The 260,577-nt window shown below is 36.6% G+C and overlaps 2 protein-coding genes across 3 annotated transcripts; one reads left to right on the top strand and one right to left on the bottom strand.

The window, feature by feature from the left end:
• Positions 1 to 24,614: 24,614 nt before the first annotated feature.
• CEP85L (centrosomal protein 85 like) lies at positions 24,615 to 193,851 on the bottom strand. 2 transcript variants are annotated; one of them, XM_019418200.2, is made up of 13 exons: positions 193,662 to 193,850; positions 175,768 to 175,929; positions 144,294 to 145,081; positions 102,270 to 102,391; positions 89,288 to 89,405; positions 68,389 to 68,568; positions 60,624 to 60,776; positions 58,542 to 58,696; positions 54,435 to 54,552; positions 53,330 to 53,380; positions 36,712 to 36,819; positions 34,523 to 34,754; positions 24,615 to 29,486 (listed from the first exon to the last, which is right to left on the bottom strand). In XM_019418200.2, exons 1-13 carry the CDS (start codon positions 193,732 to 193,734, stop codon positions 29,323 to 29,325), a joined length of 2,424 nt encoding a protein of 807 aa, XP_019273745.1. In that variant the 5' UTR covers positions 193,735 to 193,850; the 3' UTR covers positions 24,615 to 29,322. The 2 variants fall into 2 exon arrangements, with proteins under 2 accessions (XP_019273745.1, XP_019273747.1); XM_019418202.2 differs by lacking the exon at positions 68,389 to 68,568 and having other exon boundaries at positions 193,662 to 193,851.
• PLN (phospholamban) lies at positions 128,306 to 139,292 on the top strand. The gene is made up of 2 exons (XM_019418203.2): positions 128,306 to 128,439; positions 136,763 to 139,292. Exon 2 carries the CDS (start codon positions 136,863 to 136,865, stop codon positions 137,019 to 137,021), a length of 159 nt encoding a protein of 52 aa, XP_019273748.1. The 5' UTR covers positions 128,306 to 128,439; positions 136,763 to 136,862; the 3' UTR covers positions 137,022 to 139,292.
• Positions 193,852 to 260,577: the final 66,726 nt, after the last annotated feature.

The following is a 260,577-nucleotide window of genomic DNA, read 5'->3' as shown; positions in this document are numbered from 1 at the left end:
TTGGATAATCAAGTTCTTGATGGGGACCTTTTGAGTCCAGACAGGTAAATATACAAATTACACAAGGTGAGGAGTGATTGGTGAGTATAGATTTGAAAGCAGAAGAGCTGGGCAATACAAGCTGGGTTATTAAGACCATTATTAACAATTATATGATATAAACTTGCAATTAAATATATCAAAACCAAATATAACACTCAAACCTCACCATTGCCTAATCGTTTTACTACAGTTAACTATTATCGATGCTCTCAACATGTAATTGACATGTATCACAACTGTGTGGTAGAAATACTATATAGTGACACAGCATTGTGAGCTGATGTGAGCTTGGTAGCTTGAAATTGACCTTGTTGGAGTATTTATACCTAAAAAGTTGGCATATGCCACAAATCATCATTTTATTTCTCTCCAGATCTCCAGTTTTTTCAAACATTTACATAGCACACTACTACCTAACAGCTAAGAGTCTTGCTATTGCAAAACATAAGTAGATCTGTGGGGTGCCTGGATGGTTCATTCGGTTAAGTGTCCAACTTCGGCTCAGGTCATGATTTTGCAGTCAGTGAGTTTGAGCCCCATGTCGGGCTCTGTGCTGACAGCTCAGAGCCTGGAGCCTGCTTCACATCCGTGTCTCCCTCTCTGCCCCTCCCCTGCTCATGCTCTATCCCTCTCTGTCTCTCAAAAATAAATGTTAAAAAAAAAAAAAAAGTAAATAGATCTGAAAGGACAATCTGGAGACCTGATTGCTGTAAATGCTTTTTATTTTTTGTTATTTATCACCCTTTCCCCATTCATCTTGTACCATCATTCCTTTCTCTGTGGAATTATCTCTTTTTTATTCTATGCAGTTGGGCCAAAGGGTGGGGGTACAAAGACCTCAGCCCTCCCTGGCCTCAGCAGTGGGCTCATGACTTAGGTCAGACCAAACATGATATTCCAGAGCACTGGCTAGAATGACTAGTTCTGGCATGAACACAGGAGGTGAGCTGGGACCAAGTTCTCCTTAAAATGTAATTGATGGATGCTGGCTGGAATTAGGAGCTGTGATCTTTCCCATAGGTGATGGTATGTAGGCAGAAGCAGGGCCTTACAGACACTATTTGGAATTTGTTTGAAGCCAGATAGATGCCCTTTGGACTTCTCAGGTACCTGAGCCTTTCTTGTATGACCAATAAGTATTTATTTTATCTTGGAGTAACTCTGATTGGTAAAATGCCATATAATAAATACGACATATTTGTATGGAAAGCACTGTTGGTACTTTTGGGTTACAGTGATAGAGATGCACTAAGGGGTTACAACTTGATCCACCTTGTGACCAGATCTGTAGACCAACAGGACATTCTTTAAAAGGCTTAAATGTCCATCAACTGATGAATGGATAAAGAAATTGTGGTTTATATACACAATGGAATACTACTTGGCAATGAGAAAGAATGAAAAATGGCCTTTTATAGCAATGCGGATGGAACTGGAGAGTGTTATGCTAAGTGAAATAAGTCATACAGGGAAAGACAGATACCATATGTTTTCACTCTTATGTGGATCCTGAGAAACTTAACAGAAACCCATGGGGGAGGGGAAAGAAAACAAAAAAGTTAGGGAGGGAGCCAAACCATAAGAGACTCTTAAAAACCGAGAATAAACTGAGGGTTGATGGGGGGTGGGAGGTAGGGTTGGGTGGGTGAGGGGTATTGAAGAGGGCACCTTTTGGGATGAGCACTGGAGGTTGTATGGAAAGTAATTTGACAATAAATTTCATATTAAAAAATAAATAAAAGGGATCTTATTGTATCTATCAACAAGAATTTTGTGTAAATTTATGAGATTGTATTTAAAAGACTAAATATTGTATTTGCTTGATACTTTAAGTTCATGAAAGATAAGGAAAAGGCAACATCTCTCATCACATCCCCAGGACTTCAGCAAGCCTTGGGTGGCATATAGTAAGAAATTTCTCAGGAAATCTTTGTTGAGAGAAGAGCTGTCTCCTGAACACTGCGTTCAGCCCGACCATGGCGATGATTCAGCAGTTTTATGCAATACCCTGCAGCTTTCTTTGTGAGAAAAGCATATGGACAACGCTGTTTGATATGAGGCAGAATAAGCAGATTCAATAAATAAAGAAATTCTAGCTCATCAATATGCTGATTGACCTTGAGAGTTGGAGTTTTTTCTGTATAAACCAGATTTCCCATTTCTAGGTCTCGGGGCTCAAAGGAACCAAGCAAGAGATATACCCAATCCTGTTTTATAACAAGCAAAAAAAAAGAAAAAAAAAATGTTAATCTATTGGCTGTTTACAAAGTAATTTAAAGCTAAAAGCTAAGCTTTTGAAGTTTCATAAACATTTTTCTAATATATCTTGTATCTCCCAGAGCAACACCCAACGAGAATGCTTTCGTCCAAAACAAGTGCAGTGTCCTCATTGTGGTTGGAAGCTGTCGGTGGGAGGGGAGGCATTGCTTCCCCTTCACGTTTCTGTAGAGATGAGGGAGAACTGGAGGGGAATACTTCTGGGTCTTCTCTCTGTCCCTTTATTCATTCTTCCTCATTGGAATAAAAACAGATTTGTTTAGCAAGACAGAGAGTAATCTGACATGTATTTACAAAGCTGACCAGGGTGGGGATGAGGCATAGCATTGAAATGCCAACAATATGCCAGTCTGTCTCTCAGCTGGTTCTCTCTGTTCTGCTGGCCACTGGGTTATTAACGTCATAATTCTCTGTACGGGTGGTTGGGGAAAATGTGTGCTCTGTGGAAATAGTTCTCCCTACAGATAAAGAACACGTCCCAGACTGGGAAGAAAGGAGGAAATTCTGACCTTCACCTTCACATAAGCCTTAGCTTCACCATCTAACATCGTTTATCAGAGGCTGCCAAGCCAACAAGGCTGACCCTACTGCAAGGTGCATTTGACTTCTTTTTGCCTGTGTTCACCGGTTAAGAACCCAGAAGTAGCATCTCCGTGTGATTAGCATTCTAGGCACTAAATACCCACATAGGAATTTGGGCAAGGAAAACTTATACCTAAACAGAGGAAGTAGTATTTGGAGGGCAAAGATCCATATGGGGAGCCCAAAATTTTAGAGTGCCTCCTGCAGCTGGTGCCCTTATGGTTTTTGGTGACAAAATGGTTCAGCCTCACAAGCTTCAGTGCTGGAGTATTAATTACAGCTTTGCCTAGTAACTTACGGCACAGGTCCAGTTTGTTTGGAGAGAAGAGGATTCATTTTGGAATCAGGATAGGTTTTTCTAGAACCTAAAACTAGGTTAGAGGAAACGTTCTTGTGTGTAGAGAGATTCACTCCTGTAATTGAGAGAAAGTCTTTCTGGGATCTCAGACCAGAGTGATGGCTTGACTTCTTTAGGGGCCTTAGAGGACAAGGTCCCCACTGCATCTTGGTAAGGCTTGTCCCAGGGCCATCAGAACCTCTGAAGATAGGCATAAGTATGAAAAATAAGTTTTAGTAAAATTATTTTTGCATTTCATTGGCTAACCAGGAGTGTAGCTATAAAACAAATGGTATTTATGTGAGCAAATGATAATCAAAGTGGTGGTGTTATAGTTGCTGGGGCTGCTATTTGGGAATTTTGAGTTTCAGTGCTAAGACCGAATTCTGTTCCTCCTTTACTTTACTTTGAACTACAGAACCAAGGATGGAGATGAGGTTTTAAGGAGGTAAGCTGAAATGGCTTAACCATAGGAATTTAGAATTATTGCTACCACGTTGCTTCAATTTGGCTCTGAATTAATTACAAGCCCTGAACATGACAGTGTACTTCCTATGGTCAGGAAAAATATATTTTATCAATAAAGAAAGAAGCATGGACCCTTTATGAGTATATACCGACTTTTGATTTGAAAGTAGTAAGAAATCCCAGTGGAGCTACGATATCCTAAAGAGGGATCAAGCCAAAGACATTAAGTATCTGGCCAACAGACTGTGCAACCCAAGTATCACTGGCCGTATAGGAAACAAGTATCATTTTTTTGAATCTATGAAAGCCTTGTACAAACTCCAAGGCAGGACTCTCTGATAAAAGCTAGGTTGGAATACATCATATCAGTTGGGGCTTAAGTGGGTTTTCTAGTGATATTATGAATCCAGTTAAAAGAATCCTCACACTCTCAGGACTGCCTGAAGCGACAGGAGGACATTTGAAGAGATTCTGAATGCTACAAAAAGAAGGACCATCTGCCATGGAACTTGACCCCATCCAGATGTGCTTATGGCTTGAGGACAGAAAGCAGAGGAGCATCTCCTGTCCCTGGATCCAAAGTGAAGGGGAGAGAAGAAATGCCAAACAGATGGAATGAAAGAAAATGAATGGGTAGAGCCTGAATCTTGTTTCTGGGGCCCAGTTATTCTCCCACCAGCCAATTTGGCTCAAACTCAACAGATGTCAAGTTCTAGCCAGACTGCCCCCTCCTTCTCTCAGGGGGAGAGGGGAGAAGATGGAGAGGAGCAAAGTTTCCCATCATAGCCCTTATCCTACTAAGAAAAGGGGACAGATTTCTTCTTCTGTGGAAATAAGACTCCTAACAAGACTTCACGACAGAAAAGGATTTGGATTAGCTGCAAAGACAGGGTTTGAGTGTTTCACAGGGGAGAACAATAGTCCAGAGCACAAAGGCAGGACAGGGTGACAAACCTAGGCAGGTTGTAGTCCTGCCAAGTGATCTGCACTTTCCTAGAGCTCCTGTCCCGGGGGAAACTAAGTGACAGGACCCAAGTCTGATTGTAATATGTCTGCAAACGTGGAGGTCATTTTGAAAGAGAAGATTCAAATGACTCGTGGATACATGAAGTTACCACCAGAATTTACAGTATTTAGGGCAACAGAAATAATTTCAACGCAATCTCTATTCCATAAGCAGAAGTTTCCTAAAGGGTCTCCAAGTCTTATCAGTTGAAAATTAGACAGCTATTCCCCAGTCATCCCAAACCCTAAAAATGTGTCCCTTTCATCAAGTTTGCCCTGAAGTTGGCATTGTGCAAAAATCTGGCATTTGGGGAACAATGAGTCCCCAGTAATTCTATACAAAGCTATAGTGTTTCCACAGGAACTGTTCATGTGGTATTAAAAATCAACTAAGACTTTAACATTAATTTGCAATTCATTGTTATACTGCCCAGAAAGAAAAAAAAAAATGCAGAAAACACATTTCCTGGTACCAGACCACAGATTCCAGTTCAGTTCAAGAAGCTGAAAGAATAGGACCCCTGCCTTCCGAGTGATGCAAAACCCAGCAGGGATTCTGCTTTGAAAATGCAGCTAAGAATAAAGCAGGCTGAGCAAATAACAGCCACGGGCAGGAAAGAAACTAGCCAAACTCTTGCCAAAACTTATTGTATTAAGTACAAAATCCTGCTAAATTGTGGTGGCAACTACAATTTAGTCTTTTAGAATCCTTCCCTTTCCAAGTAGAGCCCTCTGCTATTTTCTGAGATGTGGAAGCATTGTTTGCAAGATGATTAAAAAAAAAATTTTTTTTTTTTTTTGACAAGAGCCAGAATTTAAAACACACATCAAAACCCAGCCAATGTACAGCCTGGGAAAAGAAAGTAACACTGGTTATTTTATCTAGATATGAGCCATTCACATTTTTGATAGATCAATGCCACGTTTGCCTGAGAACAAATTAAGGAAGTCTGGTTGCACAAATATCTCCTATCTTGTGACTTTCCTTTTTTCTTTTTTCTTTTTAAATTGTCATTATTTTTATTTATTTATTTATTTATTTATTTATTTATTTATTTATTTTTATTTGAGAGAGAGAGCATGTACATGAGAGCAAGGTAGGGGCAGAGAAAGGAGAGAGAATCCCAAGCAGGCTCCACACTCAGTGCGGAGCCCCACATGGGGCTTGATCCCACAACCATGAGATCATGACCTGAGCCGAAAATTAAGAGTCAGACGCTTAACCGACTGATCCACTCAGGCACCCCTATTTTTATTTTTTATGGAAGTACAGTTGCCATACAATATTATATTAGTTTCAGGTGTACAACACAGTGCTTTGGCAGTTATATATATCACAAAATGCTCACCACAGTAAGTGTAGCTATCATCTGTCATCATACAAAATTATTGTATCACTGACCATATTCCCTATGCTGTGCCTTGTGACTTTTCACGTGCCTCACTAAGTGCATGACTGGATGGCACTGGGGATTATCTGGAGTAGTCACCAGGGGCTGCTTCCACCAAGAGCATCCCAGTTAAGCATTTCCATGGTCTTTTCTTTCATAGTGACAAATAGACCCCAGGTGGATGCACCTGGGAAAAGACGCACTTACATGGAGATCCACATGACTGACCATACTGAGGCAGAAACTTGCCAAGGAGGATGTAGAAGAGGTTCTTGTTTGAGAAGACAAAGTTGGGGTGGAAATGGTGAGTCAGGGGAGGTGGGATGCTGTGTTTTTAAAACATTCAGATCAAAACAGACATGCAGGCTGGGGAGATTCTTCAGGAATACCGAAAATAATGGTATCTACTCTTCATTATGGAGTGCTTTAAAATGACTAATAAGGGGTGCTGGGGTGGCTCAGTTGGTTAAGTGTCGGACTCTTGATTTCAGTCCAGGTGATGATCCCAGGGTGGTGGGATCGAGCCCTGTGTCAGGCTCCGTGCCGAGCATGGAGCCTGCCTAAGACTCTCTCTCTCCCTCTGCTCCTCTGCCCTGCTCATCCTCAATCTCTCTCTCTCTCTCTCTCTCTCTGTCTCTCTCTCTGTCTCTCAAATAAAATAAAATAAAATAAGATAGGAGTGCCTGGGTTCAGGCACCGAACTGGGTTCGGTTCAGGTTCATGATCTCATGGTTTGCAAGTTGGATCCCTGCATCAGGCTCTGTGATGACAGCATGGAGCCTGCTTAGGGTCCTCTCTCTCTCCCTCTTCCTCTGTCCCTCCTGAACACACACTCTCTCTCTCAAAATAAATAAATAAACCTAAAAAATTAAAAAATGAAATGACTAATAAAATGAAAGTTAACTATCTCCCCTTGAACTATTTTCAAAGCCGTCAGTAATGAAACCAGTTGCTTCTTTGTCAATTTCCCAGTTTAAAGGAAAATTTATAATGCCATTAGCATAGGAATTCTGAAATCTAAACCACCAAGTATCAGAAAATATGTAACAATGACATTCAATTTTGAGATTTAACTTTGAGTGGGTGTTCAGTTTTCCTAAAACATCTTCCAATGATCAGACATCCGGATAGGATGATGATATGTCTGTGAAGAAAGTTACAACCTTATGCAAACATGTACCAGTTGGCATTTTAAGAGAAAAACTAATTGATTATTAAGGAAAGATGAGTTGAGATTTGGCATGGGAATCCAGAAAGAAATATCTACAACTGAAACTAAAGGTGAGAAATAAAATACATTCTGGGAAAAACTTACGGCCACAGTTCCTAGGATTACCATCCCATGAAACCACTACCTTTGTTTGCCATTTCTCCTTTGTTACATAGCTCCATATGCCCTAATTATATACTATATAGCTTATTTAATGTTCCATTCTAATACTGTTTTTCCTCAATTCTCCCTTCAGTAGATGCCATTGGAGAAAAATATAAAAAATAAAATATCTACACATAAACAAATGCTACAGTTTGTGTTTCTGCATTCCCAATGCAGGTCATAAAATCAGCTTTTGGGTGACACACTTCAGTAGTCTTTTTTCCCTGCACATAGTTAGTGCTTGTCTTAACCTGGAGTTCCCAGAAAGCAGAGATATTATCTGTGATCACCAAGTCCTCTCTTCACACAAAACAGAAATGGGTAAGGTAAATGGGTCGTAATTTCGCGTGTTCACTGAAGTCTTACCAGGAAGAATCATTTGAAGATTGAAATTTATGAGGATGCTTGCCACAATCAAAGATTTCTACCACCTGGAGTTTCACAGTTATTTACTAAATGCAAGCATCATGACTTTTCTCTCCATTTGATGATTGCATTAGCCTTGTGCTTCCTGAGTTTTTGCTGCTCTGTTCTCTCCCTTCCCCTCAGGGGGCCGCTAAGGATTTAATTTTCTCTCTGCAGACTAGAGCGGGGTTCCTTCCAAGTTTGGACCTTTAAGATGTTGGGTGTTCCCCCCACTTTGGGCTCAGTCCAAATAGAAAACTAAGAGATGTCGTCCTGCTAGTGCTTTGGAAGTCAGGCTGACAGGTGTCACCTGGCTTTTTTCACTTTGAAAATACATGATCTTTCTTCAAAGATTCTACAATTAGCACATACTATTTTCGAGAACTTAAAATCATTTTTTTAAAGTAAAATAAATGATTTGTTGATGACGACTGAGTAAGTGTGGTTACTCTTTGTATGAAATGAAGTGAGGTGAAATTTTCAAAAAGGTTTGCTTCTTTTTAGCTAAAGGGGAAGACAGTAAGTCGTCTTTTTATTTCAGAAAATTGAATAAATACCCATCAGCCTGGGAACAAGGTACAACTGGACCATTTTACTTTTTGTGGCTTGATAAAGGTCCCCCCTCTCCCCTTGGAGCTCTGGGAAGTGCCATGATAATTTGTATACTTCTGAAGAGAAGGAACGCTCCAGTCCAAACCCCTTTGCTAAAATCCCAAGGTATTTTCTCATGAATAGAGAGGGCCAGAATGGCTCAGACCAGAGCCTGCTGGTCAGAGAAGATACCACGGACCCCAGAGAGTTGTTTACCTGCAGTACCAGGGAAAATGGCCTTTGGCTCCACCTCAACACTGTGCATATGGGTGTGTGTGACACTGAAGGCCTAGCAGAGAACGTGCCTGTGGCTGCAAACACCTCCACACCCGGCCAACCTGCCAGTGTCCTGCTTAGTACAAAGGCAGAACTCACCTTTTCTCAACTAATTCAGATTCGTTCCACAATTCCAGACCAACCCAAAGGGAGAAGAGAGCCCAAAAGGAAGATGCTATGCTCTTCTAAAATTTAGCCACTGATATGGAAAATATAATCATATTTGTACCCTAAGCTAGGGAAATAGACTTAGTTGTATTTTTCTTTGTGTTTACGGTAGGCAAGGTGAGGAGGCAGTATTCCCTCAGCCAAGTTCTACGCAGTAGTCAGGAGCATGGATGTTTGTTGATGATGTTCTGAATAGAGCTTAGCAAACTTTATCTGTGTGCCGGCTGCAGTAAACATTATGACTGTGAGTTGGAACATCCAGCTACATAGGAAAAATACTCAGGAGACTCAAGGGCAGCACAGTAAGTGCAAATGTCAGGATGACTCCGAGTGCCATGGATCGTCTGATCCGAGAGGAGGGCGTGCCTGGGCAAGCTCTTTAAGTGAGGGCAGGCTGTGCAGAAGTTCGGGTGTCCGTTCCTTGGATACGTTCTAAAGCAGGAGCTGTAGCTCCTGTTTATATGAAAGCCCTTACTCCAGAGAGAAAAGAAGTTCTTCCATGGTTTCTAGGAAGATTATACTTGCCCTTAAGAGACTTCCTAGTATAGGTGCTGATATGATACAAGCCTTCATTCCTTTGAAACGCACTCACCGGAGTACCATTTAAAGCATTGGACAAAAAAATCCATTAAACAGTACCTAAACCAGGGGCACCTGGGTGGCTCAGTCGGTTAAGCGTCCGACTTTGGCTCAGGCCATGATCTCGTGGTTTGTGAGTTTGAGCCCTGCGTTGGGCTCTGTGCTGTCAGCTTGGAGCCTGGAGCCCACTTCAGATTCTGTCTCTTTCTAAGCCCCTTCCCTGCTTGTTCTCTGTCTCTCTCTGTCTCTCTCTCTCAAAAATAAATAAACATTAAAAAAAAAAACCAATCCAGTACCTAAACCAAAATAAAAGGGAGAGATATCAGTGACCCATTTCTGCAGGTTCCTCTCTAAACATTTAGACCTGTATGAAGAAAGGATCTAGAGGAAACAACAAATACTAATTAATATATTAATAATAGAAAGTATTGCCTCATCAAAGTATTGAGAGTTCTCACATACTCATTGCCTAAGTATCAGTTATATAAGCTGAAAAAAAGTGGGTTATAAGCTACAAAACTATATAGTCAAGAAGAGACACATAGATCAGTGGAATAGAACAGAAAACCTAGAAATAAACCCACAATTATATGGTCAATTAATCTTCAACAAAGAGGAATGACTATTCAATGGAAAAAAGATGGTCTCTTCAACAAATAATGTTGGGAAAACTGGACAGCCAAATGTAAAAGAATAAAACTGAACTATCTTCTTTTACCACATACAAAAATAAACTCAAAGTGTATTAAATACCTAAATGTGAGACCTGAATCCATAAAAATCCTAGAAGAGAGCACAGGCAGTAATTTCTCCAACACCGGCCATAGCAGTATTTTTCCAGACTTGTCTCATGAGGCAGGGGCAATGAAAGCAAAAATAAACTATTGGAACTACATCAAAATAAAAGTTTCTTAACAGTGAAGGAAACAGTCAATAAACTAAAAGCAGGGGCTCCTGGATGGCTCAGTTGATTAAGCGTCCAACTTCTGCTCAGGTCATGTTCTCACAGTTCATGGGTCAGGCCCTGCGTCAGGTTCTGTTCTGACAACTCTAAGCCTGGAGCCTGTTTCAGATTCTGTGTCTCCCTCTGCTCTGTCCCTCCCCTGTTCATGCTCTCTCCTCTCTCTCTCTCTCTCTCTCAAAAATAAATAAACATCAAAGCTAAAAGCAACCTACTGAATGGGAGAAAATATTTGCAAGTGACATATCCAATAAAGGGTTAGCATCCAAAATATATAAAAAGCTGATAACAACTCAATACCCAAAAACCAAGTAATCCAATTAAAAGAATGGGCAGAAGACATGAACAGACATTTCTCCAAAGAAGATACACAGATGGCCAACAAACACATGAAAAGATGCTCAGCATCATTCATCATCAGGGAAACACAAATCAAAACTACAATGAGATAACCCATCACTTCTGGCAGAATGGTTAAAATCAAAAACACAAGAAACAACAAGTGTTGGTGAGGATGTGGAGAAAAAGGAACACTTGTGCACTCTTGGTGGGAATGCAAACTGGTATAGCCACCGTGGAAAACAGTATGGAGATTCCTTAAAAAATTAAAACTAGAACTATCCTATGACTCAGTAATCACACTACTGAGTATTTACTAAAAAATACAAAACCACTAATTCAAAGGGATATATGTACCTCTATGTTTATTGCAGGATTATTTACAATAGCTAAGATATGGAAGCAGCCCATTAATAGATGAATAGATTAAAAAGATGTGAGATACACACACACACACACACACACATACATACACACACACACAGTGGAATATTATTCAGCCATAAAAAGAATGAAATCGTGCCATTTGCAACAACACGGATGGAACCTGAGATTATAATGCTAAGCAAAGTAAGTCAGTCAGAGAAAGACAAATACCATGATTTCACTCATAGTGGAACTTAAGAAACAAAACAAATGAGCAAAGGAAAGAAAAAGAGAGAGAGGCAAACTAAGAAACAGACTCTTAATTATAGAGAACAAACTGATGGTCACCAGAGAGGAGGTGCATGGGGGAATGTGGTTAATAGAGGGATGGGGACTCAAGAGTACACGTATCATGATGAAAAAATATAAAATGATAAAAAACTATACAGGCAATAATCAGGAGAGAGAAATAAGGGAAACATGTCTCAAAAAGGAGGAGAAGGAGAAGAGAGAGAGCCAAGTGAATATATTTTTTCTAAATAAACATACTTTAATATATTTCTGGCTGCGTTTTACAAATTTATCCCTGTTTCAGTCCTTTGTTGTTTTACCTAAGGTAGCCTAGTGATGAAACAAACATCTCATTGTCTAGATTGGGTTCAGGAAGAATTTATTAAAGTTGATTGTACCCACAGCCTCAATAATCTTTGAAGTGATACAAATGTCCTATAATTGAAAGAAAAAAGAAGCACAGAAAAATTTGTAAAGAAATTTGGAATAAACAAAAACGATTACTGAGTACCTTCAACAGAAAACTGTGCATTGTTTAGAGTACATTCTAGGTTATCTTAAGCCTGTTCTTGGGTTGGAGCCATTTTACAACTCTTATAAGTTGTAGATAACTAATAACAAGGCAAAATAATTTTCTATTGACAATTCTTGTCTACCAATATGCGACAAATTCTGACTAGAAAAGGTTCAATTGACTTCTCTTCCCCATGATGGAATAACATTTTGCAAACATATTTCAATACTCCTGATTTATAAATATGTTTGTTCTTTGGATTCTCTTTTGAATTCATTGTAATAGCTTTTCTGTTTCCCTCATTTCATTAATCAGTTACATAAAATCTTTGATGCATGTTCATTTTATATTTGTATGACTTATGTTACTTTTTTTGAAAATTATCCATTAACAGATTTATGAAACCAATTCCCCACCATTTTCAGACTGAAAAGAAGTCTTCAATTTTTACTGAAAATTGAATCTAGCCATTTGATTAAACTTAAGTGAATTTATATATTCCTGTTACATATTTCTGGAATAATACTCATGTATGAAAGCATTAATTCCTGAATAGACTGACACTTCAAGGCTATTAAGTGCATTGTTTTTCCATAGTGTCCTCATTTTTGAGGACTTCTGGCTGGGAAGTTTTCTTACCAATTTTGCTCCAGGGCTAAGGAAAAACTGGGATATAGCCATAGAAAATGTGAATTAATTTGGCTTGCTTTGTGAATTACCACATCAAAGCTAAGATTGACAGCAATGTAATTCTAAAAATAATTGTTTGATGAAAATGCAGTAGCTACTATATTTGAATGATAACTTCACAACTTGCATGTCAGAGAGTAAGTAAAAAAGGAGCAGAGAAGGGAATATACCCTCCAGTCCAATCCTTTATATAGGGGAAGGAGAACAAAATTCTGGCTGCAGGTAATCTCCTCACTCCCACACACTCAGGCCCCAACAAAATCAAGAATACATTGGAGAATATGACTCTGGTATATTTTAGCTGTCAATTTCTGCCAACTCTTTATGGCTACCTCAACAGCCAATTATTCTCTAACTCAGTCTTTGCTGTCAATAGGAGATTTTGAATATCTCTTTCAAGCTAAAATATTAACAATTTTCAACATGCTTTCTTTCCCACGAGTTTTATTTTAAAGGAGAATCACAATCCACACATAGTCAACTGATATCTGACAAACAGCAAAGGCACTTTAATGGAGAAAGACAGTCCTTTTAGCAAATTGGTGCTGGAACCATGGGATATCCACATGCAAAAAATGAATCTATATACAGACCTTAAAGCTTTCACAAAAATTAACCCCAAATGGGTTGCAGACCTAAATGTAAAACACAAAACTATAAAATTCCTAGAAGACAACAAAAAACTCTACATGACCTTGGGTTTGGTAATGACTTCTTAGATAACCCCACCAAAAACATAATCCATCAAAGAAAAATTGAAAAGTCAGACTTCATTATAATTAAAAACTTCTGTTTGAGAAAGACACTGTCAAGATAATGAAAAGATAAGTCATAGACTGGGAGAAAATGTTTGCCAAACATACATCTGATAAAAGACTTATAGCTAAGATATACAAAGAACTCTTAAAATTCAACAATAAGAAACCAAACAACCCAATTAAAAAATAGGCAAAAGATCTGTAATAGATAACCCATCAAAGAAGATATACAGATGCAAATAAGCATAAGAAAAGATGCTCAACATCATATATCATTAGGGAAATGCAAATTAAAATAATGAGATGCCATACCTATTGGACTGGTTAAAATCCAAAACATTGATAATACCAATGCTGACAAGGTTGTAGAGCAGTAGGTAGGAATGCAAAATGGTAAGTCACTTTGGAAAACAGATTGGCAGTGTTTTGTAGAGCTAAACATGGTCTTACCATATGATCCTGCAATTACACTCCTAGGTATATATCCCATGGAGTCGAAAACTTTTGTTCACACAAAATACCTGCACAGAAATGTTTACAGCAGCTTAATTCATAATTGCCAAAACCTGGAAACAACCAATTGTCCTTCAATAAGAGAATGGATAAAATGTGATATAACCATACAATGGAATAGACAATGCTAAGAAGAAATAATCTATCAAGCCATGAAAAGATACAGAGGAACCATACATGCATATTGCTAAGTGACAGAAGCCAATCTGAAAAGGTTATATACAGTATGATTCCAACATTTTGGAAAAGTCAACACAATAAAAACAGTAAAAAAAAAAAAAATCAGTGGTTGCCAGGGGTTTGCAGGGAAGGAAGAATATATAGAGCACAGAGGATTTTTAGGGCAAACTATTTTATAAAATACTACAATGTTAGATACATGACATCATGTATTTGTCAAAACACATAAAGCTGTTCAAAGATGAGCCCTGTGTACACTCTGGACTTTAGTTAATAATAATGTATCAGTATTAGTTAATCAACTATAAGAAATGTACCATACTAATGCAAGATGTTAATAATAGGGGAAACTGCATACAGGTGGAGGGAGAGTAGGTATGTTTTCTGTGCAATTTTCCTGTAAACCTGTAAGTGCTCTAAAAACATAACCTATTAAAATATAATTGACGAATAAAATGTCTAACACAAAAGTGTGAATCACTGGTTATGAAATATTGGCAGATGTTTTGTTATAAGCAATTCCCCCAATATCTCTTCGATCACATCAAATGAAAGCGAACATTCTTTCGATCAGTAATTTGGCCTTCCTGAATACTATAGAGGGATTTTATTTCATTCTTTCTTCTCCAGCACACTTATTGTCTACTCTTGGTCTAGACTCACTGGTGGGCAAATACTAGCACTGAGTCTTAAATCCTTACACATTTCACTACTTTCTTTGCTGCCTGCACATAAAAGGTACTATCACGTTCATTCTGAACTCAAAAGTCGGATAAAGACACTTTCTATCCCAGTTGAACATTCACCAATCCTTGGTGTCTTCTTCTTGGTCAGCATTCCATTACATCTCTCTTCATTCTCCACTACAATATTTATTCTAGGCACCTTTTCCAGCTCTGCCCCAGGAGTACCTGACCTTTAGTTATTGTTTTGTATACTGTCTGCCCCTTGCCAGCATGACTTAACTCCTGAGGGTAATATTCAAGATACAACAGAATTTAGTGATTTTTCACCACAGATTTAAATACTGCACAAAGGTAACATTTATGGAAAGGACTGATAATTATCCCATTTTATGCACATTAGGGAATTGGACATTTAGCCTAGCTCTGGAAGTTTTAAAATCCATACCCTTTCAAGTAGACTATTCATGTATCATCCTCTGAATTCTTAACTAACTTACATGTATTCTTGATGATTCTTTCATAAAATTACCCAGAGACTTGAGAAGAACAGAATTAAAAAGGGGTCTAAATGTTTAAAATATTAGGATTTTCAGGTGCTCCTGGGTGGCTCCGTTGGTTGAGCATCCAACTTCGGCTCAGGTCATGATCTTGCAGTTTGTGAGTTCCAGCCATGCATCAGGCTCTGTGCTGACAGCTCAGAACCTGGATCCTGCTTCGGATTCTGTATCTCCCTCTCTTTCTGCCCTCTCCCATTCATGCTCCGTCTTTCTCAAAAATAAACATTTAAAAAATAATAATAAATAAATAAAATATTGGGATTTTTAGACACTGGTTACATGGTTTACCTTGTTATTTAAAATAGGAAATACTAGATACAAATTATTTAATTGTTACCAACTGTTTACAAGTTTTAAGAAACCTGTTGATACCATAACTGATGACAGCCCTTATTTAATGATTGTCATCTAGCTATTTTAATGTTACAAATAACTTCATTAACTTTGCAGTTACTTTAATAATTCAAATACTTGTAGAAAAAATAAAATACTGACAGTACTTCCCAATAAAAAAGTTTATCTTTGCTTCTGTAACCAAAATGTTTCAAGAGAGAAGTTATCTGAAGCAAATATTCTAGAACCCAACTCTTATTTCCAGTGTAAAACACATGTTTATTGATTGATGTTTATTGTGCACTAGGTGCCTGCCACTGTGAGGCACACAATAATAAGAAAGATGTGGTAAGACATAATTCCATCTGAGTTGAATTTTGAAAAGTAGAAATGGAAAGAAGTTCATTCTCAAGAAAAAGAAGTATTAAGTTGGCTGGAAATAATTTGTTTAAAAAAATTGTTTTAGAGACAGAGAGGGAGAGGGACAGAGGGAGAGAGACTGGGGATCTTAAGCAGGCTCCACGCTCAGCACAGAGCCCGATGTGGGGCTCGATCTCACAACTGTGGGATCATGACCTGAGCCAAAATAGAGTCCAATGCTTAACTGACTGAGCCACCCAGGTGCACTGAATTTGCTATTTTTTGAGCAGAGTTGAGTGTCTATTTTGACCAACAAATGTACACCAGATCAGCAAGAGGGGAAAGCTTGAAAAATAGGATAAGGAAAAACAAAACAAAAACAACACGGAATGTCAGGTTAAGAATTCCTTTAGTAGATAATAATAATTGAAGGTTTTTGAGAACTTCATCAGGGCTGGCATTTTGCAAATTATCCAGAAGCAAAAATGAAGGCTTGATTAGAAGGGGAAAGAAACTTAGCAAAGTAAATATATTATAAAATAGTCTAGAAAGGGATTCATTTTGTGTGGTGATAGCAGTTCTTATTAGTATAAAGACCAACTCTAGAAGAACTGTACCATACATCACTATAGCAAACAACTAGAAGAGATCAAAGGTAACAAAGGACAATGTTCCTGGAAAACAATACTTTAACCAACAAAAGGGGGTGGTGAAACACCCACTGTCAGGCTGAATTTGTTTAAAACTGGTCATACAAATGTCTTACAAGTAAAAAAGATTTCTGCTTCCTGGCAAACCACGAAATTCAGATCAACCCTCCCACAGTGAACAATTAGGAAATGCTGAAAAAACAAACAAACAACTTGAAGATATCAGAGAGCTAATGATGAAATAAAAAAAAAGTAGGGGGGCACCTGGGTGGCTCAGTCAGTTAAGAGTCTGACATCAGCTCAGGTCACGATCTCACCATTTGTGAGTTCAAACCTTATGTCGGACTCTGTGCTGACAGCTCAGAGCCTGGAGCCTGCTTCGGATTTTGTTTCCCTCTTTCTCTGCCCCTTCCCTGCTTGCACTCTATTTCTCCCTCTCTCTCGGAAGTGAACATTAAAAAAATTAAAAAAAAAAAATTATAGGCCCATGAAACAATAGAAGAAAGAAGCTAAGAGAGGTTATCCTAGCTTTTGGGGTTATTTTTCCTTCAGGGCTACCTGCCATTTCTCCAAGAGATTGCTAAGAGGCAGAGAAGCTAGATAAAGCATTCCTCACACGTATGGACCTAGGAGAGGGGTCAGTGAAATTTCCTATAGAGAGAGCCATAAATAATTTTGGCTTTGGGGGCCACTTGTTTCTAACAACTACTCAACTTTGCCATTATTGCACGGAGCTAGCCTTAGGCAATATGTTAATGACTAGGCATAAGGGTGTTCCATAAAACTTTATTTACAAAACCAGCTAAATTTGGTAAGCTAAATTTGGTCTATGGGTCATAACTCACCAATTCCTGGGTGAGAGGTAAAAATTGGAAACCATAGACTTAAACTCTTAGACTTCAAGGCCCTGGTAAAGTGTCCTTGGCCTTGGGTTGGGATTCTGCTAGGTGAGTCAGATGGAGAGTGGCTCTCCCAGGGACTCAACTCTTGCTCTAAATCATCTGAATCCTTGAGTTGATTAAGGTGATTAGTGCCCCCAGCCCTCTAGAAGCAAATTTAAATCTTGTCTGAAGAAATACTATTCAAGAGCCTCAAATTATGTCTATAATTTTTTTTAATGTTTTTTTTTTTTTTTTTTTTTTTTTTTTTTTTTGAGAGAGAGTAAGAGTGCAAGCAGGGGAAGGGCAGAGAAAGTGGGAGACAGAGGATCTGAAGCAGACTATGCACTGTCAGTGCAGGTCCCGACATGGGGCTCAAACTCACAAACCGTGAGATCATGACCTGAGCTGAAGTCAGACTCTTAACTGACTGAGTTACCCAGGCGCCCCCATCTATAATTCTTTTATATAAAATATTCAGCTCTCAATAAAAATATGATCAAACATATGAAGAAATAAGACTTTACAAAATTAAGACAAACAATAGATGGTATAAATAAACCAACTGAAGATGGGCTTTAAAATATTTATACTCAATATGTTCAAAAAAATAAATGGCAAAATAGAAAATGCTAGCAGAAACTGAAAATTCTAAGGAAGGACCAAATGAAAAATACACTACCTGATATTGAGAACTCAATGGATGGATTTCATAGATAAAACAGTTAAAAGCAGAAATAGTGAATTGAAAGGTACATCAGAACATTCAGAAAGAAGAAAAACAAAATAGTAAAGAACATAAGAGGCAGGGGGATAAAAAAGAAGATAATTTTTTATCTTATAATTTTTTATCATATAATTGAGAGTCATAAATGGAGAGAAGAAAGCAAGAAAGACATAATATGTAAAGGAATAATAGCTGAGAATTTTCCAAATGTAATGAAATACATCAACTCACAGATTCAAAGAGCCTTATCAAACCTAACAGGGAAAACATAGATAACTAAAACCACTCCTGGGTCATTATAGCAAAACTACTACTACTACTACTACTACTACTACTACAAAAAAAAAAAAAAAAAAAAAAAAAAAAGGATTATACACCATGACCAAGTAGGATTTGTTCCTGAAAGGCAAGGATAGTTCAATATACAAAAATCAATGTAATACACAATCCTGAAAGTTTACCAATTAAGGTAAATAGGATCTTTAAATATTTCATATTCTCCATTTTCTCAATGTTTTCTTTTTGAAACTCTAAATTTATTAGACCATCTCATTATATCTTTCATGTTTTTCAACTTCCTTTTCTGGATGATTTCTTCTCGACTATACTCCAGTTTACAAATTCCCTCTTTGTCTGTCTCTAATATGCTATTTAATTATTCCATTTAATTTTTAATTATATTTTTCCTTTCTAAAAATTCGATTTGGTTTTTCCCAAAGTTGCTTACTTTTTTTACTGTAAATTTTTTACTTAATTATACATACAGAAAAGTATACAAATTATAAGGGTACCTCTTGATGAATTTCCACAAGGTGAACACATCTGTGTAAACATCATCCAGATCAAGAAATAGAACAATTCCCAGAAACCCAGAAGTTCCCTTGTGCCTGTTCTTTTATATATGTGTGTGTGTATATGTATAAATAAATAAATGAATAAATAAATATACACACATATATATATTTATATTTACACATATATTATATATATATATATATATCTTTTTGAGACAGAAAGGGAGAGAGAGAAAGAATGTATGAGGGAGAGACAGAGTGAGAGAGAGCGAGAGCGAGAGCGAGAGCAAGAGTGAGAGAGAGAGAGAGAGAGAGAGAGAGAATCTTAAGCTGGCTCCAGTCCCAGCACACAGTCCAACTTGGGGCTTGATCTCATGACTGTGAGATCATGACCTGAGCCGAAATCAAGAGTTTGACACTTAACCAACTAAGCCATCCAGGTTCCATACATTGTGTGTCTTCTACTATCTCATAGATGAGTTTTGCATGGTTAAACTTTGTATAAACTTAATCACATAGCATTTTCTATTTATGTGATAATTACATTATCTGAAACATTTAGGGTCTCTGTTATTTATTGGTTCTGAATTTATGTTTTTATCATTTATAATTTTGAATTTTGAGCTTATGTTCCAAGAGACAAATCCATGAGAATTCTGTGGGGACTGATTCAAAATGCTTCCCTACAGGAAAGATTTATTTTGTCCAGGATTCTAAGGAACTATTAATCCAGAACTCTTTAAGTCAACTTTTGGCTTTAGGATTACTTGGCTTACATATGTAGAAAAAGTTCAAACCTCAATCTATATGAATGTTAAGATTATGGCTGCAAACTTTCTAGGAGACATATTTTATCCCCTTACCTGGAGCTAAATCCTTAAAAACAAATTTCTTTTAATCTCCTTTTGCTAGAGGTCAGATTTTCCTCCATCTCTTCTTTCATTGAACATGTGATCTTTGGGGGATTTTGGCTTCATGTAAAGATCTCAGTTCTAACTCTCTACCTTATATGGACTAAAGCTTGTCATCTGTCCTCCATTTGAGGGTGATTATTTAGCACAACCAAGTATTTTTTTTAATGTTTTTATTTATTTTTGAGACAGAGAGAGACAGAGCATGAGCAGGGGAGGGACAGAGAGAAAGGGAGACACAGAATCTGAAGATGGCTCCAGGCTCTGAGCTGTCAGCACAGAGCCTGAATCAGGGCTCGAACCCATGGACTGTGAGATCATGACCTAAGCTGAAGTCGGATGCTTAACCGACTGAGCCACCCAGGTGCCCCAGCACAACCAAATAATCTAATTTAGCAGTGCCAATAATGTTACATCATGAACCTCCAAATGTGATGAAAAATACACATCATTCATGTAGCATTTTTAACAAAAATGTTTGACCTCAATCAAATCATGAGGAAGAATCAGAAAAATTCAGACTGAGGCATATTCAGTTAAGCATTAGACTCTTGATTTCGGCTCAGGTCATGACCTTATGCTTTTGTGGGATTGAGCCCTGTGTCGGGCTCTACACTGACTGTGCAGGGTAGACTTGCTTGGGATTCTCTCTGCCCTTCTCTCTCTGCCCCTCTCTCCCTCCGTTTCTCCCAAAATGAATACTTGAAAAAATAATAAATAAAAATTCTTTTTTTTTTTTGAGAAGTTAAAACACGGGTCTTACATGTGTTTTCTTGAGTGAAGCAAATACCTGAATCATTAATGATATAGCTTAAAAGGAGACTTTGGAAGCTCAATTTACTTTTTGTAAAGCTCAAGTATCTGACATCTATTTTATAGTAGTTTGGGTCTCAGTTAAACAGAGCAAGGGAAATAGATATGGAAGTACCCAAGACAAACGTGAAAGAATGGAAAAACAGACTCTTAAAGATTTAACTAATGATTTGTTTAGGAAATGATGTGGAAGATATAATACTAATAGCCTCCATGAAGATGTCTATATCATATTCCCTGGAACCTATGAAATTACATGTCAAATTACATGGCAAAGAGGAACTAAAGACGCAAATAGAATAAAGATTGTTAACCAACTGACTCTAAAATCGGGAGATTATCCTGGATTATTTGGGAGGGCCAAATCTAATCTTAGGGTTTTTTTTTAAAAGGTTTAGAGGGTGGCAGAGAGAACCAAGTAGATGGCAGGGTGAGATGGGTTTAGCCTGCCATTGCTGGCTTTGAAGAGAGAGGAATGGGGCCATAAGCCAAGGAAAGTAAACCTCTAAAAGCCAAAAACAAACACACAGACAACACTCCAAAGAAACAGATTCTGTCAACCCTGTCAACACCTCAATGTTAGCTCAGTAAGAACCATTTTGGATGTATGACCTCCAGAACTGTAAGAAGATAAATTGTGTTGCAATACACTAGTAGGTTTGTGGAAATCTGTTACAGAAGGAATAGGAAACTAATATGGATGGATATGTAGGGAAGAAATCACCAGAAATGATTCTTGGAATGGAGGTGTAACTTACAGAAATGGAGCAGTTTCACCAGGAAGCAGCTTTGGGAAGGGGTTAATTCCGAGCACTAAACTAATAGGAGAAGTCCAGTGAGTGGTTTAGAGTCAGGCTTTGGAGTTAAAGAGGCCTGGTTCTTATTATGGCCCTGCCTTTTATAAGCTGTTCCAACTTCATTGAGATACTAAACTTTCCTATGCTTCTACTTTTTTGCCTGAAGTGAGGATAATAACAGCACCTACTTCATAGAATATTATAAAGAGAAATAAATGATAACTTATGCAAGGTCCTTGTGGTTGGCTGGCATGTGCTCAAATGTTGGTTATTGAGAATGATGATGATTGTGATGATACAGAAGGCACTTCCTGTGCATTGTTTTTTAGTTATTACGGGCCATTAAACAAGCTTAACCACTTGTTTTATGACTAAATGATCAGTGTAGGGATAAAAATGGAAATTAAATTACCTTGCTTTCTTGTTTAGAAGGGATGCCAGCTGTATGTACTATTTCTGTTTGAATTATTATTCTCTGGACTTGTGCATGTATGCACTCTCAGACTTAAAGTTAGATGCAACTATATCCATTTTCTAGGTTGATATTTTGCTCCTTTTTAAAGCCAGACCTCACATTTGCCCTTATAAAACCTACACAGCTGGCCAAAAGTCTGATGAGATTGCTATGCTCCAGGAGTGCTCGGACTGGGAAATAACTGTATCTTAATCCTATGCCCTGGACCCACAGAAGGAGCAATTAACAAGAGATCCAAGAGACAGAGAATAACAGAACTTGGCTAAATAGGATTTATTATCACTTCATTGCCCTTCTATTTAAAGCTCCACACTCACCTAGAATGACCTATGCCTTAAAGACCATGTTTTCTCCTTGGAGATGGAGTTCTTCCTTCCTGGGGCTAATAACAGGTATTTGTACATCTGTTAGTATATCCTAATTGCTCATGAAACACAAAGTTTAGTAAGTCAAAGTGCCTGCTCTAGAAGAGCTCAAGTCTGGTGGGAAACCGGCACCCAAACAACAAATAGCAAAAAACCAAAACAATTTCTTTGTTTCAGGAAGGATGAGACCAAGTACTTCCCATGAACTGTGGACATTCATGGAACATAGGTGGCAGCATGACAAAGGACAGTTCCCCAGAAGAAAGTGAAAACAAAAGTGACTCTGGTAAATAGGAAGTCTGTTTTCCAACTCTAGCTCTCTACTGTCTTTTTGTGCATTAAACTCTACTCTGCTTTCCAAAAAGCATATAGAAAGGAAGCCTGGGTGGCTCAGTTGGTTAAGCGTCCAACTTGAGCTCAGGTCACGATCTCTCAGTTCATGGGTTCGAGCCTCGTGTCAGGCTCTGTGCTGACAGCTCGGACCCTGCTTTGCATTCTGTGTCTCCCTCTCTCTCTGTCCTTCCCCTGCTCGTGTTCTCTCTCAAAAATAAATAAAACATTAAAAGAAATTTAAAACAACAAACAAAAGCATATTGAAGATAAGCCACAATCAATAGAACACAGGATTGTAAAAGAACACTGTTTCAAACTCTGAGAACCCTACCTAACAGACCTCTGGACTATTTCCAGTTTTTGGCTATTACGAATAAAACTGCTAAGAACATTCATCTACAAGTTGCTTTTTAGGCATATGTTTATATTTCTCTCTCAAAACCCAGAGCAGAATTTCTGGGTTACAAGGTAGATGTGTGTTTAAACCTTCTCTTATGAGGGAATCAGCAGTGACCGTGAAGACAGAGTTTAAGTAAATATAGGTTGACTAAAAAAGATTGTTATTTTGTGATCACATTAAATTTTTGTCAGGACCGCAGTGTTATTTAAATATTTTGGAAATCTTCTATCCTAAGTTCAAGCCTCAAACTGGAACTCCTTCCAATCAAGGAGAATGTCTTAACTGAAAAGATGTTAGAGTGCTATCATTTTTCAAGTGTTTGCTCTTCTGGATCCATACTCCGCCATTTTGTGCCATTACTAATAATGCATCTCACACCTCTTTTAAATGGAGTCCTCTGTGTTCCCACACAGAATGGTTCTGTTTGGTTGGGGAAATTGGCATAAAAAGAAGCTCAAACTATTGACAAAATCACTGGGATTATACATGATCAAAAGCTCTCTGTTGACTCCCCTCATCAAAACACTTTTTTTTTAACCAGATAAAAAATCATCATATCTTTCATTCTGAAGAAGAACTCTCTCCACAAATCACCTTAAACATATTCTAGGATTTTATCCACTCTGTTTTTATTCATAAGACATTTGCTTGCAACCTAAATGGTCTGTGATACAGGATTTCCAAAGTGGTCCTTCTCCTGCTAACTGAATTAGATGCCTCGCAAAAGACGACAGCAATACCAAGTTAGCTGGACTGAAAACAGATACTGCTAATCCAAATATCAACCAACTTCCTAGAGACACTGAGGCTGCTGCCCATATGCGTTAGAACAAGAACCAACAAGGACCGAGGGTGCCATCCACAGGGCATCTCTGGGCCTAGGCTAGCAAACCATCAAAGCTGAGATGTCAACACCCCTGCATGGTTACCTTTTAATGAGGTTGTTATTTGCATATATTTCAGTAAGGTTTCAACCTTTGATTAAAGGGGGGAAAATAAAAAAAGGTTTAACTTGTCAGTCCAACCTTCCAGCAATAGGGAAAACTGAAACCAATTGTGTCTGTTGGAAAAGTAGAAAGAAGACTATTGGTTTAAATAGGGATTTTAAAAATTCAAAAGGGGGACACAGCACTATTGGCTAAAATAAATCTAGGGATGCCTTTGTATTTATGGCACCTGTCATCAGAAAATCTCAGTGCCCTTCATGGCAAGGCCCTGAGGAAAAAACCTTTTCTCAGTTATAACTATAAAGAAATTGTAACAGAGACTAAAAGAAAAATCCATGTTCTAGTCAAAGATTCTCTTGTGTATTTATAGGAAGCTTTTATCTAAAAGTCAAGTCAACATATTCTTATACTGAGAATTCAGTGGAGTCTACAATTTCCAATACATTCTTATATTAACATTAGGCACTTGGAAGACATTCATCTTTTTATAAAAAATTTATTTCTCTGTAAATACAAATTCCAACATCACAAACAATAGTCCAGTGGAAAAATACTTAGCCATTAACATTGAAAACTTTTTTTAATTTAATAAATAGAACTTTGGCATTCAAAATTCTAGCTGTAAACCCTATTAGAAAACAAAAACAAAAAAACCCCTTTACAAAAAAAGAGGCAAGAATGATAGATCAGAAGGCATAAGCCAACCAGTGGCTTCACATTCTCTTTACAATAACTGTATTTCAATTAAGTCATGACCATTTTATTTACACATGAGGTATTCTGGGTGGTTCAAAAACTGAACCTAGTTTACAAAAACCACCAGTCACAGTGACTGATTATACACTCTGCTGTGCTTTTAATGTAACCACCTAGCACCTTACTACTTCTTGTCATCACACCAATGTGATGCCAAATTTTATGTTTCTGTATTTAAATATTTATACACATATGTACACACATATACACACAAATAACTACATTCCGAAGGAGTTTCCTGCTCACTATACTGGGAAAGGACTGGGCTCCAAAGACGTATCCGATACCCTCCTCTCAAGTTTCCTAAAGTATTTACCTAGTAATGAAAAACTGCTCCTTGCTTAAGAAAAAATCCTTAATCAGGTCTATTTACAGAAGAACAAGGTGCAATAATCATCAACATTCTTATAACTCATGTAAAATAGAAATGAATGCTTACTGCAGGCAAAAAGGCACAAAAGGTTCTCTCTGTATGCAGCTGCAAGTGTTGTTAATGAATTACTGATTTGAAACTACATTAATATACTCAATACTTTTAAATTAGAAAATTCTAAAAATCCAAAAGCTCTCCCCCTTCATGATTAAATGTATAATATTATCATACAGTAATATGCCACCATGGCAACTTGGGGTAGGTTAGAAATTATACTCTTTATAATCAAATAGGAAATCATTTTTCTTGTTTTGTGAACACCAAAATTTGCCCCAAATGGAAAGAAACAAAATGAATTAACTTTGGCTCTGAGAGCTACAGCTACTGGCAGTTTCAAACGATATAGTCTGAGCAAGGTTATGAGAACTGCTTCTTACTATAATTACATATCTACAATGATAGAAATTTACATAAAAGAATACCAATAATCCAAACTAAAGGTGTGCATGAGCTGAACTATGCTATGTAAAAATATAGTCCAAGTTCTCCGCTGCTAAGTTATTCAATGAACTATTACTGATATCGAAAGAACATTTTCCCAATACAGATTTCTTTGAAAATATCCTCTAAGAGATTTCTATTAATGTCTTGAACTATGACAAAATTAATTTATAAGCTCATTAGTGAGTCAGAAATGTACAATATCCATTTTAGCAACACTTTCCGGCCCTTGAGATTGTCTCCAACAAGTTACTGAAAGAAGTCTAATTCAGTTTAATAAGCTGTCATGACCAAAATAAGTTTCACTAAAAAATAATATTGTTAATATTAAATATTGAACCCCATTTCAAACATAAGAAGGGGCCACACTTAAAAAAAATTCAGGCATGACTTACCCAGTCAACACTTGAGCTTTTAAAATTAGAGGCCACTGAAAATTTATTAAGTTAAACTAAAGTCATCCTTTTTGGACATCAAATGAAAAGACAACTATTGTGCCTTTGATTCAGTTAATTTTATCTGCATAGGTAACTGGGTCTTTTATTGAGATACTGTTACTTTATCCTTGCTTTAGTGTGACTGGGGCAGAATAAACTCAACTTCAAAACCCAGCAGATCAATAATAAATGTTAATACTGCATAAGACATTTCCTAAGAAGATAAGCACTTAATTCACAGAAGCATAATTAAAATTTCTTCACATACAAGGAAATTTTCAAATAGATTTAACTTCAAAATTTAGGTTAATTTTCATCTCAGGTATATATCAGTATAATAACTTCTAAGAACATCCCAGTTTAAACTAGGATAAGACACTACAGTGTTTCTATCTGCCCATCTTACTCGACCTAATAGTAAAATCTTTGCTTTCAATGAGATATCACTATTATTACATTCTAACACAAGAGGTTATCTAGGGAGAGGGCAATTTTCTGAAAAATAAAATAAAAATTAAATGCTGACAAATTAGACTACTACTAGTTTCATTACCCCCCACCCCCAATTCCCTCCAAGGCTTTCTACTTATTATTTAGGTCCCTTCACAAACTCCAGACTCCAAGAGATTACATTTTGTAATTCAGAGTTATACCTGAACTATCACATCTTATTTCCCTTTTTTATTTATGGGGGAGTATACATGTTGGAAACTGAAATACATCAGTAGTAGTTTGTCAATTTTTTACTAAGTTAAAACATTTTTATCTCAAGACAAATAAATTAAGTCAAATTCTGTAAGTTTTAGAAAACTTGTTTAAAAAATCAAATTATTTTATCCTAAGCCAGAAAACAAAAATGTATCTACAGTATATTAAAACAAATGACCAAAAGTTTGTTTAAAACAACAATAACCATAAAACCCCAAAACATATACTAAAAAACCTCAAAGACATTAAGAACCGAGTGACCCAAATCAGCGATTACTTATGTGCATTAGCACTATCACTTAGGGTGCCTTTATTTCCCAAACCGTGGAGGCTGGGGATAAGGGTAGGGATTTCTATTCAGAGAGAATGTAAAAATGTGTGCTGCATATCTCTTATCTCTTTCAGATGTTATTATCTATTTTACTGTAAAGGCCCATTTTTCTAGATACTTTTACAAGGCAGAATTCTTTGCATCAGATTTTTGGTATAACTTTACTGCTCCCTGATTGTCTTCAAACCGCCAACATTAAGAAAACAAATGAACACATTAGAATGCCACGTTCTTACCAGTGACTTTTCCTTATTAAGTTAGGGACCTTGGGATACAGAATCACTATAATGCACTGATTTCTTAGTGCCCAGATCCTAAGAAGCAAGAGTAAGGAATACTCAGGCACTGAACAGAAACAAAGTCTGATGTCCTTACAATGTATTATAACTGACTGTTGCAACATAACCTTAAAATAACTTACTGAGCACTGCATATAAGCCAAATTTTGAACTGAATGTCTTCGTGGGTAGTTTCCTTGAAGTTCTTATCCCACATATGTTTTCACTGCTGAAAATATTTAAGAAAAATCTTTTCTAGGAGCAGCCTTTATACCAGTATTTAAGCCTGGCAAAAAAACCCAAAACAAAACAAAACAAAACAAAAAACAAAAACCAGACACATGATCTGTTCTTGCCCCAAACAGTATTTTCCTGCTTGATTACCACCCCTTATTCCTTCTCTCTCTTATTTAGTCTTGACCTGTATGAGACCTGGTTGCATCAAGAAAACAAACCAGTTTGTAAAGGACAATGATTGCTATAAGTATTCAAAAGAATGCAATAAATGCTCTAAAGGCATTAAAACACATAGTCCTTCCAAAATACCAACTAAAACAGGAATATACTCATTTGGAAGTTTAAATAATTGTGTCTACTTAACAATCAGTTGCATTTCATAGTGATATATCCTGTATTCCTGAAGAAGAACTAACCTGGTCAAGTTTGTATTCTATGAAAAACCCTGTTTTTAATGTACTTTACTTAATAAATGGAATTGAAACATCACCTGGTTTAAATTTTATGTTAGTGATAATTCAGATATAAAGAATACAGACTGGCTTTTCTTAAAACATATACTTTATGTTTTAAAACTTTAAAACATATACAAAACTCCTGAAATGTAAACGTTTGAGAATTGGATAAATAAACTACTGTTCCAGAGTGACTTTTCAGTTAATCCTTCTTTTACAACAGCCTTAGAAGGTTTGCATTAATTCTTTATGGCTTTGTTTACATTGATATATGTAAGTAAATAGTAATTGTAAATAGTAAGGGACATGTTAAAATTAGTTCAGATTATGTTAAAATGCCTTGTGATATATAAATTACAATGCTAATGAAAAAGATCATCACATCAAAATTTCATACCTCTAAGGCAATCCACAATCACTCTGGAAAAATAGCTGACCTATCTACAGTACTAAAATCAACCCAATCCCACAACCTCATCATCTCAGCACAGTGGTTGTTCAAAATACAAATGGTTTTGCCAGCTGTACTACTATTAAAACACTTGCCTGCTGTTGAATACTCCTGTTCAGCCAGCCCTTGAAAACCCCAAAGTACAACACAAGCTTCTACATGAAAGAAAAGAAATACAAGAATAAACAGTGTGTGCCTTTCTTAGAAGCTTTGCTTTGACCCTAGAAATCCTTATAATTTTGTGAATAACACACATGCACACACACACGCCTGCACGCGCGCGCGCACACACACACACACACACACACACACACACACAATTACAGATAAAAAAATCCTACCCCATTATCTGAAGGGCACTCTTCACAGCTTGGTCCTACGATCAGTAGTTTGAGAATACAGATTTTTTTTTTTTTTCTTAAACACTTTATCACATTTTTCAAATAGTAAGTCATTCTTTTGGCCTGATTAGATGAGCCCCTTTGAAACCTCATCAAACCCCCTTTCTCATCCCAATAAAACAAATTTACAGAAAAAAATCCTATGTGTAAGCGATATGTCACTTGTGACTTTCCATTATGGCTCCTAAAAAGAAATATGAAGAACTGTAACACAGCAGCATTTAACAATAGGTCATTATTGCTGTGGGACCAATAGTTGATCATTGGGTAATGCAGTTGTCTCCCATGTCCTGAGCATAGCGGTCTGATATTGTAGTCCTTAATTCGTCAATGTCCCTCCGTAACTGGCATACATCTGACAATTTTTTAGTGAGTGTTTCTGGGCTGTAGTCATTCTCAGTCTCTTCAGCTGAACAGTTCATTGCTGTGGAAATAAAATATGGAGAGAATGTCTCAAACTTTTCCAAATAAAGTCACTTTAGGATTTTTAAACTTAATTATAAGTAGAAATATAATGCCATATGCTGAACACGAGTCCGGCTAAGGTTTAAATTATGTATCATTCACTATTAAATAGATCTTACTACTTAGTCCTGTTAAAATTTTGCTAATTAAGTCGCATTAAACCTATATAGTAATACAAATGTTCAACATGTTTAAAGGATGACAGTATTCCCAAAGTAGGAAAAAACATGCTCTAATAGCTCTCATCAAGCTCAACTACAGCATTCATTTCTTCTGACTTGACAAAAATATGAAAATCACTTCTGTTTTCAGGGGTGATAGCTTAAATTTTTATAGACTGCAAAGTGGGTTTATTGACATGGAAACACAAATTTCCAAAATATATGGTTAAGTGTATATATATATGTATATATACACATATATACATATATATGTACATATATGGTAAGTATATATATATATATACTTATATATATATATACTAACCATATATGTACATATATATGTATATATATACCATATATACCATGTATATATATATGTATATATATATGTATATATATGGTAAGTATATATATATATACTTATATATATATACTTATATATATATATATACTTACCATATATTTATATATGTATATATGTATATACATACCATATATTTATATATGTATATATGTATATATATACCATATATACCATGTATATATGGTATATATATATGTATATATATGGAAAGTATATATATATAAGTATACTTATATATATATATACTTACCATATATTTATTTATATATATATATATATATATATATATATATATATATATATGTGTGTGTGTGTGCATATATATATACAGGGTGAGGCCCTGAGTCAGCTAGCTTTAATTATTTTCATCAGTTCCTTTCTTTGTCAGCACATCTCAACCTAAAAGCACACGGAGCCAATAACTGTAAAGTAAGTCTTTCCTTCTACCATCATTGGCACTGGTAGCTTACTGGAGGCGTAAGAGTCAGGTTAACTTATTTGTTATTTTAACAAACACTAACTGAACATGATCCAGGCACTATGCTAGATGCTGAGGCCAGCAAAATAATGGATGTAGTGGCTTATTCTTAATGATTTACATGCACTTTCATAAACAAATAAGCACAGTCAAGTACTGTGAGAGACCTAGCACCATACACAAGCTACAGTGGCACAAAGAAGAGGACAAGAAGCTTAACTGGAAAGGGTACAGGTTCACTGGATAGGCCAAGGAAGCAGAATGAACAAAGGTATGTATAAAGGCAGAAAACCAAAGAATCTGAGGAACTTCAAAAAAAAAAAAAAAAAAAAGTCAGTAACCAGCTCTAAAATGGGAGAGTACAAATTATGAGAGGAAAGTGCCACGAAACAAGGCTGGAAGAGGCACGTGGGAGCTGCCTATCTCTATTTTGGGGACTGTAAGTATTAAGAAATCAGAATCACCATTAGGTTAGATGAACTCTGGCAGCAATGTGAAAAAATGCATTAGTGGGGGAAAGTGGGCTAGACAGTGCAGATAAAGGAATCTGAAAGCTTTATTTAAGGCAACAGTGCAATGGAGTTGTAATGGTAGGAACGAATGCTAGGAAGGACCGGTAGAAATGATACAGCCTAACCATCATAAGTTGGGTAGGGATTAGGAACTAGGCACAGGAAACACACAGATAAAAGCAGGAGCAGGATGGAAGATAAAATTCTAGGTTGGGATGATAGGTGGATGGTGGTGCTACTCACTGAGAGGAGGAGCAGGTTTAGGGAGGGAAGAAAGGTAGTTTATGTTCTGGATATAGTGAGTCTATGATGCCTATGGAAGAGCTGGTTCTAACGTAAGGTTAGTATAGTCAAGAGCCCAGAAGGAACATTCTAGGCAGGGTAAGAGATAAACGTCCATATGGGTCAAAGGTACGGTGCTAACAGAAAACTAAAGAATGTGGATAATATTACTCAGAGAAAAATATACAAAAAGAGAAACAAAAGCATACAAATTGTTGAGGAAGAAGTAAAATTTTCACTATTTGTAGATGACACTACTTGCAGAAAGCCCTGAAGACTACCAAAGAATTGATAGATTAATTCAGTAAAGTCACAGGATACAAAATTATAGAAATATAGAGAAATATGTTGCATTTCTATGCACCAATAATGAGGCAGCATAAAGAGAAATTAAGAAAATAATCCCATTTACAATTGCATCAAAAAGAATAAAATACCTAGGAATACACTTAACCCACGAGGTGAAGACTTGTACACCATAAACTATAAAACATGGATGAAAGATATTGAAGATGACCCCAACAAATGGAAAGATATACTGAGCTCATAAATTGGAACTAGTATTGTTAAAATGTCCATACTACTCAAAGCAATCTATAGATTTACTGTAATCCCTGTCAAAATACTGACATTTTTCATAGAATTAGCACAATACTAAAATCTGTATGGAACTACAAAAGATCCTAAACAGCCAAAGAAATCTTGAGAAAGAACAACAAAGGTTGAGGTATCACAATCCCAGATTTCAAGGTGTATTACTACAAAGCTGTAGTAATCAAAACAGTATGGTACTGGCACAAAAACAGACACATATAGATCAACAGAACAAAGAGCCCAGATATAAATCTATGCTTATATGGTCAATTAATCTTTGATAATAGATGCAAAAATATATAATGGGGGAGAAGGACAGTCTTTTCAACAAATGTTGTTGGGAAAACTGGACAAGCTACATGCCAAAGAATGAAAGTGGACTGCTTTCTTAGACCACACACAAAAATAAACTCAAAATGGATTAAAGACCTAAATATGAGACCTGGAACCATAAAACTCCTAGAAGAAAACATAGGCAGTATTTCTTTGACATCAGCCACAGAAACATGTTTCTAAATATGCAAGGGAAACAAAAGCAAAATCAAAATGTTGGGATTATACCAAAATAAAAAGCTTTTGCACAACAAAACAAAAACCACCAATAAAACAAAAGACAATCTACTGGATGGGAGAAGATACTTGCAAATGATATATTTGATAAAGGATTAATATCAAAATATATAAAGAACTTATACAACCCAGTACCAAAAACCCCACAAATAATCCAATTTAAAAAAAGAAACAAACAACCAACAACAAAAGATTTATGGGAGACACCAATATTTAAGTGGCAGAGAATTCCACAGAAGACTGAGACTAAGCAGTCATAAAGATAGAAGCAGAACCTAGAGAACAAAGTCATGGAAACCATGGTAGCAGCGCATTTACAAAAAAGGGTGGGATGAAAAGCATCAATGGACAGTGGATGGAGTGAGGAGATTCAAAATGGACTGGAGATTCAAAATAATCCACTGGTTTTTGACAAGTGAACAGTCTGGTCAGATTTTCACAGTACCAAACTATAAGGTAAGGAGTATAAACTTTAAATACTGGAAGGGGTATACACTGGGAGGTGAATGTGGCAAACTTCTTGAGTCTTCCTTTCATTCACATTTGGAAATCTCTCTTAATCTGATAACTGGAAAGGTTGACAAATACTATACAGGAGAATACAAATGCAGAAGGTTACAAAAGAACTGAAGGCGTGACCAGCTCTAAAATGGTGAAGAAAATAAGTCTTTTGTGTGTGAGCTTTTGGTTGCTCTGAGAGATCACTGCTAACTAAACCACCCCATGTTCACCTGGCAAATTCTCCCTCCTCTAAGATTCAACCCAAACACCAGCTACCCACGGAGTCTTCACAGCCCTTCCCAGGTAGACTTAATTAGTTTTCCCTTTAGGCTCCCACCATCCTCTGTCCATATCTCAATTATAGTACTCATCACAATGCTCTAGTAGTTTATGTGTGGGCAAGGGCAGTGTTCAATTGCATTATCAGCATCTTAGTACCTGGACCGTATAAGGCATTTAAAAATTACTTCCTGAGTGAGTGAATATACTTAAACTTTCAAATATTTTTTACATACCCACACTCATGTGTGTACATACACATCTATGAAGTGGAAGGGAAAACTCTACTGACATCTCTGAGCACAGTTACAGTTTCATTTAAAAAGGGATATACTTTGATCAACAGTATTACTTGGTTTGCCAAAACAACTATCATGATGCCAGATGGTGGAATCTTTTTGATGAAACTGCAAATAAAACTAGTTCCCAGTCTAGTTACATTATTAACCATATTATTAGATAACTGCTCAATACAACATGGTAGGTGCATAATACTTAAAAGTCTTACTCCATTCATATCTCTTTACTTATGTCCATTTCTTCTGTATTAAAAAGAGACCAACATATGTCAATATCATAATGATTTAGAACCACAAGCGGAGATGTGTGTTTCTGCAAAAGTAGCACAAAAGGACTCTAAGATATTCCTGGGGCAGCTCTCTCGCAACTATGTGTGGAGAAGGTTGGAACTGAGGGATAATGGGTGGGTGACACACTGAAAGGGACAAAGTCAGAATGTATGCATGACAAGGGCAACAGATACATGGGCCATGAAAACCAGCTCTTGTGACAGCACTGGTACATATATTAAGTCATTGCCATAGAACATACACTGCATAGGAAAGCAAATGAGTATCTTTTCTCAAATAGTTTAACGCAGACAGATGGCTGGGTCATTAACTTAGAGAATTACCACATGAAAGCAAACAGAATCATTGCTTTTAGAAGAGTAACCAGGAAATCACCCCTAACTACCACTCCAGTCACATATTAACAGATTCAGCAGAGCTCATCCACACAGGCAGTCTGCCAAGTGGCAGTCTGAATCAACTATGAACCTGATCACTTCTATAAGGATAATGAAGTAATAACGGTTATTTACACACCTACAGATTTATTCAGCGATTTATAAATCTAAGTAGGAAAGGACATAAAAACAAATAGAAAAAAGGCAGTCAGAAATTCCTGATTCATGAAGACAGGTTTCTAATTGCTAAGCGATATAGTAAGGACAAGGCATCAGCCACTTACATCTGATTCCCAGTAATAAGGAAAGATTAGGCTCCTTGCCCTGAGCACGCTGATTAAGAATACTACACAATGCCTTCAAGTCAAACAAACAATAGGACATTTCCTTGAACAGCTGATCAATCACACTCAAATCAGATAGTGGCCATTTAGTGAGTACTGTCTGCTGCCTGGATTGGTCTCCTTCCTGGCCTTGATCCAATAAAGAGCACGTCTCTTCTGTTTGTCTTTGGTTCTGCAACGCATAAAGAAAACAAAAATCAGGTTGTTAGATCAGAGGAAGGTACTCAAAGGACATACAGGTTAACATTTCCCACCGTCTATAAACAAAATGATAGAGTCCTATTACATTCACATTAACCAAGTTTAACTGCATACACACAGTAGGGAAAAAAAAAAAAGAAAAAGAATTTAAACAGTGAAAATGATTTAATGGTTCCTCTGGACCATCTCATGCCCCAGGGTAAACCTGAGAAAGGCAACAAATCCAGATTCAGTGTCTAGGAGCATCTCATATCATATAACATCACCTGATAAGCATCTGGGTTATGTATGTGTTTTTTTATGATGAGATTTACCCCAAGAACAAAAAGACCTATGAAGAAATTTTAAACCTCATGCTATAGTTTTACTGTTAGTAGGGATAATGATTTAGTTACTTTAAACTATCTGTTGCAAACTGAGGAAAAAGTTTTTATGTTTTGTTAATGTTGACAGGTACCAAAAGTTTCAGCAAAAGAGAAAAAGAAATACAAGTATAAAATCAAAGAAGGAAACAAAACCCCTAATAATCTTGAATTGTGAAATCCAAATTGGAAATATCAATATGAACTCATAAATTATCATACTCAGAAAAAGCTACCTTCACCTTATCCCCCAAACTTCACCATCTATCTACTCTTCATCCTGAAAACTGCTAATTAGAGACAATATAAAGCTTTCGAGTTGGAACTCTATTTAAAAATTACCAAATAGCTTGCACTGATGAGGAAAAGATTTTTTAATAGATGAATGCCAGCTAATAAATATAAAAATAACTAGGAAAAAATATGATTTTAATCACGTAATGATCCACACAATTAACACCAGTGAATACGAAAACCATCAAGGGAAAGGGTGCTAATAAACCGCATATTCACACGGTTACCTAAGTAGCTCTCCACACATTACCTACTGTTTGCAGAGGCCATAATGTAACAAAGGGAAGAATAAGTCTGTTATTTTAACCATTTTAACCCGGTGAACTCAGTATTTCTGTCACTTACAGTGGGATAACCAAACATATATAGTTTGATGATATGAACAATGCCTACAAAGTATTAATGACAAAAAAATGTTTGACTTGACTTACTGACATCTTTAGTTCTTCTTGTAGCTTATAAGAAATAGAAGGGGTAAAGAACAAGATAAATGACACCATGAGGAGGCAATCAGGCAAATCTAGGTCTGACAATCTGTAACTCTATAAGACAACAGGCCCAGGCTTGTCAACAAGTCACTAACATGAACAAAATGAGAAACTTTAGCTTTATAAGACAAAATAAAATGCAACTCATGGTCTCTTTTGATTGAATGCTAGTTTCAACTGTCATTATAAAAAGCATTTGAATTTCCCAAAGGGGAAATTTTATTATAAACTAGGTATTATCCAATATCGAGGAACATTATTCTTACTGGGTGTGACAATGGTGGTATGTTTGTACAGGAAATGTCCCTAACTTTTGGAGATGCATTCTTGGGTATTTAGAAGCAAAATGTCATGATTAGAGTTAAAAAACTAAAGTAAGTATTTTCTGTATAATGTAAGCCATATATGTCAGCTTATAATTAAGTGAAGAAAGTATAATCTGTTCCAATGATGAAGTGTTAACATTGCACCCTTCTTAAGGATTTTCAAGGATAATTTTGTTTATATTCAATTTACACTTTATTCAATTACTTTGGGACCTAATCTCTATATAGCATTTGACTGTTGTAGTTAAGTCTGTGGAGGTGTATTCTAAGACATGAAAAAAATAAAAGTTTACCTTTTTGATCATAACTTTGTAAGAAACCTAATGGATTTAATTAACTGACATATCAAAATCCAGTCTTCAACTAAAAATATTCCATGATATATACAAAATAAGCATGTGCTTTAACTTAAGTACTGAATCATTCTTTGACAGCAATTTGAATTTTTTTTTACTCACATCAAGCAATGTTTTTGTTAATCTCTGTAGGTTTCTTTCTTTCTTTTCCAGCTCTTCCATCATCTTTTGAGTAGTCAATTTTTCTTTAGAAAGTTTCCCTTGCATAGACTAGAATAAAGAGAATTGGAAAGCAGAGAATGTTGTTAATGCTAAAAGCAAAATGCAGTCAGGTAGGTAGACAGGAATACAGGCTCTGAAATACTTTGGGATCTGTCCTCCCCCACCCCTTGGAAGATGAAGCCTTCATTTTCAAACAACCCTTACTGCATCTAGAGTGGATGACAACAAAGGAAAAAACAAATATCATCTTTACCAAGAAAGTCGACAGTCTGGGTAAAACATGTTAAACCTAAAGCAGCTGGTGTTGAATGCTATGTTACAAACAGCTCTTACTAATTGATTTTTTGTTCATGTATTCAGAGTGTTTTAGCAAATCTATACCTCCCATGCTCCACACCCCATTTTTCTTGTGGTTAATAAAATACAAGATAATAAGATCATAAGACCATCCTCATTTTCTATCATTTGAAACATAGCTAAACACACTTCTCTCAGTGTATGGTATTCTGAGCAGTGAATATGATGAATTCAGGCCAAAGGTCTATTATGGGACTTTGATAAATGAATCTCTTAACTCTATAAATTATAAATTATCCATTGTAATAAAATTCTGAGTGTACCAAAACAGTATATAGGATATTTTAAGAGTACTTGGGTCACTTCAGCTGCTAAGTCTGATTTTCAGCCACACACCAAAGATAAACTTGCCATAAACTCTGTAGTTATCAGTGATTTCTAGAGGTTTTAATTAACACTTTTTCCTTTTGTGAAATCACAAGATCAATAAATATTTGACAAGAAAAGAGATTTCTTTTTCCGCCCCCCTCTCAGGACTATATTTATTTAGTCCCAATTCTGAAACTACTTCAGCATGCTGACTGCTTAAATAGTACACAATACATTATGAAGGTTCACCCCCCCCCCCCTCATATTATCTCTGGCTAGAATAAAAAAAGATAGCTGTCACCATGGGTTGAGATAAGATTCTGTAAATATAAAGCAGATTTCTTAGTAACAGATATTCAACTTTGTAGCTTATTACTTGGATTTGTTTGCTAAACTCTATAAAAAATTGTTTTAAATTTAATAACTCATAAGTTGGTTACAAATGAATTATGCTCTGGGGTGCCTGGGTGGCGCATTCAGTTAAGCATCCGACTCCAGCTCAGGTCATGATTTCCCAGTTCATGGGTTTGAGTACTGCATTGGGCTCTATGCTGACAGCTTGGAGCCTGGAGCCTGCTTTGGATTCTGCGTCTCCCTCTGTCTCTGTCCCTACCCAGCTTGTGCACAGTTTCTCCCTCAAAAATAAACATTAAAAAAAGAAAAGTGAATTAAGCTCTATAACAAGTGTATTTCCTTCCAGGGAAAACTTTATATCTCACAAAATTTAACCTCACAGCAGAAAGTCACATGGATTCTGAAATTCCTTTGTAACTGCATGTGAATGAACCAAAAACCTATTTGAATGATATGTATTTATTTATCTGGCTGAAGATCTAAGCTTACAGGCATAACAAGATTATCTGACTGGAATCTAGAATCTATCCTAAATTTTCTTAAGATTTTTGACTATCTTATTAGCATTGTGGAGGAAAGGCATAACAGTTAAGCTACTCTAAATCTAACATTTTAACAATAAAATCTGACCCTGAGAGGCATTTTCACAATACTATAATGTAATCTAGTGTTTTATATTTTTACCAGTTCAGTCATACTGAATGTGATTAATAATTAGCAAGCAAATCTGACTAACATGTTCATATATAAGACTAAATTTAAATCAGTGAAGAAACAGGCAATTGTCTCCATCAGATTAAATACGAAATGTCTGGCATTAGTGCTATTTTTCATAAGAAAAAAATCTGGATTTGGGAAATATATTAAGCTTAAGATGTTTGTTATGTTGGTTGGGTTCAGGGTACTTATGAAACAGTCCTTTAATAGGGGAAAGAGTTCACAGATAAACTTATCCTAAAAGGACCATATGTTGTATAACCACTAGACTAATATGAGGGTATGAGTGCCATAGCTGTCTGACACAACATTCTATCTATAAGATTATTTCTCTATCCTAAATTGTATGAAAAAGCATATGTTTAAAGCTTAAGAAAAAAAGAGAAAGGAAAATTTCTAGTAATCTTAGAACGGGATTACTAACATTAAAAACTTTAATTTTCAAATGTCTACAGTATGTCTATAAATTTCCAGTTAATCATCTTTTAAAAATTCTAAGTTACTAACCTATATATATTTATCACATTCTTTTTAGAAAATTTTTTTAATGTTTATTCATTTTTGAGAGAGAGAGAGGGTGGGGGAGGGGCAGAGAGAAAGGGAGATAACAGAATCTGAAGCAGCTCCAGGATCTGAGCTGTCACCACAGAGCCTGATGTGGGGCTGGAATTCACACACTATGCGATTATGACCTGAGCCACTTAACCAACTCAACCACCCAGGCACCCCTATCACAATCATTCTTAAAGTTGAAAAATGGTTTTAAAAACATTTGTTGTTTTGATCTAAATATCTAGAAATGCTATCTTTTGTCCCATAAACAAAATAGCTTAAATGAAGGAAAGACAGCTGTGCCTTCACCAATAAATATCATGTATTCCACAAACGCGGTTTAAGAGAAAGTATTTTGATTAAAAACTTATGTTAGCAGTTTTACTATATAAACACACACAACTCCATCCCAAACAATGCACCTATATGTGCGCGCGCGCACACACACACACACACACACACACACCACACACAAAAACACCATACAAGAGTTTCACAAATACATTTCTTCATGCAATCATTCATTTAGCAAAAATTATAACCAAGCACAGTCCAGTCTGTGCACTGGATGATGATGCCTCAGTGAATAAACAGTCAAAACTCTGGCCCTTTCATAACTTTTACTAGGAAGTAAAAGATCAAAGAAAATAAACAATGTGTAAGTTACATAGTCTTTTGTATTAGAAATTGACTAGCACTTTGGAGAACAAATTCAGCATGGCAAGGGAGAGGAGGTGGAGATCGCAAATGGAGCAGAGTATAGGCTCATGGAAAAAAGGTGACGTTTGAGCAATGGCTTGAAGGAGGTGAAAGACTGCATCTCATAGATATCTACAGTGTGTTTCAGTCAGTGCAAAGGTTCTGAGCCAGATGGTGTCTTCTGTGTTGAGAAAAAGCCAGAGAGCCAGGGTGGCAGAAAATAGTAAAAGATGAAGTCAGAGAAAGCACAGATTGTGTAAGGCTGCTGAGCCAGTGAAAAAACTTTGATTTTTACTTTGGAAAAAATGAGGAACCATTGAAAGATTCTGAGAAGAGACATGACATGATCTGGTTTTTGTTAAATAGGTCACTCAGGCTGATGAGAATAGACTTCAGGCAACCAAGGATGGAAGCAGGCAGAAATAATTCATATGGAGAATAAAGATGTGTTGGACCAGGGTGGTCAGGAGAAGTCAGATGCTAGATATATTTTGAAGGTAATAAGATCTGCTCACAAATATGAGGCAGAAGAGAAGGGTAAGTCTAAGGTTTCTGGAGTGAACAAATGGAAGGAAAAATTTTCCATCAATAGAGAAGGGCCTGAACATGGATGGTAGAGTAGGTTTTACTATTTTCTCTTTGGGGAAGGAAAGAAATTCAATTTGGATTTATTATGTCTGATATGTCAAGTGGTACTGTTGAGTAGGGAGTTGGATATACAAGTTGTAAGGTCAGGAAGAATTATGAGCTGGAAGAACTTAGGGAGTAGTGAGCAGACACATTACATGCAAAGCCATGGGACTGGGCAAGATCACTAAGACAAATACAGGTACAGAATTCTAGGAAAGAAACAGACCTTTTTTGAAATATGGTACAACTTTTTGAAAGCATTTTACATGTCTGCACAATAAACTTTAACTTAAATATCACAAATGCAATTAAACGTATCCCCCTAAATTATAAGAAAGAAAACTTCTAATAAGGTACTTTGTCCAATTTTTATACACTAGCCTACTAGTCTGCCTATATCTTTATTATAATAGGATTTATGTTACAGATGTTAAATTTATTGTGTCTAGTTAAATAAAACAAGAAAATAACAAAACTTTAAAAAGAAAGTTCTTCTAAAATTTTTTCATTTAAAATTTTATTGTATGTATTTCAATGATCTAGATATAGGGCATAAGTAAATCAGTTTGAATTTATTGAGAACAGATACAGAGTTTCATGCTGTTATGATTCCATTAGTACAAATACCACTATTCTTGTAACAGCTTACGTAACTATACATGAAAGGTAAGATCATGGTGCTACTAGCATTAGAGATAGCGGTAAGAGGCATGTGTACGTAACAGAAAGGTAATAATGGCATCTACAAAGCATTAACAAGGGGAATGCATTCTCTGAATGAAATTGATATTTTTTCTCAACACCTTTTATTTTATTTTTAAATAGTTTTTCTTTTGTTTTAATGTTTACTTATTTTGAGAGCAAGTATGCCATGTGCACGAGCAAGTTGGGGAGAGGCAGAGAGAGAATCCCAAGCATGCTCCACACTGTCAGTGCAGAGCCGGATGCAGGGCTTGATCTCACAACCCATGAGATCATGACCTGAGTCTAAATCAAGAGTCGGATGCTTAACTGACTGAGCCACCCAGGTCCCCATCAACATCTTTAGAAAAACTAGTTAAAAGAAAGATCATCTCCTAAATGAGGCCACTCCTTAAAGACTAGGAGAGGTGGCTGTTTTACCTAATGCATAGAAACAACCACACAGTCAAAAAACTTTTTGACAGAGTCAAAAAGAACCAGAGGAATATATTCCAAATGAAAGAATAAGAAAACCTCAGAAAAAGGCCTTAATGAAACAAAGATAAGTGAGTTCAAAATAGTAGTCATAAAGATTCTCACCAAGGTCAGCAAAACAATGCATGAGCAAAGTAAGAACTTCAACAAATAGAATATATAAGAAAGTACCAAGTAGAAGTCATAGAGCTGAAGAGTAGAATAGCTTAACTAAAAATTTAACAGATGGATTCTACAGCAGACTAAATGAAGCAGAAGAAAGGTCAGTGAACTCAAAGACAGGGCAGACTTCATTCAATCAGAATAGCAACAAGTAGAAGAATGAAGATGGCTTAAGGGACTGAAAGGACAATCCTAAGCAAATCAATATTTGCATTACAGGGTCCCAGAAGGAAGGAAGAAAAAGGGACAGAAACCTTATTTGAAGAAATAATGTCTGAAAACTTCCCTAACCTGGGGAAGGAAAGAGACATCAAGAGCTAAGAAGCCAAGAGAGTTCCAAATATGATGAACCCAATGAGACCCAAAGGGGCACATTATGATTAAATTCAAAACTTAAAGACAAGGAGAGAATCCTAAAAGCAGCAAGAGGAAAACAACTTGTTATATACAAGGGAACCCCTACAAAATTCTCAACAGATTTTGAGCAGAAACTGTGTAAGCCAGAGGGTGCAGCAAAATCTATTCAAAGAGTTAAAAGTACTGTCAACCAAAAATAGTTAACCCCACAAAGCTGTCCTTCAGAAATGAGGGAGAAATAAAGAATTTTCCAGGGGCACCTGGGTGGCTGTTGGTCAGTTAAGCTTCCCACTTGGGGTCAGGACATGATCTCATGGTTAATGAGTCTGAATCCTGCATCTATGCTGACAGTAGAGAGTCCGCTTCGGAGCCTCTGATCCCACTTCTCTCCTCCTCTCTCTCTACCCCTCCTTAACTCGCACACACTCTCCTCCTCTCAAAAATAAACCTTAAAAAAAAAAACAAAACTTAAAAAAAAAAAAGGAGTTTTCCAGACAAGCAAAAGCTGAAAGAGTTTATCACCACTTGACTAGCCTTACAAGAAATGTTCAAAGGACTTCTTTAGGCTGAAATGAAAGGGTGCTAATTAGTAACAGGAAAACATGTGAACGTATAAATCTCAATGGTAAAAGTAAATATATGGTAAAATTCAAAATAACACTGTAAGGGTGGTGGGTTAATCACTTATAAGGGTAGTATGATGGTTAAAACAAAAAAGTAGTAGAAACAACTAACTGTGATAGTTTGTTAATGGATACATAAGATAAAAAAGAAATAGTGGCAACAAAAATATAAAAAGATGGGAGGACTGCATCAAACTAAAAAGCTGCTGCATAGCCACACACACACACAATGAAAAGGCAATCTAACAAATCAGAGAAAATAACTGCAAATCATATCTGTTAAGTGGTTAATATCCAAAATATACAAAGAACTCATAGAACTTAATTAGCAAACAAAAACAATAAAAAACCTGATAAAACATGAAGTAAAATGAGGGCGTTTGGATAGCTCAGTTGGTTAAGCTTCTGACTCCTGATTTCAGCTCAGATCATTATCACACGGTTTGCTGAGTTCGGGCTCTGCATCAGGCTCTGTGCCGACAGCATGGAGCCACGCTGGGATTCTCTCTTTCCCTCTCTTTCTGCCCCTCCCTTGCTCTTCGTCCTCTCTCTCTCTCTCAAAAAAATTTTTTTTTTAATTTAAAAAATGGGCAGAAATTCTAAATACACATTTTTCAAAGAAAATATACAGATGGCCGACAAGTACATGAAAAAGTGCTTAACATTACTACCTGTCAGAGAAATACAAGTCACAACCACAATGAGATATCGCCTCACATAGTTAGAATGGCCATTATCAAAGACAAGAGATAACAAGCTCTGGTGAGGATGTGGAGAAAAGGGAACCCTTGTGCATTGTTGGTGGGAATGTAAACTCGTGCAACCACTAAGGAAACAAGTATGGAGGTTCCTCAAAATATTAAGAATACAACTGCTATACGATTCAGCAATTCTACTTCTGAAAAACACTAACTCAGAAAGATATCTGCACCCCCATGTTCATTGCAGCATTATTTCTAACAGCCAAGACATGGAAACAAACTATCCACTGATAGATGAATGGATCAAGAATGTGTGATATATACAATCTGGTTTATACAAATGGAATATTAATCCAACAATACAAAACAAGAAAATCTTGTCACCTGCAACAAGGTGGATGGACCCTGAGGGCATTATGGTAAGTGAGGTAAGTCAGACAGAGAAAGGCAAATACCATGTGATCTCACTCACCTATGAAATAAAAAAAAAACAAAAAATCCTCAGAGATAACAGAGAATAAATTAATGGTTGGGGTGGGGAGTGGAATTAGGGAAAGGGGTAAAGAGGTATAAAGTTCCAGTTATAAAATAAGGCCTTGGGGATGTACTGTCCAGCATGATGTCTACAGTTATATTTGAAAATTACTAAGAGAATAGATCTTAAAAGTTCTTATCACAAAAAAAAAAAAAAAAGTAAACTATGTGGTGATGGACATAAACTAGATTATTGTGATCATTTCACAATATATAAAATAACAAATCATTAGATTGTACGCCTGAAACTAATATGTTACATATCTGAATAAAAAATAAGTTAACAGTTAAAAAAAAAAAAGGTATAGAGTTAATGGTAACAGCATAAGATTTTGTAGTAACACAAAACTAGGTTCTGGGTCTACACCCTATGTGCTGTGCAACCATGGATAAGTTATTCAACCTTTCTAGGTTCCAAGTTCATCAGAAAGAATTTCCAAACTTGTAAGGTATTGTGAAAATTATGCAGTGTGTATACAGACATTTTGGGTGCCTGCCTAGTCTCAAATCCCACAAGTCACAAGCGGCCATATTTTAAGAATTCTGCACCTCTCAGGTATAGCTCACTGAATCAAGCAGAGTGAACACTTAACCACACCTGAGAACCTGGGATGCAGAGTCTAGGAGTTCATCTCTTCATGATTGGAAATGAACTACAGAATGTAAGAGGCTGCTATGTGAGCTAAAGAATAAAGGGAGTCTGTGTGCACAGAGAGAAGAGAATGAGACACACTGCAATGAGAGAAGCAACAAAGCCTCTTCTTTCCTGAAGCCTGGTTTTATTCCTTCTGATGGGTTCCACAGTATCGCTACGTTCTTTCTACACAGTGGTTCTGTTTTTGCTTAGGCTAAAGTGAATTGGTTTTTTGCTTAAAACCAAAAGCCTAAATGACTTTCACTTGGTACAAAATATTTATGCAATAATCACTAATTCTTCTTATACTATTAAAAGGAGCCCATTTCTTATAACCAATCATCATGATGTACACTTTAAATATCTTACAACTTTGTCAATCATACTTCAATAAAGCTGGAAAAAATAAGAGCCTATTCCAATTCAGCACTGTGGGTTTAATTTTCTTGTGGGCAAAGGTTTTTGGTCTGCTTTGTTCACTAGTTATCCTCCAGAAGAATGCCTGGCCCACGGTAGAAACTCAGTTAAAGTTATTGAACAAAAAAAAGATGAGAAAATAACTAAAACCCAATTTAGTTTTTAAGTAAAAGGCTATATTCATTCATTCAAAAATAGTGAGTATGCTATACTATACTATACTATACTGTACTAGTGTTCATTTGGATAAGGATTATTCAAAGAGCCTAGTGTACCTATTACAAAACTCTTAAATAAATATATCAGAAAACAAAACCAGGCACTTTACTGAATCTCAAGGAGCTAATAATACTACCATATTGCAGAGTGTAATACAGTAAAAATTTCACTTTGGAGGCAAAATTTCCAAATTCTACTTCTAGGCAACTGAACACAAGGTGCCTTCTACAAGGCTAGTTTTCTGACATGCTCCAGTTTAAGATCTTTCATGCCTGGAGAAGACCCTTAAAACAAGTCTTTCCCCTAAGGCTTACATAAGGAAGATATCAAACTAACCTCTTGTGCCTTTCTTCCTTTCTCTTGGGATGCTTCCCTTTGAAGCAGCCAGGAGCAATGCCAAGAGCACAAACTGAGGTCAGACAGTTATTAGAACTGGAGCTGAGACCTTAGGCATATCTCTTTAAATCTTGGCTATATCATATATAACAAGATGCTCTGTCTTACCTTGTAAGCTTACTATTTGAGGTTTAGAAATAGTAAATATAATCAGAAGCACAGTTTCTGTGCCATGTAATATCTTCCTCATCAGCATCATCACTGATACCTCTGCACTTATTAGGGGCTCCATTTCTCACTTTAGCCTAATTGTGGAGAAACAGTAAATCCCTTTTCCTCCTTCCTACATACTAATAAAAAGAATTTTCAGGGGCGCCTGGGTGGCTCAGTCGATTAGTGTCCAACTTGGGGGTCAGGTCATGATCTCATGGTTTGTGAGTTTGAGCCCTGCACTGGGCTCTGTGCTGACAGCTCAGAGCCTGGAGCCTGCTTCAGATTCTCTCTCTCTCTCTCTCTCTCTCTCTCTCTCTCTCTCTCTCTCTCTCTCAAATAAATAAACATTTAAAAAATTAAGAATTTTCAAAATACTTATAAACTCTAAGATAAAAAAATAAGGAATACACAAACACAATTAAAACTGCTATTTTTAGGTTTTTGTTTATAATAATCCAAGACCATGTATAGCTCAAATTCCTTTAACTATCACCTTACTACCTGATTTAACTTTCAAAAAAATCTGTCTGAGAATTCTGCTTCCTGCATGACAGTATGAGGAGCCCCTCAGACCCACTCCTCAGTGAAAATTATAAAAGAGCACATTTAAAATTTCTGGAAATGGCCCTAAGAGCACACAGCAAATGAATAAACATATATTCGAGAAAATCTACTGAAAGAACAGCAAAGTCTATAATATTTGAACCAAAACCCACTCCATCTTTATGTTCTCACAGCTCTCAGCGAGATGGAAATTTCACTTCCGACTGGGACAGCCAGTAACACACTGGGCTCTCTGTCCCTAGCTCCCCAGCGGAGAGCTATCTTCCCAGGAGGGGCTGATATCAGCATTTCTCTTCCTGCCCTCTGCTACCTGCACCTGAGGCTAAGTTCCAGACCAGTACAGCCAAAAGGTGGAGACTCCCTTTCTGCCCAGGCTCCTTCACGGACTGAGGCTTTACCTTGGGTACAGCCCTGTGGAGAGTACTGGGGACCTGACTGCTCTTGCTTTGGCTTCTGTGGCAGGGGTTCCACACTGGGAAAGGCAAGCCAAGATCTAGAGCTATTGCCCACTCTCCTTCCACCGAGTGTTTACCTTCTGGAGTCACTCAGAAGTTTGACATTGTTCCCACCAGCACTGACCTGGCTCAAAGATTTTGCCTGGGGAGAAGCCAGCCACAGAATAGAGAGCTCTAAATGTCTCTCTAAAGGAACTGAATTCATGTGCAGCCGACTGTGAAGTTCAGGCCTAAGGGCACTCTCAAAAACAGTGAAGGTTGTGGCAAAAGGGAGTTGGGAGGAAACTGTTAGATTCATTGAAGGTACAGGCTAAACTACTGGCTGGCGAGATTCTTCGAGAGAAAAAGACAAAGAAATACCTGGGACAAGCACTCCTGGGAACAGAAAAGAATCTCAAACATTAACCTAAGGAGCTCTTCTTCCAAAGGAACCAGAATACTTTGGTCTGTGAAGCAATTTATACCACAGGGCATCACTGAAAGCAACAGAGCAATCAGCTGGCAGTTAATGTGTGGTCAAGGAAAGAGTCACAAAGGATCACATATTATATTTATATGAGATGTCTAGAACAGGCAAATCTATAAAGATGGGAAGTAGATTAGTGATTGAGATGGATGGGGAGGAAACAGGGTTTAAGGGAGTGACAACTAAAGGGAAGGGGGTTTATGAGGTGATAAAAAGGTTCCAGAATTGACTGCGGTCTTGGTTCCATGTATCTGAGCATACTAAAAATTACTGAATTGTACACTTTAAATGGGTGAATTGCAGACTATGTGAATTCTATCTCAGTAAAGCTGTTACTTAAAAATTGGCACAATATAAAGAAAAAACAACCTGCCAGGTTCCTCTTCGTAAGCTCTTGATCTGCTTTCAGGCTTATAAGCAAGAACTACCAAAACAATTTAAACATGTCAAGAACACACCCAGGTTTCTCAGAACTACTTCTCTCTCTCTTTTTTTCTTTTAAATCTCAGTCTTCCCAGTCAATTCCCACTTTGGGAGCAAGGAGCCCCAGGCCCCCCGCCCCCCTCCCTCCCAAGGACCCTGACCACACTTCCTACTGGCACCAAGTGGAGGATGCTGCCAGGCCAAGGAAGAACTGCCCAGGGAACATGCTAACAGTGCAGATTTCAAGCTTCACCCCAGAGATACTGAGTCATCGGGTTCTCAGTGGGGCCCAGAAATCTAAATAATGTGAATGTTCATACAGCTTTGGTGACCACTCATAGCACACAAGCTCGAGAACATTCCTTCTTGATTCAAGTGAGTGGTCTCTCTTCCTGCCTCAGAGCTCCCCACCTTAGACACAAAGAATTTTTCAGAAGTTACAGGCACCTCTTTTATGTTTTTCACATTTTAATTAACAACTATAATGTGCATGTAACAGGCCTGCATGTACATGAAAGACTGTTCTCTTTAGAAGTACAAACATTGGCAAGAAAGCTTATTTTTTTAAAAACTACTTTTCCTTTGATAAAAGACACTGGTTGCTAAGTTTTTCAAAAATTAGTATTAATTTATGATCAGAATATTTTTAGCTTTTCATGCATTATAAAAGCAATTTCACAAAGGTAAAATGTTTTAAAAATTTAAAAAAAACTAGGAAGGAAGAACTTCATGTCAGGTCACATCACAAAACTAGGATAACATAAAAACAGGAGGTAAACATCACATAATAATAAAGTGAAAATATTAAACCAATTTATCTATTTAGGTTAAAGGAAAGTTAAATTCTGCTTATAAGACATTCTAAAGGTTTATGATCCATTTTCCCACTGTTTCTACTAAGAAAACCTGCTGGATGAAGGCTTTAAGAGAGACTTGCTAAATATTGAAATAAAATCTTTGGAGGCTGTGAAAACATGTTCTCTTGAAGTGATATAAATAGGACAGGCTGTTACAGTTTTGAGATTGGTGGTTCCAACCATGCCTTTAAAAGTGAACAGTCTTAATGACCTTAAAGCATTATTGTATCTTTTATGTTACAATGTTCATTGATAGCTGTCAACTCAGGTCAATTTAAATGGGAAAACTCTTTCAGTGAAGAAACAATTTCAGTATGTTAGGAAAAACAAGTATATCTAACAAACTTTTTTATTCTGTATGTCCTCTGCGGAAAGCTTATAATAGTTATACAAAAATGATAACAGCTCACTGGAAACAGGATTATTTATGCAGGTGAAATGTGCTTTTAAGGAATAAATAGGAGGGAAGGCAATGCCCAATGAACTAATTCACATTCCGACTGAAGTCACATTTATGGAAATGATGGGGAATGTTCTATTACAAAATATCTTTTTATACTGTACACTGACAGAAGAAAAACTTCTGGTTTTTGAAACCAGTTTATGAAACCAGTTTAGCTATACTGGTTTCATAAATGTAGACAAAAGCATTATTTCTAAAGGATCAATGAATAAACAAGTTACATGCCTATTAACATCACCTTGATGGGTGAACAAAATAGTAGACAAATCTGTATTTTTACAGCACTAAACTCAGTTTCAAAATCAGGATACTTTTACATAAAGTACTACCTTTCTATATTCAACAACAAATATAATTAAGAGAAGACTGATTTCTCCCCAACATCAGAATCAATAAATCTAAACCAGCTATGTATTTATTTGACTTCTGGTACATAGTGGTAAGCCACAGCTGTATTTTAAATATAGCACTTTCAACTCTGTAACAATGCCTTATTTTTATCTCCTATAAATTGGACAAAAAATGAATATGGCAAGGGATTTCATTTTTCTCTTTTGTCATAAATTTAAACTGTAAGAATAACCTGCTTACACCCAAGGCAATGCAATACTCCAAAAGTCAGCCAAATGGAATTTGAACAAATTTGGTCATCTCAATAGTTTGCAGGGACATAAAGAAGTAGTGAAACATGACATTCTACTAATACTACATTCGTTTTGTCTACTAAACCCTCTAAAATGGAAGAACTTCCTGGCACTGTGGATGAACAAAGAATATGCAAATTGTAATAGCAGTGAAATTTTACAATAAATTTAATATTGTACTGATAGCTTAATGTATAACTCGGGGCACCTGGTGGCTCAGTCAGTTAAGGAACCAACTCTTGATTTCAGCTCAGGTCATGATCCCCTAGTTTGTGGGATCAAGCTCCACACCTGCTTGGGAGTCTCTCTCTCTGCCTCTACCTTGCTTGCACCCTCTCTAAATAAATAAATAAATAAACTCTAAAAAAAAGTTTTTTAAAGTAACTGTATTAATTCATGTTTAAAAAAATGGCTGGAAAGCTCTACTATCACTCACTATAATGTATTTTGTGTTACTTTGCAAATAACATTTTATTTCTAAGATACCTCATTATAAGGTATTTTTTTGTGTTATGCAAAGGAATTTGAAGAAATTAAAAACAGCTATAGCATATAGGAAGGACACCATAATCTATACAGAAGTAAGGCTGGCCATTCCTTATGTAAACAGGTGGGGAAAAGACTAGGCAGTTAAGGGGAAAAATTTTTTTTTAATGTTTATTTATTTTTGAAAGGGGGGTGGGGAGAGGGAGGGAGGGGGAGAGAGAGAGAGAGAGAGAGAGAGAGAGAGAGAGAGAGAGAGACAGACAGACAGACAGACATAGGGTGAGAAGGGGAGGGGCAGAGAGAAAGAGACAAAATCCAAAGCAGGGTCCAGGCTCTGAGCTGTCAGCACAGAGCCTGATGCGGGGCTCAAAGTCAGGAATGAACTGCAAGATTGTGACCTGAGAGGAGGTTGGAGGCTTAACTGACTGACCCAGCCAGGTGCCCCAAGACTAGGCAGTTTTAAATAACTAGTAATTAAAGGGAACTGCTCTATTATGTGTATCAACTTGATAATAAGCCCATTAACTATAGTACAAAGCAACAAAAATTCTTCTTCAACTCAAAGTGTTCTCTTTAAGATTCTCTCTGTGGGATGCCTGGGTGGCTCAGTTAAGCTTCCAACCTTGGCTTAATTCATGGTCTCATGGTTCATGAGTTGGAGCCCCACATCGGGCTCTGTGCTGACAGCTTGGAGCCTGGAGCCTACTTCAGATTCTGTGTTTCCCTCTCTCTGCCCCTCTCTCACTTGTGTTCTCTTGCTCTCAAAAATACATAAAAGAAAATATTTAAAAAATAATAAAAAAAGATTCTCTCTGTGATTTCCAATGCTAGGGAAACAACTAGTATCAAATTTTTAGAATAAGCAATATTTTTAGATGTTCACAGAGAACACATCTTTTATATTCATCAGAAACCACCAAATAAAAAAACTAACTTTTTTAACTATAAGGGGCCAAAAACTCAAAAGTTTTCATAAGAAACACAAAGCAAAAAATTTTGTCATCATTTTAAGCATATTTGTCATCCTCTATAATTTTCTATTTAAATATCTTGATAAATATAGCTGCCCTGGACAGTTATCAACATTTACTATCTGTCTCTGTTAGCAAACCATATACAAGATCTATAGATCTAGATGGCCACAATGACTTACTCATTGCTTCAAAAAACAAGACAATAGAATTAATGAGTATATTGTCTGGCCCCAAATATTTGGAAATAAATGCATCTCAATAATTTGATTTTCATTCATTAATTAGTTTGAAAAAATAAAGAAATGTTTACTCAAGCATGTTAAGATCAAAGAATAGAATGGCATACAATTACATATTCTTCTACATATTCATTTATATATGGTCATGATATTTAAATGTGACTAAAAGACTTGGTTGATATGTAAAAATAAATTGTATTAAGATGCCACCACAAATAAGTAAAAGGCATATTTCAATTAATATAAATACATCCTGATAATCTGTAATGTGAGAGATAGTATGTGATGAATTAATAAACTCTTACAAGTCTTAGCCACCAAAATTTCAGTGTCAAAGGACCATCTTCACTGTCCTTAATTTGGACGGAGATAACTTTTATTTGACTGATTTCTTAGAAAATGTTACCAAGTGAAATATAAATTCCTTTTATTATGGCCTATAATAAATCAAATAATAATGGCTGAAGGAACCTAACCATTTTGTGATTTGAATGGTTTGTAGAACAACTGAACTTATGTCTACAGGAATACCGATTAAAGAGTATAACCTTGTGAACCAATCCAGCAGGCCCACACACTTGCTGAACTGGCCTACTGTGTGATTAAAATGATAAATCACTTAACATGCGTAAAAGACAAATCATACCATCTATAATTCTGACACTTAAACCATTTATCTTTTTATTCTTTACTTCCATTTTTTTAAAATTTTTTTTTTAATGTTTATTTATTTTTGAGACAGAGAGAGACAGAGCATGAACAGGGGAGGGTCAGAGAGAGAGGGAGACACAGAACCCATGACAGGCCCCAGGCTCTGAGCTGTCAGCACAGAGCCCGACTCGGGGCTTGAACTCACGGACCGCGAGATCATGGCCTGAGCCGAAGTCGGCCGCTTAACCGACCAAGCCACCCAGGCGCTCCTTTACTTCCATTTTTAAGAAGTAAAACAATTAGGAGGTACAAAAAAAAAATAAAATTATTCAGCAAAATTATGTCCAACGGCTTTCCATCATACACAGAATAAAATACAAAGAACATCTAGCCCCAGACTACTTTTCACCATCACCTCTCACCACTCTTCCTCACAAGCACTGCACTACTCCAGACTAGCAGCCTTTTTGCTGGTCATGGAGTACAAAAGACACCTTCAGCCATTGGTGGCTCTCTTTGCCTGAAATGCTCTTCCCTTGGATGTCTTCATCCAGAACTCTGTTCAAATATTACTTCCTCAGGAAAAACTTCATGACCACTGTATCTAATGCAGCACTGTCTATTCATCGTTCTCTACCCTACTTTTTTAACGGCACAAATCATTCCTTGACATTATATTTCCATTTTGTCCATCTCACCCCACTAGAATAGCCAGGACTTGCTTGTTCACTGATGAATCCCCAGTGCCAAGAACAGTGCCTGACACAGATGTAGGTGCTCAGTAAGTATCTGGCAAATCAATAAAAAAAAAATGAAAATCCATTTAATCCACAAATTTTGGATTGTGTATTATGAATCAGACACTCTAACCTCTAGATATGCAAATGAGCTACGACAGTCTCCCAGGAAACTAAGCAGGAGGTAAAAACACAAATATGTAAACAACATGTTATACTTTGATAATATAGAAGGAATAATACAGAAGGAAGAGAAGTGTTGGCCAGTCACAATAGACTGGAAACAGTCCGTGATCTTTAATAAGTAGATCACTGATGATCGGATCACACATTAACCAATGTGTTCTCAGTAGTAGACTACACTCAATTAAAAGCAGGAAAGGTAAGGAATAAAGAATAATCTTCAAAATATTTTGAATGACTGATTTACCAAAGAGCATTTTCATTCTAAAAAAGTAAAGATTAATATTAAAGAATTTGTAACTTCACTTCAAGTGCTATTAATCTTTTCATATAAATACATATATGCTTTAATATTTTTAGATTATATAGCCACTAAGAGTAAATCAGCATACAGCTAAATTAAAATATGTACAAAACATTCCTTACCTGAATTTCTAAAATCATTCTTTCAATCTCATCTTGTTGGCTGTCTATTATCTAAAACACAGAAAATATTATCAGTGTGAACTAAAAATTTTTCCACTGCTTTTAAAAAGTACCAATATTTAGAAAACAAAGGAAAACACAGGAAATAATGAATTTATTTTTTTAAATCAGGGTATGATTTTCTTTTTTTACAAAATTATTCATACCAAGTATCCTTTAAATAGACATATTATTTGGATCACACATACATAAAACTGCAAAAGTTTTCCTCTACTTCTTGATAAAACTCTATGTAATTTATAAAAATAACTTTGAGACAGATGTCGAACAATTTAGGAAGGAAAAGAAACCCTTTTGTTTTGCTAAAAGGCAATATAATTTCTTCTTAGTTTGGCTTTAACAAAAATTTGAATTATTTAAATTTACTTAAATTGTCATTTTCAGAGAGACTGGCTGGCTCAGTCAGTAGAGTATGTGACTCTTGATCTCAGGGTTGTGAGGTCAAGTCCCACATTGGGTGTGGAGCCTACTTAAAAAAACGTGGGGAGCCTGGGTGGCTCAGTCATTAACTGTCCAACTCTTGATTTTGACTCAGGGTCATGATCTCATGGTTGTGAGATTGAGCCCTGCATCGGGCTCTGCACTGGGCATTGAGCCTCAAGATTCTCTCTTTCCTCCTCTCCCTCTGCCCCTCCCCTGCTCTCACTCTTGCTCTCAAAAAAAACAAAAAACAAAAAACAAAAAACACATTAAATAGGGGCACCTGGGTGGCTCAGTCGATTAGGCATCTTACTCTTTATCTTGGCTACAGGTCATGATCTCACAGTTTGTGAGTTCAAGCCCTGCAATGGGCTCCACACTGACAGCATGGAGCCTGCTTAGGTCTCTCCTTTGCTCTCTGCACCCCGCCCCCCCACCCCACTCATGCACAAATTAAACATTTTAAAAAGTATAAATAAAAGAGTCATTTTCTTTCCAAATAAAAACATTCAAACTAAGTTATTAAGTATTAACAAAAATATAAAGTAGCTATAACTTATATGTCCATACACACATAACCAACATAACACAGATTTCATATTTATTATCAAAGACATCAACTGACCTTACTAGCATTCTCATTTTGCTCTCTCAGGGTATCATTTTCATTTTGAAGCTGTTTTGCATCTAACATGGGAAGGCGAATTCCATCTTCAAGGCATCTTTCTACTTTTTGCTGCAAGCTGTATGTTTTAGAAAGACAATTAAATAAAGAAAACCAACTCTATGTGCTGATTTTGGTAGATGACTTCAACATAAAAGATAGTCCCTTCTTAGGGCCTATAATATTTTTTAACTGAGTGATAATGAAGACCTACAGACTCCATATGAATAAGAATGAGCACCTACATCTCATAGAAGTAAAAAATACAATGGACGCTGGTCATCTTTTTAGAAATGACAGATTTGAGACCAGAATCCAAAAGGTGTGTGACATCCTTAGGCCCTAATGAAGTTCCTTATCCTTATGACCCTAATCTGAGCTCTGCAGTCCAAATCCTGTTCTTTCCTTCCCCTGCAAAAGCAGAATTCCTTGATTAAGATGATTTTGTTTGGGAGCCTAATTATATGGATACATGTCTTTTACCTTCATTCTGAGCTCAGCCAAAGTTTGTTTGTAAGGATAGTTGTTGCCAAAACCAGTAGAATTATTACATTTCTCCTTCATTAATAACAGCAGCAATGTGTTATTCCTCTGCTATTCATGGCAGACACTTGAATTTACAGAGAGAAAACAACAAAAGGAAGCCCCTCGGGTATATTAAGAGTAAAAGATTGAAAGGGAAAAAAAGATGTTAATCTTGAGAAAAGAAAGAATAAGTCATGTTCTGGTTAAAAGGAATGACACCATTAACAATAATGACCAAAATCAAAACAGAAAGACACATCAGAATAGTTCCACTCTAGCTTTCAATCAGACTTAAGAGTTGCAGAGCACTAAAAGAAACACACTTCTTACAGTTTGGGTTTTGGTATTTTCATTATTTTTTTAAATTTTTTTAATATGAAATTTATTGTCAAATTGGTTTCCATACAACACCCAGTGTTCATCCCAACAGGTGCCCTCCTCAATGCCCATCATCCACCCCCCTCTCCCTCCCACCCCCGTCAACCCTCAGTTTATTCTCAGTTTTTAAGAGTCTCTTATGGTTTGGCTCCCTTTTTTTCCCCTTCCTCTCCCCCAAGGTCTTCTGTTAAGTTTCTCAGGACCCACATAAGAGTGAAAACATATGGTATCTGTCTCTCTCTGTATGACTTATTTCACTTAGCATAACACTCTCCAGTTCCATCCACATGGCTACAAAAGGCCATATTTCATTCTTTCTCATTGCCAAGTAGTATTCCATTGTGTATATAAACCACAATATCTTATCTCTTCATTTTAGCCACTGACTGGCGTAAGGTGATATCTCAGTGTGGTTTTGATTTGTATTTCCCTGATGAGGAGTGACGTTGAGCATCTTTTCATGTGCCTGTTGGCCATCTGGATGTCTTCTTTAGAGAAGTGTCTATTCATGTTTTCTGCCCATTTCTTCACTGGGTTATTTGTTTTTTGGGTGTGGGGTTTGGTGAGTTCTTTACAGATTTTGGATACTAGCCCTTATTTTTCTTCTTTCAAGTATTGTGGCTTTCCTGTGCTTTCTCTCTCTTCTAAAAATAAAGAAGTGAAAGAAGTGCCATACCTACATTCTGGGCAAAGAACTGACAGTCCTACCTGGCACAAAAGCACTTCCAATATGTTAATAAATAATGGCACCAGACAAATTTTCATGTATTATGAATGCAGTGCACTGCTTTGTAATATATTGTTACTTGTCATAAAACTATTTGCTTTTTCAGTCTAAAAGTGACAAGTGTATTATTTCTATTTCAGAATGAGCTTTCTCCCTCCAAATCAGTGTCAATACACTGCTTCTATGTAGTTACAACATTCTAAGAAAAATAAATTACATTAAAAACTATTAAGGTCTTTAAAAAAAGGAACCAGCTATGAGAAGGGAACAACTTACTGTGTCATGAAAAAGTACCAAATAAGTCTTTTTTCATGTACACATTCTTGTTTTGTTTATATTATGAAGCATGCTCACTTAGGAAAGTAATAAATCTCTTGAATAGCAAAGGTATCAACTTTATTACTAGGGATCCCACCTACATATCTTACTTACATTTTCACTTCTAATGAAAAATTTTTATCTGATGTTTAAATACCAAGAGTTCTCATATATTAATAAAGTGGGAAACTTAGAGACATTACATAGGCACAGATAAATGTAATGATATAATTCATAGTCACATACATATCTGAAGTTATTCTGGAAACAAGAACTTTAGTTTATCATATAGCTGAGGAAACTGAAATAACACCCTTACCTCCAAGTTCAAGTGACACCATAGCTATATAAGTACTGAAGAATTTTAGAAGACCTTATTTGGTCTTTTATATCTACTTGAAATTAAAAGAAAATTTCTGGGATGCTAACATCTCTGAAAGTATCAAGGTAAAAAAATGGAACACGGATTCTGAAATGCACTGTACTAAGTCTAATGAAAAAGACTAGGCTCAATTTTGAGAAAATCTAAATATTTGATTTTTAGATATTTGAGAAAATCTAAATAAAAGAGAAGGTATAATATCATATTAAATATATAAAAGCACACAATGGAACAAAACTAATTATATTCAAGTGTTCCTAATTCTATTCATAAAATGGCACAGTTTGAGTTTGTGATCAAAATGCCCTATAAAATCTCTTCTCATTTTCTCTAAGAAGAAAGAAAAAGAACATATGGTTGAAATAGTGGAGGTCAGGAAGCTGTTCTGAGAATAGAGAATAGACTGTAAGATGTGGAGTTATAGGAAGGGAAATTAAAGAGCAAGAAAGCAAAAACCAAGGGAAAAATAAATGTAAAGCTAAAAGTATATGAATTTTAGGGGGCACCTGGGTGGCTCAGTCGGTTAAGTGATGGACTCTTGATTTCAGCTCAGGTCATGATCTCATGATTTGTGAGAACAAGCCCCGCGTGGACTCTGTACCGACGGGGGGGAGCCTGCCTGGGATTCGCTCTCACTCTCTCTCTGCCTCTCCTCCACTCACTCTCTCACTCAAAATAAATAAATAAACATTAAAAAAAATTGTATGAATTTTTTGAAGCAGAGATTAGAAACACTGAAGACCATAATGTCTCAGAATCAGATGTTTTCTGCACTGAAATCTAAGAAAAAGAGTAGACCAGGCATATTAAAGGCTTTGAAAGTAGTAAAGCAATATTAACATGGAATTATCAGATGGATTTTGATTAGAGTTACATGCAATTGGGAAAAGCATGAGGAGTATATTTCTTAAATTTAGTTTTTGTTGCTTTGTTGTCTTATTCTTCCGTATAGTTTTGGCTATTTATATTTGATCATCTATTAAGGTTTAAGTTTTATAAAACAGAGTGCACGTAGTTGCATATATAACGTAGTTCTCTAGGTTTTTTAGCAATCTAGTATTAATTTTCCAGATTAAATATATTAGCTAAATATACTAATAAATGATATTCCCTGTCATTCTAACTATATTAATTTAAAAGAGAAGAGTACCATCAGGCAAGATACATGAGTAAACTTGGAAGATACATGACAAAATAGCCATACCTGTTGTTCTACAGTAAGGGAAAATGGGAGTCAATTATTTCACTTTGATGTATCTCATTAAGGAGTGCAGTCTGAGTATTTGCTTCTCTTTGTTTACTTACTTTTTGGCAAAGCCATCAGATTGTGTTAATACTTTCAGTTTCCAATTGTTTTTTTGTTTTTGTTTTTGTTTTGGCGGCGGGGGGTGTTACATTCTCACCATTCTCATCTAAAACTTTTGGCAAGACGTCAGTATGTTGCATTAAAATGTGAAATCATAGCCAAGACAACCTGCTTCAATGACATAATACTTACAGTTCTTAAGAGTTCACCTTTCAATTTGACAATAAATTTCATATTAAAAAAAATTAAAAAAAATAAATAAAAGTCCCCTACTATGGAAACCAATTTGACAATAAATTTCATATTAAAAAAAAAAAGAGTTCACCTTTAAGATAACAATATAGTAATAGTTACAAATTAATGTATCTTAAGTGAAATGCTTTATGAAAAATATGAGTAACAAAAATAAAAAATTACTAAAGGTTTGTTTACCTCTGAACTGTAGTTACCAACTCCTTTTCTTTCTTCTTCTGGCATATTAGTTGTGCCTCTTTTTCTTGACACTGTTTTTTGATCTCTTCAAGCTTTTTTTCTGCATCCAGCAGAGTCTCTTGCAAATTCTTATTTTTTTCTTCTAGAATCTGAAGCTAAGGAGAAAATTCTTAAAGTTTATAACACATAGAATATTAAATGTGTTTCTGCTAGAAACTGTGTTCTAAATTATTAACAAGCTTGTGATTAAAATCACAGTATATTTTATCTAGAGCACTTAATAATACTTTATTTCTTCCTTTGTGTGTAACAGGAGCTAGGAGAATGAGATTATGGAGAAGAAAAGAATGGGGTCAGAAATTCCTAGAGGACAGAGAGAAAGGTAAATGATCTCAATTTGGGGATACTTTAAAATTTTTATTTTTAATTATGCTAAAATATGCAGAACACAAAATTTACCATCTTAACCATGCTTAAATGTACAATAAATAGTATTATTACATTCACATTGTTGTACAACTAATCACCAGAACTCTTTTCATCTTGCAAAACAAACTATATTCATTAACAACTCCCCTTCCAGCTCTGCCTTCAGTCTCCAGCGACCACACTTTGACTTTATGAACTTGACAACTTTAGGTACCTCATACCATATTTATCTTTTTATGTCTGGCTGATTTCACTTAGCCCAATGGCCTTAGGTTTATCCATGTTTCAGAATTTCATTTTTTTTATAGGTGAATTATATGGATATGCGACATTTTATCCATCAGCGATTGGGTTGCTTCCATCTTTTGGCTGTTGCAAATAATGTTATTATGAACATATGTATGTACAAACATCTGTTTGAGACTCTGCTTTCAATTCCTTTGGGTATATATCCAGAAGAGGAATTGATGGTCATTGTTTAAAGAAGCATATCATATGGTTTTCCACAGTGGCTACACTATTTTACATTCCCATCAACAGTGCACAAGGATTCTAATTTCCTCACATTGTCACCAACACCTGTTACTTTCTTTTTTCTTTTCTTTTTTTTTTTTTATTAGCCAACCTAATGGTGTAAGGTGGTATGAACATGTGTTTTTACATCTATATTCCTCTCTGTTCCTGCTCATGCCAACTCCTGTGGTACTTCTTTAGTTCCTTCCTGACATTATCCTCTCTTAGTCTTATAGACAGAGAATCCCTTGTAGGCCTAGAGTCTGTAAAATAATGACCCTCCATGGATTAAACCAATGATTCTCAACTGAGAGTGATTTCTCCCCCAAGGAGGTATTTGGAAATTTTTGTAGACATTTTTGGTTTTGGGGAGGCAGGAGGGAAGGAGCAGTGCTACTGGCATCTAGCAGGTAGAGGCCAGAAATGCTGTTAAGCATCCTTTAATGCACGGGACAAAATCCTAGAACAAAAAAGTATCCACCCTTTAATGTCAATAGCACTGAGGTTGAGAATTTCATGATTAGAAAAACTGAAAAAGACTGAAGAGTAGGTTTCACAGATTTATAAATAAGGTTTTGAGAAGAAAGGCTTCACCAGAGTTGGTAGAAAGACTCTGGATAAGGTACTTGTAAAAAAGAAAAATAGTCAGAAGAGGTAAGAGGAGTGAATGGAGACCACAGACTAAGGTGTACGAATTTATGGAAAGGTTAAGATGAATGAAGAAAACAAATACCTGGAAAGACAGTCAAAAAACGTCTTGTTGAGCCTTGGCTGAGCCAGAGAATATTGGGTAAAGCCAGAGAACATATGGTGCATGCATGTATGTGTGGGATGGGGCTGTGAGACCGGTTCAGAAACTACCTTTTAGAGTAAAATGTTAATAAGTAAAAGAGCTAACATACAGGTTTTTCAGGCAAATAACCATATATTAATTAACAACAAGAAAGATACACTCATGCTTAAAGTTTCTAATTAAAGTTAATTCTAAAGACAGCAATTAAACACATCAATTTAATATAATTAGCCAAATGTAGAACCAAAATTTTAAATTCTAAAAATTATGAAATTTCTAAAGAGTCAACCTAATAAAGTGGTTATGTTTTCAAGTCATTTAAAAGTGAGCATTTTATTTCATGTTACCTGAAGACTCTGACTCTGTACATCATCTAGAGTTGGAAGATCAGCCAGATACTTTTCCAAGGTCTCAATTCTTCTCTGCTTTTCTTTATTTTGTTCGGATTCCTTCTGACATTTCTTTTTCAGGCTACTGATATATCTATCTCTGGTTTTAAGCTAAAGAAAAAAGATTATGGATCTTCAGAGGCTTTGTGCCATTAAAAAAATAACAACAGAACCAACAGTTCCAGGTTATAGTTTAGACTACCACCAACTCAGGTAAGATTCACCTTATTTCATCAACTCTAAGATTCACATTTTTAGAAACTGTCATATCACTGAAGTCAAGAAATTTTTTGAAATTTTTGTTTGCTTTTGCAACTGATGGCATCCTATGAACTGCAGTCAGCCAGGTAGCAGGGATGACATAGCTTTTATTGCCTGCACATGTACAAACTTGGTCGAAGCTATTCATCTCTGTCATTTCGACACTGTGTATATGTTGCAACTATGGGCTGAGTTTGAATGATATTTAAAACACCTTAAAATATTACATTATAATTTGGCGTGGAAAAAAAGTTACGATCTGGAAAGACAAAGAAATAGAGCCACAGGGTTTAATTTCAGAATTTTAAATTTGAATTTTAAGATCAATGAAGCAAATATTTGTCTCTGGAAGGATGACTTCAATTTCTTATTTCTAACAAAGCTATATCCAAACATTTCATGTGAAATAAGAAAGGAAGATACCCGGGGCCCCTGGGTGTCTCAGTCAGGTTAGCGACTTTGGCTCAGGTCAGTGTGGAGCCTGCTTGGGATTTCCTCTCTCTCCCTCTCTCTCTCTGCCCCTACCCCACCTTGCATGCATGATCTATCAAAATAAGTAAACTTAAAAAAAAAAAAAAAAAAAAAAAGGAAGGAAGGAAGATACCTAAAAGTAATTAAAGCTGTTTTGTTACTGACTTGCAAAGAAATTGTTTATCACATACTCAAGAAATGCAACCAAAACCAGGAGAAGATACAAAAATCACCAGATACTTGGAAAGAGATATGGGCACTAGTGAGACCAGTCCATACCTCAAGCCAAGACTACTGTTAAGGTATTTATTAGGTCATAATTGAATTTGTAACATATTTTTTTTCTCAAAGTTACATATGATAAAAGTTTGCCATACCACTGATGTCATTTTAGGATTGACAGAACATGTTAATTGAACACCTATTATAGAACACTATATGGTACATGATTCCAGTATATCTTAATTTGTGAAGGGTGAACCTCAGATTTTTATGTACTAATTTTTTCACCTTTCCACCTGAAATATACGATCTTTAAATTTCATCGCACAAATTCAAAGTTCTTTCATATTTCAGATCAATTACAAATAACATGTGTACACAAACAGTTACCTAAAAAGTAAACTCCAGACTCTTCTTCACCTTAAATTACTGGTCTTCCAAAAGCTTACAGGTTTTTACATCCTTTTCCCATATTCACCAGGGAAGTAAGTGTCAATAATTAGTAGTATAATGGTTCACTTTCCAAAATTTTATTAAAGCTAACACTTGTGCACAATCTGGTTTCTTTCATGTCTTATCTAATTTCTTTTAAGTCCACTGTGTAACAACTTTTATTAAAACAAGTTCAATTGGAAAAACAAATCACCTCTCCTTTCATCTATTCATTCCATCAACAACTTTAAGATATATTTATTAACTTGGGTAAAGAGCAACATTGATAAAATAGTTAAGTTCTAATATTTACTGGGGCTTTCTCTGGATTAAAGGCAAGTGTGATGCTGTGATAATTTGTGATCTTTCAGAACTCACAGGTTGTTGTGACCATCTGAAAGACCACATAATGCCATTCCCTTTTTTCTCCCCTTTTCTCTTTTTTTTATTGGAGGATAATTATCATGCAGTGCTATTGTAGTTTCAGGTGTACAATAATTCAACAAATATATATATTCCTCAGTGCTCATCAAAGTAAGTGTACTCTTCACCCCCTTTATCTGTTTTACCCTCCACCCACCCAACACACACTCGGCCTCTCTGGTGCCACCAGTTTGTATTCTGTATTTAAGAGTCGGATGTTGGTTTCTCTCTTTTCCTCTTTGTTCATTTGTTTTGTTTCTTAAATTCCATGTATGAGTGAAATCATATGGTATTTGTCTTTCTCTGACTGAGTTATTTCACTTAGCATGATCTTCCCTACATCCATCTGTGTTGTTGCAAACAGCAAGAACTCATTCTTTTTCATGGCTGAGTATTATTTGGTTGTGTATATATGCCACATCTTCTTTACCCATTCATTTAACAGTAAACACTTGGGTTGCTTTCATATCTTGGCTATTGTAAGTAATGCTGCAATAAACACAGGAGTACATGTATCTTTTTAAATTAGTGTTTTTGTTTTCTTTGGGTAAATACCCAGTACTGGGATTACTGGATCATATGGTAATTCTATATTTAATTTTTAAGGAACCTTCATACTGTTTTCCAGAGGCTACACAAATGTGCAGTGCACAAGGGTTCTTTTTTCTCTTCATCAACACTTGTTATTTCTTACATTTTTGATTTCAGCTATTCTGACAGGTGTAAGATGGTATCTCGTGGTACTGAATTTCTCTTACAAATGATATATCCAATAAGGAAGTTAATATCCAAAATATATAAAGAACTTATACAACTCAACACCAAAAAACCAAATAATATGATTAAAAAATAAGCAGAGGATGTGAACAGAAATTTTTCCAAAGAAGACATAAATTATTCCTTTTTTGAATATGAGGTCCAGAGATCTTTAGTGACTTAAGTACAAGTCACTGAGACACAGGTGGGATTCAAATATAAACCTCTGACTGAAAAGCCAATGTTCTTTCAGTTCTTTCATACTCTGCATAACCAAATTCCCCCAAACTCTCTAGCAACCAGTTCTGCCTGTATTCCCCATCAACAAAGCCTATTCTTGCCTTAGCAAATGACCCTGTAAGTTACAGAAATAAAAATAACCAGCCTATTTTTATTAATGTCGCCCTAATTTATATTTAATTTTTTAAGTGTCTTAAATGTGACACAACGATGTCCTCAAAGAGAAGCCAATGGAATAGGTTAGTCATGCTATCTTCTCCTGTGCAAAGATGTCCTAGTTTGCTTTTTTTTCTTTGGCTGGACAACTGTCTTCTGTGCTGTTGTGTCAAGCTTGCTGCCCTTGATCACAAATGTCTGCCAATACTCTCCTACTGGATACTGTTTATGCTATTTGTTGACCACAAGCTGATTACACATAATCACTAAGTCTGGGTTGTTGTTGTTGTTGTTGTTGTTTTTTAAGCCCTGTTCACTGATGAGAAGCTCTTTTGTTTTGTTTTGTTTTGTTTTGTTTTTAACTTAAAAGTTTCATGTTGGTTACTAAAATGTGAACTCCAGTAATTACCTCCAGGTAAATCAGCTATCACCAAGAAATTTTCCCTATTCAATTTATAAAAGGTTACTTTTTTTTGTTCAAGGAAATATTTAGTATTGAGATTATTTCTAGAAGACAATAAGGAGGGCCCTGTTTTCAGAAGAGGTTTACAAACAAATATATTTTTATTTTAAATACAGTTATTAGAACAAAATAGATTACTGAGGAAATGTTTTCCTCTAAATTTTCTTATAAATAAACCATTATTATTAGAACAAAGCATCAGCTGTAGAGTTAAACCGTCCTGAATTTTACTCCTTGCTTTTCAATAATTTCTACCTACATCCAACTGGACAAATTATTCAACTTGTCTCAGAGCTTCAATTTGCTCAGTTTTTAAAATGGGGATATAGTATATATCTGCCAGGATTTTTGTGAAGATTAGTTAATATTAAATGAAAAAATGCACTTAATGCACCTTCACATGCTATCTGGCATATACAAGAAAGAGCTTATCAAAAGGCAATTTCTGGGGTGCCTGCGTGGCTCAGTTGGTTAAGTATGTGACTTTGGCTCAGGTCATGATCTCACAGCTTGTGAGTTCGAGCCCCACATCGGGGTCTGTGCTGACAGCTCAGAGCCTGGCGCCTGCTTCGGATTCTGTGTCTCCATCTCTCTGTCCTTCCCCCAATTATGCTCTGTCTTTTTCTCAAAAATAAACAAACATTAGGGCACTTGTTGGGATGAGCACTGGGTGTTGTATGGAAACCAATCTGACAATAAATTATATTAAAAAAATTTTTTTTAAAGCAACTTCTATTTTTGTTATTTTTCACATTGAATGCTTTTCTGTCGTAGTATCAGTCTTGATCAGGATAACAGAGAGGAAATGCAGAAGGAAACAATGCAATCCAATCTCATGTGGGCCTCAAGTGCTGATCAGTTAATGTGTTACCCATGAGTCTATTTACTAGCTTCTACACTCCCTTCAAAAACTCACATCATCTCCATGGCCTCTGACACAAACTCTAACACCAAGCCCCCTTCTGAATTTCTCTGGTATACATATTTCCATTCTCAACTGCCTCACTCCATATAGAGACTGTTCCTCTTTCCCAAAAGTAATTCTTCCATCTTGGTGTCTGTTATCAACCTTTTCCTATTTTTCTCAGGAGTTTGCTCTATCATACACTCACTCTGACATCTTTAATATCTAATTTATTCTTATCTCACTCTTATCTCTCTTCTCTTCTCTCTTGGCAAAAATCACTTGAAAGCATTCATTCGTTCATTCATTCATTCAATATGCCAGGCACCATGGCTGGTGTTACATATGCTACAGTGACAGACTGATACATCCCTGCTTTCCTAGAGCTTACAGAGAAATATTAAAATACAATGATTACTCAAAATTGTGTTAAGTACTAGAAAAACAAAACAAAATGCTCTAAACATACAAAAAGAAGGGGTTACAGGAGAAAGATATTTAAGCTGAGACTTGACAAAATAAATGGGTGAGTAGTGGGAGAAGAGAGTCGAGTATTAACCAGGCAAAGAAGAAATTCTGTGTAAAGACTCTGATACCAGAACCCAAGCCTGACCTGTTGGAGCAACAGTAAGCACTGCACTGTGACACAGTGTACCAGAGGGAGACAGCTAGAGCCAAAGGTTATAGTTAGGCAGGGCCTTTCTGGTCAGGGGAAGAATTTGATTCTTACTTTAAAGACAATGAGATGGCATTATTGGGTTTTATCAAGTAAGTCAAATGACTAGGTCTTCATTTTAAAAAGTTCAGTCCTCCACACGATCAAGAATGGGCTGGGAGGCTGTGGAGCAACTGGAACTCTCATGCGTTGATAGAAGTGTTAAATGGTACCAGCACTGGGAGAACTCGGGTGGTCTTTCCTTTTCTTTCTACCTCACAGGTACATTTATTCACACCAGAAACAATACAGCACTTCTACAAATGTACAGCGATGTTTCACGTTCCCATCTAACAGAGCTTGCTGAAATTTAAAGCCAGCTGACCAGGTTCCATCTGATGTGTACTCCACGTAAAGCTGATTAATGATGACCATAAGCAGATGCAGGACTTGAAGCTTTCAAAGCCGTACTTCTTTTATGAGCACTCCCGATTTTATAAATGACGAAGCCCATCAACCTCATTCCTACCTCCAAATCTCTTGCTAAACTTAGGTACAGCAGGCCTCTAAGTGGGGATCTAAGCATTTTTATAAGGCTTTGAAGCATCTCAGCACAGGATCACTGGCTCAGGATGCCCCAATCCATAAGGCCAACTCAGAAAGGTCACTAAGTGTGCAGAACTCAGGTAGTTTCTTGTAAGTTAAACCTCTATCGTATGAAATGTATGATTCAGAAATTCCATTGTTAGGAATTTACCCGGGAGAAATGAAAATATTCATATAAAAAATGTCTGTTACAGGAATGTCTACAGCAGCCTTGTTGATAATGTCCCCAAAATGCAAACAATTCAAATATCCATTAACAAGAGAGTAGACACACCATGATATATCTATATAATACAATGCAACTCAGCAGTAGATAGGGACAAACTACCAATACATATACAACAATATGAATAAATATCAAAGGTATTAAGTGAAAGAAAACCAACACAAAAGAATACATACAGTATGACTCCATTTATATGAAGACCAAGAAGATTCAAAACTAATCTGTAGTGGTAACAGTGTTTCAGAAACAGGAAGGAAACTAGACTAGAAAGAAGCACAAAGGAATTTCTTGGGACTGAAATGTTTGCTTATTAAGTAAACTCTATGCCCAACATGGGGTTCAAACCCATGACCCTGAGATTAAGAGTTGCATATTCTACTGACTGAGCCAGCCAGGCACTCCTAGTGATTGAGAGGTTTTGATTTGACTATATATAAATTATGCTTCAATTTAAAGAAAATATAATAAATAAAATACACGGAATTGTAACAATAACAACAACAAAAAAAGTGACTGGAGACAGAGAGGAAAGCAGACAGGCAGGGAAAGATTGGATTCAGAGACACCAATGAAGAGGCCCTTAAAAAAGCTTTTGCCAAGAGATGATAACTTGGACCACTCTGGTAGTGTTAGATGGATTGTATATATATTTAGGAGACCGGCTTAATGTTGGTAAGGTTTCCAGCATGCATGAGTAACTGAATATGCAGTAACAGTAATGAACACTAAAGAAAATTTTGTTTTATATTATTTAGGAAGAAGAGGGCACTCAGAAGGCAAAATAAGAATTGTCTTTTGGACATGAACAGCTTGAAATATTTTTCAAGTAACAAAAGATGAGAAAAATCTAGATAAGACATAAAAATATATTTTAAAGTCTGTATCCACCAAATCATCGTAATTTGCACACAATCTTTCAATTAACAAATCTCAGGTGAGAAAATATTTTAATCCCTCCCAAATCTATAGAACCAATAAATATTTTTTTAGCTCCCTCCAGATTATGGTATTGCACAGAGCCCCCAAAATACAGAAAAGAAACAAGAAACAGGTACCTAAGTTATTTTCAAGTTAGCCAACATAAAATACATCATACAGCTAAGAGAAACCATGTACATTTTTGTCAGGTTTTGGAAGATCCAAAATTTAACTCACATGTATACATATACAAACACACAAAAATGTCAACTGAGTGCTCTATTAATAACTCCAAACATGCCTGCAGAAATCACGGTGACTGTTTCAAGATCACTTGAATGGAAGTTTCAATTAATAGAATAATAAGCTGGGCATATCAAGAGTCTAAAACCAGTTCTGCAACTAAGTAGCAGCTTAAGGATCTATGCTTCTTCAGTAAATTAGGGCTAGCAGGTGATCTACTCGATCTTTAATGACACTATAATGGAATGAAAGGAAATACAAAAATACTTTAATAAAGGTAGAAAGGTCAAATAAATATAAGGATATATCACATGCATAAAGATTTTGTTTTTTCACTACTTGTTCTGAATCAGGGGCTTCAGCTTAAATAACTTTAAGTCATGTTCTTATGAAAAAAGACCACCTTTATTTCATTTACCAGTCCTTCATACTCAACAAGACAAAGAAACAGGGACCCCAAAAAAGAGAAGAAAAAGTTATTTGTGTCACATCTCAGTGTAGGCAACAAACTTAAAAAAACGTTTCACTACTAGTTAGCAAGATGTAATATACTGCGGCATTTTTAATCCCTCAAGAAAATCTTTAGATTTTTGTAGATGGCACAGACGTTCTTAAAAGTTACTACAAAACTAATCATTTTAATCTAAGTGTACAACCTGGTATAACACCTAAAATATAGTAGATGACAAAGAATTATATGTTGAAGCAATGTTATTGACCTAATTCAACTTTATTAAAAATATCTACCTTTTCCTCCAGTTTCTTCTTTTCTTCACTAAATTGGCTTATTCTTTGTTTGAGAAACTGGTTGAGCTGTAAAACCTCTTTTTCAGTAGATGCAAGCTTTTGCTCAAGTTCCTCTTGCTGGGAATGGGATACTGACTGATCACAAAATGGAGTTTGGAGTGAACTGTTCTCATACTGTGGCTATCAGGAAAGAAAAAAATAAAACAGGTTAAAGATTTACTTGTCCTGAAAAAATGAAAAGAAACTGGAAATAAGGTATTGTACAGAGAGTGTATATATAGGCTTCTGCAACAGACAGCCCTTGGCATGAATCCCAGCTCTCCCACTTCCTAGTTATGTGCCATGATTAAATCACATTACTTACTTACCAATGCCAAACCTGTCTTCTCATCTATAAATCAGAAATAATAAAGTCTACCTTGCAGTGTTTTTTTTTGAAGAACAGAGAGAAAATACGTAAAGTTCCTAACACATAAAGAAAAGCTTAATAAAGGCAAGGTTTTTGGTTAAAAAGTATAATTAGGACATAAATAATACATTAAACAGAAATGAAAGGTCTAGGGAGATAAAAACTAAAGAACTAATTCTTCACAGGTGAGCATTTCCAGCTAATATTAAACTCAGTAAGTAATTTTTGAGAGGGACAAAGAGAGTGCATGCGCACAAGCATGGGGTGGGGAGGGGGTGGGCAAAGAGAAAGGGAGAGAGAATCTCAAGTGGGCTCCATGCCCAGCGCAGAGCCTAACACAGGCTCAAGAACACGACTATGAGATCATGGCCTGAGCTGAAATCAAGAGTCAGACACTCAACCGACTGAGGCACCCAGGTGCCCCATCAATAAGTATTAATTTTTTCCTCTAACTAGAATGTAAGGTCCATGAAAGCAGGAATTATTGTCCATCTTAGTTGCCCTTATATCGGTATTTCCTAGAATAATCACTGACATAAAATAAGAGCTCAAAAAATAATTGCTGATTGAACAAATGCATTCTTGTTTCTATGAGCGAGGTTTTATAAGGAATTCAGGTTGGATCTTTCCCCTACCGTGCAGCATTACAATCAGGAAAAGGCAGACAGAAAATAAAATATTTCCTCAAAAAATTAAAATGTTCTAAGTACTGTAAAAGATACCAATACAGTAATGTGAAAGTAAACAGACAATTTATTTTTCCACTTACTCAACACATATTTACTTAAGCACATATATTAAGAATTGTGTACTAGGGATTCAACAGTTAATAAAGCAAGGTCTCAGCAGTTTAATAAAGTATCACACAAAGAAAGACAATGAAAACTGTCTAAGTGCAAAGACAGTTGTACTGTAGTACCTATGGGAAGGTTTTACAGGAAGTGAACTTGAACTAGACCTTGAAGAACTCATACTTCACCAAAGGAGGAGTTATAATTCAAAAATTATATAAGTAGCATTTATCGTGTGCTGAGTATTTCAAAGATGACAGACTCTACCACTGTCCTTTAAAAACTCAAATTCTAATCAGAGGCATCAGAGAAACCCTCAGATGATTATATATATATATAGGGCACCATACAATATGGTAGCCAAAGAAAAGTCGTTTTAAGTAAAAAGAATGGGGAGGTGGGAGGACAAATGAAGACAACATTGGGAGAATGAGGAAAAAGGCTTTACTGGAAAGTGGCTTTTGAGATACCCTTTGAAAATAAGGAGGATATGGAGGAAATGGAGAGGGAAAATAAGGAGGATATGGAGGAAATGGAGAAGGGAAGAGCTCAGATCATGCATGATCTCATGGTTCATCAGATGGAGCCCCACATTGGGCTGTGCTGACCATGCTGAGCCTGGCTGGGATTTTCTTTCCCTCTCTCTCTTCCCCTCTCCTGCGCGCTCTCTCTCGTTCTCTCTCTCAAAATAAATAAATACAACTTAAAAAAATAAATAAATGGAATATATACAGAGAATACCCATCGCTGTTTAAAGTATGGATTGTAAGAGGGAGGATGGATATAAGGGGAAATTTAAAAATCTACGTGGGACCATACTGTTGTATAATCACAAGATTCAGAGTTAAATCTTAACTCATAGGAAATGAGTTAAGACCATAAAACCACGGGTTATAAAACCAGTGATGGTTTTATAACAACAAAGTAACATGATTTAAGAAGATTGTGAACTCTGTTTTGTAAATCTCTGTATTCCCTGGCATTTAGCCCAGTAGGCAGACTCTCAATAACTTTGTTTATTTTATTAATGTTTATTTGTTCTTGAGAAAGAGTCAGAACATGAGTGGGGGAGGGGCAGAACGAGAGAGGGACACAGAATCTGAAGCAGGGTCCAGACTCTGAGCTGTCAGCAGAGCCCGATGTGGGGCTCAAACTCACAGACCCGGAGATCATGACCTGAGCCGAAGTTGGATGCTCAACCGAATGAGCCACCCAGGTTTCCCAACTCTCAGTAACTTTTGATTGAAGGGAAAAGAAAAGAGTAAAGAGAACAAGAGAGTGCTACAACCACTGGAAGCAGTGGACAACAGGAATTAGAGGATACTGAGAATAGATGAATGGATATGAATATGTCACTTTCAGAAATTATTCTAACCTACTTAGCTGATAAAAAAGAGGAGTTAAACAAGAGCATGGAGAACAGAATGAAGAAAGTCTGGAAGTAGAATTGAGAGGATTTAGAGAAAATTATTTTTTAAGAAGTGTACAGACAGGAAATGTTAGAGAACTAAGGTTTGAGATTTTTAGTCGAGTAACAGGGAAGAAAGATCCTATTCTGAGCCAAGGTAAGAAGGTCATATAGAACAGATCTAAGCAGATGTACTTAATTACAATTAGAGCTTATTAAGATTATCATTTGAACATACAAATAGAGAGGAAGTTAGAGAGATGGGTCTAAAATTCAGAAAGATGGGTGGGCCAGGATAGGAAACTAAAAAAAAAAAAAATAACACAGACTTATAGTTTATAATCTGGCATGTAATGAGCTCAGAAATTTCCATTCCATCTGTTTTATTAACAAGTGAAAAAGCTGAACACACTGAAAAATCAACAATTATTCTTAGATATATCAGAAGTAAGGTCACAGGGTAAACTTCTGCCTCCTAAATTGGAGAGACAGATGAATATAGAAAGTCACACTTACTAGAACAAAATCCTCCTTGCAACCAATGCTGGAATAGGAAAACCAGAACTGAAGTTGATGAATTGCTGGAGGCTCAGAATGGACAATTCTGAGAGTCAAAAACTCCAAGGGAGATCTAGTCATAGGAGACACTCAACTTTTTTGAGTTTTACTGCCACGAGCTCTATCAGGTCCTCACAGTGATTAATTATCAGGGGAAAATCTCTTCATGTTTCTAACAGGAAGAGGATAAAAGGAACCATTTGGAAATACACCAGAACACTACATTCTTCTTAACAAGACCTGTCTTCAGTAGAAACTATTAAACTAGAGACTACCCTACCTAGAAGGGAACTAACCTACCTAGAAGAGAAATATTCAATTCTAGTTGTCTCTAGCCATCCTATCTCACTTAAGGGTAGGAAAGAAAAAGACAGAAGCACTCATTAAGTTCAGAGTCCAAAATCACAGGCTCACAAAAAGACTAACACCTAACCAAAGGACTACATAATATTTCTTTCTCTACACCTTACCATTATATTATTATTTACCACATTTCCTTTTACCTAGTACATCTGATCTTTCAACAAAAAATTACAAGGCACACTAAAAGACAAAATCACAGCTGGACAGACTAAATAAGCAACAGAACCAGAGTCAGATATGATAGGAATGCTGGAATTATTAGACCAAAAAATTTTTAAGACTATGATCAATATAGGGCATTAATGCTAAGGCAGAAAACAGGCAAGAACATATGGTTAATGTAATAAGCACAGAGGTGGCTATCCTTAGAATGAAAAATAATTTTTAGAGATCAAAAATGCTATAACAGATATAAAGAAGGTCTTTGATGGGCTCATCAGTTGACTGAACACAGTTCAGGAAACAATCTTAGAGCTTGAGGATATGACAAGAAACTTCCAAAACTATAGAACAAAGAGAAAAAACACTGGAAAAAATAAAAGAGAATATCCAAGAACTGTGAAATAACTACAAAAGGTATATAACAATACAAGGAGAAGAAAGGAATGAAAACAGCATTTGAAACAAAAATGACTGAGAATTTCCCCAAACTGTCAACTACCACATCTCAGATTCAGGAAGCTCAGAGATCAAGCAGAATAAATTCCAAAAAACTACATCGAGGCATATTATACTTAGATTTCTGAAAATCAAAGATAAAAAAATATCTCGAAATAAACCAGAGGAAAAAACACCTTATCTCCAGACAGGCTAACATAACAGTTGTATCTGACTTCTCAGAAACTGTGCAAACAAGAAGAAAGTAGAGTGAAATATTTTGTGTTGAGAGAAAAAAACCCACCAACCTGTAATTCTATACTCTGAAATTATTCTTCAAAGGTGAAGAAGTAAAGGTTTTCTCAAACAAAGTTGAGGGAATTTGTTGCCAATGGACTTGGCTTGGAAGAAATGTTAAAAGGAAGTTCCTCAGAGAGAAGGAAAATGATATAGGTCAGAAACTCAAATCAAATCAAATCAAATCAAATCAAATCAAATCAAATCAAATAAAAGCTTTTATTTGTCTTAATCTAATAGATATGCTTATTCAACAATAATGGCAACAATGTGTTCACTTAGTGTGTGTGTATGCTTAAGTGAAATGAATGACAGCAATGATACAAGAAAAAGGAAGGAAGATTTAGTAGTACTTAATTATTACAAGGAATTTGCACCACTCCTGAAAGGTACAGTGTTATCTGCAAGCAGACTTGGGTTGCTTTAAGTGTATATTGCAAATTCTAGGGCAACCACTAAAAAAAGAAGTGTAATCTATATGCTAAGAAAGGAGAGAAAATAGAATTATATTAAATGCTCGAGTAAAAGCACAAAAGGCAGACAAAGTGTGGAAGACAAAAATAGGAACAAAGAACAAGAGCAAAAAAACAGTAACAAACATGGTTGGTTTTAACCCAACTGTATCAATAATCACTTTAAATGTAAATAGTATAAATACATCAACTGAAAGACAGAGACTGCCTCAATGGGTCCTAAAACAAGACCTGACTATATGCTCCCTACAAGAAACCCACACTAAAAATAATGACACACGCAGATTAAAAGCAAAGGGATGGAAAAAGATACGTCATGCTAACTTCTCATCAAAAGAAAGTAGAATAGCTATATTAATTTCAGAAAAAGCAGACTTTACAGCCAGGAAAGTTATCAGGAACCAAAATGAGCATTACATGAAAGGGTCAATACTCCAAGAAGCCTTAGCAATCCTTAATGTGTATATGCTTAACAACAGAGCAGCAACATATGTGCTGTAAAAACTGAGAGAACTACAGGAGAAACAAATGAATCTACTATAATAACTGGAGACTTTAACAACCCTCTATCAGAAATGAACAGACCCATCAAGTAGAAAATTACTAAGAACACAGTTGAACTAAACAGCATCAACAGTTGTCTGGATGTAATTGACATGTATAGACTACTTCAGATTACACATTCTTCTCAAGCTCATACAGAACATTTACCAAAATAGACCACATTTTGGGTGATAAAACATGTCTTAACAAATGTAAAAGAAGAAGGATCAAACAATATATGCTCTCAAACCATAATGTAATTAAACCAGAAATCAACAGAAAGGTAGCTATAAAAATCCCAAAATACTTGAAGATTAAATAGTACACTTCTAGATAACTTCTGGATCAAAGAAGAAATATCAAGAGAAATTTTAAAATATTCTGTACTAAAGGGAAATGAAAATACAGATTATCTAAAATGTGTGGGATGTAATTAAAGCAGTGCTTTGAGGGAAATTTATAACGTCACGTGCATACATTAGAAAACAAGAAAGGCTTAAAATCAATTTTCTAAGCTTCCACATTGGAAACTAGACACAGAAAAATGAATCAAATCCAAAGTATAGAAGAATAAAAATTAAAGCAGAAATCAATGAAACTGAAAACAGGAAATCAATATAGAAAATCAACAAAATCAAAACTCATTCTGGAAAAGATCTATAAAATCAATAACCTTCTAGTTCAGGCTAACTAAGAAAAAAGAAAGAAGACACAAATTTATTAATATCAGATTTTAAGGGCAAACATCACTACAGATCCCATGGACATCAAAAAATATAATAAAGGATTATTATGAACAACTTTATGCCAATAAATTTGATGACCTAGATGAAATAGACTAATTTCTTGAAAACCACAACCTGCCAAAACTCATACAAGAAATAAATAATCTGAAGAGGCCAATTAAAGAAATTAAATCAATAATTAATCACTTTCTAACACAGAAAGCACCAGGCCCAGATGGGTTTACTGGTGAATTCTACCAAGCATTTAAAAACGGAAGAAATCAGGGGCGCCTGGGTGGCTCAAGTCAGTTGGGTGTCCGACTTCGGCTCAGGTCATGATCTCGTGGTCCGTGAGTTCAAGCCCCGCGTCGGGCTCTGTGCTGACAGCTCAGAGCCTGGAGCCTGTTTCAGATTCTGTGTCTCCCTCTCTCTCTGACCCTCCCCCGTTCATGCTGTGTCTCTCTCTGTCTCAAAAATAAATAAACGTTAAAAATAAAAATTTTTAAAAAAAACATAAAAAAATAAAAAATAAAAATGGAAGAAATTATACTGACTTTCTACAATCTCTTCCAGACAGAGAAGCAGAAGGAATACTTCTAACTCATTCTATGAGGCCACAATTACCCTAATACCAAATGAGACAAAGACATTACAAGAAAACTATAAGGGCATCTGCCTGGCTCACTTGGAAGAGTATGCGACTCTTGATCTCAGTGTCATGAGTTCAAGCCCCACGTTGGGTGTAGAGATTACTAAAAAAAAAAAAAAAAAAAAAAAAAAAAAAAAATTGTTTTAATTTTTTAAAAAAGAAAGCTACAGACCAATATTTTACATAAATGGATCCTCAAAAAAATAGCAAACTGGATCTAACAATGTATAAAAAGAATTATTCACCATGACCAACTGAAATTTATCCCAGCAATTTAGGCTGGTTCAACATTCAAAAATCAATTAATGTAATCCATCATATCAACAGTCTACAGAGGAAAAAACATTATGATCATATCAATTAAATGTGGAAAATAATTCTGACAAAATTCAACACTCATTCATGCTAAAAACTATAACCAAACTTGGAATAGAGGCAAACTTACTAAACTTGATAAAGAACATCTAGAAAAAAACTATAGCTAGCAGCAGTTAATGGTAAGAAACTTGAAGCTTCATCAGGAACAAGGCAAGGATGTTCCTCCCACCACTGATTTTCTACACTGTACTGGAAATCCTAGGGAATGCAATAAAACAAGAGAAGGAAATAAAATGTATGCCAGTTGGGCAGAAAAAAGAATTAAAACAGTTTTGTTCACAGATGATATAATCACTTATATAGAAAATCCAAGAAAACAGACCAAAAAACAAAAACAAAAACAAAAAACAAAAAACCCACCTCCTGAAACTAATAGGAAAATAATACCTAGGTTGCAAGAAACAAGATTAATGTATGAAAGTCAGGTGTTTTCCTATATGCCAGCAATGAACAAGTAGAATTTGAAATTTAAAACACACTGGCATTTACATTAGCACCCCCAAAATGAAATAAGTATAAATGTAACAAAGTACAAGATATAAGGAAAGTTACAAAACTCTGATCAAAGACACCAAAGAAGGATGAAATAAACAAAGAGATATTCCATGTCCACAGACAGACTCAATACTGTCAAGATGTTAAGTTTTACCCAACTTAATCCATAGATTCAATGCAATCTCAGGCAAATCCAAACAAGTTATTTTGTGGGTAGCAACAAACTAATTGTAAAGTTTCTATGAAAAAACAAAAAACCCAGAATAGTCAACATAATATTGAAGGAAAAGAATAAAGATGCAGGACTGACCACCTGATGTCAAGACTTAAAATAAATCTACAGTAATGTAGAGTGTATGGCATTGAGGAAAGACCAAACAGGTCAGTGGAAAAGAAATGAAAGCCTAGAAATAGATCCACATATAAATACAGCCAACTGATTTTTGACAAAAAACAAAGGCAGTACAATGGAGCAAAGAAAGTCTTTTCAACAAATGATGCTGGAACAATGGGACATCTATATGCAAGAAAATGAATCTAGACACAGGCTTTACACTTTTCACAAAAATTAACACAAAATGGACTACAGACCTAACTGTTAAAATGGAAAACTATAAAACCCCTAGAAGATAACATAGAAAAAAAACCTAGATATGACAATAACTTTTAGATACACTACTAAAGGTAAGATCCGTAAAAGAAACAAATGGGGGCACCCGGATGGCTCAGTTGGTTAAGCATCCAACTCTTGATTTCGGCTCAGGTCATGATCTCATGGTTCATGGGATTGAGCCCCGTATTGGGCTCTGTGCTGACAGCATGGAGCCTGCTTGGATTCTCTCTTTCCCTCACTCACTGCTTGTGCTCTTGCTTTCTCTCTCAAAATAAATAAACATTTTTTTTTAATGTTTAAAAAAAAGAAACAAATGATAAGCTGGATTTCATTAAAAATTTAAGCTCTGCAGAAGACATTATCAAGAAAATGAGAAGATAAGCCACATACTGGCAGAAACTATTTGCAAAAGACACATATGATGAAGGATATGTATCCAAACTATACAAAGAACTCCTAAAACTCAACAATAAAAAACAACACAAATTTTAAAAATGGGGGAATGACCTGAACAGTTATCCCACTGAAGAAAATATACAGATGACAAATAAACATATGAAAAGATGTTCAAAATCAAATGTCTTTAGGGTATTGCAAATTGAAACAACAATGAGCTACCTACCACTATATACCTATTAGAATGGCCAAAATCAAAAACTCTGCACACCAAATGCTGGTGAGGATATGCAACAACAGAAACTTTTGTTTATTACTGGAGGGAATGCAAAGTAATACAACCACTTTGAAAGACATCTTGGCAGTTACTTAAACATACTCTTACCATATGATCCAGCAATTGTGTTCCTTGGTATTTACCCAAATGAATAGAAAATATGCTACACAAAAAGCTTCACATGAAAGTTTACAGCAGCTTTATTCATATTTGCCAAAACTTTAAAATAACTAAAATTTCCTTCAGTAGATGACTGGATAAATAAACTATGGTACATACAGGCAATGGGATATTATGCAGCACTAAAAAGAAATAAGCTATCAATATGATGATGGGGCACCCTGGGTGGCTCAGTGGTTGAGCATCTGATTCTTGAATTTGGCTCAGGTCATAATGCCAGGGTTGTGGGATCAAGCCCCACACCTCAGGCTCTGTGCTGAGCGTGGGGCTGCTTGGGATTTTCCATCTCTCTCTCTCTCTCTGCCCAGCACCCACCCTACTTGCCCACGTGCATGCATGCCTGCACGCTCTCTCAAAAAAAAAAAAAAAAAAAAAAAGACACAGAGGAAACTTAAATGTGTGTCATGAGGTGAAAGGAGCCAATCTGAAAGGTTAGATACTGTATGATTCCAACTATATCACATTCTGGAAGAGGCAAAACTATGGAGACAGTTAAAAGATTGGTTGTTGCCAGAGGTTAAAGGAGAGGAGGGATTGAACAGGTAGAGCACAGAGTTTTAGGGCAGTGAAACTATTCTGTATGATACTACAATAATGCATATGGGTCATTATACATTTGTCCAAATTCACAGAATTGTAACACCAAGTGTGAACCTCAATGTAATCCACGGCCTTTGGGTGATGATAATGATGATAATGAACAGTACAGGTTCAACTGTAACAAAGATATCCTGTGACAGAGGATGTCAACAGTGGAGAAAGCCGTAGGTATGTGGGGGCACAGGATATATGAGAACTCTGTACATTCTGCTCAATTTTGCTGTGAACCTAAAACTGTTCTAAAATATAAAATTTATTAATTTTACAAATAAGTTAATACAGATGTTTCTACTACAATGAAATATTCCTGGAAAAGCACTCAAAAACCAAGCACTAAAAATAGGGCTTAAGGGAAAAGGAAAGGCAATAGTCCATTCAAAGACTACGCAACTTAAACCAGATTACTAATCAAAATAGTAACTGGGGACAAGAGTTGAACTTCTTGGGCAGGCAGTCACAGTTAATATTAAATGCTGGCATCACTTTAATTAGAGCAGGTCTGGTGGGTATTGAGATGACAGAGGTAGAACTCTGCAATATGGGGGACTACATTCAGGTGGGTAGGAGGCAACACGACCTGCCAGGAACTGAAGCTACTAAAGGAGGGAGTGCATGTCTCAAGGCAGTACAGTACAATTTTCTGAAAATGAAACTTGAAGAGGCTTCTGCTGCCAAGGCAGCAGGTGAGCCTAGGCCTGTTCTGCAGCCTGCCGAAGATCCTAATTTTACTCACACTATTCTAAATCCCCTTGCCTGGAAAAACAAAACAAAAACCACATATGAACCAATGAGACTTGAAAACTATACTGACCTCATTGTACCATTCATGTATGAGCAAATCTGCACTACAGAAATGTGTTTCATAACAAGACAAATTGGACAACTTCTACATGAAATTAAGCAGACAGAAAGAGAAAAGCCTGAAGCCAGAACTGCTTTAAGCCCTTAAATTGCTTTTTCAGCCAGAGTGTCTTACAACCACTGAGTCTGCGAAGAAAGCCGGTCTTCCCTTCATTTCTATAACAATACGCAACCCCCACTCCCACGCCCCTCCACCATGCTCCTTCACAACTTGTGCTCTTTTACTGACTTCTAAAATACTGCTGTTCCCTGTCGTTACTTACAGTTCCCATTTTCTTCACTCCCTGGAAGAAGTGATCATGCCCAAGCTTCAACCACCACCTGGGTGGACTGACAAGTCCTATATTTCTAACCTCTCCCTTAGAACTACCTATGAATATCAGCCTCATTCTTCATCTTAGTCCCAAATTTACAATATAATAATATATAAGCGTAACTCATTATTTTTCTCCTCTAATAGAACTTACTCCTGATGTAGTTGTCTCTATCCTGGCCTTTGGCAATAAAAGCCAATCAATTTTGCCCATCTGAAACTAGGCAATCACTTCTCTCACCACATTAAAGTCATCAAATCAAGCCCATGCTTGGTCACACAGATGTGTAATAAATATTCTTCCTTTTGTCTTAACCAACATTGTTGTTAAATTCAGATGTCCATTTAACTTTTGGACTATTGATAAGAGCTTCCTGCCTGGTTTCTGCTCCAATACCATCCATCTTAAATCCAGGGTCTATTACGCCCCAGGGGTGACCAAACTAGGACACTTCAGAGATTGAAAGGGGGTGCTATTAATCACTTATGGGAGTACAACAGGCATTAACTGAAACTGTAGCTAAAACAGGGACAAATGGGTCCCTTACTTTTTAAGCCCTTGATACAACTTGACCCCTGCCTTACCTCTCTCTAAGCACACCTCTTACCACTACTCTCTCTCACTTTGCACTTCATCCATACAGAATAATGTGTAGTTTTCCAAATGCTTTATCTTTGAGCTTCTTCACACACAATATAGCATGCCTGAAGCACTATTTCTCCATTTCCTTAACCTGCCTAAATTCTTTTACTTCATCAGGTTCTCAGATCAGATGTCCTTTCCTACAGGAAGCTTAAGCCTCCCTCTGCAAGGCTAGTTTATCTGTTCTTAGTAGGGATTCCCATATTACTTCATATATATCCCATTTGGGCACCTCCAACTTACTGCAATTATCTCTTGTTTATCAGTCTTCCTCACTGGATTGTACACTTTTTGATGAAAAAACCAACTTCATTCACATTTATATTACTAGAGCCTACATGGTGCCTTATCCACAGTAAACAAGTAATTTCTGAAGAAATGGATAAACATGTTTTTTGATACAGTCTCTCTCTGTGGGATTCAAGATCATGAATACAGAAAGTATCCTTCACTTTTGCTGCCCCAGAATTTAACACATTAGGTGTTTATGTTTTGTTGAATGAGCTCATTCGTAAAGGTGGGACTCATTTATAAAATGCTCATTAAAACCACAAAACTTGGTAGTAGAAAAAATGGCTGAAGGAAAATGAAATAGAAAAAATTACATAAATAGAAAAAGGATAAAATGGAAAGAAAACAAGAAATGATGCATCAATGAAGCGTAATTAAATATTATCTCCTTGGTCTATTCCAAGGTTCACATCTATGTTAAAAGAAGACATCTCTTCTTCAGTTTTTAACAAAAGATAAAAAGGATCCTTCACATTTTTTCCCCCTAAGAAGCCTTGTTAACCACAGGTTAAAATTTTGGTATAGGGCATTATAAAGATAAATCACTCTTCAGTTCCAGCAATTTTACTACTAAAACAATCTAGGAAGTGTGAATTTTTGGATAAAAACCTAGTTCTCATTTTCTACCTATGAGATTTGCTGATATTTAACTTTCAGGTCATCTTGATCGTAGGCTGTTCAAAGTTTTTAACAGTCGAATAGAGTTATTTACCCAAAATATGTTTTACATCTATAAATTCATAAAAGAATGTTATTTTATGTCAAAAATTTACTTTCTTTAACCTAGAATATACAGAATATTAAAAATATATTTTTCTTTGTTTAATTTGCTACGGAATTAGGATGAGTAAGGTATGTGCCCCAAATTGTGCACATATAAAATGCTATGCATAAAAAATAACATTGTTCATACATCTAAGATAAAAATTCCTTTGCTATTCTTCACAGAAATTGAAGAAATAACTCTAAAATCTGTGTGGAACCACAAAAGACCCCAAATACCGAAAGTAATCCTGAGGGGGAAAATAAAGGAAAAAAATTAAAGCCAGAGGGATCATGCTTCTGGATTTCAAACTATAGTAAAAAGCCATAGTAATAAAAACAGTATGATACTGGTACAAAAAAGACAGATCAATCAATGTAACGGAATAGAGAGCCCAGAATTAAATCCTGGCATATACAGTGAACTGATATTTGACCAGAGAACCAAGAATACCCTATGGGGAAAGGAGAGTCTCTTTGACACGTGTGCTGGGAAAACTGTACAAACACATGCAGAACAATGAAATCGAGCCCCTATCTCACACTACTCACAAAAACTAACTTGAAATGGATCAAAGACTTAAAAGATCTGATATCATAAAACTCCTAGAATGAAACATAGGGGGAAAACTCATCAATACTGGTCTCAACAATGATTTGCTTTTTAGACATGATGCCAAAAGCACAAACAACAAAAAGCAAAAATCGACAAATGGAACTATATCAAACTCAAATGCTTCTGCATAGCAGCAGATCTAATATAACAAAATGAAAAGAAAAACTATAGAATAAGAAAATATTTCAGAAAACTATGTATCAGAAAAGAATTAATATCCAAAATATAAAAAGAACTCAAGTCAATTTAATAATAAAAAATTAATCCAATTAAATATGGGGCAAAAGACCTAAATAGACATTTTTCCAAAGAGGGTATCAAAATGGCCAACAGACACATGGGAAAATGTTCCACTTCATTAATCATCAGGAAAATGCAAATTAAAATCACAGTGAGATACCATGTCATACCTGTTAGAATGATTATCATCAAGAAGACAAATAGCAGATGCAGGTGAGGATGTGGTGAAAAAAGAACTCTTACACACCACTGGTGGGGGTTAATTGGTACAGCCACCATGGACCAATAAAATAGATCTACCATATAATCTAGCCATCCCATTTCTGGGTATATACCCAAAGGAAATATGTAAACAGGATTCTGAAAGTATATACCCTCCCATGTTTATCACAGCATTATTCATAATAGGTCAGATATGGAAATAACCCAAATGCCTATCAATAGATAAAAATGATGTGTTAAATGTACACAGTGGAATATTATCCAGCCATGAAAAAGGAAGATATCCTATGATTTATAACAACATGAATGGACCTTAAGCACATTATGTTCAGCAATATAAGTCAGAAGGAGAAATATTAAGGACTATATATCACTTATATGTAGAATCTACAAAAAGTTAAACCTGTAAAAAACAGAGTAACTGGTGGTTACCAGAGGATGGGGGAGTTGGGAGGTGGAAATTTGAATAATAGTGTATAAGGATATAAACTTGTATAAGGGTACTAAGGAGTAGTAAATAAGCCATAGAAATTCAATGCGAAGTGTAATGAACATGGACAATATGTAGTACAATTATGTAATGTAATAAATACTGCTACTTTAACAAACATAAGTGTGTTAAATAGTGTGCTGTGCACCTTAAACTTATACATTAAATGTCAAATTAATCAATAAAAAATTGAAAAGCACTGTTCAAACACCAAAATACTTTATTTGCTAAGAAATATTTTTTATTATATTTATTGGTTCTTTTAAACCCTTGCCATTTATCAGCTCTCTATATATATCTACTAAAAAAAATTCATCTCCTATATTTATAATATCCATTTAGTACTTTGGGTTTTCCTTGATTCCCTTTTATTAATTTTCCTTATCTTTTGAAGACTAATTTCTCAACCATATTTTAATTCCCCACATAATTTTAAATCCTTCTAACATTTTCAGCAACCCTCTTTTCTATATCCCTTCAGCTATTTCTATATGTCCTTGTAGACTGACTTGGAGAGCCCTCTACTGGCCTGATGCTATGTCAAAAAACAATTTCTTCAGCTTTCAGATGCATACTAAGATACACATGCCTCTGGAAATATAATAATTGTGTGATTCAAGTTAACCCTTTATTCAGAATAAGAAAGTTACAAAGAAAAACTGCATGGCTCTACAGAATTGTCTTCAAAAAAAATTATACTACTTACATAGTATAAAAATACCACTTTTAAATAACTGTACACTATTAATCTCAGTTCCATAGAACCTTACTATCATGGGATAGAACTAGTAGATAAGATCACACTGCAATGACCTACTCTGAGTTATTAGTAACTGAAGTATGGTAAACAAGCTGGAGTCTCTGTTAAATGTTTTTGCCTCAAGTATTCTGATAATTAGTTGGTCTTCAATATTTCCTGACTTTAATACACCAATTCCTTGAACATATGTAAACAAGTTTGAAAATACAATGGAAGAAAAAAAATCCCACCTAAAATGATTTAATTCAAGAAATAAAGACCTTAATTAGGAAGACAAAAAAATTCCACAAATAGAAGTATATAACTCTATAAAGTTATGAATTCTCACTTTTGACCCTAATAAAAATGCCAATAGTTTATATTCTTTGGGAAATAAGCCAATCATAAAGTCAATACAGAAAAACATACAAACAATTTTTAAGATAAATTCTTTAAAAAAAAAAGTAATAATTGGGGAAAGTCACCCTTCCAGCCATATAAATTTTGTTTTAAGGTCTCAAAGACCCTCTGTCTATGTTCCAATTAGACTGTACTCTCAATGGCAAAACTAACCTCATTCACATTTCTATTCTGTGCACCTACACACTGCTTTACCTACAGTAAACACAAATTTTGAAGGAATAGGTAAACATGTTTACCTATATAGTCTCTCCCAATGTAGTTTGAGATTCATCAAGGTAGGAACTATTCTTTACCTTTGTGACCTCATAATTTAACACAGTGGATGTTTAGTAACTGTTCTGTTAAATGGGTCCATTAGTGAAGACAGAACTTATTTGTAAAATGTTCATTAAAATTATAGAGACTTCATGATAGAAAGTAATAGATACAAGAAAAAGAAATAGAATGACATAGATAGAAAATATTATGACAAATTCAGAAAATGTATTTTCAAATCAAATTATAAGACAAAGGGCTTCTAAAATCAGTAAGTAAAAAACCAGTACCTAACAGAAAAACAAGCAAAGGATATGAAATGACATTTCACAGAAAATAAATATGAATGGGGCCTTAGATATATAAAAAGAAATTCAACATCACTCAGGAGAAAAACAGATTAAAACCATATGAAGAAAACGAGAAAGATCTTACATCAACAACCTAACTTAACAACCTAAGGGATTAGAAAAAGGAGAATAAACGAAATCCAAAATTATCAGAAGGAATGAAATAATAAGGATTAAAACAGAGATAAATGAAATAGAGAAAATAAAAATAGAGAAAGTTAATGAAACCAAAATTTGGTTTTCTGAAAAAAAAATCAACAAAATTGACAAACCTTCACCTAGATGGTTTAAGGAAAAAAAACTCAAATTACTAAAATCATAAATGATAATGGGGATATTAATATCAATTTTGAAGAAATAAAAAGGATTGTAACAGAGTACTGTGAGTGATTAACTATATGCCAACAAATTGGATAAACCAAACGCAATGGACAAGTTACTAGAAACATAAAACCTCGATCTAAATCATGAAGAAACAGAAAATCTGAGCAGACCTATCTGTAAGAGACTGAATCACTAATCAAAACTCTGCCCTTTAGGGGCGCCTGGGTGGCGCAGTCGGTTAAGCGTCCGACTTCAGCCAGGTCACGATCTCGCGGTCCGTGAGTTCGAGCCCCGCGTCAGGCTCTGGGCTGATGGCTCGGAGCCTGGAGCCTGTTTCCGATTCTGTGTCTCCCTCTCTCTCTGCCCCTCCCCCGTTCATGCTCTGTCTCTCTCTGTCCCAAAAATAAAAATAAAAAAACGTTGAAAAAAAAAATTAAAAAAAAAACAAAAACAAAAACAAAAAAAACTCTGCCCTTTAAAAAAGCCCTTGCCCTGGACCTGATGGCTTCACTGGTGAATTCTACCAAACATGTTAAAAACAAAAACAAAGAAAGAAAAAAACGAACACCAATCCCTTTCAAACTTTTCCAAACACCGAAAGAGAAGAAACTACTCTTCCTAAGTCATTCTATGAAGCAAGCATTATTTGATACCAAAGCCAGACAGCACAAGAAAACTACAGACCAGTATCTTTTGATGCCAAAATCCTCAACAATAGTTACAATCTGAATGCAGCAGTATTTTAAAAGGATTATAATCTATGACCATGTAGAATTTATTCCTGGAATGCGAGCATGGTTCTATATTTGAAAACTGATCAATGTAATATACCACATTAACAGAATAAAGGGAAAAACCCATACTCATCTCAATTGATGTCAAAAAAGCACATGACAAAATTCAGTATCTTTCATGATTAAAACACAAAAACTAGGAATGGAAGAAAACTATTGAAAGAATACTATTTCAACATAATAAAAGCTATATAGTAAAAACTGATAGCAAACATTATACTCAATGGTGAAAGACTGAAAGCTTTTCCTCTAAGATCAGGAACAAGGCAAGGATTCCACTTCCCCCACTTTTATTCAACAGAATACTGGAAGTTACAGCCAGAGGAATTAGGCAAGGAAAAGAAATACAAGGCATCCATATTGGAAAGGAAGGTAAAACTATCTCTGTTCACAAATGATATAATCTTGCATGTAGAAAATCCTAACAATTCCACAAAAAACTTGTTAGAACTATTGAGTAAATTCATCAATGTATTAGGATACAAAGTCAATACACAAAAATCTGTTGCATTTCTATGATGCATTAACAATGAACAATCTGAAAAGGAAATTATGAAAACGATCCCATTTATGACAGTATCAAAAAGAATAAAATACTCAGGAATTAACCAAGGAGGTTTGTGAAAGACTTGTATAATAAAAATTACAAAACACTGCTGAAAGAAATTGAAGAAGACATAAATAAATGGCAATACATTTCATGTTCATGGTTTGGAAAACTTAATATTGTGAAGATGTTAATAATACTCAAAGTGATCTAGTGATCTACAGATTTGATTCAATCCCTATCAAAATCACATTATTTTGCAAAAGGAGAAAAAGCCACCCTAAAGTTCATATAGAATCTCAAGGGACCACAAATAGCTTAAAGAATCTTAAAAAGAAGAAAAACCTGGGGGACTCACACTTCCAGACTTCAAAACTTAATACAAAGCCACAGTGATCAAAACAGTGTGGTGCTGTTATGAATAATGTGTGGATAATGAAAGACATATACAGACCAATGGAATGGAATATAGAGCCCAGAAATTAACCCTGGCATACACGGTCAAATGATTTTGGATCAGGTGCTAAGACCATTCAATGTGGAAAAGAGTCTTTTCAACAAATAGTGCTGAGAAAACAGGATTATCCACATGGAAAGAATGAAGCTGGACCCTTGCCAAATACCATATACAAAAATTACTCACAGTAGGTCAAAGAGCTGAACATTAGACCTAAAACTATAAAACTCGTAAAAGAAAACATGTAGCAAAAGCTTCAAGACAATGAATTTGGTGATATGTCTTGGATATTACCCCAAAGGCACAGGCAATAAAAGAAAAAGTAGACAAACTGGACTTGAAAAATTAAAAAAATTTTGTGCATCGGGGCGCCTGGGCGCCTCACTTGGTTAAGCGTCCGACTTTGGCTCCGGTCATGATCTCGCAGTCCATGAGTTCGAGCCCCGCATCGGGAGCCTGCTTCAGATTCTGTGTCTCCCTCTCTCTCTTTCTCTCAAAAATAAATGAACATTAAGAAAAATTCTTAAAAAAATTTTTGTGAATGAGAAGACATTGCCAACAGAGCTTGAGTTTTTCTCTTTCCTCCTCTCTCTGTGCCTCTCCCACCGTCCCTCCCACTCTCTCTCTCTCAAAAAATAAACATTAAAAAAAAAAGAAGACATACCAAGAGCCAATAAGCCATAAAAAGATGCTCATACCACTAATCTTTAAGAAAATGCTTATCAAAACTACAATGAGATATCACCTCATACCCATTGGGATGGCTACTATCAAAAAACAAAACAAAAAATAACAAGTGTTGGTGCCATGTGGACAAACCAGAACCCTGTAATACTGCTGGTGGAAATGCAAAACGGTACAGTCACTATGGAAAACAGTATGGTGCTTCCTCAAAACCTTAAAAATAGAATTACTATATGATCCCGCAATTCTACTTCTGGGTATATACTCAAAAGGACTGAAGGCAGGGTCTTCAAGATATATTTATATACCCATGTTCAAATAAATATAAAAAATGTTCATGGCAGCATTACTTACTAGAGCTAATATGTGGAAGCAGACAAAATGCCCGTCAACAGATGAACGGATAAAACAAACTGTGATATACAAGTGATGGAATATTATTCAGCCTTTAAAAGGAATGAAACTCTGACACATGCTAGTGTATGGATGAACCTGGAGGAAACTATACTAAGTGCAATAAGGCAGTCACAAAAAGACAAATACCGTATGATTTATTTTACACAAGATAATTGGAGTAATCAAAATCATAGAGACATAAAGTAGAACAGTAGTTGCCAGGGGTTGGGGAGGTGAATAGACAGTTGCTGTTTAACGGGTACAAAATTTCAGTTTTGTAAGATGTGAAGAGGTATGGAAATGGATGGTGGTGATCGTTGCAAAATATTATAAGTGTATTTGCACCACTGAACTGCACACTTAAAAATGGTTAGGATGGGGGCGCCTGGGTGGCTCAGTCGGTTAAGCGTCCGACTTCAGCTCAGGTCATGATCTCACGGATCGTGAGTTCCAGCCCCGTGTCGGGCTCTGTGCTGACAGCTCAGAGCCTGGAGCCTGTTTCAGATTCTGCGTCTCCCTCTCTCTCTCTGACCCTCCGCCGTTCATGCTCTGTCTCTGTCTGTCTCAAAAGTAAATAAACGTTAAAAAAAATTTTTTTTAAAAATGGTTAGGATGAAAAAAAACGGTTATGATGGTAGATTTTATGTTCTATGATGCTATGTTATCTTTCTATGATGGTAGAAATTATGTATTTTAACAGAATTCTAACATTTTTTTAAAACCACAGAGATAACTCCACCATCCTACCCTTTATGCAAACCCACTAGAAAGGCAAAAATCTCACAGTGTGTTAATACAATAGCGATTTGACAACATCAGTAAAAGTAACCAACTCTTATAATACCTATAAATTTCACTAGAGAGAATTTAAGTTAAAAACACTCGCATGAGCAAAACAGTGTTTTATTCTCCACAACATTATTCATAGTAGCCCCAAACAAGAAACAACCCAAATTCTGACTAGTAGGGACAAGATGAATAAATTCTGCTATCTCCATAAAATGGGAAATCAATCAGCGGTAAAAGCAAAGGAAAAGGAGGTTGTCTTTGTAATGACATAGAAATAATCACTGAAATTGTTTTAACAGAAGTACAGTTGACCCGCATTACTTTAGTTTCAGGTGTGCAACATAGTGATTCGACAAGTCTATCTGTTACGCTGTGCTCATGACAAGTGTAGCTACCGTCTGTCACCATACAACACTATTACAAGACCACTGACTGCATACCCTGTTCTGTACCTTTTATCCCCCATGCCTTATCCATTCCATAACTGGAAGTCTGTAACTCCCACTCCCCTTCACCTGTTCTGCCCATTCCTCCAGGCAACCATCAGTTTGTTCTCTGTATTTCTGAGTTTTTCTCTGCTTTTTTAATCACTGCATTTTATATAATTTATGTAATATAAAGGAGAAAAGCAAGATGAATGGATAATGTATATATTTTGATACTTTTTGTGAAGATAGAGGAATAAAATACATTTATATCTGCTAGTGATACATATCAACTCTAGAAGGATACACTAGAAACTGGTAGCAGTAATTCCTGTGTGGGGTGTGAACCTGACATCTAGAAGGGGATGTGAACCTGACATCTAGAAGACAATTCTTGGGACATCTTTTACTATGTATGTAAACATGAACATGATTAATTAAAAAGCATCCTAATATTACAAGGTCAGCATATAATTAACACATACTTTATTAATAAACAACAACTACAAAATTCTCTACACCTTACCTGCAAACTAGCCACAAAAGAATCTTCACAGTTCACATAATGTCCTAACATGGCATGTTGTGCCCGTATTTCATTATCCCTTATCCTCTCGTGTAAGTGGCTAATTTGCTGCTTCTGCCTGCAAAACATAAATTGAGGAGACATTATAAAGAATATGCTTTTCTAAGAGACCATTTAAGAGTAGAACTTTATTCCAATAATTTAATGTAAGAGTTAAGAGTATTATCAATATTAACATTCATAATAGGGAAATTTAAAAAACCACCACACCATGGGTTATGCCGAATACAGAAAGGGTATTTATACTGTAGAGTATTTCTTGCGTTTTATAAAATACAGTATTTTGTAGACTATCCTTCTTAGTAATAACAAAGTCATGTTTTGCTTCCTTTCTTCTTGTTACCTAATATAATAAATGTTATGTCCTCAATTTAGAATGCCTTTACCTTAAAACCCATTATTTTCATCCATGCAAATTCTGTTTAACACTGACAGTTCTGAGAATCTCACTGTCAGAGATGAAAGGTATTTTCGCAAGTATCATCTAGCCTAACTGCTGTTCTAGGCCTGCATCTTCTCAGCAACATCCTAGGTTACACAGTCTACACATAACCATCTCCAATGATGGAGAACTCACCTGGTGACAGAGTTGCATCTTTGGAAAGCTCAGATGTTTCACTTTAATGGAACTTCATGTTGGAAACAGACACACTGAAGTTCAAATCTTTCCTCAGCAACTCATAGCTTACTTTAATCAAGTTATTTAACTTTTGTGAATATGTACCCTTATATACAGTTGATGCCTGAACAATGTGGGGGTTATGGGCACTGACCCTCCCTGCCCTGTCATGCAGTTAAAACCGGCATATAATATTTGACTCCCCAACAAGTTAACTACTGAAAGCCTGCTGTTGACTGGAAGCCCTACCAATAATGTAAACAGTTGACTAACACATATTTTGTATGCTCTATGTATTATATACTATATTCTTATAATAAAGCTAGAGAAAATGTTATTAAGAAAATCATAAGGAACAGAAAATACATTTATAGTACTGTATTTTCTGGAAAAAAAATGCATGTTATAAGTGGGCATATGTAGTTCAAACCTGTGTTGTTCAGGGTCAACTATATTTGAAAACGGTTATGTAGCTGGTATCCTGTTAAGAGCTTTATATGTATTTTTGACAATCTTCAAAAATCCTTTAATAACAAGTCTCATCATAAGGTTATGAGGAAGAAAGGCTTTTAAGAAAAAGTAAGCATACATGTGGGTAAACATATAGCTTGGTATTTTCCAAAATTACTCACAAAGTAACTTTTGGAGCAAGTTAGCTTATAAGTTTCAGACTGAATCAGAGAACTTATTCTACTCTGAGCCATTTAATTTTTTAAATACACTATCCTTAAAGAAAATTCAAATAGAAAACATAAAATAGTAAACAGATAGGGGCTCCTGAGTGGCTCAGTTGGTTAAGCATCCGACTTCAGCTCAGGTCATTATCTTGCTGTTCCTGGCTTTGAGCCCTGCCATCAGGCTCTGTGCTGACAACTCAGAGCCTGGAGCCTGCTTCGGATTCTGTGTTTCCCTCTCTGCCCCCCCCCGACCTGTCCCCCTAGCGCTCTCTCAAAAACAAATAAATGTTAAAAAAAAATAGTAAACAGATAAACTAGGAGAGTCACGACACTTGTCAAAGAATTTCAAGCTTTACCAAGAAAACTAAACTTCCTCTTCTGGCCAAGACAGAGTAATAGACACAAGCTGTGCCTTTCTGCCTGACACAATTACAAAATGGAACAAAATACGGGAAACAATGACTCTCAAGACACTGGGTATCAGTTAATTAGGAACAGTGACTTCTGAGGGATGGGCAACAAATGAGGTGAGCTCTATGACTGCCAGAGCCTACTGCTGCAGGCCCTACCCAACACAGGGAAAGAGGCCTCTCTCTGAACTGAAAAGACAAAGCTGGGATGCTGGAGAAACCAAGGCAATCAGAGCTCACAGTGCAGAGTCACCCTGAATATTTAGTTGAGTACTAATGAATAAACACATGAGGAGCTACTTAAAGTGCATATGTCGGGGAGGATGGCAGGTGGTGGTCCACCAAAAAGATAAGAATGAACAGTGCCTGAAGCTTACACGGGTCCTAGAAGTGTGCTTGCTTTCAAATGCCACAGTGGAAAACTTCATAATTCACAGGGCATCATTTAGCAGCACTTTTCAACAAAGGGCAATTCTGACTCCAGAACAAAGTTCAGGAATCCAAACACATGTGACATCCAAAAAATGTTAATATCTGTAATGCCTAGCGCTTGATCAAAAATTACCAGGCATGCAAAGAAGCAGGATAATATAACTTATATTTTTATTTTTTAAGTGTATTGATTTATTTTGAGAGAGAGAGCAGGGGAGGGGCAGAAAGAGAGTGAGAGAGACAAAATCCCAAGCAGTCTCCACACTGTCAGCGCAGAGCCGGATGCAGGGCTCGAGCCCATGAACTGCAAGATCATGACCTGAGCATCAGTGAGCATCAGTGAGCATATATATATATATATATATATATATATGTGTGTGTGTATATAATTAGAATCTCTAAAGGGGGGTAGACACAGGAAAAATATTTGTAGAAAACTGGCCAAAATGTTTCCAGATTTAACGAGACCTGTACATCCACAAATCTAAGAATACCAGAGAACCTCAAGCACAAGTAACAAGAAGAAAACTAAACCAAGGAACATTTTAATCATATGACTTAAAATCAGTGATAAAGATAAAATCTTAAAAGAAGGCTGTGAAAAAAAGATAAGTTCAATCACAAAGACAAAGGTAAAAAGGATAGATGTCTCATCTAAAATAATACAAACAAGAAGACAATAGTACTTTAAAGTATTACATTAAAGTATGAAAATTTAAAAGGTATCAATCTACAGAATTTTTTGCCCAAGGTAATTTTAAAGCAAAATAAAAACTACCAACCTAGAATTCATCAAAGACAGAGGTGAAAGAGACTTTTTTGAAAACTTAAAAAGCTCAAAGAATCCATCACAGCAGACTTCAACTATAAGAAATGATAAAGGAACATCTCCAAGTAAAGGAAACCAATACTAAATGAAAATCTGGGATCCACACAAAAGAAGAGCACTAAAAATGATAACTACATGGACAAATACATAATATACTGTTCTTATTATTTAGATATCTTTAAAAGACAACAGATGGCATAAAGCAAACAAACTGATAATGTCCTGTGGGGTTTATCATCTTTGTAGAAGTAAAATGTATGACAAAATATCTCACGGACTGGGAGAAGAAAAATGGAAGTATATTTTCATAAGATTCTTATGTTTATACATGAAGCAGTATATGGTAAAGTAATGCTTGAGGGTAGACTACTGCACTTTAAAGATGTATATTATAAACTCTATAGCAACCACTATAATAACTCAATAAAGAGTTATAGCTAATAAGCCAACAAAGGACATAAAGGGAATTATAAAAAAAAAATACTAATTTAAGAGAAAGAAAAGGGGAACCCAGAACAGATGGGACAATTAGAAAACAAACAGCCAAGACAGGAAATTTAAACTTAACTATATCAATAATTACAAAATGTAAATGGTCTAAATAACTCCAATTAAAAAGCAGACACTGTCCAAATGGATAAAGAGAAAGATTCAACTATATGCTATCTACAAAAAACAAAAACAAAAAAAGCCCCACTATTTTAAAATGTTTATTTATTTATTTTGAGAGAGAGAGAGCAGGCAAGTGGGAAAGGGGCAGAGAGAGAAAGATGGGGGGCGGCGAGAGGGAGGGAGGGAGGGAGGGAGGGAGAGAGAGAGAGGGAGGGAGGGAAGATGAATGAGAATGAATCCCAAGCAGGCTTCACTGTCAGCACAGAGCCCAACACTAGGGCTGGATCTCGTGAACCATGAAATCATGATCTGAGCTGAAATCAAAAGTCTGACACTTAACCAACTAAGCCACTCGGGCACCTCCCCCCTTTTTTCAATGGGAAAGGAAAACAAAACACGCTAAAGATACAATTTGGCAAATCTTATTTCTAAAACTATCTGGATCTAGAAGACTTATGATTGTCGATTATACTTTTTTTTAAGTGAAGTATAATTGATATATGACATATTAATTTCAAATATATAACAATGATTGAGTATAACACATTGATGTGTATATATTGTGAAATAACCACCTCAATATATCTTTTTTTAATTTTTTTTAATGTTTTGATTTATTTTTGACAGAGAGAGAGACAGAGCATGAGCGGGAGAGGGGCAGAGAGAGAGACACACACAGAATCCAAAGCAGGCTCCAGGCTCTGAACTGTCAGCACAGAGCCCGACACGGGACTCGAAACTCACAGACCACGAGATCATGACCTGAGCCGAAGTCGGATGCTCAACCGACTGAGCCACCCAGGCACCACCTCAATATATCTAGTTAACATCATCTGATTATATTCCTTGAACATTACTTATTTATGCAAGTTTTCCATTTCTTTTCAAGTCAATTTTGGTATTCCTTTAAAATTATTCATTTTCTTCTGTGTGTTCAGATTTGCTGATGTAAGTTTATAATACTGACTTGAAATCCATAATTTTTTATTACTAATATTTTGAATCTTTCTTTTTCCCTGATTAGTAGAACTAAGAGATTTATCCGTTTGATTAATTTCTGCTCTTACTTTTATTATTTCCTTTGTTCTCTTTTATGTTTACTCTTCTTTTACTGGTCTTCTTAAGTTAAACATTTAATTAATTCTCTTTCCTCCCTTTTCTCTACTTTCCTTAATAAAAGAAAAAGACATGAGAAATGGTGATAATTGTCTAACATAGATATTTTGCAGTCCTAGTAAAAATATAAAGAGAAATCAATAGAGTATTTGAAAAGAAAAGACGAAGAATTTTCCAAAACTGATGAAAAATATTAACCTGGAATCAGAAGTACTTTAATCTCCAAAAATACCAAATAGGCACATTGTAGCAAAACAGCTGAGAACAAATAGAAAAAATGATTACATCCAAAAAATAACAAAATTCAATATGGCAGCAGGAAGACTTGTGGATGACAAGAGAAACCAGAGAGCAATGGAATATCTTCAGAGTGCTGAAAGAAAATAACTGCCAATCAAGGCATTACATATCAACCAAAATATCTTTCAAAAACAAAGGTAATATTCATAATAGACAAGAGATGAAAACACCCTAAATGTCCATCAATGGATAAATAAAGAAAAATGTCATATACATACAATGTCTAAAAAGCAGAAGAAATTCTGTCATATGCTACAACACGGATGAACCTTGAGGATGTCATACTAGGTGCAATAAGCAGTCATAAAGGGACAAATACTGCATCATTCCACTTATAGGAGGATTTGACTGGGTTCAGGACATGCTAACCCAAAATATGGCACCTTGGTATACTGAATGTTTTAAGTCAAAGGAGTTTGAGGAAATAACAAAAGCAAGGTCACTCTGACCTCCTCCCCACCGTTGCCCTTCTTCCCTAAACAGGTCACAAAACACTCAAGTGGGAGGTGCCCCCCCCCCCAAACCCAGAGGAAAGGTACATCCCTATCTCTCAAGACTAAAGGACCCAAGGAAGAATCCTACCAAAAATGCCTTGCTTAATTTCTCCCAGTTTACTACACAATTACCTCATACTTCTTAATCTATCATATTCCTCCATGACTATCCATTCTTCAACAAGCTTAGCATAAAATAGGTCAGTTACTATGGGTCTTCACTTCCTTATAAAGGCTCTTATGTCACATAAAACTTGTATTAAATAAATTTGTATGCTTTTCCACTGTTCATCTGTTTTGTCAGTTTAATTTCAAGATCCAGCCAGGGAGCCCTAAAGGGTCAAGAAAAACTTTTTCCTCCCCTACATTATCAAAAAAATGTGGTCAAACTTATGGAAGCAGAAAAGTATAATGATGGTTTCCATGGGCTGGGGTGAGGAGGACCTGAGGAGTTGTTGCTGAATGGGTACAGAGTTTCAGGCATGCAAACTGAAAAAGTTCTAGAACTCTACTGTAAAAAATTATGCATAAGCTAAAACTGTACTGCATACTTAAAGATGTGTTAAAATGACAGATTTCATGTTATGTGATTTTTTTTTCTTCACAGTTAAAAAAAAAAAAGTGAGGGGCACCTGGGTGGCTCAGTCAGTTAAGCGTCTGACTTCGGCTCAGGTCATGATCTCACGGTTTGTGAGTTCGAGCCCTGTTGTCGGGCTCTGTGGTGACAGCTGGGAGCCTGGAGCCTGTTCCAGATTCTGTGTCTCCCTCTCTCTGCCCCTCCCCTGCTCTTGCTCTCTCTCTCTCTAAGAATAAATAAACATTAAAAAAAAAAAAAAAAAAAAAAGTGAGAGCTGGTACCCAGTGAGTCCCAGACCTTCCTTTTGCCAAGAATTGACTGAAACAGACAGTAAGGTCCTGACCAGAGTAGGGACTATTACAACAGAACAAAAAAGGAATCAGGTAGAATACTTAATAAATATGGCCTTTAAATCAGAAAATATATTTAAAAAATTTAGGTCAAAATTGTGAAATCAAGGAGCTGCTACAACAACTATGTGACTAAAAGAAATATTGCACCTACCTAGAAATGCAGTGATCCTGTCCCTGATCCAGGGAACAAATAAGAATATGCACAAATTCAGTCTCTAGTTGAGAAAATACAAAAAAGCAAAAGTATGTATCTGTTACCTTTGAGAAGGTTCCTTTTCTTTTCTAATTAAATTTGGTTTCTGAAAATAGTTTCCCTTGTGAGTTTTAAAATCCTTAATGGCTGGGGCGCCTGGGTGGCTCAGTCGGTTAAGCGTCCGACTTCAGCTCAGGTCATGATCTTGCGGTTTGTGAGTTCGAGCCCCCTGTTGGGTTCTGTGCTGACAGCTCAGAGCCTGGAGCCTGCTTTGGATTTTGTGTCTCCCTCTCTATCTGCCCCTCCCCTACTCACACTCTGTCTCTCTCTCTCAAAAATAAACATTAAAAAAATTTTTTGTTTAAATCCTTAATGGCTTCTGAAGCCATTATGGATACTACCACCAAATGAGTTATGCGCAATATACCATCTTAAATAATTTAACAGAAATGGTTATCAAAGAGACACCCCTCATGCATTACCAAAATAAAAGGAGAGGGGGGAACTGAAATAAAGGGACAGGTAGCAAAAGATCTAGGATGGAATGAGAAAGACTGATGAGAGTTTTTTTTTTTTTTAAGTTTTATTTATTTATTTTGAGAAAGAGAGAGAGAGAGGAGCAGAAAGAAAAGGAAAAAGAGAATCCCAAGGAGGCTCCATGGTCAGCACGGAGCCCAATATGAAACTTGATCTCACGACTACAAGAATGATCATGACCTGAGCTGAAATCAAGAGCTAGACACTTAACCGACTGAGCCACCCAGGCACCCTGAGATTTTATTCTTTTGATTTTCCATGCATTTCCTTTCTCCCAATCTGTTTCAAAAGAGGGCACATAAAAGGAAAAACCTACAACCATGTATAAATGTATCCTCTATTTCACTAGTTCACATTTTTCAAACTACCTCTAGTACTGTAAACAAGGGATAAAATAGTTTTTGAAGAACCTGTCTCCTCACCCTTGGCTTCCAAAATCAGCTTTCACACATTTTGGGACAATATGAAATATGACCCTGGGCTTTAGTTTTGAAATATACTTCTAAATATACTTTGTTAGTATTTTTTAATTTGAAAAAAAAAGAGGATGGATTGTATTAATTTTTCTTGGGCTAGTCAGAATTTTCAATTTCTCCAAAGGTGGGCCTGCCAAACAAAGCTAAGTGTATAGCTTGAAAATACTCCCAAGGTATATTAAAAGGGTTCTTACATATGTATCTGCAAATCTTAAGATTTTACAAATAATAGAGAATCAATAATAAAGAGTTATAAAGAAACAGCCTTTGTTCCTGGGAAGGAGACTCTAAATCTTTGGAGTGTTTATTATTAATGAGCCCCCCGGAAAACTCTCATATTTATGAGAACGAGGTGACTCACAGGCTCTAGATAGCAGCTTTAGGATGGGGAGGGACTATTCACCAGAAAGCCAACCATGTTACTGGAGGTCTGTGACTCTGAGCCAATCTAACCGCCAGGGAGAGGAGGAGCCTGGTGACCGAGTTCAATCACGCAGCCAATGATTTAATCAATTGTGCCTACACAATGAAACTCCAATAAAAATTCTGGGAACTCACCAGATTTGTAGCCAGTTGGTTAGAAGTGTGGATATTCTGGTGATGCCACCTTCAGACTGGCATCTGAAGATAGACAGTCTTGTTGGGGACTGTGTGCCCTTAAAGCTGTGGAGTCTGATGCTAACTTAGGGTATTTAGTGTCAAAACTGAATTGCAGTACAGAAGGTGGGACTGAACTACAATATGACTCTTGGAACAACAAAAGTTTGAAAGGTGCAGATCCACTGATAGCAGATTTTTTTCAACAAATAACATATAATACCATTAAATGTATTTCTTCTTCCTTATGATTTTCTTAATAACATTTTCTTTTCTCTAGTTTAAGACTACAGTATGTTATACATACAATATATGTGTTGATTGACTATGTTATCAGGAAGGCTTCAGGTCAACAGTAGGCTATTAGCACTTTGGTTTGGGGGAAGTAAACAGTTATACATGGATTTTCAACTGTGCAGAAGGATCAGAGTCCCTAACCACCATGCTGTTCAAGGTCAAATGTAAATTTAGAAATTGATTCTATAATACTATATGCCTAGGTATAAACAACCAAAATATCTTAGCTAGAAATGAACTATTAAAACTATCTAAATGTTTAAAGCAGTTGATAAAAGTAATCAAATCTTGGGGCGCCTGGGTGGCTCAGTCAGTTGAGCGACGGACTTCGGCTCAGGTCATAATCTCACGGTTTGTGAGTTCGAGGCCCGCATCAGGCTCTATGCTGACAGTTCAGAGCCTGGAGCCTGCTTCGGATTCTGTGTCTCCTTTTCTCTCTGCCTCTCCCCCACTCATGCTGTGTCTCTCTGTCTCAGAAATAAACATTAAAAAAAAAAAATTAAAAAAAAATGTAACCAAACCTCACTTCAACACCTGTGATGAAAAATAACTATTCTTGCATTATGGAGTCCCTCTCAAAGTAAAAGACATGTACTACAAATTGCCATCAATAAAATCTCACATGTTAACTGATCAAATACATAAGGATGGAGTTCCAATAATTTTTAATAACCATAGTATATACATCTAGGCCTTGCTTTAAGATTCTGATCATAAACCTTAGCATGTAAAGCAATTAAAAGGATGCTGTGATTTCAATAAAATAAGTATCCACACTACACCAAAGAATGCACTACTGATTTTTAAAAGCTTACTAATACAATTATGTGATTTTACTTCCACACACAATTAAATAGCAAATACACATATTGCAAACTATAAGTAACGATAAAATGAGAATTCCCCTCTACCCTGCCAGTGTCATTTACTTATAGCATTAACTCACTGTGTCATTGCAGAAGGTTTAAGGGTGGCCTCTCTGGATCAGTCTCAAGTACAATGACTTATCCCTAAATTTTATCTGATCAATCCAGTAGCAAAAGGTGAGCAATTATAAGAACTACTAGTATCAGTAACAGCACAGGCTAACCAGCAACCTTAACCTCTTTTCCATTAAAATGAAGTTATTTCCCCTTAATGAATGTTTGGTGAGTACCTATTATGAGTAATAAAATGTACAAGAAACAGTCTCTTCTGTGAGGGGGCTGGAGTCTACTGAGGAGAAACAAGCCCAGAAACAAAACTATTATTTGCAAATCATGTGTATGTGGCTACTATTTGCTGATGGTACCCATGCATCTGGCAGTATTAAGATTTTTAAATACATTCACTCACTGAAGCCTCATGCTCTAAAACTCGGTATAAGAAGGGAGCTGCATAGGTAAATGCGACTAGATAAAGAAATGCGAAATTGAGCAGCTTGCATTATTTTAGATTATTTCCTTAGTACCTTTCTACAGGATACAAACTTGGGAAATATATATTTTTTTAATAGATTATGTTGATAATTATACGCATTTCCTACTATCATAGACTGTTTGTGCCCCACCCCAACAAAAAATTTATATATTAAATCCCAAAGCCCAATGTGATGGTATAAGGAGATTAGGGGCCTGTGGGAGATGATTAGGTCATGAGGGCAGAGTCCTCATGAATAGAATTAGTGCCTTTATAAGAGAGGCCCCAAGGAACTCCCTCACCTCTTTTACCATGTGAGGTTGCAGGAAGAAGACAGCCATCTACGAAACAGAAAGAAGACCCTCACTAGACAATGAATCTTCTACTGGTGCCTTCAACTTGGACTTCTTCGTCTCCAGAACAAGGAGAAATAAGTTTCTGTTGTTTGTAAGCCACCCAGTCTATGATATTTTATTAAAGCAGCCCAAATGAACTAAGATACCTATTAACTTATTTATACCCAGTGGAACAGTAATTACAATGGTGTTTAAAAAATAATAAAAGTCAATAGATTCTGATTGTTTTGAGGGAGAGTACACCCATATTAATAAAATTCTGAATTTCAGTCTGCTTAAAAAATATTAATTTCAAGTATGTACAGTGAATTAAATTTCTTTTTTTTTTTTTTTAATTTTTTTTTAACATTTATTTTTGAGAGAGAGAGAGAGACAGAGCATGAACGGGGGAGGGGCAGAGAGAGGGAGACACAGAATCCGAAACAGGCTCCAGGCTCTGAGCCATCGGCCCGACATGGGGCTCGAACTCACGGACCGCGAGATTGTGACCTGAGCTGAAGTCAGACGATTAACCGACTGAGCCACCCAGGCGCCCTGAATTAAATTTCTAAGTGTACAAAATATATGTCCATCAGGGTCTATAATTACCCACTTATAAAATTCACTTGTACTAAAAATATCTAATACTTTTATACAGCCTTTTCATAAACTCAATCAAAACTATCTTCTAGAATCTTCATTCATTTATCAAATATGCAAGTGATGTCAGATGGGCAAGGCCTCCAGAGGGAGGGTGTCAGGCCCATGGCCAAGAGGGTTCTTAGCTTTGTGTAGGAAAGAATTTAAGAGCTAGCCATTTAGAGAAAGGGGCAAAGATTTATTAAGTGTAGAAACAAGAAAGCTGCTACTTCACAGACAACGTAGTGGTCTCTCCTCCCAGGTGAGGCAGATGGCTCCTCTTTGTCTCTAACAAAGGGTTTTATAAGTTTGTTTTAAAATTAGCTAACCATACAGAAAGGAGCGTACTCTTTAACTTTGGGTTTTTCATTCACATTGGGCAGTTTGGTTTTTCCATTGTTTTACAGTTTTGGAATTACCCACAGGGAACAATTTTAAGAATGTCCAACCTATGTGGCTTTTACCGCCGGAGGGAGTGGGGTCTTGTGGTTTTCTATGAGTCAGATCTTGTGACTCTTTTTTATGACTTGCTGACCTTCAGGTTAAGAGTCAGCCTAAAATCAAAATGGCTTTACTCTGGTCAACTTGTCTCTCAAGTCTTTCTCCCCTCCTGCCTCACAAGTATCAAACATTAAGCATATACTAAGTGCCAGGATCTGTTCAAGATGTTGGGAACATAGTAGAGAAAAAAAATTCAGGGGGCGCCTGGGTGGCTCAGTCAGTTAAGCGTCTGACTTCAGCTCAGGTCATGATCTCGCGGTCCGTGGGTTCGAGCCCCGCGTCGGGCTCTGTGCTGACAGCTCAGAGCCTGGAGCCTGTTTCAGATTCTGTGTCTCCCTCTCTCTGACCCTCCCCCATTCATGCTCTGCCTCTCTCTGTCTCAAAAATAAATAAACGTTAAAAAAAAAAAAATTAAAAAAAAAAAAAATTCAGATATCCGTGCTCTAGTTACCCTCCAGTAGATACTGCTTAATAATGGTAAATTCCTAAGTAAAATCTTTTGCAACTTCAGCTATTAAATATACTTATCTTTTTAATATCTTTTAAGTTTTATTTATCTATTTTGGGGAAGAGAGAGTGTGTGTGAGCACACAGGTGGGGGAGGGGCAGAGAGAGAGGGAGAGAGAATCCCAAACAGGCTCTGTGCTGACAGCGCACACCCCGATGTGGGGCTTGAGCCCACAACTGTGAGATGATGACCTGAACCAAAATCAAGAGTCAGACACAACCGATCAAGCCACCTAGGCGCCCCTAAGTATATTGAAAGATTTGAACTGGGATTTAATTTTAAGGCTAAAATGTCTACTACTTTATCTCAAATAAGCACATGAAAATAAGTAGTAACTAGCATTAAGAAAAAAATGTCCCCTCAATTTCCCCATTACTACACACACAGGTTTAACTAACCCTAAAGTATACATAACTTATGTAGAACTAACATACATCAAGGATAATATAATTAAAAATTAATGTTCATTGCTCAAAATAATCAGGAGACTGTCTATTAAGTACAAAAACTTTTTTTCAGAGCTTTGGTACTCAAAAATGCAACATTTCTGAACTGTCCCCCCAAATTTCCAAAATTCTTATCTGTAAGTCATTTAATTTTAAACATTCATGATTTTCATAGTTTCTCTGCCTTCATATCTAACACACACTAGTTAAAAGTATTAGCACTTTAAAGTAGCTTTCCAATTTGATAGTTTCCAAGTATAAAACACAGAGATACAGCCTGTAGCTCTGAAAGTTCATTAGCATTGCAGCTAACTTTCTACATATAAAAAAAAGACAGTGGAGTTTCCAAATGAGTTACTCTAACATAAATGAAAGGATGGTAGAAAACAGAAGGAACACACCAACCCTCAGTTCTGATAGGGGTTCTTTAAGGGGGTGGGATGAGGGAGGGACAGAAATGAGACAGTGTATTTGTAAGATTGTATTTCTTAAACTCTAAGTAGTAGATACCATTTGTTTTAGTAATCTACATTTCTGTGTGCCTGAAATATTTAGTAAATAAGAAAATAGACTCACCGATCAATTACAATTTCTTTCTGCCTTAGCAGTCCTTCTTTTATTTTCAGCACTGATTCCCACTTACTGAAATCCTGATAGCCAGAAGGTGAATAACTTTGACGAGAGGATCCAGTCAAAACCTGCACAAATATATTTATACTATTAGTACACTAGAAGTGTTTAAAAGAAATATTTATGTGTCATCTAATATTTTCCCAACGATTTTTATTAAAAAATGAGAAAACTCAACCGTTGTTTTTTTAAGACTGTCTGAAATCACACTTGCGAATACAACGTAACTTGAAGAATTTCAAGAAAGTTCTGTAAAAGTACAAGTCTAATGAAGTAGTGACAATACAATATTTAATCTGCCTTATTACAACACTATATACAAGATTTTATTCTCATCTTGTAGAAGCTTTCTGTAAGTGAGATATTAATCACTCACTGCCTAGGAAGAAGTACAATGAAACAACGTACCATGGTTAGACTAGACAAACATTACTGGGAAGGTTTCTACAAGGAAATAAAAACAGTATCTGTAGTATGCTGACTTCAAATTGTCATCCATCACATCACATTTAATTACATTAAAATTTCAAAAGCAAAAATATTTTCACAAAATAGTAAACATATTTAAAGAAAATATGACTTAAGCACATATGATTTGGGTGATTACTGGTCTCCAGTGTAAAGTACACAATTTAGAAAAAATCTGCTTAGAATTGAAGAGAAATTTCAAAGATTTAAAACAAATCAATACTGATAAAAGCCAATATGACAAATACCCTCAAATTTCTGAAACAAACAAAAAGAAAACCCTAGTAAGTATGACTTAGTATAGTCAGAGATTGATTGCATCTCCTCAAAAAGATATGTTGAAGTCCTAATCCCCAAGAACCTCAAAAGGTAACCTAATTTGGAAACAGGGTCTTTACAGTAATCAAGTTAAGATGAAGTCCCCGGGGGGAGGGGGGACACCTGGGTAGCTCAGTCAGTAAGTGTCCAACTTTGGCTCAGGTCATGATCTCACGGCTCGTGGGTTCAAGCCCCATGTCAGGCTCTGTGCTGACAGCTCAGAGCCTGGAGCCTGCTTTGGATTCTGTGTCTCCCTGTCTGCCCCTCCCCTGCTCACACTCTGTCTCTCTCTCAAAAATAAACAAACATTAAAAAAAAATTTTTTTTAAAAGATTAAGTCACTGGGGTGAGCCCTAATCCAATACGATTAGGATTGGGGAATCCAGTATGATTCCCCAAACTGTGTAATGGGGAAATTTGAACATAAATTCTATGCAAAGAGATACAGAAAGAACACCATTTGAAGATGAAAGCAGAGATTGTAGTGATGCATCTAAACGTCAGCAACATAAAAGACTGCCAGCAAGCCACTAGAACTCAGCCTGGAACAGATTCTTCTTCACAGCCCACAGAAGGAACCAACTCAGCCAACACCTTGATTTTGGACTTGTAAATTTCAGAACTGTGAGACAATAAATTTGTTGTGGACGCTACCCAGTTGTGTCCTTTGTGCAGCTCTAGGACACTAATACAATTGATAAATCAAGTAGGAACATAAATTCCTTGGCAGGATAAATAATCCTATAGAAACACTCCAAAGCAACTTTAGAAGAATTCAAACATTCAGTGATATTTTTATCCTTTGTTTTCCAAAGATGCTAGTGGCAAGACCTATTTCTGAATAAACCACTAATTGTGTGACATCAACTAGTCCTATATTAACCCGTTCAATTAAGATGGTTTTCAAGTATACCAGGATAGGATGTTTCAGGCAGAAGACAGAACAAGATGAACAGACTAGGAAGGACAGAAACCAGGAGACAACAGGGAACATAACTTTGTCAGATGAGCAGATATTTGGAGTGTAAGTGACACATAACAATATATAGCCAGGTTAGTCAGAGATCCTTCTCTGAATTTCATTCTTTCCTTTGCCTAACATACAACCCAGACTGATAATCAGCCATATGCCCTAGTAAAGATACATTAGTTGCTACAGTACTGAAGTGTTTTTACCGTGGTTGGTAACTAGCTGTTGTCCAAACCCCCAAAGGTCCTCTCCACTATCCAGGCCCTCCTCAGAACTCTCCATCATCCAACAAATGAAGAGTTACTTCTTGACATTAAAAGGGGCCTTCAATATGCTCCATCCATAAACGGCATCCTTTCTGATTGGTTGGTTCCCTGAAGTAGTCAACCCTCCAAAAATTTTCCATCTCAGAACTACCTACCAGCTTGTATTTAGTTGGCAGAACTGAAATTCAAACAGGGGCACCCCAACAAAAGAGCATGTGCTCTTAAGGAAATTGTTACGCTGCTTCTACTATGGCCTAAATAAGGTATTCACAAAATATCCTATCATCACAAGAGCTGAAAACATTTTTGATAGTAACTGCTCTTAGGAGCTAAAAGAGAATTCCGCACCATAAACAATATTGCTGAAATTATGAGAAAGTCTCTACTTATTGCAACTCCATATTACTTAATGACTACCAATTTAGTGGGTTAAGTCACTTGATTAAATTTATTTTGTCAAATTATAGCTCAAACAGGAATTCATTAAAACTAGTAAAAGCTAATAAGCAAAATAAAAAACCATCTCAACAATTCCAAAACTCAATGTAAGATTTGGAAATTATCAAATTAATGATTTGGTAAGCCATTTGTGCTATAATACTAAACATTTCATTTATTTGATGACTAAAAATGAATATACACTTTACATATATATTGAGTTATATATTAATATCCTGATGCCAGTAGACAGATATTTTAAATAATGGTTTTTGTATATTGTTATCATACCTAACAAAAAAAAATCTCAGGTATAGTTTCTTCTTCCAAAGACTTAAGAAAGGTTCCTCCATTTCTGATTACCACATGTCAGGAATGACTGATACTATAATACTGAAGCTATGTTTACCTTCTATATCTTGTTCCTATTTCAATAAGACAAATGCCCACAGCTCAAAAAAAGTAAAAAAAAAAAAAAAAAGTAAAAACAACAACAACAACAACACAAAAGCCCAGGCAAGAGATGATGAACTACTCTACTCTTGATATGTCTTCTGCTAAAGAATTTCCCTATGGCTGACAACTTCCCAATGAGAAGGCTTTTCTTGTTTTGAAACACTTCTTGGTATAAGAAAGAGAGTAAAGAGAATGAAAAAGTAGGTTTGCAAGAGAAAAGCAAATAACAATAGTTTTGAAGAGAAAAGCAAATAATGATACTGCCTGGCTTACAGCACCTGAATCACTGGCAGAATGGACTGCTAAAGCACTTACCAAATACTTCCATGAATATACACAAAACAACATGAAAATTTATTCTTCTGATTTGTAGCTCCCTTGATCTAAACTCTTTGGAAAACAAATCAAAATTGAGCTATGAAACTGAGCAAACAGAAATAAAGGAAAAAAAGAACAGCTTCCCTTATAACAAAGATGCATTAACATTTAAAAATTGCTAAAAGAGTAAATATTAAAAGTTTCATAATGGAGTGCCTGGCTAGCTCCGCCCGTCAAGTGTCCCACTCTTGATTTTGGCTCAGGTCACGATCTCATGATTCATTAGATCAAGTCCCGTGTCAGGCTCTACGCTAACAGCGTGGAGTTTGCTTGGGATTCTCTCCCTCTCTCTCTTCCCCTCCTGCGCTCACTCTGTCTCTCAAAATAAATTTGGTACAAAATAATCCTATGCTAACTTCTGTCAGATTCTCTTTTAGCCTTGCCAAGACTGAAGTCTGAACTGCTTCAAGTTATTTTCATCAGTTGTATGGTGACAGATGGTAACTGGACATAATGGTGACCATTTCATAGCATATACAAATATCAAATCATTATGTTATACACCTGAAACTAATATAATGTTAAATGTCAATTATACCTCATTTTTTAAAAAATGTAACAAAGAATTACCAAATCAGCAGCATGATAGTCTTCCTTACTGAACCTTAACTCTAACTCATAAAAGATTAAAAAGAAGAACAAAATCTGACACACAACTAAATGTTATAGGTAAACTTAAAAGCAATTTTTAAATTTCATTAGTTGTTCCTTTTCTTTAATAGTAAAGCATTGTTTATATTCTATGCAAAATCATAAAGATACAGGGGTGCCTGGGGGGCTCGATCAGTTAAGTGTCTGATTCTTGATTTTGGCTCAGGTCATGAGATCAAGCCCCAGTTTTAAATATTTGTAGTCTCATATATATACTACACATATACAGTATGAGCCCCGTGTCAGGACAAGCTCATGCTTGTGCTCTCTCTCAATATAAATGAATGAATGAGTGAATGAATGAATGAATGAAATGAAATGAAATAAATTTTTAAAAAATCATAAAGGTACAATGGCTGCCTTGCTAGTTGAGACTTCACAATATGATTTTTTTACAAAATCTTTTAAAACTCTACTTCAGGTCGAATTTTATAACTTTGTTTAATATGGTTTTATTATATAATGATATGACCTTGTTATAAAAGCCTTAGATGAAAAAAGTCTCCATAATTGTCATTTTTAATGATAGGCATATATAAACAAAATATTTTATGACATAGGAAAATTATATGAAATTTAAAAATCAGGGCTCATAATTAAAGTTTTATTGGAACATAGCCATGTTCATTCTTTTATATATTATCTATGGCTGCTTTCCCCATCAAAGTTGGGTAGTTGCAAAAGAGACTGCATCTCTCTCTCTCTCTCTCATATATATGCAAAGAATACTTTAAACTGTATTTAACAGTTTTTACTGTTAAATAGTTAAATACATTAAACTACTGTTTAATAGTTAAACAGTAAATACATTAAACTACTGTTAAATAGTTAAAACAGTTAAAATACTGTTTTTACTGTATTTAAAGTATATACAGCATATCAATAAATCTAAAATTTTACATGAAATTGCAAACTTTTTGAGAAAATAACAATTACCAAAAGTGAGTCTACTACTTATTACATCAGGTAGTAATTTTATAGGTAGTTTCTACCTAAATGTTAAGAAAAGATAAAACAGTGCAAGAGAAAAATTTTTGAGAAACAGTAAGGGAAGGCTTGAAGAATAATAATAAAGCATGTTATAAACTAAGAAGATTTAAAATACACTTCGCAGCAAATGCAGAAATTCACATTAAAACAGTACCACCATTTTAAAAACACACTTCTAAATAATACATAGGTTGACTGAATGAAATTGAAAATATATCAGAATTTGTGAGATGTAGCTAACACAGGACCAAGAAAAGAATTTATAGCACTAAATCATTAAATTAGAGAAATGGTCTCAACTCAGTGATCTAAACTCCCATCTTCAGAAACTACAAAATATACGCCAAAGAAACCAGATGGAAGAAAACAAGGGTAAGAACAGAAATCCACTAGGTTTTTTTGTTTTTTGTGTTTTTTTTAACATTCATTTTTGAGAGACGGAGCGTGAATGAGGGAGGGGCAGAGAGAGATGGAGACCCAGAATCTAAAGCAGCCTCCAGGCTCTGAGCTGTCAGCACAGAGTCAAACTCATGAACTGCAAGATCATGACCTGAGCTGAAACAGACACTTAACTGATTGAATCACCCAGAAGCCCAGAAATCCACTAGGTTTAAAACATGAAAACAAATACACAAAAGTCAATGGGGCCAAAAAAATGCAAATTCTTTCAATAAAATTGACAAAACTGGCTAGACTGAAAAAGAAAAAAGGGAGAAGATGCAAATGACCAATATTAGGAATGAAACAAAAGATATCACTACAGATCCGGTAGATATGAAGAAAAAAAAAAAAAAACAACGGGAATTATTAGGAGGAACTCTACACACACAAATTGAACCACCAGTGAAACGGGCAAACTTCTCAAAGAGTACAAACTATCAAAATGCATCCAGTATGAACTGGATCATTGAATAGCTCTGAAACTATAAGAGTAATTGAATGTAGAGATTAACAACAACAACAAAACTCCTGAAAAAAGAAATCTCTAGGCAAACAGTTTCATTGTAGAATTCCACTGAACATTTAAAGAATTAACACCAATCTTCCACAAACTCAGAAGAGTGAACATTTCCCCACACATTTTATGAGATCGGCAATATTACTCTGATATCAAAGCCAGAGAAAACAGGAAAAAGAAAACTACAGATCATCATCCCTCATAAACATAAATATAAAAATTCTTAACAAAATCAATTAAAATAGACATATGGATAATATGACCTAGGTTTACCACAGGAATGCAACTTACCACATTAATAGAATAATTTTTAAAACCTACTAAAATAACTTTACCAAGGCACAATTCAAGAGCAACATAAAAATAATCATAATTCTATGTGTCGCATATAAACAATTACAAATTTAATTTTTTTAATATAATTTATATCCATGAGATAAAAACTTTAACAATACACATGGCAAGATCTGTACATTGAAAACTATAAAATATCACTAAAACATTATGAAAAACTATTTTTTAAAAAGGAGAGATGTACTTCACTATTAAGATATCATTTGTCTCTACACTGATTTATAGATTAATCACAAACCAAATTAAAATCCAAGCAGATGTTTTAGAAGTCGACAAGCTGATTCTAAAATTTCTGTGGAAATTTAAGAAAGTTAAGAGCTTACAATATTTGATTTCAAGACTTATTATTATAAAGCTGCAATATTCATGAGGGTGTGGTATTAACATAAAGATAGATGAATGGAACAGAATAAAGATCTACAACAGACCTACCCATAATGGTCAACTGATCTTTTTTCCTTTTGTTTAAATTTTTGAGATAATTATAGATACACATACAGTTATAAGAAATAATGCAGTGAGCTCCCATGTATACTTACCCAGCTTCTCTAATGGTAATGTTTTGCAAAACTCTATCACCACCAGAATATTGACACAGCCAAGATGCAAAACATTTCCATCACCACAAAAGAATTCTTCTCATTGGCCTTCACCCCCCCCCACCCATTTTTATACAGATTTAACCTACACAATGTTAAATAACATTAATATATTATTATTTATTATAAAACATTAAATATTATTATTTAAATATTATTTAACATTGTGTACATTGTGTAGGTTTAAGACATACAACTGCTGAATTGATAATGACCCCAATAGAGTTAGCTAACACCTTCACCACCTAACAAAATTACTATGTTTGTTTTTCCTTGTGGGGAGACCATTTAAGATCTCTTTTGGTACATTTCAAGTATATCATACAGTATTATTAACTATAATAACCATGCTGTACATCAAATTTCCAGACTTAATTTCTCTTATAATTTTTTAGTCTATACTTTTTTTTCCAATATATGAAATTTATTGTCAAATTGGTTTCCATATAACACCCAGTGCTCATCTCAAAAGGTGCCCTCCTCAATACCTATCACCCACCCTCCCCTCCCTCCCACCCCCCCATCAACCCTCAGTTTGTTCTCAGTTTTTAAGAGTCTCTTATGCTTTGGCTCTCTCCCACTCTAACCTCTTTTTTTTTTTTCCTTCCCCTCCCCCATGGGTTTCTGTTAAGTTTCTCAGGATCCACCTAAGAGTGAAAACCTATGGTATCTGTCTTTTTCTGTATGACTTATTTCACTTAGCATAACACTCTTCATCCAGTTCTATCCACGTTGCTACAAAAGGCCATATTTCATTCTTTCTCATTGCCACATAGTACTCCATTGCGTATATAAACCACAATTTCTTTATCCATTCATCAGTTGATGGACATTTAGGCTCTTTCCACAATTTGGCTATTGTTGAGAGTGCTGCTATAAACATTGGGGTACAAGTGCCCCTATGCATCAGTACTCCTGTATCCCTTGGGTAAATTCCTAGCAGTGCTATTGCTGGGTCACAGGGTAGGTCTATTTTTAATTTTTTGAGGAACCTCCACACTGTTTTCCAGAGTGGCTGCACCAATTTGCATTCCCACCAACAGTGCAAGAGGGTTCCCGTTTCTCCGCATCCTCTCCAGCATCTACAGTCTCCTGATTTGTTCATTTTAGCCACTCAGACTGGTGTCAGGTGATATCTGAGTGTGGTTTTGATTTGTATTTCCCTGATGAGGAGTGACACTGAGCATCTTTTCATGTGCCTGTTGGCCATCCGGATGTCTTCTTTAGAGAAGTGTCTATTCATGTTTTCTGCCCATTTCTTCACTGGGTTATTTGTTTTTCGGCTGTGGAGTTTGGTGAGCTCTTTATAGATTTTGGATACTAGCCCTTTGTCCGATATGTCATTTGCAAATATCTGTTCCCATTCCGTTGGTTGCCTTTTAGTTTTGTTGGTTGTTTCCTTTGCAGTGCAGAAGCTTTTTATCTTCATAAGGTCCGAGTAGTTCATTTTTGCTTTTAATTCCCTTACCTTTGGGGATGTGTCAAGTAAGAAACTGCTACGACTGAGGTCAGAGAGGTCTTTTCCTGCTTTCTCCCCTAGGGTTTTGATGGTTTCCTGTCTCACATTCAGGTTCTTTATCCATTTTGAGTTTATTTTTGTGAATGGTGTGAGAAAGTGGTCTAGTTTCAATCTTCTGCATGTTGCTGTCCAGTTCTCCCAACATCATTTGTTAAAGAGACTGTCTTTTTTCCATTGGATGTTCTTTCCTGCTTTGTCAAAGATTAGTTGGCCATACGTTTGTGGGTCTAGTTCTGGGGTTTCTATTCTATTCCATTGGTCTATGTGTCTGTTTTTGTGCCAATACCATGCTGTCTTGATGATGACAGGTTTGCAGTAGAGGCTAAAGTCTGGGATTGTGATGCCTCCTGCTTTGGTCGTCTTCTTCAAAATTACTTTGGCTATTCGGGGCCTTTTGTGGTTCCATATGAATTTTAGGATTGCTTGTTCTAGTTTTGAGAAGAATGCTGGTGCCATTTTGATTGGGATTGCATTGAATGTGTAGATAGCTTTGGGTACTATTGACATTTTGACAATATTTATTCTTCTAATCCATGAGCACGGAATGTTTTTCCATTTCTTTATATCTTCTTCAATTTCCTTCATAAGCTTTCTATAGTTTTCAGCATATAGATCTTTTACATCTTTGGTTAGATTTATCCCTAGGTATTTTATGCTTCTTGGTGCAATTGTGAATGGATCAGTTTCTTTGTCTTTCTGTTGCTTCATTATTAGTGTATAAGAATGCAACTGATTTCTGTACATTGATTTTGTATCCTGCAACTTTGCTGAATTCATGTATCAGTTCTAGCCGACTTTTGGTGGAGTCTATCAGATTTTCCATGTATAATATCATGTCATCTGCAAAAAGTGAAAGCTTGACTTTATCTTTGCCAATTCTGATGCCTTTGATTTCCTTTTGTTGTCTGATTGCTGATGCTAGAACTTCCAACACTATGTTAAACAACAGCGGTGACAGTCGACATCCCTGTCGTGTTCCCAATCTCAGGGAAAAAGCTCTCAGTTTTTCCCCATTGAGGATAATGTTAGCTGTGGGCTTTTCATAAATGGCTTTTATGATGTTTAAGTATGTTCCTTCTATCCCGACTTTCTGAAGGGTTTTTATTAAGAAAGGTTGCTGAATTTTGTCAAATGCGTTTTCTGCATCGATTGACAGGATTGTATGGTTCTTATCTTTTCTTTTATTAATGTGATGTATCACGTTGATTGATTTGCGAACGTTGAACCAGCCCTGCATCCCAGGAATGAATCCCACTTGATCATGGTGAATAATTCTTTTTATATGCTGTTGAATTCGATTTGCTAGTATCTTATTGAGAATTTCTGCATCCATATTCATCAGGGATATTGGCCTGTAGTTCTCTTTTTTTATTGGGTCTCTGTCTGGTTTAGGAATCAAAGTAATACTGGCTTCATAGAATGAGTCTGTACTTTTTGGCCAACATCTCTTCACTTCCCCACCCCTCAGTCTTTGGTAACCACCATTCTAGTCTGTTTCTATGAGTGTGGCTTTTTTAGATTACACATAAAACTGACATCATAAAGTATTTGTCTTTCATTGAATTCACTAACCAAAAGAAGTGAAACCTTATGTCTACAAAGACCTGTAGGCAAATGTGCATTGATAATTACCCCAAACTAGAAACAATCTGTATGTCCATTAAATCGACAAATGGTATGAACAAACTGTCCTACATCTATAAAATGCAATAGGACTCAACAATAAAACAAATGATGTATGCAACACATGGATGAATCACAAAAACATTACACTGAGTAAAAGAAGCCATACTCAAAAGGTTACACACTGGTGGATTTTATTTATATGATATCTGGAAAGAGCAAATCTATGGAGACAGGAATCAGATCACTGGTTGCCAGAGCTGGGATTGGGTGTTGACTACAAAAGGGAAAAAGGTAACTTTCTGGGGTGATAGAAATGTTGTACAACATGACTATTAAGATATACATGTCTATATACATTTTTCAAGACTCAAACTATACATTTTTAAAGGTTCAATTTCACTGTATATAAGTTACATCTCATAATTCTATTTAAAATAGGTGCATTTTGTTTCTTAATATCTCAATAAAATTGATTTTTCTAAAAATAGTTACAAGTAAATATGTACATATATCCCATTCAACAATACTAGAAGTAAAAAGAATTTATCATAAATTTGAAACAATCCAAATGTGTGTCAACAAATACTCAGTATGTTCTATAGGTATAGAGCATAATACTACACAGCAATAAAACAGATACTCAACACATGGATGAGATTCAGAGACATTATATGAGGCCAAAGAATTCAGATAAAGAACCATACATATTCAATGATAATAAAAGCCAGAACAGTGAAGATGCATGGGATGTTACTACACTATACAGACAAAGAGGGTCATGTTAAATTTATTGGGCATTGGAAATTTTTATATCTTCACTTGAGTGGTGTATATACATTATTAAACAGAATCTTCACTTGAGTGGAGTGTATACATTATTAAATAGAATGAAGCTATTATTACACGGTAAGACCAATTACAGTTATATACTTTACTGTATATATGTTAGACTTCAACAAAAACAAATATATACACAAAAACCATACATATTACCTACATTTTATTTCTCTCTCTCCCATAGAGTAGGGCTAAGGGGAAATGAAGGCCTTGTTTGCTAGGGGAGAATACTTAAGTACTCAAAGGTACACTGTAGAGAATACAATATATTATCCTGAGTATTATTTCATATCTCTTCTTCACTTTGGGGCTATCTTACATCTACAAATAATCAAGAGATAAAACACCAGATGAAGTAAATACAGTACACCAAGAATGCAAGAACAAACTGATAATGAAGGGTAGCAGAATATGCCACCCCATTATTTTGAGCCACAGGCACTTAAAAACAGCAAATGTTGGGAGAGGCTTTCTCTGAACTCCATTATCTGCCTAAAGACAGATCCTCCAAAAAGATCTCAATTATCATAAATCCCCTCCCTGGAAACTTCATCAACCAGGGGAGGACTGACACTTATCATGGAAGATGAGACTTGTAACAGACACTGACTGCACCCAGAGAAACTTTCTCACAGACTATCATAGCTCCCATCTATTCTTCTTAGGGCCCATGCATCTTTCCTAAAAATCATTTACTCTCCCCTTAGAGGCCTATATCCTACCCCTACTTTCCTCATTAAAATGATATTTAATCCTGAATTCTAAATCTGCTTCTTAATGACTTACTCATTTTCCCCTATGTATTTTCCCTGGGTATATGACGTATACATACTGATAAACCTGTTTTTCTCTTATTAATCTGTCTTTTACTACAATAGTCTCAGCCAAGAACTCAGAAAGGTGGAGGAAAAATTATTTTTCCTTCCCTACAACAACCTACAAACTGATTCTTAAGAGTTGTTAATACTCCACAACAAAGAAGGCTTCTTTTAAGACAGAGGACAACCTGCTCCCTCATATGAAGAGAGGAAAATATTTTATATTCAAATAACCTCTCCCCTATTGCCCATTAGTAACACATTTTTATCCCAAGTAGTTAGAAAACAATGAAGAATTTCTATTCTATAAAATCATAACTGGACATGAGAGGCATAGTATTTTGTGGCAATTATATATTGTTAGTAAAATACACATTTTTACCATATTCCAGAAAACATAGGTACTGCTTTGATAGAAGGTGAATAAGACACACTGAAGAGAGTTTTGAATATTTCTAGAAAAAAATATATATTAAATTTCACATATCAATAAAATAGAAAATTACTGTTGTGATATTGTTCTACTTAGAATTTCAAATAGTCACGTTTCTATGTGACTATAGCCAATATAAGTAATCAAGGAGACATTGATAACTTCATATATCGTTTATATTTATAGGCTATGAATAATAATAAAACTTTAACTAGACATGAACACTAAATCTAAAAGATAATTATAAAGACATGTAACTGTGTGAGCTAATTTGAAATATAGAACAGAAAGGATGTCATCAAAGTAATGAACATTTCAAAATCTGTGCAGGTCAAACAAGGACACTTTTCACAAGTAAACATTTTTCAGACATATTTGGGATTAACAAGTATTTTATATTCAAATTACCAAACTCAAGGAAAAAGTAGAATTTACCTAAAAATGCCTAAGATACATTATTGCAATTGTGCTTTACAGAAGAAAACAGTAATTTCCTGGTCAAAGAAGAATCATCACTCTTCTGCATCTAGACCACAACCACCCAGATTTATAGACCCATAATACATATATAGGCATTTCTTATTGTAAACAGCCAATTCCACTCTCATAATTGAATAGAGATAGCAGGCATCCACAACCCCAAATACATGCTACTTAGATGAAATCCAGATGCTGTGAAAACTTGCCAAAATATGTCACTTAATGGTCAAACATGCTTCTAAAATAAGCGTACCATACTGCAGCTGAAAATAGCTCAAAATTCTTTGGCCTCAGCTTGGACAAATACTGTTAAATTTAGATAATCTAGTGCTACCACACTTAACTGCAACACAGCCTCTGCAATTCTTCAAGTTCGTTATCTCTCCTTCATTTGCCTTTGTTCCTTAGCTCGTTTGTTCATCACTCATAACATGTCATACAACACAGTAAATCTTCCTGTTTCTTGGAATTGGTCTATCTGAAGCAATATCCTACAAGTACTTTTTGGTAAAACAATCATGATACTTCACCCAAAAGTAAATTCACAAAACTCAGTAAGGAAGATGAAAAACACCTACTAATTACATAGAATTCAGACAACTTCTATTCACCAAGAGTAGGAAAAACATGAATTATATGATTACTTAGAAAAAAAACCCTGCACATTAAAATAAAATTAATATATTATATACTATATTATTATTACTAAAAGAAATGTGCACTTATTTAAAAATCTGTATCTTAAAGCCCATGTAATTATTTAGAGGGTCTTACTACAAATTTTCTCTAACAAAATTCAAACCAAAAGATCATATTTAAAAAACATTCTATCTATAACCTCTTCCTAGTGAACAACTATAAACCTAAGTCTGCATCTTGACTTCTGAAATTTAAATTATAGAAGGAACTGCATTTTAATAATCTCATTATTTCTTCAATTTGTCTTTATTACTAATTCTATAATGCTAGCTATCTTTGCCATCCTAATATGCTTTACTAAATAATAATGCAAATATACTGAGTTACTTCAAGGGTAAAAACCCTGAAAAAAATTATAAGAAGAAACCTGATGAGAGGAAAGGAATACACACCTATATATCTTAAAAATACATGTGCCTGAAAATAATGAGAATCCTAAAAATATTACCTATTTCCACCCTGCTAAACAACCAAATTACTATTAAATTAACTTTTCTTTTAGAAGAAGTGACATTTTTCCTCTCAAAGATCAAACTGCTTTATGTGCGATCTTTGTTAGTGTTACCATGTTTTCAGAAAATGCCAACTGGGTGGCTCAGTAGGCCGAGCGTCCAACTTCCACTCAGCTCATGATCTCACAGTTCCTGAGTTCTAGCCTCACACCAGGCTCGCTCTTGTTGGCCTGCCAATGCACAGCCGTCTTCGGATCCTCTGCCCCTCCCCTGCCTGTGCTCTGTCAAAATTAAATAAATGCTTAAAAATAAATAATTAATAAAAATGCCAGCAAAGGAATGATCCACCATGAAACATGATCTCATTACAGTCATAATTCAAAAGTGAAGGGAGAAATGGTACATCCAAGATTAAGGAGCAAATCATTTTCCTTAAGTAAATCAATGAGAAGACTAAAAAAAAAATAATAAAGCTTAAGTCTTCAAATTTAATCATTAAAACAGAATGTAGCCTTATCCAAACCCTTTATAATTTACTTTTTAAAAATTTAAGATGAAATATATTAACAGCAGAATTTAATAAATTTAATTTAACTGTAATTAATAAACCTGACAGCTTCAGCTTTGTAACCAAACTGAAAAAAAATTAAAAAAAAAAGTATATATATATATAAAACTGATAATTTATGAAAGGGATACTGCATGAAATGGAAATGGAAAGAAGTCTATCAAAATGAGATATTTAATATAATGTGGGTCTATCTGGGATCTTAGCCAAGGGTATATTTAGCAAATATACACAGTATAGAACCAGAATCTACTAAAACAGAGCTGTAACACAAGCACTAACAAATTTCATTTATTTTTAAAAGCAGGTTACCAAAATATGTTTTATTCAAGTTGTTTATCATATTTTACCATCAAGAGATAAAAGAAAAATACATAATAGATGTGTTTTAGGACCAAAGCACTGTCTACATTATTTTAAAATGTACAAAAGGATTTTTCTAAAAGGACAAAAACAACTGTTAATGATAGTTATCTTGCGGAGAGAGAAGAAGGAGGCTTTTACTTTGCATCAGTTGGATTATTTGACTTTGCTTACCATCCATATACTTTTTTCTTTTCTAACAGTACAGCTATGGGCCATTCCATGTTTTCTTTTCCTAGATGTTAAAAATACTGTTTTTAAAAAATATTTCAAAGGTTGACAATGGAAAATATTCTCAGGGCAAAGTTGTTGAGAGGAGTTAGAGTCCTCTCTATGTTAGAGCATAAAACATGAGCAAGTTGATTGCTATTCAATTTAAATATCCCTTCACATTGTTTTCTAAAAATTGTTAGAATCAAAAATATCAGAATTTTTTAAAATCCTGAGTCCAGTTCAACACTTGGCCCACAGCACACAATCAGCCAAAAGAATATGAATAACTACAGTCCTTCAAGTATATTTTTCAGACATCAAAACAATTTGTAAATATTTCCAACAGCACAAACAGGTATTATAATTAGAGTATCACAACAGTAATTATGACAGTGGTTCCTTTCCCAGTTTAATCTGGATCATAAGCCATGCCCTATTCTTTTATAATCTCTGCTACTCAGCACAGAACTTGTGCTAAATACTGAGTGATCTAAAAATTTATAATTACTTGGGACGCCTGGGGTGGCTCAGTCAGTCAAGCGGCTGACTTCGGCTCAGTTCATGATCTCAAGGGTTCGTGAGTTCGAGCCCTGCTTCGGGCTCTGTGCTGACAGCTCAGAGCCTGGACTCTTCTTCGGATTCTGTGTCTCCCTCTCTCTCTGCCCCTCCCCTGCTCACACTCTGTCTCTCTCTCTCTCTCTCTCTCAAAAATAAACAAACATTTTAAAAAACTAAAAATTAATAATTACAAAAAGCTATCATCTCTCAAATTATGACTACTTAAAATCTCATTATATTTAATAGCAATATACATTATAAAAAGAAATATATACACTTTAAAGATTATAGTTCAAAGATCAGCTCATAAACTTACATATGAATAAAAATATTTTCCTGCCCTTGATGTCTAGCCTCATTTCTTTCAGACCCAGCAAATCTATGAATAATCCACATAACTAATTTTATTTTGCATTTTAGAGATAAATTTGAAACACAGTCTTCAGTGGCCATACTGCATTCTATGTTGACGATATGAAGTCTTAAAAGCACATTTGGTCTCTAACATTTATGACACAGATTTACAATTATACAAATATTTTCAGATATTTATTTTAAAACATTTTTAAGATATTTATTTTTTCAAGATAGATTTAAAAACATCAATATAGTAATGCTGGAGTCAACAATCAATTCTTCAAATATCCATGATCCCAACTAAGCAATAAACCTATAAAAATGAATACATTAAAAAGAGAGGCTCATGAACAACTGTGCCAAAATTATCCTCTTGATAACAATATTAGGGCTGGTCCTAAAACCCACCTATCACCTTTGATCAGTTATTCAAAGGCAAATGAAAACAGCAGATGATGAGATACTCACATCCTTTTGCTTTGTTACATGAGCCTTCAATTTGGAGACTGGTTTAAGGAGGAAGTACAGATGTACTGAGTTGTATCAAAACCAATGCACAACTGCACAACTCTCATTAAATTACAGATAAAAAGTTACAATACCTAGTGGCACCTGGGTGGCTCAGTCAGTTGAGCAGCTGACTCTTGATTTTGGCTGAGGTCATGATCTCATGGTTCATGAGTTCCAGCCCTGACTCATGAGTTCAAGTCTCATGTGCAGAGCTTGCTTGGAGTTTTTCTCTCTCTCCCTCTCTTTCTGCCCCTCCCCCATTCAATTGCTTGGGCTTTCCAAAATAAATAAACTTAAAAGATTTTCTCCTTAAAAAAAAGTTACAATGTCTACACAAGAAGTTGAGCTTATTAATCTTTTCCACTGGGACATTTTATAGCTCTTGCTTTATAAGATAAACATGAACTCCACTTTTCAAAATCCCCTTCACATAACCTTTTCAAGAATGCATCTATGCTGAAAAATCAAGAGCTAATTGCATTTGTATTCCAACAACTTCAAGAGGCCTTAATACACAACTGAAGAACAGAAGCTATTTTTTTTCCTTCCCCTCCCCCATGGGTTTCTGTTAAGTTTCTCAGGATCCACCTAAAAGTGAAAACCTATGGTATCTGTCTTTCTCTGTATGACTTATTTCACTTAGCATAACACTCTTCATCCAGTTCTATCCACGTTGCTACAAAAGGCCATATTTCATTCTTTCTCATTGCCACATAGTACTCCATTGTGTATATAAACCACAATTTCTTTATCCATTCATCAGTTGATGGACATTTAGGCTCTTTCCATAATTTGGCTATTGTTGAGAGTGCTGCTATAAACATTGGGGTACAAGTGCCCCTATGCATCAGTACTCCTGTATCCCTTGGGTAAATTCCTAGCAGTGCTATTGCTGGGTCACAGGGTAGGTCTATTTTTAATTTTTTGAGGAACCTCCACACTGTTTTCCAGAGTGGCTGCACCAATTTGCATTCCCACCAACAGTGCAAGAGGGTTCCCGTTTCTCCACATCCTCTCCAGCATCTACAGTCTCCTGATTTGTTCATTTTAGCCACTCAGACTGGTGTCAGGTGGTATCTGAGTGTGGTTTTGATTTGTATTTCCCTGATGAGGAGTGACACTGAGCATCTTTTCATGTGCCTGTTGGCCATCCGGATGTCTTCTTTAGAGAAGTGTCTATTCATGTTTTCTGCCCATTTCTTCACTGGGTTATTTGTTTTTCGGGTGTGGAGTTTGGTGACTTCTTTATAGATTCTGGATACTAGCCCTTTGTCTGATACGTCATTTGCAAATATCTGTTCCCATTCCATCGGTTGCCTTTTAGTTTTGTTGGTTGTTTCCTTTGCAGTGCAGAAGCTTTTTATCTTCATGAGGTCCCAGTAGTTCACTTTTGCTTTTAATTCCCTTGCCTTTGAAGATGTGTCAAGTAAGAAATTGCTGCGACTCAGGTCAGAGAGGTTTTTTCCTGCTTTCTCCTCTAGGGTTTTGATGGTTTCCTATCTCACATTCAGGTTCTTTATCCATTTTGAGTTTATTTTTGTGAATGGTGTTAAGAAAGTGGTCTAGTTTCATTCTTTCTTCTGCATGTTGCTGTCCAGTTCTCCCAGCACCATTTGTTAAAGAGACTGCCTTTTTTCCATTGGCTATTCTTTCCTGCTTTGTTAAAGATTAGTTGGCCATACTTTTGTGGGTCCAATTCTGCTGGAGTCTCTATTCTATTGGTTTATGTGTCTGTTTTTGTGCCAATACCATGCTGTCTTGATGATTACAGCTTTGTTTTTTTTTTTAACCTTTTTTTTAATGTTTATTTATTTTTGAGAGAGACAGAGACAAAGTGTGAGTAGGGGAGGGACAGAGAGAAAGGGAGACACAGAATCTGAAGCAGGCTCCAAGCTCTGAGCTATGAGCACAGAGCCCAAAGCGGGGCTCGAACCCACAAACCATGAAATCACGACCTGAGCCAGACACTTAACCGACTGAGCCACCCAGGCACCCCAATTACAGCTCTGTAGTAGAGGCTAAAGTCTGGGATTGTGATGCCTCCCACTTTGGTCTTCTTCTTCAATATTGCTTTGGCTATTTGGGGTCTTTTGTGGTTCCATACAAATTTTAGGATTGCTTGTTCTAGCTTCGAGAAGAATGCTGGTGATTGGGATTGCACTGAATGTGTAGATTGCTTTGGGCACTATTGACATTTTAACAATATTTATTCTTCCAATCCATGAGCACAGAAAAAAAAAAAAAAGTTAGGGAGAGAGCCAAACCATAAGAGACTCTTAAAAACTGAGAATAAACTGAGGGTTGATGGGTGGTGGGAGGAAGGGGAAAGTGGGTGATGGGCATTGAGGAGGGCACCTGTTGGGATGAGTACTTGTATGGAAACCAATTTGACAATAAATTTCATATTAAAAATAAATAAATAAAACCTACTCTCAGAACTCATCTTGTAGTTCTGAGAAGAAATGAAAAAAAAACAAAACAGAAGCTATTATATTTTAGAGATTCTCACCTAAGGCAAAGACTTCTCTTAAATGTTGATATTATCAATGTCTTTCTATGAAAGCTCAGACCTAAATTAGGGTAAGGTTATCTCTCCCATCCTTAGTGCAGGGGCACAGTTCAAGAGGCCACTTGATCTAAACTAAAAGTGTTACTCTTTCAGCAGGTAGGGTGGCCATTCACATCATTCTGAATATCTACCAGTTTGCATCTAACCCTCAACCAAAAAGTTCCTGTTCTTAGGTCATTTTCTGAAAGAAGTTCATCTAATTAAAAGGAAATGCTATCAACTAAATACCTAAATTTTGAAAATTATTAAATTGGATTTCACACAAATTAAATTCATTTAAGACCTTGATCATCCTTGAATAGACTAACAGTTAAAAGATGTTTACAGAGCCAGGAGACTGAAAAGGACAAAGAAAGATATCAGGTTTACTTATAAAGATGTTCATCACAGTGTTTTTATGGTTTACAATGGCAAAAATTATAAATCACTAAAACCACAAAAGAGACTAATTCAATAAATTAGGTCACGTTTATATGCCAAAAATAAGTCATTAAAATTTATAATATATATTGTAATATATAATAACATCAAAGATGCCCAAATTAATAAATAAAAATTATTCTTCAATGAATATGTGTTGATTTCTTGTAAGAGTCTTTTAAAATATAAGATGCATAAAGACATCCTTTACCCAGTAAACCTGTTTGACTAAAAGAATGAATTAGAAACCAATATGTAAAATTTACATGTTTACATGTTTAATTATTTTGACAGAACTAATATAAATGGCCTTTAAAAATAAGCACATTTTTGGGGGGTGTTTGGATGGCTCAGTCAGTTAAGTGTCTGACTCTTGATTTCAGCTCAGGACCATGCATGATCTCATTTTCACTGAATCTCAAAGAAATCAGTTTGTCTGAAACCTCAGAGGGTCTCTATTCTCACTTCTCCGTTGTTCCTTCAACTTATCCTTTTAAAAGCTCATTTATAATAATGGTAAAATAATATTCTAAATATCCATTAAATTTAACTTTTAAGGGATAAGCAGTATAAGGAGAACAGAAAAAATAAATCAGCCTCTATTCATGAAGTTCATGGCAAAGAAAACAAATACACCCATTAAATATATAAAATCCCCTTCCAATGACTGGTTTATTTTATTTACCTGAATTATAAAAGATATTACTTATGCAATTAAAAACTAGAAACTAACAAAACAGCCTCCTCCCTACTGATTTTGAACAATGAAGGCTCTTCAGGGGAACAAGAAAGTAAGGAATGGGCTCCAGAAAGAAGAAATAACATATACAATCAAATCCATTATGGTTAGAATAGATGACAATAACAGATCAGGAAAGACTCTATGTAAGGCTGCAAAGTCTGGGCTTTGATGGTAGAAAGACTAGTTACAAGGCTTCTATAAAAGTTCAGAGGACAGCTGATGAAGCAATGGATAAAAGATTTGTACCTGGTAATCTGCATTTTATTTCTTAGTGAATGGGGAATCTGGTAGAAGACAGAAACAAAAATGAGCCTCAAATTTCCATTCTGGATGACAAAATAAATGATGATGCCACCACAAAAACTGGGAACGCAAGGGGCCCAAGTGCTGGGGTGCCAACCACAAAGATAATGAGTTTAATGTGTGGAGAAAAAAACAAACATCATGGAACTGAATTAGAATCTTAACCACAATGGAATAGCACCATGGTTTATAAAGTTCTGAATCAAGTAGCTAGAGGCCTGAATGTTGTTTTTGTTGTTGTTACATCTGTACTCTGGCTTAAGTGTGTGTGTGTTTCCATTTCTTATATTGGCTTTGGTTCCATCAGTTCCCTTTGTAAAAATATGCAGTTCTCTTAGAAAACCTATTGTTCCTTATTACATGTGCTAATTTCATTCTTAATCTTGAATTCCCTTGTCCTCCAGATGTCATCTTACACTAGTAGTTAACTTCCAAATGTTAAATATTTCATTTGCATAGTACTTGTGTACTGATAGACAAGTTCTTTGAAGCCATAGACCGTACTATAACATTTCTTTCTACCACTCGAGCGTGTTTCATAAATTTTCCAAAAATTGTGCAAATCTTAGGTTTATGTGAGCCCTTACTTAAACTAACTGGCCTTTATTGATGTCAAACTCTTCCCCATTGCAAATTGGGAAATTTAACAAGGAAAGAGAATTCATCGAGAGTTCAAACATTTAGGAAAAAATAAAATGTTTGGGCCTCCAAGTATCTGGCAAATCAATTCTAAAAATGAAATCTACCTCCCTCAAATGACCACAAGGTTTGCAGGTTACTTCAGAATTGGTCTTTCTTTTGGGGAGCCTAGGTGGCTCAGCTGGTTAAGCATCTGACTTCGGCTCAGGTAAGGATCTTGCAGTCTGTGGGTTTGAGCCTTGCCTCGCATTGGGCTCTGTGCTGACAGCTCAGAGCCTGCGGCCTGCTTTGGATTCTGTCTCTCTCTCTCTCTCTCTCTCTCTGCCTCTCTCTCTCTTTCTCTGCTCCTCCCTTTCTCTCTTTCAAAAATAAATGTTAAATAAAAATTTAAAAAGAATTGGTCTTTCTTTTTCCCCACTAAGTGAGCCTATTCTCTTTCTTACTGCCTTAGGCACTTCCCTATCCCTTCAGTCTAGGACTACTATTCTCATTCTCCTTTTTGTTCTTGGATGTTTTTTCAACTAATTCTTCCTTAGGTGGTTTTAAATTTTAAGGCAGTAATTCTCAAACTTTTAATAGAAAAGTGCCCGTAAGAGTTAGGTAAAATATTTCTCCTGGCTTGTCTAGCAGGTCTAACCTAAGAAAGCTCCCTATCTTTGAAATGTATGTCTCGGGGCACCTGGATGGTTCAGTCAGTTAAGCATCCTGATTTTGGCTCAGGTCATGATCTCATGATTTATGAGTTTGAGTCCTGCATTAGGATTGGGATTCTCTCTCTCTTCCTCTCTCTCCGCCTCTCCCCAGCTTGCTCTCTCTCCTTCTCTCTCTCAAAATAAATAAATTTTAAAAGAAAAACAGGATGTTGTATGTATCACAAAAACGTACGCAAAGTGTGCAGTTTGCTGTATTATTTTTGTACTGTATTATATTTTGCTTTAATTTCATCACCACTTAAGTTTCCTAAAACTGGTCTACCTTGAAACTTTGCCTCCGACACACCACTCTACAAGTTGCAATGTAAATATTCCATGTAAAAGATTATATATATCATGATTTCCTTTACATAAAGTTAACTAAAATTAAAAAAAAATACTTTCAAGGAATACATTAAAAATGTCACAAAACCATATAAAAACAAATGCAAATAAATGAACCCAGGGTCCAGAATAATCATTTGCTTGGGTGGGGAAAAGGGGAACATGGCAGGACCAGGTAGTTAGATAGGGGTTATTATTAACATCCTGCCTTTTGTTTTAGGCAGTAATCTTAAAGGTGCATATAACTACAATTTTAAAAATTACTATTAGAATAAAAGCTGAGTAACTACATAAATAAAAACAGGCCATACAATATTCACAGTATAGAAAGTACCACAGATTGCTATGAATCCAATGAGGAGAGAAAATTTTTTTTTTAGTTTTTAAAAGGCTCAATTTGGGAAGCATGAGCTTATCGTGTAACCTTCCTTGGCTCTTAACCTTCAAATATATGTTCAACAATTTTAAATGACAAAAAGGAAAATTATTTTCTGTTATTCTACTCTTGTCCCAAGTGTCTCAATCATTCACATGCTTCTCCTCCTCTCCCACAGTGAGCTTTGAAATTTAGAAGGATTTTTTAACTGTCCTTAACATTTCCTTCTTCAGGATTACACATTCACTACCACCTTGCAATCTTCCTGTTTTTTTATTCACTTGTCCAATCATTCAATCAGTATTTAAGAGTTATAATGAGCCAGGCTCTACAGTAGGTAATAGTACCACAGAGAGTAAGTAGTGGTATAAATATGAGTTATTGGATCAGCTCTCAAGGAGACTACAGTCAAGTCTAGGCAGATACCACTAACAAACACAATAAAAAAAGACAACAGAGTTACATGCAAAATTGGCACAAGGCAGGGAGGGCTGTGCTGATGTAAACTGAAACAGCCCTTTGCTGAGAATAAAGGTTGGTAAGGAGGAGGGAGGCTTAAAATAGAACAACAGACTATTGAGAGGGCCACAGCACAGGTTCAGAGCACAGGATACAAAGGAATGTGATAAGAGACAAAGCTAGAAAGACAGAGCCTAAAAAAACAAACTAAGAGGTCTGGATTTTAGCTTGTTTAAAAACTCAGTCCTCCTTTTTCGAAAAAGGGCTGCCCATACAATTACAGAAACACAAAAATTAACTTATGTGCCACTGACTTTTTATGGCAGAGTGCCAAAGCCTACTGATCTGTTCTCAGAATGTTTTTATATCCATCAAACATATAGGATTCCAAATAATTTTATAGACACATCATTCTTAAGGTAGCGAGGCCTAAGTGTGGGCGGTACATAGTTACTCATAGTTCTTCTAGAGAACATGGCAAGGAAGGGGCGGGGAGTAAGTTTATAGCAGAGAATGATGATGGATGCCACACTTCAGCAAGGTGACCAAGGTTAGCAATGGTGATGTCATGTTGATAGTATGTACTCTTAATATGTGATAAAAATGGTACTTCACTTCTCTGGTCCTCCTCTCAAAAACACATTAACCAGTCTAACTAACCATGAGAGAAATATCAGACATATCCCAACTGGGGATCATTCCACAAAATATCTGACCAGCACACTTCAAAATGGTCAGGGTCATTCAAAAAAGCAAAGTCTCAGAAATTGTCAAAACCAAGGAGACCAAAGGAGCCATGACTAATGACTAGTAAATGTAATCTAGTACCCTGGATACGGTCCTGGAAAAGAAAAAGGACACTAGAGAAAACAGAGGAAATCTCAATAAAGTATGGGCTTTAGTTAAAATACTGTTGCAACTGTTATGACAAAGCTCCTTCTAAACATCTTTTTATTTGAGCGATCAAGCTAAAACTAAACGGCAACACTTCCTAGAGCTCCATTTGGACTAATAACAAGCAGCAACAGCAGGTAACCAAACGGAAAAGGGTAAACCCAGAAGCTCCACACCTATGTACAAATCTACAAAGTAAGTTTTTGTCTCCATTTTCCAACTATGACACATACAGTCAGCATCCCTTCTAAGGTGGGTGTGTGCACATGCCTGTGTATGGGTTTTAAGCAAACATGTCAACATGTGAGATATCTAGGGCATATTTTCTTCAATCAATGCCAATTTCTTAGTTTATCTAAGTATTACTAATTGTATTTTCTTAGAACTAGAAGTGCTTATAATATAACGATCTATCCCCTAAGCTTCATTTTCAAGTGAATGCATAACTAACTGGCAAACAAGCTTAAAACAGACTTTCTAAAAATAATAACAGTTTTCAATAATTCACCTATCACCATCTTAAAATTTCTTACTTGATGTATGCTACTCTGTGAAATCTATATTCACGCTATGACTCCGTCTCCCCAACATGGCCATCTATCAGGGAATTGTAACTAAATGGATCCGGATCAGTCTGTGCTTAGCAGAGGTGTGATCTTTGACAAACCACTGTGTCCCACTTTAGGCTTGTATTTCAAACCTAGGTTTTGTATTTCAGTTATCACTGGAAATTGATAGTATTAATAAGAGATCCTTGATATGTAAGGACTGAAAGAAAAAAAATGCTCGTAGCATTTTGAGCAAAATGTCAAACATTATTCATGCAATTTCTTTAATTTTGGGTTTTAAGTTATAAATTTTCCCTTAGCAATGTTCACAGAGGGTCTTTTGAAGTATTATTTTTCTATTAGTTTTAGCTGATTCCTTAAATAACAAGAGATTTGCTCTAGAGAAGGATTTTATCTTTCTTTGGAAGAAGCCAAAACCATCTCCATTTAAGGACACATACGCAGCTGCTGCAACACATTTTAGTTACCCATAAGAAAGTGAAGCAGTCTGAGTTCACTCTGCTATGAATATATATATATATATATATAAAATTAACAGGTAACTCCTCCAGAATTACAGAAAAGATTTAAAAATTAGAATTTGCAGGTATGGTGATTTAAGTAAATCAAATATACAGTATAAACAAAAAAGCAGAGTAAATAGGAAAATAATGCATAGCTTTTCAAATGAATTATTTCCCAGCTCTATTCTTAAACTGTTCTAGAAACTTCATATATCATTCCATTTACTAAAATTTCATTTGTATAGTAGTTTTCATGGGAACAACTGATGCATTAAATGAGTCAATCCTTTCAGAAAAATTACACAACTTAAATGTCTAACAAAATGCACGTCTATTTTCAATAAAGTATCATTAACTAGGATGCCACTGATTAGGAATCTGATTATTTCATTTTTAGCAGAAAGTTACTCTTGACATTGTCTGAGCTTATTAAAATTTAATATTTTATGGTAGTTGAATGCAGATGCTAAAAAATCTTCAATTCTGAAATTTGCAAAGTGTAACTTTTCCTGGGGTAATATACATCAGTTTAAATATGATAATTATTGTTCATAAATATATTGTTAAAGCTCTAACTGAAGAAAACACAAATTAAATAAATACACGTATTAGTTCTTATTTTAACTGTATGATAAGCTATTTTTTTAAACTGAAATCAGTAGCCTGGGTTTCTCACACACACTCCATCCCATATACATAGTGGTATGAAGAAAGAAAACTAGATAGTAAAAGGTATAAAATTTCATCCTGTGAAAATGTTTAATTACTGTATGTTAGGAACTAGCATTATGAAACTATAGTATTAGAGCAATAGCAGTAACAACACAATGAAAGTTGTTTAACTTGAGCTAGTAATATTATCACTTATTAAAATTCCTACATATCTATTTTAGTTCCTCAACATTATCACCATTAGTACACAATTATTTCTAAGCCTGAAGATTCATGAATCTTTAAAAGGAGCTTTATACTACTGAAAACTTAGGTTGGTTTTGTTTTGTTTTGTTTTCCATTTATCTCCCATATACTTTTTAAAACTACAAGCAAAAAAATGTGGCACAAAGTGTTAATGACCTTTCCACACCTAAAGTAAGATAAATGACATTCTAAAAAGTTTGGTTGTGATAAGACTATGGCTAACCAATCATAACTTCAGAATGCTTGTGTGACATCATAAAGACCTCCCTAGAATACTTTTCCTCCTACACCTACTTCAATTGTTCCCAGAAGTCTGGTAACAGAGTCAGAAAACTTTCTAACTAAACACCGATAAGACTTCATACAACTCACAATACTCTCTATATTGTGATCATCACAACAGCCAAGGTAAGAAAAAGATTTCACTGATTTTGGTCATTCTTGCTTTCTAATATTCAAAATTACTTAACTTTTTCAAAACTTAATCATATTTTATAAATTTCAGTTTAAAGGTTAAATAAAATGCTTAATATGACAAAAACCTTAATCTCTACATAAATGCATATCCGTTGAGCGACAGTAAACAAGATTTAAATTTAAAATAACAAGGGTTGCATTATCTTTGACCCTGGTTATTGGTTTATCATTTTTGACTTTTTTATTTTGCGTTTCAAAAATGAATTTCTGCCAACTAAAATATCTTTCAATTATGTTACCCTATTTAGTGGTAGTGGAGATTTTATTTCTTCACGCAAAAACAATGGCTTCATCTTGATATGTTACTGTGCTGAAAACCAGGATAGGACTGGGCTTCTATTTGCATCTGTGATACTATGAACAGTCATGTGATTATAAAACATGCACATTGCTGGCATGACTATTCCAATATTATGATTCCTTATAGTAGATATTTAATAGAGTTTTAAACAATATAAAACAACCTACCTTTAAAATGTGTTTAAACACTTTTTCCCTCTCTATAAAGTCCACTAAACTTTTAACAAACACTTCTAAAAAGAATTCTAAGATTTAATAAATTCGGTTACTTATATGAAATCCAGCGTTATATCATGAATAACAAGTTTAGAAAATTTTAAACACCCATCAAAAACACATGTAAAATTAGGGAATACTAATTCAGCATTTTTTTTTTAAATAAAGAGACATTACTTTGGCAGAATATTCCTAAGTATCTCATTTGAGTTAATTTGATAAAATGTTTATTCTGCCTATTAATAATGAACATGTTGTTATCAAGTTACCATTCTCCATGGTTTCTCATTATTCTATCCTGCAATTAGAAGGGGGGAATGACAAGGGAGAAAGAAATTTTAAAAATGCCCAGAAATGAAGATGATACAATAAATTTTATGACCTCTGTTTGAATTCCACTTACTCTTGATATTACCAATCCTCAGTTTAATACACAAAATGTGTCTTCCTTCTTAAATCTCTGCCAGGACACAAAGAGTATTACATCGATTTTATCTCATTTTTATTTTCATATGTATGCCACAAAATAAAATTTACCTCTAGAATTCTAAGTTCTTATAACAAATATTAACTCTATTGCTTTTTACAGAAAAGAACTTATAATTCCACAAGCAGAATTCCTTCAGACATGCAAAAACAGTTCTAATTTTTGTCTACCACTGAGGTACTCTAATTGTCTCTCATTATCTTTATACTCATAAAATGTTTTTCCTTTGCTATCATATAAAAGTCACTTTGGTGCTGGTGTTTTATATATATATTTATGCATTTTTACACAAATACCTATCAAATTACATTCTCACACTTCAAATGAGATATTCACGAGCTCTTTTATGATACCAGAATTTTACCACATCACATATTACTCCAAAAAGTTAATACTTTCTAGAAAGAGCACAAATTCTGCTATTAAAGCTATCCTTAGATTAAAAATGTGTACAGGTTAATAGAAATCACACAGTTACTGTGATTGTTGTTCAAATTTCAAACATAAATGCCCTACTGCCAGACATTTTGTCCCAATTTATCTCTATCATAAGGTGAAATTTAAGTACTGCTTTTATTGCTGAAGACAGGATTTTTAAAACTAAGGGCTAAAAAAAAAAGTATCAGATGAAATAGAATAGGAGAAATATGAAGGATGTTTTTAAATTATGAAAAATGTTTTAAAAACGTGAAAAAGCTAAAGTAAGTTGCTTTACTAAGTCAGTTACTATCATTTCCTAAAACGCAAATATCAAAATGTTTTTGACAGTGGACATAAAGGAAAATAATATTCTAGAAAAAAGTGCATTTGGTTATATATTTTTATATGTTATTTCTTGTTCTAATTAATTGGAAATAGAACATCTGTATAAACAAAATATTTGTATAAAAATTTGTAAAAAAATAAACATTGTAATGTATTAAATGTATTATGTCATATATTGTGTAATGTGTTAAATTATTTAATACATTAAATGTTTAAGTAAAAATTAAATGTAAAGATTAGATTAACTCTCTAAGTTAGACTGTATATTTATTACCAATTCTAGAAATAAAGAGGGTCCATTAAAACTTCCTTCTTTATTATTGAACAATCTTCTAAATGTACTGCTGTATACAAATATTTCATTTGATCCTTTTAACTCCCTGTATGTTTGGTGCTGCATCTCTATTTTACAAATTAGGAAACAGATGCAAAAAGGTGAATTACAAGGTCACAAAGCTAGGAAATGGTGGTACCTTGGCAGGAGCCAAAATTTTAGAACTCTAAACCACATGCACATCACATCCACTGATCAACATGGCTTAAAAATACATCATGACATTGGCAAAGCAAAATAAACTAAAAGACTTCAAATACTGTTAATGGTACTCTAAATGTAAAGTTAGAGGACACAAACTTCTATTTCAATTTGAAACCACTCCATTTCATTTAAAGCCATTTTACACATGGGGCATTATACCCTTAAAAACCTATATAATATCCTCCTAATCACTTTTAAAGTCAGGGATATTAGAAAGTTATAGATATCCTTGTTATTAAGCAATAAACCATGGAAGGCAAAACTCAAAATAACTGCACAGGCTTTAAAAACAATGTAACATGCTACAATCAATGTTTCCTTTTATTTAATTTGTTTCATTCCCAAAATATTCATGCCTTTAATCTATTTAGCCTATATACCTAAAAACTAAGTTTAATTTCTCAAAACTTTTCACAAAAACCACAGTTCTGTACTATATTCCAGTTCCAATATTAAACCCTTACCTTTCCTCAATTTCATTACTGACTTCCTCACACTCTACCATTTAAAGTATTCCACCCCATTTATTGTGAAATGCTTGAAGAGAGGAATCTTGCCTTGTTATTTACGCTATGAAAATGACTCACTTAAATCTACACAGTGAATTAACACTGCTGGTCAGAGCAGCAAAGGAATAAACCTAAAGGTTAATAATCAAGGAAATAATCTATCTAAATTACAATTACGTAAATCAGATAATAGTCTCTCTGAACATTTCTAGAAATTGTACTTCAATATTCTTACCCTACATAATTCTGAAGCATGTATTACCAAATAAACACGTGAAAATGAAGCCTGGGCCTATGGCTCCCCTCAAGTACATTCACAGTCAACTGAGGCCCTCTAGTGCTTTTATAAATGTACTCCACCTCAAGGACTTAAAAAAAAAAAAACAAAAAACAATTCACTCAGATTAGTGGGGGTATATTTAACTGGCATTCATTTTTCCTTAAAACTTCCCCCTACACTCCCTTCACACATCTTTTCCCCCAAAAGAAGAATCTGAAGTCTCAACTACTACAGGGTTAAAAAGAATACTTTAACTGTGACTAAATTAATTTTAACATAATAAACAGATAACAAAGACAAGCTTACAGACAAAATAGCAACAGCAATGTGACAATTTCAAAGAGAAAAATCTCTCTATGCTGTTGTTCAACGGATCTTCCTCAAGGCAGAGCTTTACAGTGATAATGTCATTATGGGGTCAACTTAGAGGTTGAGATTTTTATATTTACACAATTCTTTTCATAACTAGGCAGAAGCAGCCTGAAGATTCTTTAAGATAGCCAGTGTGGACCAACAAAGTTGTGGAATATTGCTGCCACAAAGTAACTTCAAACAGAACCTCCAAGTTAGGCAATCTCAAACGGAAAAGTATTTCACCAAAGTGAACTTCTGGACGCCAACAGATTGATTATGATTCTAATGACGAACTGTCCTGATTTAATTCAACAAGTCAAAAAAATGCATAGACAATCACTTCCAGATTATCTGTGAAAATGACAGCGAAGAGTAAGACAAAATAAAACCCCAAAATAATCTTAATATACACAGGTCTAATCTTCTGAATCAATTACATGGGAAAAATTCTTAGAAAGTATCTGTCAGACTATAGCGTTGGAATACTTGAATTTACTGGGAAAATATGCACAGATTTACTAATGAATAAGCATCCAAAAAGGAAGCAAAATTCTGAATTCCACAAATATAAAGAATCTCAGGAATTTATGGTTTCAGCAGAGAAAGCACCCCCAAACAAATGAAGTTCAGAAAGTCATGCAAAACACGGAGGGTGAAGATTACTGCTTACCATACACAGCATTGTTAAGGCTTCAATGTCCTAGGAAGTAATAAAGCAGACCACTAAAAGTTTTCCAAAGTCTACTGAGACTGAGGATTGTTTTGCACAAGAACGTATCTCATATATTAAGAAATAGGAAACACCACAAAGTTAGGACCCCTGCAGAAGCTGACACAGTACCTTCCATCCAAAATGTTGCCTACCACGGCATATTAGTTGAAAGATTAGCATCCCATGTGGTTTGTCTCTTTCCTTTTTCTACTTCAAAGAAACAGAGTATTATCTTGAACTTGACAGTCTTTACTTCTCAATTTCACTTTTTTGAGCAAATCAGGAAAAGTGGACAACCAAAAACTTTATAAATCCTACAAAGAATAGTAGAGTTATTCTTCCCATTCCTCTAAAAATTAGAATAGATCCCACAGACATACAACAAAATACTCTGTGGGTAATCTTCTGTCTAAAACTCCTATCAGAGTATTTCATAGTTTGAATATTCTGATTCTAGGGCCTGGGTGATGAATTAACTTTTAAAGTGTTCTATTCCTGCTGTCCCAAACAACTAATCCACACATTTCTTTTAAAAAGGGGAGCAGGGCTAATTTCTATCTCCATTGCTACTGGTGCCAGATGCAAGTTCACAACTTCCCAATACAATCTCTTTCTGATTATCCTAAATTAATGAAACTACTTTTTCTATGCCTTCCATCAAGTATTACTCCATTACCAGCTAAGGAATGGAAGGGTAAAAAAGACTGTAGGAGTTCTACCCTCATCGGATGTTGTGAGTGCAGAGAAAAGAATGGTAAACACCTGACAACCATGTCATAAATTATGATGCACGGAACGTCACAGACAACTCTAAAGATAGGATTGTTCTGTTACCACACAGCTTTTCAATTTTCAATGTGCGACAGGAAGACCCATCTTATAGGGATGAATTCTGGCTTAATTATCATCATACATATTTTGGAAGTTCAGTAGAATCAGGACTCAACACATTTCAGGTTGTGCACTGGGAAATCAATCAGGCCCAATAAACTGAAGACATACAACTAACATTTCAGTATATAAAGCAGATTTGGTTTTGGTTTTAGCATAAGATTCTAAGCAGCTACAAATTAGTTTAGAATAACGACATATTTCTAAGTTTGACAGGAAACGACACTATTTTTGATTATTGGCTTTACACTCAATTTGTTTTCAGGAACATAGCTGCCTGTTGCCATGATATCATCTTTAAAGCGTATTCATCATACTTTCATCAGCAGAGTTCATCTTTCTAGGGCCTAACTGTTTATATTTCACAAACACCAAATACCAATCTTAACAAAGCCTTGTTCAGGTTAATGTTAATATTAACAACAACTTATGTAAGCTGTAATCCTCTGAGCTTCATTTCCTTCATCTGTAATAGAGACTTGAGAAGAATATTGGAGATTATGTGTTCAACTACCAAATTCTGTTATTCTAACTGGTTAATCTGTTAGCCACAGCACTAGAAAATTAACAATCTTCTGGAAACAGTAAAGTAAATCATAAGAATTCCTTGTTCAACTTCATTGATTTATTCAAATAGTAACAATCATGCACTGCATACTAGAACACAAAATAAACATGTGGTTCCTTATACTCGTGAACTAGAAGCCTACTTGTGGGCAAGGACATGTAAATAAAAATTGTAGCACTGTTGAAATAGGTAACACTAAAACCCGACTGAAAACCAGCAGAGGTGACAACCAATTTTACCTTAATGAGTAATGGAAAGTTTCATTAGGAAGTGATATTTAAACTGGGCCTTAAGGATCAACTGAAGTTTGCCTGGCAAAGAATCAAAGGTAGACCGGGGGGGTGGAGGGTAGACATTCCAGGCAAAGCCAGAACAACATGTGCAAAAGACAGAATCAAAAAAGGCAATGAAGTATTTATGGAAAGGTGACATGTTTCATGTGACTGAAGTACCACTCATCAAAGTGTCAGGGTAGGGAATGACTCGTGTATACACATTTCATGAGGAACAACTAGACAGCTTCTTCCTTTTCCATGTTTTATCTCAAAATAATTTACATTCAGAATTTTTAGACCATTTACGTTGTGGGACTTCACAGATATATAAGTTCAAATAGGGATGACCAATGTTAGTTCGCATTCCTTTCTTAACTATTCTGTTATATATCCTCTTACAAACTACTCAAATACATAAAAGAATTAATAACGGGATCCTCCCCACCATTACCCAATAGTATAAATTCATTATATCTATAACACACAAATAAATATAAGCAGGAAAAAACTTTAAAAATTCATTTTCTTTAAAAAAAAAAAAGCTTTTATTCCTATAGTATTTTATCTGAGGAATTCAAACAAAAGTAATTAAATTAAATAAACATATTTAAGCTGCTCTAAAATCTACTAAGTAGAGGGGTGTTATAAATTAACAGCCACTGGTGTGGGACAGTGAGGAATATATGCTACAAACATACATATGCCGGAGAAACACAGGCTGTAACCAAGTCTTTAAGAGAATGAAGTTTGATGTTAGTAAGTTGTTTGGATCTCCTCACTACACACCAATACCAGAAAGGAGGCCAGAGCCTACAGCCAAATGAAAACCCAGTCTAATATATGATTCAAACCTAACAGAGCCAAGATGAGATACCAGAACTACAGAATGTAACCATATACCACACGGTTTTTTGGGAACATGAAATGCCTCCTTCTCCCTGATCATGCCTAAAATATATATTCCCCTCTCCCATTCTTTTAGTTCTCCCCTCTGCTCTCTTCAGCACTGGTCTCTCTCAGAAACGGAGCTTACTGGTTGAACTGGGTTTTCACATGATGTATACAGATTAGGGAGAAAATGAAACCTGGAAGCTGGGGAAGGTGGTAATATCTTGATCAACAGCTACATAACAACAAATGTTAACAGCCATGATCTCTGGGCAGTTGATTATGGTTATATTTTATTCAAGTTCTAATTGTTCTTGTTTCAAAATTTATATAGAAATATCCTAATTGACAATAAAATATCCCCAAATCTTTGTAAACTATTATCTCCAGACATTCAATTTATAGTTAATTTCTAATCTCCAATTTTTCTATAATAATGCATTAAGTTTTATTTTGTCTCATTAATTACCACAATTAATTAGGCAGAATAATTTATGGAAGCTCTGAAAAAAAGCAAACGGAAACCACTGCTCTTGAGTACAGGCCATTTCTAAATAACAACTACGTAGGGGCACCTGGGTGGCTCAGTTGGTTAAGCGTCCGACTTCAGCTCAGGTCACGATCTCACGGTCGTGGGTTCAAGCCCCACATCAGGCTCTGTGCTGACAGCTCAGAGCCTGGAGCCTCCTTCAGATTCTGTGTCTCCCTCTCTCTCTCTGTCCCTCCCCGCTTGCACTCTGTCTCTCTCTCAAAAATAAACATTAAAAAAAAAATTTTTTTAATAAGAACTGTGTACACAGTGAGATAGTGATGGTTTTATTACTATGCCTTCTGAGCCTGACAGTCTTCAGTATTTAATATCGTCTTGTTAAAACGTAACTCAAGACAGCATATGCTACAAAACTATAAAATCATAAAAAGGAATGACAAACATTTGAATCTATAGTTCTGATAAAAGACTTCTCATTTATTTTATTTTGGACTAAAATCAACATCTGGAAAATAATTTATTGTATGCATTTCTTTTTATCAGATTTTCTCTGAAGTTATCAATGCACTAATGTTCACAACAATAATGCTCTAAGAGAAATAGTCTTAATAAAACTATGTATGTGAGAACTTTTGCTCAAGGGAATAGTGGAAAATGAGCTGCACCCTAAACCTAACTATACTGCTAGTCATTTTGAGAGGAGGAGGCAAAAACTGCAGTCATTAACACTCCGAACACAAGACGAATGAGACATCACGGTGACCTTACCAAAAAAGACCCACACTCAGGACAGACATAGGGAAACACGTATGTGCGTGTGTGTGTGTGCATGAATATTTGATGTCATATCAATATATGCATATTTGATGTCATAAATACAAATAACAATGAAGACAAATTAATAACAAAATTGTGTTTTTACCTGTTCAGAAAATAGGTTACACGTATGATCCTAATCCATTCACTATTTTATCATTCCAGGCTACCTAACGGAAGACAGTGATTGAGCTCACAACTGGCTGCCAGCTTTTCCCTTCCTCTTCACCATTTAAAACTTCAGACTTCCTGCTTTCCTTGCATCATGGAGAAAGTCCAATACCTCACTCGCTCTGCTATAAGAAGAGCTTCAACCATTGAAATGCCTCAACAAGCACGTCAAAATCTCCAGAACCTATTTATAAATTTCTGTCTCATTTTAATATGTCTCTTGTTGATCTGCATCATTGTGATGCTTCTCTGAAGTTCTGCTGCAATCCCCAGTGATGCAACTTGTCACCATCAGCATAAAATCTGTCATCCCATGAAGAAGGGGAAATACTACATACCAGACCACTTCCTAAGTAGAAGAATTTCTTTGTGAAAAGGTCAAGATTCAGAACAAAACAATTGTTAGCAAATGTATTCATCTGTGGGATCTTGTAAACATGAAAGGAGCTTTATTTTCAAAAATTAACTTCAAAATGACTATAAGTGTGTATAATGTAACTATCAAATTCCTCTACAGAGCTTGTAAGTTTCTATCCCAAATTTCTTCTGAGGATGAACTAGAAGTTTAGTTTTGAAACTGCACTGTTAACCCGTTCACTTCACCTATAAAGCATTAGCTTCACTTTTTGGGGTAAATGTATATTGTACTGCAAAAGCCTCTCCGATGTTTAAGTATTTTTCAGGTTTTCACCAAGTTTGTACCAAAATAATCACTCAAATGAAGTGTCATCATTTGAAATAGCCTATGGATTCCTCACATCATTTACTTTTGTTATTATCATTCAGAAGTCTTTGTAGTAACTCTCAAAACCTACATTTTAAAACAGAAATTGTATTCTTTCTCTACACTACACTAACATTTTTAAGCTTTATGAAAAAGAAATATGAAAAAGCAAGGCCATACGCTTAAATAAAATTTCTCTTAATTTTTTCAAAGAATTACAGAATTCTAGTATACATAGGCTAACAATAAATCTGTCCTCTCTAGTACATTATGATCGTCAGATGAGAACTACTGGTTAATTTAACAGCTGATAGTATAATTAGCCATAATTATTAATACACTACTAGAATCTAACCTTAATTTAAGGCACTACAGTTGATCATCTGAGTACATAACTTACTACACTATGTCTTTTGAATCATGAAAGCTTAACACTTTAGAATGATTTTATAGATTGTCTTCTATTCTAACCTCATACTCAATGTAGGCAAGGAAAATAATTTTTAATAAAAGAAAAATATATTATTTAAAGCATTTAAAAAATAAAAATTTGGGTTCCCCCAAATTAATTATTTGATCACATTTTGACACAAACTTCTTGTCCTGTTTATTAAGAGGATATAGCTATTTTCCTTAATCTATCAACCAGATGGTCAATACCTACCTACTTGGTAGGCCATTCTACCATGCTAAATTATAAATCCAGCAATGCTAATCTACAATTATGTTCTTGCTGAATACATTTTCAATTTCCCCTGTGATCATTTAAAAATACCCTCCAACTCATAATGGAAGTTAAAAAAAAAAGTGGTGTTGGAAAATATATTCACCAAAATGTCATGATTTAAGTAATTTGACTCAGTTTAAAATTAGGCCCGAAGTAATTTATACCTATACTGCATAATACAATAATTTTAGCTTCGATTCAAGACATATTACTAATATAGCAATTACTAAAAGAGTAGAAAACACACAATTTACTGACTTGCCAAAATGAGGTTACTAAAAGAATTTGAAAAGTCAGTATACCAACTCTGGTTTGTAGTACAAGTGCTACTAACAGTGTGGTCTAGGAGACACTGCTTTTTTCTGGGCATCTGAGAGGTACTGGAGATGGGGAGGGAGACAGTTTTGGTTCACTGGTATCTGAGAAAAGAGGAAAAAGGGATCTCATACTGACAGGGAGATTTCTTCAGCAAAGCCTCATCTATGGGCTGGAAATCCCTAACATCAATTAAAAAGCTTACAAATAACAAGCAATACATTTACCTCACTGGTGTCAGTAATTACTTATGAAAAAAGTAACCAAGTTCTATTATTAGCTGCACTGATCTTAAAAATAAGTGGAAAATTCGAAATGCCAAATTTTATGCCTTCCATTATATTGTTCTAACATCAACATCAAATATATATAAAATGTGAAGTCATGGGGTTTTTCCTAAGTAAAACAGAAGTAAGTTTTTTGTTTTCATTCTGCCCTTAACAGAAATTAAAACCTTTTTCTTGAAAATTACAGAATACTGTAACTCAGACTATAAAGTAGAACAAAAAGCTATTCTTTAAATGGAACTTATTTATTCTGTTTATCATGATATGTAAAGAGTAAGAAATAATAAAACAATGTATTTAAAATTTTTTAAATATCAAATGTTCTTTCTCCTGTAGAATAAATTCTACTCTTAATTTACAGGGTACTAAAAATGAACCAATTTTTCAATGTTTAATGTTCCTTTTATACTTTAGTTGGTTCAAAATGTTTGTTTAATGTAAACCACCTACAATAAAAAGAACTGTTTTGAATTCGGTGAAATCTCTCTTTAATAAACTCATAATTGATATGACCATAAACCAATCTAATTATAAGTAGTTTTGATCTTGTAGGTTTTCAGTGGCTTTTCTCAAATAAAATAAGATCAAGATTTCCTGATACAGACACAAGAGGGCAGACCTACATAAAGTAATGAATTTCCTATTGTCTAGATTTTTACTTCTCCTTTTGATTATTTTTTAGACTTCAGGCAAAGTGGGAAAACAATAAATTTTCAGAAAATATTTGCTCTGCCGGTAAGTAAAAGCACAACTTTAAAATGCATAAAATTATATGCCAATACTATGTAGAAAAATTGAAAGGTTAAACTCAAACACATTACTAATTTACTACAGCATGTATACAAAACCAATTATATGCTTTTTAGCTACCTATTAAATGTATCACAATCTCACATCCTAACTATTTAGACTGCCATAGGGTCCACATCTTTCAATGCACAGTTACCTTTTTTTAACAATAAAAACAAACAAAAAATTAAAGATAAACAATACAAAAATAAGAAAAAAAGAAAACTTTTTTTTCATAGTATGTAATAGAGTACAAAAAACACTCTCATGTTAAAAATAAAACTTTTTCAGGGGCGCCTGGGTGGCTCAGTGAGTTAAGCCTCCAACTTCGGCTCAGGTCATTATCTCACCTATCCTGAGTTTGAGCCCCACATCAGGCTCGCCGCTATCAGCACAGAGCCCACTTGCGATCCTGTGTCTCTCTCTCTCTCTCTCTCTCTCTCTCTGCCCCTCGCTGACTCGAGCTCTCTCTCTCTCAAAAAAAAAAAATAAATAAACAAACAAACATTTAAAAAAAGGGGGTGCCTGGGTGGCTCAGTCAGTTGAGCATCCGACTTCAGCTCAGGTCATGATCTCACAGCTTGTGAGTTCAAGCCCCATGTCGGGCTCTGTGCTGACAGCTCAGAGCCTGGAGCCTGCTTCGTATTCTGTGTCTCGCGCTCTCTCTGCCCCTAACCCACTCACATTCTGTCTCTGTCTCTCTCAAAAATAACCATTAAAAAATAATAAAAAAATAAAATAAATAAAACTTTTTTCAATCTCTTATCATGTTAAACAAAAACCAAGTCATTTCACTTTAAGTCACTTGATCAAATTTTTATTTACATTTTTGATTTATATAAATTTTCAAAAATGTTGAAATCATTAGGTGTCAATATCTTGGCTGATCAAGCCCCTGCATGATTCAATTAGGAAGAAAATCCTATCTTCCTCTTTTTAATAATTGCAACCCAGAACTTAGAAACATCCTAGGGAATAAAGGAGAAAAAAAGAATAAACAACTTTGTCCATAAAGAGTCCATTTCTTCACTACTACCTGAGAGATGCACTGTGAGCTTATAGGAACCCAATGGATACTGTTTTATACAGAGGTATACAATTTCCATTCCCATCCCATTCCCCTGCTCCCCACAAAAGAAATAAAAGAGGGACATAGTAAGGGATACATTCTCTCCAAAGAGAAGACAAGACTTTGTTGTTTGTTTTTCTCTTCTATCATAGTCCTTGTAGGGTCAGAGAGATTTGGGGAAGGGTGACAGGAGAGGGACAACATAGTACAGAGAAAAGACCCAAAGACAGTTTGCACATGGAGGTGTATATATATTCTAACCACCTCAAGGCACAGATGGCTTCTCTTCATTCACAAAGGAAAACGTTTCAGAGTACTATACTACCTGCACTCTGATTAAGCAGGAAATCATGGGAAGCAAGGAACAGCTTGAGCATTAGACTGCGAGGCTAAGTCAATGATTATCCCTAAGAAGAGCAAAACTTCCGCACTACAATAGTAACCTTTTGAGGGACAAAAGCAGTGGAAAAAAAACCTGTTAAGATCAAATGAGATAAGCTAAAGTTCTATATAAATGTATGGTGGTATTAGATTGTGACTCTCAGCCAAATTCCTTTCCATAGTTGTAAAAACAGGGTTTTTTCATAGTGAGAGTTTAGCAGTTGTGCTTGCAAATCATACACATTCTCCCAATTTATCAGATGGACCAATCCTTATTACGGCTCTTCCCTTTATATAAAAATTAGACTAAAAGGAAGTCAAATTTTTTTAAGTCTTTTAAGAAACAATTAAGATGAGAACTTTTATAATAAAGACAGCACTTGGAGGCTCCAAGGAGAAGGCACTGGAGACTTCTTCTGTAGTAGTCCAAGAAGGGAATAAAAGAAGTGATCATTTAAACATAGCAACTGAAGTGTCTTAAGTGTTCTTTACCTGGTTTCATCTTTCTACTACAAAACTTAAGAGCACTACAAAGAAACCATCCCAAATATGGTTAATCAAAAGGCAGGACATTCCAGGGCACGTGCAACTTTTGTCCCTTTGTAGCCTGCTTCCTCTACATGTACTAGCGAGAAGATTTAAAAAGAAGTCTGAGGGGTGCCTGGGTGGCTCGGTCAGTTAAGCGTCGGACTTCAGCTCAGGTCACGATCTTGCGGTCTGTGAGTTCGAGCCCCGCGTCGGGCTCTGGGCTGATGGCTCAGAGCCTGGAGCCTGCTTCCAATTCTGTGTCCCTCTCTCTCTGCCCTTCCCCCGTTCATACTCTGTCTCTCTCTGTGTCAAAAATAAATAAACGTTAAAAAAAAAAAAATTAAAAAAAAAAAAAAAAAGAAGAAGAAGTCTGGCTCTACAGTGCACCTCCAAGCTCCCTAGCCTCTCTGCATTGCTTCAAGATTGGGAAAAACCTAGTTTACAGCAGAGGTTTCTCTGAGCAGAATGAGTGAATTAGGACTTACTTCTTTCAATTCAATTCATCCAATTTTCTCAGTTACCTTTCTATCATACCTACTAAGTTAGGTTATCACAACCTACTAAAGTTGTTCAGTTGTGAACAACTACAGTTCTGTGCAAAAATACCAGCTGGAAAAGTATATGCCTGATCCCTGTTCTCCTATAATCACAAAGCAGTTGAGAACTAAAATATAACAGGGGCGCCTGGGTGGCTCAGTCAGTTAAGCATCTGACTTCAGCTAAGATCATGACTCGGGGTTCATGAGCTCAGCCCCCAAGTTAGGCTCTGTGCTGACAGCTCAGAGCCTGGAGCCTGCTTCAGATTCCGTGTCTCCCTCTCTCTGCCCCTCCCCGTCGCATTCTGTGTGTGTGTCTCTCTCTCAAAAATAAAATTAAAAAACTTTTTAATTAAAAAATAAAATATAATAGTCTTTTAAAAATTACATTTCCTATCTTTCAATCACTTGAACTGATAAATCACAAGTCTAGTTAAATTGCTCTTTTCTGATTTGTAGTTCAGACATCATAATAATGCTTGTTTGGTTATGTGATTTGAATATACATAATCAAGACTATAAGCAGTCTTGCCCAAAACAAGAGTAAGGAAGGCACAAGGGACGGGTTAAGGATTCTCCTGTGAATGTAGCACAACAGGGTGTGTGTACGTTTTGGGACTATACTCAGATTTGTGAGGTTTCTAGATAAGTGATCTCCTTATTCTTCCATAGAATATATTCCTTTAATCTTTATTATTTTTTATTAGTAGCAGTAATGAATAGTAATTTTAAATGTTTTCTCTAAGGGAAAGTTTGTAATTTCTGACAGAATTAATTTCAGAAAATTACTGTTTCAGTAATACTGTTTCAGAAAATACTGTTAATAAAAAATAGATGATAGAATTTACAGAAAATTCTACAGATAATTGCTTTCCCAGTTAAAATGAGCTGTGGAAATTATCTTGGAATAGAAAACATTTCCAGATCAAAAAAAATGTACACATTTACATGTTACTTTAGGGGATACACACCCATTTTATTTATATGTGATATTTTATAAAGTGCTTTCCTCACTAACTCCCCAAAATATATGCACTCCTATATCCACTGCAGCTCTAATTACAACAGCCAAGACATGAAAGCAACCTTAAGTGCTCACTGATGATGACTGGATAAACAAAATGTGGTACATATACAACACAATATTATTCAGTCATTAAAAAAAAATGGAATCTTGCCATTTGTGACATGAATGTACCTTAAGGGCATTATGCTAAGTGAATTACGTCAAAGACAAATACCATATGATCTTTTACATGTAGAACCTTAAAAAAAAAAAAAAATCACAGATATAGAGAACTGACTGGTGGTTGCCATGGGCTGGGGGTGAGCAAAATAGGTGAAGGGAATCAAAAGACAAACTTCCAGCTATAAAACACATAAGTCATGAGGTAAAAAACACATAAGTCATGAGGATGTGACTTGTACAGCATCATATACACCATGATGACTATAATAATATAGTATTATGTATTTGAAAGTTGCTAAGAGAAAATCTTACAAGTTCTCACAAGGGGAAAAAAAAATGGAAACTATGCATAGTGAGGGACGTTAACCAGACTTAAATTTATTGTGGTGATAAGGTCACAAAACATACATAGCAGATCATTATGATGTAGAATTGACATATTCTACAATGTATTCTACAATACATATTACAATATGTCAATTATATCTCAAGAAAAAAAAAGAAGAAAGGGAAAAGAAACTAAGACCCAAAGAAATGAAGTATTAAATGACAGGTAGAAAATCATCCAGGTTCTGAATTTGATAGAACCAGAAATAAAATCCAAGACCTCATACTCCAGAATTACTGTTTTTCCAATTATACTGTGCCAGTCCCCATATCTGTTTCAAGTTTCTTTAAATTAAGTATATTTTTCTTTATTTTTATGCCCACTTAACAAATGAGAAGGAAAGTGAAAACTAAGTTAGGTACAAGATTTTAAATTTTCCATGTTAATCAGCCTCAAGTATTTGTTTCACTTTTATTTATCCAAACAATACTTTGGGAGTTTATACCTTTTATAAACTTGTAGCAACTTTTATAAACTTAGTAACTTGTAGCAAAGAGGAAAAACAAAACCATCTGTGTACGCTTACTGCAAGTGTGCTACTGTACTCATAACATCCACTGGAGGGAAGCAAACACTAGACTTTGAGCCATACCTGCACTGGTGTTTCATTTTCTTGTCGAAACTCTTCAATTTGCTGCTGTTGCCAAGGAGCTAAACTGTAAGAGTCCTCTGTAGTTCTATTTTCCAATGGGTTTGTCCGCAACTGCTCCGTAAGCCACATCTGTGTCCTCACAGAAGGCTGAATGGGGACTCCACCTACTGCCTGTTGACCAAGCAGTAAATATTTCGGAGGTTCAAAAGCCTCTGCATTTGTCATAATGGGCTTGCTTTCAGGTAAGGCACTGTATGTCATGTCTAAGGTCTGTCTCCTAAGGGTGGAGGAGGAAGCTCTAAAGTCGTCTTTGCTACAGCTCTCAAATTTATATTTGCAGTCCAGAGTTGACGATCGTTTTTTATTTATTTCCTTGTCTTCTAGTTTAAGCATCTCCATACTATCATGTAAGCAGCTAGGCCCAATTGTTCTTAGTTGCGAGGTTAAAACCTTGCCTCTCCCTGTCTTTTCCAAACCACTCCTTGACTCTTCAGTGTGTACAATGCCACCCTGGCTGAAGTTATCCGGGGCAGTGAGTTTGGATAAAGATGACCATTTCCGGAGGGGCCGGAAGTCCTTCATGTCTAGTGAAGAGTCCTGTTCTCCCCTACTGTGGTTTCCCAAAGCTTGCATGAGGCTAGTACTCCATTTTGAGCCATCTGACGTTAATGATTCCCTGTGTTTGGAAACTGTAGCGCTGGAGTTAGACGGCATGACATGGGCAGTAGGAAGAGTAACCAACGACCGACTAGGCTTAAAAGATAATGTGCCACTTGAAGTTGAATGATCTGGAAAGAGAAAAGAATGTCAAATTAGTTATAATTAATGGAGGGGGGGAAGGGTCTAAATGTGAAATGCCAAAACAAGTATCTGAATATGGTTTCCCAGCACAAGTTTTTCAGAGATGCTTTATCAAAATGAGTTTATTATCATTATGTTTACCTGAAATAAACCAAACATACTTTCAAATATTATTTTCTAAAAATGGATACACAATGGAATATATGCCCATTTACTATCTACTTACAGATGACGAAGGACTAGAAAACAGGTTTATAGTCACCTTATTTAATTATTTTTACTTTTTTAAAAGAAAAATCCATCTCCTCACTGAGAGGTCTTATTCATCATCCAGCCCAGAAATAACTTTACCAGAAAATGTATTTTTCATGGTCTTTCCTGAACTGTGGAAATCTATGCCACACTTAAACATTTTAGCACCTGCCCAAACTCTAATTCAAATCAGAAATATGGGTGGGATGCCTGAGTGGCTTAGTGGGTTAAACGTCCAACTCCTGATTTCGGCTGAGGTCATGATCTTGCACTTCATGAGTTCAAGCCCCATATCGGCCTCTGCACTAAAGGCTGGGAGTCCGCTTGGGATTCTCTTTCTTTCCTCCTCCTCCCCCCCTCCACTCACATACACTGGGTCTCTCTCTCTCCCTCCCTCAAAATAAATAAACAATGGAACATAATCAGAAAGCATTCCAGCAATGTATTTGTGGATACAGAGTAATTCCTCCATTCCTAGTCTCCCTCAAATGGCATCATCAATGGTATGATTCCCAAGCTAGAACTCCTGGAGTCTACTTTAGATGGCTATCTTTCTCTGCACATTCACTAAATCCCTAAGTTGTAAGCCTTCACTTCCAAAATGATTACACAGCTATTGCCTTAGGTCAAGCCTTCCTGTGTTATTGTTCTACACACAGTAACAGTTTTAGAGGCTCCATGGAAACCCAAAGCACAAATAAAGACCTCTATATTCCATGAACTTACCATCAAGTTCCAAATTATCATCGAATGTGCCAACTTAAAATTAAAGATTATAAATTTTACCAGAGGAAGCTTCAAAATAGGATAGCAATTGAAAGTATGAGGGGAGAAGAGATGAGTAGTAAAAGGTAACCTTCAGAGTTTATTCTATATTTTCCATATTGTTTGGTACATTAGAATATATTTACTATTACTTGTTAGCACTGATATTGTTTTAAAGAAATAAAATTATGCAAAAAGAAATGATGAAAAGGTCATAAGAAAATTCACATGAGAAAGAGCTAGGCAGACTAATTCAAACAATGAAATTCCAGTAGGTCTTTACATAGAATTTCTTCACTTGGAGATAAAGAAGAAAAAATATTACAGATGGGAGAATACAAGCAAAAGTATTATAGTGAACACTTGTTCAACATGTTCAAGCTTTTCATCAGCTTCTGCAGAACCTTTTCATACTCATGAAAATTGCCACATTATTATAAGTCTAATCACATGAAATTAATTTTAGATCTCAAATTCCCAACATATTCTGCAACTATGATGCAGACATTAGAAGCACCAGCACAAGATTTCAGTTTGGAAGGGAGTCACTTAGAAAACAGGCTCCAGGTGGACCCACCATTTTTGGCTGGCATAGGCAACAGCAGAGGCATCGGCCTTCCACAATGGGAGCACCACCCCAGAAGGGCAGCAACTGGGCAGCACTGGTGCTTGGTGGGGCTAGAGAAGTGACAGTTCTCAGAAACGATTTGAGGCATATTACCTGTAAGTTTAACCTGAAGCCTGGTTCTCCAGCCTTCCCCCAAAATTCTATGAGGTACCAAATACCCTTAAATAAATTCTTCATCTTCTCAATCAGGTCAGCAAGCTTCTTTTGCTGATTAAGAACACTAACTGATCAGAGTATAAAGCCAGAAGAATGTAATTCCCGAAGTAAATAACAAATTATCCCATTTGTGTGTTGTATGCAGTGTCAAGAAAAGTTGCTCAAAGGTGAAAATTAACATTTAGAGTTAAGTATATTGCTCAAGATCACACAGTAAGGAGGGTCTTTCAGATACTGCAAACCTGTATCTAATACCAGTGGCTGAACACTAGGGTGGCAGGGTAGACTTCAGTCCTGCCCCCCATACCCAATCTCCCATCAACTCCAATACACAATGTTAAGAAAGAAAAATCTTTTGTTTGTTATGCAAACCTCGTTTCAGAAAAATGTGCTTGATTCCCTCACTCCCTTTCCAACCAGTCTGACACATCTTAGGTCATACCTATACAGAAATTCTAGAAATGACAGTGCTTTCTTTGCATTATGTCATATTGCATGCAAACAAAATAAAGTGCCATGGAAATCTGAACTTGAACCATTAGATTCAAAGACTAGTATACTACACATTGCATCACAGCCAGCAAACTAAATTTTTTAAACAGAAAAAAAAAAAAAAAAAATTGCTCAAGGCAATTCCTGAAAGGTAAAGGTGAAACAGTTATGTAAGTCTTCAAATGCCCAGGTAAGGAAAGAGGCTGGCCTTCATTAAGCAAGAAATGTGATACCACTGAAAGTTTCCAAAGGAGTAACATGATCAAAACCATACTTAAAATGATTATTCCAATAACACTGTTGAGGATTAAAGCAAAATGATTAGCCACATGAAGATTAACAGATTACTATGGTAATCAATAGAAAAAAGGAAAGGAATATGCTACTAAAGGTCAGTTCTAAATAAATATAGGACAAACGTCACTAAAAGCCTATGAAATATCTGTATTAATACATTATAGTATTAAATCTATTTACTAACTATATAATTATGTGTATAGATACATAAACACACACGTTTGTGTCACTATTCCTAAACGAGTATTTGTATTAAAATCATTAAATATCTTTATTTTTTTAAGCTTATTAATTTTTGAGAGAGAGGAGGGAAAAAGGCATGAGCAGGGAGGGGCAGAAACAGAATCTCAAGTAGGCTCCAGGCTGTCAGCACAGAGTCTGAAGTGAGGCTCCCGGGGCTCAATGTTATGAACCATGATATCTATGACCTGAGCCAAAATCAAGAATCCAATGCTTAACTGACTGAGCCACCCAGGTGTCCTGAATATCTTTAAAACTAAAAAAATTTTTTTTTAAATTTTCAGTTATTTACATTGAAAAAAAGCTTAGTAAGTAAAGATAAAGTGTAAGGTTAAATGTAACAGTTTTAAAACTAATCTTTTTAGATTCAAATCCTGGCTCTCCCACTCAGTCACATGTGTTCAAACAACTTACTTAACCTCCTTGCATCACGGTCACCTCATCCATAAAGTAGACATGACAACAGTGAAGATTAAAAGAAAAAAATGGACAGAAAGGACTCAGAAGAATTCCCGGTACAAAGCAAAATGTTAATTATTATCACATCACTGAAATTGCTAAGTAAACATTATTCCATCATATAACAGACAAAAGAGTAAATATCCATACTACACAAGGAACTCCAATAAATTAAAACAAAACAAAACCTAACAAACCAATTTTAAAACAAGCAAAGGAAATTAGAAAGCAAATCACAAGAAATAAAAATAAATAATACATGTTAAAAAAAAACCCAGATGTTCAAACTCATTAATAGTTAAAGTGTGTTCCCTATTCTATTCATAAAATTATTAAAGGCTATAATATCCTACAATAATGGAATCATAAATTGCTATAGCATTTGAGAGAAGAGGGGCAATCTGTCTATATATATCAATATCTAAAATATGCCAGCATATAAGTGAATGTATGTAAATATGTATCTAGTCATGAGCAGAGAAATGGTATGAAAGAATACACCCCAAACTTAACAAAGGTACACCCTTGATCATGGAAAGAGGACATACAATGTCTTATTTTAATTTCTTTTCAAGGAGCATAACTTGACCATTTGGTCAAACTATTGCAAAGATGTTTTGGTTTGTGACCTCAAAGAGTTTAAGATATCTCAAATAACACTGTTACTTAAGTATGAATAATGTATCAGGTGACTGTCTCACTTTCCATGTCACAGCTGAAACCTCTGAGATCAGAGATCACTGCCTTGGCTGTTACTTATATCTGATAATGTGCTACTTTTCTGTCTTCCTGTGCTAGCTCAGTATTTCCCAACTGCATAGAAAATCAACAACTGGTGATAAAAACAAATTCCATATCAGACTAGCATTTACTCCTACAAATCTGAAAAAAATTGATATATACTATTCAAATATTACACAGAGGATAGAATTTATTCCTAAAAGTCACTTATCTGAAGTTCTCAAAATTTAACATACTAAAAGTTACCTGAGATGTCTGAAGCCCTATTCTAAGAGATCTTCATTCAGTTAAGGTAGAGAGGGGACCAGGAAATATTACTGCTCAGTAAGTGATTCTCTGTTCTATTCACTACAACATCATTCCATCTGGGTCTGATTCCAGTTCTGAAGCCTTCAAGCTTAAATATCCCAACCTCAACCATCACCAGTATCTGAGTTCTAGTGTAAAAACTTATTGACTGTGACTTTCACAATTCAGTACTGCCAAAACTAAGGATTAATTAAAGATTAGTCTGTTCACACACATATGCACATACATACACATGCACATACAACATGAAATAATAAAGAAAAAAATAAAAATTTGATAGTATGAATATCTAGAAAAGGGACCATTATTTCTCAGAAAGGAGTCCAGAAAAATATTAATTTTAACACCTTAAAAATGTTATTTTGCCCTAATGAAACACAGGCAATTAGGGGTAGACAAAATACAATTCCTAACATGCTTTATTATACTATCTAACTGTAGACACAAATCTCAAATGCAAGTTATTACAATGGCATCTGGGCCACATCTAAGTCACCACAATGAAATCTGAAACCAGCAGAGTGTAGTCCTTTTAAAAGCCAGAGGACTGGGTCTATAGCATTCACAGAGAGCATAGAACAGCTAATGGTTTCAGACAGATTTCAGCTTGCAAGGGAAAAATATAAGAGGACTTCGCTATAACCCGACAATACAAGTGAATAATATTTAAGATAACATATTCTGAATTCTAAACAAAATCTCAACCTTCTGTTTCACTGTCATGTTATTGTTACCTGGAAATAGATGAATACATTGATTCTATCTTCTCTTGTATATAGAGATAGTCTCTCTCTGCTCTATCCTTTTTAAAGTTAAAAGGAAATAAATTCAAAAAAGACCACACCCTCCAGACCTATATTATAACAATAAATCACAAGTCTTCATAATTAAAAATTAATCAGGAAACTATATAACCCCATATCAAAATATTTTTATTTAACATAACTATTCTAACAAATTTTTAAATAAAAATTTTAACTCTAACCCAAAGGCAATAATTAAGTTTCATATGCCACCATGATACTTTTTTCCCTTCCTGCTAATGCTTTAATCATATCATACCAGAAAAAAACACATTTTTATGCCACATGTAACCATATCCTTTTAAAATACATGAACATTTCTAAGCATTCCCTATATTTTTATAAATATTTAAAAATATTCTAAACTACATTCTGGTAGGAAAAGACCTATAGAAAGAAACTCAACAATAATTAAACCGAAGAATCTCCTAGGAATGAATCCTGTACAAGGAACTGTACTAGGTAGAAAAAACAACGAAAATACATTATTCACAAAAAGATGAATATAGCCCTTCCCCTCAGGGTTCATACTTCACCATTACATACACAGCTGCAAGCCAAGACTAAAGTTTATCAGAAGGAAACTACAAAACAGCAGACAATGAGATGTGAGCCAGAGAGAAAAGGCAGACTATTCATAAAAGAACTCTCAAGATGACTGCTCTTGAGCAATAATGCTCAACAGCAATAATGGAATCTACAACACAGTGAAGTATTACCTTCAAAGGGTTAATAGTAAATAACTGGCACCCAAGAATTGTTTGGAAAGGCAAGCTATCTTTCAAGAATGAGGTCAAAATATATTTTCAGCTAACAAAAATGGAGCTTATCATCAACAGACTCACCGGAAGAGCTACTAAGATTCCTTTAGTTTCTTTCACATAGAAAACAAATGACCCCTGAATTATAAATAAATAAATAAATAAATAAATAAATAAATAAATAAATAAATAAATAAGGGGCACCTGGGTGAAGTAGGTTAAGGGTCTGACTTTGGCTCAGGCCATGGTCTCTCCGTTTGTGACTTCAAGCCTCGCATCAGGCTGTCTGCTGTCTGCTGTTAGCACAGAGCCTGCTTCAGATTCTCTGCCTCCCTTTCTCTCAGCCTGTCCCCTGCTCACACTCGCTCTCTCTCTCTCTCTCTAAAATAAACATTAAAAAAATTAAAAAATAAAGAAAAATAAAAAGTTTTTCTAAGTAAACACAAATCTAAAAAATGAAGGACAATTGCATAAAACAATAAAATCAGTTGGGCTAAAAAAAGATAGAATCAAAATATTTGGCAACTGTGACATACAACTCAAAACAGGGGTAGATCAGTATTCCCATGTTTTAAGGTCCTTATATTTATGAGAGGAAGACAAAGCTTCTAATCACCATTCTAGACAGTCAAGTTAAGGGTTGCGTATTGTAACGTCTACATTAACAACTAAAGAATAGGTAGACTTGGTACAACTGTAAAGCTAAAGTTGGACCCCTACCTTGTACAATCCATAAGTGTTAACTCAAAATGAATCATAAGCCTAAATGCAACAGCTAAAACTATACAACTCTTAGAAGAAATCATAGGTGTAAATCTTCATGATGTTAAGTCAGTGTTTTTTTTTTTTACATACAATACCAAAAGCCCAAGCAACAAAAAAAGTAAAGATAAATTGGATTTGATCAAAATTTTTAAAACTTGCTGTCAATGAGACTAACAAGAAAGTAAAAAGACTACCCACGAAATGGGAGAGAATTTTTGCAAATCATTTATCTCATAGGGACTTGTATCTAGATTATATTAAAAACTCTTACAGCTCCATAAAAACACAAATGACCCAATTTAAGAATGGGTGCAGATTTAGACAGACATTTCTCCAAAGAAGATATACAAACTGACTTATGAAAGCATATGAAAAGATGCTGGACATCATGTAGTCATCAGGGAACTGCAAGTCAAAACCACAATGAGATACCACTTCATACCCACTAGAATAGCTATCGTCAAAAAGCCATATTAATAAGTGTTGGCAAGGATGTGGAGAAACTGGAACCTTCATACAACACTGGTGGGAATGAAAAAAGGCCCCATTGCTTAGGAAACAGTCTGGCAGTTCCTCCAAAGGTTAAACACAGAGTTACCATATTACCCAGCAATTCCAATCCTGGATACATACCCAAAAGAAATGAAAACATGTTCACAGAGACATTATTCTTAATGGCCCAAAGCCAAAATAACCCAAATGGCCATCAACTGATGAAAAGATAAATAAATTGTGGTATTATCCATACAGTAGATTATATGGCAATAAAAAGAAATGAAGTATTAGTATATGCTACAACTTGAATCTTAAAAACATTATGCTTAATGGAAATCAGTCACAAAGGACCATATATTAGATGATCCCATTTATATGACTTGCCCAGTACAAAGATATCTATAGAGACAGAAAGACTGGTGGTTGCTTAGGGAAGATGAAGAGTGATAGCTAATGCATTTCTTTAACAGAGGCTAAAAATGTTCTAAAATTAGATCGTGGTAATAACTGCACAATGAGAATATATTAAAAACCATTAAATTGTATACTTAGAGTGAATTGTATGGTATGTGAACTATATCTCAATAAAGCTGAGTCTGTTTGTTTGTTTGTTTTTAAGTTTATTTATTTTGAGAGAAAGACAATGAGCAGGGGAGGGGCAGAGAGAGAGGGAGAGAATCCCAAGCAGGCTCCCCACTGTCAGCACAGGGCTCGATCTTGCAAGCTGTGAGATCATGACCCGACAAGATCAAGAGTTGGACACTTAACTGACTGAGCCATCCAGGCACCCCAATAATAAAGCTATTTTCTAAAAACACAGGTAGTGTATAATTCTAATAAACTAGAAGCAAAATGGCATGAAGATAAAATTCAATCAAAAGAAGATAAGAAAAAATGGAAAAAAACCCGAGGCAAAAAGCATAAAAGAAAGCATACAATAGTTTAAAAATGCACCAAAATGTAATAGTCATCACAGTAAGTGAAAAGCTACCAAAAAAAAAAAATTGTTCAAGTAATTTTTTAATCAAAGATAAACCTAAAATATTAAGCCCTCTTTTGGCATTCTGGCATTATGTTATCTGTATCAAGTCTAAAAACAAACACAAAAAAGAATCATATAAAAATAACTGTCAGGAATGTTAGAAAAACTGTATGTCAAGTGTCAGTATCATAAAAATCATGCTTTCCTAAATTTCTTGCTTTTATTTAAGGATAGTGAGAAACTTGTTTCCTTACAGCCAAATGTATGGCTTATACTCTTTTAGTGATTACTTATGATAGCAACAGTATACAATTCTGTGCATAAGCATTTCTGTGTATATAAAACAAAATGAAAACTGGTTTCAAAAAAAGAGGGTAGAGGGCATTTCTGATCTCCAGCCAGATTATCAGCAACTTAAAGGACAATCTGAGGTACAGCTTAAAGAAGCCAATAACTTAGGAGCACCTGGGTGGCTCAGTCGGTTAACCGTCCGACTTCGGCTCAGGTCATGATCTAGTGATTTGTGAGTTCTAGCCCCATGTCGGGCTCTGTGCTGACAGCTCAGAGCCTCGAGTTTGCTTCGGATTCTGTGTCTCCCTCTCTCTCTCTCTGTCCCTCCCCTCCCTGCTCACGCTCTCTTTCGAAAATAAATAAACATTAAAAACAATTTTTAAAAAGAGGCCAATAATTCAAAACAAAACTCATTTTAAAAGCTAGTCAGTAAAAACAGCTTCCCTTTTTATATAAAAACTTAATTTTTTTTCTTAAATGCCTTCTAAAATTTCATTCAACTGTACCATTTTCTGGATATCTCACACTAGTTTTAAGATTGTCTCACCAGGCAGTTTACGTGAAAAGAGCTATAAGTTATTTCTCTCCTGTAAAAATTTTCACAAATCAAATTACAACTTAATCTCTTAAATTACAATTATTTTTTACAATGCAAACTTTCTTAGAAACAAAACTTACTATGAAAGAACAGACAACAAATTACCCATCTATCCACCTATCTATCCTCTATTTATCTGCAAGTCAGGGGAAATGTGAAGTCATTAATCTCCCTAAGCTCACAGCCATGTGAACAGCCTTTCCAGGTCAATAGTACATAGGGTCATCATAGGGAAGTAAAATGAACTTAATTCAGCTCAGCTTGGTCATCAGGCTCAAGCATTCGTATTCTACCAGGCCAAGAAACAAAATAATAAAAACTGAGTGAAAAATGAATGGATGGATGAATGGATGAATGAGTAACACTGAAGGTAAAAATGAAGTCCATAAAGATACAAAATATACCTCAAGCAAACAATCCTCCTGCAAACCCAGTAGAGCTGTAATGCCATTACATGCCATGTTTAAGAATTTAAAATTCAAATATTTCATTTTAAGAAATAATGTAGATCAACAAGAAAACTAGAGATGGGAAGCAAAGGAAAAGGGTATTTGCATTCTTGCAAAAGAATGTAAATCGTTATTGTTTGAAGGCTGCCTGGAAATGATTTAATTTCACAAGCAAAAAAAAATGTTCTGTGCATAACCTCTGACCTACTCCCATATGCAAATGAAGAAGTAAAGTCCATAAAGGCTAAATTACTTGACCAAGTACAAATCTCAAAATAGAATGCTGGTCTCCTGTTTCTCAGTCTAGGGTTACCTAGACTATCCTAAATTACACCTCTCAAGGCTTCTTTCCCTCTAGTTTCTCCCTTCTGAGTACAGATATCTTAAACAGTGGGGTTAGGCAGAGCTCTGAACTTAGGTTTGAAGAATCTCAGCTCTGTCACTCGAATAGCTATATAACCCCAGATACATTATTAACCCCCTCTAACTCCTTTTTCACCAGTAAAAAAAAAAAAAAGTTAATCATATTTTACCTCAGAAGGACTCTATAATAAAGAATCTTTAAAAATCATGTATAAAGTACAAAACTCCATATTGCAAAAATTTATGGTAGGTATTTTTATTAATGTTAAAGGCCAACTGACTGACTAATCCACTGTAGAATCTGGAAGCCAAGTTAACTGGAGTAACCATTATTACAGTCCTGAAATTTCCAAAGTTATGAACTGGCAAAAACATAGTATTACCCACCAATGAACTAACTGACCATTAATAAAATAAAACAAATATAACAGATTAAAGAATGACTTAAATATTATTTATTTCACCTAGAAAATAGGTATACAATTGTACCTACCATATAATTTTTTAATTAACTGAAATAATGTCCACTTCTTATCATCATGTCTCCTACACAGTAAATGCTCAATAAATATTACTATTGTTACAATGAAAGGGTTAAGAGGGAGCTTTCAATTTATTAAAAATATTACCAAGCGTGTGGGAATAAGCAGAGAAATAATAGCTGGAAGATTGCCATGTGTTATAATTTTTTATTATATAAATTTGGTGCTGTGTACATGTGGGTTTTACCATTTTACTTTCTACTTTGGCAGATATTTGGAATTTTCTGTAAAAAAGGAAAAAAAACTAACAGCAAGAGAATATTTTACTTTAAAATGAGGTGTTTTAGGGGTGCCTAGGTGGCTCAGTCGGTTGAGCGTCCAACTTTGGCTCAGGTCATGATCTCGCGGTTGACAAGTTCGAGCTCCACGTCGGGCTCTATGCTGACAGCTCAGAGCCTGGAGCCTGCTTCAGATTCTGTGTCTCCCCCTCTCTCTGCCCCTCCCCCACTCATGCTCGCTTGCTCTCTCTCTCTCTCTCTCTGACTCAAAAACAAATATAAACATTAAAAAACATTTTTAAATGAGGTGTTTTAGAGAAAACATTTGGCTAATCTAATAAAACCTAATCACTGTAATAAAATATATAAGCAAAGAAAAAAGAGCCTTGGGAAATTTTTATGACATCCTCCAAAATTAGTGGCTGCCTAGGGCTGGGGGAATAACAGTGTTCAGGATGATGGCTAAGGAAGAGTGGGGCTTTTTTGGAGATAATGAAAATGTCCCAAAAGTGATACTGGTAATAGATATACAACTCTGAATACACTTAATGCCACTGAATTGTACACATGTAGACCCCATGCCCAAAGTGGGGCTTGAACTCACAACTCTGAGCCCAAGAGTTGCATGCTCTACCAACTGAGCCAGCCAAGCATCCCTGAATTGTACCCTTGAAATGGCTGAATTGTAAAGTATATGAATTCCATCTAAATAAAGCTGCTTAAAAAGAATGTACTGTTTTCATCTCCTAAATGTCTCCTGAATAACCTCATTTTCTCCTTTCCCACTTCTTTTTATGAACAAGTCACCAAGGCTCCTACCCACAACACAGGTGGTCTCCATTGCATCCAGTTTGGCTCTCTTCTGCTCCATCCCCAGAATCTCTCACCTTCTAGTCACTGACCATGCTGTTCTCTCAGCCTACTCTCCTGCCTTGTGCCCTGCCAGTTCCTACTTAACTTTTTGGGCCTCAGCTTAAACACCACTTCTGCCAGGGGTCCTTTACCTAATCCAGTGGATCTAGGTATACCCCCTACCCTATGTATTTCATCAATCATACTGTTCCTATTTTATGATAATTGTTTCCTGTCTCCTCCTTATGTACACAAGGAACACGGAAAATGTCTGTTTAATCCTAACCCCTAGCACAGTATCTCATACACAGCAGACACTCAATAAATATTAGCTATGTGAATAAATGACTGAACAAGTTCCTACCTTTCAAGGCCTTCATATCTTCATACGATAAAGATAATGCACCAACTGGTAACTTTTCTAATTTTTCTTCCTTTCTGATATATATTCACAGGATGACCTCAAAATTTATATTATTAAACAGTCCTATTATTTCTTAGTAAAAACAACTAATGAAGATATGATTAAATTGAAGTCCATTTTTATCAGTCCCTCCTTTTGAAATAAATGAGGTTAATTAGATAAGAAAATTATCTCTAATACAAATTAGCAGTTGGAAATTATCAAAGTAAAAAATTACTTAACTCTATTTGTACCTTTTTTAAATAAAATATATAAATATGCTTGAAAATCAGCCCCAAACAGACTGTTAGAAGCTACATTTAAAAATTCAGGTTTAAGAAGATTAAAAACAACAACAACATCAACAACAATAAAAAACAAAACTGCCTAGAAGCCCTACCTCCCAGGCTTCATGTCATAAGGAAGAGGAAGATTGTCCTGTGGAAGGTGACAAAGCCAGCCTAAGTAAAAAATAAGTTCTTTTATTACCACAGGGTCCTATACTCCCAGTTTCCTCTTATTTCTTTCCCCCTTAATCACTCAACTCCGGCACCACATCTAGGTTATATCTACACAAGTGCTGCACACTTCAAAAACAACTCCCTTTCAAACTAATTTCTACGGTAACAGCAGCTATTTACAGCCTCCAGGTCTCAGCAAGAAAACCCCAGAAGTTGGTGATCTGCCGGTGTGGCCTATGTTACTATTTGGTGGTCTTGAAGATGCATGTATCTTCAGGTCACAGATCTATTTTCCTACCAACCTGAATTGGATACCTCATGAACAAATTACCACACCTAAAAGGTCGTACCACTAATGTTAAATTAGTACCTCAACTTCTTGTTGAACAGAAAAACAAAACAAAACCAAAACAAAACAAAACACGCTCACACTCTTTTTAGCTTTATTTGAAATCTCAAAATACCATGGCGAAAAGCAAATCACGCAATCGTAATTTTAGAATATAGTTCTGTACTAGAGTCCTATTCTGGCTAAGATTCTGATGTAATCCTCTCCCTCCATTTTGATCTTTTTCAATTCTCTGGTTCTTAAAAGACATGAAGTTTTCAATAAATACTTATTAAGTAATTAAGTAAATGAACCTCAAGCAGAGGAGCCAAGATAGCGGAACAGCATGGAAGTTTTTTCTGTCTCATTTTCATGAAATACAGCCAGACCAACACTAAACTATCCTGCACACCTAGAAAACTGATCTGAGGATTAATAAGTGAATGAACCTCTCTAAAAGCTACATGTTGGAGAGGGAAAAAAAAGGAAAGCTACTTCTATATATGTAACGGTCATTTATAAAACTGGATATTTGTTATTCATAGAGCACTTATATTCTGTATTCAATTATTCGATATTCATAGAGATTTTAAGTTTTTAAAGAATTAAAATAAAAAAGAATGCAAGTTATTTTTCAGGTGATTCATAGGATACTTTGAGGATTTAACAATGGCCAAAGAGTATTACTTGGAACACCAGTTAAAACCAAACAATAATAAAAGGAAGAGAATGGGATAGGGGTTAGGGGTCCGATTAGACAGTACTATGCAGTTTAAAGTCTGACAATTTACGTCACAGATGTACTGGTTACTTAAAGCAATGTACCATTGAACTGAATAAAATGATTCCATGTACTTTGATCTATACCCAATAAGTTAAGTTTACATTTAGTATACAGAGGTATACCTATTCAACCATAATTGTATTACAGATAAAGAGAAATAATTACTGAGGTAAGTAAGAACTCAAAATTTACTATCACAGGTTAAATATCTAAATTATGTAACATAGTTATTATTTTCAAAAAGCAGCCAAACTTTAGAAGCCTGTAGCAAGATTGGCTCTTTCCTCCTAAACACTCCATTTCCAAACAAATATTATATTATCAAAGCGTGGTGCTATCAGACTCATCTACCCACTCACCTTCACATGAGGGCCTACTGGCCTCACAGCAAACTATGCTCTGAGTCTACAGGGGAATGTTCCTTCCTCCCTCTCCTAATTGAGTCCAAGTGCCTACATCTCAGACCCAAGAAAGGGGAATTCCAGCAGGAATAATTGACATTATTTCCCCATTTCCCAACTGAACAACAGAACTCTTCAGAATTTCAGGAATTCTCCAATCTACAATCTTCCCTACCTAATCCTTTCCACCCCACCATACTCAACTAACTTTCTCTTTGTTAAAGGAGCTAGGGCAATCCCACTGCAGCGAAGCTCTTATCCCTGTCAAAATGATAAAAGGGGTGTGCTCTTGGTACTCCCAGACTGACAGAATACAATTTATCATAGACATAATGTTGTCAATATAAATTTCTTCACATTAAATACGAAGTGGGCTTATAGTTGTTTTGAGAAGCCAATGTTGTTTCTACTTGGAAATATATAAACATATACGTTCATAAAATCTTTGAAAGTAAACCATTTACAAATTATACACTGCCAATACCAGTATGCCCAATATGTCCAACAGAAATGTAACATAAAGTGCACTTGTAATTTTAAGTTTTGTAGTAACCACATAGGAAAATAGTAAAAACGTAAAATTAACTTCAAGAATGCCTTTATTTAACCCAACAAATCCAATAATATCATTTCATCATGTGATCAGTATTAAAAAGTATCAGTAAGATATTTACATTTTTTTACACGAAGTATTCAAAGTCCAGTGTGCATTTTACATCTCAGTTTGAATGAGGCACAGTTTAAGCACTCAATAAGCCAGATATTGCTAGCAGCTACCATACTGGATCACACAGCTCTCTATTACTGTTTTGCATAAACTACATTAAATATCTCCAAAAAAAACTGACTGTAATTTACAATAGTTTTAAGTATATATATTGATCTCAAGTATAGTAAGTGAAATCGTTGAGTTAAATCAACAGTTTTTAATACAGCTCCATGTGGTATGTAAATCATGTAGTTATTTAATATGTATGTTGAGATTTTCATAATAATCAATCTTTCAAGAATTCAAACGCATTTACACATTTCACCTAAAAGTTGTCACAACAAACCAAAATAATGCAGCACTTCATGCCACAGCATTGGAAATCAAGAAGGAAGATATAACTTCCTCCAAGACAAAATAGGAACAGTAACAGAAATAAAGATAGCTAAATATTCTGTAGATACACTCTAAAACAAACTCAAACTATACTTGGTAACACTAGTCCAAATTTCATGTATATTATTTTGAAATTAATATTAAGTATATGCCATGGTAATTCTCAGCTGGGAGTTACAGAACAAAGGAGATGAACACTTTTGGATTATTCTATAACATTTGGCATTTCATAAGGATAGATTTAATTTTATAAATGAGAAAAAAACACTTTATAGATCTATGGTTAGTGAATAACAAAAAGACAAGGCCAAAGTAAGTAAAGCAAATGACATTCATATAAAATAAACTAACACAAAGTATGTTTAGTTTATAAAGCTGACATTACATTATAAATCTCAACCTATTAGTTATGTTCTAATGCAAGGCTATTTTCAATATTCAGTAATTCTCCACAGTGGTTGTTTTCCTGATACCTTAACATAAAACAGATATGCCATGAAGCAAAGCCCACAATGAAAAACAAGACTTTGTAAGTTAAAAGATTCAGGACAATTACCAAAGAACAGAGAAGATGAAGAGCAAAAGAATAGCTCCCATGAAGTGGATATTACGAGAACTTCAGAAAGACAGAAATTCAGGAGGGAAAACATATCCTAAATGGAATCTAGTATTACATAAGCAAACACAAAGCTTTCCTTCTAACTAAACAGATATGCCTGCTCTATGTGACTGCTTTAATATACCTCCTAAAACTACTTCCTATATTCAGGTAACATTTTTAAACAGCTGCACTTCACCTTTCCAGATAGTCCATCATAAACGCAATCAAGATCATCCATAAACACACCAATCACTCAAACCATAATTCTGATTCATTTTCCACAGAAGTCCTAAATTTCTATTAATGTCAGTCTTCCAGAGTTCTATTACTCCATCTAACTTTCATCCACCATTCTTCACACTCCTTCCTTATCCTTTCCTAGAACTCTTGCCCTATTTGCCCTATGCCTTATCCATATATAATAGCCTTCAAATAACACTACCTATTGTGATCATGCCTTAAACTCAATGGATTCTTTGGCCATTAGGATACTCTGTATAGTTCTGTGCAATATATACCAGTAAAATCACTCATTGCTTCATGTGTTACTAAAAAACTGACAGGGAAAGGAGTTGGGAGTTCAGGTTAGAGGTAACAGCAAAAAATAATGGAAGTCCAAAAAATACATCATCTTCATATTGGCTCAATTCAAGAAGAAAGTAGAAATCATGCTCTTCATCCCTAAAAGATTAAAGGAACTTATATTTAACACCCAATGAATTAGTGAGAAAAGCCATGATATTTGCTACTGTTAAAACAAATAAATTAATTGAAGAGAGGAGACTGAAGAAAAGGTCATTTTCTAAATAGCAAGAGAAAAGTTGAATAATTACATAATAATACACAGCAGGATCACAGTTTCTGGAGATTATGAAAAAGAAACCATTACCAGTAATATTCTCAATAAGGTATTTTCAGTTCTCCAGCCAGTCATTATGAAAAGGTAGCATACAGTCTTGATATTTCGTAACCTAGTCTGAGGGGAGGGAGGGAGATTATTTTTAAGCTCTCCTTGGCCAAACTGAGGAAGGAAAATTTCCACCTGGATCCATGTTAACACCATAATATTCAATGGAGGGTGAAGTAACTATTTGAAAACAAAGATTATTGAGTTTATTTCATTTCTGGATCTCAAGTAAATTTTTGAAAAGTCAAAACATAGGACCCAAGTTAAGAAAGAGTATAATTTGCTTAAAGCAAACAGCTTTACTATAACTAAAAAAATCCCAGGGCATCCACTCAGCAGCTTTTAACTCCTCAGATCTGTTATTGTTCCCACATCATTCTCTCCTCAAAAAACAAGTTAATTTTTAAAATTCATTGAAGAGAATGGCTAATTACACTTTTTTTAAGCCCTCAAAGCAGTTCTATTTTCAATTAAACTTAGTTCAAATTGCTCTCCAGCATTTATTTTATGCCTTTCTGTTTAACCACATATAATAGAGTGTTATGGAATGAATTGTGTCCACCCTTAAGATACATTAAAACACCCAGAACCTGCTAATGTGGCCTCATTTGGAAATAAGGTCCGTGCAAATGTAATCAAAAGATGAGGTCGTGCTGAATTAGGGTGGGCCCTAAATCCAGTGACAGGTGTTCTATTTATAAGGGGAAAGAGAGATCTGAAGACACTGGGGAGAACCAAAGAAAGCCATGTAAGAGAGGATTGCTGGTAACCACCAGAAGCTAGAAGAGGCAAGGCAGGATAATTCATTCGTAGAGCCTCTGAAGATAGCATGGCCCTGTAGACCCCTTGACTTTGGATTTGTGGTCTCCAAAACCATACGTAAATGTATTTCTATTGTCTTAAGCCACCCAGCGTGTGGTAATTGGTTATGGAAGCCCCAGAAAACAAACACAGGGAAATACGGGTTAATGTTTCTGAACCTGCTTTACTTGTACACTAGGGGTTGAACAATAAGTAAATGGATGGTAGGTGGTAGGAGGTATCTCACTGTTGGGAGAGAGAAGTTATATACAGACAAGCAAGGAAAAGGCTAAAATAAGCTCTACTTTACTGGATTAGAGTCAAGAGATATCAGCATTAAACATGTTTATCTTAATATAAATACTGATGAATACACACAGAAACAATTATAGGTATGTGTGTATACACAAGTTGGTAGACATACCTGCATAGCCTAGCTCTGTCCTCTGGGACAGCCTAGAAGCCATGACACCCCAGCAGTAACAAGCATTCCCAGCACCCAGATCTTGATTTCTAAATACCATTCTCCAATAAAAGGAACCAGAGCTCCTTGAAGAAATCACTGATTCCAGGGTGAGGGTAGAGAAAATATAAGACGAGCATGGGACACTTTATAGTACCCAAAATTAGGAAATGCTCAAAAACAAAAGGATGGGTGTGGGGCAGAAAGTATCATAGGAGCCAACATGAAAGAGTTCCTAATGGAACAAAGCTATAATAATTTGAGCAACAAAATAAATATTATTGAGTCATAACCCAAAAAAATAAAATATATATGCATAGTCCATACTGATATAAATGAGGGAGATAAGGATGAATCTTTCTTATAAAAAAATTCCAATTTGGGGTGCCTGGGTGGCTCAGTCCATTAACTGCCCAGCTCTTGATCTCAGCTCAAGTCTTGATCTCAGTGTCGTGAGTTTAAGCCCCACATTGGGCTCCATGTTGGACATGATGCCTACCTAAAAAAACAAGAAAAAACTAATTCCAAATTATATACATATTTTCCCCTCCAGGATATAGAACTCAGTACTCCACAACCACTTTATGTTTGGGCTGGACTTAGTGATTTGCTTCCAAATAATAGAATATGAAAGGGCAAAATAATAGTTCTATAGTGGAGAAACCCAGAAAACACATTTTAACCAAGAGATCAAGGTTAACATCACCACTGGTATCAGATAAATATCATGTACCCCCTGACATATGACACTTTCATCTCTGTACTCTTCTTCCCAAAAAGCATAATCTCAATGTAATCATGAGAAAACATCAAACAAATCCAATTTGAGGGGCATTCTATAAAATACCTAACCAGTGTTCCTCAACACTCTTAAGGTTATGAAAAAAGGAAAGCATGAGAAATTGTAACAGACCAAAGGAGATTAAGGGAGACATTACAACTAAAAGTAATATGGTATCCTGAATAGGAACTAGGAGCAGGAGAACATTAATAAAAAACTGGTAAATTCTAATAAAGTCTGAAGTTTAATTTTAAAAAAAAAGTAGGTATAATACATGAGCCCACATTGATACAAACAAGTGAATAAATAAATGGAATAGAAAGGACAAATAAATTTTTAAGAATAATTCTAAATATTAAATTCAGGTACTTCCTCTTCTAGGAGGTGGAGTTTAATACTCCCCCTAAGACTGCATCCAAATAACATAATACAGTAGAAAGCAGAAGGGGTGCCTGGGTGGTTCAGTTGGTTAAGTGTTTTGACTCTTGATTTTGGCTCAGGTCATGATCTCATGGTTCATGGGATGGAGCCCACAGGCTCTGCACTGACAGCACAGAGGCTGCTTGGTATTCTCTCCCTCTCCCTCTCTCTTTGCCCCTCCCCCCCACATTTGCATGCAAGCTCATGCTCTCTCTCAAAATAAAGAAATAAACTTGAAAAAAAAAAAAGTGGAAGAGTTACTATACAGTGGAGAAACCTGGCAATCCAGGTACTACCAGTTCCTGGACCTTACTGAGGACTTTTAATAATATATACTATATTATTACAGCTTGCTAATATATATACAGCTTGCTCCTGAATTTTTGTTGCTGGTTTAGGATTCAACTCTTTGGGATCTGCTAGAAAAATTTACTTGTTCTGAATTATAGCTCCCAGAATTTCACTCTTGTTTTGTCTTGTTCTCCTTGTCACCATAGTGTTGTTTATCCGTTTTTCCCCGAGTTTCAGAGGGATTTCAGAAAGGAGTTAGGTAAATTAAAGCACAGTGTTCAACTTGTTGTCTTAAGGTAGAGTCCTGCTTGAATTTCTAGGTTTGCACATATAAACTACCTAATTATTTTAACTGGATACATAGTGAAATATTTAACCATGTCCCTATTAATATACTTAAAGTTGTCTCTAAACTTTTACTAAACAGTGCTACAGTGACTATATTTGTATGTATGATCTTTGTTCACCTGTCTGTGTGCTAAATCAAGAATATTTACACTTTACCTAGGATATTTACAGGTAATTGACCTCTTTGTGTCTCACTTCCTCCATTAGATGGTTATTGTGAGGATTAAATGAATTATTGTGTAAAGTACCTAAGACATAGTAACAGCTAGAAAGTTGTTAGTTATCACTGCCAAGTTTTCCTCTATAAAGGCTGAATATATGTACTAGTTATGAGAGTACTACTTTTCCCAGCTACGCTCAGACTCTGGATATTAGAGTCTATTTTTGGGGAAAAGGGACAATTTCCCCCTGTTGCTGAAAAGCAGTATCCCATCATCCAGACTTTTATTTCACTATGACTCTGTTCATCTTTTTGATGCTTATTGGGCATCTGTACTTTTCCCATGAATTGTTTACTTTTTATCTATAAAATATTTAAAATTATAAAACATTTTGAATTTTATAAATGAATACCTATTTGGGGGCATTGTCCTTATTTGTAGAAGCTCTTTAAATAACATTAATTATTATTTCCATGTAGTTTTATTTCAAATATTTATTCCCAGTGTGTCATTTCTTAAATTTACTATCTTTTATCAGTGTTCATTCAAAACTTTTGAATTTTCATTAAATCAAATAAATGTGTTTTTAAGAAGTACTTAAGTTGATGGGGCGCGTGGCCAGGTGGCTCAGTCGGTTAAGCATCCTACTCCAGCTCGGATCATGATCTCACAGTTCATGGGTTCGAGCCCTGCATCGGGCTCTGTGCTGACAGCTCAGAGCCTGGAGTCTTCTTCAGATTCTGTGTCTCCCTCTCTCTCTGACCCTCTCCCGCTCACACTCTGTGTCTCTCTCTCTCAAAAATAAACAAACATTAAAAAAAATTTTTTTGAATACTTAAGTTGATACGTTTGCTAGAGAAATATATATATAACAGATATTCTAGCCTTTTATTTTATTCCAACTTGTGATTTGGCTCATCTGTTGTAAACTGGTAAGACTTTTATTCATTCTGTGTGTTCCTTCTGATACATCAAAAAATATCCCCCATGCCCCACCCAAAGAAGTCTATTTTACTCTTAAATGCCCAGGAGGTCAAACCCAGTCCCAATCTTATCTCAACATTTGAATGTTTGAATGTCCTTGGAGAAAAGGCAATTCTAGGAGGTGATGTGGACTAGGTCATGTGATTCATTTACAATGAAAATTAATTTTTTAAAGAAATCCAATATAAATAAGACAAAAAAAAAAAAAAAACGGAAGGCAAATCACAAACATATATGGAATGATCCAGTTTTAGTTTTATTTTAAAACCTGTGTGTAGGTGACTAAATGTACACAAAAGATCTGGAAGAATATGGAACACACTGATAGTATCTGTTACCTTTGAAAATAAAGCAAGAATTAAAGAAGGGAAAATAAAGGGAGATTTCACTTTTTGTTCTATTTAATACTATATAGGTTCAAATTTTTCAAAGACCACAAATTTAATATTTGAAATACAAATTTGTTTTTAAAATTATGTTCACCTTTATGCTTTTTTAAATGTGCATTTATTACTTTTTTTTTAAAAATTGGCGAAGTAGAAGAAATACACAGAATAACTGACACTAAGGAAAAGTTGTATAACCTTTTTTAGTTCTTTTTCTGTTTTTTTTTTTTAAGTTTATTTATTTATTTTGAGAGACAGAGTGGGGGAGGGCCAGAGAGAAAAGGAGAGAGAGAACCCCAAGCAGGCTCTACACCAGCAGCCCAGAGCCCAATGTGGGGAAAGGCTTGAATTCACGACTGCACGATCATGACTAAACCAAGAGTCAGACATTTAACTGACTGAGCCATCCAGGTGCCCCTCTCTTTGTTTTTCATTTATATCTGTCTCACAGATTTTCTGGTTCAAGATTACTGTCTGAGCACACAAAGTTATATTCTCTCCCTTTCAAGGCTCAACAAAATGACAGTAGAAACTCACGGCAATGAAAATTACAGGACCATCAGAGAAAAAAATTGCAAGAAAATCCCAGAAGGTGGAAAATAAAGGGCTAATTATTGAAGCAGAACAGAATACGTGGCATAAAATACAAGTCTGGAAATGTAGCACAGGGAGTTCATTTAGGAGAACATCAAAGAGGGTGTAACCTCAGAAATATCAGGTACAAAAGCAGGCTAAAAACAGGAACCTTAACTGAAAATCTATATATGCACTGTTTTGTTGAACAAAATTGAGCATCCAGTAAATACCAGTTCCTATTCTATGACAGAATAAACAAACCCAAAATAAAGCAAGGGTGTGGGTACAAAACTGTGAGGGTGGCAGTAGAAGCAACACTGTTTTAGATAAGCCAGCTGGTAAACTTCCTAAGACAGAGAAATCTGAGGAAAGAGACACAAAAAAGAGATCAAGGAAGGAGAACACAAATCGTTTTAAAATCAATGATGGTAATGCAAAGAACTGCACTAAGCAATTTAAAAGTCATGCTGTTAAATCTTCATAATACATAAAAACAAGTTATCTCCAAATGAGAGATGAAAAATATAAGGCTGAAATGAGAAATTATTCAAGGTTGCAAAGATGATTATATGACAACAGGTTTAAACACAGCGTTAAGCTCTTAACTACCATATTAGTAAGAGCAGTCATTAAATCTTTTGGGAATTAATTTACTCATTTATATAATGGTCTAATTAATTATATTTTCTCTAAAGACCCATCCAATTCTAACACTATGACTACTACCAAAAGAAAATAATCCTACTTATCATTTACGGCTTAAGATAACAGACCATTAGTATGCTGAAAGCTTGAAAAAAGTCTCTATAATGGGACATTTTCTTTAATACTTCAGGAATATCACCAGCCTCCCACTGAAGGGCTCTAAAATAAATGTCAGTAGTAGTACATGTAGAATACTATACTAAAATGTTATTTCAGATCAATCAAGTAAAAAAACTCCACTAGACAACTGCCAATATACCCTGTCAATTTCACTTCAAGAGACAAAAATATGAATAAAACCTAAAGAGACTTACAATAAAATCAACAGTTCTAAGAGTATCCATTTATAAACCAAATAAGGCTGTGAAAACAGGATATAAAATCTTATATTTAGGGAACATAAAAAAGAAAGTTAAAGAAATAGAGGCACCATATACTTAAATTATATTAATGTTTCAATTTAACAAAAGAATACTTGTCTTACAATTATTTTTTACAATTCACACTCCTATTTATCTGCCCCTTCACCACCTTGTATATATTTCCTTCCTTTCCTTGAGTTGTATGTTTTAAATAGTCAACTAACAACAGATGCAAGACCATAATGAAATCAATATTCAATGCAACTACTAGCAAAGTTATAGCAAACAGTAATAGTTAAGATTTTTATTAACATCTGTGAGAAAACACTGGTGAGATAATGGAAAGCACACACTCTTCCCTATATTTACTACCAAACGCAACTAAAAGCCCTAGACATTATATGTAAAACAAACATAAGACTAAAAGTTGGAGAAAATATGGCAGACCAGCTAAGAAACTCAGGACCCAAAGAACGAGACAGTGAATTCCTTGAGTTTTCTTTTTGCCACCCAGCTTTGGAGCTGAAAACAAACAAACAAAAAAACAAAAAAAAAACAAAACAACAACAAAAAAAACAGCCACCCAAAAGAACCATGGGCATGGCCCAAAAAAGTCCCAGAAAAGCCTGTTCTCCCTAGCCAATGGACCAGGGAAGAGGAAGCCTAAAATGACAGAAATTTTCCAGACAGTAAATACTCTTCTCCAGCCAAACACCATACAAAAAACTGCAGCCCTACTTCCACTCACACCAACAACAGTAAGTGGAGAGCCTAGACTTCCAATCTTGCCATGCTATAACAAAGTTCTCTAAAAGAGCCTCACCAGGGTAATTCCAAAGAAGGCCAAGTAGGGAGACATGATTTTCATCCCTGTCTGGCAGTATGGATAATCACTATGCACACGTATATTCTTAGGTTATATCAGAGGGGCCTGCCTAACAGAGAGGCTGGACATTCACCATCTCCCAGCAATACAGAGGTCACACACAAATGGTGTCAGTAATGATGACCTGAAAACCTGGACTTCTACCCCCATCTAGCAGTAACAAGGCACTCCCCTCCAAACACGTCAGGTATCAACAGAGGCCAAGTGGGGAACCTAGACTTCTAGCTCCATCTGGCAGTAAGGAAGTAGTACCCCTCCTCATTTCACATGCCAGAGCAGTATCTTACAAAATCAGCTAATAGGAAAGGTTTAAACATACTAATAAACATTTAAAATAATTTTATATTACATATACTTATGTGTTTACAATTATAAGACATGTGATAAAAGTATAAATGTAACAATATTTGCCATGTAGTAAATAAATCTAGAATCTCATAACTGTACAAAATACTCCAAATTTCAGTTGAAAATCATTTGCCATACAAAGAATAAATTCCCAAAATAAATGCAAAAATAAATAAATAGATGTCAACACCAAGATAACAGAATTGTTAAGAACTCTCTGGTAAGGATTTTAAAGAAATCATTATAAAATTGCTTTGACGAACAATACAGGCATGCCTGAAACAAATGACAACAAAGCATCAGCTAAGAAATAAAACACATAAAAATAAATAAATAAATAAATAAATAAATAAATAAATAAAAATTTTAGAGCTGAAAAGTACAGTAACAAAAATAAGCTCAGCAGATGGGCTCACCATTAGAATGGAGTGGACCCCCCCCCCAAAAAAAAATCAGTGAACTGGAAGACAAAATAATAAAAAGTACCCAGTCTAAATAACAAATAAAAAATTGGAGAGGGAGGAAAAAAAGGAACAGAGCATCAGAAGCCTGTAGGACAATAACAAAAGATTTATGATTTGTTCCATCAGAGTCCTGGAAGGAAAGAGGGAAAGGCTCAAGTAATCAAAGAAAATAATGGTTGGACACTTCCCAGATTTGGCAGGAAGTTCAGATTCAAGAGGCTGTACAAATCCCAAATAGGAAAAACCTAAAGAAATCCACACAAAGACATGTGATACTTAATTTCTAAAGTCTGAAGACAAAGAAAATAATTTTTAGAGTAGCCAGAGGAAAATGACAAGAGATCTGCCATCAGACCATGGAGGCCAGAAAGAAATGGCACAATACTGTTCAAGTACTAAAAAAAAAAAAAAAAAAAAAAAAAAAAAAAAAAAGTCAAACTAGAATTGAATACCCAATGAAATTATCCTTCAGGAATCAAGGGAAAATCAAGACATTCTCAGTTGAAAAGAAATTCAGGTAATTTGTATCCTAAAAAATGGCTAAACCAAAAGGAAACAATAAAAAGAACCTTAAAATATAAAGGAAAAAATAACACAGAAAGCAAATATAGGCTGTCTATTTGCTCTTGAGTTTCCTAAATTATGTTTGATGGTTGAAGTACATATTATGACACTAATATAGTTATTAATATATAAAGAGATAATATTTGAAACAATTCTATTATAAGTGGGGGATGGTAAAAGGATTCTATACTCCACTCAAACTGTTAAAGTAAGTTATTTACATTACATATATATATATATATATATATACACACACACACATATACCTAGAGCAATCACTAGAAGAGCTATACAAAGAGAGACACTTAAAAATACTAAAGGGGCACCTGAGGGGTTCAGTCGGTTACCTGTCTGACTCATGATCTCATAGTTCATGAGTTCAAGCTTCACACTGGGCTCCATGCTGATAGCGCAGAGCCTGCTTGGGAGTCTCAATCTCCCTCTCTCTGCCCCTCCCCGTTCGCATGTGCACATGCACATGCACACGCATTCTAATAAAGTTTTTTAAAAAATACTTTAGATAAATCCAAGTGGAATTCTAAAAATGTTCCAGCAATGCATAGGAAAGCAGGAATATGAAAAAAGAAAAAGGACAGAGAACTTAAGTATCAATAAGTCAATAATTCCATTAAATGTAAATGGCCTAAATATACCAATTAAAAGACCAAGATCAGCAGAGTGAATCGTAATTCATGATCCAACTGTATGTTGTCATAAGTAACTTCAACTATAATGATACAGATGGTTGAAAGTAAAAAAATGGAAAGCATTTACCATTTAAACATTAATCAAAGGAAAGCCACAGCAGCTATATAAATATCAGATAAAGCAGACTTCGGTACAAAAAAATTACCAGAGACAGGATTACTATATAATGATAAAAGGGCCAATCCACCAAGAATACATAGAAATCCTAAATGTATATGCACCAAGCACCAGAACTACAATATATGAAACAAAAATTTAAAGAACCAACCAAAGTATACAAATCCACAATTATAGTTGAGACTTTAAAAATCTGCTCTCTCAACAACTGGCTGAATAGCTTCATAGAAAATCAAAGATATAGAAAAAAACACCACTACCAACATGACCTAATCAATATTTATAGAACATTTAACCCAACAACAACAAACACACATTCTTTTCAAGTGCCCACAGAAGATATACAAAATAAACATATGCTAAGACCTAAAAGAAACCTCAAAAAATTTAAAAGAATTGAAATCAGATGTTTTTGACGACAATGCAATCAAACTCGAATTAATAAGAAAAAGATGGCAGAAAACACCAAACACATTGAAACTAAACAACATACTACTAAATAACTGAGGTCAAAAGGAAGTCTCAAGGTAAATTAAGAAAATACAATAAACTAAATGAGAACACAGCATATCAAAATTTGTGGGACAAAGCCAAAACAGTACTCAGAAAAAATTATAGCACCAAATGCATACATCTAAAAGAGGGAAAGTTTCAAATCACTAACCAGATTAATCTCCCACCTTAAGAATTTAGAAAAGAAGTAAAATAAACCCAAAGCAAAAGGAAATAAATTAATAAATAGTAGAAATCACTGAACTGAATTAATGAAAAAAAGAACTGATCCTTTGAAAAGATCAATAAAACCGACAAATTGCTACCAAGACTTAAAAAAGAAAAAAGAAAACACAAATTAACAATACAAGAAATGGAACAAGGGATATCACTACAGAGGCTGCAGACATCAAGAGATAATAAGGAAAAGCTATGAACAACTCTATACACATAAATTTGACAACTAAGACAAAACAGACCACTTCCCTTGGGGTTGAGCGGGTACTATCATAATTTATTCAATTTCAAAGAGATAATTTGAATAACCCTATAACTATTAAGGAAACTGAATTCATTATTTTAAAACTATGAAAAAAGAAATCTCTAGGCTCAGATTATTTCACTGAAGAGTGCTACCAAACATCTACAGAATATCATTTCATACATTTCTCTTCCAGAAAATAGGAGAGAATACTTTCCAATTCATTTTATAAAGTTAGTATTATCCTGACATCAAAACAGGATAAGACAGTTCCTTCAAAAAAGAAAACTACAGATAAATATCTCTATGGATACACAGAAAAATTCCTTAACAAAATACAAATAGAATTCAGCAATATATGTAAAGAATTATACATTATGACCAAGTGAAGTTTATTCCAGGGATGGAAAGCTGGCTCACTATTTGAAAAATCAAGCAATAAAACTTGCCACCATATCAACAAGTTAAAGAAGAATATCATTTATCAAGTGATGTAGACAAAGCATTTGCAAAATCTAATACCCATTCATTAAAAAAAAAAAAAAAAAACTCAGCAATTTGAGGGAAACTTCCTCAAACTGATAAATGGCATCTACGAAAAACCTACAACTAACAGTTGTTAGACAGCTACTTAACAGTGGAAGACTAAGCACTTTATCTGTAAGATCAGGAAAAAGACAAGAACGTCTAGTCCTACTACTCATCTTCAACACTGTTCTGGATGGTCTGGTCACTGCAACAAGTGAAGGAAAGGAAATAAAAGGCATATAGATTGGAAAGGAAGAAAATCCCTATTTACTAATGGCATGATTGTGCATAGAGTAAATCCCAAGAAATCTACCAAAAAAAAAACCTCGTAGAACTAAAGAGTGAGTTCAGCAATGTCACAAAATAAATATACAAAAATCAACTTTACTTCTATTGTAATAACAACATGGACACCAAAATTGGAAATGCAATGCCACAGACAATCACTCAAAAAAATAAATAAATAAATAATGAAATATTCAGGTATAAATCTAACAAAACATGTACAACATTGGTGAATAAAGTTAAAATCTAAATAAATGGAGAACTATACCACGTTAATGGACTAGAAAACTGAAGAGAGCAAATATGTCAACTCTGCCCAAGGTGATATATAGATAACACAATTCCTATAAAATTCTCAGCAAAATTTTTGGTACATATAGACAAAATTATTAAAACATATAGAAAAGCAAAGGAATGAAGATAGCAAAAACTGTTTTGAAAAAGAATAAAATGGGAATAATTATTCTACCCAATTTCAAGACTTATTGGGCAGAGAACATGAACTTCAACCTTAGTTGTACGAAAAGATTAAGTCACCATGTTTCGGTTTTCAACATCTTGTACATTCTAAGACAGGTTTGACCCTTAACTGGCTCCAAAGAGGTAACCTATAAACCCTTAGAATATCCTGCTTAATAAGAGTGTCTTTGTTTACCTGGGGACCTTGGGTTGCTTCATATGGTCTATGCTAATAATGCGATTTATGGTGGAAGGCTTGAATCATGTGATACCAGCTTGACCTCTCAAGGACTACAGAGTAAGGTAATCCACACATGGAGTCAACCATGCCAACATAACCAAACCATAATAAAAATCCTGGACACCAAGGCTTGGGTGGACCTTGCCTGGTTAGCAAAACTCTGTATGTGCTGTCACAAATCACTGCTGGGAGAATTAAGCAGACACAATTCCACTGGGAGAAGACAATGCAAGTTTGGGCCTACTGTCTCCTAGATCCTGCCCTTTGCTTCTTTCTCTATGGCTGATCCCATTAGTATGACAGCTCTTCTGAGTTCTGTGATTCCTTAAAGCAAATCACTGGTATGAAGGGTGGTCTTGGAGACACCCAAACATACTTACTTTATAAAAATTTAACTCAAAAATGGATCATGGAATTAAATGGAAAAGAAAAAATGATGAAAATTTAAGAAAAAAATTAAGAGAAAATCTTCAAGATCTGGGACTAGGCAAAGAGTTCTTAGACTTGACCCTATAAGCAAAATCCATATAGAAAAAAACCACACTAAACATCCAATTTTATGTTTATGCAAAAGACACTTTTAGAGAATAAAAAGACAAGCTACAGAGTGGAAGAATATATTTGCAAACCATATAGCCAACAAAGGGTTAGTATCCAAAATACATAAAGAACTCTCAAAACTCAACAGTAAAATAAAGGAAATAATCTGATTAAAACATGGGCAAAAGACATGAAGAAACATACCAACAAAGAGAATAGAGATGGAAAACAAGCATGTGAAGAAATTGTTCAACATTATTAATCTTGAAGGAAATGAAAATTAAAACCACAGTGATACCACTACATTCTCATCAGAAAGGCCAGAATTTAAAAACCACCAAGGTTGAAAACCAAGGTCCCCAGGTAAACAAAGACACTCTTATTAAGCAGGATATTCCAAGGGTTTAGAGCTTACCTCTTTGGAGCCAGACAAGGGTCAAACCTGTCTTAGAATGTACAAGATGTTGAAAACCGAAACATGGTGACTTAATCTTTTTGTACAACTAAGATTGAAGTTCATTTTCTTTGCCCAATGCAGGGCACTTGGGTGGCTCAGTCAGTTGTGTCTGACTTCAGCCCAGGTCATGATCTCATGGTTCGTGGGTTCGAGCCCCATGTCAAGCTCTGTGCTAACAGCTCAGAGTCTGGAGCCTGCTTCAAATTCTGTATCTCCCTTTCTTTGCCCCTCCCCCATTTGCGCGCACGTGCACTCTCTCTCTCTCTCTCTCTCTCAAAAGTAAATAAAACAGGCAAACCATAAGAGACTCTTAAATAGTGAGAGCAAACTGAGGGTTGATGGGGGTTGGGGAGAGGGGAAAGTGAGTGATGGGCATTGAGGAGGGCACCTGTTGGGATGAGCACTGGGTATTGTATGGAAACCAACTTGACAATAAATGATATTTAATATAAAAAAACATTAAAAAATATTAAAAGAAAAATACTTAAAAAAAAACCAATACTAGCTAGAATGAAGAAAAAACTAGATCCTTCATGATGATCCATGAAATGGAAATGAAATAATCACTCTGAAAAACAATGTGACAATTTCTTTAAAAACTAAACATACAACTTCCATACAACCAGCAACTTCATTCCTAAATGTTTACCACAGAGAAATGAAGACATATGTTTATACCAAAACCTGCACATGAATGCTTATAGCAGCTTTATTCCCAATAGTTGAAACTGAAAAGTATCTTTCAGTGGGTAAATGGTGAAGCAAAATGTGGTCTATCTAATGCCACCAATGCCAAATACTACTTAGCAATAAACTATTGACATACACAACAACCTGAATGAATCGTAAAAAAAAAAAAAAAAAAAAATTAAAGGGTTACATACTGTATGATTCCTCTTATACAGCATTCTTGAAATGAAAAAGTTATAAAAATAGAGAATAGATTAGTGGATTCCAAGAGTTAAGGGAGATGGGGGAGCATGAGCAACACGAAGTATACACTGCGGTGATAGAAATGTTCTGTATTTTGACTGTATCAATATTCTGGTTGTGATACCATAGTGTAGAGTTTTGCAAGATATTACCATGGGTGGGGGTTGGAGGTACTGTATAAAGAATGCATAAAATCTCTGCACTATTTCTTAAAATCGGATGTGAATCTACAATTATCTCAAAATAAATAGTTTAAAAGTGAATGAGGGAAAAACTAATATGATCAGAGAAAGAATTTTGATATATAACAACACTGAACATTATTAAATATTCAAACACTAGTTTATAATTTCTTATTTTAGAACAACAAAATACATCCCTTAAATGTTCTCAATGACAACCATTCTGAAGGCTCATGTCTAAACACTAGGAATTTCCGCTCACCTTCCACGCTGTCAGAACAAGAAGTTCCAATGCCGGTGTCACCACTGTCAGAAGTTATACTATGTCTCCTGATATGATTATTTCGATGGTTGGATGGAACAGCTGTGGCCTGCCACAAGGACTCATTACCAGGTAACCATGCTGATGAGGAATAATCTGGGCCTACAAAGGAAAATATGCAAATGTTAGCATATTTACAATGTCTATGAGTAGACAGATCTTTTTTGACCTTAGAAAAAATACACATAAACTAAAAAAAAAAAAAAAAAAGGTTATTTTTTGTCAAATAATTAAAATAGATCAGTGATATCTAAGATTCATCAAATAAACTTACATATCATACACCTAAAAATTCAATGCTGATTTAGCAGCTTCCTCTGCTGAAGGACTCTGATTTCCCCTTACAGGTATTGAACTTTTAATTAAACACATACTGCTGCCTTGTTAAAACTTTCAAATCAGGGGGTGTTTGGGTGGCTCAGTTGGTTGAGCATCCTACTTCTGCTCATACTTTGTGAGCTGGAGCCCCACTTTGAGTTTTGTGCAATTAGCACAGAGCCTGCTTCAAATTCTCTGTCTCCCTCTCTCTGCCCCTCTCCCACTCATGCTCTCTCTCTCAAAAATAAATAAACATTAAAAAATAATAATAAAATAAAATGTCAAATTGGGATGCCTGGGTGGCTCAGTCAATTTAGCATCTGACTCGATTTCAGCTCAGGTCACAATCCCAGGGTGGTGGGATCAAGCCTCACATGTGGCTTTGTACTGAGCATGGCACCTACTTAGGATTCTCTCTCTCTTCCTCTACCCCGATACCCTGCTCACAGTCTCTCTAAAATTAAAAATAAAAAAATAAAATAAAATAAAATGTCAAATCTATCTATCTGTCTATAAATGCCAGCACTCTGCTCTGGAATATTTGATATGCAGGCATCTGTCATTCCACACAGAGGCATTAGCTGAGAATGGAGGTCCAGGGAAAGCCTAATTGAATCATACCGCATGATAATTTAAGTGCAATATGCTAATGGAAAATAAATCTTTTTTTTTTTCTATTATATACTTATCACTTAACATTTAAAATTATCGTGTATTTATTTCTTTAGTTACATTTTGGTAAAAGTTAAACACCATAACATCTTGGCTCTCTGCTCTATTTTCCCTTGAGTTATATTAAATCTTTATTTTTTAGCTAACATCACTTTTCAATGTTCTCTCAGTCTTTATTTTTACTTATCTTTTCCATTTTTAATTTTTATTTACCTTTTGTGGTTTCATCCTTCATTTTACTTTTCTGCATACTTCATTAATTAGTATCCATTACAATGCCAAAGTATATCTGTGAACCAGTACCAGTCTGTGAACTATTTATTACTAGTTTATAAAAGTTAGTATGATCTGAAAGAGCAATTTTAAATCTGTTGAATTTTATATAAAAGCTATAGAAGCACATATCTTTATGAATGGCTAACACAGTGATTCTCAAATTGGAGCCTGAAGACTTGTGGAAGTTAACAAGTTCTACATAAGAATTTGGGGCTTTCATTTCAATGCATCCTTAAAAAATTAATAAGCACATCACAGATGATCTGAGTAATTTTAATGCCCACATTTGTGTTTTATGTTCATGGGTACAGCTACTTCTAAGTAAAGAGCAAATAACACATGAGGCACTTATCATGATATGAAACAAGACATCTTCACAGAATTACAAACTGGCACAGTATTGAAACTGGCACCCAAGTGCCCTCTAGTAGTCTTTAGAAAAAATAAAGTTTTTAGATTTCAACATAAGGATCACAGAAAGATAAACATGTCCATAAAATGAATTAAATCATTTTACCACACCTTCAGGATAGCCATTCTTTATATTAATATTAAAAAATCAAAATTCATAAACAGATTAATAATAAAACCAGAACTGAAGTGGTTTCTACCAATATTAACTCCAACATTAAATCTTTAGTTTTAATAAAACATTATGTCATGTTAATATTAGTTTGAATTTCTATTTACATGTAATTTATAAATTAAATGTTTTGGTTTCATAGATGTATAAAACAAATAAGTAGCCTCGAAAACCATATACATTTAAACTAACTAAAAATTTAAAATATTGACCAGAGGCACTTCTACAAGCTTTGATGTCCAGAACAACCACTTAAAACTTTGTAGGTTCCAGACCTCTCTCTGAATGGGACTTACTTTAATTCACTTAATTAATTACTCACCTATAAAAGCACCAAGTGAAAGTATTCTGTAACCAGGCCTGTTCTCTGATCTGCCTATAATCTATACCAAAATGTTTGCTTCAATCGGCTCCTCAGGTAATATCCCCTGTATATGAACTCAAAGTCCTGTCTAAACCATTATCAAAAAGGGTAACCAGTCCACTACTTTCTCTCCCATATGCAAACCTATTGGAGAAATATTTTTCAGAAACACCCAGCAAATAGCATAAATAGGCTGGGAGTACATGTAAATGCCAAATAAAGATATGAAACAATGTCCAATCTTACTAACCGAGAAATTAAAAAATAAAGTTTTAGATTTTTAAGATTATAGTTGTTCCTTGAACAACAATGGGTTTGAACTGAGTGACTCCCCTTATACGTGGAATTTTTTAAGTAAACATATCAGAAAACTTCCTGGAGATTTGTGACAGTGTGAAAAAACTTGCAGACACACCAAGTAGCCTAGAAATAACAAAAAATTTAAGAAAAAGTTAGGTTTGTCATGAACACGTAAAATATATGTAGATGCTAGTCCTTTTTTATCACTTACTCCCATAAAATATATAAAAATCCTATTACAAAAAGTTACAATTTATCAAAACTTACATAAACACTTCCACACCATACATGGTGCCATTCAAAGAGAAATGTAAATAAATGCAAAGATGTAATAATAAATCATAACTGCATAAAATTAACTGTAGTACACAGTATACTGCTGTAATGATTTTACAGCCACTTCTTGTTGCTATTGCAGTGAACTCACGTGTTGCGAGCATCCATTTAAAAAGCCACGTGAAGGTAATCGTCTCTAGTATGTGTAGCACAATAAACTGATCTCTCATGGTTCTCACATAGTTTTCATAGTTTATGTTTTGTGCAATAACATAAACTTTCAACGCCATGGGACCCATATGAAGTATCACTGGTGATGCTAGAAATGCTCCCAAGAAGCAGAAAAGTCAGGACATTAGAAAGAAAAAGGTGAATGCTTGATATGTACTACAGTTTGAGTACATATAGTTGCTTTCTATTTCTAGATAAATGAATCCAATATCAAGACCATTGTTAAAAAAAAAAAAAGAAAGAAAGAAAGAAAAGGAAATTTGCGAAGCTGTTGCTGCAGCTACACCAGCAGGAGAGCAAAAATATGGGAAACTTTATGAAATTTTTTTTTCTTGATTTGAAAATACAGCTTGTAGGTGGGTGCAAAACTGCCATAAGAATGGCCTACCTATAGACTCTAGATTGATTTGAGAAAAAGCAAAGTCTCATTACAGTACATGACAACTTAAGGTAAAGGAAGGTGAAGGATATAAAACTGAAGAATTTAATACCAGCACAGGATGGTTTGATAATTTGAGAAGGAAGTTTGGCTTTAAAAATGTCAAGATAACAGGAGAAGGAGCTTCTGAGACCAAGAGGCAGCAGAGGAGCTCCCAAACACCATTACAAAAATCACTGATGAGAAAGGATATCTGCCTGAACGGCAGACAAATGTATCCTACTCTGGAAAAAAATTTCCACAAAGGATATTTATTAGTAAGGAAGAGGAACGAGCACCAAATTTAATGCAGGAAGGGATAGGCTGACTCTATTGTTTTGTGCAAATGCAGTCAGGTGTATGATCAGGACTGCCCTTGTCTGTAAAGCTGCTAACCCCCAGGCCTTGAAGAAAAAAGGTAACCATCAGCAGCCAGACTTTTGGTTGTAGAACAGGCTGAACAAGAACGCTTTTTCTAGACTGGTTCCACTGATGCTTTGTCCCTGAAGTCAGGAAGTACCTTGCCAGTAAGGGATTGCTTTTCAAAGCCCTTTTGGTATTGGACAATGCCCCTGACCACCTAGAACCTTATGAGTTGAACACCAAAGATATCAAAGTGGCTTACCTGTCCCTAATACAAGGTCTCTAATTCAGCCTCTAGATCAAGAGGTCATAAGGACCTTTAAGATTCATCTTGCATGGTTCCCTATGGAAAGCATTGAAAACATTATGGAAGAGAACCCCAAAAGAGAGGATATCATAAAAGTCTGGAAGGATTACACCATTTAAGATACCAACATCGTTACAGAAAAAGCTGTGAAAGCCATCGACCCTGAAACAATAAATTCCTGCTGGAGAAAACAGTGTCAAGATGTTACACATAACTTCACAGGATTAACGACAGAGCCAAAGGAATCGCGAAACAGATGTGGATATGGCAAAATAGGTGGGAAATTAAGGCTTTCAAGATACGGGTCTTGAGGAAATTCAAAAGCAAATAGATACCACAACAGAGAAATTAACAGAAGATGGTTTGATAGAGATGAGTGCTTCTAAACCAATGCCAGACAACGAAAAAGACGACATAGAAGCACTGTCAGAAAACAAACTGACATTAAACAATCTGGCAGAACGGTTCTGATTACTCAAGACTGCTTTGACTTCTTTTACAACATGGCCTTTCCATGATACAAGCACTAAAACTAAGGCAAATGGTAGAAAAATCACTTGTACTGTATAGAAACATTTTTGAGAAAGAGAAAAAGTCAGACCAAAATTATGATGTATTTTTGTAAAGTTATACCAAGTTTGCTTGCCTCTACTGTCTTCCCTTTCACCTCCTCCACCTCTACTACTCCTGAGAAAGCAAGACCCTCCTTTTTCCCCCCCTCCCTATTCAACATGAAACACAACACAGATGAAGACCTTTATGATGATCCACTTCCACTTAATGAATAGAAATAATCATCATGCCAAACAGTTAAAAAATTTACCTGTTGTATGTATGTCTTTGCATGAAAATCCAGTAACTGTATGGCAAGAACTGTGTGAGATGTTTTTATGCCATCATCATCATCACCACCTAAGTATTCACCATGTACAATATCCTGCGCAAAACCTGTATGGTAGTGGATAGCCTATCTTCACATAGGCATAAAATGAGTAATATTTAATACAAAATTAATAATGTGTTGGTTTTCTTACTGTTTTATAACTTTGCTTTCAAAGAATTACATTACCATATAGTATGCCCCTCTCTCGTCATTGAAAAAAACTGCATATCAGGCTACCACACGTTAAGTGTTTTTTAAAAATCTAACAGTTTCCAATAATATATCATGAATATGACTATAATTCTGTATGCCATTAAAATGTTACAATGACTCATTCATTAGTGTATAGGCTAGGCTACTGTGGGACAATCATATTACTGCTTCTTCACTTTCAATGCATGACTTGTTGTGTATACCTGTAATATATGAATGTGTTTTTCAGGTTATCTTTTCATTTTTGGTGTCTAGTGTTAGTTAACACATACAACACCTACACAGGCTTGTACCATTTAAGATGATATAGATACTGACAACTCATCTTATACACAGATGATATAAACTTATGGTACTGACAAACATAGTGTAGTACTGCAAATGTATTTTCTCTTATGATTTTAATAATGCTTTCTTTACCTTACTTTATTGTAAAAATACAGTATATAATACATATAACATATAAAATATGTGTTAATCAGCTGTTTATGTTATCAGTAAAGCTTCCCAGTCAACAGCAAGCTATTGTAGTTAAGTTTTCGAGAGTTAAAAGATTTACACAGATTTTCAACTGCACAGGGGACTGGTGCCCCTAACTCCTGCATTGTTCAAGGTTCAACTGTACTTCTTTAAAAAAAAAAAATTTATATTATATGCCTAGAATACTGAAGATAATTAACAAATGTCATGAATAAAACAACATTCTAATCTTTAATTTAGACTGAATTCATTCATTCTGAGGAGAATGCCATGTCTTGTCTCTATTCAAGTCAATCCAGAAGCACAAAGTAGTTAAGCACTAGAAGGGAAATATGCTTACCAGGGGATATAATAAGGAAAACTATCTTACACTATAGTTGTAAAACTCTGCTACTGAAATGGGAACTACTCAATTTCTAGGTACATGCTATGGACTTTTTAAAAAAAAATTACAATGAGGCTCAGGGATCTCTGACAATAAAGTCTTACCTAGGTCCTATCATATTAAAGCAATTGAATAACTGACTGTAAAATCAGTTTTCTCCAGAACAAAGACAGAAGTACCTTTGTACGCTGGAACTTCTCTTTGGAAATGGTATTTTAAATTTTTTAACATGAATTTCAATTCTTTTAAATAGAATACTGAATGCCCGGGAAAAAGTTACTTAAAATTATTAATATTTATCACACTGGAAATATAAGAAGGTTAGCATCAAATGAAGAAGTAACCTATTGTTACATTTTCTCTCTGAAGCACTTTTTTAATTGGAAGCAAAAATGCATACAGTATCAAGTCTTCCACAATATGTTGATATACCTATAATTTTCTGCATTTAGAATAACGACCAATCTTACCGAATTTTTTTTTAATTTAGAGAGAGAAAGCGTGTGAGTGGCAGAGAGGGGCAGAGGGAGACGGGGGTAGGGGGGCAGGAATCAAAAGCAGACTCCAACTCTCAGCACAGAGCCAAATGCAGGGCTTGATCCCACGACCTTGGGAACATAAGCTGAGCCAAAAGTAAGAGTCAGAAACTCAACCAACTGAGCCACCCAGGTGCCTCTTACTTAATTTTTTTAATGACCACTCTAAGCCAGAAGAAAATAAAAATAACATCACTGACAAAGCATATTTATTTTTACATAAAAAGCTGAATACAAATCATGAACACAAACTGCAGTGTTTCTCAAAATGCAGGTTATCAGTGGATCGAGACAACCATTTTACATAAAATAAAACAAAACAGAAAATATCAAAGCACACTTACCCTTGTATGACATAAGAAGCACATGTCTCACCTTTTAACACCTCTGAAATGTTAACAAGTACAAAGTACTTTTACACAAAGTGGCCTTCAACTGCCCCAATACTATCAGTAGAAATCAACATACAACTAAGTTAAAAAGGAATAAATCCAGAGAACACAACAAAAAAGCTATTCCTTAAACACTTAAGAGTAATCAGTTTCTAAAACTGTTCAGTCCATTTTGAAAATACTAAACTGAATTAGATGTCCACCGTCACAGATCATATATTTTGGCTGGACTGCTGCAAGTAATTCCACCCAAGCTATCTCGACCCTACTACCAGAGTTCTCTTCTGAGAATGAAGTACATTTGTCATTCTCTTGCTTATATACATCTGTAGGTTCCTTCCTGCAAACTAAAGTTTGGCAAACTTCTTCACCAATTACAGCCCCATTTTCTAATGCTTTGCAACCCCTATCTCCCTTATGCCAGCTGCCCTACAAACACTCTCTAGCCACACACACTTAATCACTGCCTCCAGACAGTCGAGGTTCTTTAACAACTCCATGCTCTTTTCCTTCTCTACCTTCTTTACAAGTCCCAGTTCAGAATCTTGTTCTAAATGTCTTCTGATTCCTCCAAGAGGTATTCAGTGGCATTCAATAACTACTACTCTGTGCTCTCCCAATATATCACTCAAAATTCCAGAACAGGATTTACTAAATTATATTAACCCATTTGTGTAGGCCTTTCTTCTCCCTCAGCAAACTAAGAACAGTGAAAGACACCTTTTTTTTCTTTTTTTTTAGTCTCTAACACAGAGCTCCAGGACCAGGCAGGGTCTCAATAAACTTAAGTCATTATTACTACTAGGTACCAAATAAATGTTCATGGTATAAAATTAAAATTCTGGAAACATTATAATTAGGTCTAAAAAATATTCTTCCTTTTAGAAACAGGATTAAATAGGGGTGGGGGAGCTTGTTGTCTGTTTATTTTAAAATCCAGATTTTTAACTATCCCTTGAGCTAGTTTGCATTTAAGTGCCTAAAGATCAGTAAATATTTTCCAAAACAGTTAAAAAAAATAATTATAAGTGGTTTGAGGGGATGATGGCTAAAATACCTAATAAATATGAGAAAACAAGCTCCTAGGGCCAAAAAACACAAGTCACAAAAAAATTAAAAAGAACATTAAAACATAAAAAAGCATTCACATTAATAGTAACCACAAATACACACTGAGAAAAAAACCTCAAACTACACTGGAGAGTATCTAGCTAAAATGAAGGACACTTAAAATAACAATATTTATGATCTTCATTGCCATCCTCCAGTCCATCTGAGTACTGTTTGTCTCTAGGGTAACTGACTCTAATAGTCCTAATTTTTTTCTTTTATTACAGAAATAACAGTGTAGCTTAGTGGTAAAGAATGGACTGTGAAACCAGGCTGCCTGGACTCAAGCTCTATTCCACCTCTTATTAGCAGTGAGACCTTGAGTAAGTCACTTACCTAAACTGTACCTCTGTTTCTTCACATGTAAAAAGAGAAAACAAATTAGAGTACCTCTCTTATAGGGTTTTTGTGATAATTGAATAAATATGAAAAAATATTGTTTCTAAAGTGCCAGGCATAAAAACAAACACACAAATCAATGGAACAAAATAAAGGGCCCAGAATTAGGGGCACCTGGATGGCTCAGTCAGTTAAGTGTCCAACTCCTGGTTTCAGCTCAGGTCATCATCTCACAGTTCTTGAGTTCGAGCCCCACTTCGGGCTCTGTGCTGACACTATGGAGCCTGCTTCAGATTCTCTCTCTCCCTCTCTCTCTGTCCCTCCCCTGCTCACTCACTCTCTCTCTCTCAAAAATAAATAAACATAAAAAAAAAAAAAAAAAGGCCCAGACACAAGCCCACACATATAGGGTATGTTAATTTACTACAAAGGAGCCAAGAATATACAATGGGAAAATGATGATCTCTTTCAATACATGATGCTGAGAAAACTGGGCAGCCACATGCCAAAGAATAAAACTGAGCCCCTATCTTCATACCATACAGAAAGATCAACTCAAAATGGGTTAAAAACTTGAACACAAGACCCAAAACCATGAAACTCCTAGAAGAAAATGGAGGGTAAACTCCCTGACATCAATCTTGACAATGTTTTTTTGCGGGGGATTGGACACCAAAAGCAAAGGCAACATAAGCAAAAATAAACAAGTGGGACTACATTAAACTAAAAAGCTTCTATGCAGCAAAGGAAACTATCAACAAAATGAAAAGGCAACATATAGAACGGGGAAAAAGTATTTCCAAACTATGTATGTGATAGGGAGTTAATATCCAAAATATATAAGAAACTCATAAAACTCAACAGCAACAGCAATAACAACAAATCAGATTTTTTAAATGGGCTGAGGACCTGAATAGGTATTCTTCCAAAAAAGATATAAAAATGGCCTACAGGTACATGAAAAGGTGTCAACATCAACATCACTAACCATTAGGAAAATGAAAATCAAAAGCATAATGAGATACTACCTCACACTCATTAGAATGGCTATTATCAAAAAGACAAGAAATAACAAATATTGCAAGGATGTGGAGAAAAGGGAACCCTTGTGCACTGTTGGTGGGAATGAAAATTAAAACTGAATTTTAAGTAATCAAAAACTAGTATTCTTTGTTTTCTTAAACATAAATAGGGAAGTTCATTAACTACTATGAATAATTTTAAACACATTACCGCAAAAGGTATAAGACTACACTCCTTCGACGTAATTCTGAAATTTCCTTATTCTCAATTCTACCATAACAAGGAAGAGTTTTCACTGGTTCAGGCTGAGATTAAAATTACCTCAATTAAATAGACACCAGATAAATAAGTGGTTTGCCTTTCACACAAAAAATATGAATTCAAACCAATAAATATATGCCAAGTACTCATTATACAAAGCAAGGAATTCAAGAGGGTTAGGGCAGCAAACAACACAGACAAGTCTATCTCCTCCTATGACAAAAATTACATGCATGTTGATGTCAATATGTAAACAGGTGGAAGTCCTAGCTTATCTTCTGGTTACCTGAAATGCTGTATTCAAAAAAAAGTATATTGGCAGCCATCTGGAATGAGGACCACATTTAATTTAATCTCTCATAAGTCTTTGTTTCAGTTTACACACTGGTAAAAAATGAAGTTTTTAATAAAACCACTATAAATGTGGAGAAAGTATACCAAGCAGTATTCCAGAGGCCCACCTTTGTCTCTCACTGTAACTATTTCATAGTACCACTAGAAAAAATATTCTCCATGGTAGCAAATTATGCCAAAACTTAGAAGGATCAACAACATCCAGGAGAAAATAAAAATCCCAATCAAAATAAATTTTCCTAAACTGTCAGACCTAATAAATGCTACTTTTAATTTATGTAGCCATTAACCTCCAAAGAAAGCTGAGTAGGCTAATTATTTCTCAATTAGCCTTTTGTTTACTCATACTTAGGAACCTAAGTGCCACACACAACACATTTAAGTGCCAAAACTGAAACAAAACTTTAGTTCTAAAACATTTCAAAATAAAGTTTTGAGAAAATTAATACATATCTCCCCAAAATTAAAGAACTTAATTTCTAGTCAAAGTTTTCAGTACATCATTCCTAAAATAAGATGTAATGCTCAGTACTACTCAGAAAGCTTCAAAAACGCTTCTGTAATGTCATGGGAAGGCAACATATATTTCTTACAGTCAAAAAACACACAATCTGTCTACAACGTAACCATCTTGTAGAAAACTTTGAACTTTACACCAAATTTAGTCCAAATATTTCATCCCATTCTCCGGCAGGATAACTAAGAACTACAGTTCATCTCTAACTCTGAATTTTAGTAATGAAAAGTAGCATCAATAAAGCAATCAGATTTATTCACTAGACATCTACTACACAGAAAAGGTATAGAACAAAGGTCCTGATCTTAAACTCATTCTTTAAAGTAATTTAAAATCTTATCAATGACTTCAATTATTTTAGCACCATGTAATGAAGTCTTAAACCATTTATCACAGGAGAAAAGAAACAAAAATAGAGAGTTACTATTTTGAGGCAGATTCTCAGGCCAAAGCATGAAATAAAACTAAATACCAAAGTCTGGTCCCCTGACAGAAAATCTACTCTGGTGGGAAGAACACTTACACTATTTGAGATGTCCTTGAGTCAAGGGTTAGCCACTGTTCAATGTAAGGCATCCCAGGAGACACTTCCCCTCCCCTAGTCTTGAAACTGAACGTCCCAGGCAAACCCAGACCATCGGTCACCCTAGCTTGAGAAGTAGTAAGGAGAAAGCAATTCAAACTTTTATTTAGCACTTATGTATCAATCTCCATGCAATAAAGAATTAAGTGGAGGGGTGCCTGGGTGTCTCAGTGGGTTGGGTGTCTGACTTCAGCTCAGGTCATAATCTCTCAGTTCGTAAATTCGGGCTCAGATCAAGATCTCTTGCTTTGTGAGTTCGCACCCCGCGTTGGGTTTTCTGCTGTCAGTGCAAAGCCAGCTCGGGTTCCTGTCTCCCACTCTCTGCCCCTCTGCAGGCGCACTCTTTCTCTCTCTCAAAAATAAACATTAAAAATAAAAAAAAGAATTGAATGGATTAGATCTCTAATCCCGGCCAATTTTTAAGTTTTTAACAGTCTCTCATGGAAACTGGCCAGGGCCACTGATCTATTCTGACTGATTTTATATGACCTCTTGGAACCACAAGACTTCAGTGATTACTCCTCCCCTCAGCCGCCTCTCTTCTAGAATATCACACTCTGTGGTTTTATTCCTAACTCACCGGCTGCTCCCTCTCAGTTTCTTTGGATTGTTCCTCTTCCTCTCCCTGACAGGAAACATTAAATGCCCCAGAGCTTGATCCTCTGCTGTATTCTCTATATTTGCTCCATGTGAACACCTTTAAACACCATTTATACACAGACATCTCTCAAAATGCCTACCTCCACCTCTCCCATCTCTCCACTGAGCTTGACTCAACGTGGTGCCTGCAACCTCTAAAAAAGCATGTGGCCAAAACAAGAACTCTTGATTCTATTTGCCTTCCTCTCTCTTCCCCTCACCTCAGGAAATAGCACCACCAAACAAAATTTCTGAAACCAAAACTAAGATACCATTTTTGATTCCTGATTCCCTCCTTTGTCATCTCCAAACCATTGGTAAATCCTCCCAGCTTTCTCAAGTAAATTCCAAACCCATCCTCTTCTCCCCAAATCCGATCTTACCACTGTGATCCCAGACCATCTATTGTACGTAACCTATTAACTGCAGTATGCTATTAACTGGCTTCCCTACTTCTCTTCTTTCCCCCAACCCTCCACAATTTTTCCCCACAGAACAGCCAGGCGTGATCCATAAACACCAAGGACAGAGAATGTCTAGTCTGTTTCCCTAATGCTAGAAGAGTGTCTGCCTCAAAGTAGGCACTCCCCAGTGAATGAATAAATGAAGAGTCATCTCTCCTACCCTTTTTATATCTAGATTCCCCTCACACAGAATAGAACCCAAACTTCCTACAATGCCTTACATTATCTGGGCTCCCTCACCTCACATTCCTGATCTCCATGCTCCAGATTCACTGGCTCTTGATATTCTTCAGACTCCCCAAACTCATTTCTACCTTGGAGCTGTGTCTGTGCCCTGTGCCTGAATACTCCTCCCCTCACGTCTGGCTCCTTATCATTCTGGCCTCAGCTCAACGTTAACTCCTTAGAAAGGCCTTCCCTGACCAGCCGATCCAAAGCAGCTCTACTCAACCTCTGCCATCTCACCCAGTTTCCCTGTTTTCACAGTACTTACCAGGTGAACTCTCTTGTTGTTGGTTTACTTACAGACAGCTGCGTCCCCACTAGAATGTAAGCTCCCTGAGAGCTGGGACCTTATCTTTCTTGTTCAGTGATGTATTGCTACAGACTAGTACAATGCCTATTACACAATATTTATTGAAAGAATGACTCACAAACATTTGCCAAGTACGTATTATGTGCCAACCACTATACTAGGTAATAACAATGGATTTTTATAATTAAAGAAAAATAGAAAGTAGAAGTAAGATATTAGTATGAAAAGCTACTTGACGTTCTTTTTATGTTGACCATTTCCATTCTTTTTTTTTAATTTTTTAATGTTTATTTTTGAGAGAGAGAGAGAGAGACACAGAGGGAGAGAGGGAGAGAGACAGTGTTAGTGGGGGAGGGGCAGAAAGAGAGGGAGACACAGAATCCGAAGCAGGTTCTAGGCTCCCAGCTGTCAGCACAGAGTCTGACGTGGGGCTCAAACTCAGAGTGATCATGACTTGAGCTGAAGTCAGACGCTCAAGGGACTGAGCCACCCAGGCACCCCGATCATTTCCATTCTTAAAATGAATACTTTATATGATAAATTCTACTTTTCAGAATATTATTTTGGCAGTGTAAAATATGAATGCTTAAGGTAGTAATAATAATTAGTATCTCACTGCAGCTTTGGAAGTTATCTAGATGATGACATTCTTCATTTTTTAATGCACATTTTACACATTAGTTCCCACTAATTAAGCCATCACTCAGTAAAATACTATCTAGGACTCTTCATGTCATCACCATTTTCTCAGAATATGCATACAAACATTTCATCCAGTCAGAAAAATCATGACTCTAAAATTTTTCTGTTCTCAACATGCAAAAATATTCACAACATGACAATAGTGGTTGTCAACTCACCATTTATTCCCTGGCCTCAGATTAATTTACCAGCTCCATTCAAGCCAAGAAATGATCAAGTTCCAATTACTAATCAAGTTCATTTCACGACAGTCATTACTAAAGTTAAGATTCGCCCCTCACCCCGCAAAGCCTATTATAATAGAACATGTCCAAATGAGTTCAGGCAAAAGAGTTACGTTTCATTGTTACCACAGTACTTTTAGATCCATCTAATTCAGAACCACAGAAGAATACCTCAGTATCTGGTGTAATCATACCGGTTATCACTACTATCATTATGACATCACTAAACACCTTATGGCAATGCATCAACTAGGAAGAAGATTTCAAGCTCAAGGCACTGACATTTCTCCAGATCTCATGTTTTCATATTTTAGCATACTTTAAAACTATCATATCCTGCCCCCAAATGTTGTAAGGGTTGAATATATTAATATTTTTAAAGTATAATTTATAAAATGAATCAAATTCGGTATAACTAGGCAAAAGTACTCAAAATACTACTATATCATACTAGATTTTTAAAACATAAAGGAAAGAAAGGGGCACCTGGATAGCTTAGTTGGTTAAGTGTCAGACTTAATTTAGGCTCAGGCCATGATCTTCCTGTTGTGAGATGGAGCCCTGCTTTGGGCTCCAGGAAGGGCACGGAGCCCGCTTAAGAGTCTCTCTCCCTTTCCCTCTCCCTCTGATTATACATTTTGAACAGCAAGGTATTCTCAAATGCATTCAATCAAATACATAAAGACATATCACTTGTTCTATTTAAAATTAGCTTTCAACGGGCAACTGGGTGGCTCACTTAAGCGTCCAACTTTGGCTCAGGTCATGATCTCATGGGGAGTCTGAGCCTGGCATCAGAGTCTCCACAGACAGTGTGTAGCCTGCTTGGGATTCTCTCCCACCCCCCCTCTACCCCTCCCCAACTTGTGCTTTCTCTCAAAAGAAAATTAGCCATCTAACCATACTTGCCAACACAAAAGGGGGAAAGGGGGGTGTTCTTTGTATGGAAATATATGAACATGTTCATCTTATTTACATTTATAAACGTTTACTCTATAAAGCTGAAAAACTGTAGATACCAAAACAAAATTAAATCCCAAAGCAAAGGTCAAAAGTTCAGTATTCTCCAAACCACACTTGTTATTGTTCCTATTTGATTTTACTACCATTACCTTAAAAAAAATGTTACCTTCAATATTTTCAGCTGATTCTACATTACCACTGATTTTGTCTTTAGTCCAGTTACATATTTCGATAAACAAATCAGTTTTAGGATACCTAGAATTAACCCACATACTGAAGTAGTAAACTCATTTCAATACCAGAAATTATTTACTTATCCCTGGTTTCGTATTGGCCTTGAGGAATAAAATGATTGCTGACAAATACAATCAGAAAACAACTCTTTGTTTTCACAAAATTCTAAAATTGCTCAAGTTGGTCAAAAGATATACTGAACATTATTTCAAAAATATAAATTTTCTTCAAATTCTCAGAAAGGAAAAGAAATCCTTGCATAAAGCATCTCAGAGGTCATTATCTTGACCTTCACCATCTGTTCATTTGTAAAAGAAACTACATGTAAGTTTTTCATCTAAGGTATAACTTTATAAAATTAACTAAAAAATAATTTTAAATACTTATTTGCTCAAGAATAAAGCATTGGGGCACCGGGTGGCTCAGGCGGTTAAGTGTCTGACCAGCTCAGGTCATGATCTCTCGGTTCATGGGTTGAGCCCCGTGTCGGGCTCTGTGCTGACAGCTCAGAGCCTGTTGCCTGCTTCAGATTCTGTGTCTCCCTCTCCTTCTGCCCCTCCCCTGCTCTCTTTCCCTCTCTCTCGAAAATAGATGAACATTAAAAAAAATTAAAAAAAAAAAAAAAGAATAAAGAAGCATAGCAAAAAGTACATCACTATTACTGTAAAAGTAATTCACTCTCGGCATATCGCTGAAAAAAAAATTTATTGGAAAGGCATGTCCTGACTTACCAATGGCTTATCACTGTCAAAATATGATAAAATATATGCTTTGTAAAGATATCCTGTCCAAATTCCTTCAACCTGGGTACTGTTTATAAATTATCTCCTTCCACTATATTCTTCGTTACAGCAAAGGTCTAGGGCCTGCAATACAACCTCAAAGTCCTTCCTTCAGTTGCTTAACTTCTGCTCACTATGAGGTTTTCTTCCTCATGAAAAACAATGGAAAAATGGATACAATGCTTGGGTGACATTATATCTCCAAACATGTTATTATTACAAATCTCTTTCAAGAGGTTAGGTTACAAAGACACTACAGATGGCTCTTGACAGGTACAGATAAATTGAAACCACTCCCTCCAATCCCTAGGGATAATGAAGTTGTCTTCTCGCTTACTGAAGTTAACTGTGACTGTAGTATTTCTAGTAGTCAGTAAGCATCGGAAACCTCTCAACTGTACTCTCCCCTTATTAGGATAAATAGTATACATCTTAGAGAAGATAATTCCCACTTACATTTTTTTAACTAAATCCATGCCTACATTAAGTTCCATTATTGCTACAAGTGTTGCAGAACCAAATTTAAGAGAATGATTTTAAATTTAACTCTGGATTTAAAAATTTACATATGTCTCGAATAAAGTACAGTATGGTGACTACACTTGATACCCTGCAATATGCTTGAAATTTGCTAAGAAGATAAATCTTAAGTGTTCTCACCACACACACACAAATATTGTAACTCTATGAGGTGATGAATATGTTAAATAGCTTGATTGTGGAAATCATTTCACAATGCATACATATACATACATCAAAACATCAAGTTGGACACCTTAAGTATATATACAATTTCTACTTGTCAATTACACTCCCCCAATAACTAGTAAAACTATATGTCTAAAAAAAAACACATCACAAATTTCTGAACTATCATAGAGTTACATTATTTGAAATTTTAATAGCAACTGTGCCTGGTATACTTTAAAGAGCAGAAAATGCTACCAGAAAAAAAAATTCTCACTTCCATATGCTGCTTCTACGGTTTTTGTTTTGCAAATAGCTTTAAAAATGTCTACAAAAATGTCAGTTACAAGTGGAACTCAAAACATTTTGTGGAACAAGGTTACCTACGAGTTCGAGAACCACCTAAAATTGGAGGAAAAAATTTTACGTCTGTACATATGGCAATTTTTTCTGGATAAAAGGCCTATATAACTTTCAGCTTCTCAAAGGGTTCAAGATCCAATTAAAGTGTCTTGGGGAATCGTCAGGGTCAGACAACTTGTCACAGGCAACCCAAGTCTTTTTTTTTTCTTTAAGCCTTATCTTTTTCATCCCAAATTAGGGGAGGATTTATCCCAATCTGGTGGCTCCCACACAACTTCTGAGCGATGCAGGCATGAAATGGCTGTCCGACACAAACCGCTCCCTTCACACAGTGAACGCGGCAATCTCCAAATTTTCCCTGAAGGGGCCAGGGAGAGGCAAACCCATTAACACCCCCGCCGCTCAGAGATCGATTGGCTCATGCAGGACGTGTCCTCCCCTGACGCCAGAGAGAGCTGCGGGGAGGTGACCAGGTTTCACTGAGGGGCTGAAGTCCCCTCGGGGATCACTTATGGAGGAGATGGCATCACCAGCAACCTCCTCCCGCCCCAAAACGCCCCAAGTAGCAGCTGCGGGCGTGGGCGCAGCAGACCCCGGCCCTCCCAGGCGCGCCCCAAGCCGCCGCCGCAGCACGGTCGCAGCGACCTTCCCGCTCGGGTCCCCGTGAGCCCCGTTATCCACGTCGGCCACACACCCCACGAGGGAAAAGGGAGGAGGCCGGACAACAAAGCGCAACCAGAGGAGGCCCTGACGAGCTTGAAGTTGGGGCGCCGGGGCTGCGGCCCGGGGAGGAGCAGGCTGGACGCCCGGCCGCGCGATGCAGGGGCGGACGGGACCGGGGACGCGGCCCGCCAGATGTCAGCCCGCGGTGCCGGGGTGTCGGCAGCCGGGAGGAAACGGGGCGGGCGGGCGCGCGGCGGCGTCGGGGAGGCGGCCTGGGGCGGGGGGGGGGAAGGCAGGCCTGAGAAGGGAAGGGAACGGCGGCAGGGTCCCGAGGCGTGGCGGTCGGCCGCGACCCCCACACCAGCCGCGGGGGAGGGACTGTCCCGTTACTTACCCGCCGGGAGACTGCGGGCTCCGCCGGGGCTGTCCCGGCCGCCGGCCTCCGGGGCCAGGAAGCGCCCCCACATAGCGGGCGGGAGGGCCGGGGGCGTACGACTCCCCTAGTCCGTCCTCCCCCGCCTTCGCCTCCTGCTTCTTCGGCGGCGGAAACTTGTGCGGAACCTGGGGCCGCGGAGGCACCAGCAGGAGGGCGGGCGGGCGGTCTGGTTAACGGCTGCTCAGAGACTGGCGGCGAGCGCAGGGGCCAGATTCGCCGCGGCGGTGGCGGCTGCCATGGCCGAGCCCGCTGCGCTGAGGCCCGGGCCGAGGAAGCGGGCGGCTCCGCAGTGACGGCGGCTGGGTCCCCGGCTGAGCCCAGGCTAGGATCAGAGCCTCCAGGCGAAGTTGCAGCTGCGGCTTCTCTCCGCCCCCTCCGCCGGCAGAGCCGGAGCCGGAGCCGGGCAGGGTGGGGGCGGGGCCTGCCAGGGGCGGGGCCTCGGGCGCTTACATAACGCGTGCGCGGCGCGGGGCGGGAACTGCGGGCCGGTGCCGCTGGGTACCCTTACGCCGGTTCACTTACTCCGCGACTGGTGGGTAGACTCGAAGCACCGGCTGGATCCCTCCCTCCCCATCCTTGCGCTCGGTCAGAGGAGAAAAGAGGATGAATAGAATGTGGCCCGGGGCGGTAACTTTCGGTACCGCCCTCGCTTGGGTAATCCCTCAAGCCCTCCGGGGCACCTCTCTGGAAAAGAAGAGGAAGACCTGTCTTCGCTGCGTAACTAGTGGAGCTAAGAGGCTCTCCTGAGAGGGGTTGAGGGACTGCCAGTCTTATTTGGGATTGGGATTAAAGTCATCATACATTCCAGAAACATCGTTTATAAATCGCTTTGTGGGACAGAAAAGAAGTCGTTTTCCTGAACTCGTAAATTCAGTGGCGGGGGGGGGGGGGGGTCAGGGGGGAGAGGGTACCAAAATACCTACTATACAAGAATGTGCACAGGAAAAAGCAGAAAGGAAAAAGACCAGAGGGTTCAGAGAGGAGCTGTAAATTTTAATCTAGTAGCCCAGGAATTCAGATAAGCAACCAGAGAGGAATCAAAATGGTACCAAAGTCTGTAATGGGAGTAACTTCCTTACACCCTACACCTTCTTGTTCTTCCTACATTTGGTCAGTTCCCACCCTTCACCTAAACCTGGAGTACAGGAGCAAGTAAGTATTCTGGAAGGAAGCATAAAAGGGTCCACCAGCCTTTTCTTATATCTTACTTTTCATTGGCAATATTAGGATCCTTCCAATATTTAGATACAAAACAGTTCATTTAATAAATATTGGTAGAGCACTGTAGAAGAAAGTGGGTTCTACCCCTGGCTCGTAAATCAGAGACAAACTGAAAAGGAAGTCCCTACCCTTAACAAGACTTTGAGTCCAGTGATGCCTTTGTTTGTTTTAGAAGCTTGTTAGTAATAAAGGCCTCTTATTTCTACTTAAAGACTTTGGAGTTGGGAAATACTGCTTAAAACTTTTAGAGGTTAAATTACATTTACTTGTGTAGTTTGTTACTTACTACATCTGTGTTGTACTTTATTTCATTGCAGTTTCCACTATTTCTCCACTATTTCAATAGTTCCACTATTTCTCCAAATCATGAGCAGGCGGCCCAAGAGTCACTTTGTTCTGAGGATAGAAAGTGACAGAAATATGAAAGAAGGATATGATTGGCTACTTTTCCTGATTTAAATGTGCATGAGCTCATTTGAATAGTTTAGGCATTCAAGTTTAGGAACTTGAAAAGTTGAGGTTCAGAATGAAGCCTAACAATTAATGATAATAAATTCCAAAAAGAATTATCGGAAGCTATAGAGCTATATCACAGTATCCTTTTTTTCATGATTTATAGTTACCATAGTCTCATATTAGGTACAGTATTTGTTAAACACCAAACTTTTTTTAATACAGTTCTAAGAAATGTATGAATTACAGATAAATCTTGGTCTTTTTGAGTTTAAAATATGTTTATTTGTTATTCCAAAAACTGCCAACCTCCATTCAATTCTAAGTAGTATTTTAGGGGAAAAAAAATCACTTGCTCAAGTTTTCTACATGTTTTTTACCAATGTGAAGGGTGTGCCACTACACATGCAAAAGAACATCTGAAGCTGAGACTATAAAATATTTTAAATGCCTATTACAGAGTAAGAGGAAATAGTAAAAACATGTTACTTTGGCAGTTGGCACCAAAGATAAAAAATTTTGTGTTCCTACTAATTAAACTTGAAAGGATACAGATCTAATGCAATTAAAATAACCTAAGTACTAAGTGAGAATATTCTGTATGTGAAGTAAACTGTAACCAACCATTTTTTTAATCATATAGATTGTATTCTCAGAATCTGAACTCAGATTCCCCTATATCCATATTACACCCAGTACCCATGTTTCTCCGAATGATTAAAATTTATCATAGCAAAGGTTTGAAAGCCTAAGAACTACTTAACCATTACCAAGCCTGATGTGGTAAACTGGCATATTTTTGGTTTGTTATGATAGTATGAAAAAAAAACTATAAGGAAAATCTTATAAGCAAAGACTGGACTTAAGTATTCCTGAACTTAAGTATTTCAGTAATTGTTCTTGTAAGCAGAGATAATAAAAGCAAATAATGAAAATAGTGACTGTGTATGTTTGTGTGTGTGTATACAAATACACGTGCTTAGGTGAAATTTAGATACTTAATATCTTGGGAGGGGACTTTTAAAAAATATAAAGCAGATCACAAAAGAGTAAAATAGTACAAAACAACACCATATTTAATATCAAACTATATTAAACTTTTCATTTAAAATATTGTATTCAAGGAGCACCTGGCTGGCTCGGTTGGTGGAGCACGTGACTCTCGATCTCGAGGTTCTGAGTTCAAGCCCCATGTTGGGTGTAGAGATTATTTTTAAAAATAAAATTTAAAAAAATAAATAAAATGAAACGCTGTATTCAAAAAAAGACATTATTTAAAAACAAAAATAAATGTTGCATTTGTAAATCTTTTGGAAGAGCGCCTGGGTAGCTCAGTCAGTTAAGCATTCGACTCTTGATTTCAACTCAGGTCATGATTTCATGGTTTATGAGATCAAGCCACCACCTGCCAGGCTCTGTGCGGAGAGGACACACCCTGCTTGGGATTCTCTCTCCCTCTCTTTCTGACCCTCCCCTGCTCTCTCTCTCTCTCTCAAAATAAATAAACTTTAAAAATATTATTTGGATATGAATCTCTGATCTGATTAAGTTAAACTATATTACATGTATTTTTCTCACATCAATTCATCATATTGGGCAAACAACAACCAGAGAATTGAAGAGTGATGTAACAAAGGATAAAACTGATATTTTAAAATGAGAAGACAATCTATCTTGTGCATAATATGAGGAAACTTCAAGAGAAGTTAATGTTTATAGAAACATAAAATATCAAAACCAACAAAATATAGAAAAATTAAACCATCCGATAACAATTTAAATAGCTCCTAAAGAACAATTGCCACTTTAGAGGGACAGATTTGTGGATGAAGACTAAAAACTTCCAAGGAACAGATAATTCTGGTGTACCAAGAGTGTTACAAGGACCGTGATATATAACCTCTTCCAGGTCACAAAAATGACAAGTTACTGAATTTATTATGGGTGGTTGTAATCTCAAATAATCATTTATAATAATGAAAAAAAGAAAACTAAGAAACTCGTTCTTTTAACAATGGATTTGGAAAATCTTATTTATAGTCCTAGCAGATACATTCAACTATAGAAAGGTAAATAGAAGACATAAAGGTTATTCAATCTGTCTGTACCTCACTTTCCTCATCTGTGATGTGGCCAGGCCAAGAAGGTAAGGATACCTAATCTCAACTCCATGATTCCTGGGAGATACAGAAAATGAATCCCACCTGTATCTTTGGCTCCAAAGTTGGGCTGCAATGGCCAATGAGAAAGTAGGTAAGAAATGGACCACTAAATCATGGAGCAGTCCTTTGAGTGGGAGGCAATGCTGAGAGGGATGGAATTTAAACAAAAGACAAATTTAAGTGTTCCACGGTACCATCAATGTTTACTGAAACTGCTTAGGACTGACATATTTGTGAATGGCACTTCATACATGTGTAAAGATACAAGGTCATTTAGAGTGAAGGAGGACAGCAACTTTGACAATGTACAAAAAGACAAGTTCTTCCCTGTCTTCCTGTTTAGACATCAGAAAGGTAAGTGCATGGAGTAAAGTGTGCAGTCCAAGAAAGCAGCTCATGCCTTCACTAAACACACACACACACACACACACACACACACACAGTCTCCCATCTAACCTGCACTAGTGGAGAAGAGGACTGTTTTAATAACTTAAAGTGGCCAGAACATTATGGATTGGATTGAGATAAATTCAGTAGAAAAGTGGGTTTTCAACAAAGTACAGTTGGTAACAGTAGTGGGACATTAGAATATATATATTTAAGTGATTTGAGACCTCTTACTAAACCAGTTAAATGTTTTATGTAATCCTCACAACCATCTGTCATCAAAACAAAAATAAAAAATAATTTTTTTTAAAGATGAACAAAAGATAGAAGAGACAGACCAAAAACTGACACTTAATATAGAGAACAAACTGGTGGTTACCAGAGGGGAGGTTGGTGGGGGATGGGTGAAATAGATGAAAGGGATTAAGAGTACACTTATGACAATGAACACTGAGTAATGCATAGAATTGCTGAGTCATAATATTGTACACCTGAAACTAATATAATACTGTATGTTAGTTACACTGGAATTAAAATTTTTTAAATAAATGAATAAAACAATCTGTCATTAATAGTCAATATTAGCTCCATTTTAAAGATTGGGAGAAAAAGACCCAGAGAAGTAAGGTCATACAGGCAGTAAAGAGCTAGGATTCAGATCTAATCCGTATGATCCCAAAGCCCATGCTTTTCCCATCATGCTCTTTAATATGTTGCAAAACAAATTATAAGATTTTTCTTCACATGCCATGTGAGAAGGAAGTGCCTAATTATAGGATTTCTGTATAATGTTTAGGGTTCAGCTAAGATTGGAAACCATGTGACATTAATCTGTGGTGTTGTATGATTTTCTTTAGCTGCACCCAGCAGTTTGAGTATAGGAATAAAGAAGGCAGATAGTAGAACAGGATTTTGTGATGTGGGCACTTACGGAAAGGGGGCAAAAAATTCAAGGATACTGGCTGGAGAATGAGTGAAGTGATGGGAATCTGGGTCTATCCTATCTGGGGAAAACAGTGAAATCAAGAGACAGCTGAAACATTGACAGAAGGTTGAAGGAATAAGGGAGTGGAAGATTCCCATGAAATCGCAAAGCAAATACAATGACAATAAGGGAGTGAAGGGTGGAAAGATGGGGCATTAGGGTAAGTGGGGAGAATGTCGTGGGGCTTAAGATTTCAGAAGTGGGGCAGTGGAGGAATTAATCTATGAGGCAGCATTGGAGTTGCATGTCTGTCTCTGATCTCCCTTCAGGAAAGACTTTGATGTTCAGCCACAAGGAATGCAGTTGACTGACAGTTTCCAGCAGTTAGCACCTGAGGGAGGGATCTGCCTCAGCTTTTGAGTGGAGGCCACACTTTTCCTGGATCGCCCCAGCCTGTGACTGAACATGGCAGAGACATGGGGGCCTGCCATTCTTTCCAATGCAGAACCCTTGTAATCATCAGTTTTTGTTTTCTAGCTCTCTATTGGGTTGACTGTGACCTGGCCAGATATGCACTAGGGTCTGAGTCTTTGCAATCCTATTGCATCTTTCACAGGTGTTATCTTCCAATAAACCTCTTGCACTCCTAACTCCATTTTAACATCTGCTTCCCGGAGAACACAACTGCAACAATCTTTGAAGATATAAGGGAGTTGGATTTGTTCATTTTAAATAGTAAGGTGGGGGTTCTGTAAAGCACGATGAAAATGTTTCCAAGGACAGAAAACAAAGGATGGGTTACCAGGAAGGCAGCACATAGCAACATGGACTGAAACTATACAATAGTATAGATACGCAAGCACCTTACATTTTGAATAGCAGACGAAGGCAGGATCAAGAGGAATGACAGTTTCGGGGGTTTTTTAAATGTTTATTCATTTTTCAGAGAGAGCATCAGCACAAGTTGGGGTCAAAGGGGGGGAGGGGCAGAGAGCGAGAGGGAGACACAGAATCCAAGGAACCATGAGATCATGACCCAAGCCCAAGTCAGACGCTTAACCAACTGAGCCATCCAGGCGCCCCTAGAGGAACAACAGGTTTATGTGGACTCAGAATGCCACTTGGGCACACAGACTCCTAAGGGAAAGTTCTGAGTAGCCCCAATTGGGCTGGGGTCCTGGCAATTGCTGCCCCAATGAGAAAGATTTGCCACTATCCAAAGTACTTCAGGAGCAAACAACAAATGTGTGAAATTTGCCGTGTTCACTGAGATTAACAGGATTTTAGCTAATTAAGAGTCATTAATTGGTTGCAACTTTGCGGCTCAAATAATTTTCAAAGGTGAACATGGTTTTCATAGTAGCTTTCTTTCTTCTAGGTAGTAGAAGAGAATTCAATTCAATAACTCTGTTAACTTTGGTAAGTTTTCATCCAAAGAATTTTCTCCATATTGCTCATACAATAGAAGAAAACAGTGATCTCTAAAATTGTAGAGTTAACAGCACTAAAACAATTCCTAGAATGATATGGACTGATTTAAGGATCAGAACTTTTTGCTAAAATTTCAATGGAGGTCTGGAATTTTAACAAGTATTATGTTCAGAAAACAAAACACAAGTCTAGCTGCAATTTTCAGGTTTATGGAGAAACTGATTTCGTATCTTTTTTTCTGATTATAAAAATAATACATATTTTCAAAAACAGAAAGAAGATAGTATAAAAATAATCATGACTTACTCATTTAGTAAATATTTGTTGAGTACCTAAGTAGGGTAGGGAAAACTAGAGACATGTGTGAAAGATTGACTTACTTCACTATAAACTTTTATAGCTTTTAAAATTTCTATTGTGTGAACATATATATATATATATCAATAAGGTAAGTGTTGTCTGAGGTTTTTCTAACCCAAATTATCTCTAAGGAAAGGTGGAGTCACTCTGTACTCCAGTGCTTACAGCCTCTCATATTATGGGTTACTCTCTTAATTATTTGGACCAACAACATATTGATTGAAGAAGTCATTTAGCCTGACTTAAATTCAATCTGCAAAATTTGGAATCTGTATTTTTTAAAAAAAAGATCAGTGAACTTTTAAAGATCACTTTAAAGTGTAGTGAAACAGGGGCGCCTGGGTGGCTCAGTCAGCTAAGCATCTGACTTCAGCTCAGGTCATGATCTCAGTTTGTAAACTCAAGCCCCACATTGGGCTCTGTACTGACAACTCAGAGCCTGGAGCTTGCTTCAGATTCTGGGTCTTGCTCTCTCTCTGCCCCTCCCCCGCTCATGCTCTGTGTCTCTCAAAAAGTAAACAAACATTAAAAAATAATAATAAGTAAAATAAAATGTAGTGAAACAATTATTACATTGTAGTGGTTGTAAATATATGTTAAATATGACAGTGGAAAAAAGCAACATATTTGAATTAATGTTAAATATATATAAATAAACTAACATTGTGTGGCTACTTATCTGTTTCACTTATATCTCAAAATTTTAGCATATCAAGTTGTCCCATTTTCAACCCATTTTTGAAAATGCATCTGGAAAAAGGACATCACCTTATATTTGAACATATCTGAACTAAATTAAAATTAATTAATTAAAATTGGCCTTTTTTTCCTCTACTTTGAGCCACAAACAAGGTATTTCTTAAACATTTCTAATATTTTCACAATGTTATGTTCAGGGAATCCATTTTTAACATTTTTAACTATCTAAAACTGAAGATGGAAAGAATAACATTTCACAGACTTTTCTTACAACACAGAAAGACTTACAAGTTTTTTAAAACCTAGCAGAATAACTAATTTATACTTTCATTACAGTAATTGAGACTTCTGTCTTTAATGAACCTTGAATCTCCAATTACTGAACTGCAAAATGAAATCACAGAAAAGCCACCTGAATATCAAACACATTCATTATCATAAGTGCTCACAGAGAATATAAGAAGAATTAACAATGAACAAAGGAACTACAATTAAATTCACTCTTCATACATGTACTATAAATGATGACAAAATAAATTACATATACATATACATACATATGCATGTATATAAGTTATATATATGAAATTATATGACATTTTCCTAATTGGGTTATTATACAAATTTTTACATTACTTGGTCTTCATATTAATTAACTAGGTTCTTTTTTTTTTTTTTTCATTACAGATAATTTCCTGATGAAGTTATGGAGCAAACTTAGCCTTAGAAAATTTAGGCAAGTTATTTATTCCATGAAAGATCACTGAAGAATAACTGTCTTCAACTGGGACCAAAAGATAGAGATAGCAGTTAGCATTTATTTTCATAATCTAAAAAAAAACATATGATCTCAGCAGGAGGGACCTATAGAGACACTAAAGAGGGGGATGAGTTGGACGCATTTGATCAGCATTGGGGGGAAAAAAGAGAGAAAGTCATTATCCAGAGAATTCTGCACAGCGATTGCCTGAACGCTGCTGACTTCTTTGCTCACTTTTGAATGTCAATCTGGTTCTGGCCCAGGCCCAAGAGCTAAGTTTCAGATCATGGCAGGCTTAGGAGAACAGTGCAGAATGGAACATCTAATCCCACCCTGGCTTGCCCTAAAATGGCCCCTGAATTCATCCAGCTCCTGAGCCTGCTGCCTAAAGCTGTTTCTAGAAACTCAGATGCATAGAAGAGCAATGCCACTTTTGCTCCAGTTTTGAGTTTGGGTTTTACCACATAATTTTTTTAAAAGAATTTTCATCTTCCCACATACCATCTTTTAGAACAGACTGCTTAAAATTTCTTAGAGGAAATGAGTCATAGCTAGCCGATGAAAGTGTGCGTCTCCATATTTCCAGGACCGAGGTAGTCATCACCCTTTAGGGTACCTACCTGCCACACGGGAAGCTGGTACCAGGCACTGGAGTTTTCCTGTTGCCTTTTCATCCAGGGACTTAAAATGAATTTCCTTAAAATGTTTCGGTACATGTGGGCATTCTCCTGCTAATACAACCTCTGTTGGAAAGTAATGTTTGTAGGCTGCAAAGTGGCTTTCTGCTGAGGTGACAGCCTGCCTCCCAGAGAAGGTGCCAGAAGAAGGAGACTTCGAGAGCCACCGTGAAGCTCATATGCCTTGATCCCTTTTCAGATACTGGCAAAGGGCCAGACCCAGAGTATTGCTACAGTGAGTAGCTGGGCGAAGTGGCAGATTGCCAGGTGACAGCCAGACTGTCATTTATAAAGTGATGGTTTTTATAGACTCCCAGTAACCCATACTGAACCCTGTGGTTTCTGGGAGAAAAAAGTACCAGATTATTCTCCTATTGGAAACAAACAAACAAAACAAACACTGGATTTAGGTTTGCAGGATCTATATTGGTCTTTTCAAAATACTTGGGTATTTATTTCAGTAAATAGCCTTTGCAGGATCATATGTCTGTAACTCACACTTTTACTGAGTCTGGGGATGCTCTTTGCTATTCCAGTTGCCATTAAAGTTCCCTCGTCCCACTATGCCCAGGGGCTTTGTAATGCTGTCTGTAGCTGCCTCATTAACTCTCACCTCTCTTGGGTTCTTTGAATCTGATTTTTTTTAATATGATAAGGAGGACGTCATTTAATGTGAAAAGTGTCAAAATATTCAAAGAAAAAAATGAGCATTGATAAACTGGGAAAAACATGATTACCATAAAATGTCCCCTTAAAATGTTCTTATAGTTGAATGTATAAACAAAACTAGTATTTATTAATGTGTCCTATTAATTCATGCAAGAGAGGATTATACTCTATATCCAGAGTACTTCTTTCGTGTACCTTGAAAAAAAATAATGAAAGTTAAGGTTTCATGAAATATGACTTATTATTCTTTTCTTATAAAATTAAATTTTTGTAAATCCTAAAGTTTTAATTTTTTTAAACGTTCATTTGAGAAAAAGAGAGAGGAGACAGAGAGTGCATGCACAGGCAGGGGAGGGGCAGAAGAGAGAGGGAGAGAGAGAGAACCCCAAGCAGGCTCTACGATGTCAGCACAGAGCCCAATGTGGGGCCTGAACTCATGAACTGTGAGATCATGACCTGAGCAGAAATCAAGAGTCAGATGTTTAACCAACTGAGCCATCCAGGCACCCCATAAATCCTAAAATTTTAATCCTACACCAGCTAACTATTCATAAATACTCAGGACCATTATGGGGTTATTTTAGTTAAAATGTTTAGGGTCAATTCATTAAAGGAGGGAAATTCAGATACAGAAATTGCTTAAGATCTTTACTTTGTCTTATAAAAAAAACAAAAAAAAAAAAAAAAAAAAAAAAAACCCCCTCAGGTAAAGGAATACCAAGCCTGGAGGTCTTAAATCTCTAACAATGTAAGTATAATATAATTCATAACATTTTTTGTTGTTGTTGAACTTAAGAGTACATCTAGATTTATAGAAGCTATAAATATTTCATACAGAATATTCAGAAAAAATAGAAAACAATTACAAATGAGAAACTGCGATCTATCTATAATGATTGTGCTAAAAAAGTAATACTAAAAACTACCTCCTGGGCCAACAATATTGTATCATAAAACTGCTTGTTAACTTTCAGAGGTTAACAAGAGGGCAACAACCTAAGCGTGAAAGGTGAGGTACCAGCACCAGAGACCCAGGTTCAGACATGGCCCTGCTCCCTGCCTCATTTATCAAATGGGACTTTGCAGTATTATCCCATAAAGCTGTTGTGAGGAGCAAAAGTGATCATGTTTGATGAAGTGTTTTGCAAATTTTAGATAATTTAATCTTTTTAAGGAAAACAAAGGGCAGATAATTCAAAAGAGAAACTAGGGTGATAATGAAAAGTATTATCCAGTGCTGAGCACCGCACCAAAGATTTTACCTGCCCTGTTCCATGTAATCTTCATAACAACATGATAAAGCATAGTAAGAATGATTATTATTATCTCCATTTTATGGATGAGGAAACTGAGGCACAGGGAAGTCGAAGGAAACATGGTTTGCAACTGGCAGAGCAGGAATTCAAAGCCAGTTCTACCTGATTCTAGAACCTGAGTACTTTCATAGTAGTGTTATGGGGAAAAGTTTAACTTCATTAGTAATCAAAGATTTAACAATTGAAAGATATGGAAATGGAAATACAAAGAAATGGTAAACATCAATTCCAGTTGTCTCTGTGGAGAGAAGGAAGGAAGGAGGGGAGAAGAATTGGATAGAGGTTACACAAAGAATTTAACCATAGATATAATATTTTATTTTTATAAAAAACTGTAAAAGTATGGAAATGTATTAAGATTTGATGAAACAGGGCCATAGGTTACTATTTTTCTTCATGCTTTAAATAATTCATGGTAATGGGGTACGTGGGTGGCTCAGTCAGTTGAGTGTCTGACTTCAACTTAGGTCATGATTTCACAGTTTGTGGGTTCAAGCCCCACATCAGGCTCTGCACTGACCGTGTGGAGCCTGCTTGGAATTCACTCTCTCTCCCTCTCTCTCTGCCCCTCCCTCATTCACACTTTCTCTCTCAAAAATAAATAAACTTAAATAACTCACGGTAAAAAACTAAAACAGTGAATTAATGGCACCTTATTTTGTTTATATGAAAACAAAGTAATTCAGATGATCTGGTTAAAGTCTAGAGAAAGTAATATTCTCATACAGTTCTGGTGATATAAAATGGTCCAACTCTTTTGGAAACTAACTTGGCAATATGTTTCTAAAACTATAAAAATAAACATACTCCTTGGTTCAGTAAATTTCCTTTTGGTACACTATCCTAAGAAATAATTATCAAAATATGCATGCACATTCACATATAAATACACATGCTGGAAAAACTATATGCATAAAGATGTCAACTGTAGTATTATTTACAATAGTGGAATGTAATAAACAATATAAAATTTTAAAAATTGTTAATATTATGCAGCCTTTAAAGTAACATTTAATTATGAAGGCTATATAGCAATGTGTGCAATGGTTGTGAGGTAACATTAGTTGAAAAAAGTCAGAATATGAAATTGCATATCCCCTAGAATTAAATCAATGAAAAAATATGCATAGAATAATGTTTAGGAAGAAACACCTTATAATGATGAGTATGGAACTAGTACTAGGATGATCAGATCATGAATATTTTTCTTTCCTTTCTCTTTCAAATTTTGGGTAACAATGATCTGACATATTGGGGTTTTGTTTTGGTATTTATTTATTTATTTATTTATTTATTTATTTATTTATTTATTTTAAGAGAGAGACCAAGCAGGGAGAGGGGTAGAAAGGGAGGGGAGAGAGAGACAGAGAGAGACAGAGAGAGAGAGAGAGAGAGACAGAGAGAGAGAACCTTAAGCAGGCTCCACACTGCTCAGCACAGAGCCCGACTCAGGACTCAATCTCACAAACCATGAGATCGTGACCTGAGCCTAAGTCAAGAGTTGGATGGATGCTCAACTGACTGAGCCACCAGGTGCCCCTACCATATTGTTTCTATAATGTAAAATTATTACATGGTAAAAACTCAGCTTTGGAAATAATGAGTTATGTCTGAAAATAAACTAGAATTCAAGGGAGAGGACGAGGAGCTTCAAAGAAGACTATAAACAATCCACAGTCAGTTGAGGAGTTCAGAGGAGGGGAGGTCCATCATGCTGGGGTCTTTAGGAGAGTGTCCCGAAGAAGGAGCCACCAATGGCTTTAATAATTTGTAGAACTAGGCCTAGAGGAGGGTCTAGGGGAAGGGGGCAGGCAAGCTTCAAACAGTAGAAAGATATAAGGTAGGCAACAGCACTTCATGTTTTATTTTCAGTTTTTATCTTCTGATTCTTTTTCAGAAAATGCAATGACTTTAAAGTTGTCATGGTTGAATTAATTCCACAAAACAACTGGTTGTAGAATCATAGCAACATAATTATGAGCTGTGCTTCTGGCTCCAAATCTTTCATCTAAAAATAATCACAATGACTACATCTTGGGAAAACAAAGCCGTTACCTATTCTTGTGCTCCAGCTATCTTGGTAGTCACTTACTGGAAAATGGATCATGGGCAAAATAACTGCATGTTTTTAGAACTCTGGCTTGTTACTCTTACCTTAACTGAGTTGATTAATGAAATGATTTTTAACTTTCTGTCTACAGGCATTCTCTTAAGCATGAACATGACTTAGGAAAAATCACACAAGCCCGCCTGTGTTCCTCAAAGAACACCACCCTGGCACTCCTGAAAGGCGATGTTGTTCCTTCACGGAGTGTATTTCCTTGTGCAGAAAGGAGCCGGGAGGTCAGGGGTGGAGCTGTGGTGAGTAGGTAAGTCTCCCACAGGGGCAAGATGAATGAGTCTGTATGCTCCACTGCCCCCCACATATGCCAGCTGTTCCTTGCCCAGCTTCCTTGGGTTAGGTAAACACTCATTGAATAATATATGAATTGACGGGATGAATGATGATGGTTATCATTCACAGAAGGATTACTTTGTGCTAGGAGTTTATGTCCATGAACTCACATTGTGCTAAGAATCCTGCTGAGTATCGATCTCAAATGCCAGGGTTCTTAGGTTCTACTAACTTTAGCTTTCTTTATCCTTTTAAAAATAAAAGTGTTCCCTTGCCATCTCATACATTGGTGAGAAATCTGCTGTTCCTCCCCACTTCTCCAGGTTTCTCTTTCTCTCCTCACATTCTGTTTTCCTGCACGGGCCAGATCATCCAACTCCCCTCTACATCCCTCTTGTGTTTGCCTTCCCTTCTGTTGTATTGCTTTAGTCAGTACCGTGAACACATCACCCCAATTTTGTCACTCCCAAAGTATCACCCACATATGCCTGTGTGTGTAACAGACATTTTTTTTTTTATGTTCAGGTGAAAAGATAAGGAATGTGGTGCCAAAGTGACAACTCAATATCCGATGTTAAGACTACTACCCCAAATAGAGCTACAGACTGGGCTATTTTGCTGATTTCTCCCCTTCCTGAGGTTGATGCTTTCATCTCAAGCTCTAGGATGCTCAAAATACTTGCTAATCATGGAAGACACTTTGGTTCTCTGTCTGGGGCTTCCTTGCTCTCCTCCAAAGCAGACCCATCAGGGTGTTTTGCTACACTTAGAGTATGAGGAATCAGAAGGCTTGCAGTCTGGTGTAGTTTTAAATAGCACCCCCTCCCCCAATGCTATGTTATTATCCACATTTTATACAAGATGAAACAAGGTTAGTGAAATTAAGTGATTACCCAAGAAAAAGGGCCAGAACATGAATTAAAACTTGGCTACCTAACTCAAAACTTATCCTCCTATTAAACCAGGATGGATATATGAGAGAGTCAATACTTACTGAATGTTTACAACATGCCTGGCTCTGTTCTAATAGCTTTAGGGGCATTAGTTCATGAAACCCTCAAATTAGCTACTATCAACTTCACAGGTACAGAGATAGTAGGTAATTTGCCCAGAGTCACATAGCTACCAAATGGAAAGGTCAAGATTGGAACCCAGAAAGTCAGTCTGTATGGTTCTAATCATTAGCTACAGTGCTCTACCAGTTACATGCTCTAGATCCCCTCAGTCCTTTCTGTGGCTGGAATTGGGGGCAGAACTGGGTGACAGTTCAGTCTGTACCATGACTATGACCCCAGTGTGGTTTGGAAACTCACATTTTCTGAAGCCATGAGAGTGCAGGAGCATTGTGGGGTCTGAAGGTATGAACTAGATTTCCTCAGTGACAAACAGCATGATAACCTTTATAAATGCTGCTTTTGAAAATTATAATGTAATTGAGCCTTTTCTTATTGAATGAGTTGCTAGAATTTTATTTAATTTATTTAGGTAGTCATTCAAGATTTATCTATCGTGTCTTCTGTATGTCAGGTACAGTTAGGCACTGACCGAAGAAAGATGAATCCTTCACACCCAGGTCCTGGAGTAGCTCAGAATCTTGTGGGGAACGTACAGTCTAGTGCACACTATAACATGACTCATTTGTCAGAACATTACACATTTGCTGATACTTAAAGCTTGATAAAGTCCTACTTAAGATCAATATATATAAGAAATGTCTAAGAATTTGTCTTTGGAGAAAGAGAAATGGCTCTCTCTTCAGTGGAAGCAAACCCTCCAACATAAAAAAAATAGATAAGCAGAGTCTGAGTGACCACCCACGTGGCCTCCCCACCAAGATTCTACAAAGAGCATTCAAACACATGATGACTTGAAAAGTTCTCAGCCTGGAGTTCATGATTCATATTCCGAGTGTTAAGAGGTCACATCAAAAGGAGTATTTAGATCTACATGAAGGCTAAAAAGGCAGGTTAAATGGTAAGATCACAAAGAATGTTTTTTCCAATACTGATCTATGGAGGATAGTGCTGAGATTCTAGAATTCTCTGTCAAGTTCTTTAGAGAAAAAAATTATTACTATAAAGGAGGCATTACATTGGATCATCACTGCTTGATAGTACCATTATTCAAGAATATAGAACTTGCTTTGATTTATTTTATGCTCAAAGCTCCAATCTAAAGTTTGGTTTCCTGAGTGGACATGACCATTAGGGCAAGATGTCCCATGAAGATAACAACTAGCAATTCTTTGGACAGGAACATCTCTCATTTTAAATTAATAAATAGACATCTTCACTTATAAAATGGATCTTAAATATGAACCAAAGCAGTGGTTTTTGAGCTATATTCCTAGGGCCTCACTTGCAAACAGCAAGTTTTAAATTGCATGAAAACTGTGCATTGTTTTGTATTCGGTTTATATACTGGAGAATCTCAAGAAGATTTCATTCAAGAAAAAAAAAAGAGGTCCACTGCAAAAAGTAAACACCTCTGAAATATTGGTCCATTTCTCTATTCACAAAGAACTGAGGCCCAGAGAGTTTAAATGATTCACTAAAATGGCAGAGGCAAATCTTAAAATTAGGCCACCACTTCCAACCAATCCACTGTACAGACCTTTTATACCTTGTCTCACAAGGCACTGTGAGTCTGGAGAGCTGGAAGTCACCCAAGTCAGTGTAACTCTAGGAAACCTATATATTTCTAGTACTGCATCAGCTAAGGATTAGGCTTCAACTGGGAAGATTTTACTAAAATACTGACTGGCCAGCCCCCATTTATTATTTATATAATTAGGTGCTACATAATCTAATTTGATCTTGACAATAATCTATTGAGTTGGACAGAGCAAGCATCTCCCCAGGGCCACCTCTCAAAGTTGTCGATTTCCTTAAGCAAACACATAGTAGATTTTTTTAAAAAAATACTCCAAATTCTAGTTTTCTGACTTTAGAAAGACAGGTTTAGTTCAATAGATTTTGTCCTCTTTGATCCAACTAACAAGGATTTGCAGTGCCTTGGTAGACAGGAGACCAATGATGTTACCAAATATATAGAAAACCCTAAAGACTCCACCAAATAACTTCTAGAACTGATAAATGAATTCAGTAAAGTTGCAGGATACAAAATCAATGTGCAGAAATCTGTTGCATTCTTATATACTAATAATGAAGCAGCAGAGAGTGAAATTAAGAAAACAATCCCATTTATAATTGCACCAAAAACAATACAATATCTAGGAATAAGCTTAACCAAAGAGGTGAAAGACCTGTATTCTGAAAACTGTAAAACCCTGATGAACGAAACTGAAGACAACACAAAGAAATTGAAAGGCATTCCATGTTCATGGGTTGGAAGAACAAATATTGTTAAAATGTCTATACTACCCAAACCAATCTAAAGATTTAACACAATCCTTATCAAAATGCTAACAGAATTTTTCACAGAACTGAAACAAACAGTCCTAAAATTTGTATGGAACCACAAAAGACCGTGACTAGCCAAAGCAATGTTGAAAAAGAAAAATGAATTCAAGTTGTATTACAAAGTTGTGGTAATTAAAACAGCATGGTACTGGCATAAAAATAGACACATATCAATGGAATAGAATAGAAAACCCAGAAATAAACCCACAATTGACAAAGGAAGAATGAATATACAATGGGAAAAAGACAACCTCTTGAACAAATGGTGTTGGGGAAATTGGACAGCTACATGCAAAAGAATGAAACTGGACGATTTTCTTTCACCATACACAAAAATAAACTCAAAATGGATTGAAGACCTAAATGTAAGACCTAAAACCATGGAAATCCTTGAAGAGAGCACAGGCAGTAATTTCTCTAACATTGGCAAGGTAACATTTTTCTAGATATGTATCCTGAGGTAAGGGAAATAAGAGCAAAAATAAACTTTTGGAACTTCCTCAAAATAAAAAGTTTCTGCACAGCAAAGTAAACAACCAACAAAACTGAAAGGCAGCCAACAGAATGGGAGAAGGTATTTGCAAATGACATATCCAATGAGGCCTTAGTATCCAAAATATATAAAGAACTTATAAAACTCAATGCTCAAAAAACAAATAACCCAATTAAAAAATGGGCAGAAGACATGTACAGACATTTCTCCAAAGCAGACAGACAGATGGCCTACAGACACATGAAAAGATGCTCAATATCACCCATCATCTGGGAAATGCAAAACAAAATTAGATGAGATAATCATTTCACACCCGTCAGAATGGATCAAATAAAAAACACAAGAAACAACAAGTGTCGGTGAGGATGTAGAGAAAAAGGAACCCTCGTGCACTGTTGGTGGGAATGCAAACTTGTGCAACCATTGTGTAAAATGGTACGGAGGTTTCTCAAATATTCTACAACCCAGTAATTGCACTACTACTGCTACAAAAACTACAAAAACACTAACTCAAAGGGAAACATGCACCTCTATGTTTACTGCAGCATTACTGACAATAGCTAAACTATGGAAGCAGCCCAAGTGTCCACTGATAGATGAATGGATAAAAAAAATGTGGTCTATATGTATACCACAGATATATATGTGTGTGTATATATATATATATATATATATATGCATATTATTCAGCCATAAAAAAGAATTAAATCTTGCCATTTGTAACAATATGGATAGAGACAGAGAGTATAATGCTAAGTGAAATAAATCAGTCAGAGAAAGACAAATACCATATGTTCTCACTCATATGTGGAATTTAAGAAATAAAACAAATGAGCAAAGGAAGAAAAAAGAGACAAACCAAGAAACAGACTCTTCACTACAGAGAACAAATTGATGGTTACCAGTGGGAAGGAGGTGGGGGAGTATCAGTGAAATAAGTGATGGGGATTAAAGAGTACACTTATCATGATAAAAAAAATATATTTCAGGGGGCACCTGGGTGGCTCAGTCGGTTAAACGTCGGACTTCGGCTCAGGTCATGATCTCACGGTTCATGAGTTCAAGCCCTGCATCGGACTCTGTGCTGGCAGCTCAGAGCCTGGAGCCTGCTTTGGATTCTCTGTCTCCTTTTCTGCACCTTCCCACCCTTCTCCAAAAAATAAATAAACATTTTAAAATGAAAAAAACAAACCTTTTTAAAATAAACATTTGTTTATTTTTGAGACAGAGAAAGATGAGCCAGGGAGGTGCAGAAAGAGAGGGTGACAGAGGATGTGAAACAGGCTCCATGAGCCCGATGAGGGGCTTGAACTCACGAACTGTAAGATCATGACCTGAGCCTAAGCTGGATGCTCAACCAACTGAACCACCCAGGTACCCCTAACAAAAATTTTTTAAAAGAAAATTTGAAAGAAGGAATTAAGAAATATTAAATCAATCTAGACATTGTTTCAAGAGATTATCAACTGCAAATAAGTGATACTGACTTATATGATAAAACTATAACATTGTATAATAGTTTCTAAAATAATTTATCATACATGATCCCATTACAACATATGAACATGATATGTACAATCATGGTTCATTTTGGAATCTAAGTACTGTTTGAACAAGTTTATCAATGGCTTTAGTAGTTATTAATTCATAGAGCAAAGTTTCTCTAATTTGAAATTAATAAAAATTAAGAACTATGATCAGTCAAAAAAAAAAAAAAAAAGAATTTTCATGGCCTATGGAGACAGGAGACCAATGATGTCATAAAATAGAACAGCTTCCAAAACCGACAGATATAAAAGATAGAGGACGGGGGGGGGGCACCTGGGTGGCTCAGTGGGTTGAGTGTCCGACTTCGGCCCAGGTCACGATCTCATGGTTCCTGGGTTCGAGTCCCACGTCAGGCTCTGTGCTGACAGCTCAGAGCCTGGAACCTGCTTTGGATTCTATGTCTCCCTTGCTCTCTGCCCCTCTCCCGCTCATGATCTGTCTCTCTCTGTCTCAAAAATAAATATAAACATTAAAAAAAACTTTTTTAAAATAAAAGATTGAGGACAAAGTTTAGATCCCAAACTATAAGTCGTGGAAATTTGCGAACTTTAAAATGATTACAAGGAGACCCATAATAGTTCCATGAAGTATGCTTATTTGTATCCTGAATAAGGTTGCATTGGTTTGTATTCCTATTCTTCAAATGAATATAAATGCTCTTTTTTCAATAAGGCATAACTTTAATTAAAAGCATTACTGAATTCACAATTATGTGTTTTGTCCTTATATATTTTCTCCATGAATTCTACTAAAATTACAATTACTATTACACGGGGCTATGTGAATTTTTTTAGGTTAAAATGAAATCATACTTAAAAATTTGGGGACCATTTGTTTCAGGCCAAAACAAAGGGAACAGAACAAGATTAAGTTAGGAAATAATTATTTTAAAATGTATTTTGCATCTTTTCTTGTGCTTCTATTTTAAAGTTGTATAGCTAAATTATTACTCTTTGTGTTTCATGTTGAATGGCTGCTTCTTATCTGGTTTTGTTTATTATGTATGGTCAGATCACTGATTCGCAGAAAAAACTACCCTCTAGCTTAGCCCTACATTCCTCCAAGATAATATCATCTACAGGGGTCAAGTTTCTTGCCAGGAGAGCTGATACACACAAGTAAACAAACTGGAAGTAAAACCATGAAATGTTAAAGAAGCTGTCATTCTTGGCCAGGACATTGATAACAAATACTATCTTAACTATTAAGTGTCTCTAAAAAAAAAAAAGAAAAAAAAAAGGTAATATCCGGTGAAACTGACTTACAGAATTGGAACAGTAAACAGACCACAAAAAAGGCTGTAAGCAATACCGTCTAGGAACAGTGAGGAAATGGACAGGCTCCATGTCTGCCGAGGACTCCAGGAGAAACAGCTGTTCCCTTCTCTCAAAACAAACCCTACTCCAGTCCACTTCAGTTCACTTACCATTTGAGCTCTGATCTGCTTTTGAGGAGTAAGCCAAATACATAGCCCCTGGTGATTTACCTCAGGGAGGACATTAGGGAAACTGAAAAAACAAAGGTCACCCAGAAAAGGCCCTGTTTTATATCTTTCCTCCATCTCTGGCAGTCTTCCACCCTCAGTCCACCTACCCACCCTCTAGCCCTTCCTTATTTGATTCTTTGTCAGATGAAACATGGAGACAATGGAAAGCAACTGGGAAACAAACATTTCCTTCTGAAAACATAACCTGTTTTTAAATAACAACTCAGAGTCTAAATATTTTCATTACAAAAACTCGATGAAAAACCAATTCCTCCAAGTCAGAACCTAGAATTTAAGGGCTCCCTTCAGTGTACTACCCAAACTCTGTATTCACAAGCAATCTAGGCTTTTACCTCTGGAAATTGAAGGTTAGGTCCTTAATCATATATCCATCTCACTAACTAAACTCCTGAAACTCCACGTAGAGCTAGGGTTTAGAGGTGGAATATCGAGGCATCACAACGTTTAGGTCAACATAGCAGAACTTAGAACTGACTTATACCAAGTCCCATAAGCTCCTTGGGCCCCAGATAACTCATGTATAAAATGAAAAGACTGGGGTGCCTGGGTGGCTCAGTCGGTTGAGCAACTGACTCGATTTCAGCTCGGGTCATGATCTTGCAGTTTGTGGGATAAAGCCCTGTGTTGAGCTCTGTGCTGACAGCTTGGATTCACGGATCTGGCTTGGGATTCTCTGTCTCCCTCTCTACCTCACCCCCACTCTCTCTCTCTCGCTCTCAAAATAAATAAATCAACAGCTAAAAAAGTGAAAAGATCGTCCTCAACAAACTTTAAGTTTCCTTGCAAGTCTAAAGTTGTATGATTCTTAGAGTACTAAATGGAAAACAAAAGGTGAAGGGGTATACCAAATAGAATTATTCCCTGATAGAGAGTTACACAGCTTTGCAGTACTTTCCGTCAGAGGAAGCAGACCGTTTTTCCCACCTATTCTGTGTTGGGCTTGCTTATGTGATTTCCTCTGGCCAATTGAAGTTAGCAAACATGATGAAAACAGAGGCTTTCCACATGTTTGTCTTTGGCTTTACTTTTTTTCTTTTGCAATCTACTGACTACCCACTGGTTCAGGAACAAGGAGATGTGGAGCTGACCAAACCCTGAGCAAGAAAATCAAATGTTTGTTCTTTTAAGCCTCTGAAATTTGGGGTTGGTTGTTATGCATCACTTCGCACCAGAAATCTCACAGAAACCACAGACATCTTGCTATTTTACTTTTTTTGGTGTATTTTATCTAACAATATGCCTACCTATTTGGAAATTTCTTCAAGGCTGCTGAGCTGCATTAGAGGCATCTAAGCATTTCAAATTGACCATGGAAATGTTCTCCATATTAGGACCAACATCAGGGTAATTGTCAGTGCTAAGAACACTGCACAACTTAAAATTAGTTTACTGAGCTTTCTGTATAAAGAATTCTGTGCTTTTAACCTATATTGAGAAATAACTCCTATGAAGTTGTACTGCGTTAGTTTTAAAGATGGTGATCATTATCACTTATAGTATACTCTTTGTAACAACCTTTTGGAGAAATTTCTGTCTAGTTTCAGTAACTGGAGAAGTTGTGTTCATCCTGAGCAATTGGCTTGTTTAAATCTATAGACATCGACTCTATAACTGGTTGTGAGCAGTCTTGAAATTGCTTGGAAAAGTCAGAGCCTAACATGGGGCCTTCCACAGCAAGTGCATGTAGGTGACCTTGCCCCATAGCTTCTGTTTACCAACATCTCTCCTGGTTTCATCTTTTTTCCTACATACATTTTCTCTTTTTATGTTTTCCTTATAACTTACTATTTTTATTACATTACATTAAGATTTGTTATATTGTATGTTTTTTCAGCCACTGTAAATCCTTTCGGGAATAGTATTGAGAATATATAAAACACTACTGTTACTAAGAAAAACATTAGTTTCAATTCATACAATGAAGATAAAAGTACAATTTCATATCATTGATCCATCAACTCTTTTGTTGTTAAAATTTACTGACAACATGTTATTTCTCTGCTCTAAATTACCTTTAAACAGTATTGTGTATAAAGCACTGATATCCATCTGTACCATTTCAAATCTACCATCAAAATAAATATAAGGATGAAAACTATCTTCAAGCTATTTGAAATATGGGCGAAGCTTTTTATTTACTAAGAATTTATATATTATTACCTTAATTATTCAAGTGAATTCTTTTTTTTTTTTTAGTTTATTTTTATTCATTTTGAGGGAGAGAGAGAGATAGAGAGAGCAAGCAGGGGAGGGGCAGAGAGAGGGAGACAAATAGAATCCCATGCAGGCTCCATGTTGTCAGCACAGAGCCTGATGTGGGGCTCAAACCCACAAACTGTGAGATCATGAACTGAGCAGAAATCAAGAGTCAGATGCTTAACCAACTGAGCCACCCAGGCACCCCAAGTAAATTCTATTTTTTAAAGTTTATTTATTTATTTTGATAGAGGGAGCGTGCGGGGGAGAGAGAGAGAGAGAGAGAGAGAGAGAGGAAGGGAGAGAATCCCAAGTAGGCTCCATGCTCCAGGTCCATCGAGCCCCATGGATCCCAATATGGGGCTCTATCTCATGAACCATGAGATCATGACCTGAGCTGAAACCAAGAGATGGATGCTTAACAGACTGAACCACCCGGGTGCCTCTCAAGTGAATTCTTTAACCTATTTGTGGAACACCTGTTATGTGCATGCATGGTGCTAAGTGCTATGAGAAATATAAAGACGAATAAGGTACTTCAATATCCTTCCAAAGCCCCTGTATGTGTGTTAGGCACTTCTATACTACAAAGACTTGGTTACTTTAAATGTAATTGGGGTTCACTATAAGAATGAAGAAAGGTGAGGCAATGTGGAAATACTAGGGGCCTCCAGCAGAAGCACAAACTGGTCTCTGATCCTTGTCTAATTCTCTAAAACATCAAGAAATCAGTCACCAAGGTCAGGAGAGGTGATGGAGGGGGCAGGAGAAGTATAGGGAACACCAGCAAAACCACAAAATAATCATTTAGGATGAGGAGAATAGGAAGCTGAACTGGCTTCCATCTAAGCCAGTAGATAGAAGCCATGAATACTCAGTAATGAACAGAGCCAAATTAGAAGCTAAAAGAAGGGCTCTGATCAAAGACATTGAGTTTACGGGTTTTAACTACTACTGAATATGTAAAAAAGATATAAAAATGGGGAATGTGAATTGGCACTTGCTAAGTGTTCTGTGTCTAGAGGCAAATGTGAGATATAGGGCAGTCAGGGAGGGACAAATAATAATCCTACCAACAGCTATGAGAAGACTATCAAATGGTCCATATAGAGCAATATCCCATGACATCCAGCTTACCTTTGGTATACTAAGTCACAAAAGACAAGGAGGAATTCTGTACTACATGGTAGAGTCTGGCCCTACCACTTTGGGCTGTAATTCTTTCCCTACTCCAACAGACAGCTGGAATTCAATTTATTAGAGTAGAACTATCGTAAATCTTAACTTTTCCCTTCTCCCTTTGTCTGCACCTAGTATTTTAACAGGACCTGCAAACATTTATTTTTTATTATTATTTTTTTTAGTGTTTATTTATGTTGGAGAGAGAGACAGAGCACAAGCGGGGGAGAGGGAGAGAGAGAGAGAGGGAGACACAGAATCCCAAGCAGCTCTGCACTGTCAGCCCAGAGCCCGACGCGGAGCTCAAACTCACAAACCGTGAGCTCATAACCTGACCCTTAACTGACTGAGCCACACAGGCGCCTTGACCCACAAACATTTCTGAAAACTGTGAACTCCATGGATGGACATGAACACAATCATAAAAATGAACAAGCAAAAGAACCACCTTCTAAGTTAAAAGTTAGTTTTAATCTATAAAATGAGATTAAAAAGAGGAATAAACTTAAATGATCACACCCATGAAACAGTTAATAATACAAAAAAAAATTTTAGAAAATATCTCAATGCCAGAAACTAGAAAGATGCTAGGTTATCAAAATTCAAAAGAACATTATGCCATATGTACACCATATGCAAAATTTAACACAAAAATGGATTGTAGACCTAATTGCAAGAGCTAAAAGTATAAAACTCTTTTAAAAATGTATATATATACATGTATGTGTGTGTGTGTGTATGTGTGTGTGACCTAGGATTAGGCAATGGTTTCTAAGATATGACACCAAAAGCACAAATGGAAAAAGACAAAAACAGATGAGTTGGACTTAATCAAAATTAAAAATTTTTGCACTCCAAAAGTGAAAAGACAATTCATATAATGAGAAATATTTGCAAATCACGTAACTGAGAAGGGACCTTATCCAAAACTCTTACAACTCAACAATAAAAAGACAATCCAATTTTAAAATGATCTGAGTAGACAATTCTCCAAATAAGATAGACAAATAGTCAGTAAGCATATGAAAAGATGCTCAACATCATTAGTCATTAGGGAAATGCAAATCAAAACCACAATGAGAGGGGTGCCTGGATGGCTCAGCTGGTTATGCTTACGCATCCCACTTCGGCTCAGGCTCAGGTCATGATCTCACTGTTTATGAGTTCAAGCTCTGAGTTGGGCTCTGTGCTGGATCCTGCTTCAGATTCCATGTCTCCCTCTCTCACTGCCCCTCCCCTGTTCACACTCTGTCTCTCTCTCTCTCTCAAAAATAAATAAACATTAAATCCCTCCCCCCTACATACACACACACAGTGAGATACTGCTTCACACCCAGATGGAAAGCTATAATATAAAAGGATGTTAAAAAGTATTGGGGAAGGGTGTCTGGGTGGCTCAGCTGGTTGAGCACCCTACTCCTGATTTCGGCTCAGGTCATGATCCCAGGGTTGTGGCATTGAGTTTGGAGTCAGACTCCAAGCTAAACTTGGAAACTGCTTGGGATTCTCCCTCCCTCTCCTTCTGTCCCTTTCCCTGGCTCCCAATCTCTTGGGGCCGGTGGTGGTGGGGGTGATGGGAAGGATTGGTGACAGGGGTGCCTAGATAGCTCAGTCAGTTAAGTGGTTAAGCATCCCAACTCTTGATTTCAGCTCAGGTCATGATCTCACAGCTGTGAAATTGAGCCCCATATTGAGCTCAGGATTCTGTCTCTCCCTCTCTCTCTGCCCCTCCTCCACTTGCACATGCACTCTCTCTCTCAAAATAAATAAATAAACATTTTTTTAAAAGTATTGGTGAGGATGTGGAGAAATTAGAATGTTCATATATTGCTCATAGGAATGTTAAATGGTGCAGGCATGTTGGAAAATAGTTCATCCGTTCTTCAAAAGGTTAAATGTAGTTACCATATGGCCCAGCAATTCTACTCCTAGGTATATACCCAAGGGAAATGAAATGTACCCCAAAGAAATGAAAACATATGTTTATGCAATACTCTATAAATGAATGTTCATACCAGCATTATCCTAATAGCAAAAAAATTGAAATAACACAAATGTCCATAAACATTTGATGAATGGATAAACAAAACTACACACACACACACACACACACACACACACACACACACACACAGATATTATTCAGCAATAATAAGAAATGGAGTACTAATACATGCTACAGTATCGATGAACATGCTAAGTGAAAGAAGCCAGACACAAAGACCACATGCTATATGACTCTATTTATGTGAAATGTCAGTAAAGGCAAATCCATAGAGATAGTAGATTAGTGATTGCCAGGGGCTGAGCAGGCTGGGGAAATAGGAAGTTGTTGTTAATAAGTAAATGGGGTTTCTTTGGCAGACGATGAAGATATTTTGAAATTAGATAATGATGATGATTGTACAATGCTATGAATATATTAAAAACCACTGGATTGTATAGTTGAAAATAATGGATTTTATGGTATATGAATTTTATCTCAATAAAGCTGTCCCTTTGAAAAACAACACTACATATATGCTAACTAATTTGGATGTAAATAAATAATAATAATAATAAAAAAGATAACATTACATATTTAAAATGGGAACAATTTGAAATTAGGAATGATTGCTTCAGAAATAAGAATAGGATTGGTAAAGTTAAAAAAAAATGCAACAGAAGCAGCAAAGAGTAAAATTGGAAAATGCCAAAAATCAAATCAATGAATCTGAAGATAAGCTCCAAAAATCTCTCAGAATTTGGAGAAAGTGATAAAGTAATGAATAAGATGGGAAGAAAGATGCTGTATTGGGAACAAATCTAGGATATCCAATAAAGGATTTCAAAAACAGAGGATAAGCGGCACCCAGGTGGCTCAGTCGGCTGAATGTCCGAATCTTAATTTCGGCTCAGGTCATGATCCCATGGTTCGTGAATTCAAGCCCTGCATTGGGCTGTGTGCTGACAGTGTGGCAGCTGCTTGGGATTTTCTCTCTCCCTCTCTCTCTGCCCCTACCCAACTCGTGCTGTCTCTCTCTCTCTCTCTCTCTCTCTCTCTCTCTCTCTCTGTGTGTCTCTCTCTCTCAAAATAAATAAGCTTAAAAAAAGAGGATAGAATAATTATATAACCAATTTTAAAGATTTTCCTGAGCATAAGACTAAGCTAAGATCCAGAGAATCAGATAAAAAGTTATTTGTTCATTTTATTTTATTGCTGTTATTGTTATTTCTTACAAATTATTAGCTTAAAACTTGTTGTTTGGAAAAATGTGGAGTCTCTGGTCCATGTTATATGTAGCAGAACATTTTAATGATGTTCTAGATCATTAATGATCTAATGATCTGGAAATCTGGGTCCCAGCTCTGTCAGTAACCCAACAATGTGGCTTTGAGCAAATCGTTTAGCCTTTTTGGGCCTCAGGTTGTCATCTGATAAAAACAAAGAAAAACTTGAACTAGATGACTTTAACACAGCTACCTTAAGCATATGATATGGGCCAAGGGATTGGTGGGAGGTAAAGCAAGGTTAAACAGGGAAAGATAATAAAACCCTTATCTAACAGAACTAAAATATTGGGGGGTGAGGTTAGGAGGGGGCAGGGATGTGCAAGAAATTTTGCCACTGTCCATAGTGCTGAATCATCATTGTTTTGTCTGAATACCAGTTGGAGGAGTCAGGAATTGCTTCGGTTAGCACTATGGAAATCTCAGCATTTTAGAGCATACAGTGATACTTTAAGCTCGTGTATATCTGTGTATTTAACTACTACATAATATGCTAATGGTCCCCAAACCTATATGTCTAGTAGTGTCCTCTCTCCTCATCTCTCAATGCATGTTTTCAACTATCTGCCAAGCATCACTTGCATTTTACTACGTTGAGTTGACTTCAAATTCAACTGGTCCAAAAATGAGTTGATCATATTCACTAAGGGTCTTGTTTATTCAACTATATTTTCCACCTTGATTAATGGCACCAAAATTTATTCTTTTTCCCAAGCCAAAGACCCTGGGAGATCTTGTAGAACATTTACTTTGTCTGCCACCTGTAATCAATCACCAAATCCTGCCAATATTGCCAGTGAATACCTCTTACATCCATTTCATTCTCTCTACTCCATAGTCATTGTCTTTATTCAGATTTTAAACATTTATTGCTTACATTTTTTAAAGATATTTCTAACTAATCTCTCTTCTGTTTTGTACCCTTTTAACTTACACACATGATCATGTTATTTCCTTGGTAAAAGGTCTTTGTGTATCCAACTGATATTAACACAAAATCCAAGTTAGTTAAAATGGCATTCAATAACACTTCATAATCTGTTCAGGAAAGATGACTGTGTGTGAAACAGAGACTAGTGTTCAGGACACTTACTAGAGAATTCCTTGTGGGTCACTACTCATGGAAGGGAAGGGAAGGGAGGGAGACCGGAGTAGGCAGAGGGAAGAGTTGAGCTTTTCTGCAGTCTCAGAAAGGCCTCTCAACCTACCCCACAGGGAGCTCTGTAGCTGAAATGACCCTTCAGAATGTTCCAAGTTTGGGGGAGGGGGGAAGAGCTTTATATAACACATTGATCAAGGACTGGGTGCAGGATGTTCCTGGAAGGAAATATAACCTTGAGCAATGCTACAATTTGAGGGTTGTCTTCTAGCAGCACTCCCAGAAAAAATACTTTACACATGAAGGGGAACAAGCAGCACATCAGAAAATCTACCATACTGTTGTCTACCTCTGCACATCCTTCTGTGCTTCCTTGACCTCCTGTATTCACTTTGTCATAACACTTACTACACTGTATCTTATTGCCTCTTCTCTGTGTATTTTATTAGACTGTCATCTCTGTGCAACAAATGCTTTGTCTATATAAATCACTGTTGTATAATCAATGCTTGACACATAGTAAGTCATTAAACAATTTATCAAATGAATCATGAAATGAATGAATAATGCGTATTTCCTTTCTCCCTATTCCTTACTCCCTGTGCTCCAGTCAAACCAAACTAACTGCAATTCCTTGAATCTTCCAGGCCTTCCCTTGAACTTGTGCCTTGGGTTTGCTCTTCCTTTGGCTTCAAATGCCTTTATCTAAGTTGCTCATCAGGTGAATGTCCACTTCTTTCAAGACTTAGCTCAATTGCCACCTTTGGAAAACTTTTCAGGCATTATCACAATCTTCATTCTCTGTGGTTCTATAGAACTCTGTTCCTACCATGGCAATCCTGTTACTTTTAATTTACACATCTGATCCCCTTCAGGGGATGTGAAACTGTGAGCTTCCTATCCATTTTTTGTTTCCTGGCACACAGCAAAGAAAGAATGAATGAATAAACAATAAATACATGGGTAAAGTTAAGCTCTAGGAATATTAACCAGGAAATGTGTGCAAAACAGATTAAACAGAGGAAGATGAAGGGGATAAAATTATAAGGTTATACAAGACGCATGTGACTGTAGACACTGAATTAAATGTAATTCCTTAGTTCTGAAATTAGTTTTTCCCATATGCAAAATGAAAAGCAGAATGATGTCATTAGCACAACTATTGCTTTGTCTAACATGTCTCAGTGCCATTATTTCTCAGTCTACTAAATGCTAAACTAAAGGTGTTAAATTCCAATGCCTCAGGTGCCAGGCAGCTAACCTAAATATGTGGTGAGCCTCTGGGGAACAAAATGTTCATGCAAGGGGTGTTCAACTTCAATGTTTAAATCATGTAGTCACCAAACAGAACAGGCATTTGGACCTGATGTGGTCGGCAAGCTGCTGACTTACCTCTCCGTCTACATGTTTTGAAATCAAACATACTCTGAACTACCCTGGAGCTGAATGGAGAGAGACGTGGACAACCTTTTCGACCTTGTAGAAAAAGAGGATGTTTCTATATTTATACTAAGAAGCTAAATTCTTTCTGAGATGGTTTCATAGTCTGCCAGAATATCAGAGCAGAAATTTCACTGGCAGCTGGAAATAATAATAATAATTTTAAAAAAGAATCTTTTCCTGTATACAAAATATCTTGATATCTATCCTTGGAATTGCTTTTGTATTTTTCTAAACAAAGTTTATTTTCTAATTACAAAACAACACAAGCTCTTTGAAAAATATTTGGAAAATGTAGGAAAAAAGAAAATAACTCCTCAACATTACACTACTGGTGAGCAACCTCTGTCGGCATTTCAGATTATGCATTAGATTCGAGGTGGAGTCGTGGACCTGACGTGCATAACATAGGTAGCAGGTAGGCAGGAAAGTAATTTAGTTCTAAGCATCTGGGAATCTGTCAGAATTTATGGCCTAACAGAACTATTAAAAACATTCTTAGGTGTCTCTCCAGTGCCTGGCTGGAACTAGATGTCTACAGAACATGGACTGATGAGGAGGGGTTGCTATTGTTGAAATGGTACTTGGTTCTGAATCCACAACAGGACTATTGTGCGTATGACATTTACTTGGAGAACTAAATTCTGGACTGACAGTAAATAAGAGCTATTTAGTCCAGTTTATAAAGAACCTTCACTTGGTTGCCAAGAAATTCAACATAGGAAACTTACTTCCCAGGAATTCAACATAGAAAAGTACAGTTGTTGACCTTAATATTGAATGCAGTCATGATCATTTAAAGATGTGGATTTCTACAAGTCAAATGTCGAAATGAAAAAGAACACATACAACAAACAGAAGCACATTTTTATAAGGAACTGTGCTATGTTTTTATTTAGAGTGTATGGTGTCCAAGTACTCTTGGATACATCTATAGAATCCTAAGATGGAGAAAGAAAGTTTGGGAAGAAAGGAATTGGACAAGACAATACTAATTATCAGGGATCTGGGGTGAAAAAACCCCCGGCATGTCCATGATTAATATAAACAGATCTAATGTTAATATTTTCAAGAAAAAAGATTTCAAAATCTTTTTGTTGAAGTTGTTCTATTTTCTCCCACTGACTATTTAAATTTTTGCGATTTTCCTTTTTTTTTTTTTTTTTTTTTTTTGAGAGAGAGAGAGAGGAAGCAAGTGAGCAAGGGCAGAGAGAGAGAATCTTATGAGGGGCAGAGAGAGAGAAGCAGGGCTCACCCAAAGCGGGGCTTGGGTTCACCAGAAGCAGGGCACGAGCTCACCCAAAGTGGGCTTGAGCTCACCTGATGTGGGACTCTAACTCATGAACTGTGAGACCATGACCTGAGCCGAAGTCAGATGCTTAACCGACTGAGTCACCCAGGCCCCCTGATTTTCATTTTAATAGTACTTATATCCCTGCGAAACTTTCCTGCAAACTTGAGATGCTTCCACCCACATTAATATTCATTTCAAAATTATTAATCTCAGAAAAACACAATCAAAGAAATTGAAAATGTGGTTGCTTTTGAAATCCAAGCAGCTGTTTATTCAAACTAAATATCATAAACTGACCTTATTAATAAGACCTTATATTTCGTAGTCACAGTAGTTTGTAAATACATGCTTACTATTTTGTTGATTTATTTGTCAATCACGTTTTTAGTACTTTATGTACTAGGGTTATACTAGGTGCTGGGATTCAGAAACACAGACTCTCTGTATGTGAAATATGGGCTTTACCTCCAAGAGTCCACAGTTTAATTCCAAAAAGAAGTGTTAAGCACAAGGCACAGAAGTGTCCCCTCTACCACTAAGTTGTTCACATTTCTTTGGTTTGTGCTTCAGGTAGAGGTGAGTGAAGCTTCAAATAATAATGTGTCCAAAAGTTAAGTCCTCCTACTCTTGAAATACACACACACACACACACACACACACACACACACACACACATTTTAAGCCTTCTCTAAATTTTTGCTCTTGAATATCAGATACTCAATACTAAAATATTACTTTTGGAATTCACAGATCCAAATTGGAAATGTTTCTAGAACTTGGGTGTCTTTCTTGAATTTCAAGAGTGGTAATGATAACCACAGTAAGGACAAGGAACCCGAACAATGCCCAATAGGGAGCTATGGCCCAAATTTGAAAAGGTACAAGATTTTATCAGGCATGAAGATTAAGGCAGTTGGAATCTTATAGTTGCTACTAAGAGAAATTGTGGAGCTCCTGGAGGCCTCCAAGGAGTGATCCATCCTAAATTACAAAGGTGTGTATTTTTCTGAAGATCCTAGACAAGATGATTTTGTGGGTTCTTATACTATGGTTAGAAAAATCTGATAGTTACATTTAAATATAGTACATTAATGGGGTGCCTGGGTGGCTCAGTTGGTTGAGCATCCAACGTCTGCTTGATCATGATCTCTCAGTTTGTGGGTTTGAACCCTGTATCAGGTTGCCATGGCCAGCACATGGAGCCCGCTTCAGGTCTTCTGTCTCCCTCTTTGTCTGCACCTCCCCCACTCATGCTCTCTCTCAAAAATAAAAATAAAACATTAAAAACTTAAATTTAATTGAATATAAAAAATAAATTTAGTGCAATGTTTTTACTGTTTAGGATTACAGCAATTTGGACAACTTCATTTTGGGAAGACTTCCAAAGCAATGTTTGGAGAAGAAGCCAATCTTTTTCATGCCAAGTTGGTGGGAATTCATTCCCCACCCCCGACCTTTAAACGCCTATATGGAAAGATATGAACCATATACATTTCTATATGAAAACTTAATTTTTAAATTTTTTATTGGCTGCTTTGCCAGGAGTCACTTGGCCCAAGTGGGCATGAAGAGTAATATTCCCCAAGGTACACTGCACCCACTCATCTGTCTCCCTTCCCAACTCCAGCAGTAATGTTGGAAAATCAGTGCCACATCTGGGTGCATTTGTAGCATGGTTTGACAAAGATCACAATGTTCTCATCAACAGATAGTGACAGGTCAATGCCCATTCGTAAATTCCAATGCTTTTTCTTACTGAAAGAGGTGATTAGCACCCGGGTGTAACTGTCTACTACAGCTACCAAATTTTGTAAAGCATATAGTAAATTAAAGGGCAAGATTCAAAAGCATGGCCAACTGAGTAAAAGCCCTAAACTTAATCATATGGTTCTTACAGACTTCAACCTGTGGGGTAAAAAGGTATTTGTTGGATCATAGCCTACTTACCTTTGGGGATGATCCTTCCAAAGAACTGGGCCTTTTTTTTTTTTTTTTTTACTCAGGGAGCCTAGAGGGTGAGGGCCACCTATTTTGCCAAAGTCCTTTTTTGCCTTGCCAAACTGATTTTCCTTTCAAAATAACTTCGTGGAAAATTCATGTTTAATTTTTGTAATAATATTTTCTCTTTGATTGTTTTTTTTTCCAGTAATTTCATATCTATACTCAACACCCATCCAAAGGATTTACACAGGAAATGGAGACCAGGCTAAAACAAACTCACACCCTTTTCTATAGCAGCCTATTTTAAAATTAGCAGTCATAAATGAAAATATAAAACCAAACTTGTTTTGCTGAGATACTCTCCCCCTAGGTTGCATTAGAAAATTCCACCCCACACTTAAATGGAGATTTTGTTGTTTATGATCTTAGATTTCATTATTGTGGCTTAACAAGTATATGGAAGGCTTAAAGATATTTGAAGATGCAAAGAAATCTCATAAATTATGAGCAACCCACAGGAAATGAAAGCTCAGCATTGTTTCTTCCTACACTTCTCCCAATAGGGCTGAACAGCTTCTTTACGCCCCTGAATGCACTCTGCCTTGACATGTCTGTCTATATCCACCTCCCTTAGGGCAAGACATAATAGTAACCTTATTTCATAATCTCACATAACAGGGCATTATGATCTGCAGTCCTGATTGTTTCCTGTAAGCTGAATTTTAAAGGAATTTAGAATCTCACTCTTTTATTTATTTATTTATTTATTTATTTATTTTTATTTTTTAACATTTATTTATTTTTGAGACAGAGAGAGACAGAGCATGAGCAGGGGAGGGTCAGAGAGAGAGGGAGACACAGAATCCGAAACAGGCTCCAGGCTCTGAGCTGTCAGCCCAGAGCCCGACGCGGGGCTCGAACTCACAGACCGCGAGATCATGACCTGAGCTGAAGTTGGACGCCCAACCGACTGCACCACCCAGGCGCCCCAGAATTTCACTCTTTTAGATATTCATAACCAAGAAGTGAACTCTGACAATTGAGACTACTAATATTATTCCCAGAATTGTATATTTCATGTGATAGGAAGATCCAAAAATGAAGAATCTGTCTTCTGTTCCACTGACAGGGAAATTTAGTTTTACTTAGCTACATCTATGATTGTCCTTTTGCCTTTAAGAATATAACAGGAGGGGTGCCTGGGTGGCTCAGTCAGTTAAGCATCTAACTTTGGCTCAGGTCATGGAACAAATACAGAGAAAGAGTGATGGTGACAGTAAAGAAAACAGGGAGAGAGAGGGAGGTGCAGAGAGAGAGGGAGGATCCCAAACAAGCTCCATGCCCAGCACAAGCCCTGAGGCGGGGCTCTACTTCATGACCCACGACTGTGTGATCAGGACCTGAGCCAAAAGAAACCAAGAGTCAGACGCTTAACCAACTGAGCCACCCAGGTGCCCCTGAAAATAAAGTTTCTTAAAACAGTTGCCAAAAACTAAGAGAAAGAAATAAGTGGGCAGAAGACGATAAAGAGATTTCTTACAGAGGAAGAGACCAACCTGCAAGTTCTGAAAATCAGAGAAATAGGGAATGTTTGGAAAATGGGGACCATCTCCTAAGAGGGAGGAAAGTTGGAGAGGAAGAAACATTAACTCAATTGACTCGCAAAGCAGACCACTGGGGACCAGGGCCACTTGCTGTCTAAAGCAAGGGGAGTTCCGAGGTGGGGCGGGGCATCGAGGGGGTGGGGGAAGTCTGTCAGCCAGTCCAATGTCTGTGGAGACCTGGGGTCTATATGATCTGAGGATAATATATTCTCAATTTAGAAATAACTATATATTTTAAGAAGCAACTTCATTGAGGTATAATTTACATGCCTTGAAATCCACCTGTTTTAAGTATGCAATTCAGTGATTTCCAGTAGATTTCACATGTTGTGCAACCATCACGGCCACATTCCCATCACTCCATTCCGGTCCCTCCTGCTCCTTTGCAGTTAATCTCTGTTCCCATTCCCAGCCTCAGGCAATCAGTAATCTGCTTTCTCTATATATAGATCTGCTTTTTCTGGACATTTCATATAAATAGAATCTTGTAATATGTGGTTTTCTGGGTCTGAATTCTTAGTCTGAGGATTTTGACGTTCATGTTGTAGCAGGCATCAATATTTCTTTTTATTGTTAAATGGCTTTCCATTGTATGGATATATGCTTGAAAATAACACATTTTGTTTTTCAACTCCTCAGTTAATGGACACTTGAGTTGTTTCCACTTTTCAGCTATTATGAGTAATGCTAATAAGAACAGTTGTGTGTAAGACTTTGTGTGGAAACCTATTATGTGTTTTAAACAAAATGTGACTGAGAGTCACTTGTTCATGGAAAACACAGATATCCAGGTTTGTTGTGTTCCATGAATACAGGGAATACAATTGCCCATGAACACTCTGCACACAGCAACCAGAGTGGATTTTGTAAAATTGAAAATCAGATCTCATTCCTTCTCTGATCAAGATTTTCTGGTGACTTCCATCTCACGAAGAATGAAGCCTTACCCCCTTGCCATAGCTAGCAGGGCGCTGCCTGACCTGACCTCTGCTGACATGTTTCACCTCATCTCTTCCTACTTCCCTCACTCTTGACTTCACCAGTGTTGCTCCTGTTGCTCCTCAAACATAAGAGCTCCTGCTGCCTTCCAAGCTCTTACATAAACTGTTCATCTTGCCTAGAATTTTCCTCCCAGACCTTCATTTGGCTTGCCCCTTCTCATTCAGGTTTCTCCTCAAATGTCATTCATGTAGAAAATCCTTCTATGACCACCCTATCTGCTATAGCAGCCATATTTCTCTCTCTCACTATTAGCTTCTGCTGTTTCATTTTTCACCAGCACCTGTAACCCAATAATCTAAAATTACCTTACTCGTTTGTTGACTATCTCCTAACCAGAATGCAAGCTCCGTGAGGCAGGTACTTTGTTTATCTTGTTCTTGGATATATCTCCAGCATGTTGCATGTGGCAAACATCCATTAAATAGGTTGAATTAACACATAAATAAGAAGCAAAACTTGGCCCTCTTATTATTTGATCTCTACAGTTTCTGAGACGTTGGTTAGATCATGATATGAATTTAGTTTGTGAATTCCTTTTTTTTTAAGTTTTATTTATTTAATCTCTACAGCCAATGTGGGGCTTGAACTCACAACCCTGAGATCAAGAGTCACACACTCCTGTGACTGAGCCAGTCAGGCACCCCTAGTTTGTGAATTTCTTTTTTTTTTTTTTAATGTTTATTTATTTATTTGTTTATTTATTTATTTTTGAGAGAGAGAGAGAGAGAGGGAGGGAGACAGAAGATTCTAAGCAGGTTCTGAGCTGACTGCAGGGAGCCTGACACAGGGCTCGAACTCAGGAAGCATGAGATTATGACCTGAGCTGAAGTCAGATGCTCAACCAACTGAGCCACCCAGGTGCCCCTAGTTTGTGAATTTCTAAACCAATGGACTGAAAATCAAATACTGGCAAACCATGTATGTACCATATTTGGTCTTCACATATGTTTATTTTATATAGCAGATACTTTGGAGCCCCATTCCCATTCCCTTGGCCCATCTCTGTTTTTAGCTATTAAGTGTTAAGGTTCACCTTCTGTTGACAAGATCCTAACTCAAGCAGGTATAGAATTATTCCACTTTCGGTCTTGTGCCTCTTCCATGCCTTGGAGCCACTGGTCTTACGTATAAACACAGCCCTGAAGTGAGCTATGCTAATACTCCCCAGGGTAAATGTCAGCCATTAGCCAACATGGGAACCATATTTCATCCTCACTTCCCTCAGATAGAAAGTTCTGAAAAAAATTCATACTTCCCAAAAGTTTCAGCCAAACTGAGTCCTTGTGCCTTCAGCAGAGACTTCAATAACACACCCTTAAATATTGACTTTTTCTTCTCTTGTCTCACTCTCCCTGTTTCCTAGAATTACTTCCTTAACATATGATCTGCAGCCAAGTCTTTGTCTCAGCCTGTGCTTTCAGGGAAAGCCAAATTGGGTCTATAACTTATATATATTTTTAAATTATTAATTAAAGTAAATTCATTAAATTTAAAGTTCAAAAATATTTCATGTTAAATTCTGGATATGCCTTATATGGCATTTGATCTTATATGGGATTTAGGCTTGTCTAATACTTTGGAGACCATTCTCCACAACTCTGGTGATGTAATGTTTCAGATTGCTTATGACTGAACCAGTTTTATAATTAATAATTCACAATTTTTTCTGTGTCTGACCTGCAGACCATAGCAAATTTATCTTACTATGACTCTAATAATCTCTTGCTGTTATATACCTACATCTCTAGAATGAATATTGGGACTACCATAGTGTATCTGGATCTGTCACTTTTTGAATGCCTTGAGGTTTTTCCTTTAGGAAAATACCACTCTGCTCCTAATAAAACTGCCAACCACAGGGCACTCCTTCCACAGGAATAGTTACATTATCTAGGCTGGCCAATCAGAGCCTCCATCTGCCAGTTACAGGATTGGTTCAGAGAGCCACACTGGGCCAATCAGAGCCATCTCTTAAGATTTTGATGGACCCACACCAAAAGGCAGGGATTGCATCATTCTCTTTTCATTGGGACTGCTGTAGTTCAAGGTAGATCTAAAGTTGCTAATGCCATTTTTACTAAAGTGTGGGCAATTTTCCTTGGAGATGGACTTAAAGGAAAGGAAAACAAAGAAGAATAGACGGTGGGGGAGAGTTCTAAGCAAGAGTAAGACTGAGATAGAGAAAAAGAGAAAGCACGTGAAAAGCTCTGTCAAATGACGAAAGACAGATGACAGTCATTTGAACTTCCTTGTTCGGCCCTGCCTGAAAAAGCAAGATCTGTCTTTTCAATTATCTTTGCCAAAGAATTATGTATTTTTATTAAGCAAGTTTAAGATAAATTTTTGTCACCTGCAGTTGAAAGAGGCCTGACTAATGCCTGATATGTGTGCTCAGGATAGGACTGGTAGGGTTAGGCTATGCCACTGGAGATGTCTTTTCTTCCTTCATAAAGCCTGTGGTTATTACCAGGATCAAATATCCGGGGACGGAGGCCCTCAAGTAGAAATCCAGAGCTGAGATGATGGGCGTAAGGTAAATGGAAGTTCCCATCCCTTTCTGGGTCTTAAGAGTGACAAGGCCAGCTATTTGGGGATATGGGCTTGCAGAAACAGAACACAAAACAGAAAGGAAAAAGCCCTATAATGCGTTAAAAGCTGAAGATGAGTAAGTTATACGGTGTATGTTATATTATTTACTCTTATGGTCCTACTCTTAGTAATTGCCATTTCGTTATATTCTAGCCTTTTGTGAAGTTCAATTTGGGTATTAAGTATCTCAGTTGAACTAAATGGTGTCCAAGGAAGAGGCATGTACCCATATATGGGACAGAGCATTGAAAGCAATCAGCCTTTGCTCCCAAAGCCAGCAGGTGATATAGCCATTAAAAGAGTCCCCCAAGGACAGAGTTCAGAGCTAAGCATTGCAACTATAAAAAACAACCTCCCCGGGGCGCCTGGGTGGCTCTGTCGGTTGAGCGCTGACTTCGGCTCAGGTCATGATCTCGCAGTCCGTGAGTTCGAGCCCCACGTCGGGCTCTGTGCTGACCGCTCGGAGCCTGGAGCCTGTTTCAGATTCTGTGTCTCCCTCTCTCTGACCCTCCCCCGTTCATGCTCTGTCTCTCTCTGTCTCAAAAATAAATAAACATTAAAAAAAAACAAAAACAAAAAAAAAACCTCCCCGCCCGTCCCACCCCAACAAGAAAAGACTCACCCTCATTGACTAATTTGAAACATCTGGGTCTTACAAAAGTATAAGATAATACATCTGAAGTAAATAAAAATATTAATCTCTCAAATGGAAAAAGCAACAATGCCCAACTTCTTTTCATCTAATAGATTTACTGAGACTTCCCACTACACTTCCATACTTGGGGCACAGATGGCAGTGAGCTAGGCCAGTACAGAGGAAATGAAACAAAGTATAGATGTATTGACAGAAGAGGGCATGAGGGATTTTTGCTGGCAGGCAAGGAGAGAAATCATTAGAAAGGAAGTCCTACTAAAACTTGAAATTTGTATCTTTGGGATGCTGAAGCATCTTTAATGCCAAGAAGCATGCCTGGCATATAGTAAGCCAAAATGTGAGGCTGGGGCTATTTAAATTCTTCTTACCTCTGATTAGCATTGGCCTGAAGGTATAGACATACAAAGATTGTGAAGGTACGAATCATGTGGCCCAAATTGTTGAGATGAGATGGAAGGAAAGCAGAGAATTCAGGATAGTTTGAAAAATTGGTGAAACTACAAGATACAGTTCATGAAAAAGGATAGTCTGATGATACATTTTAAAAGTCTCTGTGAGAGTTAAAGTTCTGCCTATTTGTTTCAGGAGCAGTAATAAGTAAAAGCTAGCACCAAAACTTCTATGTAAGGTATTGCCTTTATTTTCCATTTCCAATTTCATATTTTTCATTTAGCCCATTATTAATTTTAAATAAATTTTTAAAATTTCCATGTTTTACTCCTTAGTTATTTGTACAAGCTGGAGATTGATCCAGACAATACTACTGTAGGTGGATGAACATTTGTCTTTCCTAACTTTTTTTTTTTTAACGTTTATTTATTTTTGAGACAGAGAGAGACAGAGCATGAATGGATGGGGGAGGGTCAGAGAGAGAGGGAGACACAGAATCTGAAACAGGCTCCAGGCTCTGAGCCATCAGCACAGAGCCTGACGCGGGGCTTGAACTCACGAACCGCGAGATCATGACCTGAGCCGAAGTCGGACGCTTAACCGACTGAGCCACCCAGGCGCCCCTTTCCTCACTTTTAATAACATCAAAAAGTAAAACTTGCAAGGAAACACTCAACTCTGAAAACAATGATAGTGCTGTAAAAATGCTTTTCTTTTGGACCAATATCTCAAAGATCATTTGATCCAGAAGATCTATATCTGCCAGGGAACCTCACGGCAAACAATAGAAATGGACTATGACTGGTTTGGGCAGAAAAAGGATTTATTGAAAGGCTTATTGGTTAGCTCAAAAATTGTCCAGGAGAGGGCTTCCTGGGTGGCTCAGTCAGTTGAAGTGTCTGACTTCAGCTCAGGTCCTGATCTCGAGGTTTGTGAGTTTGAGCCCCACCCACATCAGGCTCTGTGCTGACAGCTCAGAGCCTGGAGCCTGCTTCAGATTCTGTGTCTCCCTCTCTCTCCTCCCCTCCTTCCCCTCAAAAAATGAATAAACGTTAAAAACAAAACAAAACAAAACAAAACAAAACAAAACAAAACAAAAAAAACTATCCAGGAGAGCAATCCAGTTCAGAAGCCATGCAGCCGGGGATACAACCAGAATCTAACACGAAACTAGTCCTGTGAGGACATGGGTGCTGCTGCCACTTAGTGTCAGCTATTACAGCTTGCACAGTTGCCACTGTCAACACCATACTTTCTGTACTACCACTGATGCAGTTAGCAATGCTATCTTGTAAACCAGATGTTGCTACAACCAATACAAGCACAAGCGCAACCCTCTCTTTCCTTATTTTTAAAATTCTTTAAAAAGTTTTTATTTATTTTTGAGAGAGAGAGACAGAGTGTGAGCAGTGGAGGCAGAGAGAGAGAGAGAGAGAGAGGGAGAGAGAGAATCTGAAGCAGGCTCCAGGCTCTGAGCTGTCAGCACAGAGTCTGATGCGGGGCTTGAACCTGCGAACTGGGAGATCATGACCTGAGCCAAAGTTGGATGCTTAACCGACTGAGCCACCCAGGCACCCCTCTCTTTCCTTATTTGTAAGGCTAACTCCCATTTCCAAGTGAGGCAGATGAAGGGACTATCTTATTTTCTTTCTATCTATCTATCTATCTATCTATCTATCTATCTATCTATCTACCTGTATATTGAGAGTGTGAACAGGGGAAAGGGGCAGAGACAGAGAGAGAGAGAGAGAGAGAGAGAGAGAGAGAGTACCAAGCAGGCTCCATGCTGTTGGCACAGAGCTGGAAGTGGGGCTCCATCCCACAACCCCAGGATCACAACTTGACTCAAAATAAAGAGTCGGATGTTCAACCAACTGAGCTACCAAGGTACCCCTTATTTTCTTTTTAATAGATGAAGAAATTAGCACAGAACGAACCCCCCAGCAGACTTCCTGCAATGTCTTATTGGCCAAAATTGGGTCACGTGGCCTCTCATAAGCCAACCACTCGTAAGGAGATTAGATAACTGTGATTGGCTAGATTAATTGATTCACCTGGTGGGTGTAAATGTGACCAGCCTTCCTTGGAGTATAAAGTCACATGCAGGAGCCTGGGTACCTGTATAAAATTGAAGTTTTATTCACAAGAATGGATATTGGGCTATCAGTCAATATTATGGACATGTATATGGAACCTAACTATCTTTACACATGGGCCCATTTTATGAGACCCACCTACATGCTTCTTCCCAAGCCTTTTTGTCACTAGTCCTCTGGCCTTCTTACTCTTTTCATGTCCATGTCAATCTGACTAAATCATCTGTTACTGCCTATTAACTTATCTCTCTTTCCAGGGAAAAAAACAAAGATGTCATACCTCTCAAAGTTGTACCTACTGGTAAAATTTTCCACCTTCACTTCAGTGGGACTGAGTAGGACTCAGCAATCCATTTGAAATGGTTCCAGCTTATTATGCAAAGCCATCTGTAAACTATGCTCTCTTTTTCTTTTTCTTCAGTTAACTCATAATAGAGAGTTAACTGTTCATGATTCTGTGGGTTGGTTGGTGGAGAGGTGGCAGTGTGGCATGAGTAGGCATAACAGGAAGATATCAGTGTGTGAGACTGGAGCTTTCAGGATCTGCTAAGATGCACTCACCCACATACTATTTCCACTTGGATATGTTTGACTTTATAGCTGAGTAGATCAGATAACACTCAGTTCATGATAGGTAGCTTATATTTCATAAGTACCTGGTTTTTATGGCCCAGGTATATGGCTGGCCCAATAGCAAGTGAAGTACTATTCCTCCAAAGAAGAATGGTTATTCACTGAAGGAGGTATAGCGTTGTCCTAAAACTGTGATCTTTCTGCTGTGAATCTTGCATTAAATCTTTCCACACCACAGACTTCAATTGATTTTTAATGACCACTAACCTCACTGGATCCTACAAGCCCATATGGAAAAGCTGCAGCCTGGACCACATGGAGAATTTTCCTTTGGACTCTACTCAAAGCTGACAGCCTTTCAGGTGTCTCAGGAAAGAGCTGAAGGACACACAAAATGTGATATATGCTGCTTCTAAAATCTAAACAGCACCATTAATCACAGCACTTTTTTCTAGATGTAGAAAACAAATTGTCCTTGACATTGGAGAGGATAAACTCACATGCCACACAAAACAGATCCCAAGAAACTTCACTGTATTAACATATGATTTATTTCCCACCGTCTGGCATGCCTACTTTTAGTCTAAGATACCAGCACTTTCTGCTCTCTGGAACTCATCAGCATATTATCACAAATTTAGCCCTGGGGATGGTTAGACAACCTAATTCTTGTAGACTCATTTATGGCACATAGAATAGAGAATTAAGATAATCTTGATTTGAAAATCTATTTCTGCCCCTTTAGCGAAATCAAACTACTTCTGGTATTCTCTGTGTTGGAACAGAGAAGAAGATTTGTCCAGATAAAAGCTGCAGTCAGTATGCCACAGCATATGTTGATTTGCTGCAATAAAGCAACTACACATGGAAGATCATATGTACTTGTAGTTACTACTTGACTCAGCCTATAGTAATCCCCTGGATTCTCAAAACTCTCCCATCTCCTCTTTTGAAGTAATCTCTACACCCAACATGGGGCTCCAACTTCTAACCTCAAGATCAAGTGTTGCACACTCTATCAACTAGCCAGCCAGGCACCCCAAAATTCTCCCATGTTTTGCACTGGCCCAAAGTGGGGATATGATAGGAAATACAGTAGCCTCATCTCAGCATTTTCTTAAAGAGGCAGTTAAAAAATTACAGTATTTTTAATTGTTTTTTAATGTTTGATTTATTTTTGAGAGGGAGAGAGAGAGACAGAGCGTGAGGGGGGAGGGGCAGGGAGAGGGAGACACAGAATTTGAAGCAGGCTCTAGGCTCCAAGTTGCCATCACAGAGCACGACACGGGGCTCGAACCCACAAACCACGAGATCATAACCAGAGCCAAAGTCAGATGCTCAACCGACTGAGCCACCTGGGTACCCCTCAGTAATTTTTTTTTTTTTAATTGAGGTCTGGGAGGTTGAGCTCCTGAGCTTTCACTAAACTATTCCTACCATAATATCTTTGGTAGCTTCTAATCAATAGATCAGAAGTCAATGTTGGAATTCTGCCATTTTCTGAGAGTATCTATCCCAATAATACACCAAGAAACTGAAGAAAGAATCATGGCAAGAGTTTAGAGCTCTAGTGGAATGCATCAGTGAGTGTTATGTGCACTGTACCACTCTAGGTACTTTAAGAGTTTTAAGACAGGAGATTAGGTGCTTACAAAATCACTGTAAAGATTGGAGAGGCAGGTGTCCAAAGGCCACCACCAGAACTACTGAGTTCAAGAACACATCGCTAGAACTGTAACCACTAACCCTGGAGTATTTTCCATTATACAAATGAATTAGAACCCTAACTTATCATCTCTTTTGATCACTGTGAGTCTCTTACATATAAAAAACTTGCAGAAACTTTTGAGAGTTGTATCATTTTGAACACCATGCCAGCTCTATTGTTATTATGGTCAGCATGCCCACCTTGACTTTGACAGTTAAGTGCCACTACTTGCCCTCTTCCATCTTAGCATTCCAATTTGAAATCAGGAGTGCTTTTCAAACGCAGAGTATTTTCTTCTTACCCCAGCATATGAAGAGCCACCAAAGTGCTTTTTAAGAAGTGGGATCTTGCATACACCTATACAATTCTCAAGCCCCTGGTATGGGAAATGTTTTCTGGTCATTTCTTCCTCCCCCTAGAAGAAGGAAACAGGGAATAGGTGAACAATTCACAGGAGATAATCTACCCAATATCTATATCTCCATAAAACTTCTGGATTTCTTCCCCTTTAATAAGAAATTTCTAGTATCACAGGTTCATTTAGAATGGGCTACTGTTGAGCACAGCTCATGAGATAATTTAGCAAATAATTTAGACAACTTCCAACTGTTTGAGCTAGAACATTAAATCCAGAATCTCCAATAACTGCATCCCTAGTGATAAATTCTATCTGATCTATAATTGTGTTCTTCCTTCCTTAGTCTGGTACTCTCAGAATCCATTTCCACACATATTCTCCATATTTTACCAACATAAATTAGCAGTCTTTCAATTCCTCTGATGGGTGTGTTTTCTCTTCTTAGATTTGCTTTAAAATGGATCTTGTGAGGCATACAGAGATCTCAATCTGCTTACAGATCTGGCGATTTTGAGGGGCAATGGAGTAGAGTATGGAAAGAACTGACTTGCCTTGTAAAACCATTCCATGTGAGATCATTTAGGATTCCTCAGGTTAAACAGGAACAGCATCATCAGATAGGAAGGATTCTTTTGGCTACAGGCAAAAAAAAAAAAATCCTGTATGAAACTGGCCTAAAGAGTCAGAACACTTATTACATAACACAAGAATTCTAGACAGAAGGTGACATTCAGGAGCCTCAGTGTATTACCTTTGTCCTTAGGTGAGCAGTCCTCATGGTTATTAAGGTGGCCACTAGATCACAATGTTTATGTTCAGTAGAAGAGAGACCATCCATCTCAGAGTCATGGATTATAAGTCCTCCCATTCAGAGTGATTTGCATTCTCTGCATCAATAATGGTCACCATGGAAATGGCATGTACAAAATAGCATTCAATATTGGATTTCTGAACTGGTCATTAGGATAGAGGAAAGGAATTAACATGATGGCTCAATCTAATTAGTGTGCCTCTGTATAAAAGGGATAGGTTGAATACCTGAATAAAATTGAGGTTTTTATTAGAGAAAAGGACGGAGAAAAGTCCATATGATGTAACATCTATTGATATGGTACAACAACTATAGAAAATGAAAAATTTTCACTCAGTAGTCAGAGAAGAATAAATTTAATACAGTATTTAAAGCTTAATGCTCAATCTTAGAAAAGGCATTTTTTTCCTCTATATTTATTCTCCATATATAGCTTTGCTTTGGCATAATGTGGCTTCCGCTTTCTAGTGGAAATTCTATGCCTTTGATATCATTTTCTAGTTATACCTAATTATATATATGCCTACCAAGTTACTACCTCTTATTTGCCTAGATAAAAAAATGTTGATGCAATTTCAGTTACAAAGTTGTTTAAAGAAAATAAGCGGTGGTAGGGAGGAATAGTATGTGCATTTCTCTAAGTATTCCTCTTGATATACTTACACTTTCTAAAACAAGCTGACATTTTCCAAATGTGGTGGATTAAAAATGGTCACAAAATTGTTTACAGCTCCTTTCATCAAGAGGTGGAGTCTATGTTCTACTCCTTAAATCTGGGCTGGGCTTGTGTATTAGTCTTCTGAGGCTGTCATAACAAAATGTCATAGACTGGATGGCTTATCCAATAGGAAAGTATTTTCTCATAGTTCTGGAGGCTGGAAGTCCAAGGTCAAAGTATTGGCAGGATTGGTATCAGGTGAGACCACTCTCCATGGCTTGTAGAAGGCCACCTCCTCACTGAGGCCTTTTCTCTGTGCATGCATATCCCTGGTATTGCTTCCTCTTCTTAGAAGGGCACTTAGTCCTATTGGATGAAGGTCCCACCCTTATCACCTTATTTATTCTTAACTACTTTCTTAAAGTCTGTACATCTCCAAATACAGTCACATTGCGGGTTAGGACTTCAACATAAGAGTTTCAGAGGAACACAACCGAGTCTATTACACCTTGCTACTTGCATTAACCAACAGAACGCTGCAGAAGTGAAGAAGTGATGTCTATGACTTCTAACAAGTCCCCAGGAAGCCTTTGCAGCTTCAGCTCTTGCCTTCTTTGGAATCTCAACAATACGTGAGGAAGCCTGAGCTCGCCTGCTGGAGAAGCCATGTGGAGAACTAAGGCACCCTAATTATTAACCCCAGCTAAATGCCCACTGATTGCAATTGCAAGTAAGCCTACTTGACGCCACGGGGGGCAGAGATGAGTCATCCGGACCACACCTTGAACAAATTGCTGACCCAAGAATGGTTTTCTAATAAATGGTGTTATATTAAGCCACTAAGTTTTGAGGTAGTTTTTATGCAGTAATAGATACACCAAGCTTTTTATAATTTTCATTGCTTCTTCATGGCCTATCCTTTCACTGTCAGTTTAGTGAGATTTGAGAAAGAAGCAGACCAAAAAGTGTATTGTCGTTTAGCCATGCTTAACTAGAAATTAAAAGCTATAGATAAAAGAAGTGTTTTTGAAAGAGGATTAACTTAAAAACTTAGTCCTATTTTATATGTAGCTAATGAATAACATATAGAGTTGATAAGGTGGTAATATAAATAATGGGAGTTGATAACATAAGTAATTCCATGTATCCCTATAAAATACGAGGTGATAGCTCTGAGCAGGGAATGGAAAAATGTCATTCCACTTCTATTTCCTGCAAATACCTAATGTCCCTGTTCCATGCTACCTCCTAAGTTATGTCCTGTGGTTGGTAGGTAGGTAGGCTAGAGGAAGAGTGGGGAAATGAAGGTAAGGATAAGGAGGTGAAGTTTCCATTAACAAGCAAAATAAAACCCTTAAGCAATTAAATAAAATTAAAAACACATGTATATAGGGGCGCCTGGGTGGCGCAGTCAGTTGAGCGTCCGACTTCAGCCAGGTCATGATCTCACGGTCCATGAGTTCGAGCCCCGCGTTGGGCTCTGTGCTGACAGCTCAGAGCCTGGAGCCTGTTTCCGATTCTGTGTCTTCCTCTCTCTCTGCCCCTCCCCCGTTCATGCTCTGTCTCTCTCTGTCCCAAAAATAAATAAAAAATGTTGAAAAAAAAATTAAAAAAAAAAAACAAAAAAAACACACATGTATATAATTTTATCTTGTCATATTCTAATGACCCACGTATCATTGAATAGTATACGTATATTGCTTATGAATAAAAATGTACATATACTGGGAGGAAATGCTCACGATATTTTGACTTACAAGTGTAAATGGTCAAAAAATGTGGAGGATGGGCTAGGAAGCATGGTTGCCCTTTTAAGAAACAAATGTAGAAGACAAGTTTACTGGTCATGTAATATAAACAAACACCCAGGCCTACAAGATGTCATGTAACTGCCATGTCAAAGGCCCTGGGACTACATCAAGGCTTATGTATCCATAGTAAATACTTTTTTGGCCTGCTCTGTGCTATGACATTGTAATAAGATTTTGAAAGAATCAGAGATGGAACTAGGAGTTTTCTTGCCAGATCTAAAGTTTCTCCAATTCTCCTGGGGTTGCCCTTTTGGGTCAGAACTGATGTAGTGGTCTAAAAACCTAAAAGTTATTGTAGGGTTATTCTATGGGTTCATACCTATTCTAACATGCTACCAAAAAATATCCCTGGAGCTATCATACCTCCTGGCTCATCTTCTGAGTAGCCTAATCAGACTCAGTGGTGTGGACTTTGTTCTGGGCACCTTGCCTCAAGCCTACAAGACCTCAAACTCAGATTCCAGGAACTGTGAGTTCAATACATGGGAGGATTTTCTTCCACCAATTAGTTGCCTACCAGCTTCCCCTGCAGATGGTTTCTTATTCTAATGGCTATTTCCATCTTTATTTCATTTATTTTTTTTCCCAAATGATTTTATTCACAGTATTCTGGTTTTTAAGTAACTACTACATCCATTTCCATGCTTTTCCTTCTCATTTCCCTCTTAGCCTTCTTCCACCACTGCATCTGCTTTCTTTCCTTTCATTTTCTCCCCATTCATTTATTCCATGCTGTCATAGCTGCTTTCCTTTGTTCAGTTCAGAACATCAGCCAGAAGCTTCCTGTTGCTAAGTAACAACATCACCAACACACACTCTTTTCCACTCTTGGCTCATTTCTTCTGCTGCTTTTGTTAAGCCCATGGGTCAAATAGTCTCTAAAAGAAAATGAAGGGTGCTCTGTCTTTTCTTCATACCAAAGAGATGCACACCATCCTGCACAGTGCCCCTCTTATTACATTTTGACTTCTTGTTTTATCTGTTAATTTTCCCCAGGCTGTGAGATAACATGAAAAAACACAAAACATCCTTTCCAGCTTGGACAATTTATAGATGGGCAGCAGGGATATAATTTCTGCTAAAGGAACAATGAAGGAGAAAATGCTTAAAGTTTAGTTACAAGGCATGGCACGGCTTCATGGAGGGCTTTTGCTTAGACCTCTGAATCAAATCCAGGTTTTAAGAGGTTTCCATGAGGGATCAAAGGAGCTAGCAAGTCCTTCGTACAGACCTTGACCTTGTTGAGTTTTGTGGAAGCTACTAATGGCATGGTGAGAGTGGACTGCACCAAATAAAGGATAAAAACAATACAAGAACCCATTATGCAGTTTTCGAAATCCCCCTCCTTTTGCAGACATCAATCTGACATGATACTTGTACCAAAGGCATAATTGGAGTTGTGTCAGCCCTTCTACAACATGCTCTGAAGAGATTCCAAGTCTTCTGCCACATTTTAATAGTTTAATGGCAATGGTGACTCCATATGTCTAAACACTAGGATACAGTATCAGAGATACCAGGACCTTGAAAAAAAAAATCTTTTCACCCTTGCAATGCCATAAATAATTTCCCTCCTTGGTGTGAATTCTTTCTCTCTCCTTGGGCATTTATGTAATGCCTGGAGGCCTTCCCTGACAACTCGGTCCCACACTGTTGCTCTCAGCTCTTTGCCCACAGTCAACACCGAGCTATTTGGGGGATGCTGGAGGCTGCTTTGTTGTTAGCACCACAGCCTTTCTCTTGCTGTGTCCCTGCTCCTCAGGCACTGCTCTCTGTGAGGGAAGGACTCAGATCCTGCATGTCATGTATACTTGATAAACTGCCTTAAATTTAGTAATAATAGAACACAGATGCTTTGACAAGGCAGTTGTTTTTAGTTTCATTTTCTAAGAGGAGAAGGAACAGTAGTTTTGTTTGTATTTAAGTCCAATTTATCAGCAATCAAAGTACCAGAAATGAAGTAGATGTGTTTCTGTCATTAACTAGGTCTGCAGACCGAGCATTGCAGTAGAGAACATTTTCAAGAGCTTTATTTGTCAGGACCTGTTGATACCCTGGAAGCGGGATCCCTGTGAGACTAAAATCCACTCCAAGGTATTCTAGGAATGCCTGACCAGAACTAGAACTGGCAAGTTACTACAGTTTTCCTTCTAGAAGTGAGCCCCTTGAGATGATGCTATGTTTTCTGAGAGGTTCAGAAAACTTTTATATGATTTAAGTTTTTATCTTCAAGTAATAACAAATGATGAGACATGTATTTGAACTTCCTGGAATTTTTGTTTTATGTGCTGTTTGCTTTAAACAACCGATAATTCACGCAATTTTCACTGCTCTTCAATATTTACTCCTCTCTTTTAAGTCTTTTCTCCAACTTGAAGTATCAGTCAACACCACCTACATCATAATAATTTCTTTTCTTCACATCTCTATGTATTTAATTCCTCATCGAGGTGGTTTTGAGTCTCACAGCCCCTGCTGTCATTGTAAACGGTGGCACTTTCCCCCATAAACAGACTTACTCCTCACCTGGAACATCTACATGGTGATATATCCAGCGTCCTGGAGGCCTCTCTCTCTCTCTTTTTTTTGACCCCTCTGTTCATTCAGCCCCATACAACCTCAGCCACACCCTCAACCCACCACCCTGGACTGCTTCACCTCAGAAACCCTTAGGCAAGAATTTCTCTCTCCAACCACAATACCCTCCACTTCCAGCTCTCAGTTAGCTGGTCTTCACACAGGCCATCAGGACTATTCCAGGCCTTCACATCAGCCTTGTCCTATCTGCCCCTATTATCTCCTCCTCTCTTCACTCCTTCCCTACCCAGCAGAGATCCCATGGTTCCTCACTTTAACCACTCCCTCTCGTGTCTCAGCTCCCTTGCTCCTCATTAGCCTGGCAAATCCCCAAGCCTGAATGACTTCATCTTTATGTTTCCCTGTGTGCACCCACGCTACTGCGGTCCCCTGGAGGATAATACCACGCAGCCACGCGTGCAAGGCCAGCTCCACGTCATTAAGCACTAGTCCCTCAAAGGGGCCCAGAAACCTTCATCATATCCCTCCTCACCTATTTGTTATAAAGCATCATTCATTCACTCATTTACTCATTCCTTAAATATTTATTGAGTGCCCACTCTAGCAGTAGGCTGGGTCCTGAGAGGTAACTGTGAGCAAAGCAGGCAAGCTCTTACCCGCTGAGAGCTGAGGATCTAACCTAGAAGACTGAAACTAAAACTAGATCAGAGAAGTGAGTTATTTGGAGGCTGATGTCTGAGAAGAAGGTGAGTGGATGAAGTATTTACTATGGCAAGTGGAAGAGAAGGTGACTAGGGAAACACAGGAGGGTTGCTGGACAGCTGTGAGGGACTGCGGCCTAATGACACGGAGTTGGAGAGTACCCATGGCCTAGTCGTGTTATTTCTCCAGGACACCTCGATAATGTGGGGTGTGGTACACACAGGGAGACATGCAGGTGAACTCACTCGAGGCTGGGATCTGCCAGACTGATGAGAGGAAAGGGAGTTGAGATACCAGAGAGAAACCCTATGGACAAGATAATATTTCAGATTAAAAACTACAAATGGATTTGTAGTGTCTTCTCTTCTTTTCTTTTCTTTCTTTTTTTTTTTTTTTTTGTTGTTGTTGTTGTTGTTGTTGTTTTTGTTGTTGTTGCGGGGAGGGGCAGAGGGAGTGAGAGAGAGAGAATCTAAAGCAGGCTCCACACCCAGTGAAGAGCCCAGTGCCATGAGCTCATGATCTGAGCTGAAATCAAGAGACGGATGCTTAACCGACTGAGCCACCCAGGCACACCCCAAGATAATTATTTCTTTTGTAAACAGATACTAAATGTATAACTACTATCATATAACTGTCCAGAAAATTACTCAACAATTAAAGGGCATCCTTAGATTCCAAAAAGTTGTCATCTCCTTGAATATTGTTCTGAGAGATACAGAAAACATTGATTTTTGCTAATTACTAGTTATTTTCTCTTCATTCTGAACATTACACAAATACCAAACAACGAAACAATTTTCACTTAAAAAAAAAAAAATCAAACATTATAGAAGTACTCAGAATAAAAGTGAACTCTCAAAGCATCCCTTTTCCCCTTTCTCTCTCCCTGTCCCTGCACAGAAGCCTGTTAAGAGCTTGCTGTATGTCCATACAGTGCTCATTTCTAAGGGTTTACATACAAAAAGATGTTTGCAGGCATACGCATACACACTTACGTTGTGGAAACTACATAGTTAAGTCATCTTTTCGAGAGGGCAAAATGTAAACATTAGAAAGGCGTGTCTTCCTTTAAATAGGAATAAAACTTTACGGCCTATGAAGCAAATCACACGGAGCTAAACTTAAGGTACTTTCAATAAACTGATAAGAAAGCTAAATGATAGAGAACATTAACGATCCAGGGAACAAAACACAGAATTTACTTGCCAACTCATTATATTGAGATGATGATCTCAAGTAACACGGAATTCTGTGATACACTTTTATCACAAACTAAATCTAAGTTAGGAAACACAACAGAGAGGATCTGAAAAGATAGGAACTCTATTAAATGTTTTCACTACAAACACAGAATTTACCCATCTGAACTGTAAACTATCTTTAGCTATCAATATCAGAGTTTGTGAAACATGTGTCAAATAATACAGAAAGTCGTCACAGAAAGAAACATAAGATTAATAATTAATCGTGCCTCTTGCTAGTCACTGCACAACTGATTGATCCCTCAAGGAACTGACTCACTGAGTTTTCTACCTATGTTTCTTTCTCTGCCACCTCGAATTGGTCATATATTTCCCACATTATAAAAACTCAGTGAGGGGCGCCTGGGTGGCTCAGTCAGTTGAGCGACCGACCAAGGCTCAGGTCATGATCTCATGGCTTGTGGGTTTGAGCATCACGTGGGGCTCTGTGCTGACAGCTCAGAGTCCGGAGCCTGCTTCGGATTCTGTGTCTCCCTCTCTCTCTGCCCCTCCCCCACTGTGCTCTGTCTCTTTCTCTCTCTCAAAAATAAATAAACATTAAAAAAAAAACAAAAACAAAAAAACAAACCTCAGTGCATCTTTTGGAATGTGACCTAGCTTTTACAATAGTAGCTATCTGCTTGTTGCAGCGTGAGTCAAAAAATAGTTTCTCATTGTTTCTAAGATTAAGGACAAACAGTTTCTTCCACTTGTGCATTTCTAAATATACAATGTAGGGTAGTACTATGCAATTCCTCTTCTACAACTTGCTTTTTTCATTTAACAATAGGCTGAAATCCTTTATGTAGTACATGATTTACCTCATTTTTTAAAATGCTTCTTCTTGTTCCATAATAAGAAAACACCATATATCAAACTACCTTCTTTTCTTAAAACTTCAGCTTTTGTTACTACAATGCTCTTATGTTTGTAGATGGGATGTTTATGCATATATTATGCAGATGGGATGTAATAGGATACTTACATGTATATTTTTGTTTATACATTAAATATTTCTGTATGATACATATCTGCAATTGGAATTTTTAGGTAAAGAGGACTTTATACTTGTTTATATATATATTGATTTAAATGCAAACTTTTATGTGGCAAAATAGGCAAAATATATAAAAAGTTAATTCACAGAACAGCAAATCTAAATCACCAGCAAACACTCAAACTGATGAATAGCCAGGAAAATAAAAATTATACTATTAAACTAGCAAATATTTAGAAGACCAATAAAACCTACTACTGGTGGAAATATGGGAGAAAATGCTTTAACTTTTTTGGAAAGCAATCTAGCAACATATATTAAAATGGGGCTCCTGGGTGACTCAGTCAATTAAGCATCCTTGATTTCAGCACAGGTCATGATTTCCTGGTCGTGGGATTGAGCCCTGTGTCGGGCTCCGCATTGAGTGCTGAGCGCTGAGAGTGAAGCTTGCTTAAGATTCTCTCTCTTCCTCTCTCTCTGCTCCTCCCCCACTCATGCTCTCTCTCAAAATAAATAAATAAACATTAAAAAAATAATACTAAAGTAAAATTAAAAATATAGAGAGACTTCAACCAACAAACTCACTTTTGGAATCCAATTCCATAAAAACAAAAAAGTCCATAAGGTCAGAATATATAAACAAAGATGTTTTGCGCAGCACTCATTTCTTTCTACAAATATCTGTTAAGTGCTGATTACGTTGCCATCACTTCAGAAATGAACAAGGCACAGGCCCTTCCTTGAACGTACTCACAGCCTATGGGGAAGACAGAGAAGTTCACAAGCAATTGGAGTTCATGGACGAGGTGCTAAGGAAGCAATCCAGACCTGGGATGGAAGGCTGCAAAAAACTCACTGAAAAGCACACTTTGCATGACCTTTTATGATACAGCATGGTTCTAAGACCTTGGATTAAGTTGTGTGGTCCAGGACAGCCGAACAGAGTAGAGATAACTGGACATGGGGAAAACACAATCCATAAACTTGCTATAAAACAAAACTGTGTTAATAAAAGTCACAGGTAATGTATTTTATTTTTTCAATGGCATTGGAGACAGAATATGAGGTGCAAAATGAAAAACAGATTTAGTTTTGGGGACTAAAATCCAGAGTCTATCCTTAAATGGTAACCAAAATTTCTATTTTATTCATAATGCCTAGTGTACTCTTAAAAGGTATTTGTGGGGGCACCTGGGTGGCTCAGTTGGTTAAGCGTCCGACTTTGGCTCAGGTCATGATATCACGGTTCCTGAGTTTGGCCCGGTGTCATGCTCTGTGCTGATAGCTCACAGTCTGGAGTCTCCTTTGGATTCTGTCTCCCTCTCTCTGTCCCTCCCCCACTCATGCTCTGTTTCTCTCTCTCTCTCTCTCTCTCTCAAAAGTAAATAAACGTTAAAAAAAAATTAAAAAGAAAGGTAGTTGTGGAACCAATAAAGTAAGACATAGGAAGAGCACATAAAAAGGTTTAGCTAAGACTTTCTCTTGAATAGACTTTTCCTTCCTCCCTCCCCCTCCCCTCCTTCCCTCCCTTCCTTCCTTCCACCCTTCTATTCTTCTCCCCCACCATTTTTCAAAAAAAGGAAAGACTCCAGTCCAGTTGGGATTCTAATCCTGTTAACCTCACTTTGACCCTGTTATTTCACCACTTAACAACGAGGCAAAATCATCAGCTCTTACATCATGAACTTTAAATGCCAAAATAGTGCTGAGCAATTTTTAAAACACAAATGTTTATGTTAAAAAAAAAAAAAAGAATGCGTAATTATTAAAAACAAACAAACGAAACAGACAGTTCGTTAGAAACTGGTAATCTATGACAACTGGGATTAGGTAGATAATGGATTTCAGGAAAGGACTATTAGCCTGTGGAGAAACAAAAGCAGCACATCTAGGAAAAAGGTACATTTTCTCCCTAACTATTGTGATTAAAGGAAAAGACATTAGTGGGGGTTCTCTTATGGAAAGGCTGGGACTCTGCAGATTAATGAAAATGTTCCCAGTATCTAAGTGCTGCCTGGCATTGCTCCCACATCAACAGCAAAACAACTGCATAGCAACCTACATTTGCCCATTTCCTCACCCATTACTGTTTGTCCAGAGAAAACAACCCTACTACTCCCTGTCTGCCTTGTGAATTTTGTCAAACAGGAGTTGAGTCTGTATGCCAAGTTGAGGAGCGACACATGCTGGCATTTCCCAGCACATGCTGTTCACCACGTGGGTTCCTGGAGCTGCCTCTTGGCTCAGAGGAGCTCCCCTCCCCTCCCCCACTTCCTCTCGCAAAGACAACATGCAATAATGATTATCAAGTGTGTGTATGTGTGCTCCCAACTGGCCAAGCGCCCTTTAGACCCAGTGACCTGTTTTACGAATATTAGAAAAGCATTTCCAACTTGTTTTTTGCATTCTCTGGAATACACAGAGTTCACCCTACGAGCAGAATAGCAGTCACTTCTTAAACAAAGAAAACCCCCTCTAAATGCTGCTTTGCAAGAACTATTTGCCATCTGTTTATTTCCTCATGGCAGCACTGTGCATAGGGGACTCTAGCAATGGCACCAACGTACAAATCCAGACTGAAATACTTTTCCTCTTTCCAGAGGGTGTTTCCTTGAACTTTCCCATCTGCCTCTGAGTAAGATGTAGAAAATATTATTTATAAAATAAGACTAGTAAATGACTCACGGTGAATAAAAATAAATCAGGGTGCCGTTTGTCATCTTTAAGAGAAAAAGAAAAAGTAAAATGCTCCACAATTGGAGAAATAACTCACTTTTTCAAATCCCCTCAAGGAACGTCTTCAACAGATAGGCAGGAAGAGGGTTTGTGAGGGTTAAGTTAAACTCAAGAAAACTCAAGAGGCAAGAGCAAGACCCAGCCCCTCATGCATATTCATAAAAGGCAACCTGAACTGTTTGAAACCACAACGGTGACAGTGTTTCCTGCATGCACTTTGCCTCCCACACTGCCAGGAAACAGTATAAGATGAAGAACCCAGTGCCCGGCTTTGTAACATGGTTCATCAGAATGATGATTGTTCTTCACAGACTTAACCCACACATTGACTGGATTTTCTCCATCGGCCTTATGATAGCTCAAGAAGTACCCATCTGTTAGGATCCATTTTAGAGCCATCCTTGTGCAAGTGTGAATTTCAAGACTTTGGCTAATAATAAGCAAAAAGGAATATGGCTATTTATTTTCAATAGAGCTTTGGGCATTTATTATTAATAGAAATAGGTCAGTGTAACACACACAGGAAGAAAATTATAGTCTACACACTGCTTTTCTTCTAAACAGACTTTGCACAACAAAATACCCAGAGTTAGTTTGACCTGCCAGCTAACATAAACCAAGGACCTTGTTGTTCCAAGGAATTTAGGGAGGCCCGTAGTGAATTTTTCATTCATCCACTCAACAAATAGCTACTGAGTGTTACTATATGTTGAGTACTGTTCTAGGCATATGGAAAACTGCAGTGGACAAAATAGGTAAACATCCCTCCATCCTGAAGACTATGACAGCCTATTGTCATGTTCTTCTAGGGGAAAACAACACCTTATTGCATCACAGAAGGTCCTGGACCATTCTGTTAAATGTCTTTTAAGTGCCCTCGATGACTCTGTGAATGAAGAAGCTCCTGTGTGTGTTCATGTGTGCTGTATGAAAGAGAGGAAAAGAAAGAGAGAGAGGGATGGGGGGCAGAGGGAAGGAAGGAGGGAAGGTAGGAGAGAGGAAAAGACAGCAGCATTCAAATACAGAGAATGACCTGAGAGAGATTATTTTGAAAGTGATTAAAAAAAAAAAAAGATTTACCTTTATGATCTGGTAAAAACACAAAAGACACCAGTGCTAGGAAACACTAAACAAACACAACAGAACACTAGCCCAAATGGGAAAAACTTACGGTGTTCTATGTTAGGGAGACAAAAAACATCAAGATGTAAACACTCTCTGATCTAATCTACAGTTTTGACAGAAGACTCAAAATCTTCATAATGATGTTTTGAACTAGATAAGCAGGTTCTTTTTTTTTTAAGTTTATTTACTTTGAGGTAGGGAGAAAAAGAAACGCAAGAGCAAGACAGAGAGAGAGAGAGTGTGTGTGCGCAGGAGGGGCAGAGAGAGAGAGAGAGAGAGAGAGAGAGAGAGAATCTCAAGCAGGCTCTGCTCTGTTAGCACAGAGCCCGATGCGGGTCTCGGACTCATAAACCGTGAGATCGTGACCTAAGCTGAAATCAAGGGTCAGACATTTAACCTACTGAGGCACCCAGGCGCCCCTAGATTAGCTGGTTCTAAAGAAGAAAATCTGGGGCTGAGACTAGAATGCAATGAGAGAGGGACTAATCCTATCAGATACTGAAATATAGAGCTTCAATAACTAAGAGTGTGATACTAACTGTAAGCACACAGACGAAACAATGGAACTGAATTAATGCCCAGAAATAGTTCCAAATGTATATGGGACTGTAACGTCTAATCAAAATGACACATTCCGCATAGGTCTGCTTGCCTCACCACCACTGTCAACCATGCTACATTATCCTTTGTCTCTTTCTCACCAAGAGGCTCAGTGCTAACCCGAGGCCCGTGACACAGAACAGCGAGGAAGCAGGAAAGAGTGCTGGGCCTAGATGGCAATAAAGCAAAGCATCAGTCCTACTTTACTTGTAGCTTGGGGTGACGAACCTACAGCTCAACTGCGCTGAACTTTGGTTTCATTGTCTATAACTTGAGAATAATAAAAGCCATCTCAAAGAATTACTTCGAGGGTAAAATAAATTGATATATATGAATGTACTTAATGAATTCAGTACCTAAAAAATAAACATATCCTAGCTAAATAGCTTAACAGGCCTCTTAATCTCAGATTGATTAATAGCTTGTGCAGAGGAAAATGCTCTTTAAAAATCTCAAATCCTCCTTTGTCACCCAACATTTAAATAAGATTTGGAAAAAAGAGAGAATGGTTTTAAAACTCAGCTTTTAGGACCAATGATTTCTTTACAGAGAAAACTCTTTACAAAGGAAATCAAGGTATTCAGTGGATTAAGTCTAGCAAGAGAAGTTTGGTCACATAGCCCAAGGAAGGACTTTTTGACTTCAACATTTTGAAGGAGAATGTGGAATTTTTTAAAGATGATCTTGGACTGAGATGGGACTAATAGGTCTTTGGGTGGCGGCGGGGGGGGGGGGGGGTTGGTGCCCAAGGCTTGAGTGGCATCAAAAACGGAAATTGACTCTTGCATGAAAGAAGCTGGAGGAAATTATGGAGAGGGTAGAAATACAAGCACAACTGCATGTAAAATTTTAACTTCTACCTTTAGTTGTCTTGTACAATTCAGTGCCTAAGGGATAAAAGGATGTTAAAGCAAGTTGTGGGAATAAAAACATGGAAACCATACATACCCTGGGAAAACATCAGGACAGAGGACAATCTTGAACAGTGTTGGAACACAAGTGGCATCACTTGGTGGGAAGTGCCAGGCCAAATCTTCCGCAGATATCTCAGAGGCGGAGGGCCTTTGAGGGAAGGGACAGTAACGGGTTTGTAGCCACAGTAAAGGCATACAAGACGATGAGGTGAGTAAAAGATTGATAGAATACTTGCTGAATGACCCTGACTTAATTTTGTCAGGCAAGTGATCAAAAGTGTGCTTGCTGTTGGCAAGGGTGGCTTCCATGAAGGAGGAACTCAAGGTGGGGAGGAAAAAGCTATTCCCATTGTCTAGATACGAAGTTTCGATTCAGTCTGGCTTGTTTTGGGGAGAATGGGTACAGTATATGGCTTATGGCTTTGAGAAGCCCTGTAGAGCAAGGAATCAGGAAATTGGTGATTTTCTGGACAAGATCATAGAAGGGAAAGGTTTGACAAGATTAGGAACATAGGAGGCTGGTAGGAGAATGGAGAAATTCACAGTAACAGAGAACTTGAGATCTGATAAAGGTGTATAAGGAGAACAGGGACAGAAAATAAGCCTGATTCTGTCTGTATTTACCTGTGGCCAACATATGACCCAAACTCTATTAGAAGCAGAATCAAAACTTTAAATATAATAAATTCAAAATTCTTATCAAAAGAATGCCATGCTTTTTTTTTTCATAACGAGGCTAATTTTTTCCCACTTATAATACGCATAAGAAATATTTATGGGGGCACCTGGGTAGCTCAGTTGGTTAAACATCTGACTCTTGATTTTGGCTCAGGTCATGATCTCACAGTTCATGAGTTTGAGTCCGGCATTGGGCTCTGTGCTGACAGGGCAGAGCCTGCTTGGGATTCTCTTTCCCCCTCTCTCTCTGCTCCTCCCCCACTTGTTCTCTCTTTCTCTCTCTCTCTCTCTCTCTCTCTCTCTCTCTCTCTCTCTCTCAAAATAAATAAATACTTTAAAACCCATAAAAATATTTATGAAGTTCATGATTATCACTGACCTATATCTTATTTAAGGAAAATATATGTATTACAGGCACAAATAAAAGAATCTTTCCTCCTACATCTTTGATAGAGAAAATAGCAAAGGAGCACATTTTTGGCAATCTTGCTGAGGGAGGAAATATTTCACGCAACATCATCACCTCCACCATATGTTTTGTGCTAAAGTTTACCAGGTGCTAAATTAATGCATTTCCTATAGGTCATCATTTTGGCCCTTTCCTGGATACAGGTCACTGAATAGGTGAGACGTTTCTATGTCACAGAGTAGACTCCATGACAAACATCAGTATCAGGGCCACAGTTGGCTGTGATGGAAATACAGGGTGTATATAATTGTATATGTCACAATGTCACATAAAAAAACCTGACATCATTATTTTATCATTCACTCCTGTTTTTTTATAAGTGGATTATTCTCTCAACTCACCAAATTTGGTTTTAAAAAGTCCTCAAGTATTTTCCCCCCTTAAGACATGTCTTTAATGGGTTTTCAAAGAATTTTGAGAATTTTCAAAATAATCTATTACATTTTCAATACTTTTTAACAGAACTTTTATTTTCCTAATGAGAACACCTACATGATAGTCAATGGGGCTCCTGAATGGCTCAGTGGGGTAAACATCTAACTTAGACTCAGGTCATGATCTCGTGGCTCCTGAGTGCAAGCCCTGAGTCAGACTCTCTGCTGTCAGCACAGAGCCTTCTTCTTTGGGTCCTCTGTCCCCCCTTTCTCTCTGCCCCTTGCCTGCTTGTGCTTTCTGTCTCGCTCAAAATAAATAAACTTAAAAAAATTTTTTTAATAAATATTCAGTAGTCATGAAGATCTTTCTCAACCTAAAGTTTCAGGGATTGATGGAAAATATGTCATTTTTGGTGACCCTCTGAAGTATCTGTGGAAATGAAGTCAATTCCAAAAAAGAGCCTCGCATCTTTTGAGCACCAACAGAAAAGTATAGCTTCCCAATGAGATTGTATGCAAGAGTCAACGTTATATGGGTCTGATGTGCTTTTAAAAACATTAGCCATACCTTGTGGTACATAAAAGCACAGGCTTTAGAGTCAAGTAGACCTGGGTCTGAATCCTGATCTATGATCAGCAGGCTACTTAGCCTCTCCAAGACTCAGTTTAAATATCTCTGAAATGGATATAATAATACTCATCTTAAGATGTTGTTAGGTGAGGAAAATGAAGTAATGTGTGTAAAGAGCTAGCATAGTGCCTGACATATAGTGAGTACTCAAAAATGGTAGGCAATAACAATAATTATTATAGTAGTAACAACAACAACAACAACAACAACAACAACAACAACAACAATTGCCTTACCATATAGAGTATAATCACCACAGTGGTAAGAAGGAGCTGTGGAATTGGTAATAAGCTCATACCTAGCTAGTCTGATCTGGAATGGAATTTCTAATTCTCCTAACAGAAACAACATCAGCAAGGCATTAAGGAATCAAAATACCATCTGGGTAGGAAAGCCTCTTCAAGGGATACCTCGAGCAGGTATCTGTGATTTTTGTTAGAAGACCCTGACAGCTAAATTAGGCTATCTTCCTTCTGTCAGGATCCTGCAACATTCTTCTATAGAATAGACATTGTCTTATTTTAAGAACCTCCAGGGAAACAGATTCTGTAACTTCCCTTAACCTATTTCAGTGTTTAGTAACTGTCCCTCTTAGTAAATCTTCAGAGCTAATCTAAATCTTTTGTGTTCTAGTTTTATGCCAGCCATCCTACATTTAATTCAGATTTTATTGATACTTGTATCGGTAGGAAACCAAATTACAGCTAGAAAGATATAGACACATGTAAACATGAGCTTTTGGTATGAGCATATACTCTTGATAATCGATCGTGGTGAGTTAACATGCAGGAAAGAGTAGCATTGCTAATGTAATCAGAAACACATTAGCAGTGTTTGCTTAAAGGTGCAGCCCAAGTTCATCCTTGACAATTGTCACACACTGACTTGTGTGACATGAGTCAGAAATGAGCAGCATTTTAAAAACCAGCAGACTGAAAGGAACTGTCCTCCAACTGGTTTCTCTGTGTGGTTTCTCCAAGCAACCTCCCAGGGCATTGACTCATTCTCTTTGGAAAGTGTCACTGCCTGCTCACCTTCTGGGAGGTCTCAACCTTCTGCACAGTGTCTAGGATCAGTCAAACAGCAATAAGAACAATAAAGCCCGGGCGCCTGGGCAGCTCAGTCACTTAAGCGTCTAACTCTTAGTTTCGGCTCAGGTCATGATCTCACATTTCGCGAGTTTGAGCCCCACATCGGGCTCCGCAGCTGGCAGTGCAGAGCCTGCTTAGAATTTTTGGTCTCCCTCTCTCTCTGCCTCTCCCTTGCTCATGCTGTGTCTGTCTCTTTCAAAGTAAATCAATAAACTTTAAAACAAACAAACCCCAACAAATCCCTGAAGCCATCATCAAGGTGTGAGTGACTTTTTTTTTAAATTATTTTTTTAATGTTTATTTTTGAGAAAGAGAGAGAGAGAGAGAGCAGGGGAGAATCAGAGAGAGAGAGAGGGGGAGACACAGAATCCGAAGCAGGCTTCAGGCTCTGAGCTGTCAGCACAGAGCCCAACATGGGGCTCAAACTCACAAACTGAGATCGTGACCTGAGCCAAAGTTGGACACTTAACTGACTGATCCACCCGGGCGCCCCATGAGTGACTTTTCTTTATCATTTCGTGTCAGACAAGTGCCAGTCCAAGGGCCACTACTTTGTTCAGTGAATTAGAAAAGCAGTGCTAAAAAGAGACTCAAGCGGATGAGAGCATGTGCCCAGACCCTTCAGGGCAGAGCCAGACTAGCTACCAAAGACCCCACGACTTTGCGTTTAGACCAGGTCAGAGTTCCTGAAGAGTGTTTTTTGAAACATGGTCCCTTAGGTACTCTCCCCTCCTCACCTCCCTTCCCCCCCCAAAAGAAAAACCGGTAAAAATTTTTCAGAAAAGATGGAGTATAGAGATGGATTAACCATGAGCTAAGAAGGCATTAGCTTTATTTGTATGGGTAACATCCAAAGCTGTACACCTAATTTATACTCATGATTTTGTGTGGTGTGGACCACACTTCCCTGGACTGCTCTGAAACCAGCTTCCTCTTCTGTATAACAAGATTAATAATATTTTGCCCTCACTTAGTGCTACTTTTCTTGAAAGGGACACCAAAGAGAGCTCTAGGACTCCCAAATCTGGATCCCACCCATGACTTCATGCCAAATTCCTCTTTGGGAGATTCACACTACTTGTTTGTTTATTCAACTAAGTCCTGAAGGAAAGCCTTCTGCTTAATTTTGTGTGATCTAATGTTTCTTCCTAATGATGGAACACAGTGACACTCTCTCTTACCCAGTGTGTAGCCTGTCACATGGGAAGGAGACAACAGGTGAGTGAATTCATGGAGACCTCATGGCATGCCCTCTCTGGAGGTCTGCATGTCCCCCAATCTCCACTTCTCTAGACATTCCCTTCTTAAGGACATTTCAATGGGCAGGTGAGCAGGATTCCAGAGTCCCCATCCAGTTCCCAGACATCCATTGGAGTGGCTGTCTTTTCCAGAGGTTTCATGTCAGACCCATTGTCACCCTCAGTTAGAATCTTTCAGTTCCCAGGCAGGTGTGGCTGCTTGAGGACATAAGGAGAAAAAAGAAGTGGGAAAAATGCTAGAAAGAACAATAGCGACTAGTAAACTGTCATTATAGTTACACCAAGGAAACAAAAATTGGATGTGAATATAGTACTTAAAGAGGTGTTTGTAAATTTTTGTATAGGAGTGAAGTGACAATCATGTTTTCCTTTCTTTGTAAGCATTCTGTGTTTAGGGGGAGGAAGGAGACCTTAAGTTCTACTTTAATCTTGGGAAGAGAGGGCTGCCTTCATCTATTCATCATGCCTTTCCCAGAACCCTGATTAGGGGAGAAAGACATGTTCTTGGGCTCCCCAGTCTCCCCAAATGTAACCTACACACTGTATTCCCAAAGATCCACTTGTCCCAACCTCAGAGGAGGGACCTGGTGGGGGATGGAGACATGGAGGTCTGAGGCATAAATGGCTGACCCAATTTCCATGTATGATAGGCATGGGTCCTTGAAAAGTTTGTGGGTTTTTTTTAAAGTTTATTTATTTATTTTGAAAGAGAGAGTTGGGGGAGCATAGAGAGAGGGAGACAGAACCCCAAGCAGGCTCCACACTCAGGTTGATTTCACAAAGCGTGAGATCGTGACCTGAGCTGAAACGAAGAGTCCGATGTTCAACCAACTGAGCCACCCAGGCATCCTGAAAAGTTCGCTCTTGAAGGGTAGAAGTCCTTGTGGTGGAAAGAGGTCCTTGTAGGTGACCTCCTATAAGGAGGTCAGAGGATGGCTAGAGTCACAGCCTGCCACCTACCGCTCCTGCATAATTTCTAGCACCCCTCTAAGACCCAGTTTCCTCCTACATGTAACAGAATTAATGGGACTTGGTCTGCATCTAACAGTGCTTAATAGCAGTTGCACCTGAGCTGGTGGTGAACTGATCATCTGGGTCGACGTTGAATGTCCAGCAAGCATTAAACAGAAACCCCCTATGGGTGCTGCATGGCCTACTGCCCATCACCCAGACCAGGTCCCCTGTCATTTTCACTTCCTCCTGCTCCGATTTCACTGCACAGGTGCAGGTGACACAGCTGGAGGTGACAACAGCTAAATGCCACCAAGGCCAGCTGGCCAGCGGTGGTGCACATGCTCTCACCACAAGCACCTGCACAGGCATGAAAACTGAGGTTTGGTGCTACAGCCTTAGGAAGAGGGGATACTGATCACAGGGTGGTTTGGGTTCCAGTTTTTGAGGTTTCTGGTTTTTGTTCTTTCACCCAGGAAGGCATGTGAGTGCGGGCTTAACTTCCTGGCTGATTTCTTTTGAGTCTACCCTTTTTCTGTTCTTATCTAACTGGACTAACGTTCTTAATTTCATTTCACTTTCTCTTTTTCCTTTGAATTCCCATCTCTTCCTCTTCTGTTTTTTTTTTTAATTTTTTAATTTATTTATTTTGAGAGAGGGTGAGAGCTGGAGCGTGCATGCGAGTGGGTGTGGGGCAGAGAGAGAGGAGGAGAGAGAGAATCCCAAGCAGGCTTTGCAACGTCAACACAGAGCAGGACGTGGGTCTTGAACTCACGAACTCTGAGATCATGACCTGAGCCAAAGTTGGATGCTTAACCTACTGAGCCATCCAGGTGCCCCTCTCCGTCTTCTGTTCTGATCTCCTTTCTCCACATTCCCATCCTTTTCGCTTCCTTAATCCCCTAAAGTCCTTTTGCACAGTTTCTGCACAGACAAGCAGATTCGCTTTTCTCAGTAGTGATTAGGGGCGACTCCTCTGCAGGGAAAGCCTCTCTGTGCAAACATCTGCGGCTGCCTCGTGAGCCCCTAGATTTTTAGATGGTTTCACCGTGAACATGTATCTTACACCATAAGCCAGCACATGCGCACAGATATGACTGAAACAATCTTTATCCTAGAACACGTTGGGCACCCTGATAATCTTCATTTTTCTCTTCCTTCTTTCTTTCCTTCCATCCATCTTTTCTTCCTCCCATCCCTCCTCCATCCCTCTTGCCTTCTCTCTTCCTCCCTCTTTTTCCTTCTCTCTTCTTCTCTATTGCTGTTCTTCAACCTCTAAACTGATCTCAGGACTCATTACTATCATTAACGGAGGACTGAAACTTGTACTTTGAAAACTATTGATTTAGAAGCACTATCCACTGGCCCTGGGGGGAAAAGACCCTTGCCTTCATTTTCCTTCAACACATACTGTGTCTGTGTATAATGAGAAACCCACTCCTCCTCAAACATGAAATTTCAATTCCCCTGGGGTGAACTGAGAGACAAGGACAGAAGGAACAACAAGTCTTTAGAGAATATTGTGGAGGCATCTTGGGGTTCAGGAAATGGTGATAATTGTCCTGATGCTTTCCCTGGCTTCTCTCTTCACAATGCCCCAGCGTTTCCTGTCCCCCTCCCTCCTCTCCCCAAAAAAGTTTTGACAAAGGATCTTGTGGTAAGCAGATTAATGCCCCTTCCCAAAATGTCCATATCCTAGTCCCTGAAACCTGTGAATGTGTTGGTTATGTTATGTGGCAAGGGTAAATTAAGCTTGCAGAGGGAATCAAGGTTGCTAATCAACAGGTCTTGTAATGGGGAGAATGTCCTGGACCAGTTGGTTAGGACCAATGCAATCACAAATATCCTTATAAGTAAAAGAGGGAGGCAGGAGGGCAGAGTCAGAGTCAGAGAGATTCAATGTAAGCAAGGCTCATAGAGACTTCCGGTCTCTAGTTTTGCATGCAAGGAACTCAGAAGTTGCCACTCCATCCTAACAACACAACAAAAAGCTGAAGAGACTGGGAAATCAACATCTCTTCATAGATCCAAAAGAGAATGGAAGACACAGGGCAAGCCACTGCCCACAAGGTTAGAGAGACAGGCCTGTGTGCCTGCATCAGAGCTTCCCTGAGCAGGGATGCAAGACAGGAGACACGGTGGGAACCCGTGCCAGGGTAAAACAACCTGCCCAAAGCAGCGTGAGACTTACCTCCAGGAGCTCTACCAGGCTCCCTCAATAAATATGGGAGAAACATCCTCTCATGCTTCTGGCCAGGGGAGAGGGAAAGGAACCATTTTGAAATACACCAGAGCACTCTGTTCTTAACAAGGCCTGCTCTCAGGGGAAACTAGTTAACTAGAGCCTAACCAGCTGGGGTATTCTCAGAGCCTAACTGACCTGGGAAAGGAAATGCCCAATTCCAGCCCACTTTAGCCATCCCTTCCCACCTATGGGGCAGGGGAAGACAAAAACTGAGACACATTTGTGAGCTCACAGTCCAGAGGCACACACAGGCTCACCAGAGGACTGAGAACTGATCACGGGAGTGTGGAATGCTTCCCCATCCTGACCACCACATTACTGAAGGTCTATTTACAGTAGTTCCTTTCACCCAGTACATGATGAACAGCTACAAAATGACAAGGCATACCAAAGACCAAAAACACAGTTTGAAGAGACAGCTCAAGCATCAAAGCCAGAAATGGCAAGGATATTGGAATTATCGGATTGAGAATCTAAAACAATTTTGATTAATATGCTAATATGGTCAAAGTAGACAACATGCAAGAAAGACTCCATTAGCCATTGTTAGCTTAGAAGATGCGAGAGAGCCACAAGCCAATGAATGCAGGCAGTCTCTAGAAACTGGAAAAAGCAAGAAAACATATTCCTCCTTCCATGCTCCAGAAAGAAAAACAATCCTGCCAGCACCTTGATTTTAGCCCAGTGAGACCCATTTCAGACTTCTGACCTCTAGGACTATAAGATAATGTGTGTTGTTTTCAGCCACTAAGTTTGGAATGATTTGTTACAGCAGCAGTTGGAAACTAATACAGATGTATTCTCTGTCGATTATACCACACTATGAATTAGAGCATTTCTGAATCCAGAGTTTATTTAAAATACCTGCTTTCTGGGGCTCCTGCGTGGCTCAGTTGGTTAAGTAGCCAACTTCGGCTCAGGTCATGATCTCACAGTTCGTGAATTCGAGTCCCCTGTAGGGCTCTGTGCTGACAACTCGAGTCTGGAGCCTGCTTCAGATTCTGTATCTCCCTCTCTCTCTCTGCCCCTCCCCCACTCATGCTGTCTCTCAAAAATAATAAATAGTGTTAAAAAAAATTAAATAAAAAATACCTGCTTTTTCTTCTTCCAAGGCTGGCCCTGACACTTGGCATTGTCCTCAGCCTGGGAAAGGAATCATGAGCCGAAGTCTGGCCTCCAACAGTGGTGCCAGGGGCCAACCTTCTGAGCCACTGAGACCAGGTA

This window comes from Panthera pardus, unplaced genomic scaffold, assembly GCF_024362965.1.
Source record: "Panthera pardus isolate Hobbes unplaced genomic scaffold, ASM2436296v1 HiC_scaffold_17, whole genome shotgun sequence".
In the NCBI taxonomy this organism is placed as follows: domain Eukaryota; kingdom Metazoa; phylum Chordata; class Mammalia; order Carnivora; family Felidae; genus Panthera; species Panthera pardus.
The sequence above is the reverse complement of the archived record's forward strand: the minus strand, read 5'-3'. Positions and strand labels throughout refer to the sequence as shown.

Bases quoted from the DNA above. Each gene is read 5' to 3' on its own strand.
- PLN (XM_019418203.2), top strand. From the start codon at position 136,863: ATGGAGAAAGTCCAATACCTCACTCGCTCTGCTATAAGAAGAGCTTCA.
- CEP85L (XM_019418200.2), bottom strand. From the start codon at position 193,734: ATGTGGGGGCGCTTCCTGGCCCCGGAGGCCGGCGGCCGGGACAGCCCC. The intron at 102,392-144,293 runs GTATGGCTCAAA...ATATTTGTGCAG, and splicing joins AAAATGAAACACCAGTGCAG to GTTTTGACTGGATCCTCTCG. The intron at 53,381-54,434 runs GTCAGTTGATGT...TCTGTGTTTTAG, and splicing joins AAAATGAGAATGCTAGTAAG to ATAATAGACAGCCAACAAGA.